Source organism: Callospermophilus lateralis, chromosome 12 (genome assembly GCF_048772815.1).
Source record: "Callospermophilus lateralis isolate mCalLat2 chromosome 12, mCalLat2.hap1, whole genome shotgun sequence".
Classification (NCBI taxonomy): domain Eukaryota; kingdom Metazoa; phylum Chordata; class Mammalia; order Rodentia; family Sciuridae; genus Callospermophilus; species Callospermophilus lateralis.
This window is the reverse complement of record NC_135316.1, coordinates 103,723,309-104,011,666: the sequence shown is the minus strand read 5'-3', so window position 1 is coordinate 104,011,666 and position 288,358 is coordinate 103,723,309.

Genomic DNA, 288,358 nt, shown 5'->3' with positions numbered 1-288,358 from the left:
TCCTATCTATTCAGATCTTCTTCAACTGACTTAGGCTAGGTTATGTTTCAGCCACTGTGGAAGGTGGATTTGAGTTCTACGTGTCTAGATTGAGAGCCATCCAGGGCTTTTAGCTACGGCCTCTTCATTTACTTATCCACTAGATATTCTTTCCCCATGAGCTTCCCTCTGCCTGTGTGGGATCTTTGCAGGTGCAGGTTGAGTAATTTCCTACGATTGAAGGTTTTGCCCATCAGTTTCTTATTTTTTCATTTCTAGGTACTTGAGCCATCAAGAATGGTTATAGAAATGAAATGTACATTTCTTTTGCTCTCACATGAAAATATAAGATCAAGGGGAGATTTTTGTTTTTCTTTTAGGAGAGATGGGAGAGAGGGCAGAGGATTGAGGATTGTCGAGCAGCTGCCCATACACAAAATTAAGTGAGGAATAACAAGGACCAATGTTTGGATAGAAGTAAACACGTGATGCTTTCTTCCAGGGGAAACTAGAAGGTGGGAGGAAAAGTAAAGAGAAGGCAAGCGCAATGACTTCAGAGAGAATGAAAACAGTAAAGGCACATATTTGTTGCCATATAACATGCATCATATGGAATATTGTCATAAATTTTCTTAACATTCGTTCATCACTGTAAGCAATCACATTTAGTCAGTGAACTCACTCATTCATTCATTCACTCACTTAGCATGAGTCACTGCACCAGACTCTTTGGTGCTGAGTGTCCATCAGTGAAAAGAGCCGTCAGGATGCCCATCTGTGTGAACTTGTAACCTAATGCTGGGAACAAACACCGAGTACGTGCAGGTTGTTACATGTATTATGAAAGAACAGAACAAGCCACAGCAAAGAAGAAGGGGTGAAAGAATGTAGTTTTCTGTGGTATGAGGCGAAGATGCTGTTTAAGCTGTGGCCTCACGGCAGGAAAAGGGACAAGATGAGAATAACTGAATAAAGAGGATGACTACACAAAAGGCGAGATGGCTGGATCTTAGGAAGAGACTGAGGAAAGGGGCGGAGACTGGATCATGCAAGACTTGGAATGTCACGTCAATCACAATCTGCCTACAGTGCTCACTGTGTTTGAGACACTACTTTAATCTCTTAAGAAGTCAATTTATTTAAATTTGTCAAGAACTAAGAGAAATATCTTTTTAACCATTAACATCCCCATATTAAAAATAAGCAACTTAAGGGACAAAGAGTTTACATCCTGAAGTTCACACATAGGGTAACAAGAAAGAACCAGGAATGTAACCCAGGCCATCTACCTTTGTTGGTGCAACAACTGACCACTGTGTTCTACCAATTCTCAGGTGGTGTTGGCTCGTGTTCTAAATGTAACAGAAGACTACCCAGCTCTTGGCACTGAAATAATACATGGATTAGCTTTTCAAACTATTTTTTTCCAATTGTTATATGACAAGTATGTTGAATCCAGGTAAGAATGACTTGGGAGACCTAAAACTCATTTGGGGAATATGTTGTAGGTACAATAATCCAGATCACTAGTGAATTAGATGATGGACTAGTTCATGATGATTCCTAAATGTGTTGCTAAAACAGTTGGACAGATGTGCCCTTACTGAGAAGGCAGCACTAGATTATGTGCAAACTCACCATCCAGTTTATAATCTCACTGACGTTTCTGTGTAATATTCAAAACAGCCATTGTGCCAGTATGCAGTTCAGAAAGCACATCAGGGATGAAGATGTGAGTTTATGTGTCACACTATAATGCTGATGGCATTAGAAGTCACAAGAATGAATTTGATAATTTGCAGGGAAGGTGTAGAATGAGAATTTCTTTTTAATTGAAAGTCAATCCCTTACTAACTTCAACCCTGTGAAGATGATAAAGGAAGTATTTCTGGCCAGGGAATGTTCTGGTTTTTCTTTTCTCTCTTTGCCATTCAGTCCCTAATTTTTAATCTAGTAATGTGTGCTCGAAGGCTATTTCTAATACTTACAAGTCAGTCCTGAAAAACACTGGTCATGGTCAATCGATGCTCAAGACTTCTAGAGTCCATTCCTCCGTGACCTTGGCTTTGCAGGAGGCACACCATATGATTGTTAAATCAAGGGGAGATTCTTTGCCAGCTCATGTGTTTGTGTCTACTTTCTTGTGGAAATGCCGGGGCTTTCTGTCTTTAATCTTAGTCTGAAAGCCTGATAGCTTTGAAATTGCTGCAGAAAAGTTCACTGAAAGAGATAAATCAGTGTATCATCTGCATAAAGCAGACAAGACATCATCAATGGCCAATAAAATAACCCCATGCAGCACACACTGGGAGACGCTCTTCTAGGAGCTCAGTAATAAAACCAGGGAACCTGAGAAATGCAAGGAAACAAAAGCCACATGACATAAGAATTTCACCATGCAACTGAAACACACACACACACACACACACACACACACACACAAATCTATTTAAAAGTCTCTTGAAAGTTTCAGGACTCTTTGAGTCTGACATTATAGTAGAAGAATAAAGAAAAATAAAATCCCAGACATATAGTGAAAAGGTCAACGTAATAAAAATAATGAGCTTCTCTTTCCAATAACAACTCTTATCAAAGTGACATTTAAATCATAGCTTGATCCACCTGATTTTGATATCTAGAAGAACCTAATTCAAAGAATACAATATAACTTTGCTAAATTGGAACTAGGGTATCATGATAGGTTTGTCTAAATGCAGGGTGGATTAGAAATGAGCAGGAATCGGATTAATTTTCCTAAGTCAAGGAGGCTCCTGAATTATTGAAAGCGTAACTCACCTCTGCAATCACTTTCTAGGGACGAGGGGGCAATGGGGATGCATTGAAGCTACAGGATCTCCTCTGAGTTACTGCCTAAGTCACCCTGGAAGTGGAGCTTGATGACGGTTTTCTGCTGCTGCTCTTGTGTGCTTCTGGTGATGAACGATACTGCAGAAACTTCAACAGATACTATAGAGCCTGACATAGGAAGGTCAGGTTCAGTGGATGACTCCATGTCAGGAGAAAGGATGATGCCAGTCCCATATGGCCACCTACAAATGTTCTCAATTTCCTCAACCACAAAATAACTTCCCATGTTTGAACTTCTGCTCAGGACACAATAACTGAGAGATGAATTAGCATTGAAATGATTATCTTATCTTCTTCGATTCCATTTTTCAAGAAACATTGCAAGCCTTTCTTAAAGGCAATGCTTTATTTAGGGAGTGTCACCATGCAACCATAGCTAAACAGGATCACTACAAAACAAGAGCATCACTGGGCAACAGGTGGTCACCCTAAAGCCAAGAAGATTTTAAAACCATGTTTTCACTCCGTAACACCTGTGAATGGACTTTAGCACTACCAACAAATGTTGCTATTTAGATAAAGTTAGTATTTTCACAGCTGAATAATGTCCTGGGAGAGAAAAATGGAATTTAAAGAAAATGGCATTGTTTCTTTTAGGCATAGGAATAAGTAGAGTACAATATTTGTTTTGCATCAAATTTCAGGAAAAAAACAACCAAGATTCTAGGAATCAGAAGCCAGAAGTCTTATAGCATTAGTGATGTGATACTGATTTGTTTCATCTCCCTTTCCACCCACACTCTTTTCATTTTATAGATGCACAGTATGACCCAGGTAGTATGATTTTCTGATGCTCCATTATGACAGAGTAACCATAGTTCATTCCTACAGTCTCCCATTAGGCCTCCCACTCACCAACATGAAACTCTGTCTTCATGGATCTCATTCCCTCAAAGCTTGCCCCTTTTCTAGTATCAATGCATAGGTGCAATTCTGTGTGTCGAACATGTATGTTGAAGTGGAAGGCTAAATTCAATTCTCAGCTCTACTGTGCAGAAGATACTATATCTGAGTAAGTAACAAGCCATACCTCATTTCCTATTAAGGTAAGTGAAAGTGATGATACAAACATTAAAGAGTTTCAATAAAAATGAAATGAGGAAGTGCACATGAGAAATAGCTTAATATATACGAATGTTATTATCAGTAGGGTGCTACGACACTCAGTCATGGATGCCATTGAGAAATAACCACAACTGGGAAATCTTTGGTATAGTAGCTAGTTAATGAATAGGATTCCTTTGAAGTTCCAGAACTTACATTCCTAGTTCTGGGAAATGTTTCAGGACTAGTGAAGATTCACAAAACCTTCAGTTTAGCTGTTGAAAAGAATATGGATCCCAGGCATCACTTTCCCTGCCAAGCATTTTCGGAACATCTTTCCTGCGTTTGATTATTTTCCAGACTTATGAATTGATACCCCGAAGGTAGAATCCATAAAACTCTCAAGAACCTCAATTTTGAAGTAAAATTCTTCAGGAAGTAGGTCCATCAAAAACTCATCTCATGCTTATTCCCAAGAGCAGTCATGACTAGGGTGTGAAATTACGAGGGCAGCAGTTATAGCAATTCCCCCGTGTGGATAGGGGATCTAGCTTCCCTCATGTGGTGGTGGGCAGGACACCTATGGGGATTTTAGTTGCTAGGGGTGATAAAGAAAAGCCTTATCAGGTGAATGCTGCAAGAAAGACTGGCATTAATCCTGGAAATGTAACTAGAAGGTTGATTTCCCCCCCACCCATAATCCAAATTTTGTAAGCTTCCCAATTTTTTTTTCAGTCGACACCATTTCTGCTTACTCAGCCAGATTCAGTTTGGGTTCCTGGCAATAAAGAACCTTGACTAATGCATCCATTTGTTGCCAGTTTGCAGTCATTGACCAGATATTCAGAGTAGGCGCACACAGTGCAAAGGATAAATCCTCAAACAGTACTTGAGTAAAGGTGAAACCAAGAGAGAAGCACTCAGTAACTCATTTCAATTGGACAAAATGTCTCAGGAAAAAGAGGCTAAATGTGTGGCTCCACTCTCCAAAGTCCAAATGGCTCGGCTATCCATAATTAAGTAGAAAGAGAGAGAGAGAGTGTCGAAGGGGCAAGAAAGTTCACAGATATAGCTCATAGATATAGCCAATGTGTAAATTAGGCCCCGGGTGGAACTATAAGTATGCTTATTATATGGAGCTGAATTGGCATCAAATCAATAAGCTGACCTAGTTTTGAGAGTGTTTTATGATTGAAGTCACAACTTTCCTTAACTAAAAAAAAGACTTTTTGAGACCTAAAACGATACTTATGGTCAATTAGGTGATGATTTGGAAGCAGACTGAGGAACATGCTCAGGTGGCCCAGGAGAGGCCACATCCTCCAGCATCAGATGTGCTGAGCAGGATGATGGGAAAGTAAACTTTGAAAAATCAATGGATGGGGAATCTTCTCCTGCAAGGAACAAGAAGAGCTTCATCAAAGAACATCCCCCAGCTCTGGGTAAGGGGAACCAAACATCATCAGCTCCATGAGAGTCCATATTACTGCAGGTTAACAACAGCTGTCTGCCTTATATTTTTTCCCTTTCACGTTAGGAGAACTCATGGTCCCTCTGTACCTTGGGCACTGTTGCGTATCTGGGATATGAAGGAGAGGAGAGGGCAGCAAGTTTCTTGTATCTTTCATTCACAGATCCCAAGTGACCCTGGATGCTCCTGTGAATGGGGCATCACCGTATAAAACATAACTGAGATGACCTGATACAGCTGTCTTGGAGCAGTCATGTGCAGCAGGCAACAGATATGCTGGAGAGGGGGGAACAGATGATAAAAAAGGACTGACATCTCACAAAAAAAAAAAAAAAAAAGAGAAATACGCTTTCTTAAGACAAAGATTTTGCATCAAAAAACATGCCAGAGCTGAGTAGCAACAAGATACAATCTTGCAAAAACAAAGTCAGATCTAAATGCGATCTTCACATGTGTTTGGATATGAAATAATATCATTGATCAAAATTTAGATTTTAATAGCAATTGCCATATATAAATAGTAAGAGTGGGATCTTGTACCACAAATGATTGATTCATGCTCTCTGTGTCCCAGTATATAAAACCCACATTCATATGATGTAAAGTAAGGGTACAGATTAATTAGTAGAAGGTCCCTCTGGATTAGGAACATGTTGGCAAATAATATTAAAATTTTATAAAATTATAATTTGATTTATGAAGTTAATTTTATCAACCTATCAACATAGAATTGGTAAATTGGAACCCTTCCCAGGCATGCTTCGTGCTAGGATCAGAGATGGTATTGACTGGCAGTATTTTACATCCCACCTAAACACATAGACCATCAGCCATCATGACAATTACACTCCTTTTATTAGCTATTTCTCAAGAAATTAAACATTCACAGTTTATTCTGACTTACATTATTATTTTCTTAGCAGTTCTCATCTTTTCAATGCTAATACATAGGAAAATTTATGTCTTTTTCTGAATTAATATGTATTTATGTTTCTCCAAGAAAGTTAATAAGGTCAATGATCTAACTTCATTTTTCCAAAGAGTTCATAACCTTAATTAAAATACCAAAGAAGTAAATGCACATAACAAAGAAGGAATTTTTTAAAAATCATGATTTTTTTAATGAAATAAAGAGATAAAAGTTACCACAGAATTAAGAAATAATAAAGGTTTTTCATTTTGATTGAGTAAATGTCTGAACAAAGTCAACAAGAAATAGAACCAAATGTTCATGTCTCTAAATGGAGAAAAACTCCAAGCAAAATCTCATTTATCATGTTGATGTACAATGAAAAAGTTCCAATTTTATAAATCACGGTGTTCTCCTTAAACACTGTGTTTCTGAGTTTAATATATCTATTTAATTTTGATTTTAAAAATATTAAACTACAGAAGGACATCTACACACAAACATTAGATTTATGTTTTTCTTCAGATACAGATTGGAACTACTAAGTCCAGGTTCCTGGGGAAGAGATCTATTTATAGATGTGCTGATTTGGGGGTAGACCAACTCTGTCAATTTAGAGAAAACCAGTCTCTTCCGCTAGTCATTTAGAAAATAGGTTCAATATAACTAACTGTCAGCAGAGAGAGAGAGGGCTTCATTAAAATACCTACCTACCTACCTACATACATACATAAATAACAGAGGGAGTTTAGGAACTCAAGTTGCTTTACAGAGCAAACAAGGAAAGAATATGCGGTTTCCTTGATAATGATGCTTTAACAGGCCACGAGTATGTATTTCAGGTCTGGTACTAAAAAGGGAATCGTAAAGCAGGTTTGTTATAGCCAACATGGGAAGGGTACAAATCAGTTCCTGACTGAGTCTGTGAGCTGAGGTACATTCTCAGACTGTCCAGGGAAGTCCTTTTAGAAAACGAAAGTCTTTACTCTCACAGAGTCACCTTGACAGATCTTTAAGTCACTGACTATTCAATCCACCATTTGAATATCTCACAAGTAAAATAGGTGGCTTTATTAAATGACAAGTTAGTGCAAATGATGGCAGGAAAATACGGGGATTGAAAAGAAGTAACTGGAAGGAAGATTGGCAAATGCCATGCCCCATTTAAAGAAATACAGTCTTGTTTTTTTAAAAAAAATTATTTATTTATTCTAATTTGTTACATATGACAGCAAAATGCATTTCAATTCATAGTACACATATAGAGCACAATTTTCCATGCCTCTGATTGTGCACAAGTACAATCACACCCTTCATATCTTCATACATGTACTGGGGGTAATGATGTCCATCACAGCAAGAAGAACTTAAAATAGAGTCAGCTTTAAACTCTAGACCAGTGGTTCTTACCCAGAGGTGATTTTGGTCACCGAGCAACCCACCACCAAGACATTTGGCAATTGTCTGACTGGAGACATCTTTGATTGTCACCTCTAGGCGGAAACCAGTGAAGCATCTCTCTATACAGAAGAACACCCCAAGCAAAGCAATGCCCAGCCCAGACCAGGAGAGAAGACTGAGCTAATGCTGTGGACAGATTCAGAATTCTAGCATTGCCCATGTTCCCTATGCTCCTCTGCCTAAGAAAAGAACAACAACAACAAAAAAGTATTTTTGAATGTTCAGAAATTCTAAAATCTACATTTTTGTATGTTCAGAAAATCTTCTTCAAATAAAAAAAAAAAAAAAGAGAGGAGAAAGTTAATTTTCTTCTCAGGGACATTTATATCATATTATGTTACCTCAAAATACCCATAATGAGCACAAGTACTTTGATTTTAGTCAGACTTCAGTTAAAAAATCCATTTCTGCTCATTATTAGTTTTTGACTTTGAGCACACGCACCAAATTCTAATCCTGTTTTTCTCAATTTGGAAAATGGACACGGGATTGCTTCCATTTCAGCTACAGTGTGAAATGACTTTATTCAGAAGGAGCACACAGAGCAAGTAATACCAAAGGGTATTATTACTGCCATTATCATTATTTCATAGGGTATAATATTACCTACTCAGACTCTATACAATTAAAACTGAAAAGCCTAAAGAACACTGATAATATTCTGGTGGAAGAGCTCATATGAAAGAACAGACAAAAAATGCATTATTTTTTTTTAAGTCTCAGCATTTGTAGCTACTTGGTTCCTTTCAGAAGTTGGTGTGGTTTCAGGAGCACAGAAGCTGAGCTACAGCCAACCTGTATCCCCAGGAAACACAACAAATGCTAATAAGATAGAACTCAGTGTGCTCTAAACCAGCGGGGATCTTTGATGCAATGGAGGGTGTCACCTGCCCCACCACAGTGAACCCCAGTGTGTCGTACCTTCTATGGTCCCTTCTCCTTGAATGAGGGTGGAACTGTGGCATCCTTCTAAGTAACAGAATGTGGCAAAGGAGGAATGCTCCCACAACTGTGTCCGGTTATGTAGGGCTCTCTTTGATCCGTCTGGAGACACTCTGACTAGGCTTGAAGAGCCAACAGCCATGTTTTAATATTCCTATGGGTTATCACAGGGCAGGGACCCATAGGCCACTTTCAGAGCCCACAGAAGACAGTAGCAAGCGTCTGAGACCTCAGTTACACAGCCAGAAAGAAATGCACCCTGTCAACACCTAAATGGCTTTGGAAGTGGATTCTCTCCAGTTAGGCCTCCGAATGAGAACATGGCCCAGAGAGCACTCTGGTTTTTCACCTCAAGGAAGCATTGCCCAGAATTCTGTAAGTTAGCATTACCCAGGGAAGCTGAAATGAGAGAAGTCTGTTGTTCTGAAGCTAGGAAGAGTGTGCTAACCTTGGACATACAATAGAAAATGAATACCAGAGGATTGGTCAACAATATCTATAATGTCCCTTACCTATAATGTCCCTAAAACAGAATGAAAGTCTCAGATATTTAAGGTTTCAAGTCAGTCTGGAAAAACAGGTTTCCATATGTCATATATCCAGATCAGTGTAGTGTGATAGTCTTATATAGTCTTATATAGTCTTATATAGTCTTATATAGTCTCATATAGTGTGATAGTCTTATATAGTCTTATTATAGTCTTATAATCTGTCTGATTTCACAAAAATGTATGCATACACACAGACATATACTGGCACACAGAACAAAATTATTCAAGCTATGAAATATATTTTCTGCTTATTTTACCAACAATTTACAATTGGGTTCATATTATCTGTAATTTTGTTCAAGAATTCTATATCCTATGGAGATAAATGAGAACCAATTAAACCAAACTACCAAGCAGCAATTCTTTTCATTGCCAATTCTACTAAATACGATCATGCAAATAATCCAGATAGAATATATGAATATTTCATTGATTAGTGATATGGTAAATATTTTAAACGTGTGGAAATCTGCATGAAAACTCAGGAATGCAGTTATTTATTAACCAAATATAATATTAAATTGAAGGGATTCAGTAAAACCCCTTCATTGAGTAGAGTTGATGGCATGGCCAAATTTGGAAGGGGGGCAAAGGGGTAATGACATCTTACATTTTTCATCAGGATCGTGGAAGGGCATTTCAATTAATTCATATCATTTATTTTGTATATGTGTAGAAGGAAGATACTTAATCTGATGATCATTTGAAAAAACTAAGAGGCAGCATTACATTCCTGCAGGTGTCAGATGTAGTCAATATGTGAAAGAAAAGGAGAGTGAACAGTGATACTTGTGTGACCAGGATAATGGACCCTGCAGAGGACACATTGTCCCTTGAGCCAGGTGCTTCTATTCCTCATACGCAAGGTGAAGCAGGATTTTCAGGTGTGCTTTGGCTATTTCTCTTGTTTGAAAACCACACATGGCTTTTAAAGACTCTGCAGGCTTATTGCAATTAGATGATAATAGAATCTGAAACTATATTTGCACTAATTGGCTTGGTTTTGTACAGATGCACCAGACTTATGCTGTAGTAAACATTTGGTTTCCATTGCACTTAAACAAATATGCACATAAATTATTAGGTAAAAAAAATAATCCCTAACAACTTATAACAGGGTGAAGTAATTGCAGCAACAGGCAATTGATTCAGAAGCAAGCCTGAGAAGAACACCAAGGGAATAGGTTATTCTGGTGAGCTCTGGTTCCTTTGTGTGCAGAATATAATAATACCACATATATTTATTGGGAAAATTAAATTAGATTGCATATTAAAAATAACGTCTTACAAAGCCAATGGGATTCCATTTCTTCAAATGTTGCTTTTGCTGATTTCAAGCCATCTAATCTCTAAAAAGCAGCCCTGTTTTTTGTTCCCTTCTTCTTTAACACAAATCATAACTAGCAGAGAGTCTCCTCGGAGATTCCATGGTGAAAGGCTCCCATAAAGGGTGGTGTGAAGGCACACTTCTTTTAACTTACGATGCCAAGAGCATAGATGCATGCAGAAGGTCATCTGTCCCCTGACTCGGTGCCATCAGTGACATAAACATCCCTTTGGGCAACTCCTCATTGCAGTGTTGTGTCAAAAGAAAGAAAATCTCAAGGTTATGCCATTTTAAAAGTCTCTTTGCAATAGAAGATACAGGATGGAACAGGAAACTGAAAAGTGAACCCCTCCCTGAATGACAGTCAGAAACCCCAAGTTGTCTCCTGTGACATTCTGACCAACTCACCACCCCCAGGTAAGTGCCACGTTAGGGAAGAGTTGTTCTCACCCTTCTTCACATAATATGAGCAAAAGTATGGGGTCCGATGACACAGGACAGTTTAATGATTGCCCCACAGTTGCTGAAATGTAAAAGTCTGACAACAATTTATTTTAGGGAGAGGCAGGTTTCCTAATAGCAAATTCCACTGGTGGCAGTATTAGTACTATCTTTAATTCTATCAACGTACCACTTGGCAAGACACAAATGAGGTAGATAAACAAATTCAGATTATCCTACAAGGCGAGTGCCTCCTGCAGCTCTCTGAGCCTTCTGAAGCTGCGATAGTGACATAGCATAATTCACGGACTCTCTAGAGTGTCATAGTTTAATGGCATTTCACAGCCATGGCGCATCACATTACATTATGCTCACAGTATCGCCACGTAAGCCACAGCACCATAAAGTGATAACATCGCATAATGAGACACACAAACCCAATGCAATGTGACATACAAGAAAATCAATGCAGCATATCACTAAAAGTACCCCAGTTTGGAAGGGGGGGTACCTATGGGCATTTCAAATGAATTTACAGATCATTCATTTCCTACATAATTTTACTGTATTTAATTTCTGTGCATCTGCAGGCTTCCACAGAGAAATCTCATGTTGAATTTGCAAGCTGTGCGGTCGCACAACCATATTTCTTTTCCAGAGGAAGCCGTGTAGTAAAATGTAGATCTGTAGCATAAAACATTTGAAGGAATTTAAAGAAGGGCAAGCATTTCTTTTTTAAAGGAAAGCTCTTTTTGCAAATACCATGGATAGGGTTCCACATTAAGAAATGGCACAATCGTAACCTCTCAACGTGGCGGTGGGGAGACCTCTTAAAATTAAAGAAATTATAAAGGGATTAAAAAGAATTTATTAGGAAATGTTCCATAGGACATGGGGTTCAGGGTAGAACTTGACACTGAAACAAAAAGGAGGTCCTCAATAGTATGGGTCTTTTACAGGAGGGAAACACTCTCAACTAAGAGCACTCTAAAGACAGGTGATAAGTTACCACGGGAACGCTTAAGGCCACACTTTAATGCGGAACACTGCTGAATGTCCTTACATTGGGGATGAGATGGAAAATAAAAGTGGTTGCTCAAACATGCAGATGAGCAAATCCCACATCAGTCTAGCAAGCGTAGGTCAAGGAGTTAGCACCAGTCAGAAACGGTGTAGGCATCTGATGGTGTGTCTAGGTGGAGCACTTGTCAACAGGGGTCAAAGCAGAACTTCAGTCTTGGCACTGGGTTTGACTGGAAGACACTCTTGAGGCAATTTTAGACTGTAGAGTGTATGATTTTCTAATATTTATGGCTTCTTCATTTTAGGTTGGTAGTCTGCATAATATCCTAAAACATGAGAATATATTTAGAAGCTAATCCTGACATGAATGCATGAAAATTACAATTATACTCTCAAATGTTTTTTTTTTCTTTTAAAAAAGACTGGTTTTCCATTGTTATTTTCTTACAATTGTTATTATAGTGGAGAAAGCCCGATAACAGGATCACAGGATCTATACCCTCTGAATGACTTTCTAGTGACCAGTGCAGAAGTGTTAACTGTAAGCACCGGCCATCCAGCTACTCTCTAGGATGTTTTCATCTTTCACGACTGAAACTTTACAGCCATTAATGTGTCCCCCATTTCTCCTCCCCGCAGCTGGTGGCAACCAGTTCTACTTTCTGCTTCAGTAGGTTCAACTGCTTTAGATGCCTCCTACAGAGGAATCACACAGCATTTATCTTTCCACGATGGGTTTATTTCACACAGCATAATGTCTGCAAGAGTCATCCACATTATGCCATCTAACAGGATGTCCTTGTTTTTATGTATGAACAATATTCTGTTTTATATATATTAATAGCATTCCAGAGGAATCATGGGCTGAAGACACTGATGGAAATCTTAGCTTCCTTTGGAGCATTTGGTAACAATTTCCTGTTTCATGTCTTTGTCATTAAAAGGGGTAGAAAATAATATTAAAGGTGATGTAAGCATTACCGTATATTTAAAAATTAATTGACACTTGGCTTCAATGTAGAATCCTCACCTACTCTTCCAATTTTCAGGCTCTCTTTATGCATATATTCAATTTTTACTTACTGAATAAATCCTACCCGTATATGTGTTATATTATTTGAGTACTTAAGGCAGGCTCCTAATCATGGTAATCACCACTAAAATTAAATTATCATTGAGGTACAAGCTTAATCATTCACGAAAGCATACAACTTAAAGAAATATACAAGTAAACTTTTGGCAAGTTTATTTATAACAAATATTATATAGGCCCAAACTTGACAAAAAGACCTATAGAATATGCATAATAATATGTTGGACATGGGGCACATGTCATCCAAGCGACATGGGAGACTGAGGCAGGAGGATATCAAGTTCCAGGCCACTCTCAAAAAACGTAGTGGTCCTAAGTGTGTCCTTCTCTTAAAATGAAAATAAACATGGACTGGTGATGTAGCTCAGTGTAAAGCACCCCTGGTTCAATCCAAGTACCAAAAGCCAAAAACAAACAAACAAACAAACAAAAGAGTTATGAAGAAGTCGTTTTGGTGTTTTTTTTTTTCCTTCTGAACACATACTTCAATTCATTCATTAGAATAAGATTTTATTAAAGCTTAATAATTATTGGGGAAAGTATCTGATTTTCATAGTATAACCAGTATTAATTCACTCTGTTTAAAAGCTGCATTTCTAATGACCTATCACTTCTTATTTTACCTTACTTGATCTTATTGAGGGTTTGTTCTTTTTAAAACAAATACTACTCCTAAACTGTTTCAAAAAAGAAAATTTCCAAGATTCACCATCAGTTGATGTCATGTACAAGTCCCAAGTTTTGAAATAAACACGAGTGTCCCTTGCATGTGTTAGTATATCAGAGTTGAATCAAGCCTTAAACCACAAGTATGGTATAAACCAAAGTCTGAAATTATCTGAATAGTTAAAATGGGCCTGGGGGTGGGAGGGGCGGGGCGGGGAGGGGAGCAGGAAGAGACTTTGCCTGAAATGATCACTCAATCAGAACCAGAAAAAACATTATTTTGGTCAAAAAATATTTTAATAACTTCATTTTATCTTTATAAATACACAAAGCTACTTCATGAGTGCAAAACTCTGCTTAAAAGTATATTTTTTCCGTGAAAAATGAAGTTATCTGCTCTCCACAAGGTTCTCAATCCCTGTTAGCTATCGTAAGTAACCTTTTAACAAGCTCTCTGTGGACATAACCACTCATCTATCACTCCATTCAGTGCACTTGACCTCATTTTGCTGAAAAGAAAATCATCTTACCCATTTAGGTAAATTTATTTTCATTTTAAACTCCAGACCCAAGAAGTCAAATGAAAAGTTCTGCAATATTCTGATATAAAGATGTAGATAGTTGGCTTTCAGGAGACATATGTATGTCATACACATTTAATGGTTAAAAGATGACATTTCTATTTTTATTCCCTTGGGGTGCGAACAGCTGAACACAACCTTTCATTTCCCGGTGGACTCTCCAGTGGGAGAGAGGAGACCCACTCTCAGAGGGTCTCCTTACCCTCCTTCCCACACACTAACAGATGAAGCATCCCTGTATATTTCCTAAACATATTAGCAAGGAAACGGAAGATCAGGTTGGAGATTTTCTGAACTAACATCTTTGCAGCAGATGTGGAGACCTCTCATTACTAAAAAGAAAACATTTATATAGACATTGAACTCACAAGCAAAGTCAAACACTGGATTTCGTACCACTCTGGTCTATGTAATAAGCCTTCCCCTCTTATGTTTGAAGCTATGTTTTTATATGATGACAGTGACATTTTATATATTTAGCCCACAGTTTTAACAGCTCCTAAATATTCATAATGCTAATTTTAAGTCACAGCATGATTTGTTAATTCTTATAACTCTGCCAAACCTTGATAAATTGGGCTAAATTTGAACCAGATTTTCTAAGCCTTGCAGAGACATATTAATTCAATATTATTACTGTCAAGCATAAAATATGCTCAGACGCTCCCGACTCACATCACACCACTGCACAGCTGAGCTGGCGCTTCATTCCCTGAAATGGACTGACTTATCTGCCACTGAAATCACCAATAATGTTGTCTATTGTTCTTGTCTTTAATGGGGTTCATTCTTTTGACCAAAATTGTACAGCAGGGGAAGGAAGGGGAAAAAAATTCTTTTGAGAAAAGGAATAGCTTAGGTAGTTAATAAATATGAACTACCACGTTTCACAAAATTTAAAGCTGTCAAGAATGAAAAAGGAGCTAATTGTTGTTGGTCTACCTAACGTTAAATATTGCAAATGGCTCTAAGTGAGCACTGTACAGAAATGCCTGGGCCTTCCTTAGGGATATTTCAAAGGAAATACACATGGTTTATTGGTTTTCTGCCATCTACAGTGCATTATAAATATGCCAATATCTGTTCATATTATCCAAGAAAATCTTATTTCCTGGACACAAAACTGTGTTATTGTGTTATGGTGACATTGTCCCTTGTTCCCAGTAAACCTGAACTTGATTTAGATTTTGACTTTGGAAAATAAGCAATCCCCCTCTTTATTTTATCTGACCCTCAGGGCGTGTTTTTATTATCCGTGGATTTGAAAATATAGCACCAAAATGGTCTCAAGTGTCAATCACGTACAAGACAAACGGCGCTGACAGTTCTCCCAGAAAGTGTTCTCTTATGTTTGTCACCGCTTATTGACCCTCCACATAAGTGACAGCCATGTCTATTTAAAGTTCTTTCAACAAACTGAGGTCTCCACCTCAGGCATCTGAATCTTACCCTCTTTCACAAGTTTCAAATTATCTTTTGTTTTGGAAATCACGTCCCCCTTCCACACTGCATTTCCCCTCTCTGCCATGTCCTGCTTTAAGACATGCTACCTTAGATAAAAGCTTCTTTTGTCCCCATTTCTCTCTCTGTCACCATTTCATTCCATGCTCCTTTTTATAGCAAAACTTCTTTGACAATGTCTATTGGTCTATTTCTGAATTCCTCAATAACAATTTTTTTTTCTTAAAAATGTTGTATTTATAAATTGTTTGTATTTTTTTAAATTCATTACTGTTTAGACAGGTTTTAAGTTTACAGCAAAACTGAGCAAAACATGAGTTCTCAGATGCGGCCTCCCCCCATTGACTCCCAGCCACCCCAACCATAGAAACCCCCTCTGGAGTGGTACACATGTTACATCCAATGAACCTGCATACACATGTCACCATACTCAATGTCCATATTTACATTAGGGATTATTCTTAGTGTTGTAACTTCTGTGCTTTTACTAGTGTGTAATGACATGTATCCACCCACCATCATGCTAACAGACAGAATAATTTTGTTACCTTAAAAGTTCTGTTTTACCAATTTGTCCCTCTTTTTCCTCCTGGACCCCTTTTTACCACCACTGTAGTTCTACATTCAACACACAATTTTTCACTAATTTAAAGGTTTCAAGGCCAACCACTCCCCAGTTATTCCTGCTAGGATCACCCACAGTTTTGTTAAGCAATATACAATGGTCAATTCCTAGTGCACCTCTTAGTTCAATATTTCAGCAGCTTTAACCAGGCATGGTTCCTACCTTTCTGAAAAACACATGTGATGTCTTATTCACCTGGTTTTATATGCTACCTCTCTGGACATTCATACTCATTCTCCTTCAGTGGCTTTCCCTCTGCTGATCAATGTTTAAATGTTAGGGCAACCCTGGGATAGGGCCTGGTCCTCTACTCCATCCCAACTTGTTGGAGTCTGATGTCTCTTATTCAGCTGGAAGACTTCATATGCATCTATTTGTTAAGATGGCCAGTAATCACATATGACTTCTATCCTGGGACAAGATAAAGCAGATACGTTTCTTCCTGACTGAAATCAGTAGATATCACATATAAACTAAAGACAAGCTGACGATGAAAGATGGAGAGGAAAAGGCAGGGCTCTGGAACCCAGGGATCCAAACAGCTACACCGTGTTGACTTCCTAGATTTACTTTTTGTCCACTATATTTCAAAATGAGCCCTAAACAAGGTAAAATCTGGAACCATCTAGGAGTACAGGTAAAAAAAAAATTATTAAATTAAATAAAAATCCAAGCCATATGACCTCTAAGGAAAGGGCATCCTATCATGACAGAAGCCTGTACAGAGACAATAAACCCTGAATCCACCCCAAAACCACAATCAACTGTGGCTCGCCATCGCCACTGTTTGTAAAGGCCAAATGGAAAGTCTGGGCTTCCCGCTTTTCCAATCCTCTTAAAGTGCCTCTTCTTCAATAAGGTGGGTGCAATGAGAAGAAATAATAAATCACCCTTCCAGGCCTAGCTAAGGTGGTCTCTCCAACATGCTCTAGGGACATGAATTATCACCCCAAACAGCAGTCATGAGACAATATCTCATTGCTGAGATGCAGTTGGAGGACGACTGCTAAAAGTCTATTTAAGGTTCAGAGTCTCATGACATAACATCAAAAATTTCTGAGATATATATAAAATCACTTAGCATGCAAAAACCAAGAAGTACCTCAAAATAAATTAGAAATGACAAACAACAGATTCCAACACTGTGATGATACAGATGTTAGAATTACCTGACAGGGATTTTTAAATCAGTCATCATAAACATAATCCCATGTGAAATTAGAAACATGGAATGAAATAGAAAGTTTCCCAAAGAAAAACATAAAGAATAACCAAATGGAAATGTTATAATGAAAAATATAAAAACTTAAAAAAATTCTATGGGGAGGTCCAAAAAGAAGATAGAAAGATGCCCCAGGAAATATAAATTAACTTGAAAATAGAAGACAAAAATTGGTCAATATTAATGACACCTAGAAACTGGACTCATGTAAAAGAATCAGAGCCTCAGGAATCTGTAGGACAAACCAAATACCTTTCTTATCATTTCTGTTTCAGGAGAAGAGGACAAATGAGCAAAGCTAAAACCATCTCATAAAAACTAATGTCTGAAAACCTCCCAAATTTGGCAAAACGCATGAATGTACAGATTTGCGATTCTGTTTCCCAAACAGGATAAACTCTAATAAATCCATACCAAGACACATCATATCCTAACTTCTGAAAATTGAAGACACAAAGAAAATCATCTTAAAAGCAGAAAGAATCATCATCTTACCTTGGAGGAAAAGATGGTTCAGAAGAGAGTCCATGTCTCAAAAACACCATGCAGGCCACAGGGAAGGGGCACACAACTTTTCCAGTGTCAAGGGAAAGAGCTATCACCCCACTCAAACAAACAAATGCAAATAACTTTTGAAATCATGTTTTTTAAAACTCTAGGAGCCCTTTTAGATTATTTTCTGAATTATAGGACCAACAAACAAAGCAATTCTTGTTTCAGTCTTTCATGTTGCCAAATATCTTCATAAGAGCTGAGATATTTATTCTATTAGGTAGATTCCAGAGCGTATGACATTGGTATTGCAATGGAAAGGGAAGTTCAGGGAAGACGACAATGGGAAAAGTCATCTGTATTCAAATCCTTGTTCAACCACTTACTATGTGACCTTGGATGAGGGCTTCATCTCCAAACCTTCGTTTCTTTACCGATTAAAAGAAAAGACCATATTTGTCCTAGATCACACAAATATATGATTATATAGAGATGTGGATCATTTATTAAAAAGGTCATTTATGTTGAGCATAACTTTGGGGAGACAGGAAGAACACAGGGGTCTGCCTCTGTCTCTAAGGTGGATAGCTGGTTAAAGAGACAGACCTGTGCACCTTCAGTAAAGGAAGAAGATGAGGCAGAACATGTTGATGATGCACCGATAATATTCTGTGGGAGCAGCAAGAGTCTTAATATTAAACATATAGATACAAGTCCTGGGTTGCCACTTACTAACCTTTATCATTGAATGAATTATGAATATCTCCAACATTCAGTTTCCTCGTTGACAAAATAGGGATAGAACTAATGTCTCTAATGGGAGGTTGTAAAGCTCTGATAAAGGTGACTTATGTGAAGTGTGATAAACTTAACAGCATTGTTTGAAGTGGTAGATGATTGTTATTATTATTAATTAAGCATAAGGTTATATATTGGGAAGGACTTTTCATGATATAGGCTTGGGGACAACAGGCTTTTCACAGGCAAGTATGTCATGGGTCACAAGAGTATCCTAAACTGTTAAACAGGACATCCTAAACCAAGGAGCTGGAAAGTTTCAGGAGAAATTTAACATCCTGAGAGAGTTGGAACACACATACAAATGGTGAGAAGAGTGGGTTGCGATTTTACTCTTGATCAGGTTATTGACAATAATGAGCTGGGGAGGGTGCTAGAAATCAGACAGACATGATAGTCACTACATTTCTTCAAGGTCCTTTTGATACCAAAGAAAATGGTGTATAGGAAAGTGGAGAGGTCGGTATCAGAAAAATCGATCATAATGCTGTGAAATCCTACAGGTAGTGGGGGATAAAAGCCTGAACTTACAGAGAGGAGATGGGTAAAAAGAATGACGGACGTGAGAAGCGGGAATAGGCAATCTTCAAATCATACAAGGGAGTTGATTCATGGAGAAGAGTCCCACGGAGCAGTAATGGAAAACACAACAGGAAAAGGGCTTCTGAACCTGACATTTTACTACTGAAAAACTGAACTTGGAGAGCTTCAGAATTGAGCCCAAACCCAGAGTCTGTGTCTCAGATATTCTTTGATTGCACCTTTGTGCCAGTGTCTGTGTCCTCCCAAGGGCAGCGCTCTATTGACCGGCTGGGAGGGCGAACGCCGGCGAACGCCCCAGTGCCTGGGTACGGCCAGGTAGGACGGATGTCTTTCCTAATGACTCGGTGGGGGGATATTCACTAATGCAAGTTCTTATTTCGGCATGTTGTACACCCAGCCCTCCCTGCGCAGCTGAGGGGTGTGTGTGACGTCAGGGTAAGGCAGGGATCCTATCCACATATGCTGCCCGCAGGTTCCCACTGCGCACGGCACAAGTTGAATGATGCCCTCCACACGGGCTTTCCAGTATCAGTGACCTTGAAAATACCCTTTCTTCCTCAGTGTTGTGTTTCTGGCCCTGGCCATCAATCAAAAGAACTAACATTATAATGTATATGTTAATTACAGAAGAAGGAAAAATAGTGTAAAGAAGATATTGGGTCCAGTTTTTATTCTTCTTCTTCTGGCTTCACTAATTCTACAAAATGATACTTTGTGGGAATACACATTTCTATGAGATAACATAGAGCATCTGAATCAAGGGACCCTTATACTCACCTATATTGTCTTACATTTATTGAATGTTGCTATGGGCCAGATATTGTTTTTAGTGCTTCACACATGTCATTATTATAAACCAGAGAAGGTGGGTAATATCATTAGCCCTTATTAGACAGATGAATAACATGAATCATGGAGAGTTTAATGGCCCTGCTCAAAGTCAGAAAAGAAAGGTGGTTGCTAGCCTTTGAATGTCCCCTCCAAGTTCATGTTGAAATTCTATTGCCATTGGAACAAGCACTGAGAGGCAGGGCCTCTCAGCTGATTTGGTCACGGGCATCTCAATCTTCATGAACACATTAATGTTGCTCTGGTGGAAATGGGTTAGTCATTGTGGGAGTGGGCTCCTGATGGTTTCAGCCGCCATTCTTTCTCTCTCTCCATGTCTCAGACACTTTCTTTCCTTCCACCTTCTACCATGAGATGATGCGATACAAGGCCAGTGTCATACTCTTGGACTTCACAGTCTCTACAACTGTGAGCCAAATAAACTTCTATTGCTTATAAATTACCCATGTTCAGGTAGTCCGTTAGAGAAACACAAAATGGACTAAAATGGTGGTGAATTTCATGAATCTGATACAAGAATTTCTGTTCCTAGGGAGTTTGATCGGGCAGTGTATATTCCAGCATGGGTGTGTCTGTTTAAGTATACATGGGTGCATGCACACACAGAGATGGTTAACACACATGTACCCTTGACGACATCTGCCGTTAACATACACATAACACCTAAATCCTGACGGTAACAGATGTGTGCCAAGGCCCTGTGGTGGAGAAATGCCTTGAAACAAAACAAATCTACAGTTATACATTTATTTTTCTTCCTCTCAGTCCATCCATTCATAAGTCTAAATTAAGCTTCACATTAAATTCCACAATTTAACTTTCATCAATAATTACTAACATCACATATCAAATCAAATTTCTAGAAACCCCTGAACAATTTCTAAAAATAAGGAGATTTAAAATTTCAGTTTTCTAAGCAACAACCTTAAAAAATACTTATAATTAGGGCAGTTTAAATTAACTCAGGCAAGCATGAAACTGTAATTTGCAGGTCACTCAAGACAAAAAAAAAAATTCTGAGTTACTCTGAACACCAGGCTAAGGTATGACTCCACATTAACAGAGTGATTTAATAAGCAATTTTAAAAAATCAGTCATGGTATTATATAACAGAGGTCAAAAACTGGCAGGCTACAGGCCAGATTTTTCCCTGAGATATGTTTTATTTGGCCCACATAGTTTGTGCTTGTCCAGGGTCGTAAATCTTTTGGAATAATTACCAACATTTAAAAATCTAGAAAAACCTGAGTGTCTGCTTCTTTTACAAAGACCCAAGCTCTGAAGAAGCAGGGCATTCATTCTCTTAGGACAACCTAATCTGCATCTGACTAACCCTGTGTGTTCTGTTCCCTGTGATTCTGTCATTTCTCTATTCTTCTAATTTTGTGGTAATTTCCCAGCACTCCATCATCTTCATTTATTTATATTATCCATGCAACCTGTCCTTATTTGAGTCCTGGTGTCCTGTTGGAAAAGTATGACTCCAGTTTGGAAGGTCTGCGTGTGCATTTAAATCTCATATGTCTCTCACAGCATCTGTGGTAGGTAGAGTTTGAAGGTGTTAGCCACACCCCTTCTCCTGGTTAATTAATCAATTGCTAATCTGGGTGCTGTTGTGAAAAGACTTTGCAGATGAAATTAATGTCCCCAATCAGTTGACCTTAATGTGCAGATGTATCTAAGTAGGTCTGATAAAATCACATGAGCTCTTTAACAAGGAGAATCATCTCCATCTGGTCACAAAGGAAAGTAGCCAAGACTCCATTCTAGCTTTTTGAGGACAGAGAAGAGAACTCTGCTGTGAACTGCCCCCAGGGGCCATTTAGCCTCAACTCTGGGAAGCCCATACAGGTAGAAAGTAGTGTCCAAAAAGTAGCTAGAAGGAAGACAGGAGCCTCATCCTCCTACAACCACAAGAAGATGAGTTCTGCCCAAACCAGCAATTTGGAAGGGATCCTGGGCCCAGATGAGAACAGATTTTAGCTCAGTGAGACCCTGGGCAAAGAACTCAGCTATGGAGTGTCCAGTGCCCTAAGCCTTTAGATTTATGGTAATTTTCCAGGCATTAATAGAAATCTAATAGAGTATCCAGCCATTCTTCCATAATCCTGAAGTAAATCCTCAATGTCTACATTAACATCTCAATTTCCAATTCCTTCTCAAGGTGTGCAGCTCCTACTTACCTGGTTACTTTACTGACCTCCTTTGAGTGTTTATCCTGCAGGACACAAAATCAAGTTGCCCTTTAGCCTAGCTCCTGCATCTCCAGTTTTCCCCTCACACAAGCACAGGATATGCAATATTTGTATTTGAACCTTCTGGAAGGACTTTTCAAAATCTTTACAAGACTCCTATTGATTCCAAAAGGTGAGACTGCTCTGCCTGGCATTCTGTCCTTTAGTAGACTGAATCCTGCCTTCTCAGTGATACAAAATCCTTATAAAAATTTTGCACAACTCAGCAGAGCTGAAGTTCAGCAATCCTCACTCTTTATGTGTGTCTTTTATTGAACAGCAAATTACAGGGCACAGTTCCTATAGGAAACTGACCACGGTCCTAGGGCATAGGACCTGTACATGTTCATGATCTCAGGTGTTTCTAGAATAGCTCAATTTCATGCTTCATCCTTTTGCCATGTTTCACACTACGTTAAAAAAACAACAGAAGTGTATGACTCTTTTAAACACAGGTTGATGACCAAGTGGAGCCATCTATGTCAGTGTCTTTATGTGAGCTTGTATTTATGATCTCAGCATGAAGTTGTGCTACATGGAATTTATTAAACAGTGAGCTCAGGAAATAAAGATGGTCTTAGTATGGAAATTATTCTTCATACCCAAAGTGAAGGCCAAAGAATGTCAAAGTAAGATGTGAAAGAGAAAGTCAACTCAGTTTAAATGAAAGTGAAAAGAAATATGAAAGAATAGGTTGACTAGTGACTCACTAGTTTAAGTTCACTGTATTTATGTTTAGCAATTTAGTTTGGCAAAAACAAACTAGCACAATATACAATTACATTAATTTTGTTAGTTGAATTTTAGTGGCTTTGTCATTGGGTTTATTTCTAATTCATAAATTTGCTTTGGATTTATAGTTATCTATTAACTGACAGTTTATACAGTTTTATGTTCCTATGTGTTTTAATAATAGAGTACAAATAATTTAAGCTGATGTAGAGAAGGGTGCCTATCTGTAAATACTCTTTTTCTTTATAAAGAATTCATATTTTAATTAAACATGGAAACAAATGCCTTTAGAGTTAGGAATAACAGATTTCAAATGTGCAAATGTAGTTGCAAGTGCTATGTTTGCCAGTTACAATATTTGAAAGGCTAAATTTATGACATAAGGCCTGATTTTTCTTGTTAGTATAAGATATGACTTTTCAATTATATGCTTTTGAGATAGCCTTCCATTCCTAAAGTTTTGCACTCATTTTTTTTTTTATTCTCAGTGGCAATAATTCTAAAACTTGCTCAATTACTAAAATTACATGTGGAAATTTTATTCTATAGCCTTTATATTTTAGGAAAATTAGGTTTAATAAATAATTGCAGGTTAATAATATGAGTTCCCACAGACCCATATTCAGTTTCCCATATCATTACCTTACATTAGCCTGATGCATTTGCTACATTTAATGAACCAGTGTTGATGCATGATTATTACTACAGTCTACTGTACCTTATTTGGATTTCCATAATTTTTACTTACTATCCTTTTTCTGTTGCAAGATTCCATCCAAGATACCATATTATACTTACCCATTGTATTATTTTACTGGATTAATAAAGTATAGTCACATCATATTGGTGTTATAAATAAATAGCAATCATTGTTTAGAATAAAAATAACCAGACTTTTAAAAATGTACACATTATGGACCAGAGTATCATTAATGTATAATGATAAGAAACAGAGCAGCGGTTGGTTGGCACTGGGTATGAGATTAGGCAGAGAACCTTTGTGTATTGGAAATGTCTTAACATTTGATTGTGAAAGGAATTATGTGGGAATACACTCATCAAAACTCATCAACAGGTGCCTTAAAATGTAATCATTTATTGGGTTCAATGACACACAATAACATTTATTTCTAAAATGTAAAATGCAAACTCATTTTCCAAAGTTTCTTAGTAGACAATGGGAAATACCTAAAACTGTGAGTATAAAGATTACACGATATAGAGAAAGATTAGCCAAATTCTAATGATTAAAATGGACTATCAGAAATGAGTTTAGCCATCAAAAGTCATCTCCCTCTTCGCCATCATAATAGAATAATGGTGAGGACCAAGTCATGTGCTATGTATCTAGACCACTCATTTCCAGTTCTTCCTTGGGATTTACCATTCAGCCACGTAACTAAGTCTTCAACAAACACATCTGCAGAGCTTCTACCTTACTTGCTTTAATGAAAGTCTCTTGCATGGCATAATAGCTACAGCATGGATGTGCCCTTACCCGAGCTTTGACTGTGGAGATTAAGATGCAGAGTGAAGGGTGGGTGAGCAGAGGTAGGAACCTAATCGAAGGAACCTGATCACTAAGTGAGGGTACAAAGCTGAGCCTCTCACATAGTCACTTGAAGGAGGTGCAAGGTTCTATTTTCTTTGCACCTCTTCAATTTCTAATAGTTTTAAATTTTATTTATTTATTCTAGTTTGTTATACATGACAGCAGAATGCAATTTATTTCATAGTACACATATAGATCACAATTTTTCATTTCTGTAGTTGCACACAAAGTAGAGTCATTTGTGTCTTCATAACGTACTTGGGGTAAAGATGTCCATCTCATTCTATTGTTTTTCCTACCCCTGTAACCCCTCCCTTCCTCTTCCTTCCCTTTGCCCTATCTAAATTTCCTCCCATGCTCCCCCCATCCCATTGTGGATCAGCATCCTCATATCAGAGAAAACATTCAACATTTGTTTTTTGGGGAGGATTGGCTTACTTCTCTTAGCATAATATTCTCCAACTCCATTGATTTACCTGCAAATGATTTTATTTGTCATGATTTTATTCTCTTTTAATGATGAGTGATATTCTCAGTTCCCAATTTTTATGAAAATGTTTGTTCTAAGTGAAACTGGAATGACCTAAGGAATGTTGTGTTGAGGGAATAAATGAGTAAAGGCATCTCTTCGGCTGGCAGTGAGTTCAGGTGGCCTTCTGTTTTAGGAAAAGGACAGGAATAAAGGTTGAGAAACCAGTTTAACAGGAGACATGACTGTTGAAGCATTTACACAACTGATTCCATTTAACAGCATTCTAGAAGAAATGAATGATATGGACATTGCAGAGACATTTTGAGGCATTTCTTCAGGAAAATTGGTCAGATATATATAAATTGTTTCAGTGAAAAAATTCTGAGAAAAGGAAATTATAGTAGTCACTTAGAAATAAAGTGCCAGGTCCTAGGACTAAGGGCATGGTTAAAAAGTGGAAGAAATGAAGAAGCAAGCATGCCTTGAAGAAAGAATTGATGCGATGAGATGGTAGATTCCAGAAAAAGATAAAATAATAATAATAATAATAATAATAATAATAATAATAATAATGAACAAAACTTCAAACAAAGCAGGTAAAGGTTTGCAGAAATGAAAAGTTCATCTCTCTGTTTCTTTTGTATAATCAACTACGAGGTGCTGTTTTCATAGGTGCTGCATCATGCTGAACTTTCAAATTAATTTCAGTAACACAGTCTTCCCAAATGAACTACCCGCATGGATTAGCATGCGATTATTTATCTGAATAATATTGGTTTCCTTTGGAAATTAAATTGGGGCTGTTGGTCGGCTCTGTGTTCTCCTTGTCTGGGAGGCACGGAAGTGTAGCTGACAGTGTGGAGTGCAGCAAATATACCTTCCTGAGGCCCCAGCTCTGCCATCTTAATTAACAAATGAAAGTTTACAAGGTGCATGGCCAGGAACATCTTGTCTGATGGCCTAAAAAGCTTGTAAATAGGAGAAGGTGTAGGTAACAAACAGAACAAAATTAAGAGATGGCAAATGTTCTGCACATCCAGCACCTGAGGTGAGTGGATTAGGGAAACAAACATGTGAAAAGCAGCTGCCTTCTTCCAATCCTAATGCCAGAGCTCGGGGTAGGGTCTGCATCCTTCAATGTGGGAGGGGCTTCTACAGTCTCCTGGTGCAATCTGCCCTGTAAATGTCCAGTCACAGTATGCTCCCTATTGGAGCTGGGTGATGCTTCCCTTGCCACCTCTCCAGAGTTCCCACTGCCCCCAGAGTGTGGTCCACCTCCTCTCCTGGTTCTCGAGGTTCCTCAAGCTTCCTCATGCCAACAGTGACCCTCCGTGCCTTTCTTTATCCTTCCTCAGTGCACTCGTCCTTTATCTTTGTCTTGAGAAAGTTACTTATCACCAAAGGTTCAGATTAAATAACACGTCTTCCTGAAACTTCTTGTAATTCTTTTTTTGTTGTTGTTGTTATATGGCTTCTCACTTTGTTCAGTTATTATCTTTAGTTCTGCGTGGCATTTTTCTGCAAAGAACTAGACTGTAGTGTTTAAATCTGCAACTTGTCAAAAGGTTTCCTTTTGTCCTTCCATATGCTTCCTCCCACCCTCTTAAATGAAGCACACAAGCCTTTGTACTGCAGGAAAGAAAAAAACGCACATACACACTTATACAAATCAGTCCTTATAATCATTTCACCTTCCTAAGTGGTAAGCTGAAGACTGAGATAAAAAGTAACTTACACATATTTACCAAATGACATTTCTTTTTTATGTTTTGCAGTAGAGGTGACAATTTTCTGACAACTTCAAACATCAGTTTGTAGGTGGTGAGCATGAAAAACGATTCTCTAGGTATTGTGTGGCGTACTCATAATATAGAGAATGCAAATTGTCATTCCATGAATAGAATTAAAAGTTAGACTAATATTAATATGTAGCAATTATAATAAGAAATATTATGTAGACTTTTGGAGGGGAAATAAAGTGACAGAGACCAAAATCTAAACTTCAGAAAAAAAAAAAAAGAATTTATAAGACAGGGTAGGTGGGCTGAAAAGCTCAAAAGTAAGAAAAGTCTTGCCTCAGCCATAACTTTGTTCAAATGACAACATCTGTTGTCATCACTTGCTTTTGTCTCCAGTTGGCTCAATTTTCAGACTCCACATGCCAAATACTAATTAGGATATTGACAGGGGGCAGAGAAGAAGGCAGATGAAATCTCTCTTCTCCTGGAGTTTACAAGTTTACACTCTCTCTCGGATTAGAGCAAGTCTGTGGTTGTGTAGCTGTGTGCATGTGTGTGTGTGTGTGTGTGTGTGTGTGTGTGTATTTCCGTGATAAGAAGAAAAATAACTCATGGTAAAGGGTAGAAGGTAATGAATGTAGAGAAAGGTTGTTGATAGCTTTGCCAGGGAAGGCTGTCAAGGAAAAGGATCTGATAAGAAGGTTTGGGATTGTACCTGGGAGGCAGCAGGGATGCAGCTCCTGCTCCAAAACGCCTTCCACAGAGGGTCACCAGGACACATTCTATGCCGGAGTGAGCCTGTGGACAGTGAGGGACCTGAAGAAGCTCGTGAGCAGACTGAAGAGAGCCACAGTGACAGAGTCGCCCTGGAAAGGTGGCCCTAGTGATGAGGTGATCTAGAGGCATTCAGGGCATAGGAAGAATGTTTGCTAAACTTGAGATAAGAAGGAAAACTTCTGCAGGGGTTTGGTTATGAACCAGGACGACTAGACGTTTCGGAAAAGAACCCCATTCTCAAGGTTCAGAATCAAATAATCACAACCTGAAGCCAGAAGTGGAGAATATACTGATCCCAGAGAGGCCAAAAGAAATTGCCAGAAGGGAGGCTTGCCATCCCCACTGCCTGAGACAGGCTTCTCCTTCTCTAGACAATCACCGTGCATGGAGCGGATGGAAGGCCTAGCCCAGATCCTGGGTCCCGGTGATGTCCAGTGGTGGAGACAAAATCCCCTGAAACTCCCAGACGCCACCTGCAATAGACAATTTGTAAGATTGATCGTAAGAGGACAGGGAGGGCAGAGGAATGTTTCAACTTAAAGTTAGATCAATTTAAATTGTCTAAATCAAAGAAGAGGGGGAAAAAGATGGAATAAAAAATAACTAGGGCCTCAGAGACACTATGAGTAACATCAGCAGATATAAATTCTAAGTAATCCCAGTTCTGAAGCACGAGAGAGAGAGAAATGAGGTCAGTGGAAGCGATCTCAGACACAGAATGGCTAAAACTTCCAACCTCAGATGCCAGATAAAAACAGACAGACTCCAGAAATTCACAGGAACCCAGACATGCATTTGGGGACAGGCTGGCTGGGCACAGCGGTGGGACTGACGGAGAGCAGGATTAAGGACAGGCTCTTGGACACAGGCAAAGGGAAGACTAGCCATGTCTGCCAGGGATGTCAGTGCCTGCGGAACTCTCCCTAGAAGTGACCTATTCAAGGAAAGGAGAGGCGGGTTTAATGGCCCAATATACAGTCTTCCTGGGTGGGTTTGAAATGTGCACTTAAAAGGAATGCATTTCTTCAGTGGTTGAGAGCAAGGTTCTGAAAACATCAATTAAGCCTGTGTTTTTCTTCTTTTTTTTAATTTTCTAGATGTTTTGTTAACTGCTTAAAGAGAGGCATTAAAATCTATGATGATTACAGACTTGCAAATTTTTGTTTTGTATGTTTTTGGGCTTGGAGACTAGGCAAATCCAATTTGTGAAGTTTTATTTGCTGTATGAATTGAGTGTTTTCTAGTTATTTAAGGCTCCCCTTTTAAATGCTAAGTGAAATAAACTGTAACCTTTTGTTTGTAAACAAAATTTTGTTTTTTGTAAACAAATTTTATAACAATTTTGGCCAGTACACTACCCTTTGAGAATGAAAGCAAAGCCAAGCATAGTGGCACAAGCCTGTAATCCCAGGCACTCAGGAGGCTGAGACAGAAGGATTGCAAGTTGGAGGCTAACCTCAGCAATTTAGCAAGACCCTGAGCAACCTAGAAAGACCCATCTCAAAGTAAATAATGAAAAGGGTCGGACATATAACTCAGTGGTAGAGCAGTTTTACCAAACTGGCTCAGTTTCCAGTTCTACCAAAAAAAAAAAAAGATGAAGAATTATAAATATACTGAAGATGGTTGTGAATTGTGAAGGCTGAAGGGAAATAGTACCAGAAGGGAATTTGTACTTTCAGGAAGAAATGAAAAGCATCAGAAATCATGACTAAATGGGCAAATCAAAAAGACATTTCCTCCTCATTAAAAATACTTATAACTTTTTAAAGAAAAAATTGTAACATTTTCAATCCCTTGTGGTATGCTACCTAAGCTGTGGCCTGCAGGGTGGTGCAGTGGTCAGTACACCCTCGAGGTTGGAACTGTCCCATCACATGAGGTGGCACAGAGAAAGAGGCTGTGGAAAGCAGCAAGGTTGCACGTTGCAATCTCCAGCAGACTTACTAAAAAATATGAAGCAGACAGGTAAAGTCAAAAGACAAGTTAAAACGCATTTCTAGAAGTTATTCAAATACATCTAAAGAAGGCAATAGAGAAGAAATAAGACAACAGAACAAGGAAAACAGAAAATAAATAACAAGTTAGTAGACCTAAATATGGACTCTTAATGGACTGAATATGTCCATGGGAAACACGAAGTATCAGAGAAAATTAACATGCATCATTCAGCTGACTACAGGGTGTCCGAAGATGAATTTAAGTATGGTTCCAACAATCAGTTTAAACTAAATAGCTGAAACAAAGATCTAGTAAAGAAGCAATGTAAGAAGCCTGGTGTAGCCGAAATATTAGATAAATTAAGCTCCAAGACAAAGAGAATTAGAGAGGTAAAGATAGCCAGGTCTTAATCACAAAAGAATGAAGTCATCATGAAAACAGAAACAACCATAAAGGCAAATTTGACAACCGACACAGCATCAAAATATATGAAACAAAAGGACAAAATTAACAGACAAGTTCACAATCATAGCTAGAGCATTAAAATCTCTCCTCTAAGCAGCTAATAAAAGATTTTTTAAAAAATCAATAAAACATTCATGGTTCAATTGATATTGATAGAACATTGCAATAGGCAGAAAAAGAGTATTTCTCAAGTTCAACAGTTACAGGAGGCAGCACTCTCCTAGGGTGAGTGTGGACCAGATGTGCATCTCAGAACTTTAAGGGTATTAACTCACTCATAGGAAGTGAATGGGAAAACATGCATGAAAAAATCCCTCATTTTAAAATATCCTAATATATTAGGAAGCTACTTCAGGAAATATGCATCAGGCACTGATCTTGTTAAAGACATACCTAATAGATTATAGCAAGCAGTGCATTAGGATTGTGACACTAAGGTTAAACAGTACTTTTCTCTTTTATATATTCAAAACTGCAGGTGCAACTGTGTTTACAGGAGTGATTGAAACACCAAGGGGCAACTGGTGGTCATTTCCTCAGTCATTAACCTTCATACTGTTGTTTGCTTGTAACTAAGGCTCTGACAGTGCCCACCCTTCTGTGACATCCATCTCTCCATTTTATCAGAATTTGGACTTTCTTTTAAAGAATGCCAGCAATGATGTATCCTTACTTCAAAGTTTCAGTTAACACTTCTGGAATAAATATTTAAAGTGTTAAACTTGCCATATTAGACTCTTTCTTTTTTTTTAAGAGAGAGAGAGAGAGAATTTTTTAATATATATATATATATATATTTAGTTTTCGGTGGACACAACATCTTTATTTTATTTTTATGTGGTGCTGAGGATCGAACCCAGCGCCCCGTACATGCCAGGCAAGCGCGTTACCGCTTGAGCCACATCCCCAGCCCTAGACTCTTTCTTTATGAGACTTTAAAACAGGAAATAACCTGTGAACCCAGAGAATCTTGAGTTTTGGGGTTTTTTTGTTCTTGTGGAATTTTTTTTGTGGGGTTTTTTTGAGATGTGTCGTGTAGTACCTTGTTAAGAAATTTTTAAAAAGAATTGCAATATTCTGTGTTACCATTGAATATAGTAGAATGCTGTCGTTAAATTAAATGCCTCAGTGTTTCCCAAAGGAAGGAAATCTCCAACAATCTGCTACTGCTTTTCCTTCTTGATGGACTCTTCTCAACAACCTCACAGGTTACAAGACCATACCTTTATTATGAATCTGTGTATCTTCATTATTCCCATACCATATCTTTTTTCATAAGGGTGAGCTCAAATCTTACCTACCATAGTTTAAGTATACATTATAAGATTTGACCCTTTATTTATTGTTGAAATTTAGGTACAATCAAGATGATCTTCAACAACTGATGATGCTTTCAACAACAAACAGCACAATAGTTTTTTAAAAAGTAATCATTTTCAATTTTCTGATTGAAAAAAGTTAAATTGTCAAATCCATTGTTTTTTATAGAGGAAAAAGCAAATGTCCATAAGTATCCTAAAGTGATTATAATGGAGGATTGAGAAGGAAGAATGATGTTGGTAGATATTTTCAGCCTCAGTTTGCAGAGCCCTTGGCAGAGTTAAAAAGCCAAGCACTTGAGTAAACTGTTCAACAAGAAATTACTTACTGATTGCTATCAGAGGCTAGAGTTGAACACATCGGCCACCAGGCTAGGTGTTGGATGATTTAGAACTGCCTACAGATCCATGGCAGTCCATATGTGGGTGCCCAGGCAGGAGCTGGCAGGAGGAGGAGAATGCCAGTCACGAGTATCACTGCTTCATTTATATTCCATTGGAATTCAGATGGCAGCTGAGAACCCCAAAAGTGAATTTATTGTTACAAGAAAGTCAATAATTTACAATAACTCGAGGCAGTGATTTAAAAGGCCATTATGTGCACACCATTTACTTCTTCACACACATGTATATTGCTATTCATTGCCACGGATACCTAGGAGCAGAGTGATTCCACCAGGCGACAGCAGTTGAAACACCAGGTCTTTACAAAGCAAAGAAAAAGCCTATGACTCATCTGGAAACTGAGTTATAAGAAACAAAGTTCTCTGAATCTCAAAAGAGGTTACTTACATCACTTGTTCCACATTTTTCACTTTTTTTCTTAAAGAATATTTAATTTTTAATGAAATCTGTCCTTCCTACCAATGACCTGCCCTCATAATACCACAAAAACAGACACAACAGAATATAAGCTTGACTTTCAGAAATCATACACTTCTTCATTGAGAGAGTAGTATTTATATATCTCAAATATATCTTAACTTGGATTTCCTTGCTTATATATAAATAGATGCCTAACTGCAATCAACAGGCATTTTATTGAACTTATCCTAAATAAAAGAGATTAAGATGGTTTATATATGCCTGTGCCTTATGGTATGCACCACAAAAGAAGTAACTAAAAAGATATGTTCTTCACCATTTTTTGTTCAAAACAGCTTTTTAGTTAATAAGACAAATGAAGAGGAAAAAAATTCTCTTGATACAGCTAATTGCATTATAAAATCAAAGTATTATTTTGTCTTTCTGTTTTGTTTGCTTTGTGGAATAGGAGAAAGATCAAAATGCATGTTGGCTGATATCTGGATTATCTTAATGTTTGGGTCAAATAGTACCTTCTGTCTCCATTTATTTTTTTATTGTCAATTAAAGCAGCATTGCAGAAATGTACTGTCCTCTCTAGGATTAAGACTCTAAAGCAAGTGTTAACAAGGGGGAAGTCTGTTTTTTCCAATTTCTTCAGACACTGCAAATCTCATAAAGAATCCACATTGTCCTCCAGATGTGTAAGGCATTGGATGTCAAACTGAGTATTGGAGCCTGAGAAAGAATCTACGGTTGGAAGTTTCCCCCTTTGCAGTTGAGCACCACACTGCCCGTTAAGTAAGGGGAAAAGTAAGCTAATCTCACAATAGAAAGAACTAACTGGACAGTTGGCAACAACAGTGACTTTTCCCTAAATTTACTAAACCAGGGGCATTGTCACCCAGAATAATTGATATGTGTGTGATACACAATAAAAGACACCTAAGGCTGGAATGAAATCTAATGCTACAAAATTCATCTCCAAATAGTTTAGAGATGGAGTAAGACAGTGTGTCAATTTTCTACCTAGCAAAGTGTCATTTTCTGCTTTACCCATGAAATTCCAGCAACTGTGTGAGAGATTCAGGATGGCATGCACGTTGCGTGGTGTGATTTAGAAACTAAGATTCTTACCCAAAAGAAGACCTACGTGGCCAGCTCTCAGAACTGAGTAACTGGTGCAGTCTGCTCAGACTCACCCCTGCTTCCCTCCTGCTGGCTGGCACTGCCTCCCTGCACTTCCACCTTCTCCAGTGAGTCAGCCACTCGGGATTTCTCACTTCCCACGGCACTGCCTACGTGTGATGGTCCTCTCTCTTCCATCTTGGCACGTGTTTTTAAACAGTGCTTCTGGTAACACACTTGTGTGACTTGGCTTCCAAACACCCTTCAGGGAACATTTGGAGAATTTGTTCTGCAGAATGGAGCTTCTTTTAGTCCTAACTTTTTTTTTTTTTTATCATAACCAAAATGAAAATTTTGTACTTTTTCTTGAAAACAGTAATGGTGGCCTCTGCTGAAAGACTTTTCTAGTCATTTCTGAAATTTTTAATTTACTACTCCAAATACTAGCCCAGAGAGTATTCTGTGCTTGTATAATCAATTGTGAAGGAGGAAGTGCAGAACTTTGGGGCTGTTTTTTTTTTTTTTTAAAGTTGACTTCCAAAAAATATAAATTGTTTTGAAATTACCTTATCTTCATGAGTCACTTTTCTTTTTATTTCAAGGAAAATCTATTACTGATATTGTAGTACCAAGGATCAAATTCCCATAACTGCTTTTCAATTTTTAAATAACGACAGTTTATTTATATTTAAATAATGTACTTATTTATAGCACTGTATTTTACACTCACGATGTAAAAGTTTAGTTAAAAATAAGATTTCCTTAAGTTGATTAAATATAGAAGAAGATTTTCTCTTAAGCAGAGATGTGGATACTTTTAAAATTCTATATATTGCTGCCGTAGTCCGGCTGCAGCAAAATAACCGGGGGGTGACTAGCAGCTTGTGTACATTGATACAGCTGGAGTGGGAGCCGTTTATTGTAGGACAGGAGGGGTATATATATATTCCACACAGCTTATCTTAATTAACATAAACTAGATACAGCAGTCAACCAATAAGGAATCTCCACACTTAATGGCTCGCTGGCGTTACTTCACAAACCACTCCTCCTGGCAAAATGCCAGGCGCCATTTTGACTTGTTTATAGACACTAACATATTGCCACTATCAAGTAACAGCCTAGCATTGAAAAGTTCTGTTCCTCGAGTATGAGCCATTGATATCTGATTGCAATTAAGTGGATGATAAGTGAGGATAGAACTGGCCTAAAATTATTAATAAAATCAATTTGGCCTGAAATCAGTTCAATACAAATGGCAAAAATTGCCTGGAAATTCATTTTCAGGATTATCATCAGTCATATTGTTGAAACTGTGTAGGTTCCTCTGGACAAAGTTGCCAGAACTTCTATAGTGTGAATGCCCAGTAGTGATGTGAGTGAAATAAATTGGATAATACCAGTAAGTCTTGGAAACAGAAGAAGTGGAAGAGGTGATGCTCAGCTGATAGCACCAGGAGCTTTTAGGACCACCACAGGAAATAAAGTACTGGGACAGATTCAATAAACCATACATACCTTCATCCATCATCCCTCAAGGGACAGAACACATGTAAACAAGAGGAAAGACTGGTAATCATAGACGAAAATTCTCCCACCACTCTGCCATTCTCATTTCAAATACTGTTGTTCACGTGCCTATCAGTCAACATATTGGTTGTATCAAAAATGCTAAGTGGAACACATCCATGAGGCTAGCACTAGAGGATTAATGAGCCCTATTGAAAAAAAACCTGAACATAATAATTCTAACTTATAAGTGATGGTTTGTATAGAAGAATGAAAATGAGAAAACTATAATATGCACAGTAAATGTACTCCTGATACGTGCGACATAAATGAGACTCAAAGACATGAATGAAACTGCTTGAAAGAAGATAAAAACTTGTATATCATGCAATCTCACTATATGGTTGGGGGTGGTGCACACCTGTAATTCCAGAGGCTAAAAGGGCTGAGGCAGGAGGATAGCAAGTTCCAAGCCAGTCTCAGCAACGGAATGGAGACCTTAAGCAACTTAGGGAGATCCTGTCGCTATGTGAAATTTTTTTTAAAAGGCTGGGGTTATTGCTCAGTGGTTAAACACTTCTGAGTTAAATCCTAGTACCAAAACAAACAAACCCATAAATAGTTAAAGTTCTAAAATGTGCTAAACTAATAATTGTGATAGAAACCAAATTAATATTTGTATTGTTTGTTTTTGTTTTTGTTGGTAGCCCTTGAGCCACATCGTCAGCCTTTTTTTTTTTTTTTTGTATTTTATTTATAGACAGGGTCTCACTGAGTTGCTTAGCGTCTCACTTTTGCTAAAGCTGGCTTTGAGCTTGCCATCCTCCTGCCTCAGCATCCAGAGCCACTGAGATTATAGGCGTGCACCGGTGAGCTCATCATTTATATTGTTTTATAACTTGACAGTCTGGTGGTTTACATGAGTTTTTTTTTTTTTTTGCCAAAATTCTTTGAAGCATACATGTAAGATTTGTGTATTTTATTCTATATAAATATTCCTCTATGAAAATATGCATATAACACAGCTAAAATATATTAAACCCTAAGGACAAAACTAGTTTCCCAAGATATGAGAAATAGCACTTCATTTAACAAATATTTGCTGGATGCCTTTTAAGTGACAGAAACCATTTGGGGCACTTATAATACATTGGCAAATCAATTAAAAATTGATCTCTGCATCTTTGTTCGATGATTGCATTACTTGATTTTTAGGCATAGCAACAAAATTCTGTATTCATTTAGTTTTCATTTCTGCATTTTGTTTTGTTTTGAACATGTACATTTAGCCAATAGAACACCCTTTATGTGACCAGCAATCAGGAAGCTCAGCACGTCTGCGCACCTTTTCTTAGGAGACTTCCACTCCTTGCTTCCCTCCTGTGTCCTTCACTTTCTCTTGTTTCTAAATCATCTGCAGCTCGTGAATTCATTTTCTGCTCCAGAGTTTTCCATGGCATCTCCAATGAGCCCTGAAGTCCCTGCTGCCCAAGGTCTCAGCAATGGAGAGCAGAGTGGATTTGATCTTTGCTCTATGTGCTCTATTCTTATCCATATGAATTAAAATGCTATTATTATTTTGGCTGTAATTGTCATGTTGTTGCTAAAAACGTACTTGAAAAAATTAAGTCATGTAAGTGTTTTTTTTTTTAATGTATACTGCTATGGAAGCAGATCTCAGGTAGTTGCACTGTGAGAACTTTGAACTTACGTTTTTTCATTTGGATCCATATTTATATATTTCATACTGCTTGATTTGTGGTATTGTGGCTCTTTATTATAGTCCATTTTAACCTTTGTATGTCCTTAAATCAAAGTACTAGTGGCAGTTTAGTACTGCCACTGAGTTAGGATGGTAATCATTTTTTTTATAGGAGAATATAAACATTAAATTCAAAAAAACTAGGAGTAGAATTAAATTAAATTATCTAGTTTTAATATGATCATCACTAAGAAGTTTATGATATATGAATATATAACATATTATTAGCAATTTATTCTTTCTTTGTTGACTGAATAATTTCCTAACAGATGAAAGTGCTTAATATTCTAGCAGAATTAATACAAAAATAACTTCATTTTAATAAATGTTACTTTTTAAGTGAAGTGGTGATATACATTGTGCATTTGTGGTTTGATACGTTGACTAAAACTGACTTTTCTCTCTTGTCAAAAAGTGATAGCTGTCATTCACGGTAGACTTTAATTATCACTACTTGTGGATATTCTTATTCTAGTGTATTAATAGTCATCATACTTTGTCTATTTATTTATACCTAAGACTATGTAGAGAACATTATGTAGCTTTATTTATTAAATAAAAAGAAATATGGGTCTGATAAAAGTCTAGCGAATGGATGAACTTTTCATTCAATTAGGACAGAAGAAATAACTGGCTTGGGAAAAGTTAAAATTGCTACATTAAGTAGAGGGAGCATTGTATGAAGAAATGTGCTTTTTGCATTAGCAGATTTAAATAAACAAAAAAAAATGTATACATAAAGCATTTCTGAGCAGAAAAGGATACTCCAGTGCTTCTGAGAGTGGACAACAGCATTACTTAGAACAAAAATATTTCTTTGGTTATTAAACACATAAGAAGACTTTAATATTACAGGGCCACTGTTAGAATTCATCAAACTTTTAGAAATAAATGTAAACCAAAATGCAGATAAATTCAGCCAACATGATAATCTATGAGGGAAGAAGTACAGCATATGAGTTCACACAAGGCCTAGCCTCATAAGAGAAGACCAGTATTTATTTTTAGTCACAGACTCAAGCTAATATGGCATTGATTTCTTTGTTGACTATGGAAGAGGTTAAGGTGCAATATGCAAATGAGCAGCCTGTCAATCACTCTGGAGACCAGGGGCAGCTGATGCTGTACCAAGAGGTCCAAAGACACCAGCTTGATGATGCTTGTGGGGTGCATGCTCTTCCTTCCTTTGCTTCTCCATTACCTTTCCACAAGGCCAGTAAAAAAAAAATAAAGGTGAAAACATGCCCTGTTCTTTTTTGATGCAAACTGGAGTATCTTATAATAACACTCTTTATAGTGAAAAAAAAAAACTAGAATTTCTGGAATATTCTGTGTTTACTAGAAAACTTGTTTCCTGTGAACACATTTGAAGATGGAAACAATTTGTTGTTCTCAATTAAAGCCAAGTAAGTTTTAATTTTTAGAAAGTGGATGCAATCAGCTGAAGTATCAGTAACCAGTTATATTTCTTTCATAAAATTTTAGGAGAAAATTTTTAAAGTATGAGATGCAATGAATTATCTAAGAGAAAATTTAAACAGTACCAAGATGGCTCAGAAGCAACAACTGTGGAAATCATCCAACTGCCAATGCTCTCTCCTCCACACTTTCTGCAGCAGTGGGTACCAAGCCAGTGTTCATATCTGCTCCCCTAACTGCTGAGAAATCTTCACAGGTCACCTCTTCTCCATATTTCCTTTTGCTTATTTTCGGGAAGATACTGGTAGAGACCATCAGGGAGTTCTAAATCCAATAAAAATGGCTTCCCTCCATTCTCAGGTGAAGAAAAGAAGGCAGGGAGCTTCTCCAGTGGCCAGTGGAGCTGTCCACTCACTCAGTGGTGATAAGCTTTTGCTGTGGTGCAGGAAACCATCAGCTCACCCCTGTGCTTCCAGAGGTGAGAGTCCAGGACAAGGATCCCAAATGCATGCTCCATAAAAATCTTTGCTTTCTTAAATGAAGACCTTATAGTTTGAAGACTCCTGAAGTAAGAATCTTGAGAATACAGGAACAGTTTCATCCATAGAAAATCCAAGAAACACTTTGACCATGACACCTGTGAATGAAATGAATGTTATGCATGGAATCTTAACCATGAATGGGAACACACTCCCTGGGCTTGGATGGAAAAAGAATGATTTGTGGGCATCCACTTTGCTGTCTGGATTCTATGTATGATTTTACTGATAAGGACATGGAAAGGGAGTAGGAAAATAAAACGTGACTCATTAAGTACACTTCTCAAATAGGGACCCCATAAGGTCACCTGTGATATCTCATGCAGTAAATTAAAAAAATGTGCTACAGACACGGACCATCTGCTTTCATCGCTGATCCTGAAATGAACTGCAATTAAATCAACGAACCACACTGAGAACCAAAGGTAAGAAGGGACACCAAACAACTGCCAAATAAAATGTTGTGGAATCACCAGGGCTGTTGTCATCCTTGTGTGAATTAAGGGCAGACTCTCCCTTGTGAAGGATGCAGCCCTGCTACGGTATGTGTATTTCAAATGCTAGAAATTCTCATTCAGCAGATGCTGGGTAGAGCTTAAGAATGAGAAATTTTAGTTTAGGGCACAGGTTATCCTGGAAAATAACTTAATAATCAATAAACTTCCCCATTAGCATTTATGTCTCCAATAAAAAACCCACAGAGCATGAGGAAAAGTAGATAATAATGTGAGAGGATTATAAACCTGTATCATTCAGAGGTCAGATGCTTGCTGAGATTGGGAAGGGGATCGTTGAAGAGTGTGGAAACATGGCAAGGATTCAGAGAGTCACACATGGGTCAAGTGCATTTCTTATGAAGAAAGTTCTGGGTAGAGAATGGAGGTAGAAATGTTACAGCATACTTCAAACACAGCGATCGGTTGTTCCTTGACTTGTGAGGTGGAATCCAAGAACCCAATTAAGCACATAATACTGTAAGTTGAGAATGCATTTACCACTTAACCTACAACACATCACAGCTTAGCCTAACCTACTGAACACTGAGGAGAGCCTAGATTTAGATAATGTCATCAATCACAAAGTCTATTTTATAATAAAGTATTGATCATCTTTGGAATCCATTGAATACCTGTGTCCAAATTGTCACTGCCCAGCATTGAGAGAGCACTGAGCACTTATGGCTAGCCTAGGAAAGCAGACATGCAAAATCTGAAGTGCTGGTTTCTGCTGATAGCATATTGCTTTTGCAACATCAAAAAGTAAAATAAAATAAAAAAATGTTGTCCGATCATTATATGCTGGGACCTTCTACAGTGCAGTGTGCTTAGCAGCTTCTGTAAAAGACCAGTGGGAGCCAACCAGAAGGTTTCAGGAACCACTGAAATTCAGCCTCAGCTCTTGATGCATCCCTTATTGTATTGGCAATAGATGGTTCCCTGGGGGCTTGAAAGAGAGAGGTGACACAAACATAATTGAGCCTTAAAATGATTCTGCTTGGGTCAGTGGAGGAGATAACATAAGAACATTTTGCAGTCTTCCAGAATAAAGGCAATGAGGTTCAAGCTTAGGAGAGCAGCAGGAGGACGGTGGGATGAAGAGATGCAGAGACGTGAGGCACAGGACCTCATGGACAGCTAAGCACAGGATGTGGTGCACAGCGAGTGCTTTGGGTGGTTTTGAGAATGCTAACCTGCACCATAAGAAGCATTAGAGGAGCAGAGCAAGTGGGTTAGGAGAAAGACAAGGAGAGGGACAGGGAAGGCATTGGAGAAGAAGATTGACAAAATCATGTTATGTGCATGTCTGAATGTGCCATAATCAATCTCACTCTTATGGATCATTGTAATGCATCAATACAAATTTTACAAAAGAATCATAATACTATCAAATAGCAGAAATAAGGAAATGAAGATTATAATAGTTGCCTGGGAGAAATGATTGTAAGATAACTCTCAGTTACAGCCTAAAGGATGCTAAAGGGGCTTTCTAAAGTAGCACAATGGCTAAGATCATAGGCTCTGGAGCTTGCCTGTGCACTTCAAACCAGGACCTGTGATTTTCAGCAATGTATCACTGGGCACCTTATTTAGTTTCTCTTCACCTCAACTGCCTCTTTAAGATAGAGGAAAACAATAGTAACTACATTCATGATTGTTTTGTTTTGCTTTTTTTTTTTTTTTTTGAGTCTTAAATAGATTAATGATGGTGAGTGTTTTGAATAATGCTCAGTTTGTAGAAAGGCCCCAATAAGTGCCAGTTATTGTAGTCATTTTATTAACTGGCACATAACCATTTTTTTCCCTTGAACATATTTTATCTTATATGTGACCTACTTTTTTATTTATACCCCCACCAGACATCCTCCACGAAAATGGAACGTGGTTGTTCATATTGCTAACACAGACCTGATTATAAATCAGCTTACTCTCTGTCCCTCCTAACCACAATATTTCCACTTTTTAATAACTGTGACTTTATCCTTGTATACAAATCTAATCTAGTAGAATGTGTTTTCCTCTAAACCATCCATACAACTACTAAATGCTTATTGTTCACAAATATTATCTCAAGGCTATTGTAAGGTGACTCATTATTTAACCTGAATACATAATGCCTTTTATATAAAGACAATCCTGCAAAGATCAAGTTTAGTAAAAATTGTGTTAAAATAGAAATATTCTTCTAGAAAATGATGATCCAAAGTGGCACAACTCACTCACACACACAAATTACAACAGAGAACAAGAACAGTGACCCGTGTTCCATACTCCACGAACCTGTGTGTTTGTCTTATGTGAAATTTGTGCTATGGCCAGATCCATTTGTGTGCATACCCAGATCCCTCTTTTTTAATCAATGAGATGTCATGTCTCAAGATCACAAATTAACCCAGCTCTTGTGCTGCCTTTTTTCAATAAAATCTGGGTCCTTCATCACTCAGGGTCCAATAAAGAAGGTCTATTGATGTCACTAAGAGATGTGCACATGAATCAAACCCACTAAATGACACATAATAACGAAGAGACTGAATTGCTCCAGGGATTAGTAATAGACCTTGACCTATAGGTCAACAACTTAAATCCAGACTTGGTTAATAGTAACTAAAAATTGTTACAGTCTGATGTGAAACTGACAGCCAGTGAAAGGTGACCTACAGTCTGTGGAATTCCAAGTTAACAGGTGCTTACAGCTGAGAATCAGAAAAAAAAAAAAAAAAAGACAGTGGAGTTAAAAGGTGGAAGATTAAATTGGTGTGGCAAACCAGTTGCCTTCTCCTCAGGGCAGGCATCTCCTCAGCACTTACTAGTACACATATGGGTAATATACCTTCCATGTGGTGCACAGGGGCCTCTTCCTTCTGTGACAATGTCAACAGCAAGCACCACATACCAACTTAGGAAATAAAGTTGTGAATTGGTGGAAGAGTATTTATTGGCGCATATGTGTGTGTGTGTGTGTGTGTGTATGTGTGTATAAATTTCATTTTAAATGTAACTCCTGAAAGAAGAATATGTTATTTTTACAGAGTCCCTATTGAAGCACAAAAATAAGCCATTTCTTGCTACATGAAAATGTGTACACAGGACAATTAAATGGCGAAAAGACCCCTCATTAATTAACATTAAATGAATGCTGGCTCTGTATTTGATGAGTAAATTCACTTGTCCTTTATTTTCCTATTGGTGTTATCATTAAGGCCTCCTTCAATGATGTGTCTCACCTTGTATCTCATAAGAAATGTCAGTAGTGCTATTTTTATAGTGTGGCAATTATTAGTATTAAATCGTAGTGAATTTGTGATCTCACATATGGAATGACTTTTAAAGTATACATTGAAAGTCCTACATAGCCAAGTGTTGTTACGATACCATCAGATCAAATTTCTAGTAATGGCAAAGAGAGACAGGCTTATATAACTTTTCTCTGAAAGAAAGGACATTTGTAGGGTGTTTGAAACATTCCTAGTCTGACCTTAACTTTTCATACATTTACAATAGAAAGAAAACTACAAAATGCTATTATGACAGGGTTTTCAGGAAATTCTAGGCAAGGTTATCTATGTGTTAGGAAATCACTCAACTGCAATAATATTTTCATACTGTTAGAATATAAAATGATAATATGTGTCATGAGAAATCTAGAAACACCCTTCTTTTTCCTCCTCCTCCTCCTCCTCCTCCTCCTCCTCCTCCTCCTCCTCCTCCTTCTTCTTCTTCTCTCTCTCTCTCTCTCACACACACTCTCTCTCTCTCTCTTTACTTTTATTGTTTGCATACCTAAAATGGCATTACAAGAAAGATTTGGAGCAACTCTACACCATTTTCTAATCATACCTGGAGCCCAAGCCCTAAATTATAAGCCAACTATTTATATGTGACCTTTACCTTTTTTCATAGCATATTTTTTTTTTTACCAAAGTGATAGACTTTCCACTTTAGAATAATCCATCAATACAACTACTATCTACCTAAAATATGTATCACCTATCTGAAATTACTTAAGTCATGCTAAGTGACCCCCAGTATCCTGAGCGAGTGGACCTAATTAAATATTTTCTGCATCATGGTGATGAAGCATAAAACAATTCTAAATATGAAGCTTTTGAAACTTTAAGTCCAGAGAGGCATATGTCTGTAATCCCAGCAGCTTGGGTGTCTGAGACAGGAAGCTCACAAGCTCCAGACAAGCCTCAGCAGCTTAGTGAGGCCCTAAGCAACTTAATGAGACTCTGTCTCAAAATAAAAAATAAAAAGAGCTGTAGCTGTAGCTCAGTGGGAAAGTGCTTGTGTGTTCAATCCCTAGTACCAAGAAGAAAAAGAAGGAAAAAAAGAAAAGGAAGAAAGAAGGAAAATTAAGTGATATTTCTGACACTACAATTTTGTTTATTTCTTAAATCACATTTAAAATGATGCACTTACTTTTCTTATAGTGTTCTAAGTCATCTTTTCATGGCTGACATAAAAAAAATCTGCTTTCTCTGACTCTTAATAAGGTGGTTTATTTATAGAATGACCAGAAAGAGTGCCCAGAGATGCTGCTGCCCCCCTCCCCCCTGTGCTCCCTGAGTGCTTTGCAAAAGAGCAGATGCCATTGACCTTTCAGATGTCTGCAGTGGCTGATCTCACAGAGGCCACTTAACTATCCTTGATTGAATTTGAGATTGTCTTTCTCAACCAAAGCAGTATGAATGGATGACTGTTAATACGTTCAATAACCTGACTTTTACATTTAGAAACTCTAAATCTTTATCTCTTGTATTAACATTCCTCCTCCTGTCACTAGGTAGTATTTTCCACCAGAGATGAGTGATTTAAAAACGCAAATAAATCCTTTATTTCTCTTTTAAAGCACACAAAACCCAATAGCAGCATCTGATGCTTAATTAATTTTACTTGATATTCTATTCATTCTCTTGTACTGGCTTATTTATTGAACTTATACCCTGCCTCATTTCAAAAAGGCTTTAAAGTGAATTATCAAAATATGTGTGATATAATAAGACAACCCAAATCCAAAACACAGATAAAACTGACAGACAAGTTAGAATATAAATGATAATATGTATCATGAGAAATCTAGAAACACCATTCTCCTCCTCCTCCTCCTCCTCCTCCTCCTTCTTTCTCTCTCTCTCTCTCTCTCTCTCTCTCTCTCTCTCTCTCTCTCTCTCTTACTTTTATTCTTTGTATACCTGAAATGACATTATGAGAAAGATTTGGAGAAACTCTACAAGGCAAGCAGAGAGGACAAATTTACATGTATGCCAATTTTAAAAGGCTCCATGTACAACATGTGCAAGCCCACATGTACACAACATGATCAAGTGCACACCTTCGGCTTGGGAAGAAAGGCCTTTCCAGCCCTCAGGTCCGGGACACACTAATCCTTTGAGCTCATTTTAATGGAACCCTAAGTGGTGACATTGGTGACATTCTCATCACTATCACAGTACTGAAGTCAATAACAGAAGAAAGTGATTTTTTACTGCATCATTGGCTGTGCAAGCAGTGGTAAGAATTAAGCCTCAGATACACACTGTTGATGACTAGCTAGAAGAAAGTGAAGATCCAGGCAGATAATGAGGCTCAGGGGGGTGCTGTGGTGTGGTGAGGATGCCCACCGCTGGATTCCACTTGCAGCAGTTCCGACAAGAGCCGTGGAAGAAGAGGGATGGATCCTCATGTTAAAATTCTCACAAATATCATCACTAGAAAATCTTATTAACAAAAGTGTTAAGGAAAATTATATTTGCACTTCATTTTAGGGACTATTCTAAAAAGTTTAGTTTGAATTGGGCCTCTCGATTTAGAATAACATTTAAAGCATATTATGTACCAAATATATATACATATGTATACATATATGTATATATGACATATAATATATATACGTGCATACATATGTTATATATACACATATAATCTAACTGCTTTTCAGTTGGAGATACTTTAAAAAGCATCTATGCATTCATTATTTCATTCAGCATTTGCTTCTCATCTGACACCTAGTGCTATTCTAAGAGCTTACCACAATGAATAAGGTAAATTTCCTGGTATCAGTTAGATTTAGCTTGCAATTTTGAAGAATAAATTGGCAGATGAATGCAAAGTGCTTTAACAGTGTGATTTCTGCTAAAAGAGATGGTAGTACAGAGGCTTATTATCTTCTGGGAGGAATGCTGTAGGCATGGGCTACAGTCTAGGGCTTGCAGAAAGGGTGTGCTCAAAAACAGCTCCTTAAAGAAATGGTCCTAATATGAACATGACTGAAGTGAGCAGACTGAAGTGTGGGACCAGGTCTTCTGAACAAAGGCAGACTGAGGAAGACCTTGGCCCCTTGGGGAAGTGGCAAGATCCAGGTATATAAGTCAAGGTATACAGAAAGATGCTGTCTAATATGTAGACAGGAGCTCAGACTGTGAAATCTTACTAGTCCTTCAATTAAATGTTCATTTTAAATAATAGGTTATGCAATGTCAGAGAGAGTTCTTTAATCTTCAAAATATGAAGATATTGTCATAATGCCAAACTAATTTGAAAATAAGGGTGGAAGATGGATAGGAGTGTTGAGATCTGATGTTACAGTTTGATCCAGACTCTATATTGTTTTCAAGTACATGGTATGATTAAGTTTTCTTTAAAAAGTTGTGATTGCCTATTTTATGTGAGACTCAGGTGAAAAAATATTAATGAGAAGGAAAAAGAGGATCAGGTAAAGGGGGGAGTGCAAGAAGGTTTTATGGAATTTTCAGTTAAATGGCAAATGCCATTATTAATTGATCAAAATATTACCCTAGTGACTATATTATTACAAGTGTCATGAACTAGAAAGCAAAGAAATAAAAAGCAAATGTATTAAAAATCTTCCAAGAGAACAGAACAATTAAGCACAAATCTGAAAGATGACTAAAAGTCAACATGGCTAAAATAGGCATGGTATGATATTGTGTTAGCTGTGTAACACACACACACACACACACACACACACACACACACAAAATGCTCTCTTAAGGAATCAGTAAACTTTTCCTTATTATAAATCTAATAGCGGCTCATTATTTTAACCTCTTCAGCAACACACAAAAACATAAAAAATCATTTACATAATAATTACAACACTCTACAGAAAACATACCTTAATGATATTTTAAAGGACATACTTTTCCTTAATATTTTTACTGAGTTGTCATTCACTGTGAAAGATCTGGGATTGATACCCTACACATGAGCTCACAGATCAACCTGTTATTATTTCATTGCTGCAGAAGAAAACAAGAGGATCCTGGGTCAGAGAAATAAAATACTTCATTACTCACAGTACAGCAAATAGCCTGGGCATGATATCGATCAGCCTCCATGCTCCAAAGCTCCATGGGGAAAATGTATTAATGGAGGCAATGAGTTCTGAAGAAGCACACTTAGCTGGAGACATTCAGCAAAGAATTTTCATTGCAAAAACAGCCCTAAGAAATGGCCTGGTTAAAAGTTGTCAAAATTCTGCATTTTTGGCATCCCCAATAAAAACTTTTTGGGAAGCTCAGGGTGCATGGTAGACAGCTTCTATCAGCATGAATCTGTGGGTATATGAAAATGGTAAGTGAGCAGGGATCATATATACATTTAATTATGTATCTTCTCAAATAAAATGATAACGATAGAAAAATTAGCAGTGTTTTATCCATCAATTTGTTAGTATCAGAGCATATTTGACCAGTAACAGGAAGACACTTACATTTTCATTCTGAAATTGGAACATGTATTTGAGGTGAGGACTACAACTATTTGGGCTAGTCCCTGTCGTTTAATGTAATATGAAGAGTGTTGAATGTTGTAATGATGACACCTATCTAAAACAATCGTGATTTGAATTGTGATCCTTCCTCCAAAATAAGTGAAACTCTTAAACACAGTTCCTGTGAATGACTTTATCTTGAAATATGTTTTGCATATTTAATTAGTTAATAAAAGTTCAGATTGTACTAGATTGCCTCTAAACCTAGCCATGACTAACTTTATAAGACCCTGGAGAAATACATAGACACAACACTCTGGGAGATCCACGGCATGGCAGGGCAGACTGTGGTTCTGTGACTACACACCAAGGAGCACCTGCAGTGTCTACTAACACCAGTTGTTGGGGGAAGCAAGGACAGCCCCTGCTGTGGCGTCTTCAGGGAGCCCTGGCCTGCCAACAGCTCGAGTATGGATTTGTAGGCTTCAAAGCTGTGAAAGAAAACATTTCTATTCTCTCAAGTCATCAGGTTTGGGGTAAGTCACTACACCAGGCCTCGGGAGCGAATAACACCTAAACACAAACATACTAATATAATCTCCTTTCCTTCCACTCCAGTTATTAAATACGTGTGTGTGGACTTGTGTTGATATACAAATCCACGGGTGTTCATATTTCATGCCAGTCTTCATGACACTTTCCATTATTTTGATATCAAAACAAGACAACAGCATTGCAAGTACAGAAAATTCTAGGCTGAGATCCTTGTGAACATAGATGCAAACAGGACCTCAGTGCAAAGCTCATACAGAGAAAGGATTCCTGGGGTAGAGTAGATTGGAGAACTGACTCCAGGGAGCCTGGGGGGGAATGAAGAGGGAAGGAGGGGAAAGCAGCAGAGTACAGAGACCCATGAACTGACTGTGGCCAGGGCCACCAGGAGTTGGCTCCACCAGCGACCCTCTGGGGGACTGTATGAACCACATGGCTACATCCTAACTACCCAGAAGCTAAAAAGTAGGGACAATGACTCCTGGGCCCTCATTTTTTTGTGTGGCGGCTCCTAGACGCATTAAGCCCTTGACACTTCAGATCTAACTAAATGTGACCCTGTGGGAGGGCACCCTTAATCAGAGAAGCAGGGGGCTTGGAAAGGAAGCCAGGACCTCATAATGGAACAGCCCACCCGAACCAAATATGACTTCTGACTAATTTGGGGGATGTGACACTAAGAGTAGCTTCAACAGCTTTCATGTAAAAAAGAAAAAAAAAAATCATTCTTAATTCTTGCTAGAAGCCAAGGCAAAGGTCTCTGGTAAGGTCAGTAGTACTCACTATTTGCCAAAAAAAAAAAAGAAAGTTTTCAAACTAGCCGCTCTAGCAGCAGAATTTAAATGTTTTATGAAACTATCATTTCTCAAGATCATTCCATACTGTGGGATATTTTTATAACATTACAACAAAATTAATTTTATTTATAAGAAACATAATTACATAATCAATTTAAAGCGTTTTGGATTATATATTATGATGCACTTCTACACTTAAGCCTAGGGCAAAACTTTAAGTTTATTACTAGTAATTGCATGAGAGAATTTACCCTTCTTAAAGACAGAAACAGAGTCAGAGACAGAAAGACAGAGAGAGAGAAATGGGAATAAATGTATTGTTATCATGTGCTCCAGTGCTCTATTTGTCCTTTTAATTCTCAAGCAAGGAAAGAAAATGAGTCGAATTTATTTGTTCTTTTTAGTTATACATGACAATAGGATGTGTTTTGACATATTATACATACATGAAGCACAACTTCCCATTCTCCTGCTTGTATCTGGCATGGAATCACATTGGTCATGTATTCATATAAGAACATACGAAAGTTATGCCAGACTCATCCTACTGTCTTTCCTATTCACATTCCCCCTCCCTTCCCTTCATTCCTCTTTATCTAATCAAAAATACTTCTATTATTTCCTAGCCACCTCCCCCACTTATTGTGTGTTAGCATCCACACATCAGAGAGGACATTTGTACCTTTGTTTATTAGGATTGGCTCATTTCACTTTGCATGATAGTCTCTGATTCCATGCATTTACAAGCAAATGCCATAATTTAATTTCTCTTTATGGTTGAGTAGTATTCTATAGTGTATATGTACCACATTTTCCTTATCCATTCATCTTTTGAAAAGCACCTAGGAAGGTTACATTGCTTAGCTACTGTGACTTGAGGTGCTATAAACCTTGATGTGTCTGAGCCACTGTAGTATGCTGATTTTAAGTCTTTGGGGTATATAACAAGAACCTGGGATACTGGGTCAAATAGTGGTTCCATTCCAAGTAGAAAATAACTTTAAAAGACTTGTTTAGTAGCTAAATACCCTATTAGAGAATGATGGTATGTACAGACACACTATCTCATTCACACATAATAGCACATAATTCTAACTCTATTTATTATTGTTTTCCTGTCGTTGCTAGGAATGGGAACCAGGGCCTCAAGAATGTCAGGAAAGCATGCTACTAATTAGCCACATCCCTCACCATAACTGTAACTTGTCAAGGGTACAGTATCAATGCAGAATCAATAAAACAAATTCAATTTCTTTTAAAAAAGCTCAAGTTCTGTTTCTGGTGAATTTTCCCAACCTTTTTAAAAAAATTTTTGTAAGGGGGCTATTTTAGAATTATTATATGTTACACAAACTTACACAAGCACCCCTTTTCCAGCTTGCTGGTATGTTAGTGTTTTACATGATCATAGACGATAGGGAACTTCCAACACTTGTTTAAGGTGGTGTCTGCTGGGATTGCCGCCCTAGCTAGTTGCTAAATATTTAGGAATTGATACTAGAAGTCTATGCAGACGACAGTTTCTTAGAATTTTATGCATCATTTCACTATCTGTCAATCAATTTTTTCTGTGAAAGCTATTACAGTGGTGTTACAATGGTGATTTTCTGCTTCCATCATTCTTTGTACATTTATGATAATTGGATTTCTTCTGCAGGGAAATGTTGCCATTTCTCTGCAGGTAGTCTATTAGTTAACTAGTTCTGTATGTATATTAGTATGGGATCAAGGAATTCTACTGTCTGTGTTTTAACCCAAATCTATCTCTATTTTAGTGCTCAAATTGTTGCAACTTAAGTTATTGGAGGGACCTTTAGCTTGGTTCCCATGTTCTTTCCATATGATCTCATTGATGCTCATTTTTTTGAGCCAGTGATATCTTTTGGTTCTTGGGATTTATATTGTCATTTTTAAGAAATTACTCTTCCAACTTTACAGAAAGATTATTTTGCTTTGTTCATGAAATTTTTAGCTGAAATTTGATAAATGCTTTTTACAACCTATTGTATGATCTTGTGATTTTTTTCTCAATGGTGAGTTTATATTGATTGCTTTCCACATGTTGCAAAATTTACATATCTAAGATAAGAATACTACTAAATTACATATCTAGGATACAGTCATAAATTATCCTTTAATATATTGCTAAATTATGTTTTCTAAGTATTTTTTGCATCTATGGTCACAAGGGTATTGGTCTAGAATTTACTATACTTGCAATGCTGTTGTCTAGTTTTGGTATCAAAGTAATGGCAAGCACTATGGAGAGTCTTTAGAAAACTTGGAATGGAACCACCATTTGACCCAGTTATTCCACTCCTTGGTATATACCCAAAGGACTTAAAAATCAGCATGCTATAGTGACACAGCCACATTAATATTTATAGCAGCTCAATTCATAATAGCTAAGCTATGGAAACTTCCTAGGTACTGTTCAGTGAATGAATGGATAAAGAAATGTGATACACACACACACACACACACACACACACACACACACACACACAATGGAATATTACTCGACCATACAGAAGAATGAAATTATGGAATTTGCAGGTAAATGGATGGAATCAGACACTATCATGCTAAGTGAAATAAGCCAATCCCAAAGAACAAAAGTTCAAATGTTCTCTCTGATCTGCGATCTGTGAATGCCGACTCACAATAGATGGGGCTGGGGGGGAAGTGAAGGTTCACTAGATTGCACAGGGTACAGTGGGGGAAGGAAAGGGGATGTAAATAGGAAAGACAGTAGAATGAATAGGACATAACTTTCCTGTGTTCATATTGAATATGCCACAAGTATAACTCCACATCATATACAACCACAAAAATGAGAAGTAATACTCCATGTATATAGGATATGTCAATATATTCTACTGTCATGTATAACTAAAAAGAACAAATATTTTTTTAAAAAATAAATTGAAAGTGTTTCCTGATATTGCTAGAGAAGGTTGTATAGTATTTGTATTATTTCTTTCTTAAGTATTTGATAAAATTCACTCATAAAATCACTTGAGAAAGGAGTTCCAAATTTTGAAATATGTTTTAAATACAAAATTAATCTGTTTTAATAGATATAGGACTGGTCTAGTTATCTATTGTTTTCTAGAATATGTCCATATCCTTTGAGAACCTATTCCGTTTTCAACAAACTACACTTTGGTAGTTAAGGACTTCTATTGCTTTTCTGTTTGACTCTCATTAATTTCTGCTCATGATTTTCCCCTTCTCCTTCATGCTTTGGACACAGTGGATGGTTCTTTTTGTATTCTCTTAGGATGGGTTCTGAAGTCATTGATGTGATGACTTTCTTATTTTCTAATAGGGGTGTATAGTTTTATAATTTTCCCTCTCAGCACTATCTTAGTGGCATATTATCAGTTTTGATGCAGTTTTGCTTTCATTTAGTTTAAGTTCTATTTGATTTCACTTGAGATTTCCTCTTTAGTCCTTGATTATTTATAAATTTGTTAATTTCTTAATATTGGGATCTTCAGTTATCCTTCTATTGCTGATTTCTAATTTACCTCACTTGTGATATGAGAAAAAAACCCATATGATTTACTTCCTATTAAATGTGTTGAGATTTGATTTATTACTCAGATCATGGTTAATCTTGGATAATGAGTCATGTCCCAAGCCCCTGGAAGCCTCTGTTGTACTGTCTGATGCTCAATTTGACTATTCTAGGCAACTTGTATAAGTAAAATTATATATCATTTTTCCTTTGTGTGACTGGTTTATTGTACTTAGCATACTACCCTCAAGTTTGTTCACTTGATTGCATGAGCCAAAGTGTCCTTTCTTTCACATGCTAAATAATATGCCGTGTAGGTATAGATCACATTTCCTCTATCTACTCATCTCTTGATTGACACCTGTGTGACTTACACTTTTTGGCTACCATGAGCAGATCCTCTATAAATGTAAATGTACAAATATGAACACTGTTTCCAATTATCTAGACTATATATCCAGAAGTGAATTCAATGGATCATAGAGCAATAATATGCTTAATTTTTTTTAGGAACGATCTTCCCCTTTTTTAGAGTGGTTAGGCCATGTTTCATTACCATCAAGAGTTTACTGTGGGAGCAAACTTCCGTAAGCCATCAGGATCCCTCTCAACAGCAAGACTTCTTTTTCTTCTCACCTGAATCAATCCTATTTCTTCTTGCCCGAAGAAGAAGGATAAGGAAAAGGAGAAGGAGAAGGAGAAGAAGAGGAGGAGGAGAAGGAGGAGGAGGAAGAGGAGGACCCTCGAGGAGGGGGAGGAGCAGGGGAAGGATGAAGGGGAGGAGGAGGAAGAAAGAAAGAAAGAAAGAAAGAAAGAAAGAAAGAAAGAAAGAAAGAAAGGAAGGAAGGAAGGAAGGAAGGAAGGAAGGAAGGAAGGAAGGAAGGAAGGAAGGAAGGAAGGAAGGAAGAGAGAAAAGAAAGAGAGGGAAGGAGGGAGGGAGGGAGGGAGGGAGGAAGGAAGGATGAAAATAAAAGTGGGCTGTGATCCGATCATTCTACATCCTCATGAACAACTGTTATTTTCTGGATATTTTTATATCTACTGTTTTTCATTTTTTATAGCAGTTATCCTAGGATATGAAGTAGTATCTCATTATATTTCTGAGTTTTTTATAAAATTCCATTTTATCTTATCAATGACTCATTGTTTCTACCATTTTATTTTTCTAATTATTTCACCAAGATTTATTCTCTCTATATATATACATATATGTATCTATATATATATAGAGAGAGAGAGAGATGCACATGCACACACACACACACACACACACACACACATACGTATATATATTTTATCCAATATCCTTGTATCATCTTATGTGTAGAATAAGCTGCTGAGAGTATACAATAACAACATATTTTCTATTGTTGTCACCCATTTAAATTATATATATATATTATAAACACAGAATTGAATATTTCAATATTTGGAGTAAAGCAATTAAAATGAGGAAAATGACTTAAGTTTCTTCCTTGTGTATTACATTTTCTTTCATCTTCTCTGTTTTTTCATTCTAATTTTCAGCCTGATAAATATTTTTCTGCATGGACAAGTGATTATTTATCAGAGAAAAATTTATTTTCCCTCTTTAATTCTATTTTTAAAAGATATTTTCACTGATTATAAAATTGTCACTGGACTTTTTTTCTTTCAGCTCTTTTCAATATCATTCCATTGTCTTCTAATTTTCATAGTGTTTTGTGATAAATCTATAGATTCTCCATTATGTTCTATGTAATGTTTCCTATTGTCTGTTTGCTTTCAAGATTTTCTTTTACGGGCTGGAGATGTGGCTCAAGCAGTAGCGCTCTCGCCTGGCATGCGTGCGGCCCGGGTTCGATCCTCAGCACCACATACAGACAAAGATGTTGTGTCCGCCAAATACTAAAAAATAAATATTAAAATTCTCTCTCTCTCCCTCTTTCTCACTCTCTCTCACTCTTTCTTTAAAAAAAAAAAAAGATTTTCTTTTACATGAGCAGTTTGAATATGTATGGTATAACAAGGCATGGGGGTGTGTGAGAAAGAGACTTATTTTGCTTGTCATTCACTGTGATTCTTGGATATTTGGTTTTGTTCCCATCATTAATCTGATAAAATCTTGGGCATTATATCTTACCCCTTCTCTTTTCCTTCTTATGTACCATTTATGTCTATTTTAGAACATTTGATATTGCCACACACCTCTTAAATATACTGCAAGCTTTTATGACTTTTTAATTTATTTGTTTCTTTATATGGGTAATTTATATTGACTTCACTTCAAATACACTGCTTATTTCCAAGTCATATGAATTTGAGTAATGAACACATTGAAGTTGTTCCTCATCAATTGCTGCATTTTTTCTAACATTTTTATTCAATTCTTTCTTATAACTTCTGTCTGCTGAAATCATCCATTTGATCTTAGACATTACCCATATTTTAGCTTAGGATCTTAAGCAAATCAATAAGATATTTTAATATCTCTGTCAAAAGTGGGTTCTATCTGTTTGTGGTTATCACTCTATCTCTTGGAAGCATGTTATTTTTGTTGTCTTTTCATATGCCTCATAATATATTTTATTGAAATTCAGACATATTGAATAGAACCACAGATGATATTTACTTCAATATTATGCTTACAGATGGGTATTCCTTTTCTACCACTAGGGTTTTAGTGCAAGAGTTTGTGTCAACCTAGTTAGGAGTTGAGCTGTTTGTAATTTATCATTGTTCTGTTATTCTGAATAATGCACAGGCTCCAAATTCCAGAAGGTGTTGCTCATGTCCAGGGTGGGAAATGGCAGAACAACATCATTTTGAGTCTAAGAATTTCCTCATACTGTTCCACAGAATGAGGCATCTGTTCTCCTATTCTTCTCACTGGCATATTCTGCTACTATATGTCTTTTGCAGCTTCTAATTGTGTGGCACGGCCTCTATTGTTTTGAATAAGGCTTTGCTTTTGGCATGTATTATGTTCCTGTCCTTGGGAATGAGGCTTTCTCCATTCTCTTCTTAGGGCTGTCATTATATGATCAGCCCTTAATTCTGTTCACCCCAGGAAGTATCTCTCTCTCTCTCTCTCTCTCTCTCTCTCTCTCTCTCTCTCTCTCTCTCTCTCCCCTCCCTCCTTTCGTCCCTCCCTCTCCCTCCCTCCCTCTCTCTTCCTCTCCTTCTCCCTCTCCCTCCCACCGCCCCCCTCTCACACACACACACATACACGCTCTCCCTACCCGTACATGCCCAAATTAAAATGTTGTCCCTAACTCATGTCCACAAAAGGGAAAGTAGGAAGGATCCAAGAGAGTACTCTTGATTTTCAGACATAACTATACTTCCCCTGCCTTAGTTCTACAGTATAAAAGACACTTCTTATATATATTTTTTATTTCTTCAGTGACAATCCAGTAAGGCTTGTAGAGGAAGCAACTGTGAAAGTGTGTGCACCGTCTTAGCTTCTTTGTCCCTGGGAATTTTGAGCTATTGCACCAGACACACTCAGCTTTTACCCATTTGTCAGTTCTTGTGCCTGAAGTCCTCACTGGCATCCTCTGACATCCACAAAGGTTGAATAAAGGTGCAAGAGCCCTCTCTAGCTACAAGCTCTGTGCCTCAGAACGTCTTCTGGTCATTTTCTCTGCAATCTCAACACTCTTGGTAGTTTTGACAGAATTGTGAATTTGAGTGCTAGTATGTTATTTCCATTGTAAGGACAGTTGCTATGTTCCTTCCAGCTTTCCGTATCCCAAGGTGGAAGCCAGAAGCATTGGACTCCATTTTAATTACCTTTTAATTTGTATGAGATTGCCAGCTGCAAAATCCCCCAATTTCTCCCTGTGCACATACTAACACACATTGTAAAAGTGACTTAATGTGAAACAAATGTATAACATATGGATCTAATAAATTAATAACTGTTGCATTGTATCAACTAATTATTTTGCAAATGAATCTTGAAAATCATATTTCAAACTTATTTGGCTATAAAAATTCTTCTAGGTTATAAAGTTCCACTTGTTTTTTTTTAAGAGAGAGAGAGAATTTTAATATTTATTTTTTAGTTCTAGGCAGGCACAACATCTTTGTTTGTATGTGGTGCTGAGGATTGAACCCTGGCTGCACTCATGCCAGGAGAGTGCACTACTGCTTGAGCCACATCCCCAGCCCCTCCACTTGTTTTTTATAAAGTATTTTAAATGCCTTCTTCTAGTTAAATTCATTGCATTCACTTTGTCCAGGAGCTACAATGATAGTAATCATCCATCTACAGACATTTATAGGCCAATTTGCCACACAAAGAGATTCCCAGGAATCTGTATGTAGAATGATAGAAATTAATGGTTAATTTCCAATTCATGTGAGTCTTATAAGAGCACTATCATCTTATATTAATAATGACAACATAAAATGTGCTTTTAATTTCCATACTAACACACATTACTCACATGTCTTGATCTTGACACTCACCAACACAGCACTATTCATAATCAGATACAAATGCAACTATATTTTTCTCTGATAAGAGTTCTGATAGCTTTCAAAATTGGGCTTTTCTAAACACATTCATAGGCAAGGTAGAATTTCTATAATATTAACACAGTGGGGCAGCAGTAAGATATCAGACAAGATTTGGTGTGAGAGGATCAATATATCTCATATAGATTTTTCTGATATGAGCAGAAAGTTGACATGAATTCCATAACAAAAGTTACCAAAGTTCCTCTTATAATCTTATAATTAACAACAGGAGCTTATTAAAATTACAATTTTTAAAAAAAGCAATTCAATAATATTATTATTCTCAAAATCAAGGATAAACATTGTTCTTTCTTTAGAATTTGAATATTCACACAATAATCGGTATTGTAAAGTTTAATAATATATTAATAACTTACTCTTATTTGCTTCTTCCATGAAAATCTTGTCAGTTTCCAGCTTTGAGTGTTGAAAATTTTATTTTGATTTTAAGAACATTTTATATTTGTTCTTTTCAAGAAATTCTTCAATAAATATGAGAGTCTAGACATCTCTTTGACATGCTGATTTCATTAACTTCGGAAGAACCCACAGTTGTATATGCATCATTTCGTAGCTCCATTTTTTAAAAATTTTTATTTTATGAAGAGTCTCCATGTAACACAAACGAAGCTGTAGGGCAGTATATTAAATGAAGAAATCCTGGCACAGAAAGACAGATCTTGCATGATGTCACTCATAGTGGACTCTTAAAAGTTATCTCATACAACTGGAGAGTAGAATAGCGGTTACCAGAGGTAGGAGCAACAGATGGACAGGGGTCAGAGAGATGTGTGTCAAAGGATCTAAATTTTCAGTTAGAAAGAAAGAATGAATGCAAGAGTTCTTTATACGACATAGTGCCTATCGTTAATACATTGTATTCTCTAAAAATACTAAGAGAATGGATATTTTTTCATCACAAGAACAATAACTTATTAACATGATAATATGTTAATTAACTACATTAAATCATTCCACAATTTAGACATCCCTCAAAACTCATGTTGTCTATTATGAAGACTATTTTATTTGGCAATTAAAAAGTATAAAAAAGAAACATTAGAATCCATCTTTTGTAAAACTCTATATAGACTCAAAAATTTCTTAAGGCAAATATTCTTTAAAATAGTTTTTGAGAATATAATCCTAGATTTTAAAAAATTATTTTATTGGCTTTACACTAGAATAAATGCAGTATTTATAAATATATTTCTCAATTATAATTGAGCATGAAGTAACAAGGTCTGATGAAAAAAATACAATTTTTTCTTTAAATTTTGTGTGATATTTTAAGTAAATTATTGTGATATTTAACTAAATTATTGAGTTTACATGTGAATGATGTGACTAAATCCCATTATTTCATGACTTATATTTCCAAATATGAAATATCCAATCATTATTTTGTATAAGCTGCTTCAAATATCTAAAAAATTAGTAATTTCAGGTTTATTAAAAAATGCTTTTATAATATCTGCATTTTTTAATAAACCTGAAATTACTAATTTTTTAACTAAATTTTAAATTTATTTCATCTAAATTTAGTTGTACACACATGGTAATTTATAAAACAATAGTTAAATTTCAAATAACAGTATTAACAGGTAATATTGTATATTATAAAAATATAGATTTTTGTTCCTCAGAAAAATAACAGACAAAAATCATGAAAAATATTATGGTTTCTCCCAAGTTAAGCAATAAAAGATATCCTAGGAAATTCAGTTTTACTCCAAATAAAGAACCAGAATAAATGAAGGTTCTATAAACTATTTGATCCACACAGCTCATTTTAGCTTTATTTGTGAAATTGACCAGGGAATAGATACCTATTGTCCAAACATCCTTTTCACTTGTATTTATTTTGTGATTTTATGTAGAAAATAGAGAAGAACCAGCTACTTTAGCAAAATGTACTCCAAAGGTTAGCCATAATATTGGGGTAGAAAGCCTGAATTTCTTTCAATTGCTCTCTTTGTAAATGCTCACTGACATTTGCAGAGTAGCTTTTATGCTTAACTTTTGTGGTCAGAAAATAAATTTTGAGAAAACTTTTATTTTAGAAAATAATTTCAGAAGCTCTTCAGGTAGACATCTATTCCCAAAGTGATTGGTATCATGCAGTTCCAACTTCTAGATAGCACATACTTTCATATTGTCGCCCTTATTCTAAGAGCCTTTGAGAAATGTCAGTAAATATTTTGATTTCTGCTTTTTTTATTATTTAACCAATGTAGATTTCAACTGTAATGAGCATTTGTCTTAAAGGGTGTTAATAAAGCCTCCAGCTCATATGATTTCTGCCCTCGATGTGCTGGGTAGATTAAAAAGTACAAGGAAACTGGGGCTGCTCTTCAGTAAGTTTAAAGGGGAAAATAAATAAGGCCAATCACTAGGGCAGCGACATCTGCCCGACAGAGTGCACCACAGGTGGTGAAAAAGGCAGAATCACAACCAGGGTTCACGAAAGGAGCCTGGTCCATTTGGGTGTGGATGGCTTCTGAAGTGTTCTCATGTCATGTGACTTTGACCAGTAGAACTGGAAGGACGTAGGTTACAGAGAGCACAAACAAGATAAAAGAGGCCAATGAAGTCGGCAGAACAAGAAAACATAAACAGTAAACACATGGGCTCAGAGATCAGTTGAGTTTGGTTGGAGAAAACAATAATTTGAATTGACTAATGGAGAATGAGGTCAATTGAGAGTAATACTGCTGTCACTACCCAAATCAGGCCATCACATCTTTAGTGGGTAGGATAACAGGACCCCGAGTTCTCACTTTCCAGGATTCTTTTCCAAACCCTCCTTCACAATTTCACCAAAAGAACAATTCAAAATTAGAAACAGAAACGTATCTTGGGCTAGTAATTAATCTATCTGCACAACTTAGAGTAAGTCTGCTGTAGAAGACATTTTGCAAGACCCTTTAAACCAGATAACCTAAAAACTGCCTGTCCTAACAGGAAGCTACGCTGACTCTTATGCTCTGAGTGAAGTATTTCTCCTCCTTCTCAAAGCTGCTTAAGAGTTCCCCTAACATGGCAATTGGTGCGCATCACAGTGATGTGCTGTTGAGTTATCTAACGCCCAGACTTTATGCTCCACCATGCCTGGGTCATCTCTTCATCATTCTTTTATCTTGCAGCCTGACCATGTATTGGGCACGTCTATGTGGCCAATATAATACAATTATTGAATTGATTTCAGTGTTTTCTTCCCTGCTAAGTCTGACCCTGCTCAACAGCAGGCTTGGCACATGACTGTCCTATTGCACAGAACTTAAAGTAACCAAGAGCAGGCACTGTGCTGGAGCCTTCTCAGGTGATAAAATTTTATTTACTTAAAGTAGTCAACTGGCTTGAAATATTTAATGACTATAATTAATTTTTGATAAATGTTTTTAAAATATTATATTCTAAGGGGCTGAGTGTCTGTAAACAGTTTTGTTGCCCCCCCCCCCGCCAAATAAAGGGTTCTATTTCTGAAAAATAACACTGTTTCAATGACCCTGATAGGGACATGATGTTTGGTGACACAGACAGAGATCCCTTGGTATTGTATTGTCCACCACTGAATCCTGAAACTGGATGCTCACCCACTCACCGAATATCTCAGAAAGATGACCAGCTTCTAAGGCTCCTCTCTCCATCACAGGAATCCCTTCATCTCCAGCATTACCCATAACACAGCTAGCCTGAAGATAGCCTATAATGAAGTTATAAAAAGGAATCTAGAGTGGTAGAAAGATTGGAACATTATTTCTCCTTCACCTGAAGCCTGAATATAAGGAACACTGATTGAAAGTGACCCTTGAAACACGTAGTTTCCACTATGTGCTCTATGGAAAGAGTTATGCTCAGATGCAAGTGTTCAAATTTGCCTCTTTCAAGGCTTAGTGCTGAACCTGAATTTATGGCTGAGTCGGTACATAGCTTAAGGACTTAAATTCTCTGCAATCATTTTGAAGGCAAGATTTTCCATAGGATTCTAAATTTTAAATACCTCAACAAAATGTAATACTTTCTTAGAATACTGGTTGTTATTAGATGGCTTAATTTATTCGTTAACACAGCTTAAGGAATTACACATAGTTCCATCATTTTCTGAAGCAGGAACGAGGAAAAGGGCATGTCCTGAATTTTCTTGAAGTAGGATGCCTAAATGTGTAGCCACTGATAACTTCAGCAACTTTATCCCTAAAGAGCCATAAGGATTTCAGGCCAAGAAGCAAAGTGAAGCTTGTTATTTAGGAACTCACAAAGTGAGGTAAATTCCTTTTTTTATTCAGGAAATTTAAAATAAAATTTAAAAAATGAGTATTTTTTTAGGGAAACTAGACCTAATATTGAGAAAAATAGACTTTTTTTTGAAGGGAAAAAGTAGCATTTCACTTAGTGGTGTTTTGAAGTTAGTGCTTCCTATAATGCAATCAATCACAAACTGACTTGTAAGAAACACTCTTAGCTCAAGGCTACATGAAGCAGGCAGTTATCCAGATGGGCCAATATGCTGTAGCTTCCTGATCCCTGAGCCAGAGGGAAACGAGAGTCACCTAGACTCCTGCAGTGTGTGTATGTGTGCAAGTTGTCATGTGTGCTTGTGTGTGTGGGGAGGTAAAGTTAGAAGATTGACATGAAGTCAACACTGAATATGGAATACAAGGTTGTTTCATTTCACTCACTTTGAAGAACTGTAGTAAGCCATTGTTGTAAATTGTGGCCGCCATTAGAAGATGGCGCCGGCTTCCACTGTGGCCTGTGATAAATCAAATTCCTTTGTGGAGAGTTGGCGCGCTATCTCTTGCCACCCTATAAAAAAGACCCACGCGGCAGCTTAAGATTGGTACGTGGGAGGCTTTATTAGGCTGTGCTTGGGCCCTCAGAGAAGAAGAAAGAAAGTGAGTCACTATAAGATACTTAAATCAAGGCCTGAATAAACTGCTGAAAGAAGATTCCTGAGTTGCGTCTTCCTTGCGGGCAAGGGGTCGCGACAAGTGGTGCCGAACCCCGGGAACCAGAACTTTCAGCAGTCAGGGGTGGTGCACCGGTTAGTCCTAGGTAAGTAGGACCTGCTATTAAAGCAGAGATTAGTCCCAGGTTAATTGGGACCTGCTATTAAAGCAGAGATTAGTCCCAGGTTAATTGGGACCTGCTATTAAAGCAGAGATTAGTCCCAGGTTAATTGGGACCCCGGTTAAAGCGGGGATTAGTCCTAGGTAATTTAGGACCCGCTGTCAAGGCGGCAGCTCCTCTGTAAAGCCAGAGAGAGCATTAAATCTTATTGCAGCTGCATTGTGTACTTTTGCTCTTACTTTCACTCTTGTTTGTTGTGTGTCTTTTGTTGTGTCATGGGTGCCGTATCTTCAAGTCCACTTCTCCTGGCCCTAGATAACCTGTTACGTTCCAAGGGCCTAAAAGTGAAACGTAGTACTTTACAGAGATTTTTACAGAAGACAGATGTTATCGCACCGTGGTTTGCATTTTCTGGCAGTCTTACTCTGCCTAGCTGGGATAAGTTAGGCACAGACCTTGACTTTGCTTCTGAGCAGGGCATATTAGAGGGTGGGGTGATACCCCTTTGGAAGATGATTCGTAGTTGCCTCACAGATAGCAGATGTCAGGAAGCACTTACTAAAGGACAAGAAGTTTTACAGCAGTTACATGAAGAAAGATCAGAAATGGCAGGCAGTGAGGTATTTCAGGAGGGTGGGAGTGTGCGGAGCGAGAAACAGGGGAGGAAACAATTATCTCCGGCAGGCAGTGACGTATTTCAGGAGGATGGCAATGTGCAGAGCGAGAAACGGGGGAGGAAACGCTTGTATCCAGATCTCAGTACATTGCGCACACTCCCATGTAAAAGTGGGTCAGAAGAGGAGGAGGAAGAACAGGAGGAGCTCGGGAGACTGTCTCGGCAGCTAGGGAATTTAACTATGGGAGAAGGAAACAAAAATAAACAGGAGCTCAAGAAAAATGATCCTCCAGACCCGCCGCCGTACGGTGAGGGTGTTTCGAGGAGAGCTTTCCATGCCCAAACATGGAGGGCTGTTAATGCTGAGATGGGTCTTGCTTATCCAGTTTTCCAGGATGACAATAGGGGAAGATTCCATGAGCCCTTAGATTTCAAAATTGTGAAGACCCTGGCAGAGTCTGTGCGTACTTATAGGGTGGATGCCGCCTTCACATTAACTCAGGTGGAGAGTCTGTCTAGATACTGTATGACTCCCTCTGATTGGGCTAGCCTTGTTCGGGCTTGTGTTTCTCCAGGCAAATATTTGGACTGGAGAGCCTTTATGCTAGAGGGTGCTGTAGAGCAGGCTGCCCAAAACTATGCGGCGGGACACCCCCATTGGGACGAGGAAATGCTTTTGGGACAAGGCAGATATGCTAATCAACAAACAGGATACCCCCCTGAGGTATATGAACAGATCAATAACATTTGTATCCGTGCATGGAAATCACTCCCAAATAGAGGAGAAGTGTCTGGCAATTTAACAAAAATCATGCAAGGCTCCACAGAACCTTTCTCGGACTTTGTTGCTAGGATGGTGGATGCCGCAGGAAAAATCTTTGGTGACCCTGATAGAGCAATGCCCTTGATTAAACAACTTGTTTTTGAGCAATGCACCAAAGAATGTAAAGCAGCAATCGCTCCTTATAAAAACAAGGGCATAGAATCTTGGATGAAAGTGTGTAGAGAGCTTGGAGGACCTTTAACTAATGCAGGTCTTGCAGCTGCTGTCCTTCGGATTGCAAAAGGGGGCGGTCCTGGTGCCGGAACATGCTTCCATTGTGGTCAATCCGGCCATTTCAAACGTGACTGTCCCAAAAAAGGCAATTTTACTGGACCTCCTCGCGGTGGCCCTTCTAATAGCCCTCGTCAACCGGGGCTGTGTCCAAAATGCAAAAAGGGGAAGCATTGGGCAAGGGAGTGTAGATCAGTGAGGGACATCCATGGACAGCCTATTTCAGCTGGGCCAAAAAACGGCCAAAGGGGCCCCCGACCCCAGGGCCCACGAATATATGGGGCAATGGAGAATGTCACACCCGAACCCGAGACATGGCCTTCTCTGCGCCATCCCACGAGATGCGGAGAGCCACTACAGGTGCCGCAGGATTGGACCTCTGTTCCACCTCCAGACTCGTATTAACACCTAAGATGGGAGTCCAATTGGTGGAAACTGAGTTCAAAGGGCCTTTACCCCCTGGCACTGTAGGTTTGTTAATTGGACGTGCATCCTCTATCCTACAAGGTCTTCATGTTTTCCCCGGAGTTGTAAACCCTGATACTGTAGGGGCAGTAAAGGTTATGGTAGAAGCTCCAAGGGGCATTGTGTCTATCTCCCCAGGGGATCGGATTGCTCAATTGCTAATTTTGCCTAGTTTGCATAATCACTTCCCTGCTGACTCAAGGTCACGGACAGGAAATCAGATTGGTACCACCGGAGGAAATTGTGCCTATTTGTCACTGGATATGAGCAATCGCCCCACTTTGGAATTAAGTATAGAGGGTAAATCTATTGTGGGACTGCTGGACACAGGAGCAGATCGTAGTATCATAGCCCTTAAGGACTGGTCTAGGGGATGGCCAGTGCAGGCTTCTGATCAATCCTTAAGAGGACTTGGATATGCCCAAGCCCCTCAAATCAGCTGTAGACATCTATCTTGGAAGGACTCGGAAGGACATGATGGTACCTTTCAGCCTTATGTACTTGATTTACCTATTTCTTTATGGGGCCGTGATCTGATGAAAGACATGGGGTTCACTCTTAGTAATGACTATTCCCCAGTGTCTCAACATATCATGCAAGATATGGGGTATAAGCCAGGTCTAGGACTAGGAAGGCACCTACAGGGACGTAAGCATCCTGTGCAAGGTCATCAAAAGCTTAACAGGTTTGGTCTGGGTTTTTCCTAGGGGCCACTGGGGCTCAAATACCCATAACATGGCTCACCGAGGAGCCTGTTTGGGTGCCTCAGTGGCCTCTTCCCTCGGTTAAACTGGCAGCAGCCCATGATCTAGTCAAAGAACAACTTGATTTGGGTCACATCCAACCTTCTACTTCTCCATGGAATACTCCCATATTTGTCATTAAGAAAAAATCAGGGAAGTGGCGCCTACTGCATGATCTACGAGCAGTTAATGCTCAGATGCAGCTTATGGGGCCCATTCAAAGAGGGCTGCCTCTGCTCTCCTCTGTTCCTCAAGGCTGGCATATAATTGTTATTGACATTAAAGACTGTTTCTTTTCCATTCCTTTGCATCCTAAAGATTCCCAACGTTTTGCTTTCACCCTTCCCTCGTGTAATCATGAGGAACCAGATCAAAGGTTTGAGTGGGTGGTGTTGCCACAGGGGATGGCTAACAGTCCCACGATGTGCCAGATGTATGTGGGAAAGGCACTCGCACCTCTCAGACATAAGTATTCCTCCACCAAGATCATTCACTATATGGATGATGTGTTATTGGCCGCAAAATTAGAACAGACAGTTTATGAGGCTTATAAAGAACTCGTGATGCTGTTGGCTCAACATGGACTGCACATCGCACCTGAAAAGGTTCAAACGGGGGATTCTATCAGGTTTTTGGGAGCAACAATTGGGTATGACAAATTAAAACCACAAAAAATTACCATCAGGACTCAAGATCTCCGAACTTTAAATGATTTTCAAAAATTGCTGGGAGATATTAATTGGATAAGAGGATATTTACATATTCCTAATATTGTGCTCCAGCCTTTGTATGCTACTCTTAAGGGTGATCCAGATCTTGCTTCCCCTCGTAGCCTCACTACTGAGGCTAGAGCGGCCCTTATAAAAGTAGAACAAGCTATACAGCATGCCACTCTATGCAGGCTCCAGAGTGATAAACCTTTCCAGTTATGTGTGCTTGCCACTATGCGGCAGCCTACTGGAGTACTGTGGCAAGATGGGCCTTTACTATGGATCCACCCACATGTATCCCCAGGAAAATCCTTAGAATATTATCCTGATGCTGTTGCAGCATTGGCACTTAAAGGGATTCAACAAAGCATTCAATTTTTCGGCCAATCACCTTCTTCTCTTATCATACCCTACACTAAAGCTCAACTTAATGTTTTATGTGCTACTCTAGACAACTGGGCTATTCTGTGTTGCTCGTTTCAAGGGAGTATTGATAATCACTACCCTTCTCATCCATTACTCCATTTTGTTAAAGAACATCCCATCATTTTCCCTAAGGTAACTTCATCCAGTCCAATTCCAGGGGCTGTTAACATTTTTACTGATGGTTCCAAGTCTGGAATGGGAGCTTACGTAATTAATGACTCTCCCCCTATCCAGCATCAATTTGCTCCTGGAAATCCACAATGGGTAGAACTACAAATTGTTATTGAAGTTTTTAAACAGTGTTCTTTTCCTTTTAATCTTATTTCGGACTCCAGTTATGTGGTACAAGCACTAAAAGTCCTGGAGGCCGTGGGAACTATTAGTGATGCCCACAATGTGTCTGTTTACTTTACTCAGCTTCAACAGCTTATCTCTAACCGCACTGCTTCTTTTTATCCAATGCACATCAGGGCTCACACCTCTCTTCCTGGTCCGTTATCCCAAGGTAATGCCTGTGCGGACTTAGCCACTAGAAGTCAATTGATATGCTTGGCTTCCTCCTTAGAGAGGGCTAAGTTGTTTCACCAAAACTTCCATGTTAATGCATTAACGCTGCGCAGGCGTTTTTCCATTTCAAGAGCGGATGCTCGGCAGATAGTATTGCAATGTCCCCATTGTGTCACATTTCTTCATCCCCCTAATTATGGAGTAAACCCACGGGGATTAAAGCCATTGGTTGTTTGGCAAATGGATGTGACACATATACCTGACTTTGGTAACCTTAAGTATGTGCATGTTTCCGTTGATACGTGCTCTGGAATTATCCATGCTTCTGCTTTATCGGGAGAAAAGGCACGTAATGTCATTACTCACTGTTTAGAGGCATGGGCAGCATGGGGTGCACCTGCATCCCTTAAGACTGATAATGGACCTGCTTATACTGGCAGACAATTTACAGCTTTTTGTTCTACTATGGGAGTACAACTTACTCATGGTTTGCCTTATAATCCTCAAGGACAAGGCATTGTTGAGCGTGCTCATCGCACCTTAAAGGAAACTTTACAAAAACAAAAAGGGGGAATAGGAGCTGAACACACTCCTAAAGAACGCCTGTCCTTAGCTCTCTTTACCATTAATTTTTTGAATTTGGATATTCATGGTCGCTCTGCGGCCGATAGACATGTGTCCCCTCAGCCCTCTGTGATTGGCTATGTTAAGTGGAAGGATGTTCTTACGGGCCAATGGAATGGCCCTGACCCCGTGCTGACATGGGCACGAGGATCTGTATGTGTTTTTCCCCAGGATCGTACGGAACCGTTGTGGGTCCCTGAACGCTTGACAAGAAGAGTCTCGACATCAACTGACCAGCAACAAGAGATACCACAACAATCCTGTGATGAAGATCTTCATTCTGCTAAGTGCTCTGGCTCTGGTGCTGGTGCCGATGGCACAGGCGACACCAATGCAGTGGTGGGCAGTGGCACGGGCATGGCCAATGCCGATGCCGGTTCATGGTAATTCTAATGTCCTCCCCACTCTTTTTTCTACCTCATGTGAGATGTCTGCTCCCTGTGCCTCTCCTAGAGGGGACATGGAGAGAATTTTTAATCAATCTCAAGTTAATCTTACAGGAGTTTTTTGTTTCAGCCTTAAAAACGCTAATTGCATTAGCCTTAAGACCAAAAATTTGACTAACTGGGAGGAACCATTGCGGTCCAATCAGGTCTCAGGAAGCATTATCAGTGCTGTATTGAGCAAAGTAGCTTCGGGGAAGCAATCAGGCTCAGGGACCCCCGCAAACAGCAGCTCTGCTCTTAACATAACTACCTTGGCTATTATCTCCGAGGTACTAATCCCAGTGCCTCCTTCTTCTAGTAGTATTTATAAGGCCACTCATTTTAAGGCCTCTCCTTACTGTTCCCCTAATCTTGGTTTCCCCCCAACATTTACGCCTTGTCAGGATCATTCTTGGGAGAAACATCAAGTTGCTAAAGGTTTCTCCCTTTCCCCCTCTCTTAAGAGGTATGTTTATAACTTTAACAATAGTGCCAGCTCCTCTACAGGAGTAGGTTGGTCCTGGTTTCAGTGGCTGATTTCCAATGAAAAGGGGGCTTCAGCCGATATTTCTGCATTGGCTCAGTTGCTAGGAGCCAAAAGTTGGCTGGCTAATATTTCTGGTACTGTTAGGGAAAGTGAACAAGGTAATAGACTTACATCTGTTTCATTCAACTCTCTGTTGTATAATGCCGCATTGCCTCCTGCAATGGTCTGTGTCCAATCCCCTTTCTTATTCCTTTTGGCTGAGGCCACCTCATCGGAGATGCTGGATTGTTCTCATACTACCTGTCTCTTATCTGAGTGTTGGAATGGTTCCTGGACTATAGCAGTGGTTATGAAAATTCCAACTTTTGTCCCAATCCCGGTCACTGCGGATCCTGATAAATTCCCTATTGTTGAGCTACTTAGAGTCCGCAGAGATTTTGGGATCACAGCAGCTATAGTGACAGCCGTAGCGATATCTGCTGCTGCAGCGGTTACGGCCGGAATGGCTATGGCCAATTAAGTACAAACTGCTGCCACCATTAATCAAGTTGTCCAACAAACTTCCACTATACTTGAATCCCAAAATACAATTAATCAACATATTTTGTCAGGGATTTTAGCTGCCAACCAAAGAATAGATTTACTCCAAGCTCAGGTAGAAGAATTGGCTGACTTAGTACTTTTGGGTTGTGTTGACCAACGTGCACATTTATGCATAACCTCTGTCAGATTTAATGATTCCAGGAATGCTTCCCGCATCATTGGCGAATATTTGGCTGGAAATTGGTCCATGGAAGCGGAAGACATGATCCAGTCTCAACTAACCCAGATAGCTGTCTTGAATAACACCCGTGTTGATCCCGTGACTTTGGGTCAATTCACCGATTGGATATCTTCTGCTTTTTCCTTTTTTAAAGAGTGGGTGGGGGTAGGCATTTTTGGTGCAATGTGTTGCTTTGGTATGTTTCTCTGTTTGTGGTTTCTCTGTCGCCTCAAGGCCCGCAATGCTCACGATAAGGCTATGATCATCCAAGCTCTTGCAGCTTTAGAAAGTGGCAATTCACCTCAAGTCTGGCTTGCGCAGCTTAAACAGTAAATCTTTGACATGGCCGTTGCACCCCAAGTTGTTATAACATTGCACTGGGATCGGCATGTCTTTCCTCGTTATTCTCTTAGTGTTGGAAAGCCCTTGCACTCTGCCGGTCTTGCTGCCATTGCACGCAGGTGGGTTTCCACACTAATACTTCTCTATCGCCTTAAAGTCCGTGCCTTTCCTTCAGGGTGCTGTCAACTCGTTTGTCGTTGTGTACAGCCACAGAACAGCCTCAGCTGTCCCCCTTCGTCCACCTTCATCACGATGCAGGATGCGAGGCAAAGCACTGCACTTGAGTGATCCTTCAACGGACCTCAAGGAAAGCATGTCCTATTGCATGCGGGTTTGACGTCCACACCCCCGCCCTACGAAAAAAGGCGTCGGCTGATATGGGGTCAGGTCTGGGGAAGGGCCCTCCTTAGGACTGAACCATACATTGCAGCCACTTCTGCACAGTAGGATAGGACCTCTACTTTCGCCTGCATTGTTTTATAAATTAGAAGGGGGAACTGTAGTAAGCCATTGTTGTAAATTGTGGCCGCCATTAGAAGATGGCGCCGGCTTCCACTGTGGCCTGTGATAAATCAAATTCCTTTGTGGAGAGTTGGCGCGCTATCTCTTGCCACCCTATAAAAAAGACCCACGCGGCAGCTTAAGATTGGTACGTGGGAGGCTTTATTAGGCTGTGCTTGGGCCCTCAGAGAAGAAGAAAGAAAGTGAGTCACTATAAGATACTTAAATCAAGGCCTGAATAAACTGCTGAAAGAAGATTCCTGAGTTGCGTCTTCCTTGCGGGCAAGGGGTCGCGACAAAGAACGAGTCCTTGTCCTCCCTAATGTACTGAGAGAGTGCTTTCAGATAGCTGTAGTGGTTTTGGGTTAATGCTCTAACAAATTACCTAAAATTTAGTGTCTAATATCACACAGATGTACTACCATGAAGTTCTGAAGGCTACTGTGTGGCCTCAGTGTCCTGGGCTGAAGTCAAAGATCCAACTGGCCTGGTTTCTTCTAGAGGGTCCAGTGGAGTGGAGACTGCTTGCCTGCTTGTCCCTTCCTCACAAGGCTCCAGCTCCATGTCTTCATGCCCACACCTCCCACTGCTAACTCCAGGATCCTTTCTTCCTCTCCTGGTCACAACAGGCTCACCTGGATCATTTAGGATCATTTCCCCATTGGAAGATCCCTAACTTACAGATGTTCCTTACCATGCAAGGCTCCATATCCATAGGTCCTGGGTAGTTCCTGGACCTGTTAAAGACTTTTCAAATTCATGATGTATGTAGTCTCTCTCTTAATGGATGCAAATAGTTTACAAAATGGTAATGTGGGTGATCCACATTGTATTCCTGAGTACACAGGAGTTCCACATACAGTTTTCTATTTAAGTATCCCAAATCGGTCCCACAGGTTCTCGTTGTGCATGGCCCTTTACCCTCAGCTGCCTATAACTTCTGCGTCTGTTGCAGAGGCAGAATCAGGTGTGATCCTCCTGATACTTCCATGAAAACACAGCCTCCTCAAATAGTCCCCCCGGAGCAACGTGTTTGAAAAATCAGTGAAGAATGAATTTCATTGTTTCTTTCCAAATCAAATGCAGGAAATCAAGCATATGAAAATCACATTCCTCTCTCATCTTCTGAATATAGATTAAGAAATGTTTATAGAAATAATTACATGGAGAAAGAACAAAAAGATTTAAATTAATTAAATACAATCAGGTAGACTCTCTGCTATCATAGGTAGGCAGGAAATACATAATTTGAATAGATTAATGTGAGATATTTGGAAAATTGTAAAGAGTTTTTTTTCCAGGATCGATTGGCATTTACCTATAAAATAGAAAAAAATATTCAAATTTGAATTGCCGATCCCATCCATCTTTTATATAGCTACATAGGTAAAGGGTTTCTTTCATGGAGTAGGAATCATTAGACATCTAGTTAATAAAGATAAGAGTTTAAGAACTATGAATTTTAAACTGGTACTTTACTTCATAACTGAGATTATTTCGTATGTATGAAATCTAATCTGAATATATCTAATGTATTAACTTTTGAGAAGTAAACTACTTCAGAAGTCCTATATGATATAAAAAGTGGATACTTTTAAAAAATACAGAAATGAAAAGCTGTGGCTCAATATATAATCAACAGCTTGAACAGGTGATCACAAACATCTTCTCATTAAATATTCAGATGAATTATTTAGTTGAGCAAATCTGTCACATTTTGTGCATCTACAACTGATATGTATGAAGCTTTTGATAGAAGTGTATTTTTATTCCAGAAAGAAAAAACTGTTCAGAACATTTAGTACAAAAAAAAAAGAGACTCTGTATGGAAACAGTCTACTTCTCTGAGCATTAGAAATGTCAGTTTTTCTAAAACAGACATGGGTTAGATTTCCCTCATTTTTACAATGTTGCCCAAGAAGTGGAAACCAAAGAGGTTCTCAAAATATATTCACCACTTACACAGCAGTTCTATAGCATCCTGAAATGTAAAATAAAACTGTGAAAATTACTATTACCAGGCAACAAGAAAATCACATTATAAAAATTTTGAGAATGAATTATACAAAGAGTGTTGTGGAATGAAACCAAAAGACAATGGCATTTCCCACTCATGATTCCATAGGATAATATGACTTGAGCGATTAAAACCTGACATTGATCAAACACTTTATTTCAGACATATGTCAGGGAATGAAAACAGTCTAAATATTTCAAGATAAAAACTTACTGTTGAAAATTCAAGTGAACTTAAAAATAAACCCATATAGGAAAATGCCTAAAAACCTGTTAAAATAGATAGTCCAACTTTGATGTAAAAAGAATTACATTAAAGCACTGGAAAGAAAAGGATAAATTGGCCATAAAAAATTCATACCATTTCTCTTGGCTAATGGCCTTAGGGGAAAATGTAATCTATATTGCAAAAATTAGAGCAAATTTTTCAATAAAACTGGGAAAACATTCATATGCGTTACAGGAAGAGATGAAAGAAGCCTTCCATATTTTAAGTACTAGTTTATATTCTAAAATGTGCCCACATCTCAGGCTATTTCCGCAGGGCATAGGACTCTCTGGATAAAAGAGAGGGTCCATGTTGAGTAGGGGGCAATATTTAATCTAAGGGGAGCTAATAGATGGTACACCATAGATGTATGTGACATCACATGGCTCAAAATTACCTTTGTGCAAAGTCTTTTATTCTTGGGAGTATTTGGATGCCTTTGGGATTTTCCTCTCCCTTCTTCTCCAAACAATAAAATCTGGACTATTCTGTGGCTGAATTTATCTACCACAGAGCCCACTTGCAGGCATTTCAGGTAACTAAGAGGTAGGGCAACAATTTCATTAACTTTTGAAATCATTTTTGAGGTTGTACTGTATGTGAGTTATTGAATGAAGCATTATTGGTAAAGAAAACATGCACAAGACACTTTTTTTTATCTTCAAAAGCTTCATAGTCCAGAGATGAAAATAGGCAAATACATAAATTTTATGCATGTGTGTCTATGTCAATTTTTTCATATTAAATTATATCAGCACCATGTAAAGAAGCTATTGCTAAAATGGCTGATTCTACTGGACTCATGTGGATGCAGAGGAATGGAATGAGTTAGATATTAATATTTTTTACCAAAAACATCACGGTGAAAAGAGAAGGTGGAAATGAGATCAAAAATTTTAAGTAATTACTCAAAGTTTTAGTTTAATAAATTAAAATCAGTGCTAGAATTCACATCTCTGTCTTTTCATTCTGAAACACTTCTGTAGCACACATTTAGAGACATGAATATATACAAACTACTTAAGAAGCTTCTATGGAGAATGAAGGTCTCTCTTAGAATTTTGAAGAGCAGTAGAAAATACTTCTTAAAGGAATACTAGTTTAACTTTTGATCCCTTCCAGGAGTATTTCTGCTGAACACTATACATTGCTGATTGATATTTCTAAGAGTGCTTGAAGTATTCCTATGCTAATAAGCTCAAAACCCTAAACATGCACCCATTCAATACATGGGCTATGCTGTTTGCTAAAAGTTCCATCTTTGTGCTAAAGCCTGTTTCAACATAATTTTCCATCCCTTGATTCTGAATCTTCCTTTTGAGCATTAGGGAATGTCCCCATTAAAGCCATGTGTTATCTGATCATATCTAACAGTGACTCGTCAACTTCCCCACACCATCTCTCTTCTCCCTAGAATTTCCTGTCTAGTCCTCTGCACATTACAGTCACCCTTTTTAGGATATGTCCCCATGAGCCTGAGTCCCATTGGAAATTGCAATGTCTAATAATGGATGCAAAGTTCCAACATAGCTGGCTAAATGGGAGAATGATGTGGTTCTTTTGCTCACAGACCCCTTTTATTATAGGCTAAGATAACTTTGATTTCTCTGGCAACAAGCTTCCGTGGTTCAACTTCTTATGAATTCAAACAGGGAGATTCTTCACAAATCACATTTCCAAGAACTCAGATGATAGTCCCTGAGAAGCAGCCTGCCCCCATGGCACAGAGATGAGTGTCCTGTGATGAGGTAGTATTAGAGCTCCGCTAGAAACTTCAAGTCACCTCCTCCCGATCACAACAGCTCTGTCATTGTGAATTTAGGTTCTCCTGATCCATGGCAAATTCAGTCCTGATACAACCACTCTACAAACTGCCAGCCAGGCAAATCCCATCATTTGCAGTCCTTGTTTTCAATAGCTTAGTTACCAGATCCTTCCCATGTCTCAGTCCACAGTCAGCTGTAATGTCACTCATCCATTTCTAGTCAGTTACCAGCTTCCAGAGTTTTATCTACTAACTCTCAAAGCCGTTCCTTCCTCACTGTCATAACTTCTCCTGCTGGAATGTGGCTCTTCACCTTTTTCAACAGGTACAACCTCTGCAGCCTTCCAATGGCCTCCTTCTGAGCATTCCCTACTCCTAGGGTCCTCTCCTTCCTAAAAAGAAGTTGGTTGCCTCCTGTCACCTGTACCAAAGGAAGAGACAGCATGCAAACACTGCTGTTGTCCTCCTCAGTGTCATCTCAGGCCAGTACCCATGACCCACGGATATTCAGGCAATATGTTTAGCAAATGCTTTCACAATGCCCAAGGCAGTGCTGACCCAATCCGTACTCATTTGATTTGTAATTGTATTCATTTTCTATTGCTGACATACAAATTACCAAGCCTTGGTGTTTTGCCAACACAAGTTTATTCTTTTACAGTTTTGTGAGTCAGAGTCTGTTTATTGCACTCTTTCAGGAGCTGTAGGAGAGAATCGAATTCCTGGCCTTCTCCAGCTTCCAGAGGCCACCTCCACCGGTTCTTGGTCCTTTCCTCCCTCCTGAAAGCCAGCAGCAAGTAGCCTCTGTCCTCTGTGACCTTGGCTTTCATCCTCAGATTTGTTCTCCATGTTGATCCCCAACCCCTCTCATAAGAACCCTTCCGATTGCAACAGAGGAATCTCTCCCTTTTGAGATCCTGAATTCATTGCAGGTGTCTGGCTCCTTTCCACGCATGGTGGCCCGCCCAGAGCTTCCATCCACAGTGACATGGCTATTGGCTACCCCAGCAAAAGTCACCTGTTGAAAACTTTTTAAAAAAATATTTTCAGTTGTCAAAGGACTTTATTTATTTATATGTGGTGCTGAGAAGCGAACCCAGTGCCTCACACATGCTAGGCAAGTGCTCTACTGCTGAGCCACAGCCCCAGTCTATCTGCTGAAATTTTAGTACCCGTGGTGAGGGCGTTTGGAAGTAGGGCCTTCGGGAGGCCAGTGAGGAGCCCTGTTGGGTAGCATTAGTACCCATAGGAGAGAGGTCCAAGAGAGACCACCCACCCCTCCCACATCGTGAAGTCACAGCAAGAAGGGGCCCTCTGGGAGCTATCCACTGAATCTGGTGGCACTTTGGTAATGCCCCTCCCAGCCTCCAACAGGGTGAGAGTAAATGCCTGTTGTTCAGAGGCCGCCCAGTTTACAGTGTTTTATTAAAGCAGACAGAGAAGCCTAAACAATTAAAAATAATAGCCAAAACAAGTACTTCAGAGCCTTACGACAACCCCTAATGTAGCTGGGCTTCTATTTACTTAATTTTCCCTGGGGAATAATTTTATCCGTCTCTACAACGTTCAGGCACACACTTTTTTTCACTTGTTAGGATATCATGAAAGTTCTTGTGCATCTCTTATCAAAGATGGTGCATAAGAGCTTTATTCTCAGCAAAACATCAGGGGAGGGAAGAGGGAGGAAGAGGGGTGTCTGGAATGAGATGGATCAAACTGTGTCATGTGTCTGTAAGCCTGTGGCTTCATGAATCCCATCACTGGGTGTAATTATATTGCACTAATAATTTTTTTAAAAAAGAAGAACTGTATTCTGAAACTATCCTATGAAGATTTTAGTTTGTCCTGGTTTATCAAAATGGTTTATGCTACATGAATAAAATATTTAGTAAGTTCTGACCTATAAAGTATTTATTTACTAGAAATGGTAAATGTAGTAGTCACCTTTTCTTTTACTTTCTAAGTATTATTTTCTCCCTTTGTGGAAGTGAAGACAGTTCTCCACATTAGCCTTTTGACCTTTCTCTAATACCTCATTATTCCTGATACACTTAAAAGAGGTTCTGTGATCAAATATGAAAATTCATAATTCAGTTAAAGTATTTTGAGTCTTCTATATTTACTAGATTTATAATTTACATGTTTTAGAAAAATAGTAATAATAAAATGTATTTAGATACATCATATATGCCTATACAATATACAAAATATTTACAGTTAGCATATAAATTATGTATTAGAAATAAATTACATTTATAAATATACATTAATTTTACATATATAAATATATATTATACAATTCAATATAAATTATACAAATTTTTATATATATACATATATTTGCAGATATGCATATTTAATACACAAGTTGCCTATAATTGTATAAAACATTTTTATAGAAACTTATTAAATGAAAACATATAAGTATATTTATATAAGTATGTAATATATTTCATATCATATAAATATTTATATTTTGACATACATTCCATATACTAAATATTTTAGATCCTGTAACACAAACTTAGTTAAGACAATATTATAGAATTACTTTTATCTTTATATACATCTTTGTAAATAACATTATGCAAACTAAGATAAAACATAATTTTGAAATGCATATCTGCTTACTTATATGTAAAGTTATTTTTAAAAAGCTACCAAGAAATTAGATGCACAAAACATAACTGCAAAAAGATAGTGTTAACACAAAGACTTGAATAGGAGACTTGAAGACAGTATCCTCTTCCTTGGAGAGCTAGGTAAGAAGTACAAGTCCTTTAACTACATTTCAGAATTGGGAGTTTAGATATGTTTAAATTGATAGCTCAACACAAATCCATTTCTATGTAGAACATCAAGTCCTACATCAAATACTAAGCACTTTTATTCCATGGAATCTATTCCTGTCTCTTGAGATAAAATCTACAAAGTAGATGAATATAATTGAATAAAAATGTGCTAAATGTGGAGTGTGTACTTATTATTTGATCACAAGTCTTATTTTAAACCTGCTATCAACACAAGAGTTACCTCTGTATCATTTTTCTATCTTTATTAACAAATATTTATTTACTATTTCAAAACCACATACACATGTTTATCTCATCTTTATGTAAGTCAAATTTACTGGGTCAATGAGGAAGGGGATCACATATCTGAATTAAGTGATTCGCCAACCACAGAATTTCTCATGGTTACAAACCCCCACCATTATACCATATCATACTATATATTTTTATCTACTAGATAATGTCACTCTCATTTCTTCTTAAAGTTGTTGTAAGTAGTATTTTGCATTTAGCTTTAAGATGATAATTTTAAACCATGTAGTCAATATGACTTTGTTAAAAATTCATACTAAATTTCAGAAATCTATAAAATTTATCACTGGGAAAAAGAAACATTGCCACAATCAGGCAAACATCTAAGAAAACTCAGCTCTGTATTTGTGTTGACCAGCTGGCGTTTTCACTTATTTGTTTGTTTGTGTATTTTAGATAACTCAAGGTAACCAGAGCCCCAGCTCACAGGTCCAGGGATTCAGGTTGGGGAGGAGATGTGAGGAAATCACCAGAACCTCAGCTCCACCTCCAGCCCCACAGCCAGACAGTAGCCTCTCTGTTCCCTGGGGCAGGGACTGGGAAGTGAGGACTGTCACCACAGGACCTAATGCTAGCAGGTATGACTGGCAGAGGAGGCCTGGGGTGACCACAGGGTTCAGGATGGTTATAAAGAACACAGAGCAAACACCCATCCAGACAGCCATCCATGGTGACACCAGGTCATCAGCAGCCCAGGTAAAGCCATGGGCTCTGAATTTTCCTTCTCAACCCCCTTCTCTTCAGCTCATGCTAGGTACCAGTGTCTAGCTAACATGCTGAGTTTTCAAAATAAATGTTAAAATTAAACAATTGTCCTTTCTCACCAATCTGAGCTTTAATGTTTAAACAGAGAGTTATTCATTCAACATACAAATTCAATACCTCTTACATATTAGACACTGGGTAAAACTAACACTACATTGAATAAAAGTGACTTGGTTCCTGACATCATAATTATCACATAAAGAATTATTCAGTTTCAAACTGTTATAAATACTATAAAAGGAAACTTTAAACATTACAAGAGAATATGAAGAATGACCCAACATGGCATTTGCAGGTAAATGGATGGCATTGGAGAAGATAATGCTAAGTGAAGTTAGCCAATCCAAAAAGAAAACCAAATGCCAAATATTTTGTCTGATATAAGGAGGCTGACTCATAGTCAGGGAGGGAGGGAGAACATGGGAGGAATAGATTAATTCTAGATGGGGAGAAGGGTGGGAGGGGAGGGAAGGGGGCAGGGGATTAGCAAGGATGGTGGAATGTGATGGCCATCATTATCCAAAGAACATGTATGAAGACATGAATTGGTGTCAACATATTTTAGATACAGAGGTATGAAAAATCATTCCATATGTGTAATAATAATTGTGATGTATTCCACTGTCATGTATTTAAAAATAAAACCAATTAAAAAAAGAATGACCCAAAATAATTTAATACTGACTTGGGGAGGAAGTTGAAAAGTCTCTTTAAGGAAAAAATATTTTACTGAGACTTAAAGAATAAAAATATTAGCTATCTTATATTTCAGTACCAAAATTGTTCTAAGCATGAACAAAGGCAAGAATACCTACCACTGGGCACAGACCAAGAGGGATGATTTTCAAGCAATCAGAGAAAATCTTACTACATAAAATATGAATACAATAGAAACTTAAAATATCTTCTTTAGGCTCAGAAATATTTTATGAGAAAACACTAAAATTCAGCCCATTTTGAGCATGAGGAAAGTGAAGCTCTTTGGGTTAAACAACTTTAATGGTTACCAGTTTCATGATAAGAGGGGATTAGAACTAGTCTGGATCCTTTTGTGAGTAAAGCTAGCGTCCATATCCCACTGACACAGCACTGATGCTCATGATTCAGCAAAATGATGTAAGATACATACAACAAGAATTCAAACTTAAAAGATCAAGTATTTAGAGGAGAAGTAATGGAACAGAAAGAAATTTCCCTTACAAAAAAGACTTAAATCTTCATAATGACAAGAGTCAAGGGGCACCTGGCAAAATGAATGACAGAAGAAAATCTGTGGGTCCTCCCCACTATGCTTATTATCACTTTAAGAATGTAGAAAAGCTGTCTTCTCTACTGAAGAAAAATGGCAAATGGCCACTGTGCTGGAATGAGCAGATGGAGACAGTCTCCCATCCAAGCTACAGGGTGCTAGGAGACAGTGGACTGTGTCTTACCAGTGAAAACCCCCTTCCTGGCTCAATGTCACTGCCAATATCTTCCTGGGGCTCACAAAAAAATTATGAGATAAACACTAGGCACTTTTATGAGATAAACTAGGCACTTGGAAATAAGTAACCTACAAAAATTGTGGAGCTGCCTCTCTTTCCTCTCTTCCCCTTCACATCCCATGTGCGCTTTTAGATAATACTGAGCCCCTCCCAAGAATAATGGGAATGAGCCACTGGGTGAATAGCTCCTTTACTCCATGTGTTCACCCACAATCTCACAACGCTAACACCTGGGGCTTCACATGCCTGGTGCTGGACCTAGTGAATTTGAATAGGCTTCTTGTTCCACTGGACACACTCTGAGGAGGAAGGCCAGAACTCTGACTGAAGCAGTGGTAAATAGATCCGGGCATTTCCATGCACACATCTTCCCCTGAGGTTTAAATGTGGCACAGTGCATGGTACTAAATTCACCTCTCAGAACCTGCTACTCTCTAATCCTAATGGAATCCTCTGTGATTCTCCCTTTCTGTGTCAGGGAGAGAGCAGGAATGGAAAAGTGCTCCTGCCTCATCAACTCTTTCTTGCTGTTTCTATTGTATGTTCTGAGCCTTCCTTTCTGAGCATCGCCCAGACCTTATTCTTGTTGACAGGCAAAGGGAAGGATCAGACTAGGCTTTTCTCTCTCTGTCTCATCTACCTGAGGTTTGAACTTGAAAGCCGGTGATTTCAGATCTATTACATCTGTCGAGAAATTTAAAACTCTATTCCTTAAATAAATCCTCCGCATTGACTTCCACAACCTGAACTGAAGCTGCTAGTTCCCTGATAAATATATATTACTAAATAAATGAGTTAGAGATAAAAGATAATAATAGATGATAACAAAATACCTGAAACTGAAAATGATTAAACTTATTTGAATATATTTTAATACACTTATTATACAACATGCATTAGGAAATATGTTTCATATAGTTAAAAACAAAAACTATAAATAGATTATATAGGGAAGAAATGTCAGTGACTAATAAAGACTGAAATATTTGTAGCATGACAATAATATTAAAGATTGAAAATCACAAAACACCAAAGAACCAGTTTCAAACTAGTACACTAGTTAAGCACAATGATTTAAAAAGTATATACACACAAACAAAAGGACACCCTAAATATTTGTCATTAAACAGCTGGAATGCCCAGGGCGGCATCTTCCTTTTTTTGTGTCACTGGAGGCTATTCACAGTAACCAGGACCTGACCCTGGTGGACAGCCTAAGGGAACACTGTGGATTTATTTTTGCAGTTTTTTTTTTACTCTATACTTTAATGCTTTGTCATCACAGGGCCTTATGTTGAATCACGTTGCTATGGCAGTAGTTAGTCAAGCTAAATCTTGACTTAAGCACACTCGTCTGTCTGCTTGCTTGAACATGGAATAACCATTTATTTAAGCTTGGATGACCAATGGATACATACAGGTGTCAGGTGAGTGGCAGCATTCCAATTCTGCAGACACAAAAATAGGGACTACACAAAGAATTCAGGAGTCATCAAAAATTTCTAGGCATCATACAACTCTCGGTGCCTGTCTGTGTCTTTTCTTCTTGATTGTATCCTTGAGGGAAGCTCATTGAGGACCATGTAGGCCAGAAGAGGAAAGGAGGTATGAGAGGCTGACAGTCCTGCCGGGGGCCAATTAATGCATGGTCTAGGAAAGATCATGCTCTGAACTGCTAATAGTAAAGTCATTCTTATTAATTGTGAGTTGTAATTGTTCATTTTGTTTGAGACAAACACATAAAGAATGAAAGCCAGCACACATGGTCTAGAATATCCTACTCTCCAACAAAAATATGATACAAGTCAAATATGCAAGCCTAATTTCTCTAATAAGTACATTTATGAGAAAGAAAACATTGGCAATTTAGACTTAGTAGTATACTTCATTTAGCCCCATGTACCTGAACAATAGAATTTCAACATGTGATCAATAAAAAATGTTAGATTTGATGCATAATTTTTAATTAGTCTTTGAAATCACACTTATTTTGCATTAAAACATATCTCAATTCACATTAAATTGGCAACAGAAAAATCTAGAAGAGTTTGTACAACAGAGTTGAAAAAGTAGATTCACATGCCATAGTTTTTCAAACATAAGATTTTTTGTTAACTAAATTGAATATAAAAGAAACTTAATAAAAGAACTCAACAATAAATCTCCCCTTGTCTTCCATCTGGAGACATCCTGGTTTCCCAGTTTTAAGAAATCAACTAAGTAACAACAATTATTATTTAGTCATTAGATATGGCAATGCAGATGTCCTGGCAAGGAGAGTTTATATCACATTGTTGTAAAAAAAAAATAAAGCAGATTATGAAGCAACATACATTTTAAATATAGTTATAAATGTATCTATATAGAAATAAATGGATAGATATCAAGATACAAAAAGACATAGAGAGACTTTGACGTATATGTCTCTGAAATATTCCACTTGGGATGTTCTGGTTTTTGTTTAATAACTGGTTCTAACAATATATTCTGATTTGCTATGTTTTATGATTTCCAGTTCCCACATTACAAACATTTCCATCACATAGAGTGACATGGAAGCTGACAATGTGATATCACTGAACACAGGGAGTTGGGGAAAGATGCGCCATTACGTGGTATTTCCAAGATACACAAGCAATAGATGTAAACAGCCTTAGGAAACAAAAGAATTAAGAAATGATGGATTTTGATTGTATACTGTCTTTTTTTCAATAATTTAATAACAACTTAATTTTTAAAATTATTGTATTCAACATCTCACTTACAAAATTCCTGAAGATCTAACAACGGGTCCTATAAGCTGGAATGAGTTGCCTCCCACATATCCCTAGTTACAGATAAGAAGGTTTACAATACAGTGTGTGGCAGGCTCTACCAGCTGCCTAGTGAAATCTGGGCTTTCTACCACTTGCTTCATTGTGGTGGTCAGAAGAAGAATGGATGCTCAGCAGGAGGCTAAAGTCCATTACCATTTGGTCTGTCAAATTTAACTAAGTCTAAAAAAGAATGTTCAAGAAAAGTACCATTGGCAACTTCCAAAGCTTGCTGCTTTGTGTTGTACAGGTGACATATAATGTAAAAATAAAACATAATGATAATAATGCTTCAGTATAGTACTACCTCTGCTGCCAGTTGCTTACAGCAGGTGGTAGAGCCAGAAGACACAAATAGCCTAGATCCCTGAGTCACCAAGTGCAAAAGTTTACCTGCTGGCATGGAACATGGACTTCATGAGCCAAAATGGATTTCTTTGAGTTAATTCTAAAGTTATTTGCAACAATGGACATTTTCACAAGCAATACACATATGAATTTGATTTTTATATATTCTTATTTTGCAATAAAGAATATGGAGTTGACAACAAAAATAAATATTTAAGGTAAATTTCATCATGCAAACATTAAAATAAAAATCTTATATATCATGCAAATGTAAGGAAATGTGATGTTCCAATGATTTTGTGAGCTATTTTTTAAAATAACGTTAAGACATTAAATAAACTCTAACTTGGGGCTCATTCTCTTTGATTTTATCCATAAATTACTGTATACTCTAAATTTCTTCTGGCAGACGATATAAATTGTCTATCCTAGATAAATATAATCACCTTTAAAAATTGCATTTTATCAAAATAATGTATCCGATAACTTATATCTACAAAAATATAATCTTAACTGTAAAGCTGTTTTTGGACTTTTTGTTTCCCCTAAGGGCAGGTGTCAATGCACCTGAAAGCCTGTGCTAATGGCCCTGGAGGCTGATGAACTGTGAAGGTTCACCTCTGCAGCTGTGAGGACCAAACTCAGCCCCAACACGTGAAAGGTTTTGAGGTCGCCCCTCAAATATTATTTTTTTCTATGTTCAAGGTTTAAAATCACATAATGGATGATCTAGATTCTAAAGAGCTTTTGAAGCACTTCTAATTTCTAGTTGTGATTACAGGATATGGATTCTAATCTGCTTCACCTAAACTTCTCTTGTGACGCTGTATGACAGCAGCTAGTAAGAAATTGGGTGGAAACTAGAAAAGTGGGGTCTAAAAAAGAATGTTCAAAAAAAAAGTACCATTGGCAACTTCCAAAGCATGAAGCTTTGTGTTCTACAGGGTAAGATATATAATGTAAAAATAAGCACATAATGCTAATAATGCTATTAATAATAATACTTTTAATAATAATACATTATGTTTATTGAATTCTTTATGTTGAAAAACTTAAAACATCTCTACAGAGGTTGATAAAAATAAAGACATTAGCAAATTTAGCTAATAAGATAAAAACTGATATTTATGAATACATTATTTTACTTAACAGATAATACCATTCTTGGGATAAAAATTTTAGGAATATAATTGAAATCCATACATACTAAACTTGAGGTGTTCTTGTAGAAACAGAAGAACTTAGGAATAAAAATAAAATACGAAATAACCTCTAACTATCAAGTAACATCACATTAAACAACACGATAAGGGAAATTTGATTGACAAAAAGGAAATTTCCTTAACTTAGGCGTGTCATTTCATCACATAAAAAAATAAAGCATTTTTGTGGCTAGAAGACAGAAGACAGGGCTCTGGCCATGCAGAGTTAATTAGATGTGGCCTTTGACATTGAGCTTGTGGTCAAATGTACTTTTAAGTTCAACATAAAATTTGAGCATCTTAAGTCAGTTTTCAGAATATACCACTTGAATTCAGTACTATAAAACCTCATTTTATAACAGGAAAGAATTTGGGGTTAGGAGTGTTCTTTTATTTTATTTTTTTCTCAAAATGCAAATGCCATATGTGAGTTTTCTGATGTGCTTTTAACACACAAGATAAATCTGGACTTCATTTTCAGAAGTACTACTGATGTCACTTCAACCAGTGGAATCAAGGGAGATGATGTAATTAATACACTCTATCTTAAGATTAATATGCAAATATATACCTGGGTCATAAGAAATCTATGGGTTTCTTCCAGAATAAAGGCAGTTATATACTGACAGCTTAGATTAAACAAACATTATTCTGCTTGCTTTCTGTTATGCTCACGATGAAACAAAATTGCAAAATACAAAGGGCATTGATGGTTTTGCTTATAAATTGTACAGAATGGAAAAAATAAAATTGAAGTGTGGAGGGCTGTGTTTTTTAATTGGGGGCATTTAGTGTAGCATATATTGGAGATCAATTAAAAATATCATTGGGGAATCAAAGAAAAAAAATAGAAGCATCGTAGAATCAAGGTACAATGCTATAAAGGCCACATGAATGGACCCTGACTGCATAATATTTGCTGCAATCACAGCTGCTAATCTGTTCTAAAGGCCTGGTCCTGGCAGCGCAGTTGGAAAGCCTCCAGACCACAGCAGGTCACGGCCATGAGTTTCAGAAGATCTTCTGGAAATGCTCATCTTAGCTTTTTCTTGTAAACCACCTGCAAGAGAGGGCCTAGGAACTCATCAAATCATAAATACCCAATATTGATTTTAGAGTGTTCCCACTTTCAAATATCTCAAAGGCATTAGATCATCATAGAAGTAAACTGAGAAACAAAATAGGATGGAAACAAACCACTTGTATATAGCCACACATAATTATGAATGTGGAACACCTCAAGTTTAGTGTATGTGTCAAGGGTAAAGTATGGTAGAAATCACTTTGTTCTCATCATGATACATTTTCCTAGTTAATTTTTGGGTTAAACTGAGCCATTCATCCTTTTGATGTTATGTGTGTAATAATAGTAAATGTCTGCTTCATAAAATCAAGGTGAAAATTCCAGCCTAATTCACTGATTAATTGAGACTAGCAGCCCCAGCCCGCCTTATCCTGAGACAGCAAGTGTAAATTGATTTTAGGGTTGTGAAAGAGTTTCATAAGCACTAAGCCATCATGAGAAGATGATATGAGTATTATTCAAGCTTGTCTTGTATGACCACTATAGACCTCCTTTGAACAAGAATCCTAGTATTTTTCAGTGACTGATTCCAATATGAGTATCAATCAAGTACATGTTGAAAGCTTATTAAATGTAAGACTTAATATGGAAATTTTGGAGGTATGAAGATGAGTAATGAATATTTCCTGCATTTAAGGACTCTTTAATTTATTAGAAGACACTTTGGATGCAATGAACAATTTGAGAATTAATCTTACATTTTAAGATTTTATTCCACAGTAATTAACATTCCTGACTGAGATATAGAGCCACCAAGATCTATTTACCCAAAACAGAAGTCACCAGAGCTGTCAACTGGTAGAGGCACTCAAATCCTAGCTGTGGTGGGGACTGAAACCAGTCCAGCCTAAAATCAACTCCTGAGGCCCCGACTTGAGGGCGACTGCACTCTCATGGGCTTCACCCAAAGAATGGCACAAGGTTCTCATAGTGACGATCCAATAATAAGCCCTTCCTGACGCTGGCCAGGGACAGGATGAGTAAACACAATAAAACTGAACCAGAGACGTCCAACTAGCCAAGGCCTACTCCCCAGGGCAAAGGACTTCACCAGACCTCAATTCTGAAATCTTATCCCAGCAGGAGGAAGGGAATTTTCCCCCACTCCAGCCCTATATAACCTTGTTATATCAAGTAAGAGAGAAAATTAAAAAATAATAGAAGTCCTAGTCAAGAGAGGCTAGAGTTTCACAGAGACAACCTGGGAATACTACTGCTAGGAAAAGGATGGGGTGGGGGAGCTAGGATCTGTGAAGGCAGAGCTCTGAAATACACGTCCATCCAAGAGCTGTGGACCGTGCCTCTGCTGCATATCCTACACCCACACCCAACAAAGTTCCGGGTTAATAACAGTGCACAGTGGCTGAAAGAGCAGCCAAATACACACTGTCTAAGGAGTTGTTGATAGGAAATCTTCAAAACCTAGAACAGACAAAGAGCAACACTCTGAAGGCGCTGCAACCTGCTGGTATCTCTAGTTACACAAACATCGAATGCAGCCCACTTTTTATCCACACTAATACACATTTTATGCAAAATGCCTGTTTACTTCAATGTCTATTCTCTAAAGCAACATGTTTGACTTTGAACAATGACAATGGGAACAAAAAGTCCAAATCACGTCGAAAGACAAAAACCAAACAGCCTGGAAAACACAAAACAGCCATCAAAACGAGACTCGGGTATGACTCAGATGTTGGAATTATGAAGTGAGGAATTGAAAATAAGAATGAGCAAAAAATGAAGTGCTGTAAGGAAAAGGTGGACCACAAGCAAGAATACAGGGGTTATGTAAGCAGAGAAATGTAAATACTGAAAGCTAAAGGGACATCTAAACATCAAAATACAGAAATAGAAATGAAGAACACCTTTGATGTGGTCTTTATGTGACTGATCAGAGAATCTTCAAACTTGAAAAGATGTCAATAAAAACAAACACATGACTGGAATATCAAAGGAGAATAAAGAGGAAAATGTAAACTACTTCAAGTAATAATGTCTGGTAACATTCCATAATTAATAATGCACACTGGAACTCAGATTCAGAAAATAACTAATATCCAGCAGCTTAAATATCAGAAAACCACACCTAGGCATATCATATCCAGACTGTTGCAAAAACTGAGAAAAAAATCAAACCTTAAAGAAAAAACAGAAAATGGCGAAACAAGCACACTACCTTGCTTTACCTACAGAGAAACAAGTATAATCCTTTGGTTTCTCATAAAAACATAAAAATAAACAGTAAGAAGTGAAGGGAGTGAAATTTTTAAGAGAATAGTACAATCTAGAATCTGTTATCCAGTGAAAGTATCCTTGAAAAAGTGAAGAACAAGTAAAAAGATTTTCTAAAACCACAAAAAAATGAACATTCTTGCTGGTAGGTATGTTCCTTGAGTAGAAAGAACAACAAGAAAATATTTTATATGTCAAAAGCTTAGATCTTCCAAAAAAAGTGTAAGAGAAGGAATAAATTAAGTTGAAAGAAAATCTTTTATTTTTCTTATTTAAAATATAACTTTATGTAAAAATAACTTTATGTAAAGCAATAGTAGTGAAAATTGATGTTTATGGATGTATGAAGTGGAGCAATATGAAATTATTTCATAGTAAACTACAGTTATTTAAAAGTGTAGGTTGCATACTCAAGGATGTGATTGAATAACTGAATATGTCTTAAAAGAAGTATGAATGAGCCAAGCATGGTGGCACATGTCTGTAATCATAGTGGCTGAAGAGGCTGAGGCAGGAGGATTGCAAGTTCAAAACCAGGCTCAGCAAATTAGGGAGGCACTAAGCAACTCAGTGAGACCCTGTCTCTAAATAAAATGTAAAAAAGGATAGGGATGTTGTTTAATGATAAAGTACCTCTGGGTTCAATCCCTGGTACAAAAAAAGTATGAATGACAAAAATGCTCAAACAGAAAATTGTATAAAATCATATAAAATGGTCATCAAATAGCAAATACAATGAATTAAAAAATAGTTTAAAAGATCACAGGTATTAATTCATCTATATCAGTAATCACTATAAATGTGAATGGTCTAAATTCACCATCAAAAAGAGAGAGATTATGCAAATGAATAAAACCAAGTCCAATGTCAAAGACAGTTTCACAGTCAACTTCAGGAACTTGAAGAACATACACTTCCATTTTTTCTGATGCTCTTCTCCAAAATCATTCACACATTTCAAGCCACTTCTTCTAACACAATCACCAACTGTGTATGCTCTGATTTAGTTTGGCTTGGGCTATATATACACTACTTCAGTAAGTTTTGTGCTATGTGCAAATAGGATACACTTAACTTCTCTGTACAAGTAAAGCAAATTGTTGCAATTTGATGGCCCCAATTATTGCTTTTATTCAAATTTTATCACAAGTGGTCACTGTATATTATAAATCAAACAAAATATACTATGCTCTAGTCCATTTATTTTCTTCCTGGCCACAAGAATATCAGGGAACACGGAGTCAAATATCTTATCAAAACCTAAGCTAATTTTCCAACTGCCACTGCCCATGTCCTGATACTCCACTCTAATAATCCTGAAATGTTGTTAAAGGGTGCAAGTTAGTTTTAGTTAAACAAATCTGGTTCAAAAAGTTTGACTTTTGTTTTGAAACCCTTCAAAATGATACTTCAACTCTTTCTAGTTTTTTATTACATTATTATCAAACATACCTGAGTATAGTGATTGCGATTTTGTTTTCTTTTTGTGAATACTATGATGCATTTTTCTAAGACATCTCAAGAAATATTAAATAAAGCTTAATAATTATACTTATGTGTTTTCTACAAAGGCTTGGTTAGTATTCATGACCAATGATACAAACTAATTTAGATAAGAAAGGTTTTTAAATCTAATTACCTCTTTCTCTATAAATTCAATCTTCTTTATATATTTATTTGACCAATACTTATTGAATGCAGGTAAAGGGTCAGACACTAAGTTAAAAGAAGAAAATGAGAGTTGTGAGCTTATCTTATTTTCTCTGCTACCTGAATTTTCCCAATTAACAACAAATTAGATGGATAGATAGATGGATAACTTTTGTTATATATGTATATATTAAAGACATGGCAAACAACCAGTAAAAAAATACTTAATTTATTTGAAAATGGTCCGTTTTTCTACAGAAATATACAAATATGATGGATACAATTTTTAAGAAATTTTAAGCCTAATGAGTAACTAAGGAGTTTTGCAATATTGGCAAGATTAACAAATTGTTAAGTATCTGTAACATATTGCCATGAATCTTGAAAGACACAGATATAATTTTTTAAAAAGTGGCAAATGTTGGTAATAACCAGTAAAACATGACACAAAAGAATCAATAAAAAAGATCAACTAAATAAGAATTTACTTGAATATGGAAAAGAGAGAAAGATAAAGTCATTCCATGACACCTCTGAAGAGACAGCTCTGTCCCCTCCGGGTTGAACATTCCAGAAAGCAACACAAGGTTTACTCTAGCCATACATACCTACCCTTAAGAAGCAGAAATAAAACTTATAGTTTTTCAGGAGCTAATTTAGAAGTCCATCATGGGTCAGATATGTCCCCACCTTTCCCTTGTATATACCACTAACCTGAGGGTTTCAAAGGCCCATCTTTGTGTCTTTGCTTATTAATAATCGTACCTTTGGAAATTGAATAATAAGCCATGTGATTTCAACATGTTTCTTTTCAGTGTTTGAGGTTTCTTTTTCAATATCTGAGATAATGTAGAAGGGTACTTGGAAGATACCATTGCAACAAAGTGATTGCTACACAGTAGCTATAAAAACTGTATCATTGTGTGTTTTCTGTCATTAGTAATTTATTCAAATAACTAAAGCCTACAAAACAGAATGAGAATTGCAAAGAAAAAAAATAGAAAAGAGGATAACTACTTTATGTTTAGGTCCAGTTTTTAATCTATTCCACAATGTTGCACTTTTCCACCTACAAAGTGAAAGTCAATGAGACTTTATAAGGAGGTATGATCACTATATTTTTATAAATAACTGAATCTTATCTATATTCTTTATACAATTAAGAGCAATGGTTGAATTGTAAACTATTCAGCATATGAAATAAGCATTCCAATTATGAAGTACAACTCTACAAGTGCATCTGTTTTCCATATTCCTGATTCACATATTTATATACTTCACAAAAAACTCATAATGAATTTTCTCAGTAGTAGATATTGACATAGATAAAATGAGCTATTTCTTAATTATAATAACCATACCATTCATTACAAATACCATGAAGCAATTAGAACTTTGAAGATCTAATAAAAACATATTTACTATGCTTCATCATTCCAATATAGTTTGAAAGAGTGAACACAAGCTCAGGAATCTAACATTTATTATAGTCAGCAATCATTTATGCAAAAACAATATTGAATCAATTTTTTTATGAAATAGGTCATTCCTTTAGCATTTCTTATTTAAGGCTGGGGTGAGAGCTCAGTGGTAGGACACTTGCCTAGCATGCAGGAGGCCCTGGATTCAAATCCCATCACCACATAAAAAATACATATTCTCTTACTTAAGAAAATCATTCAGATATGGAAAAATATTATAATGTATTTATGACAGAAGACAAGAATAATGATGCCATTTTTCAAAGCATGAGTTGCTAAATTGTTCGTACTAATGATAAAAATTTACCTAATTCATAAAACAAACTCCACTTGTAAAAAAGTAGTTAATAGAGGAGTATTGAACAATGAAACTCCTAATATTAAACATTACAGAGTTTGTTTGTTAGAAAGAAAAATAAAAAGAAAATGTAATTTGCTTCCTCTGAAGATATGAAAGTATTTGTTCCATATTTCTTTATATTTGGAAAATAATATTTATTTAACATAATTTAGTAATTTAAATAAAAGATGGGAAAATTTGCATTCTCAATTTTTATTTATTTCATAGTACTGAGGGTTGAACTCAGAGATGCTTAACCACTGAGCCACATTCCCAACCCTTTTTATTTTATTTCACTTTTTAAAATTTTAAACAGGGTTTCTCCAAGTTGCTTAGGTCCTCATTAAATTGCTGAGGCTGGCTTTGAATTTGCAATCCTCCTACCTCAGCCTCCAAGCCACTGGGATTATAGTTATGCACCACAATTCCAGGCTTAAATTGTTTAAATTGAAAATTTAAAACATATCTGAAAAGAAACAATAAAAATTGTGACTTAAGGCAGAAATATAGTTGTCCAGAAAGACTGAGGCTACATGGTCAAGAGCGGTTATAAATGGTAATGGACTTAATTTTCAGACTCAGAGTCTTGGTTGGCTTTATGCAGGGGTGTTAGGTTTTTAAACATCTGAAAAATTGAGTAATAGTTTTTAAATGACTTACTTTGTGTTTTATTCAACTTTTTTTGCTCTTGTAACCAAAAGACCTAAAAAGAACAATTAGAAGAGGAAGAGTTTATTTTGGGACTCGAGGTTTCAGCGGTCTCAGTCCACAGATGGCCAACTCCATTCCTCAGGGCCTCGGGTGAGGCAGAACATCATGGAAGAAGAGTGTGGCAGAGGAGAAGAGCTGGGAGCATGACACCCGGAGGCAGAGAGAGTGACTTCTCTCCCCACAGACAAAATGTAAACCACAAAGACCCCCCTCCTCCAGCCACACCCCACGGTTAGGGTCTGTAAACAAGTTGGGATGGCGCTTGGCATTTTGCCAGAGGGAGTGGTTTGTGAGGTGGCGCCAGCGAGCCATTAAGTGTGGAGATTCCTTATTGGTTGACTGCTGTATCTAGTTTATGTTAATTAAGATAAGCTGTGTGGAATGTATAAATACCCCTCCTGTCCTACAATAAACGGCTCCCACTCCTGCTGCATCCATCTACACAAGTTGCTCGTCACCCCCCCCACCCACCCCCCCCCCCCGTTATTTTGCTGCAGCTAGACTGCAACACCCCACTTGCCCACAGTTACCACCCAGTTCATCCCTTTCAACAAATAAGGCACTGATTGGGTTAGGGCTCTCAGTACCTGATCGGTTCACCTCTGTACCTTCTTGCATTGCCTCACACATAAGCCTTTCCGGAACACCTCTTATTTAAATCATTACACTCTGTGTATTAGACTGTGTGCCTTCCCACGGAGACCTCCTCAATACGTTTTTCACAGTACACATTTTAAAAGCACATGCTAGAAAAATTTATTCTTTATGATGATGTTTTAAAAATGTTAGATCTGAAATGAATTCCTAGACAAGGTGTGGGATTTTAGTGTCTGCTTCGATCCCTAGAAAAGCAAAGATCAGTCAAGTTAGCAATGACTTCCTTCTTGCATGATGCAATTCAAAAATTCCGTTACATTCAATGTGTTGATTTCCCCTTTGCCACGCAAAAGGCTTCTTTACAGATACATGTTACCAGCAGGAGAACGAGGTTAATTAAGCCTTTGGGCTAAAGGTGTTTGGACTCAAGGCTACTTTTGTGTCCAGGGTCAACACAGGGCATCTCAGGCCAGTGACAGCACAGAGAGTTTCAGAGTTGCAAACCTCGTGCACATGTTTTATTCTTCTATTTCTTTCACAAAGGAGGACTCTCAGCGATGCACTGCAACCAACAGCAGGATGATTCATGTCCCATCTCCAAAAAATAAAAGGCCGCTCTACTTCTTCTTCACAGGCATAATTATATTCCTGCTCTGTCATGGTTACTTTTGATAGAATATAGGAAAGGTAGATGGATTGCGGAAATCAGGGTCCTCACAAAGAGAACAATTTGAAGAACTACAGAATGAAGCAAACTGGACACAAGGTTTCATGATACTTAAAAAACTTCTTAAGCAAAACTATAGTAGTCAAAAGTTTTGCTATGTTGCAAAACATTTGCAAAATCTGATATGAGCCACATTATATTCTAACTATTGTAAGAAATTCTCCCAATCTGAATATCATCCACACACAAACGTTCTCTAAACACTGTTTCTGAGGAAGTTGTGATGCATGGATCTTTTGTAGGATACAGTATCTGTTTAGCAAACAGCTGATCGTGTTTCCTTAAGTTATGTTGTGTAAAGATGGTGGATATAATGAAGGTTTAACTCTCACAAGAAATATACTGGCCATTCTAAGGATGTTACCAGGGCCTCCTGCTTGGCACATTCACCCCTAATTATACAGAATTCAACTTCATCAGAGAAATTTGGTTCTAATGGAAACCCCCTGCCTGGACTGGAAAGCACATTTGTCAGCGACATCCACTATAATAGATAAATAATCCCACTTGTTCATTCCAGATCCGGACTTCCAGAGTGCCTCCTGATAATCACAAAATATTCTCAGGACTCTTCAGAGAGCATACTGGAGAGTCAGGAGATAGTTCCATCAGCAATTTGAACAGAAGCACTTTTTCTCACATCTATTGGGCAAAAGTTAACCTACTCTATTTTCATTCACATGTAATCCATCAGAAAACCAAGCTCAAATTTCTGATTTCCTTGTCCCCTTCACATTTATACTACTGTCAATTTCCCATTTGGAATAATACAACAGAAATCACAAAAACCCTTGGTGAATGGCACTTTCTCTCAACTATGAAAATTCACTCTTGATTCGGGCTTTATTTAAAAATAAGAGCTGACCAATTGTGTGTGAGTGCATGTGTGTGAGAGCATATGTACATCTGTACATGAGAATGTAAAATACGAATAGACTAAAATCCTTCTCTTTCCTCATGTTAGCTTCACACCCTTCCCACACATGTACAAGCAGGGTAAATAACTGTGATGGGAGAAACAGCAAGAGTTGGATTTGATATTTCTTTCACATTTGATATAAAATAAGGCCCAGTAAAAGTATCTGGGAAAATGTGTATGGGGAGAAAAAAGCATAAATTTTATTCTCTTTCAAGGACTTTGTAACAGATAAGTCACAAAAGAAGAATCTGGCTCTAGAGTGATAAATATGGAAATGCAAGCTACATGCAGTTCTTGGTGTCTGTCAGGTGAAGGCTATGGGAAACCAACGTTGGCATGAATATTCTCCTAAAAGGCAGAAGTCCTGGTGAGGTATTTTGTAAAGTATGAATGGGCTTCATTTTTCAGAAAGACACAGGATCAAAGATTGAAGAAGACAGAAGATGATGACAAATTCGATATGAGGAAATTAAAATTAGAGTTCTAGAGCAGACAGGGAATATGTATGGTTAAGAAAGAGAGGAGAAAATTCTCTTTATTTTGTCATATATGAATCATTAACTGTGCCATGCACCATTATTTACAGATAGCAGCTAAATTAGTAAGCAGTAAAGAACACCTCTACAAAGAAAGCTCCAAATTTGCATGTTGATTTGCCTTGTAGTGCCAAATACTGAATTTCTATGTCAACAAATTTGATCCAACTTACAAAAGCCAACTATAAATACTGAGTGAAGAATTTTTTGTTAAAATGCTGTATCCTGGTCACCCACAGTCCTTCAAAATTAGGTTCCCTGTAAACAGGAAAAGTTACTTTTGTGATCCACATAAGTCTGATTTTCTGTCCACTCTCAATGTCATTCTTAGACTTAACTTACTAAACCCACATAAGACAATGTAAATTGTAGATAAGAAAGCATTAAGCTGACTTTCAATAGTTTTTTGTTCATTACTTTTCTCTAGACAAATTAAAGTACAAAACATGTAAGTGAATCCCATACTTTTCCTTTCTTAAATCTCAAAAACACCCCTTTTTTGTGGTTACATAGTAGCTTCTTACATTATTTATAGAAACACTGCTTTTCTATTCATTTTGGCAATATACAATAAGAATTTCTCTATTGTACCAGAATTTCAGTGAGTATAGACACCATCATTTTGTGTTGTAAAATTAGATTTATGAAGATTAGTTTTAGCTACATTCTGTCTTTTGAAGATACCTTCAACCATTGAAAATGTGAACTGATGAGGCAGGTAAAATGAAGTATTTACAAAAAACTTATGAACACATTCTTCAATTTAACTACATAACTATATGACCTAAGCAAAAATTAAAAGTGCTATTATATATATATATATATATATATATATATATATATATATATATATCTCCAATATCTAGAAAATGAAATGTAAGAGAATTTCTTCCCTAGCTACAGATTCTTTCTAAAAGAATCCACACATCTGAATTTGAGATATCAAAACTATGTTTTATTTAAATCTTTATTTTAACAAATAAATAATGAGTACTTACACATAAGCTGTCATTCTAAATTACTTTTTATTTTTATATTTAAAACTCTCTTTGTCTAAAGTGATTTCAATGAACTCAAATCATATTTTCCTATTTTGTCCACTATACTATTAAGTAATGAATTTGAGGAACATTGTCAATAAGAATATGGGCTATTTTATCATAAATTGTCTGGAAAGTTTTTAAATGCTAATGCCTTGTATGTTTTCATTTAAAGGATATTTCAATTATAGAGTGTCACACAGCAGAGCAAAACCTTACCAACTATAGGCCAGCCCAGTGGTAAACTGGTGGATATAATATGCTTAAGAACAAGAAAATGTTTTACCTAAAATTTACAATATGGCTTAAAAAATCAAAGCAAACATTTTGTGAGAAAGGCGGTCTGTTTACTGAAAATTCATCATGAATTTGTCCATGACTTTGCTTTCCTTCTACCCCTGTTGCTTGGATGGCAAATGCATTGGTGCCCTGAGTTAGTAAGCAGTTTATTTGTTAATGGAAGTCTTCAAAGTTATTTTCTTCCCAAGCTTTTTACAAACATAGGAATAATCCGTATACGTAGGTCAAAGTAATAAAAATGGATTTTTATTTATCTGCCATGCTCCTGACATGTCACAAATGAATCTCGGTTGGTGACATTATCTCATATTCCCTTGGTAGAGATTAACATGACACTGAATCAAGCATCACTGAGGTTAAGGTCTAACATATCTTTGGTTTTCACCAATAGAGTGCTTGCTATTAATTTGTAGAAAAGCCTGGTAGGATTTCTTCTTCAATTGAGTTGCTTTTTAATCTAATTTTCTATGATCCTCTCTTGTGCTTATTAGTGATTTCTTTCCTTTGGAGACACCCTGGAATCAGTTCATATTAGAGAAAATACTTCAAGTTTACAGATTCTAGGTACCAGAAGGTATCTGTCACCATTTCATTTTGAATTAAATAAGTGAATCTACGTCAATTTTAGAGCCTAAAAGTAGTATGATCAGATATCCATATTCTATTGACCTCCTTATGAACATAAAATGATTTCACTTGGCTGTGAGATTTTCAATGTTTCACAATACCTAAATTTGAAATATTTAAAATTTATCTAATAAAAAATTTAATGATGTGCACGAAACCCTTTTGTATTCCTCTACCTTGATTGATGGTTGAACTCTGCCAGTTGTGCATGGGATAGTAGAGAGTGAAGTATACAGTTTCCAATGTGGAATTTGTGCTCATCTAGACAGGGCTGTGCTTTGAGTTTGTTGTTGCTATGGTAACTCTCAGTGCAAGGAGGCTTCAAATTCCTCCTGTGAGTCTTGGTTTTATATGGCGCGTACAATTTTGTGATAGTAGTTTTTCTAACGCCTACTCCCCTTTTGGCTTTTGGCTCTCCCTTCTTGAATTTCCCCTTAGTGCTGCTCCCTAGAGAGCCTACTTTGAAACTGTCTTTATTTTTGACTTGACACTTGCTGGCATGCTGATGATGGGAAGTGGTATTTTCCCTGAGCTCCAGTCGGACTGGGTCTGTGAACCTGGGTCTCAGGGAATGGCATTCTCAAATGACCCTGTCCCTTCTGAAGGTGGGACACGGCACCTAGCAGGCATTGCTAAACCTGCTGCTGTTTCTTTCTTTATTTTTGTCATACTTCCCTTCCTGAGGTGCTGTAGGTTTCTACCACACCCTAAGGCTATAGTTGTTTTCTTCCCCTTCAAATTTAAGGGATTGTTCTATTGCAGCATGCATTCGTATTCTGTGGATGCATAGCAATTATTGGAAATGTAGGGCCTTAAAATAAAACATTTTCTCACAGTTTTTGTAAGTCAGAAGTCTGGTATGGTGCCTGCTTGTTCTCTGCTTAGGGTATCACAAGATTGAAATCAAATTTGCCCAGCTGAGTTCTCATCTAGAGTCTTGGTAGAAAACCCACATCCACAGCCATTCTTGTTATTAGCAAAATTCAATCTCAGGACTGAGTTGTCCCTTAGCTTGCTGTCTGGCTCTTCAAGGGCACGGGCATTCCCTTGTGTCTCTCTTCATCTCCAAAGCTAAAATGTCAAATCATGCTTTGAATTTCTCAGAACAGAGAAACTCTCTGCTCTTGAAGGGTGACGTGACCAGGTCAGACCTGTTTGAATGATTGCTTTGTTTCAAGGTCAAGTGCACACTGCAGGATCTAACCTAATCACAGGAGTAAAATCCATCTGACCTGCAGTCCCAGGGATTATGCAGGATGGGCACATCACATGGAGGAAACATGGGGGTATCTTATGATTCTGTGGGGCTCAGAGAGAGCTGTATGGACTTGGGCAGTTTCTGGCACAGGATGCTGGCTCCTGGCCTCATCCAGCCCCCTGTAATTCAGCCCGGACTTCTCTGTGAGCTGCTGGTGGGTTGCCTGAAGGAAATGCCCAGAAATGGGTATGAAGCCCCCTATGTCTGTGGTCTCCAGGGCCTCATCTCTCACAGCAAATCACACTTAACCCGTAGCAATTTGTGATGAATTTCAGCTGACTCTCCTCACCAGCTTGCCTAGGGTCAGTGGTGTGGCTCCCAGGCACAGGCATGCTGCAGTCCTGCACCCTGCAGATGCCCCTCTCTCTCCAGGTTCAGGGATAGTTGTTTGCTTGGCACCTTAGTTTTCTAAAGAGCTCAAGGAAAATTGTTAGTTTGCATTTTGTTTTGCACTGTTTCATTGTAAGGGGTGGGCCTGGTTCTCATTCCACCTCTCCACATCTCTGCACTGAATTCAGCATTTCATGCTGAGTTGAGAATTTTATACACAAAAGTTTTCGATGCTTATGTAGCCAACTGCTTTGTCTACTTTTTTTAATAGAGTCTGTTTCTTTATTTGCTACTTTTCTAAGGGATTCCCACTCTCTGAGACTGAATGCATTCACATGATCAACTTCTATGTTTAGCTTTTACATTTCAATTTTTAAATAATTATGCACAAGTAAACATAAACTCCAAAGAATTTCTTAAACCCTTTGACTCTGTTTTGGATCTTTTGTCCAGTTGAATTTCCAAGGCTGTTCAAGCATAGATGGACTGGCCCGACCCCTCTGTCCACCCATCTCCTCATTGTCATGACCCAAGTCTCCTTGGTATTTCCTTCCTATGTAGCTTTCTCTCAGTTCCTGTACTAAAGTTCATAAGTATCTTTCCCTGTGAATTACTCTCCACCGCCTCGTGGCCATTCAGGCCCATGCATCCCCCCGACATGCAGCCCCAGCTCCCCCAGGGTCTTCCCCAGGCAGCATTTTTCATCTCTGATGTGTTTACTTTGCCTCCTCTTAGCCCCCCTCTGGTTATTGCTTTGTTATCTAATGGATAATGAGACCAAAGAGCATCAGTGAGATTTAGGAACTTACCTTCTAGTGTTAGCACATTATGCTGGGAATGTGCTTTGAAATCTCTCAAGTTTGGTTGCCTCATCTATAAGAAAAATGGGTTATAAAAAATTGTCTCTAAGTCTCTGGCCAGTGTTTAAAATCCACGATGGGGAACAGCTCTAGGCCTCTCCAGAGCAGGTCCCTGGGGTTCTGTGTCTCCTCCCACTGTGCCTGGTCTAGGGAATCAGTGGATTCCTAAAGACCTAGGTGTGGGATAAACTGATTGCATCAAGAATCTTGGTGGTAGCCAGGCCTGGTGGCACACACGTGCAATCCTGGGAAGCTGAGGCAGGGGGTTTGAGTTCAAGGCAAGCCTGGGCAACATAGCAAGACTCCATCTTGAAATAATTTAAAAATAGAAAAATCCAAAAAATTTCCTAAGGCTCATTCAGCCTAACAGATCCTCTACCACACACATTTGTGTACTGAATTTCCTAATGTCATAAAATAGTGACCTCTGGGACATTCGGGGAAGATCACGAGTCCAAGTCCGCCACACAACTAGAAAGCACAGCATTAGAATGTGTGTCCAGATTCCTGTTTCTGTCACCAGTATAGTGTCTGCTTCAAGATGCTGGTGCAGAATTCACTTTATGCCATTTCCAAACAAAATGTCTGTGGAATCTTCAAGATGAAAATCTGTGCATCGAATTTGAAGGAAAAACAGAACTCTCAGCCCGTTGTTTGACTTCAGCTAGGCTAACTGGAAAGGAAACAAATAAGAAAAGAGAACAAAAGTTGAAAAAAAAATGAATTTTATTTCAAATCTTGATCTTATTGCAAGTTCTTTAACATAAAAAAGGGTGAGGTGTAACATTTCTACATGTGATTCCAGCAAATATGATGTTAGCCCCATATTGACACATCAAAAGAAAGTTCCCCAAATCTATAACTTCCATGTGTTCCAATCGGTCCTTCTCTGTTTTACTTACTGATTTATTTACATTTCCCATCTTTAATCCACAAGAGCCCCAGAGGCTCTGGGCAACTGCTTGGTGGGGAAGAGGGCCTTGGTGATATGCTGAGCTGCTCGGTTCCAGGGGCTCTTCCATTCTGTCTGCTTCGGGCTTGCAGGACAGTGGAAGATGGATGAGCCAGTCAGGCCAGGGTGAGCTGCACATCCATCCATGCTGTCACTGCAGGGACAGTCCACTTTGCATGATGGGCAGAGGGACACGTGTGTGTGTGTGTGTGTGTGTGTGTGTGTGTGTGTGCGCGCGCACTCGCACACTGTCCTGCGTTTTCCCTGGTGCCCATCCCTGGCCCCTCCTGAACCATGAGGGCCTGGTTACTAGACATGCATTTCGGAGGCAATGGCCCCCACAGGAGTTAGTGCGCTTTCATTCCTGGCATTTTCTTAGGCTTCAGATACATTTAATTCTACCAAATATTTGAGTAGATTCATGATTCATCTACCTAGACCGGGTTGCTTTGGTCCATGAATCTAGAGCTTCAGCCTGTAAATCACATAAGAACCTGAAAGGCAAACGAACTTATTTTGTTTTACTGTTTATTACATCCTCTATTGCTCGGCTCTATTTTAATTATAGTTACATGAATTCTAATGTGAAGTTAAATGTCATGGCATTGGTTGAATTATATACTACACATCATTTTATAGTACAAATACTGGCTGACTGTCATTTTTTCCTTTTGTTCAAAATCTGTTTGTCTAAGATTGTTTCCGCATTTATTTTAGAATTAAATATCAAGAACTATTGCCTGAAGCAGAGAACAATTTGCAAATTTTACAATCATGATGATGTAGTTCTACATAAAAGGCCAGCTATAAATACTTAATGTATCAATCATAATAATAAGGCAAGAATTGAGCATGTGTCTCTGTGATAAAACTTGGAAAAAATATCAGAAAACATTTGAAATAAATAGTGGCAAATCAAAGCTGTTTATTTAAACCAGCAATGAGCTTTAGAAGTAGGCCTATATACTAAGAGTGTGTGAATGATTTTCTAACTTTTCCCCCTTTTCAGGCATTAGCGCTCCTATCTTACTGAAGACGTATGCGGGTCCCTACATAAACCCATCATAATGCCTGGAAGATTGCAATGATTTGATTGAACAGTTCTGGGTTAACAGCTGCTGGGTTGGGGGGGGCTAGTCAACTCCTAATAAAATAGCTGAGGCTTGGCTTTTACAAAAATAGGGAAGGGATAGTTATCTCTGTCATATGTAAGTCTTGGAGGTCAGCAAATTCTTTATGGAAAGAGTGGTTTATAATTTTAGCCCTATCTAATGTGTTAACAGAAGTTATGCTAGCAGAGAAGGGGAAGATGGCAAATTGAAAAGTGTCCAAGAAAAAGCAGGATTACAAGAGCATTAGATTTGATACTCAACATGGCTAGAGCATTTTGTGCAAGTATGGTGATGGTTACAATTTATGAGAAGGGAGAGGATCCCAGTGATTAGGAGAACCTTGTAAGACACACGAAAAGGCTTGGACTTAATTCTGAGGACATGAGATTCCGTGGAAAGAGTTTGAGCAGGAGAGCACATGTCTGAATCTGTTCTTTAGCACATTCCCTAATGAGACACTGGGAAGAGTAGAAGGGAGAAAGGACACTAAACTCAAAGAGAGTTGCTTTGAATTTGACCAAGATCAGGGTGGCCTGTGGTCCAGCAATGGCATTAAATGTAGAAATGTGTACATGAACTATCATTTACAGAGAGGAAAATTCAACTGTATTGGCAATTGATTGAATGGGAAAAGAAGAATGGGGTAAAAGACTTAAGCTGAGGTCTAGGATCCTGGCAAGGTGAATTGAAGAAGACAAGGAGCCCAGGAGATGAAGCAGCCTTGGAAGCACATATTACAAATTCATTTTGTAGGTGCTGATTTTGAAATTTGTCTCCAAATGTCAAGGGAGGTTTATCTATTAGAAAAGGATGTAAAATCGTCTAAATTTCAAAAGAAAGTGTCAAGTTTGTTAAGAAAGTTTTAACAAGACAATATAACTTTGTATTCTTCTACATTGTAGATTATTAAGTTAATCTCTATTATCGTTGTAACAATTTACCACAAGTTTGGCAGCTGAAAGCAAAATCATCATCTTGTAGTTTTGTGGGCTACAAGTCCATCGGGTCTCATGGGGCTAGAATCCTGATCCTTTGGGCTTTGCTCCATTGTGAAAACTCTCAAGAGGAATCATCTCCTTGCCTTCTCCGGCCTCTAGAGCCTGCTCACATCCCTGGCTCTTTCAATTTCATGGACCGACGTGATAAGTTTGGACCACCTGGATTATACAAGATAGCCTCCCCATTTCGAGGTCAGCTGATGAGCTACAGGTAATTGTATCTGTAGCCTCAATTTCCATTCATCACCTGTCACTCTATACTCCCAGGTTATAGAGATTAGGCAATGAACATCATGGAACTGTTATCGTACTTATTATGTAGATGTATTGAACCAACTGGAGTCCAGTTATCTAAAACGAAAAGCATGGTGGCTATTTCAGCAGGCACAGAACTCAAGTTAGCACAGGTATTGGGGGACTTGGAGAACAGAAAGGAAACATTGGAGGTATAAACAACAGGAAGCAGCTAACAACCTTGGTGCTTGGGTAATAGAATAAAATTATTACCAAGCACTATCAGAAATTAGGACCTTGGAAGAAAGATCCCAAAGTGGTAAGGCATCAGATAGATGCCTGAGGAAGGGGCACTAACTCAGGTGGTGTTGGTACCCCTAACATGTGCAGAGAAGCTTGTTCTAGAAGTGCAAGAAAAAAATACAAAGCAATGACAATAACAGCAACCAAACCTGGAGCTGCAACAAAATGACCACAGTAAAATTCAGCTGCCAGGATGGCTCAGAGCAAAACTACCAGAGTGAGGATGGGAGCTTCTTCCCTCCTCCTCCTGTCTCCAACTCCACTATTGCTCTCTCTTACCAAAGCACTCAGAAATGGCAATTTTCACAATACCAGCAGCAGCCTCATGTATGAATAGGCATAGATGTTTTAAAAAAACACAGGTATGACAGTGGAAAAGAATAGAACAAGTATAAAAGACTAGGTGTCCATCCTGAGAGCCAATAGGTGTTTGTTGGCACAGCATTCTGCCATTAGAACCTGTGGAATCAAGACAGAGGACAAGATATTTTTAACAAAGAAGTGAGAGTGAAATACCTGCTATTTCCACTCCAAGAGGTGAGCACAATCAAGGGAGAGGGAGGGCTGACTCTCCTCCTAGCAGAACCCCAAGGGGAGGAACAGAAGGAAGTGGGCTGGCTTGGAGAGTGGACATCGGCCCATGTCCCTGGTCACACCACACCAGGAGCAGATAAGCCTGCCGAGTCTTATGCATCACCATTCCCACAACAAAGAATGGAACTCTGGGTTTCTGGAAGTTTCTATATGTCACGTGAGGAAGGGGCCCAGGAAGTACTAGGAAGACCTTGGGATCATTGGGGTACTGAGATTTGGCAAAGAACCCCATGCCTGAGTGGAATCTAGTGTGGATGAAATCTAAGCATGGCACCACTGTCCTGCCTCAAATGCCACCAAGGCTGAGTCAGACCTCCGTAATTAAGGATTCACGAGGCAAATCACAAAGGGTACTGCTCCACAGGAGAGAACAGCAAATATCTGAAGGACACTGGGTGAGTCCAAGGCCTCCCATGTTCTTCAGCAGGTCATATCCTACCTGTAAGAAGCCAAGGAGAATTTGAGAATGGGAATTTAAAGCAAAATTACTAAGAAACCTGTGAGTCAGCAAGTCTAGATTTTTCTCTCCCCTGGCCCGCTCCCATGAAAATGCACTTTTTGAATGATTGAAGGGACCCTGAAAGCACTGAAAAAGTGACAGATCACAAAGAAGTCATGTTTACACTCTGCCACTCAAGGCAGAAGGTGTGGTTTTCTGAGCCTCACTCACATGTATTAGGGCTAAGAACTACATGAGTCACATAAATATTAATTAATATGATCTTATTACATGAGGCTGGAAGGCTTGACTGAACAGGGAACCAGAAACTTTAAGGACAAGGAAACCCTAGTTGTATATTCCCAAGCTACTGTACCTGGGTCTAAATTTCATATATAATTACCAGGACCTATTGTCCCAGTTTTATAGTTTCATATATGATTATGCAAAGCTATTAATATAGTTGTATATGTTTCAAATATAATTATTTGAAGGCATTTGAAGAAGCTGAGATTGTAAAAAGAGGGTTTGCAATACTACAAGAGAAAAGGATCTAGGACAAAGTCCTGGAAAGACTGGTTCATCAGACTTAAAACAAAAAAGAACAACAAAGGAGACCGCACGTTTGGAGCAGTGTGTGCATGACTTCAAAGAGGCCAGGGAAAGAAGACTGCTCAGGAAAGAAGAGGTGGTCCAGAGCAGCAGATGCTGCTGATAATAAGAGAGAAAAGGACTGGAAAGTGTCATGTTGATTTTGTGATAGAAGAGCCATTGCTCCTACAGGTGTCTGCATCCACAGACTGGAGAGAAGAAGCCAAACTGAAGCAGGTCTGAGTAACCCCAAACAACAGTATGCCAGGGAATGAAGTACTTACGCTGGAGACCCCTCCACTGAGTGACATGCTCATTTTATAATGAAATGACAGTGAAACACAACTCCCAGAACTGAGTGGCAGCTGTCACAGCAGGGAAGTCTTCATGGCAGGAAGTGAAAATCTCCAAATAATCGACATCCAACCAGTCTTTACACACATACATGCACTCACACATGCACACACGCTCATACCCACACATGTGTGCACACACACATACACTCACACTCATACGTACAGGCACACACCACAGTCTAAATTTAGAAAATGCTCAGGAGTCATGGTGATAAAATCAATAACAATAACTATAGTATCTAAAACATTCTCTCTGCTAGGCCCTGTGTTGGATATATCAATTAATATGTAAGATCTTGTTTCATCTTTACATGCTACCCAGTAGATTTTCAGGAGATTCAGTTTAAGATTCAGCAAAATGAGTTTTAGAGAGATAGAGTAACCAAGTAGCCATATTACTTTGGCAATTCTGTTGCACAGAGCATTAAAAAGGTATAGGTAACAGCTTGTAAAATCCTGGTGTCTAGCTCAAAATAGGCACATAGAAAAAGAAATTATGTTGCTACTCTGATTTCTGTCAATGTCCTTGTGCTTAAGATTTATCTTCTTTGAAAACAGCTTTTCTTGAATCTCTTAAACCCTGAATGGTTGGTGCAGTGCACAGGCCTCAGGATACCTTTAACCCACCCTTCCTATTATGTGTTGATGCTGCACGTACTTGATTCAATTTTGCTTTCTCATAAAGGATTATCAACAACCCTGATTTACTCAGCTAATCACTCATATCAATCTTTGCCTTCATTTGGCTTTTAATTCCTCCCTGGGGTCACTTGAATGGCTTTTCTACTGTCTGGAGTAAGTTTCTTAGGATTCTCATTGTCAGTGATGATCTTTTCAGGTGGTTTTGTTTTGTGAGAGACAGTTGGCAAAGTGGTAATGAGAAGAGTCACTGGAGGTGGAATAGCTTCCAGCCACACACTGGCTTACACTGTGGGGCATTGGACAAATTAGTAAGCCCTGCATGCTCTCGTGTTCTCAAAAACAACAGTGGATAATCAGAGCAGCTCCCTCACGGGTCACTGGGAAGGTAACTGAGATGATGTGTTTATATACACATATTCAATCATTATGATTTTATATGAGTTACTTATAAGATATGTATATCTAACATGTGTATATGTATGTAAATATATTCAAGTGCTATTTATAATAATGACTTTGGTTATCTGAAAAGGTCTATTTAATTCTCCTTCTTGGAAAATATTATTTTAACTATAAAATTCTAGGTTGATTGTTATTTTCTTTTATCATGTTAACAAAATCACTCTACTCTTGTCGGTTTTCAGCCAGTTGAACCACAGTTTTGTTTTTCTTGTATTTAATTCCTTTAACTATGATGTTCTTTTGTTTCATTAAAAATTTATCTAGACTAGTACTAATTTTTCTTTATACTTCTTGGGATTCCCTGTATTTTGTAAATCTGCAGATTGTTATTATTAATCAGCAAGGAAAATTCTCAGTCGTTTCTTTTCAAATGTTAATTTTTCTAATTTGTTTCTCATTCTCTATTTTCAGGACAGGAATTAAGAGCTTGGTAAATAGTTTCCCTCTACTACTCTTCTTTAAATCTGTCTTTCATAATCTCTTTTAGTTTTTCCTCCCTGTGATGCCTTTGAACAATGTCTCCGGACCAGTCTTCTAGTCTGCTAATTCTCTCTGTAGTTGCATCTATTCTGATTTTAAAACAAATGATTTAAATTTCTTATAATTTAAATTATTTTAATTATTGCATGATCTTTTGGTTATTTTTCAATTGGATGAGTATTTTTTTAAAACAACTTCTCCATGAAAAGTTTTACAATTTACTCTTTCTTATTATTTCATAGCTTAAAACCTTTTATTTTGTGGTCTTTATACCACATTTTCTATATCTGCAGTGTTCTCAGAAATTATCCCAGATGTCTCACACTGCTATGAGTGTTATTTATTTGGCATCTTAGTTTTAAATACATTTATATGACCATTAATAATCCTTGGTTAATTATTTGTATTAGCATCTGAAACCAAGTGGGAGCAAGTGCATAAGAAAATATCTCAATTTTCCTGGTGCCTTCTAGTCCACAATCACTTGAAGTAAATTTAATGGTTTAAGTTATTCCAGTTACTGCAATTTGGGGCTCTAAATTGAAAGGCTACTTGTAGTTTTACTCTGAGATTATTTTTGCATCTATTTACTACTTTAGTCAGTCTCAAGACAGCTCTCACGGAGGTTAGTTCTCTGAGTCTTCTGTTTTTCTGAGTGATGTCTTTGTGTTCCTAAAGTGACATCAGGAGGTTCTCGGAAGACTCCACAATGGGCGGACAGCAAGAGTCCACCTCTGTCTCACTTCATACATGGAACTTTTGAAATGAAAGGTCCATGTCACCAAGGCTTGCCAAATTCATCAGGACAAAAGCAGCTGTCATTTTTGTTTATCACTCTAGAAACTTAAGGTTAAATTTTGCCACATAATTTGTGTTGATTTTATTTTATACCCTTTCCAATGCCTTTAAGATGTGTCTTATATTTTTCCTAACATTTGTACTTAGGATTTCTGAAGGAGTTTATACTAAATAAACTAGACTAAGGCCCTCATGGAAACAAACTAGCTTCTCTGGGATTTTCCCCCTGTTTTTCTTTTATTTGTACTATAAATATTTCTCTATTTTATCAGCTATGTGCTTCAGTTTAATTTCTTTTATTAAACTGTGAGCTTCAGGTGCACAGAGACCCTGTCTATTTTATCTTTTCTCTTTGCTTCAGGCCAACCATTTCTGGAATAAAAGACAAACTCAAAATTTTGTTTGATGGGAACGTGTGCATCCAAACATGCACTAGAACTTCAGAAGCTTCTCATACCAATGTTAACATCATGATTCAAAGCAACTCTTTGGATCTTCGCTTCTTAAGTTACTCTCAAAACCTGAGGGCCATTCTTTTCACTAACTTCAGAAATGCTGCATAATTATTCACAAAAAAAAAAAACCAATTTCTCATATTTTGGAAAAAATGGGATCTATTTTGGTGATAAAAGGGATGATCAAATTGCTAAATAAATAAGATTTCATTTTATTATAAAACCATGTATTCAGGGATTAAAATGATGGAATCTTAGGGACATAATTCCTAAATCGACTTGGATTAAAATTCACAAATTCCACACTGATGCACATTTAGAGAAATAAATTAGAGTTGACTTGTATAAATGTGTCTCTACCAGTTTCATTTTTGCAGATTGATGCATTTGTGTAAATGTTTCTATATTTTCATTTCATGATTCTTGGTTTCTAAATAAATGAATGTTTGGAAACATCTGCTTCAAAGTCTTGGAAACTTGGGATAGCTGCACACGCTGGTGGTTCAGTCCTGAATGCCCTCATCCAGTGCATTAGTGTCTTAGCACATCTGTCTTCCACTTTATGTGCATGGCAGACATGAGTCTGTGATTTTGAGATTTTTTTTTCTTATATGTAATTTTATGTGATCAGATAAAACATTAATAATGTCAGTAACTGGTCTCACCCTGAAAGGTTATATTTTGTATTTCTATATTCAGATATAGATATATAATATAGAATATAATGTATATTCTATATTATATTATCAAATATAATGTTAATATTTATCAAGGTTATTCAAGCATTCCATATTTAAATACATTGCATGAAGTTTTTCACTTGAGGACATTTGGTGCATGGTCATGATATGTCCATGAGTACCCGTAAACATGCAAGTTGTCTGTGGCACTGCCTGCCAATTACACCTGTGGTTAAATTCATTCATGTGGAGATGAGTACATTTTTGAGAGTTCTGTGTTGTGATCATCATAGATCTAGCCATGCTTTACAGAAACAGTATTAGCTGGCTAGAAAGATAAGTTGACGCAGGAGGAAACAACAAGAGCTTCAGTACGCAGTTCAGCTATCTAAAGAGAGAGAGCAATGCATTTTTAATTAAGTGGATACACTAAATGAAGATTTTTATTGATACATACTTTTTGTTTTTTAAAATGTTTATTGAGGAATAACTGAAAAACAACAACAATCAAAAGAGTAAAAGAATAAAATAGCCAATTCCTGCATGTTTAGAAGGGCAGTCAATGCTTTATGTGCTGCATATGGCAGGCAATGTCTAAAAATGGTTTCAATTCCTATGATGTCATGCAAAAATTCAAATCTTCTGTTAATTTGATAAATCTCATTCCCTCTAGTCTGCTGTGATTCAGAGAGTCTGTCCTTAATTTTCATTAAACTGAGATTTTTCTGGTCACATGACTCTCCTCTCTCTCCCCATTTCCTAACCTAACTCTAATTTTTTTAAGCATGCACTTGTGTTTATTTGTCTCTGCAAACAATATGAATGATAGAGGCAGCAGACGAGCCAGGAAGCACTCAGTGAATTGCCGCCGCCTCCCATTACATCTGGCTGGCTCTGATCATTAATTGCCTGTCACAGCCACTGAGCCATGGAGCCAGCAGGGCTGCCACCTCCTGTTTGGTCAAGTTGTCATTTCCTATTAATCTAAGCCCTGTTGTTTTTTCCATCGCCTTTACTTTCTCACTCTAGACAGAATGAAAATCTATTATCTACATGTAATATGAGTGTATCAAAATTTTAATTTTGAAGATAAAAATGGAATGATCTAATTTTTTTTATAAAATGTGAAGCTCTAACTTGGGCTGCGTGATATATATTTGATATCATGCCTAGTTTCAGGGCTTGAGTCTATTTCCTATCCCACTACCACTCAGCTATTTTTATGGCACCAACTATGATCTGGTGAAATTGTATAAATTTCAGGCAAGAACAAAACATAGAAATCGTATAAAAACGCAAAGAAAGTCTTGAGGTCAGTTTGATAATGGTCAGAAAGCCTCAAGTATTTAAGTGTTCTTTTCTACAAAATATGAAGAAAAGCATATAATGTAGAGAGCGCCCATTATTTGTACATTAGAGCTCATGAGCTCAGGAGGCAGGTATGACATCACAATCATTAATGTCCTATGTTGATATTATCTCAATCTTTCATCACCTTTACAACACTCCAACCCAGTTCACCAGCATCAACAGGAGAATGTTGCTGGCAGGAGACTGGTCTGTGAAGAAGCAACAATCAAACACAAAAGAGTTAAGTAGGTGTGTAGACACATACATGGCATGCAAATGTACATAGATAAATAGATATATAGAGAGAGATAAACTGACCTTTATACATAGAGCTGTGTGTATGTATAGTGTATATATACATATATATTAAATATACACACACACACACATATATATGTGTGTATGTATACAAAGTTTGCTTTTTTTCTGCAATTTATTAGTCTTATATGCCTTTACTTTGCAATTATCTATGGATGTCTGAGGACTGTGCTTGAATCTCCAGAAAAGAAATTCCAGTGGATTATTCCTAGCATTGATAATAAGCATTAAAAGAGACATAAAAATGTACTTCAAATGTATGCATTTATAGCAGCAAAGGTAAGCCAAGCAGAAACACAAATTGAAGAGTTTGTATTTATTAAGATCCTGTTCTGCATGAAACCTATTGCAGAGACCAGGTGCAGCAATAGATGTAAAACCCAGAAAGTATAACACTACTAAATGGAGAAAAGAGCAAATATTGTACCTTTCTGAGTAAATTTATATTTAATGCCTACTACTTTTAGAACTTATTATATGCAAAATTGCAAATTAGGAGTTTGGATTATATAAGTTAAAAAAAAATAAGAGATAATCCTGTCAAGAAACTTATAATACAGAAAATTCTTCATCAGCCTAAGTCATTCTCTTGAACATTGAGGTCATATGATATTACACAACATTATATTCTATGAATGTCGAATCTTTGGATGGTGATAAAGGTAACAGAATGTCATACTCATTTAGGAGAAATGTTTAATGTAGATATCCCATTTAATAATGAATTCCAATTGCATAATACAATTTTACAGGGCCTTTGAAGAATCTGGCCTGCAAAATCCCCTTGGTTACAATAAAGGTATAAAAAGGCAATGACTAAAACCAGAAAATACATTTTTGAGAATTGTCAGTATGTTAAGAAGAACCACTTAACTCTGAAGAAGGCCTAGATAGGTGCTTCCCTTCTGACTTAAGACAGAGAATATGTGAGCAGATCATTAAGAAAGCTTAGTTCTTTATTGCATCAAATGTAAATTCCACCTACTGTGCAAGTTAGCTAATGCTGTGTAACAAGCATGCTCACATTCTGTGGCTTAACATCACAAATATTTTTCATCTAAAAGTTTCTGTGGGTCTGAAACCAAGACCAAGGTATTTAGATACCTGTTATGAGCTGATTTACAAACCTCTAAAATTTATATGCTGAATTCTAAGTCCCAGTACCTTATATTTGTCTGTATTTTGTATATAACATTATACTAATCAATGTGACTATTCTCCCTACAAGAGGAAGAAGAGATACTAGAGGCTCATGTGCACAGAAAGATGACCTCAAATAGGTGGTCATCTGCAAGCCATGGAGAGAGGGTACAGAAGAAACCACCCCTGCAAAGTTCTTGACCTTGAACTTCCAGCCTCCAGAATTGTGAAAAAATTAATTTTTGCTCTTTAAGGCACCCAGTCTGTGGCATTTTTCTATGTCAGCCCTGGCCAGAAGAGACAGAAATTACAGAACCTATCGCAAGACCATCACTGGCCATCTGTTAATGTGGTCTCGTCTGGATCTATTCTTCCTGGGCCCACCACCTTATGAAGGGTAAGAGTAACAACAGTCAAGTTCAAATACCTCTGATGATGTCACCTGACCCAAAGGAACCTCATTCACCAAAGAGTAGTGCAGGAACCATGTCCACCTTTGCCCCATTTGAAATCTCAGATTTCTTCCCATCTTTCTTATCCCTGTTCAGAAAGCCACGTTGTCTCATCAGTCAGTCTGTTATCTCAAGATACGTCCATGTCTTCCTCTTACAGTCATCCCCAAATCCAACCACTGACATTCCCAAGCCCACAACACTGCACATTACACAGCTTTGTTGAGGTTGTTGGCTGGGGAGATGAGAGGAACCTCACAGAGATGCTACAATCCTTGGGTTAAGATCTTGGAATGTCAAAACCTCCCTCTTTCTTTCCCAAGTTCAGAACCAATTTAAAAACAGAGAAACATGGGAGATCCAGGAAGAGACAGGTTTTCATTATTACTGACATAGTATAACAAGGGGAAAACACATGGAAAAGCACAATTTCTGTGCCAAGTTGATCTGAAATAACATTAGGACTGAGACACAGAGGGCTTCTTCTCCGGCACCTATCAATCAGATAAATTAACATGAGCTACTCTTCCCCTTCTATAAAAATGTGAGGAGTGTGCACATAGGCAATTTTCTTAAGATATGCTTTTTCTGTATACTGAAATAGACTGTACAGGCTCCACCAAGCCAGCCAGGTGCTATGCTCATCTGGGAAGGACACTAAGAACCTTGGAAGCAAACATATACCAAGAGACCTGCAAAGGACTATCACAGCTTCAATTCACATTCCCTGACCCCATTGCAAACCAGTTGAAGTATAATCTGAGCCAAAGGCCAATTCTAAGAGAAGTATTTGAACTCTTCTGGATCATCGCAAATTCATCAAAACCACCAAGGAGCCCCCTTCCCCCAAATCAAAGATTTAAGTAGCAAACAATCTTAACATTCAGGGCTGTTGTATTATCAGGAAGAAACAGGCAACTGGAATTTATTTTGCTGTTGACAGATTTCTTTCAATCTGGAGCCCAGATTTTTAAAAATTATTTACTAATTATTTATCCTTGAACTTTGTACTCATTTATTTTCACCAAGCAGACCATCTCTCAGCTTCCCCATCCAGAAAGCTCCCTGCAATAGACATGATGTTCTGAACTGAAGTGGGCCAGATGGGAGCCAATTGTTCTGGCTTCATGGTCCCAGGGCAAACCTCTGCTGCAGCTGCCCCAGCAGGCTCTGCCACTAGGAGAGCCTTGTGTAGACCCATGGAGTGAGTATGGCTGGGGGGAAAGTGATAGCCTGGGCCTGACCCCTTAAAGAGCTGAGCCATAACCTTGCAGGTGCCTGGCCGTGCATATGCGTATTTGAAGGAACAAGTATGATAAAGCTGGAGAAATGAGTATCTACAGCATCTTTCTTTTAAATGGGACAATAAATAGTTTTTCATAGGAAAAAAATATACTTCAGCTCTTCTTTGAATTTAACATTGTAGGCAGTTTTTCTCTTTGAACCACCAGTGGCCTACTATCATGGAATTGATCAGAGCAGGACACTAATTTACTTTACCCAGAGATCAAAGATTTACTCTAATTTCTGTCCCAAAGTAAGACCAATCTACCTGCCCAATATATTTTACCACATTAAACAAAAGGATAATGTAAAGGTCAACTGATGTCACAGATATATACCAAGTTAAAAATAAAGCTTTGTCTACTCTTAGCAAATTCTAAAGGAGAAATTAGAGCTCTGAGACTAGTTCCTATTGCCCTGGTCCATCAAATTCCACGTTTAAGATCTCAGCTTAAAAGTTCAAAGAAATTTAAAGTCAAATACCAGACCCATATTCCCTGTCTTTCTCCGTATCCACATGCTCCCTGTGGAGACCACTGTACTCTCTCTCAGAGGATGGCCTTCAGATCTTTGTCCCATCATACATGGTCATTGCCACACAGCCCTGTGATCCGAGTTTTCTCCAGACACATGGGCACCCTTCCCGCTGTGTATTAAGAACCAAAGCTGCTCCCTGTTTTGCTGAAAGCCTTAGCACTAGGAGTGCGGTGGGGTCCAGTACCCAGCCTGACCTCTGCATATGAGTTCACGAGGCCTCGGGGTCTCCTTCCCACTGCTCCTGAGTTTATCCTTTAGAGCAGGTCAGCTGGGCATGCCTGGCACCTTTGCTCCTGCCCTTGTTCTTCTCTCACAGGGCTGGTCGCTGTGTGGAGTTTGGATGGCTGACATTGTTACCACCATTTCTTTGTCACCTAGTCACCACATTTCATCAGTGATTCCCACCCACCTTGCCCCTCTTCCCCTCTGCATGGGAAAACCGCCTGCTGAAGCTGTTCTGCCATCAGAATGGCTCACACCAGGCCTGGGACTCAAATTCCCACTTTCTATGAAGTTGGCTTTTTAATGAAATAACCGAGTAAAATTTTATTTATTCAAATCACCCATGAATTTTCTCACGATAAGTAATACTGATAAATCTGAATGCTACAAAGTATTATAAGAATAATACATGAGCCCCCTTACTTGTTTCCCCCTAAATGTAGCAATGTTTAGCACTTTGCTACTTTGATTTTTACTTTCTATATGCACATTTTCTTTGATTTTGATAATACATTTTAGAATTATCTGCAAGCACAATGACACATCATGCCTAAATACATCAGTTATGTGTCCCTTAGGAATAACAAATGCTAAATATATCTACTTTACAATGGTCACATTTAGAACATCTAATGTTAATTTTATACTATTAGCTGACACTTAGAGCCTATTTGTTGTTCTTCAAGTGTCCCAATGCTGACCTTTAATGGATTTAGTTTGGTTTATTTGTTTCATCAATTCTGGATTCAAATAATGATCCTGCTTGTGTTTAATTTTCATGCCTTTCTCTCTTTTTTTCTCTCTTAATATAGTAGGATATTCATCCTTTTTTCTTTGTGTGTGCATGTGTGTATGTATGTATTTTTTTGTTTTTATTAAATTTCTTTTTTTTGTTGTTTATTAGTTTCCAAAGGGGTAGCTATGGATTAACCACTTTGGACAAAAGAAATACGTCGTAGGTGTCAGCCTCCTTTTTAAATGTGTTTTATCTCCATTGCGTCTTCCTTGGGCGATTTAACCTTACAAATCTCTCAGGTATGTTTTTGGTGTGAAGGGGCAACATTTGTACTGAATGTTGTGAATTTGTACTGAATCATGTGAACTGAATCATCTTGACCTCATCACAATCCTATTATACTGCATTTACTCTTCCTGGCACTCCCCTCTCAGGCTCTTGGGTTGGCTCACGTGGTTGCCCACGTCTTCAGCAGCACCTCTAATGGCTGCCTGTGCTTTGAGCAAGATGCATCTCATTAGATGCTCGGTGCTCCTGGGGACTCTTTCCTGACTCCTCTCTGAGTTGTGCTCCACTGCTTTCTTGCTGAGATGGTGACAGTGGGAATCTCCCGTGTTCTGCTACCTGCTCAAGGCTGTCCGGCTGCAGGGTCTATTCCCAGGTCTAGTCCTGTTCTCCTTTCACATATATCCAGACTATCTTCTAAAAAATCCCAGGACTGTGGTAACATATGTCTAATTGTTCCTTCATGTCTCATTACAAGTTTTTCCAACTGAGCAGGGCTTTGTTTCATTGTTTGTTTGCTTGTTTAATTAAAGCTATTTCCAAAGGAAAAATAGGAAGAGTTGGGAATAAATGTATCCTCAATTCAATGTCTTTCTGCCATCTCTCTGTCTCTCTATCAATAAACTATGAGGTAACTGTGGCTTAAGATTTCTAGACAGCAGATCCTAAGACAGGGATTTGAGATTGCAAGCCTGAGATTTATGGAGGGAGTCAAGGTGGGCCTGTTCACAGAGTTCTCCAGGATGAGTTGCGCTGCAGCATTGTCCCCATCTGCAATAAAAGGAGCGCTATGCTAAACCCCATATCAGTCCATGCCCCCTTGCCTGAAAGTCACCCCAGAGGCAGCTGGATGCCGTCACCCCCTGGGTGACACCTCTGGAGAAAAGGGGTAGTTAGCAGCGCTCTCTCTGGTGACAACTGGGAGGATGAAGTGCTAGTTTAGCCAGTTGGTCAGGACAGGGCACCAAAAGCAGCCACTACCTGTTGATCACACCTAATCCAAGAGAAGGGATCAACTTAGGGTGTGGTAGAAATAATCTCCTATTCCTCCCATCTATTTAGCCTATTGGCCAGTTCAAAGTGACTGAAAGTATAATGTTCTATGTCAATGCACATGCAAAATGTTATGTGATCTTCCTAAATAACTCTTTGACCATTTGAAGTAGTTAATATTATCTAATGACTTGTTTAATTTTCTTTTTCCTTTCCAGCTTCTATTCTCTCTGCCTGCCTGACGTCTGGCTTGGGGAGAAAACAAATCTGTACTTTACAGAGGAACAATGGCTTATCAAAACTCCTTCCTCAGATCCTTCCTTGGGACCCAATATGCCAGGTGCAGCCTTTGACCTCAGCAGGCCCTCAGTCTCTCCTTCAGGAGCTCACTGAGAGTTTTCAGGACTCTCCTGGAGATGCTCAGGTTGTGCTTTCTGCAAAGTCTGTTTATCAACCTTCAGTTCCTTCCTGAGGGATTTCTGACCTCCAGCTATCAGCTCCATTTAGTTAACTGGATTGAAGTTCTATTGCACATACAATATAAATTTTCCATCACACCTCTGGGTATAAAGGTTCACATCATCTAATGTTCCTCAGATGGAGTACACTGCACAGCAGAAACTGGAACACTGGTATGCAGAACATGCAAGGGTGGTCCCTTGGTCACCTTGCCATTCCTATTTTTACTTATTTATTGTCAGTTCTAATGCACAAACTATAGAGTTATTCAAATTCTTCCAGGATAAATGTTTTTCAAGGCAACAAAAAGATGTGTGTGGTTGTATGGTAAGAACTTTAGTGAACATCATTAAAATTCAGTTTTAAAATATTTGTCTTTAACACTGTCCCAGAGAGCAGTGACAAATGTCAATGAAGAGGCTTCCCACAAATAAAAGTGCTCCAGGTGGACTTGCTCTGTCTGCACTGCCCCGTGCTCTCTGGAACACCCATCTGATGAGGGCATTTCAGAGCCTAAGGAGCTGAGTACTGCGCATTTCAACAGGACAGACAGGAAATGACCAGTCCCCTGGGGACCTCAGATGTCATTGGGGACTACAAAGACCAGCCCAGATCTTTCTTGATCTAACTGAAGAAGTGGCCCAGCTCTTAAAGCACCTTCCCTTTCCCATCACAGTTGTGATTCATGGACTATTGTGTTTCTACTCTTTTCAGGACTCAGTTATGACCTTTCACGTGCTCAATGAAATTGATCCTAAAAATTTGCCTATAGATGAGGCCATTGACAAGCATCTCCTTCCTGAGCTTCATCCTTTATAGATGGCATGAAATAAAGAGTATATTACACACATCTTAACAGCAATCTAAATGTTGTTCTTTGCATAATAATCTGCCAGTGCATCTCCGATACCTCCACTTCAACACTATCCTTAACTTTCCCCAGAAATTACTGAGTAACTCAATACACTTTTATGTCACTGTCTTTACTTTGGGTTTATCTATTGCAGTAAACTTTTTATTTCACCCAAACTCACATCTCATCTATCTTGGCTGTGACACAGGGAATTTAGATGCTGGGAGACAAGTCTCTTCTAGATCTGGCAGATGCAATATTTTAGCCAAAAAAAAAAAAAAAAAAAGAAAAAGAAAGAAAGAAAACCCAGCTTATTTTACTTATGCACAATACAAAGTTTAGAGTCCTAAGTGGAAGAACCTAACCAAAACACTCAAGGAATTCTTTTGTTGAAAGGGTGACCTGTTTAAAAGGCATGCCGCAGTGTTTGGGATCATTTTTACCTTGCTAAGAGATTCCTGGCAACAAAATCAAACAAACCTAATTAACATAAAAAATGAAAGAAAGAAAAATTCATCAAGTACAGTTATCCAACATGCTGCTCACTAGGTGGTACAGGAGCAGCTGGGCTTCCCAGCCTTCCATCCTCCCCATTCTCCCAACTCATACCAGATGCCTCCCTGTAGAGGACGTTGCCTGCTGATCCCAGGGATAGAAAAATGGTGGCAAAGGTGGAGAACTGAGGAGTGAGAAGAGGCAAAGCCTTGAGGGTTCTCACGAGCAATGGCTCTTCATGGACTTTAAAGACATTGTAGGACTAGTATCGGTTGGGAAAGTTAAGAAAGGCAGATATGAAGCAGATTAGGAGATATTCCATGTGACATGCTGTGGAGGGTAGATTCATTGTGTGGTAAGCCACTAGAGTATCTTCAGCCTTGGAAGAGCATCAGAGCTATATTTAGCTTTCAGATACATGGCGCTCATGAATTAGAAAAGCTGAACTGAGACAGAAGTCATTTGAAGTAACACAGAAGGAAGATGATGGGGATCTTACTAAAAAAAATCAGCTAGAGAAATGTAGATGAAGGCTCCCTCATCATTAAGAAAAAGTTTTAAAGAGACAAACAGATTGGGTGGTCTGTTTGATATATAGAAAATAGGAAAAAAAAAACGTGTTGAGCCTATTTCATTCTTCTCGAAGAGGTGGACGTTTGTTTGTGTCTTATAAAAATTCTAGTTGCTTTGAAAATTACTTTTGCAGTCTAAGGATTGAGACTGTGCCAGCTTGGGGCACTTCTTTCTGATCCAGAGGCACTTCCACCCTACATCTTATAAAATGATACAATCCTCCTGGAGCTGTACATAATAATGACTGAAGTGAAACATGATAAGTAAAGGCACAGGTAACAGTGAAGGGCATTTCCAGGTATAGGGAAAGTAGACAATTTCCTTGACTCTAACCCTCATAATTTCTACCACTAATTTCCATAATTCCAGTCCATGAACGCAGCCTCCTGAAACCTGGCATCAACCCTATTCTTAAGCACTATAGCTTGATGGTTTAGGGTCAGATTAGACTTTTCCCTTCGTCCCTAAATGAGCACACATGCTCCGCTAGTCACCAGGCACAGCCTTGTTATCTTTCTTAAGTGGAATAAGTCAGATTCATAGTGACTGAACCCCTGAACTAATTGCCATGATTCCTTTGGTGCAATCTGCAAGAACCCAAGTTTATTAGTTGTAAGGTACTTTGTCTTTGCATTCCCATTCAGAATGAGAGTCCTTCCCTTGTTTCAGATTTTCAGAGAACTGTGCTGCGAGCATTTGTGTCTAGCCCATGCTGAAGTCAGCAGCTTGTCTCCCTGCAGATTCTTAATTACGGATCTGATATGTACCTCACTTTTGTCCTGTCCAGACCTTGATTCCACATCCCAGTGTTATCAGAGCTGCAGCCTCCTGGTCATCGTGGGCCTCCTTAGATGCCCTGCCTTCCTACTGTGACCTCCACACTGTGACAGAAGCAGCATTTCCAATTGGAAACACCCCTGAGGCTTTTCTCCTGACCCTGTGTGGCCCCTCGTCCTCGTTGTCCTTGGCCTGGTTCATCACACAGCAGCAGACCAGCCTCGCTGCTGGATTCAGCTGGTGAGAATGAGTCTCTGTCTTCCCACTCTGTTCACATCAGCATATTTTCCATTCTGTCCTGTTTATATAGTTTGCAACAAAATTACATAGGCACTCCAATATGAGAAGGAGAATGTTTAGGGTCAAAAATGCAATATGTGTGTCACACAGAAATGAATATATTTTCCTTAGGTCTCAATTTCTCTATTCGCCCTTGTCTGATTTTACCGGAAAGGAGGCCAGAGCAGAATCTATTCTGCACTTTGTTGTTTTCTATTATCTCTACTGGTTACAAAGATAGGTAGCACAAGAATACTCTGTCAAGTATTAAAAACTCTGCTAAAAATAGAATAAAGGGCTTTAAAGAAGAGTAGTATACCTACAAGGACAAAAAAAAAAAAAGGAGAAAAAAATCACTGCAAAGTTTGGGGCACTGGAAACAAATAACTTAGTAAGTGACAGGAAGTTAAGCCCAAGGCATGCCTCCGTGTTGCCAGAAACTTCCCAGGGAAATGCAGAAGCCAGCCTTTTCACACCGTGGGATCTGAGGATGCGATAAGAAAGAAAATACTTGATTGAAAGTTAATACACTTTATGGTTCATTCCTAGGGAAGTTGTTTATCTTGTGAGGGGCACCGTAGTCTCGTGTTTCTCTATAATAGAAAGTTCACCTATAGTCCAAGGAATGGTAAACTGCTGATAACAGGTTTAAACTCTACTCTGGAGGAAAAGATAGACCTAATAAGCATGATGCTCAGATATTAACAAGTACAGGTATTAAACATTGGCTTATTCTGATCACTGATGTTAAAAAAAAGGCATCCCTACAATAAAATATGTAGCACCTAAACTTGAATACAAATAATTACTAATAGACAATTAAGGAAAGCCACTAACCAGAAAGACGGAGACATGTGTAAACAAGAATACACAATAAAGGAACTGAGAGAAAACAGAAAATGTAGAAAGGCAAAGATAGCCTCAAAACTCTAATTACTATCTTCAAAAGGACCAAATGCATATTAACATTCATAAAATAAGAACAGGGTATTACACAAGTTTGCATTCAGGGGAAGAGAAATCTTAAACATTAAACACCTGATGATAAAGTTTAAAAATCAATAGCATATTTAAATGATAATAATGAGATAATTCTAAAAGAGTAGGACAAAATGAGAGGAAGAACTTAAGAAAATGTCAAGGACATTCCAGATATTAATCTAACATCTAATTAATAATACTTCTATACAAAAGAAAGTGAGGAAATAAAGAGGAATAGAAAATAAAGAACAGAGGGGAAGACTTTAAACAAAAAAAATTGTTAAATATTGCACTAACAATAGAACTTCAAAGATGAAAACCTCCAAGGTGCTAACAAAATGGGAAAGAAATGAAAGTGTTTCATCCTCATGAGAACTCAGAATCTTGGGATGAGGAATATTTTCAAATTAAAAAAAAAAACAGAGAAAAAAATACATATAAAGAATGAAAATTCAGAAAGCAGAAGGAGAGCCACCCCTGGACATGAGAGAGTGTGGGTGAAAGATGTGACAAAGGAAAGGACAAGGGACACCGCTGATTGGCTAACTCCATCCCCTGTTTTCAGGGAAAACTGGTTCCCACAGGGTTCCTGTGCTTAGATTGGCCGGTTTCATGTGTGGCACTCTCATGAGTGACTCCTCTGGACCAGGCCCAAACCAAATGGGTCACTCCTGAGGATGCCACATGCTCTGCCCAAACAATGGTCTCCTGTGCCTTTTGTTTAACATAATCAATGAAAGCATCAACTCAATGAAAGTGTTTGATAATAAAGATCTGCTCAGACGTATAAAGTTTCAAAAAGTTACCCTCCAAGCAGCCGTTCTCAAGAAACTGCTTAAGATTTAGATTAGGAGCCAGTGAGAACGGGAAAGAGTGAAACACAGAACTCAGGCACTTAAGATCTAGCCTGGGAGAGAGTTAAAGGACATTGTCAGGAGGATACGAAGGCACACCCAGAAATATCAGCCATGGGGCAGCCTGGAGAGCGAGCACACAGGGTGGGACCCAGAGGGACAAGTCCATGGGAAAAGAAAGAAAGTCAATGACATGTAAGAATCACAAGTTGATATATATTTGGGGGAAAGGACCTGGGAGTGGGCACTGGGTGTATACTACACAATTAAGCAAAAAATATATACATACCCATGGTGTTTGATCCAAGGGTAAGAGATAACGGGTGAAATTTACTAGATAATAAACAAAACAGAACAAAATCCAAAGGTGCTTTTGATTGCAAGTGTGGTTTTCTGCAAGGAGAAATATTTTAAATGGTATAAAATTGCCAAGTCTAAGTGAGAATTCAGGTTTGTTTTCTAAAGTTGTTATCCAGGCTGGGGATGTGGCTCAAGCGGTAGCACGCTCGCCTGGCATGCGTGCAGCCCGGGTTCGATCCTCAGCACCACATACAAACAAAAGATGTTGTGTCTGCCGAAAACTAAAAAATAAATATTAAAATTCTCTCTCTCTCTCTCTCTCTCTAAAAAGAATTTAAAAAAAAATTTAAAAAATAAAGTTTTTATCCTACTATATATAAAACACCCATATAACTGTTTCAGTGCATCAACCCTTTTTGTGTATTACTTTATTGAAAAATTAAAGAAATGCATAAATAATTACTTCCACAGTATTAATTTACTAGTGCTGCCATGACAGAATACCAGAGATGACATGGCTTACACAGCACAGGGAGGCTAGAAGTCCAAGATCAAGGTACCATGGAGCTTGCACATGCCCCCACCCCTTCCTACCATGTCTTTCCTCAGTTTTTCTAGTACATGAAGCACTTCTGGTGTCTCCCTTGTCTTGAAAGGACACCAGTCCTACTAGATTCGGGCCCCACCCCATGACCTCACTTACCCTCACCTATTTCCTTAACAGCCCAGCTCGAAAAACACATTCACAATGGGGGTTAGTGCTGTGAGACACAGAACTGAAACCCGTGGTGGTGGTGAAGGAGGCAGGGAAATAATTCAGTTCACCTCTACCTTCCTACCTTCCTACCTTCCTACCTTCCTACCTTCCTACCTTCCAACCTTCCTACCTTCCTACCTTCCTACCTACCTTCCTTCCTTCCTTCCTTCCTTCCTTCCTTTTTCTTTCTTTCTCTCTCCCTCTTTCTCTCTTTCTCTCTCTCTCTCTCTCTCTCTCTCTCTCTCTCTCTCTCTCTCTCACACACACACACACACACACACAAATACACACTTCTCTAATTGTTTAAAAATCTGTCCAATTCAAACATTTTGCTTAATCTAACATTCATTCTGATTGACCAGAGCTTGAACTGTACGTGGTCATAAAATATGTTATTTTCTATTTTATAATCAATATGAATTCCTTTGGGAAGAGTGTTTCTTTGAGATATTTCTAACTTTAATGATGAATTGAGCTGGGTGTGGTGGCGCACGCCTGTAGTCCCAGTAGCTTAGGAGGCTGAGGCAGGAGGATTGCAAGTTCAAAGCTAGCCTTAACAAAAGCAAGGCACTAAGCAACTCAGTGAGGCCTTGTCTCTAAATGAAATACAAAATAGGACTGGGGATGAGACTCAGTGGCTGAGTGTCCCTGAGAGTTTAATCCTTGGTGATAATAATAATAATAATAATAATAATAACAATAATAATTGAGTCTATGACTAATAGCTTTCCCAAACATTTTAGATGGAAAAGTATTTCTATTTTATGAGCATAATAAACAGCTTTTCAATTGCTAAAGGATTGTAACATGAAATTTAAAAAAATCACTCTTGCCAAGGAGATACAGGAATGAACCTATATCTCACTCTATATATCACCCTATATATGCTCTTAATTTTCAAATTGAAATTTTTAAGCCTAATTTCTATTTGTGCACCTGCAACTGAAAACCAAATCAGCTCCTACTTCCTTCCTAGTGTTGTGGATACATGTCCCTGATTAGTGGCTGCAGGTGCTCTGCAAATAACATGAAAATGTTTGCAAATCTGCCTCTTGGATTAGAGGTCAGCTCCAGGAAAGCAAGCATGGTTGTTGTTATCACTCACTCTGGGATTGAGATTTGGTTCCCATGATTGAAGTTACTCTGAGATTTATTTCTTCTTTGCAATTTGGTAAAATCAATAGAGACTACCAGGTTTAGTTTCTACACAAGTGAGGTAATTAGTGTAGAGGGTTTGGGTCAGTGTACATAACCTAGCAAGTGTTCAATAAGTATTATGTATATACACATACATATAATAGATTGCTGCCTCAGCCACTTGATTTGTTCCTTATTTCTTGGGACTGGATTACAACGAAATTTTTCTAATGGTCTATGAACCTCTCCAAATTGATTTTCTAACCAGTTAGCAGGGTTCATATCACCACTCCTTCCTTAGGCTATCATTGTGTTCCAAAGATTGATGTGATACTTCTCAAAAGAAACCAGACCATTCAACTCAACAAATTCTATTAGAAAAAATACATTTGGTTCCTCCAGAAGATATTGTCCAGGTTGATAATAAACTTCAAATTTTAAAAAATCTAATTTGCTTCTATTTTTTTTAAAAAATATCATTTTGTAGTGAGCAAATCTGGTTAAATTACTGTCAAATAAAGATAAACTGTAGTGACTTATAAGCTATGTTTGTAACATATTAAGTAACCAATAAGTATTTGTTATATGAAGGCATGATTCTGCCTTTGAGCAGGAATTCTATGCTATGAACTCTTACATATGGGTTATTTTAAATAGTGCAAAGTTTTTCATGTACCATAATACCATTATGCACTTTTATTTTTAAATTTAAAAACACAAATAGTGATGAGCATGAAGTTCTGTTAATAATATTATAGAGAGTATAAGAACACCAAATTCACTTTAGAGAAGATAGAAATTTGGTATACAACTAAATAAATCTTTCATTTAAATTAGTCTTTCATTTCCATTTGTTGGTAAAGTCATATTTCATCAGGTGAGTGTCTCATTGTGGGATATGTTGTCCTTTTCACTACCTTGTTCTAAAATAGACACACAGAAAGAGATATGTTTGCAAAGAAGAAGGAGACTGCAAGAAGACACAGAGGTATAAGAGAGTTTCTTAAGGAAGAAGAACTGTTCTGGAGGATCCTGCAGGCTCTGAAGAAAACAGATGCATGGTCGCACTGGGGTTCTTTCCCGTCAGTATTAAATGTGCCTTTAAACTCCCAGGTTTACTTGAGCCTTATTATTGTATTCTGTTGTTGCCTGATCTGCTTTATCTGGTTCTGGAGCTTGCTTAGTGAGCGATGTGCCTGTCCAGCATTCATGAAGTTTCTGAGCCTTATAAAGGTTGTTTCAACTGGGGATGTTCCTGCCTTTGTCTCCTTCAATGATAACTGCCCAAGACAAACATTTGGAAAACCTCCTGTTGAATGAGTTTCACCTGTGGCATCACCCAGACCTGAAATAAAAATCCTTCTCCTTTAAGTGGGGATCTCGGCAAAGACAGGGTGCTAATCCACAGTGACCCTTCCTGGGCATGCTTTAATCGCTGATGACAGCTAGTGAAATGGAACTGGACGCAGAGCAAATTGCTTCATTAGTAACATAGACTGGAATACCTGTGGAACTGTAATCTGCACTTCCTGATACATGGGCCGTGTAATTCGATCATTTAACTCCTACAATTTAAACTCATATTGTCAACTTAAGAGGGGTTTGTTTAAAATTTTAATACATTCTTTGATAAAATGCAAAAGTATTACATTTTCCTGACGGTTGGCTCTACGTTCAGTGATAGCACATAGCAATGGTATAAACAAGATGGCTAGTAAAATGATGAAATGCTGAAAAATTCCTGACTTCAGGGTTTGATGTTGCAGCACAAGTCTACCCAGAGGCAGTATGTAGCACGTTTGCACTTTTCATTTACTGATCCTATCAGGAGAGAGTGGAGTTAATCACTTTAAATCATGAGAGTTGGTCTTAGTGTTATTTGACAACTGCAGATGAATTGGTTTTAGGTATACATGCTCTTAACACCTATGAACTGATGCCTGCGCTGCATAGCCCTCCTGCAGTCACGGGGTGAGGATAACTTGTCCTGGGAAGCAGGTTGAAAAAAACAAATCAGAGTCCATTTGAAAGGACAAATATTTTTTTTTCTCCCATTGATTTATTCCCATGGAAATATGCGAAGTGAGCTTTTTTTAAAATTCTATTTTCTTATCCACATATAGAATAAAATATGCATGCTAAAATTATGTCACTACATATTTTCATCAGTTTGGTTGTCAAGCCCCCTTTTCAACGAACAAATAATACAGCACACAATGAAACAACGGCAGAACTAGCTCTAATTTGTCATACATTGTTTCTCATTTATCCTAATCACAAGAGTGAGGGTATGTTCCCATTTTAGAAATAAAGAACATTTGGGTTTTGAAGTTTAGGTAATTCCGAAATAAGACACATCCAATAAGCAATGACATCAGCTTTCAAACTCAGATTCCCCCCTTGTGAATTTCTAAAAACTTATCTTTTAACAAACATAGTTGGCAGAGTCTTGTTATAAATTAATACTTTACATACACAATTCAATTGCAACATCCCAGAAAAGCAAGTGCTCAGATTTCTTCTCTGTGGCCGAGGAATGGTACTTGAGTGACTCACCCATGGTCAGAGAACTAAGGGAGCAGAGGAGACTGTTCCACTGTCCTCCGCCTAGGCCCAGCTGCCCATGTGAGCCGGTGCATACACAGGTCTACTTCAACTGGACTAATTAGCTTAGATTAGAAGGAGAGGGCGGCTGGGGAGAATGAAGGAGAATGAGAGGATGGCACTCTGAGGAAGCTGGAAGGTAGAAGGGAGGAAAGATATTCAAAGTGGGGAAAAGAAACGTGAAAAACCAGGAGGCTGAGTCCCCTTCCCACGTAAACTCTTGTGTCCATTTAGGCGACTAAATCAGTGCTGAAGAACTTTTGCTTTCTCATCTTCAAAAAGGAGTCAATAACAGAATCCAAAAGGGTAGGAATGGACATTAGAAAATAGCCCATATAAATAGATTGCCTAAGAACATTGATTGATAATAAATATGTATATACATAAACATGAAAATATAAAGATAAATAAGCACATAGTCTGTATTTTTACTTCAGTCTTAATGTGTTCACAATATTTAATTTTGTTTAATTTTGTCTCATTTCAACTATCCAAACATCTAGGCTTTTACTTTTGACCCCTGGGACTGATTTCTAGTTAATTCAGCCATAGATTTGATTGAAGAGAATCCATTGATCTTAATAAAATTTTGTTGATTTTTAATAAGAGTTAATAGGCATTCAGGATAAAAACAATTGCTAACATTAGAGTATACTGAAATTTGTTGTCAAATCTATTATAATTGTTCATTCATCTGGTTCAAAAATCACTAAAGATGTTAAAAATCTCCTACATTGATGCCAGATTTTCTCATTTCTCCTTGTAATTCTGCATTTGCTATTTTTCTTATAAATTATAAATCTGTATTATTAGTATAAATCAAATTCAGAACTGTTAGCTCTTCCTGGAGGATTTCAACCTTAAAGACTAAGTATCATTTTTATATTTTATAATAATTTGTGCCTAAAAATCCACTTTATATGATGGTGATACAGCTATAACAGATTCATGAAGTTAACATGTTCTTTCCCATTTCCTTTGCTAAGTTTTTTTTTTTTGTGTGTGTGTCTCTTATAAGTATTTATAAGCACACTTTCCTTAATTTGAATCTATTCTGAAAAATTTTGACATTAACAGGAGAATTTTGTCCATTAACATTTATTGTGATTATGGTTCTATTTACATACATGTTTACCATTTTACCACATGGGATTTCCCCTCTGGGAATCTTTATTTCTTAATTTACCTTGCATTGGTTAAAGTGTCCTCTGCCAAATTCAAATTTTCTTTCATTTTGATATATGCTACATATTGTTCAAGTATTTTTCTATATTTTATCAAAGGTATCTAACATTACAAAATAAAAAGCAAAGTAGTATCCTCAGCTTCTCCTAACCACGCAGGCCATTAAAATAATTGAACTCTTATTCTGTTTTGTTTTTATGGCATAAACTATATTTTATTATTTTATATAGTCAATATTTTGTTAAATTTTTCCACGTGTTTGTTGTTTATTTCTCTCACCATTTCTTTCTGCAACTCAGCTTTTTCATAGGGATTGTCTTCCTTCCTCCTATAGTGTAATATTTATAAATTACTGTGGTTGATCTGTTGAAGTTAAATGGTCTCATTTATGCTGGCTTTGATTTCTTTTTTTCAGCCAAAGATAATTTATTAAGCATGTAATTCTCAATTGACAATAATTTTATGGATTTACCTTGGAAAACATTGCTCTATTATATGATTCTGACATCCATGGGTTTTGTTGAGAAGTCAGTTATTTGTATTACTGTTTGTTAGAGTCTGTAAACAAGTCAGGATGGTGCCTGGCATTTTGCCAGAGGGAGTGGTTTGTGAATTAACGCAGAGAGCCATCAAGTGTGGAGATTCCTTGTTGGCTGACTGCTTTATCTAGTTTATGTTAATTAAGATAAGCTGTGTGGAATGTATATATACTCCTCCTGTCCTACAATAAACGGCTCCCATTCCTGCTGTATCAATGTGCACAAATTGCTCGTCAACCCCGGTTATTTTGCTGCAGCCGGACTGCGGCAACTGTTACTCTTTTGCAGGTGGTCTGTCTTTTCCTTTTAAACTACTATGAAGATTTCCTCTCAATCCCAATCATTCTCTCTCTCTCCTTCAATATTCTTTGAGGTGTCTAGGTTTTCCCTTAGTATCACTACAAATTTCCTTTTTATTTATCTTAAGATTCATTGAAATTTATGAATCTGAAGATTGTTTTTTATATTAATCTGGGGAAATTATAATAAATATTCTCATCAACAACTTCTATAATCTTACAAGCCCCCATTACTTTCACTTCCTGTGCAACTTTCCTTTATAAGTTCACTTCTGGATTTCCATACTATTGCCTGAACAATTAATTTCGAACTTCTCTACTCACTGATTCCTTCTTCAACTATGTCTTGACCGATCATTAGTCTTTAGAATCTGAATATTATATACTGTGCTTAATTTCTAGAACTTCTATGCAGTTCTTAGTATCAAATATAACTGGTTATGTTTGACTTTTCTTTTCCCTCAGGTATTGAAATAGTTTTAATTTACATAAACATTATCAAATCATTTCCTATTATTATTTGTAGCTAATAATTCCAAGGACATTCTTTGGATAGCTAAAATGCTGAATTTAATTTAGCTTCTTGTTTCTTCTGAGAAATCTAAGGGTGGCATTTTTTTTATGTGTTTTTCAATTTGTGGTCGGTGAGAATTCTTTAATGCCTGGCTTAAACATGCATACCTAGCAAGAAAATATGTTACTTTCTCCCAAACTGCCAATGGCATCACCCAAATGGAACCACTTTAAAATAATCAATTTAAAATAAACAATCACCTGATAGTTTTTGGATTTCATAGTTGTCAATCTACATAAGAACAGTTCTCTAATTCACAGCCAGGAATTCACAATTCTGGTTAATTTTTATTGATTGGCTGATTGATTGATTTTTGTGCTATGATCCCAAACAAAGGCCAGTAAGTATCCTTACTGTGTGTGGTCAGGAGATGGTTACCTTATCTAAACTTTGACTAAGTATACAACAATTTATCCCTTTAAGCTTTATCCAGGAATGTCATTTAGCATTGACAACCTATGTTGGTCCTCTGTGGCCTCAATGAGGCTCATTAATATGGTAACTGTGGTCACCTTCAGTATATTAGTATTTGCTCCATAAACCAATCACTTAAGCTCTTGTTTATGTGTGACTAATGCTATCTCATCTTATTTTGAGAAATTTGAGAATTTCCTTGCTTTCTTGCATTATGATACTGTATCTGGTGTTACCTTGGTGTTTTATCTCTTTGGAGTTTTGGGGATACTAAATTCACCATATTTTTAGGAAGAATTCTGGATTTATTTCATATTCTGGTAATCTATAACATTGGAAAGAGAGCAAAAAGAAAGAACAAATGAACACCAGGCTGTGCTAATTGATCAAGTCTCTGAACCTAGTTCCTCCCATGCCATTGTTGAGTCTGGATCTCTGTTGCCAGGTCTGCCCTGGAGGGTTGGTTACTCAGCTAAGCTCCTACTTGAAGCTGAATCTATGCTCCTGTCTGCTCACCCATGCCAGGGAGGTTTGAGAGTGCCGATTCAATTTAGTTAGCTTGTCTTTTCAGAAAAGGCTGTTTAGCCTAACACAGAAGGAATTCTCAGTGGCCTACAGATCTTCTGAACCGATACTCTCCATTCTAGCAAGAAACATTAACATTAAGTTCCAATTTGGCCTGATCATTACCTTGTTTGGCTCAGAGCTTCCTCAAGGGAAATCCAATGCAGACGGTGCTTTTTCTACCTTGTTTTTCACAACGGAGGCGGAGGCTCGGAGTCATGTTGAAGTCCAAATTTCCTTTCTGTTTATTTTAAGCTTCAGATGAGCTTAAACAACCACCAAACAGGTTTGTACACAAAGAGAAAGACAATCACATATTATTTTGCTAAGATGTCATCAATTTTGGAATGCAAATATGAAGGAAACCACCCCAAGTGGAATGCAGGCTCACAGCCATCTTGTGCTCCTGCCTCTATGGAAGGCTTATGCTGAGGGGGTGCAGCCTCTGAGCGTGGAGGCCACTCTGTGCTGCGCCTGCACAGCTGCTCACAGCATCTGTAGTTTTGTCATTTGTTTTCCCCCAGTTCATCACTTTATAAGACACGTGGCAGGCACATAAGTGGCAGAAAGAATTAATGTCCCTCCAGTGGGTAACAGGAAGTGCCCATGCCCCTTCTAGCACACACCTTTAAAGAAATAATTTCCCCTGCCTTTGCAGCTCCATTTCTGTGGCATGAATGAGATACAGTGGCTGAAGCCAGTAGTCATGCTAGACCATGACCTTGGGAGAAAAGACTACAGGGTACACCACAGAGGGAGCCGAAATTTCCACCCCCATGATGAACATACTAGACTTGACCTGAAGTCTATTTGACTTAAGCGTATTTAATATTAGAGCAAAATTTGTGGGTCTTGTGTAAGCCACTGTAACTTGCGTGTGCTGATGCTGTGATTAGTACTCACAGGCAAACCTAATCTCAACCAACATATGTTTGGGTACCAGGGGGCCACAGGAGTAGGACATAATTCAGCATTTACTTAGTGAAATTGGCATAGTAGTGTTTTTCATGATCCTGAGCTATTGTAGCTAGAAAGCTTATTATGCTTGCACTAACATTTGATAAAAATACCCTCTGCTGGTTTTTTGTTTTGTTTCTTTTTGTACTGGGGATTAAACCCAGAGGCAGTTAACTACTGAGCCACATCGCCGCCCTTTATTGTATCTTATTTACAGACAGGGTCTCACTGAGTTGGTTAGAGCTTTGCTAGTTTGCTGAAACTGGCTTTGCACCCACAGTCCTCCTGCCTCAGCCTCCTGATCTACTGGGATCACAGGTGTGTGCACTACCATGCCTGACTTTCTGCTGGTTTTTAAGAGCAGATCTTATGTCAATGGATACAGAGAGATTAGAAAAAAAAAATACAAAAAAAAAAAGGTCAGATTTTTTTTTTATTTTTGCTGACCGCATCTTGACATGTTCTGCTAAACTCTAAGGAAAGATGAGCATTGCCTAAGCTAGTCGGGCTCCATACAGCCATGGGAGGGTATGCCCAGAGACCTCTCAATGTCAGCAGAGTGAACCTACTAAGCCAGGTCCTTGCAGATCTGAACAAATGAAATGCTCCTCTCTAAAACTAGAGTAGTTATTCTTGGCTATTAAATAGCAACCTCAGGAGGAGATCACTTCTATGCATTATAGTGGGGGCATTCCAAGAACAAACCCAGATTAATGGTGTTTCTCATGAAAATTTGTGTTCTGAGAAGTCCTTAAATAAGCCTCATCCTGAGAGAACCAGGATGAGGACTAGGAGAAGGTTTCCATGGGTGGATATGTGGAGATGCCTGGATGTGGATCTATTGAGGGACACAGCTATGGAGATGTACATTTGTATGTCTATTATGAGAAATGCAACAGCTCAGCTGGCTGAGCTGGTTCAAAGTCCACAGGGCAGCACTAAGGAAAGAAAATGATGAGCAAGCAGAAACATGATGACCTTGAGTTATAGGTCAAAGTCCACCAGGCAGGTAGAAGAGGTTAATGAGCAGATCAGCAGCAATCAGAGAAGTCAGCAGATCCTGACATCAAGAAGTGTGCCAGGGTCCCAGAAGGCAGGTGCTCTGCTCTGTTTTCTCCATCCTGCTGGGAGTGGGAGTCATGGGGAGGATGGAGACTGGACAAAATACAAAAACCATTAGGTGGAATACGTGGCTTAAAAGCTAAAAGATGTGCTCTTAATTACCTTCTCAGGGAATCGACCAAGTGCAAATAGCCTAAAACAGAGAACTAAATTGGTGAAAAAATATATATATTTTCAAAGAATCTGCAAGCCCGACATGCAAATATCTGTATTTGTTCAACTCTAAAACAATCCTTGGGTCTCAAAACCCAAACCCTAAGGAGCTGTTTAGCTCCAGAAAGATCAAGTTCCCATATTCCAATTAGATGTAGCTGTGCAGTACAGTTTAGGGGAAAATCACTCAGATGGCCAAACCAGGTGTTTACAGAAGACAAATACAACAAAGCCCCACCCCACCCCCCAGATTCCAGCAATATAGTAGCCAAAGATCACGGGTAGTTTATCCCACTGCCAAATATGAAATGTGCACTACTCCATTCCTACATGATGTATGTGATAATTGGTAAGGAGCAGTGCTGCCTTTCCAACTGAGAGTTTTTAATTGGGACTCTCCCATTCCTACTCCAGAAATGTTTATGGAAGTGATGGGAGTTTTCTTTGCATGTGTATGCTGTTGAGTGGGGTGAGGACCACACACTGCCATAACCAAGAACTGTGCATTGCCTAGACCTGGAAGCAATGCTTCGATAGGGAAGGTAAGTAGACAAACGGAGTGTGGATCAACCAAGGCAGCTTCTTTGCTTTCACGGGCAAATGTTCAGTTGGCTACATGACCTCTTAAAAAATAAATGTTACACATCTTTGCTTTATGTGTTTGCCCACAGGAAAAAAAAAATCCTTATAAGATAGCTGGCAGGGGCTGGAGTTGTAGCTCGGTGGTAGAGCACTTGCCTAGCTGGTGTACACCTTCTACCTGTGTCTTTGTTATCCACTCCTCCATTTCATTGTCAGAAATGCAATTTACAGTGATTACTTTTGACCATGAATGATTTGGAGGAACACAGTCTAGTGACAGCAGAAGGGGTACCTGGTAATAGCCTGGATCCCTAAGAGTTTATTGAACAAATTTTCCTTAACAACAATGTGGGGTCTCAGGCAGACATCAATACTTGCCAGAAACAATAGAATCCTAATCCTCCCCAGTGAACTATTTCATAACCCGTATTGAAAGAGGCAACTCTTCTCTATAGTTTCTCATCATCCCCCAAGCTGCTGCATTCTAGAAACTTTGTCCACAGTTTGCACAACTGTGCTACTAGTCATCTTTCCTTTGCCCAAACTGTGCATGGATACTTCACAGGGATTTCTGGAAAAAGCTTTTCTACCATTTATCAACAGAGTTATGTTGAAGTAAACACTGATGTAATTCTTTCGTATGAACTACATTTTCACATCCAATTTTTGTAGAATCTCTCTTGTTAGTATGAGTTTAGGTATGGCTCATGAGTTATACTAATTAAACAATTTGTTCAGCAAAATGTGGCCCAAGTGTCTTGTACATGTCTCCTAGTTATGCAAGTATAAAAACCAAGCACACCTCTGTGGTCTCTGCTATGTGGAGAGCCGGATGGCTCACTAGCCTTGTGTTCTGTCTTTTAAGCATCCAGACACATAGTCTAGCTGTCTTAATTCAGTTTTCTATTTGGACTATCATTGAATAGTGCATTGAGAGGTCACAAACTGCAATATAGCAACTTCGCCTTCAAATGTGATCTCTAAAAAAATAGAACAATATCAGGAAACAATACTGAGAATTGTGCGTCATGTATATCAGACTTCAAAATGTTTTTGCCAGCATTTCCCAAATTTTGTTCTAATAAACGTTCAGCCAGATAAAAGACTATATATGAAAAAAAAGGATTTATGTAATAAGTCTAAACAGGCAAGAGTTCTTAAAAAATATAACCAATGAGAGCATTTGTTATGTTTTCAATATTCTAAGATGCAAACACATCTCTGAGCTCTACTGCAGATGCTATCAGGTGTATGTCACAACAAGTTTCTCAAACCCTCCATTGTCCATGTTCTGTGACACACTATTTTAAATATCCTATGCTGCATTAACAGTAAAATCAGGGCTGAGGTTGTGGCTTTGTGGCAGAGTGCTTGTCTAGCATGTGTGAGGCACTGGGTTTGATTCTCAGCACCACATAGAAATAAATGAATAAAATAAAGGTCCATCAACAACTAAAAATTAAAACAAACAAACAATAACAACAACAACAGTAAAATCAAGCCCCTGGCACTGTTAAGCACATTAGGGTGCCTGGATCTCATAACTCACAGTGCAGTTTTTATCATGGAGTTACCTGCAACTCATTAGTTTCCTCTGTGTGTTCCAATCACAAGGCCATATTAAATAGTGAACCCACTATAATTAAACTTATTGAGAAATGCTTACCACCATAAAAAGTCTGGGAGCTAGTATTTAACTCCAAATCTGTCCATCCAGAAAATGCTGAGGCTCGGAAGAGTTTCCAGAGCCTTCTGGGGCTGCTGTCTGCGTGGCGAGCTCGGCCCCAGGATGTACAATAAATCATGGATCATTTGACAAAGATGCCAAATGAGGCATATGATCCCAATAAACCTGAAGTCTGAGTGTAAAGACTTATGTACCAGAGACAGGTGTCAGAGAAAGATATTCCCTGATAGAACATATCTCGTGTGTGGTACCATGTGTAAAAAATCGACAAAAACATTTAAAGATTGATAAAATGGAAGCTATCTGGGAAGTTTTTGTAGCTGTTTAATCTCATCTAAAATGTGTTTCCTGCAATTATTTATCATTTTAATAAAAGTCAAATTTATTATGAAGAACATGTGACATAAATATCCCTTAAATGAAAAATGATAATAACTACACAAAACTGAAACACGCATCACCTTACCTACCACCACTGTCTAAATGCTTACCACTCACGACTGAAACCCGTGGCACCTTCTTGTTCCTGAGGAGCTACAGTGAGCAAAATCTACTTTGTGTATATGAGGGAGGGTGAGACTATTTGAGCTCAAAAATCTAACTTGAGATTTTTCAGTATTTATTTATTTGTGATCTATTACCTAGAGGATTTTGTTAATTTACAAGTTAGCAAACCACCATTTTTTCAAACAGTTCATTTCTCCTTAGCATAAAAAGATCTAATTTGTGCAGTTATTAATTTTCTCATTTCTATCCTGTCTTCAGCAAATAAGAAAGCACATAGAAAATGATGTATCCATGCGTAAGGATAATTAATGACCTGTCCATACTGAAGACTATGCCTGATCTGCATCACTAACAAAAGGCAGTCTCTCCACTGACACCCCATTTCTGGTCAGGGCAGACTGGACTGTGAGGCTCCTCAGCTGAAAAGCAGGAGAGAAAACATGTGCTCAAGCAGAGAATTTATATATGGGACATATTAAAAATATACCCAATTTTAATGAGAAATGCTTAAAAACATAAAAAGCCCTAGAAGGGATTCAGCGTGTTTTCCTCTCGGGTGTCCTGATCCTGGGACTATTAATTTACATTCCAGTTTTAACCTTTCTCTCAATCCCAAGTCACACGTCTGGAAAGAAAGAAAAAAAGACAAGAGATAAACTCTGGAACTGACTGTCTCCACATAAAACAGAGGGCACCCTACTCCCAGGCCCACCCAGCACTGTTGCTGTAACACTTAAAATTACTTACATACTGAAGACTCAACAGTGTGTCACCAAGCTTTCAATAGACAAGTCTCCAATGTATCTGTCATCAGTGACCCACATCAGTCATGTGTCCCATCTCTAGGTCATCATTTCTCAACCTTTTGTCACTCCACCAAGAATAGGCTGGCTGGAGGTTGGGTGCTCAGACATGGCCAATTCCCCACCCAACCTGCTGAACTGCCACATCAGCCCCTCTAAGTACACACACACACACACAGGACTGGTCTGTGCGCCTCTTATCATTGTTTAATTTCCTCAATGATACGGTGATTAAGTTTGGAAGTGATTGAGATCTACCTGGTGTGCTCACTCAAAGTCCTGATGACCAGCCCTGCCAGCGTGGTGGATCCCCAGTTGACTGGGTGCTGGACAGAGCTGCAGACCAGCTTCCTCTCCAGAGCCTCAGTCGGTGGCTCTAAATCTTTGTCACATAATCTAATAGCTTTCATTAGGCCTGAAACTTTATTAGATTTGGTGAGTCTCTGGCCAGTTTATTCCTCAGGAGAATATTCAGAATGGGCGATGCAGCTCACATCAGTCTGTTTCCCTGAGGAGTAAATATTAAAAACTGGATTTTAATGGATGTATTTCATAAAATGTATATAGGAACAAATATACATAACAAGAGTCTTATTTTATTTCTTTTTCTTTCATTCCAAATTGATTTATCTTTTAAAATTGGGCATAGTTTGGGGATAAAGTGTGGTACATGCATATAACGTGTAATCATCAAATCATAGTAATTAGCATTCTAATTTCCTCAAACATTTATCATTTTTCTGTGTCAGGAACATCTGAACTCCCCTACTTCTCTACAAAACACACTAAATTGCTGTAAACTGTTTCATGCCTACTGTGTGTGAAGCTATTCCTTCTCTGTAACCGCTCTTCAGAGCCCATATTCAACCTTCCTCTATCCCCTCTCCTGCCTGTTCTTTCTGTCTTCTGATGACCAATTTTCTCCTCTCCTTTTCTATGGAATCAACTCTTTTGGCTTCCACATGTGAGAACATGTGGTATTTGCATTTTCATACATGGCTTATTTTATTTCATATAAATGTCCTACCGTTTCATCCATGTTGCTACAAGTAAGATCATCACTATTAATAACTAATATCCCCCTGTGTGCACATAGAACACATTTTTTTAACCCATTCTTCCACTGACGAATACTTCCTTGGAGCCATATCTTGAAAATTGTGAATAATACTATAAGAAACATGGAAGTACAGATGTCTCTTTGACATGATTTTATTTCCTTTGGAAAACCATTAGTGGAATACATGGATTATGTGGTAGTTCTTTTTTTTGAATTATTTTTTGAAGAAACTCCATACCATTTTGCATAGTGGCTGAAATAATTAATAATTCCAGCAATAATTTAAGAATTCCCACTTTTAAGCATCCTCACCAGAATTTACTTTCTTTTGTTTTTTTAGATAATAGTTGTTTGAAATGGGGAGAAAGGATGTTGTGGTTTTTATTTGCACTTCCCTGATTGGTGATATTGGGCATTTCTTCATAAATTTGGCTATTTGTATGTTTTATTTTAAACACTGTTTATTCAGATCATTTACCCATTTTTAAGTTGGATTATTTACTTAGTTGAGTGTTGAATTTTTGTTGTTGTTTCTTGTATATTTTGGATATCAGTCCCTTTTTAGATGAATGACTTGCAAATATTTTCCGTGATTCTCTAAGTTGTCTCTTCACTGTTGACTATTTCCTCTAACACTGGAGTGTTTCCTTAATTATGAAATAGCTCGATTATCCTTCTTCTCCTAGATTTATAGACTTTCTAGAATGTTCTCTGCACAAGAAAGCCTGCTACTTACAGGCCCAGGAGCTCTGGCGCTCTCTCACCCCCTTGCCCTCCTGCTCCCTCTCTTCCTTCCTCCTTCTCCCCCATTTCTTCTCTTCTCGGTCTCTCTTCCCCTCTCTCTTTCTATATTCAGACAAAACATCAGGAACTTAGATTGGGCACAGTAGATCATGCCTCTAATCTCAGGGGTTCAGGAGACTGTGGCAGGAGAATTGAAGTTCAAAAGCCAAACTCGGCAACTTAGCAAGACCCCGTTTTAAATAAAATATAAAAAAGGGCTGGGTGTGTGGCTCAGTAGCTAAGTGTCCCTGGGTTCAATTCTCACTAACAAAAAAAACCCAAACAAACAAACAAAAAAATGAATGAACAAACAAACCATCAGGAACTTACAAAATGCTCTACTTAGGTCTTGCAAATACTTAGATTTTTGTATATATTTTTGTTTTTATAATTTTACACATGACCTTGGTGCCTTTTAGTTTCCAGTCATTCAGAAGATGGAGCTTGAAATCACTTGCCCAGTTAGTTATCTGGCATTCCATTGTCACGGCATGGCTGTGCAAGATTTCGTGGGCACCTAATAATGATAATATAAACAGGATAAATAAACCAGTGCATATTTCTGATATTAAAAATATGCTGATTTTTATGCCTTATTTAAGCTCTCTACATTATATAAATAGGAAAATCAAACTGCTGGTCATTTTTAATGTAGATATTGCAATATTTTGTCAACTTTGTATTCTTTGCTGAAGAATTGAAGCCACAGCATTCTGTCATTTCTATCAGTATTTTGTTTACCTGATATTTTCCAATTCCTCTGCCTTTCCCATTTCTTGCCAACCCCAAAGAAATAAATGAGCAAGGAGTTTCTCAGACCTCTGGCAAGTCTGTATAATTCACCATGGGGGTGGCAGAATAGCCACCATAATTCCTGTTACCTGTGGGTTACACTTTGTCACACCTAAAATTACATATGCTGATAGAGGCCACAATAATGGGAAAGGGGAAATGTCTAAAGAACATAAACCTTTGCACAACCTGAAAGAATTTCTAATAGCTCAGATCTCATTAAAAGATAAAGTTTGTATGTGAAGCCAGACAAAGGGACGAGGCCAGAGGGCCGCCTGACTGACACAGCACCTGCTCCGTGTGTCCACCAGAGACCTCCACACTGGTCAGCAGCTGGGACTTCACCTCATTTTTATTTAATTTTTGTAACAACAAAATATGCTGCTATCCTTTTCCTTCCCTGAGCACCTGGAGCTACATTTCTTCTACACATGTAACAGTATCTCACTGTTTAAAGAACTATAAAAATCCAGCTGTATGTTCAAAAAGACCCAAACTCACCACTCAGTGACCACTTCCCAGTGGCTCTTTTGAATCAATTAAAATCTTTACAGCTAAATACCATCAAATTCAAGATCTGGTAAAACAGCAAATTCAAAAAGTGAGAACAAACTCAGCCTTTCTTTCAAACACACACAACCTCCTCATATGATTGAGCTATATTCCTATGACTTATTTATTTGTTGTGTCTCTTTGGTAAGAAATAGAAGACTGCCAAATGAGGTATGATATACCTGCTTGGTTTCCTAACACATGACTTCACCAGCTACCCACACTGTCAAAACGCGCGGTTCAGATCTCCAACCTTGGCAGCTGTGCCTGTATCTGCTGGCTCTCAGTTGATGGTGGCCCCAGTCCTGGGTCTTCTAATAGCATTGGGAAAGTCACTTAACTTCCTCAGGATTTAATGGAATCAAAGTGTTTCATAAGATTAGATTTAAACATGTATGGAACAGCTTCTCTGTAAGAAGTTCTATAAAATATAAGCATAATACAAGGACAAGTGCGATTAAGTCTCTGCCCATGAGAAACTTTTTTTAATTGATTTTACTTTTTTAAATACATGACAGCGGAATTCATTACAATTCTTATTACACATATACAGCACAATTTGTATATAAAGTATGTTCACGCCATTTCATGTCTTTATACAGGTACTGTCTTTTGCATTACAACTCTTATTACACATATATACCACAATTTTTCATATCTCTGTATATAAAGTATGTTGACACCAATTCGTGTCTTCATACATGTACTTTGGATAATGATGTCCATCACATTCCACCATCATTGCCAATCCTCTGCCCCCTCTCTTGCCCTCCCACCCCTCTTCCCTATCTAGAATTCATCTATTCCTTCCATATTCATCTATTTCTCCCACTTAATGTGATCATCAGAGAAGAAACCTGGCCAGGTTTCCCACCTCCAGTCCTGTGACCCTCTCACTTTATGTGAGCCTCTACTCACTTATGCCATCCACAGGTGCATAACCATAAGGGACCTCACCATCCCCGTAACTTCGACATTTCTGTCACGAATTCCAAACCAAATAGCCAGAATTTCCAATTGTATGACTTGACTCCATCTAGTACAGTAATCACTGGGCATTCAATGCCATGTTGATTTACTGCCCTTTTTAAACTTCACCTACATCTCAGAAGTTTGGTATTATGAGTGATAATACCAAATAAAACCTAATAAATTTAAGAAAAAATGAAAGATTCTGTAGGAAAATAGAAATTCCAGGACAAATCATAGAGTGAGAATTGGAATTTGGAGTTAGAGAAAAGTTGATGACAGAGAACAACAAATGTTTGGACCATGTAAACAAAGTAATGGTAACATAATCACCAAATTATTTAAAATAAGTTGAGAATTGACAAATGAGATTATAACTACTCAGTGTCAGAACCCCTGGGCTAACCTCACAGACATGATTATCCATCAGATAAGCAGCTGGACTAAATGATCATCTGGGGCCCATTCAGGCCTGGATACCCAGGAGTCTAAAAGTTTCCTAATATCTCCTGGAATATTGTGTTATTTTGCAGAAGTCATTACTCATTTCACTTATTTCTTTATAAACCAAATGGTGCTTACTGATGTAGACTATCAAATCTTTCTATCAACACATGATGATTATTAAAGTTGATTATTTTAGAAAGTGGCCTTTAAGAATCTCAAATTCTTAGCTAAAAACTGTTAGTTGGAAACTTCATTCACACTTTATATGGATGAGGATGCTATATATACAAAAATGGGTACATATACTTTAGAAAGAAAATGGATATTTTTCAACTGTGAGCTCAAAACTCCAAACTCATCATCACTCTCAACTCATCCTCAATTGCCCCCACCCCTCTTTTTCCCATCTCAGTAAATGGCAACATTATCTACTTCCCACCCCAGGCCAAGGACCCTGGAGCCACCCTTATGTGGTCTCTTACTCTCTGTAGCAGCTCTCAGAGCATCTCTCCAATCTCCAAGCCCTGCTCAAAATCTCTAAAGCCTATACTCTTCTCCATTTCCCCTGCTAGTCCTCCAACCACCTTTATCCACTCCCATTTCTTCTCCAGATTATTATGACTCCCTCCCTGGTTCATGTCCACCAATATTGACCTCTAAAATTGATGGTTCTAAAAATACATTGTTATCAGAATGAACAACAAACTCTTAAACGTATGCAAAGCATTTCTTGACCTTTCTCCCTGGTTAACTCTGTAATCATTTACCTTCATCATGCACTCACTTAGTCATCAGCAATCACTGTCACACCTGTGATACTGCATTGTCCCACCTTTATGTGGTTGTCCAGAGTAATATCTCATTTGGGAATTTTGTCCTTACCCCCCCACACACTGGACCAAATCTGATTGGTGATCATCTGGAAATCAACTTAGGTGCGACGTCTGTAAACTAGCCTTCATTATCCCCATGGGAAAGGTTAACATGACCCTGAGCCTATGTGTACCCTGGTGGAAGCAATAATATTGCACCGCACTGACTATTTACCTGTCCATCTTCTCAAAAGAATATCTCACTTCTGAAATGCCAGATCTGATAGAATGCCTGCTCACAATGGGCAATATAACCTGTTCCTTTAAGAAAATAAATGAGTACATAAGCCACTGGAATATTTACAAAAAGAATGAGAAAATTTCAGTAGAAAGTGAAAGTATGAAAAAATAGCTTATTTGATGTGATATTCTGTGGTGGTGAGAAAAATAACTATAAACAGTCTATGTGTTCAAAACAGTATATTCATGAAATTCTTCACGATGGTTTTACTACATTCTGTCATATTTGAAAGGCTTTCTGAGTAGGAAAAATAAACAAACAATTCAAGATTAGTCCTAAAACAGGTATTAAATAAACAAACAAAAATCTGGTATGTACACACACACACACACACACTTCCACAGAGTTTGACAGAAATTGGGATTTAAAAAAAAAAAAATCATGAAAGGCATTCTTTGAGATGGTCTAGAGAGAATCAACCAGAAATCTAAAGTCAAATGCAGCTTGTGTTATGGCACCACCCTTCACCTAGATCTCCTTAGCTCCCTGTGAAAGAGACCAAGAAAAGAGGGAGGGAGTGGGGAAGGAGGGAGAATGCACAGCAGGGAGGCAGAGACAGAGGAGCAAGGAAGGACAGAGAACCCAGGGGAAGGGTGGGATAAAGGAAGAGGGTGGAAGATTTGTGTTCCTCACAAGAGAACCCTCTTCAGGAGAAATGTTATATACGTTGTCTCCTTCGTAAATTGAATTTTTAACTTTCTTGAAATAATGCAGAAATGGAGAGCAAAGAAGAGCTTATTCCAGCAACTTCGGATAAAGTCCTAATTCAAGAGTACTTGCCTCTTTTCACCCTGAGAAAAGGTCCCATGAGTGGTAATGAAAATACGTGAAAGTCGGCTCCAGTGCCCTGCCAAGCCCTGCTCTCACCAGCAAGTCTGTGTCGTTTGACCTTCAAATGGACTTCTCCATGTTGTCTTTTTTATCTCATAGGACTTTACTGCAGTGCACTTTATTAACATGAAGAAACATAACACCACTTTCTAGCTCATCCTCACATCTCCTGGATTCACTCACCCCTGCCACTCACAGGTAGAACCTTCTAAATTAATTTCAAGTTGTCAATACTGCCCCCTGGGAGTGACACAGATTGCAGAAATATGCCATGGGCAATCTGTCTCAAGTTCCTGCCTCAGAGTCACCAGGGTTCACTTTTGAAAAATGCAGATACCTAACCTCACTGCATATCCACCAAATTAGAATCTCTGCATTCTTAACAAGCTCCTAAAGTGCTTCTACCAGGCTTTAAAGTCAGCTCTGAGAGAAAAGTTGTACAAATTAAGCCCCATTGCAGTGATGTGGAATGCTAATGAGAAAAGTAGAGGTCTCCTGGATGGTGTAATACTATTAATATGACTGGCTCATTCTACAGCTCTGAGTGTGTGTCTGGGGGTTGAAAACCTGAATAAAATTGGAAATCTCTTAGAAAAGTTCTGAGAGGAAAAGCAAGGACACAGAGGAGCTAGACAACAGGGCTACTCCCCAGGCTCTGCATCTCTCTGAGCCCCAGGGAGCTTCCAGTAGAAGAGAACTGGGCACTTCCTGATGAGGTATTCCAGCGGAAGTCATTGCTGTTTGTTTTTCTCACACATGGGTCCCACCATTTTTATATCATTATTAGTTTAGCTTCTGTTTGCTTATTGCCGCAGTCTGGCTGGGCACAAATCATGAGCCACTCACAGCTTTGTAGATTCAAACAGCAATTCTTTATTCCCGATCTCACACCGGCACTCTACACGCACGTTCTGGGGGAATCCACGTTCTCTGCCCAAATCCACACCTCCACTGGGCTTCTGTCTCCCAAATATATTCTGAATCCCGTGAGAACTCAAGGGGAACTCAGGCAGCAGGATACGCCCTATTCTAAACGGGGAATGCCCTAAACTCGGATTATCCTAAACCGGGAACACCCTAAACACGGATCCGCCCTGGTCCTTGAGCAACGTCACCTTACATGCAATGTTGCTGCAAAATGTCCTATTTCCACGAGTCCTTTCACTAAAGAAAGATGGGGGTACACTGGCAAGGAAATTGTCATACCTACTTGGCTGATGGCTCCCAGCAGCTTATTATTATCATTACTTTTTTTGGAATTACATTGGAATTTGTATGACTGATGCCATAGACCAACTAATGACTCCCAAAGATGTCCATGTGCCAATCCCTGGAACTTATATATGTTACCTTATGTGGCAAAAGGACTTGGCCTTTGTGATTAAGTTCAAGGTCTTGAGACTGGGAAATTATCCTGAATTACCCTTGTGGGTCCTTCATAATCACCAGGGTCCATCACAGAGGGAAGCCAGGAGAAGCTAAGAAGGAGAAAGGCTGACTCACGGGGAAGCAATGACAGAGACCCGAGATGCTGGTGCTTTCAAGCAGAGAAGCAGCCAGCATCTCAGGAATGTGACAACCTTCTGGAAAAGGCAGGGAATGGCTTCTCCTCTGAGCCTCCAGACCTTGGCCTTAGCTCACTGAGACTGAATTTTAACTTCTGACTTTCAGAACTCTAAAATAATACATTTTGGCTAATATATGACACTAAGATTGTGGTGATTTACTTCAGCCATAAAAAAGCTGTAAAACTGGTGCAGGCAAAAATTACACTTATTAGCATTATGTATTTATGTCACACTAATTAAAATAGAATATCATGTCTCCTATGAGTTTAATCAATAAAACATGTAGCACAAATATTTGAAAATAATCTACATCTACCAAGGATTATTATTCTGTTTTTGCAGTGGATTGCTTTAATAGGCTGGTGAATTCTATGAATCTCATCTGAGGGTATTTTTTTTAATACATAAACCACATACATGGAAATAAAAAACAACTGCATTGCAGTATTGTTCTTAATCCTAAATTAGCTATCTTCAAAATGAGGTAGAAATCATTTAGCAAAGCATAGCCTATTGCTTGGATCAAAAATTTCATTTTATTAATGGTGAATATGAAGTATCTATGATGAGGTATTTTGCTTATCTGCACCACTGAATCTGTCTGAGGACTTTTCACTGAAATAATGACAGTGTCTGAAACATCTTGCTAGCATGCAGCTAAGTCCCACTGATCTGTATAAAGGCCTGTCTTTATCCAATTGAATCTTAGACTCTTACCCTGCTAACAAAACTTATCTTTTGGTGCCTGGAGGCACCTGATTAGAGTTTCTGAGATTACATTGGTCGAAGCCATACAAAACCACTAATCCTAGAGATTGTAAAGAAAACAGTAGCATATTGCATCTAGTTATAAACAGCTGTAGAGAATACAGGAATGACGGCTTATGGCTTTTGGGATGTGCTAGTGTAACACATAAATACAACAATTCATCCTCCAACATGGAGGCATTAAGAAAAGTTTGCATGCTTCTCTCTAGGTGCACTACTCATTGCTTTCAGAATTCTTCTTGAGAACTTATTTTTGATAGCTATATCCTATGCAATTACACATTATAAATGAACATGTCAAGTTACTCAATTAGATATGCATACATATGAATAAGTAAAAAAAAAAAGTAGAAAAATTGTTGATTGACCACATAGAAAAAATAAAATTAGATCCTTAGAAAAATATCTCAATGGATTATAGCAGCAAATATAAAACTTCAACTAAAAATCATAGTAACCTATACACTTTATTTATCTGACAGAAAATTCCAGATGGTATTTTAAGCAAAGACTTCAACATAAAAAGAAAGTTGGTAGAACTAATTTTAAAAAAGTAGAAATGTTTGTTTAAAATTTAAAACTTAAATTGGTTGCACCATTTCAACAAATATTACACAGGATATTTGTGTTTCAAAACTAAAAATATTTAACAAACAAGTAGAGGATGGTACAAGCAATAGGGGAACAAGTGAAGAGACAGAGAGTTCACAAAGAAATATACAGGAATACACTTTTGTTAAATTCCACCCCAGTAATACATAAGAAATCCAAATTAAGACAGAAATTATAAGAAAAAACATTTTAAGAAAACTTCAGTTTTCACAACTGACATAGAAGGGACATAGATTTATTTGTGGAGCCAATTTGACTACATATACAAATTGTATTAAAATAGTATATAATAATTTTATAATCATTCCCAAAGAAATAAACAGAGATAGCCAAAAAGATTATATACAAAGGCATTCATCTTAAAAAGATAGAATAATGGGAAGAACTTTTAAAAAAGTGAAACATCGTCATTGTATTTTACACGTAAAGAGCAATCTGTAAAAGAAAAAATGTAAAAGTATAAATATATAGAAAAAAGGCTGAGATGATGTGCACCAAAATATCTAGTGAGACTTCTGCTTCCAGGCAAGATGGAGTAACAGAACAGATTTATCCTCCTACTCAAAAAATCTAAATGTGAAAACAAGATATTTGAAACAACAGCTCTTAGGACTTAGATAACTACCCAAAGGAGAGTGGTTTCTGAGCAAAGGGAAATGAACAATGTGAGTCTCAACGATTGCTCCACTGATTTGGAGGAAGTTTCAGGCTATAGTGCAGGGAGGGGGAACCCTGTCAAGTCTAAGTCTAAGGTACACCTCGGATTCCAGCAAAGGCAAGGTGAACAGAGATCTCACAGGAAGAGAGCGTCAAGGAGAGGAATATGAGGATCTACAGAGTCGTCTCCCTCAAGAATCCAGTTGGCTGATGCTTACCCACGCATTCACGTGAGAAAACTACCTGAGATCAGGAAAAGAAACTCCTCTAAGATCAGAGCGGGCAGATCTCGGAGCACCAAAAAGACCAGGAATAGTACCTGTACCCAATAGCCAGAGTAATAAACATTATCCAGAAAGAGCTGATGAGTGAACTTGAAGTGTTAAGGTCTGTAAACAAGTCAGATTGGCACCTGTTATTTTGCCAGAGAAATGTTAAAGTCTGTAAACAAGTATAAATGGCGCCTGGCCAAATGCCAGAGGGAGTGGTTTGTGAAGTAACAAAAGCGAGCCATTAAGTGTGGAGATTCCTTATTGGTTGACTGCTGTATCTATTTTATGCTAATTAGATAAGCTGTGTAAAATGTATAAATATCACTCAGATCCTACAATAAAGGGCTCCTATTCCTGCTGCATCAACGTACACAAGTCATTCGTCACCCCCCCCCCCCCCCCCCCCCCCCCGTTATTTTGCCCAGCCAGCCGGGCTGCGGCATTGAAGGGTCTTGTTTTAGCCAGAGAAACATTTAGCCCTGTAAAAAAATGAATATCTGGCCCCATCTAACAAAGTGTTAAAAGAAAATGTGAAAAAAAACTAAACCATGACCAACCAACTTAACCATGCCTCGCACAAAGCTCGAGAATACCTAGAATACAAAAATGCATGCAGCATCACAGCATATTCATGTTGTTCAACATCTAATAAAAAATCGCAAGACACATAGAAAAGTGAGAAATATTACCCATAATGTGTATAAAAATTACTCAGTATTTTAATTGATTAATTTTTAGGTTTCAAGGTCCAGAAAAAAGAACATGAAAATAGATTTGCCCTTCTATCCCATATGTTAAAGGAGATAGAGGAAAGAATAGTTAGAGATGGGGATTTTAAAAGTCACCAAACTTCTGTGCTAAAAACTACAATGTCTGAGATGAAAATCATACTGGATAGGACAGAAGGCAGATTACATATGGTGGAGAAAAGACCAGTGAAATCAATGACTAGCTTTGCTTAGATTTCCACTACTGTAGTGACAAATTATCACAATTTTAGCACACACACACACACACACACACACACAGAAAAACACACATTACTTATTTTGCAGTTCAGTAGGTTAGAAGCCCATCATAGGTTCTCAAGCTAAATGGAGATCCCAAACAGACCATATTCCCTTTGGTGTGATTTGAAGAGACAGGTTTTCTTATCTTTTCCAGCTTCTAGAAACTGCCTTCATTTTTTGATTCATGGCCCTCTTCTTCCATCTTAAAAGCCAGAAAGGGTAGAGAAAGCTCATTTCATGCTGTATGTCTGATCTATTTTTTCTGCACAGTTTCATGTGATTAGAAGGATCCTACTCAGATAAGCTTCCTGTTTTAAGGGTCATCTGAAAAGAAATATGAATTCTATTATCCACCCTAATTCCCTCCCCCTTCTATGTAATAGAGCACATTTAAACATAGACACTTTTGTTGTTTAGGATGAAGAAAATTTTGAAAGGCCATTATTCTGCCTTCCACAGTGACACAGCAATACAACCTATGCAAAAGGGAACAGAGAGAAGAGAAGGTGGAAAGAAATGAAGGACTCTCAGTGAGCTAGGAGATAACTGCTGGACTCAAGGGATGTATAATTGGAATTGCCCAGGATGAGGTGGGCAAGGTAAGAAACTAGTATGGAAAAAAATCCCAAATTTGAGGACACGCATAATCGCACAGATCAGCACATCTCAACAAACTCTGAGCATAAGAGAGAGACCTGAAGAAAACTACCAGACTCATCATCCCTAAATTACTCCTATCCAATGGTAAAGAGAAAGTCTTAAAAGCAGCCCCAAACAGAAGTCTAGGTTACATACAGAGGGACAAAGATAGAGGAGAAGGAGATTTCTAATTGGAAACATTCAAGTTCAACCCAGTGTTGCGACATCTTTGAAAGTAAGAAAAAATATTTTTCTACAGAAAGTAAAGAAAAAACATTTTTTTAAACCAAACAAAGATATTTTAATGAAGAGGGATAAATACTTGTCCAGACATTCAACAGCTGAAAGAATTTTTCCCCTGCAGACCTACAGATAATCAATAGCAAAGGAAGTTCTTCAAGAAAACAGATACAATGTGACCATGTTGGTCTACAGCACTGGAGTAAGGTGGAGGCAAGTAGAGGATTTTTCTTCCTTAAATATCTTTAAAATACACATAATAAGAATGTCCTGTGGGAATTTTTTGTAATACAACTAGATGTGAATTATGACCAAAAAACCCCACAAAGGCTGGAGGGGAGAAATTCAGGTATGTGAAGTGGTGCAAAATCACTTAGGCTAGACCATAGTCCATGGATTCAAAAGTCACCAGAGTAACAAAACTAAAAGGAAATTAAAAATTTGTTTGAACTAAATAAAAATTAAGACAACACATGTTAAAATGTGTGCAATGTAGCTTAATTTGTCTTTACAGAGAAATTTATGGCACTAAATGACAATATTAGGAAAAAATAAGTGTCTCAAAAAATGACATTTTTCTCCTTAAGGGAGAGAGAGAAAGAGAGGGGCAGGGAGAGAATTTAATTAAACTCAAAGTAAGCATAAGGAAAAAATTAAAACAGATTGTAGCAAAAAAATCAATAAGATTAAAATAGGTAGATGTATACTATATATAATATTTATTTTAAACATAATTTAATAAAATAGAAATAAATAAGATAGATGTTATGAGAATCTAAGAGATACATTTAATTTTTAAATCTCCACGCCCGAATATTTAAGGATTATCTTAATAAAGGACACATAATACTCAATATTGAGATGTAATTAAGGTTAAAATCTTCATGAAATGAAAACCAATTTGGGGAGAGTGAGAGAATCTTCTTTCTGAAGCCTGCGCTACAGAAGTGGGCACGACATAAATCTTTCAGGCATCCGTTCTTGATTGCACAAACATCTCCTAGGCATACAGTCACAGTGAACTCATCTGTGTTCTGGGAACCGAAGGGACAGTGGTGACCCAAGCAGCCAGTCCACAAAGCATACTTGTAGGGCAAAATATGAGGACAGAGGACCCCGCTACATCCCAGCGGCTCACCTTCTGCACACCTCCACCTGAGAGGCTCACTTGGCTTCCCTGGATGGCGTTTTCCACCGGGTGAGAGGTTGCTTTCCAGCCACACAGTTCTTTTCCATTGCAGCCCTCTTCTCCCACTCAGGGTACAGACATTCTGAGGGATGTGTGCGAGTGTGCACCTGGGTGCATGTGAGGGTCTGAACTGGAGCATGAGCAGGAGGGGTCCCTGCCAGGAGCACTGCTGCTTCCTCTGTGCAGTCCTGCTCACAAGACCGCACTCAGCTGCTCACAGTAACTATCTCGGTACCTTCTCTGTCTTCCCCTCCAGTTGGCTTCCTTTTGGATCCCAGGGAAAAAAATGTTCAGTAAGTTTGACTACTTCCACATCTCCAATTCGGTCTGAGTTTAATCTTCTATTGCAGAGCTCCTAGGAGCTGGACGGACATTTTCTGTCCAAGAACCTAACTCAGTGGCTAAGTGCTCGTGGCAATTAAGAGATTGAAATGGAGGTTGTACGGATATTTAGAGAATGGTGTGATTTAAATCTACCAGTTTTCAAAATTCATATCAATGCCATTACCCCAAATCACCATTAAATATAGCATCTGCTTTCAAATTGTCTCTACTAAATAGTGCATTTTTTAGGGGACATGGTTCACTGATTTTGTGCCTTTTGTATCTGGGAAAACACCCAGCAAGTAAGAAGAGATCAATTCATATTTATGCATCAAATAACAGTGGCCATTAATTTCATCTAAAGACTTTGAACTTCATTCATCCGCACACCTCAAAATGAAATCTCTCACTGTCCAACTTCAGAAATGGTTGAAAAACATACCAGAACCCACATAAGTATCCCAGAGGAGATTGTGGCTCGCTCTTCCCTGGCCAACCTAGGTAAGCCCGGTAGCTTTAATTCTCCTCTCTGAGCAGTACGCCTATTTGTAATTTATCTAATGTGAATTCCATTCACACCTCAGTGTTCTTCTGACAGTTTTACCTGTGAAATTAGACCATCTGGGAAATGGCTTGTGGGGGTTTCCACTTGTGTCAAATTTGAATCCTTTTTTAAAACCATATTATTTTTTCCTGTGTATAAAGCTAAGAATAACGAATATTAGACACTATCTTGGTGATGACTAACAACTCCATTCTTCCAGCAAGAAATGTTCGGTATCTCGAACTGTCTTCTCTGTTTAAGGGACCATGTTCACAAACACTGCCCATGTTATGTATTCACCTCACACCTGGTTCTTGGAACAAAAACTTGAGGGAGACATTAACAGTTTCCTGGGCTAGTTTTTTGTTTGCTTGTTTGTTTTTGTTTTTGTTTTGTTTTGTTTTCACTGTTTCATAGATACTTGTAAACATCTGAATATCATTTTCCCTGGAAATTGCCCAATTAGAGTAACCCCACAGCTAAGGTCACTGGGCTACCTACCAGACCTATGTCCTTCAGAAGTTCTCCAGCAAGATAATCTCAAGATTTCCAGATGATGGGATTATGGCTGGTTCTTTAAACTTGCCTTTAAGAAGAATCATCATTTATCACTGGCACCTGAAGTCCTCCTGATGATATACTTAATTGCACGTTAAGAAGGAGCCAGTGCTTGGAAACCCAGGTAGGGTATCATCTACATCGCCCAGGGCAAACTAGAATGGTCCCCAGAGCACCAGGTAGAATATAGAGCTAAACTAACGAGTAGAGCGACACTCACTTTGTTGCAGTCCGTAAATTCTTGGTAGGAGCCCTATCTGAATCACCTTTTACCTCCTCACTTGTCTACGTGGGGAAGGCTGGACAGGAGGTAGTCACCAGCCTGTGTCTGTCAGGAGGAAGCCAAAGGCCAAGAGTTCCAGGTGATCACTGTGCTCCCGACAGAGCCCCCGTCCACACCAGCCCCTTCTCTGCCAATCCATGGAAGACTTTCCTAGTTCAAAGGACAGATCAAAATCATGATATTATGATTTTTATCTTGCCAATTTACATAACGATGCTCATTCCTTAACTGTGTCTTCATAGAATTGTGGCACTAATGATGGTCTTCAGGCTTTGATTTGTGAAAATGATTTTCATAAATAGAAATGCCATTTCCATGACTAAAATTGTTCTCTAGTATTGAAAAAGCAAGAGACTGTACAGTTACCTTCAGATACATCACAAACATAAAACATGATATTAATGTTACATTAAACAAATAAAATGAATTAAAATTTGCCTGAAAAGATCAACTAGAAATTTGATTTGTATGTAAATACAAATTTATTCAGGGACCAGGAATCAGGGTGGTTCCTGTTTAAGACATCATTTATTAAAGTTAAGTGTCTTTGATCAGATTGTAGAAGAAATTGTAAGCTTTGCTGAGATACTTAACTCATCCAAAATTCAATGCAAGCAGAAAATAATAAATATAATTTTGAGCATTAATACATTCTATAAAATTGGTAATGTTTTAAAATGTGTAGATTAGAAAATGTGAAATAAATATCTAAGACTTCTTGTTTTCAAAAACAATTTTACCTTTTAGTAGCAAAGAAAAACATATTCCAATTGCTAAGAAAACAAACTATGGCAATGCAATGCTCCAAATGAGCTTTGAAATAAAAACTTGTCCATTACATTGATGAAGAGATCTAAATATTTACCTGGACATAAATAACTATCCTACAATATACCTTTATAAATGATGATAATGTAATAGCAATGGTTCTAAAATATTCTATAAACATAAAATATGTTTATTAGAGGGGAGACCATGAATATGAGACATAATGAATTAGTGAGGGCTATATCTTTTTTTAGAGGATTAAGTGATTTTTGTCCATTTTATTTTGCATATAAACTATGAAGTTATTGTAACTGTAAAGCACAAATTGTACAGAGCCTAAGTATATTAATAAGAAATTAAACTAGTTGAGAACTAAGGTGGAATTTGAATTCTCTGTTTCATAAATTGTAAAGACTATGCAGGATTGTAGCATAGACACATATCCACACTGACAAACATTCATTTACTGATGTCTTAAATCCCAGTAGAAATTCTAAAGGAAATAGCAGTGGTCAGAGCTAAACTGACCCAGAGGAGCAAGAACAGGAATTTATAAAGACATGACTGTTCCCAAGACCTCCAACTTTGAAAAGAGGAATTAATGGCTATAAAGGATGTATGACAGTGGGATTTCTCAAGCACTTGGCACATTACTTGTCCCAAACCACAAAATGATGTGTAAGCACTTCAAGAGAATCTCAGGAGGAAAAGAAAATGGTTCCTACTTGCTCAAAAAGGATCTTACAATTTGTCACCTTGGAAGGGTTCCATTTCATTTTTTTTTCCCTGAATTTGTTTCTTAAGTGTGAACTGCGGAACTCTCCTTCGCACGCCTCAAAGCCTGCTCTCCTCTCATATCCACAGACTAACTGGCAGGGGGAACAGCCAGCCTGCGTGCTAGGCGGTTTTTAAACGCTCTCTGGTAGTTTTATTTATTCCGTTTTGGCTTAAAGACATAATTCTTCATACTTTAGCACAAGGAGATGAGATCCTTGCTGCTGCCCATGGTCAGCTTTTTGTTGCCACTCTGCCAAAAGCAGCCCCCTAATCAGCTGGACCAACTTCTTAACCGGCAGTCATGCCCAGCGGTGACAGTTGTGTGGACTCACACAATGAAAGCATTTCCTGGAAGGTTACTTTGGAGGGCACATCAAACCAGGCTGTGCCATCTACTTTAAACTGACTTTGAAAATCCATTTCTTATCTTCTATCTTGCCCTTCTTAAATATAAATAAATTATCTGATATCTGATTATAAGTATTTTGCAGAGGGAATCCAACCTCTCATCTTCTTTTGGTATCTAGAACACCAGCAGCTAGTTGCTCAGTAACTTTTGTGAGTAACCAATCTGATTAAAGTACACGCACTCACTAAGCTCCTATGAAGTTTTCTCACTCAAAAGTCAGCTTGCATAATGTTCTCCTTCCATTTCTGCAATTCTTGCTTCCCTTCTATTTAATAGCCATGCCAAAAGGGCATAGTTATTCCCGACTTCTACTCTTCATTGACTTACCCCAGAACCCCCCCATGACCTGCATGCATACATGCACATACCTGTGTGTCAGCAGTTCTCTCTCTCTCTCTCTCTCTCTCTCTCTCTCTCTCTCAAGCATTCAAAGTGTTCACTTTGGGTTTGTCATTTTGTTTAGGCTTTAAATGTTCTACCTTATGAATAATAACTGCTAATAGAGTCAGTGGGAAGATAGTTTTGAATTAATAGTTTAAGCTAAATTATATATGTCACTACCATACCTTAATTTAAAAAGCATTTTAGAAATGAGTGACTTGGTGGCTGAGGGAAAATTTTACCTATTTGGTGCTTTATAACAACGTCATCAGTCTGAACTCAAAGGAAGGCTAACCATGCACACTCTGCACATATTTTTTGTTCAACTGCTTTGATATTGTGCTGGGACTCTGGAGTCTTAATATCACCCTCACAGCTCATCTGGAACAATGCATTGTTACATGTCATAAAGATGTAACTTACAAAGGATGCACTTTTATGTGCAGGATTTTTTTATTATTTTAGTGCAGGTAATTTTCTAAGCATTTTTTCAAATAATATGTTGCATTACCCATTTCAAAAACGTGGCTGAAACGTGTAATTTTGGATCCTATACAGCATATAAAACAGGTGTGTTGCTGTCCCCTCCAGTGGGGGGCATTGGGGTCAGCAGCTGTGAAAGTACTTCAGCATCTAATGACCCAACCAATGGACCATAAGGATTCCAAGAGCACAGACCCTTGCAAATTCCTACAACAATCAGCACTATAAGATTTGATTCTGTCTTCTGCAGATGTAACAAATTGGGAGACCACATGCTATCAGATTGTCATAGTCAAAAGACACACCCATTTATATAGGCACCTCTCAAATTTGCCACTCAATCCACACATTTCTCTCTCTGACACATCACACAATGGACTGATCATATTTCCTCTGTTTCCAATTAGCACCAGTTGATGTGAAATTAACAAGAAATTAGAAGAGAGTAAATGGAACTACTTGGTTTTCGGTAATGATAACCTACACTCATTGTAAGAAATGAGACAATTTCAAAAATGCAGCGCAATAATGAAAACGGAACTGGCATCATGATAACCCAAACCCTCCCATGTTCCCCTTCTGACTAAAGAAGGCACCTTATAAGCAAATGCTTACCTTTCTAAGTTTTCTTTATATTTTTGTATAAATGTAGCTTATTCTAATCCATTAGTTGCAAAATGAAGACTTCTGGAGATACTTCTAGAAGAAAAAAACACCAAAAAAAGTGAAAGACATAGAAAAATGTGAGTATAGAGACCACGCTTATCTTGCTCGTGCTTGAAGCTGCAGTAGCCATTTTGTGCCCATGAGGAAATCATTGTCACTGATGCCAAGACTGTCTCACCACTCCTTCAATGCCAACAGACCTTCTTTGTGTGACAGCTCCTTACGATGTGACAAAAATAAATCCCTGCCACTGAAGCCACGGTGATGTAGGTTATAGGGATGTGTGTGTGTGTGTGTGTGTGTGTGTGTGTGTGTTCTTATACGGATGATTTCAACTTATTAGCTGAAAGACTTTAGTATCAAACAAATAAAGTACGTAGTTATGCAGGTAAGATTTTAGTTCACTATAATATTAAAAATTAGTTTACAAATGACATGAAAAGCCACCGTGTAGATTTCAATTCAATTCATGGAGATAAATGATGTCTTCTCACATTTGAAAACAGGTCAAGTATCTGAGCTGTTTCGGTTGCATAATAACATTAAAAACAGAAATGTATAAAAATGAAATTTTCAGACAAGTAAGTGATTTCTTATATTTTAAAAGAGAAAACCACTAGTATTTATGGCAGCTTCCAGATATATAAAGAGTTTCTGCTTAAAGATATCAAATTGTCCAATGATAAACCATGTTCCATAGCAAATGGTAACTCTCCAGTGAGAAGAGAAAGATGGTAGGACATATCCTTTGGTCTTTTCAAAAATACACTTACTAATCAATGTTCTAAAAACATGAAAAGGGGCAAAAATCATTAAAAACTAGAAGCTTCTAGCTTATATACTTGTATCTGTTCACAATTAGTTTCTATAATTTCTAGTAACTAATTTTAGCAATCAGTCACTATATCATCTAAAAGTGACTTAAAATGATGTTGATCACCTAAAGCTTTTCATTCTTTGTAATCTTTTCCCTCCAAGAGCCTGACTGGCTTCAATTAAAGGAAAAACATTGACTATTTCTAAATGCTGGTTTCTGGGCAGTAAAGAAAATGGGAGGAAAAAACTTATTATAGAATAGTGATTTTCAATAAAATTAGTTCAACATTCAGGAAATTCTGAAGTTTACTTCAATAAGAATGCCAATTTCCAGGCATAGCAGAGGAAGGAATCATTTGCAACTTTCACCAAGAAGTGGTTTCTTCTGGAAGGTTATATTTCTCTTTGGTGCTATAAGGAAGATAGCCCACCATTCAGAGGCTCCCACACTGGCTAAACAAACTTCAAGAAGCAAGATGCAAGAAAAGGAGGCTGTCATTGTCATGCACTTTGTCTGAGCAATTCAACAACTTTAAACTGTTTTTTTTCAAAGTAAAGAATGCAGAGAATAGAACCTTGTGTTTTTGCTTGGAGTCTCTTCTCGGCTAACCTCTCTCTGAAAAGACATGCCAGACATTATTTTCAGACAATTGTTCTGTTCAGAGAAACAGTAAGAACAAATAAGCTAGGTACTTGAAGTGCAAAGAACATTTTAATGGCATTAGAAACAATTTTGCTTTGCTAGCTGCAGGGGTAGCAAAAATAGCCAAAGAAAAAAAAAACAGTCCAAAAATGTGGTGAAAAGATATTTAGATTTATCGCTGAACCTCATCTGCTGTTACTCAGACCTTTTCTTTCGCCAACTGATAATAAATGTCATGTACCCTTCATAGACAGGTCCCCAAAGAAAAAGTGTCTCTGCATTGAGGTATAAGGTTCTTCATCTTTTCAAAAATGACAGGCATTCCAAATAAAAGATTAAAGGCTTAAGATGGTAATCCTTCAGAGTTGGAAAAAAAAAGTTCTGAAACTCAGATATTCTCTCACAATTATAGATTATGTTTGCAACCAACATACATAATACCTTAGCTTCTCAAGTAGTTAGTGAAATTATAAGTAATGTGTATCAGGTATTCTTAACTCATCTCAGCAAGCACATGTAGAAAATCTGTATTGCATTAGTATGGTTTCATAACAAGAATAAACTTTCTTATTTAGAGTAGTGTTAGGTTCACAGCAAAACTGAGTAGAAGGCACCCCTGCCACACACAGCCCCAGCCTCCCTATGATCAACATTCCCCACCACAGTGGCACATCTATCACAACTGATGGACCCACATTGGCTCGTTGGCACCCGAGTCTGGAGCTCACATTCTCTCTCTTGGTGCTGTACATTAGTAGCTCCATGACTTTGAACAAATGCAACATGGGGGCCATTCATCACTGTGCAATCACCTAGATTATCTTCACTGTTTCTACCCATGAAATCCACTGCTCTTTTTACTGTCTCCATAGTTTTGCCTTTTCTAAAAAATCATATATTATGTTTACATTGGTGCATTATAATTATATGCAACCGTGGGGCTCTTTGTGACACATCTTTACATGCACATAATTTGATGACTTTAATTCCTCCATACTCCCCCTTTCATCTTCTCCCTCCCCCTTGACCTTTCTTCCTTATGTCCACTGTTCTTCTATTTTCGTGAGAGACTTTTTTCTATTCCGTTCTTCTTTGTAGTTTCTGCATAAGAGAGAAAACATTTGACCCTCGCTTTTCTGAGTCTGGTTCATTTCCCTTAAAATGATTTTCTTCGGTTCCATCTATTTATCATCAAATGACATAATTTCATTCTCAAATATCTTATTTCCTAAGATGGGAATCACACAAAGCATAGCCTTTTTCAGATTGGCTTCTTTTACTTAGTAATATGCATTTTAAGTTCCTGCCATGTTTTTTATAGCATGAAAATTCCATGTCTGTTTACCAATGGATAACATTGCTTTGTCTGGACACACCAAATGTATCTATCCGCTCACCTATGGAAGGCTATCCTGGTGTTTCCAAATCTGGGCAATTATGGGTGAAGCTGCTATAAATCTTCCTGTGCAGTTTTCATGTGGACAAAGTTTTAAAGTCCTCTGGGTAAATGTCAAGCAGATTGACTGTTGGATCTTATTGTGAGAGTACCTTTCGTTTTGTAAGAAACCAGTGAACTGGTGGCTTCAGTTTCCACCCTGAAAAGCCACTGATGGGAAAGCTGATACCTTGCATCTCCATCAGCATTTGGTGTTGTCTATTAGACATTATTAGAATGGCGTTCTAATAGATTCCTGGTGGCATCTCTTTGTCATTTCAATTTGCATTAGTATTTCATTTACTACTTAAGGAGGTTTTCATGTAAGATAACTAAATTTTATAATTAAAATGACAACTACATAATCACACAATAATTATAAAACGTCTGAAGAAGAAGATGAGAAATGCCCTGCTGGGGGCATATTTTAGCTCTCATAGGAGCTGGTGTAGTGCAATGATAAAGGATATGTTTCTGTGTTCAGAGAGTCTATGTTCCAATATTTGTATCCTATCTTATTCTGACCTTTGGAAATTGACCTTATCATTATGCACCTTGGCTTTTTAATTTTAAAATTATTTCTTGCACTTTTTCATACTTATTTCCTAAGGGATGCCTTATACTTAATTTCCCTGCCAAAGATACCCCCTTTCCCCTCTTCTCCTTCCCACTCCCTCCTGCCCTTCCTCCACTCCTCCTTCTCCCTTTCCTCCACCTGTTGTAGAGAAAATAAAAGCTGAAGCAGAAAGTCTACATTCATTTCCACTTGAAAACATTTCAGAAAAGCCTGTTCAGTGGTGCTTTGCACCTATATTTCAATGAATGCCTATATGTGTCCTCTTGTTTCCTATTGATATATGCACACGTGCAGTACACAGATGAAAGACACTGGTCCTTAGTGTCCATCTCATGAAATAGTGGAGTTCCACACTCCCAGCTCAGGTGGCATCCCTGCCTTGACACCGTTCTGTCCTCTGTCCTACCCACGGTGGATCGCTGGCCTAACTGTGCTGCCATTTCTCCGACGGATGTCTTTCACATGTTTTTGCATAATTTTGTAATTTGTTTCAGTATTACGTGTTCTACTTACATTGACATGTTGTCACATAGCAGGCCTGTGCACACCGCCCCGAGACATGTTGTGCTACTTGGCTTCATTCAGACGCAAGGGCCACTCCAGGTAGTTGGCTCTCATTGTCATATAGAACTTGGTTGTGCTAACATTTTACACTTAATTCTCATTTGATCTCCATTTGCAGTTTCCTGTTTTCTTCTCTTTTTTGCAAATGTGCTGCTAGGCATATTCTATAATGTGTCTCCTTGGGTACATATGTGCAGATTTCTGTCAGTTATAATATGTGTGGAACAAGTGGCATTTTGTAAGGTAGACATTTTTACAATTCCTTTTCTACCTCAGAACACCAAGATTGGAATCATATTGATTACTTAATGAATTCAAGAAAATTGTCATTACAATAATAAGGTTAGCTCTTTCATGGCTTGATTTTATGACTTCAAATTTATATTTGAAGATTAAGTTTCTAACACATGAAATTTGAGTTGGGACCTTTGGAGTTTAGAGACTGTGACCCCATAACAGGATTCATACCTTTATAAGAAGAGGAAGAGTCTTGAGTGTACGCACTGCTCCTCTTCCTCTCCCCATGGAATGCCTCTGCCATATCATGAGGCAGTAAGAAGTCTCCTTGAGCCCAGTGCAGTGGCCCATGCCTGTAACTTCAGCAACTTGGGAAGCTGAGGCAGGAGGATCACAAGTTTGAGGCCAGCCTCAGCAACTTAGCAATGAACAAAGACATTTAGTGAGAACATTAAAATTAATTAAAATAAAAATAAAAAACAAAAAGGGCTAGGATGTGGCTCAGTGGTTAAGAGTCCCTGTGTTCAATTCCCTGTAGAAAAAAAAAAAACAAAACTGTGGAAGAAGTCCCCTCGACCTTGGACTTAGCCTCCAGAAGTGTAAGAAGTAAATTCACTTTCTGTGTAAATTCCCCAGGCTGTGCTATTGTGCTATAGCAATGCAAAGCAAACTAAGACAAGTCATTTCCTAACATAGTCCAATAAAATCTGTAAGTTTCTTCCCAAAGACTTCATAGCTTTGTTACATCAAATGAGTCCTCAGCACCATTGGTTGTTTTTTAAAGTATATTTTTATATAATATCTCATTTGTATATTTTACTTTATGATATGCAGATTCATTGATGCTATTATATTAATTATATGGATGCTCCTTGATGTAAGATAGGGTTATATTCTGGTAAATATATCATCCAATATTAAAAATATAGTATGACAATATAATACAACTAACCTACCAAATATCACGCTCAGCCTCACCTTCCTTCAGTATGTTCAGATCTCTTACACTTGACTACAGTCAGAAAAAATCCTTAGCACAAAGCCTATTTGATAATAAAGTGTTGAGCAGCTCGTGCAATTCATCAAATACTGTACCCAAAGTGGAAATTAGAATGATCATATGGGTATGCTTTTGCACCATTGTAAACTCAGGAAATCACAAATGGACAATCCTAAGTCATGGGACATCTGTAAATATGCCAAACTTGATTGACTTATTAACCATATTAATTTCATCACTCATTTTGAATAATTCATTGGATTTTCTAAGTCAAAATCCACAGCATCTGTGAAGATGCTCTTTTTTCTACATTCTTGATGTGTTGCACATTTTACTTAATTTACTTCTTCTTTTTCTCTGGACCACATTGAAGAGAAATGGTGATTTCTGGCACCTTAGTCTTTATCTCAGTTTTAAGGAGGATTCTTCCAGTGCTTCAATTTTAAGGATCATGTTAGCCATATTTTCTGGTCACCACATTAGGAAATGTTTCCTCAATTCCCAGTCATTTTTTATTTATTTTGATTTTTTTAAACTCATAAATGTGTGACTGATTTGCTGGAATCTATTGACATGAACAAATGTTTTCATCCTTTGGTTTGTAACAGTGGTATAATTAACCAGTGACTTTCCAATCCCAATCCATCCGTGAGCCTGTGGAAGTTCTGGAGGGTTTTTTTCCTGTTTTGATCTTTATTCTTACACTGTATGCTGGTTTATTAGAGTCTTGCCTTATGGTCAGAGGATGCACAAGGAGGAATGTATTGTGTAGAAGGCTCTGGATGTCCTGGCTTCTTTGTTACAACTGGACCTTGCAGATAACCCAAGTGATGTGGATGGGCTGGGCGGCACTGCAGAGGGCCAGGTGTCTCATTAGCCAACGTGAGGCATTGTTACATAATGTCTCCACAAGTGGTAAACTGGAATGGCATTATTTTAAAAAAGTACATTTACAATCCGTATATTACACCTGTATTACTTGACCTGCCACCAAAGGAGATCATGATTTCCAAACAGTAGGCTGGAAGTCCCTGCATGCTGCAGTAAACTCACAGGAGTACCAGGGGTATTCAAATTTTCAAAGAAAAAACACTGATACTCAATAATATCTATCTACCAGTGTACTGTTGATCTATATTCCTGATTTGTCATTTTAAACCCTTTTATAAACGAAAACCTTAAGTATTTGTTTAGCTGAAAAAGATTTTCTTCATTTATTTATTTATGAAGTTTTTGGTTTAGGTTTTTCTTCTTCACATCTTAAAATTTCTCAAATTTAGGCATTATCTGTTTTAAAGCTATCCATATATTCTTATTTTTTATTTTAGCATTTCCATCTTTGGCTTATTGCTTTTTCTGAAGTATACCCCTGAGTTATTCTCTATATAATTTGAATTTTATTGGGGTTCTTTCTGACTTGGACTCTTTTAGTGGATCTATTTCAGCAAGTATCTTTTTTGTTGGGAGTTGGAGAATCATCTCTGCCCTTCAATTCCCTCTACACAGTGGAAGAATTCCTTGTTAAGGTGGGAAATAATCCTTTGGAAGTAATAGCCTAAAATTATATGATCCAATCCACCCACCCAATACACACTGCTAAAACTTTCTTTATAAACCATAATATTAATGCTGTGTCTCCCAGGTCCGTAAGTGGGTAGTGACTCTGAATTCATTCAGGTTGACCATAATCCTCGTCCCTAAAGGTGATTCTGTTAACACCACCCAATTAAACTCCCTTTTCTCTCTCAAATCCATATATCACGAATTTAGAAAAATAAACAGTAGTCTGTCAACAAAAGTCTCTACAAAATGTACACAAGAAAGGCAAATAAAAATACACACTTCTCAACATAGAGTCTATTTTGAATTAAAACATTAATTTACAAACTTGGTCTTCAACCTGTAAATGCTATGTTGAAAATAAATTATATAAATTGTCATGCTTCAAATCCATCTTAGATATAAAGCTACCAGAAAAATCTGAAATATAAGAGCAAATTCAAATTTTGTTCTTAATTATAAAAAAAAAATTGCTGTTTAGAAAAGCAAAAATTCATGTGAGCATTCTAGGATCTGCCTAATTTATCAATAATTTCACCCTTGTAACTAGTAAGCTTTAGGATTTTCCCTAATGAAAGGCTCCATATTTGTATCCCTTCCAAAAGGAATTGAGAAACTTGGATGTTGTAAATTCAATGAGGAGCAAATAAACTAGCTCTGGTCTTGGCTAGTTTTGCTGAAATACGTGAGGGAAAAAAAAGAATTTTGTTAAACTTTTCAGCTCCATATCAAGCTGAATGCCGTCCTGAATGCTTCCACTGTGCAATGCACTGGAGATCAGCTTCAGGACTCAAGAAGCGTAAATTCTCCATCTGGATCATATTGTAGGTGTGAAAGTCTGTAGTTGAAAGACATGTACTTGGCAAAAACCTAAAATTACAGGAAGCTTTTTGAGTAAGTGAAAGGTGAGAAATTACTACAGTCAGAAGATCTGAATATCTGATTTCTTCATTTTGAATTTTACAGTTTTCCTTACAGCCCTTGGAAACTTGAACAGGTCTAAAATCACTATCATTTTATATTTATTATTCAAAAAAAATTTTCTTTAGAAACATTTTGCTCACTGATGTAGAAGACTATTTCTTTATAAAACTGCTATAAAACATACAGAAAAACCCACTATATTTTACAAGTTGGACTGTACTGAGAGTCAAGACCAACAAGGAAAGAGAGGGGAACATAAGGAAAATGCGCTTCGACAGGAGTGTGTACCCCCAAACTACATTTCCTTACGTTTCAACACTTGAGAGCAGACTGGAAAGTCCATGCCAATCCTGATGCCAGGATCGGGAGGTCCCCAGGTCCCTGACCCATTAGAGGTAGGGACCAGGTCCCCAAACAGCTGAGTCAGCCCTCCAGGATTCCTGAGTTCACAGGTGACCTCGCCCACCTCCACGAAATGTTCCCAGCCTGGATTCCAGACCATGTCACTCCTTCACCTAGAATCTCTACCTCCATATTATACATCTCCAAACAGGTGTTTCAGAGAAAGCAACAACACAAGTGAGCCAGTTACGCATGCTAGCTCTGTGCCAGGTCCACCCATCTGCATACCAACTTCTGTCCCGGCAACATGCACTTGGACATATCCTGTTGTTCCCTCTCACTGACCGAACACCCGAGGTGACTTCTCCCCCACAACACTCTGAAGAACCATTCTATTTCCCATATTTCTATCACCTGTGTCCCATCCTGTTTAAACCAGTCTAATTCCTTGACTTAACACCTTATTATTTTTTACTCTGATCTCCATAAACATCTTGAAACTTGGTCTTCCTGATTGCAGGTCCCATTTTTACCTTCGCATAATAGCCCACTTAAAGTAAATCTGATTATAACACTGATTTTTAAAATCCCTGCAATGACCCCATCTTTAAAGACAAACTTGATGGCAAATAACTGCATATTTATAAACATGTAAATTATATACAAACATGGATTGATCATATGTAAGAATAGTAACATTGTCTGATGACTATACAAAAACAAAAAGTAGTGTAAACCAAAATTGTTTCCTGATAGTTTATAATTTGGAAAAAATAATTGAGATTAAAACAAAAATAATTTAATTGCTTTAAAACATGAAAAGTTGTTAATAACTTTGGATTACATTAAATTGTGTACGTCTAAGATCTAAGATCCACAAAAATTAGAGATCATAAGTAAAACTTTCAAACTAATAGAAGAAAGATAAAGATTCTTAAATTTAATTGAACAAACACAATTTTCTGAAGTAGCAAGACAACGAAAGGTTTAATGGAAAAAAACTACATACCAGGCAAACTGCTTATTTAAATAAGATGTTAGAATTTAGAAATAATGTGGGTATATATAATGATAAAAATCCATCAATCTGAAACAGAAGAAATATTTGTTTATACACTTTTGACATTGCTCACTCAATATATATGTAGTAAGAACTGAAAGTGTTATAAAAATGGTTCAAAACCAGCATTACAGTGGGATACCATGATCTACATCTCTAAGAAAAAAGAAGTAGATCACAAGAAAATGTATGCATTAGACCAGTATTGTTATATTAGGGGCCAATCAAAAGGCAAATCACATAGCAATTTGAACTGGGTCGTTTAAATATATATTATTAATTATTCACTACAGCTGGAGGATTACAAGGGATAAACTTAATTCTAAAGAACATAAGAAGAGCAGGTATAAGATCACCTTCTGCTTCTAAGAATAAAACAGAATACCTAGATATTCAACCCCACAGCTGCAAATGCCCCCGTGTGCTGTTCTCTCATCCGAAAGAACTTGGGGGACTCCCCAGGGGAAGGTTTGTACATCTTGTTACTCATGCACTCCTGGCTGGAAACTGGTGGAGGCCACACCACTGCTAACAGCAAGGGCTGCCTGTGAGATCAGTGTAGGCCCTCTGTGCAGGTGGAGTCCTTCAGATGTTTCCTGAGTGCATTCTTCTACTTTACAGCCCGGGGCATTCAGCTTTGATTCTTACCCAAAGACTGGCGATCAGGGACGTGGTCAATTTCCCCATTTATTTCTTTTGATATCACTTTCTTTTTAGAGTCCTTCTTATCTCATTATCAGCTTTTCTAGACACCGATTAGTGTCTTTGCCAATACTAAAGGAGGAAAAGGCCTAGGGGTCCGCTCACCTACTCTGCTTCCTCTAGGCCTGAGAACTAGACCTCCTTGGACAGGGCACAAGTTCACAAAAGAGCAAAGAAGGTCACTGGGTGCCATGCTGGCAGAGCACACTGGGAAGTTTTCATCTGAGTGGTCAGGCATGAGCAACTTCTGAGAGATGACATCCCACACATTTGTGTAACCACCCACGGAAGGAGGTGGTGTGTTGGAAGCTGCCCGGGAGCAGCTGGTGTGGTCCCTGCCTGGCCTCCACCTACTTCAAGAGCCTGCAAGAGCTCATGCAGCCAGCAAGAGGAATCCTGCCTCTACCAACAGGTCTGTACCATTTGGTAAGAGAAAGATGTCTGGGACCACATGCAGGGTAGAGGGTACCTATGGACTGAAGGGGCAATACCTTTATAACAGCGTGACAGTTCACGTGGTCTAATTGATACAGAAAGAAAACTGCAATTAAATTTGACTTTCACGTGGAACATATCTGAAAACATTTATAACAATTTATTGAATTTGGAAACTAAGAATAAATTAAATTCTGTACCTTTATGAATCAATAATTATAATGGACATTTAAAAGTATTTAGAATAGGCAAAATGGAAATACTACACGGAAGACCTCAGAATGTATTTAAAACACTTCTTAGAGATCAACAGCTCAGTTTGAAAACGAAGAAGGCCTTTAAATTAATGAGCTATGCAGTTATATTACAAAGTCAGGAAAAGATCTTAGAAATATGTTTGAACAAATTGTGGAGCAAATAATAGCATAAAGGCTGAAGTGAATGTAAATTGAAAATAACATATTGGAGGAAAATAGAAATCAATCTAAGTCTCAACAAGGCCCAGTAGTGTTTTGTTTTGTTTTTAAAGCAAGCACCTGGAAAGCTCACAAAGAGGAGAGAGAGGGGGAAGTGGAAGAGTATGAACCAAAAGAGAGGAGGGGAAAAGAGGAGGAAGAGGAGAGAGAAGGAAAAATGGATAAAGGGAAAAGGAATATGATACAATAATATGGTGAAATTTTTTTCTTCCTAATATCAAGATGACACCAATTTTTTTTTTAAAGAGAGAGAGAGAGAGAGAGAGAGAGAGAGAGAGAGAATGAATCTCTCTCTCTCTCTCTCTTTTTTTTTTTTTGTAGATGGACACAACACAATGTCTTTATTTTTATGTGGTGCTGAGAATCAAACCAGATCCCACCCATGCTAGGCGAGCGCTCTACGGCTGAGCCACAATCCCAGCCCCAACACCAAATTTTAATGAGAATGCCTAGCAATTGGAATTCTCACATGCAGTGAGATGGTACAAGAACTTTAGAAAATTATTTTATAGAGTTTTAAGCATCCCCTTGGCGTGCAACCCAGAAATAGTAGTTCTGGTGGCTTTGCCAGAAGAAATGAGAGTGTATCCACAGGAGGACAGTGCATAGTAGCTCTAGGGTTTCTGTTCATAGTATCTGAATTCTGGATGCAGCTTTTGTGTCCCTGAAGGTGTCTGTGGACAGACAACCTGACTTGTGTCCCATCCCTGGAATCCCGCTCAGCAATGAAAAAGAGACAAACTGCTAATCCTTTTACCAACAATGTTTACATTGAGGCTGAGAGGAAGTAGCACATGATGTGTTGTTCCAGCCACACCATTCCAGGAAAGGCTAACCTGGTCCTCAGCAAGGCAAAGCAGAGTAGGAGCTGCCAATGCTGGGGGTAAAGAAATTGTAATGTTTTATGCGTGTTGATTTTATATCCTGCCACTTTGCTGAATTCATTTATTAGCTCTAATAGTTTCTTTGTAGACCCTTTTGGGTCTGCTAGGTATAGAATCATGTCATCTGCAAATAGTGATAATTTAAGTTCTTCTTTTCCTATTTTTATGCCTTTAATTTCTTTCGTCTGTCTAATTGCTCTGGCCAGTGTGTCGAGAACTATGTTGAACAGAAGTGGTGAGAGAGGGCATCCCTGTCTTGTTCCAGATTTTAGAGGGAATGCCTTCAATTTTTCTCCATTCAGAATGATGCTAGCCTGAGGCTTAGCATAGATTGCTTTTACAATGTTGAGGTAAATTCCTGTTATCCCTAGTTTTTCTAGAGTTTTGAACATAAAGGGATGCTGTACTTTGTCGAATGCTTTTTCTGCATCTATCGAGATGATCATATGGTTCTTATTTTTAAGTCTATTGATGTGGTGAATAACATTTATTGATTTCCGTATATTGAACCAGCCTTGCATCCCAGGGATGAATCCTACCTGATCATGGTGCACAATTTTTTTGATATGTTTTTGAATCCGATTCGCCAGAATTTTATTGAGGATTTTTGCATCTAGGTTCATTAGAGATATTGGTCTGTAGTTTTCTTTCTTTGAAGTGTCTTTGTCTGGTTTAGGAATCAGGGTGATGTTGGCCTCGTAGAATGAATTTGGAAGTTCTCCCTCTTTTTCTATTTCCTGAAATAGCTTGAAAAGTATTGGTATTAGTTCCTCTTTAAAGGTTTTGTAAAACTCTGCTGTATACCCATCCGGTCCTGGGCTTCTCTTAGTTGGTAGTCTTTTGATGGTTTCTTCTATTTCCTCAATTGATAATGGTCTGTTTAGGTTGTCTATATCCTCCTCACTCAATCTGGGCAGATCATATGACTTAAGAAATTTATCAATGCCTTCACTATCTTCTATTTTATTGGAGTATAAGGATTCAAAATAGTTTCTGATTATCTTCTGTATTTCTGAAGTGTCTGTTGTGATATTGCCTTTTTCATCCCATATGCTAGTAATTTGAGTTCTCTCTCTTCTCTTTGTTAGCATGGCTAAGGGTCTGTTGATTTTATTTATTTTTTCAAAGAACCAACTTTTAGTTTTGTCAATTTTTTCAATTGTTTCTTTTGTTTCGATTTCATTAATTTCAGCAGGATATAAAATCAACATGTATAAATCAAAAGCATTCCTGTATATCAGCGACAAATCCTCTGAAATGGAAATGAGGACAACCACTCCATTCACAATATCCTCAAAAAAAAATAAAATACTTGGGAATCAACCTAACAAAAGAGGTGAAAGACTTATACAATGAAAACTACAGAACCCTAAAGAGAGAAATAGAAGAAGATCTTAGAAGATGGAAAAATATACCCTGTTCATGGATAGGCAGACTAACATCATCAAAATGGCGATATTACCAAAAGTTCTCTATAGGTTTAATGCAATGCCAATCAAAATCCCAATGGCATTTCTTGTAGAAATAGAGAAAGCAATCATGAAATTCATATGGAAAAATAAAAGACCCAGAATAGCAAAAACAATGCTAAGCAGGAAGTGTGAATCAGGCTGTATAGCGATACCAGACTTCAAACTATACTACAGAGCAATAGTAACAAAAACAGCATGGTACTGGTACCAAAACAGGTGGGTGGACCAATGGTACAGAATAGAGGACACAGAAACCAATCCACAAAACTACAACTATCTTATATTTGATAAAGGGACTAAAAGCATGCAATGGAGGAAGGATAGCATCTTCAACAAATGGTGCTGGGAAAACTGGAAATCCATATGCAACAAAATGAAACTGAATCCCTTTCTCTCGCCATGCACAAAAGTTAACTCAAAATGGATCAAGGAGCTTGATATCAAATCAGAGACACGGCGTCTGATAGAAGAAAAAGTTGGCTACGATCTACATACTGTGGGGTCAGGCTCCAAATTCCTCAATAGGACACCCATAGCACAAGAGTTAATAACTAGAATCAACAAATGGGACTTACTCAAACTAAAAAGTTTTTTCTCAGCAAAAGAAACAATAAGAGAGGTAAATAGGGAGCCTACATCCTGGGAACAAATCTTTACTCCTCACACTTCAGATAGAGCCCTAATATCTAGAGTATACAAAGAACTCAAAAAATTAGACAATAAGATAACAAATAACCCAATCAACAAATGGGCCAAGGACCTGAACAGACACTTCTCAGAGGAGGACATACAATCAATCAACAAGTACATGAAAAAATGCTCACCATCTCTAGCAGTCAGAGAAATGCAAATCAAAACCACCCTAAGATACCATCTCACTCCAGTAAGATTGGCAGCCATTATGAAGTCAAACAACAACAAGTGCTGGCGAGGATGTGGGGAAAAGGGTACACTTGTTTACTGTTGGTGGGACTGCAAATTGGTGCAGCCAATCTGGAAAGCAGTATGGAGATTTCTTGGAAAGCTGGGAATGGAACCACCATTTGGCCCAGCTATTCCCCTTCTCGGTCTATTCCCTAAAGACCTAAAAAGAGCATGCTACAGGGACACTGCTACATTGATGTTCATAGCAGAATAATTCACCATAGCAAGACTGTGGAACCAACCTAGATGCCCTTCAATAGACAAATGGATTTTTTAAAAATGTGGCATTTATACACAATGGAGTATTACTCTGCATTAAAAAATGACAAAATCATAGAATTTGGAGGGAAATGGATGGCATTAGAGCAGATTATGCTAAGTGAAGCCAGCCAATCCCTAAAAAACAAATGCCAAATGTCTTCTTTGATATAACTAAGAACAGAGTAGGGAGGAAGAGCATGAGAAGAAGATTAACATTAAACAGGGATGAGAGGTGGGAGGGAAAGGGAGAGAGAAGGGAAATTGCATGGAAATGGAAGGAGACCCTCAGGGTTATACAAAATTACATACAAGAGGAAGCGAGGGGAAAGGGAAAAATAATACAAGGGGGAGAAATGAATTACAGTAGAGGGGGGAGAGAGAGAAGAGGGGAGGGGAGGGGAGGGGAGGGGGGATAGTAAAGGATAGGAAAGGCAGCAGAATACAACAGACACTAGTATGGCAATATATAAATCAATGGAAGTGTAACTGATGTGATTCTGCAATCTGTATACGGGGTAAGAATGGGAGTTCATAACCCACTTGAATCAAAGTGTGAAATATGATATATCAAGAACTATGTAATGTTTTGAACAACCAACAATAAAAAAATAAATAAATAAAAAGAAATTGTAATGTGAAATGAGGAGATAATTGGGGGTGATAGGATAACTTTAACCTGATTTCAGTGAAGGTGTTTATGTATGTTTGTCAATATTCCTCAAAATGTTCCTCTATAATGACTACATTTTGTTGTGGGTAAATTATACTTAGATAAAGTTATTTTTTAAGAAGAAGAAATAAATACACAAATTACAAAGAAACAAAGTTCTTGTATGTTTCTTAGCATTTCCTCTAACAGCACAATCAAGAATTATCTGAAATTACTGAATTAAAATAAAAAGGAATTGTATGAAAAGCTTACTACAAAGAACTGATAGTTAAGAAAACAAGTCTTAAAAGTGTTTTAAAACTGCTGAAAAACAAAACAAACAAAAGTAGTAAGTTAATTTTTTAAATACAAACCTTGATAACTAAAAATCATGAGTTGCTAATGAGGTAAATGTTATATGGAAGTTATGTCTAAAGTTTGAATGTGAAAAGTTGAAAATGTGAAAACACATTTGTTTTTACAAATGGCAATAATACTTTCTTAGTGTGATAGGTCAAGTAATGATAATCATCAATGTGAAAAAAATTACAAATTAATTACATAAAAACAAATCACATGAATATCAAAACTAATCCCCCAAATCATGACAAACACAAAATAGAAGCTAATTTCTGGACTTTCATACTTTTAAAATGGAACATTTTGAGATTCTAGTACTACTTATCACATTGGAGTATAGTACTTTGAATCAAAAATGACTTTGTGACTATGTAGTAGTAGTCATATGAAAAAAGAAACCAAGAGAGGAAGACGGAATGCCAGTTTATAAATATATAGGGAAATCAAAATTAGAATATCAGTATATTCAAACTTTAGTGGAATAATTGATTCAGACAGCATCATCCATTGATGCTCAAGTCCTTCTGTGAAAAGCTTACATAAGTTGCATAATATAGACTATTCACATGGTCTCAAAAAGTCACCCATGGAGAACTCACTGATTGAAAAGGGTAAAGGGCAAAGTGCCACATGGTGAGTAACAGATCCATGGTCACCACTTGATCAAGTGATCAAATTTCCTATCACTAAGACATACCATCACTAAGATGTTGTAATAATTTTATTACATTTTTATACTTCCATTAATGTTTCTATCACAAGGACATAATTAGATAAATTAAAAACAAAGGGACTTACATGCTATAGGGACATACTACTTCAGAGTAAGGAAACAGAAGGTTAAGACAGCTGTTCTTAAAGTAAAATGAGTAAAGCAACATAACAATCCAATATAAGGCTTAAACCTTGGTTGGATCTGGATTCTGAAGATATTCTCAAAGATGATTTTAGGAAAATCTGTGGAATCTGAAATTGGAATATATACTATATGATATTTCGAAATGAACATCAATAGTCTTCGGCATAAACACTATGACATTCTGGCCATATAGGAGAATATTATTATTCTTATAATTTGCAACCAGTTAAGTGTGTGTGTGTGTGTGTGTGCATGCCAAAGAGACACAGAAAAAAAGCTACAAAACTTTAACAGACTGTCTCCAGCTTAAGAATTATTTGTTCATTTTACTATTGTTCATTCTTGAAATGAAAACTTTTTCAGAATTAATGTATGTATAAAATAAATAAGATAGGTAGTTACAATAAAGAAGATAAAGTGTTAACAGAAGATTAGCACTATATTTAACAGTATAAGTCAAGCACACAATCTTTGAAGTAACCTAAAAATAAGATCAGTGTACTTCATTATTGACACATTAATTTATGGTCTCACTGGTTGCAAGATCTGGATCCATTCAAAGTCAAAAAATCTTTGGAGAATGAAGACTACAGTAAAATATCATTTTTTTTACAAATAATTAGCTCTTTTACATAAAAGTTTAAAATATAAAATATATGCATTTGAGGGTATTTAAGTTGTTTTGTTGTATATTAAGCCATAAGTAGCTGAAGAAAATATATAAAATAAAATATGAAACTGTTATCAGTGTTGGATGAGATTGGCTTAATGAAATAAATATAAGTAACAAAATTTGGGGGGTTTTGTAAATATTACAGGCAGTGTAATATCAATGAGAAAGTCTGCAGTTTCAGCCAAGGTTTTTAAAATCATCTGGATGCTTTACTTAAGCAATATTTTTAATCACTATGTTCAAGTCTCTCTTGAGAAGGTGGTAATGTTAAAAAGTCAATCATGTCTCTTGCAATATTTTCATGATAAACTTGATATTTGCATGTATACATCAAAAGTCAATTATAGGGCTGGAAATGTGGCTCAAGCGGTAGCGCGCTCGCCTGGCATGCATGCGGCCCGGGTTCGATCCTCAGCCTCACATACAAACAAAGATGTTGTGTCCGCCAAATGCTAAAAAATAAATATTAAAAAAATTTTTTTTAAAGTCAATTATAGAGAATTAAATAAAATCCTCGACTACCTGGGAAGTGAAGCAATACAGTTGGGAAGAGCACTTTTACTCTGATATAAATCCTGGAGTGCCACAAGTTGGAGAGACATGTCATTTCAGAACTTGTGAAATGATCATAAATCCCTGGAAAGAAAGTTCAGTGTCAACAAACTGCCTTTAATACAGGTTTTAATGCTTTCTTTGGCTTTATAAGAAGATATTTGCAGTCCTTAGAGCCGAAAGAAAATTTAACTGCTGTTAAGAGTATTTGAACATAAAAAATGAACAGAAAACATTAAAAAGGAAGTAATGATAATGCCAGAAAACAAAGAATTTAACTCATAATTTAATTGAGTTGTGGGTATCTATTTCTCTTTTTCATTTAACAGCATAATATTGGAATTTAATTTAATAAATTTGAATATACAGAAATTCAGCCAAATATAATGGACTTCATTTCAAACAAATGAAAATAATGCACATCTGATTTCACTTTAAACCTAACCTAAAGCAACCAGATTTCTACATAAAAGACATGAAATCAGTATGCAAAATGGTCTTTGAAATAAATTTAATATATCAGGTTCTGGGAAGCTTAGGTATTAAACATGAAAAAAGTGGGAAAATCTCATTAAATATTTCTCACCATGGATCAGAATTTGTTTCTTTTTGATTCTACCTTCAGGTCCTGAAAGAGAGAGCAAGCTAATATATGAATGACAGGATAATAATAACATTTTCATATCTCTCATCTCCGAGGAACTCCAATCCTTTATAGGAGTGATCTCATTAATCCTCACAGCATCCCTGCAAGGTAGGTAGGTTAAAAAAAAATGAACTATAATAACCACCTTACAAATGAAAATAGTGGGGAATTCTACAGTTTCATAGAAATGAAAATGAAAAGTGGTACCTTTTGACTCAGAGTATGGTTGTTTAGCTGCTGGACTGAGTTTATTAACTTTGAGCTTAGCATTGTTTTGAAATCAACTCATTAAGTAATTTTTCACTAAAAAAAAAGTCTCCACCTACTTTATAGTCTTTAATTGCTATTATATATAACTAGAAATTTGAAATTGTGATTGTAAGACTTTTAAATAAGAGTGAATAATAAGAAAATCTAAAAAATGCAAGACATGCAAAATAGATTTACTTTAAAACAATGTAAAGCCAGGTGTGGTGGCACACAACTGTATTCCAGGCAGCTCAGGAGGCTGAGGCAGGAGAATCTTGAGTTCCAAGCCATCCTCAGCAACTTATCGAGACCCTAAGCAATTCAGTGAGATCCTGTTTCTAAATAAAATATTAAAAAGGGCTGGGTATGTGGTTCTGTGGTTAAGTGCCCTTGGGTTCAATCCGCTACCAAAAATATATAAATATATAAAAAGTCAAAATAAAAAAAAAACTTAATGTAAGATAAAGAATCCAATAAACATACTATTTACACCAGGAGGGACCCAGGTGTAACACTACATACATGATTTTCATTCCAAACCAAAGAAAGTATTCATATGGCATGTACAAATAATAAAATATAACAGAATTTCTCTAGGTGCACTTTTTATTGATAACTAGTAAAATAATAATTCACAGTGAAAATATTCAAAGACAACTAAGAATTACATGTAGAAATTTGTAATCGTAAAAAAGATAAAACTTCACTCTTTTTAATCAAATAATCCCAGAATAAACCATTGTGAAATGTTGTCATTTTAAATTCTAAGTTGACATTTACAAACATATTTTAGTACATACTTTACAAAACATATATTTTGCAATTATTTCAAATATGCAATTTTAATCTAACATTGCAAATGTTTTTTATTTTTAAAAAATTATTGAAATATTAGTTCTAATATTTGTATGTAGTAGATCATAAATGCATAATGTAGTGTATATAAATGTTCTTAGGGAAGGTAATAGGTGGATCTACTTTTTAAAATTATGAGAAGGGCAAAGGTGAGCCTCTTCAAGCATTAATTCTTTGGCTATATTTTGCCTTATTTATGGAAATTGCTTCCTACAAGTGAATTGCCAAGATAATTTCACCTTATTTCTGTAGATTGCTTCCTACTGAGAATTGTCAGGATGAAAGCCATGAACCAACCCCACATTTGGGAATTTGAAATTTCAGACTGTCCGGGAAAAGTTGTGTGGTTTACATGCCCAGGGCTCCTTTGATCTCGCCCTCCGCCTCTTCATTGGAAGATCATTTTGAAATGGGACAACAGGATCTCCCCTGACTTTGAAAATCCATTTCTTTGCTGTCTGTGAGGTTGAACTTTCCCACACCACTCACTCATTTTCATTCAGAATTTGTGACTCCTCTTTTCCTCATTATGTTTCTTTTCCTCTTTAACCTACGGTGGGATAGTTTCTTATATATAGTTGGGAAAGAGTGAGTAGATTTACCAAAACAATATGAGCTCTTTAAAAATGTCAGGTCATAAAACAGGAAACAAAGTAGGAAGCCATAAAACCTTCCCACCCAGCTATGAGTGAGGCCCAGACATCTAGGACCCTGTAAATGAAAGCAAATGTGACCAGAGACCCATGTTGACAAGGGATGAGGAAGATCAGAGCAAGGGAAAGAAGTGATTTTAGAATAACACCATTGCATTCAACACACTTGAAATACATTAAATTCAGTTTTAATCCAATGTAGGAAAAGAACTAATATTGAAGGGATTCGGTAATTGCACAATACATATTTCTGAAAGACAAAAGATACCATTTCCTTAAAAATCTCTTCCAGATCAGGAAAAGAGGTTCTGGTATCTATGGTGAGTCTAAAGTCATGATGGTTTTATTTAACCCACATGATTATATGTTAACCATTGTAAGATTGATCCTGTGCTATACAACTAAGATTTTTAGGGGTCATATACTTCCTTCCCCTTCCCCTAGACCCACTAGCCTATTGCTCTTGCTTGGATCATGTTTTCTTTGTCGTCTTTTATTGTATTTACATCCTGTCCAGATTTATAATTTTGTTTTCTAACGTAGATGAGTTTAATTCTCAGCCTCAGTCACTTTCCCACATATCATCCCATGACTTGTTTATTTTGACTCCTCTATGGGTTCGCCGTATTTCACTGTGGGCTGCTTATTTAATTGGCATATATATAATTCTGTTTGAAAATGCCTCTATGCTCAGACTCAAGCAACAGCCCTTTTTTTTTCATTAGAGATTTCATAGTCCCTTGTTCTCCCCTGAGTAGTCTGGGCTTTTCTCTGCTCTCTTGTTTCTGGCATCATCCGGGCCAGCTCGACATCTTCTTTTCTAAGTGCTGACTTGACCCAGTTGTCCGGTAGAGTTCTTGCTTGCTCGCTGCCTGTGTTGCCTTGCGCTCCACAGAGCTGGGTCCTCTCTCTGGATCTGCATTTTCGTGTCTGCTCTGCCTTTTCAATGAACACATGCAATTTCCATTTTATCTTTTCCTCTTTTCGCCATTTCTTCTGAACTGCTGGTTGTTCTAGGTCATCCATTCCCATTTCAACTATTTCTGTTCTGTTTCTGGTAATATAAATTCATATCTCTCTAATGGGCGCATCTACAATTTAGATTTGGCACTTTTAAAATTATAATCATTCTCTCTTTTTGCATTATGCTTTTTTCACCTTAATGCTTTTGCATTTTGAGCTTCACTTAATTGAGTTCTACATAATGCACAGCACAAGCATGCCATCTTCTGTTTCTCCAACTGTATTTTAATTTGTAACAAGTTTTACTGTCTCCACCTCCTCCTTCCCTCCTTCCTTTGTTCCTTCCTCCCTTCCTCCGTCCCTTCTTCTCATTGTGCTTGCAGTTAGCAGGACTGCCTCTGTCTAGACATTCGATTTGATCTCTGGATCTTTTCCCCCATCTGAACTAAAACTTGAGGTCAGATGTTGCTTGATCATTGGTACCAGAGGGGGCAATATGAGAGTCTGGGTGGGCACAATGTCCTGTCCTTCTCTCTGGGGCCTGAGGCCAGCTCTCTCCTTTGAGGTTACCTGAAACCTTCTACAGGAGGGGCCTCCTAGGCACAGACGACTGCATATCCCATTTGTCTGGAAAAAGCATTTCTCCAATTTAGCTAGTATGAAAGGCCCTCTTCTGGCACGTGACCACGTCCCAGGGTGGCATGTGGAAATACTTACACTTGAGGGCTTTTCCTTACTCTACCTGGGTCTTACTCCTCAGACCACTTCTTCCTAACTGGAGAAATCAGGGTGGATTCCAGGATTATGTTAACCCTTTGTTCCGACTGAGTTCACAGGTGGAGAGTGATGGGTCAGGAGAGGTTCAGTTGGGAGTAAGAGGCTCACTGAAATCTCCTAGAATCTTCCTTTCTTTGTGTGTTCTCAATTTTTACTTTATACAATAAGATTACTCCCCTTTTTTCTTATAATGTTATTCTTATTTTGAGTATTTAATCATTCATTTATCATTATTTTTATTTCATTAATTTTATCACTGTGGGGCTTTACTAGGTTTCATATATTTTATTTTAAATTTAATAAAAATGCATTTTTGTTTCAATAAAGTTAATTAATGTATACTAAATTTGTAAATGAATTCATTTTATATTTAATCAGGAGCAAGCATATAAGAAATGCATTTATATTAACTATACTTTTATTGCTTATGAATGTGTGTAGTTTGTGTATGCATAAAGTTCAATCAAATCAAGTAAAAATAGATAAACAGTAAATACATGATAGGGTTCACTACCTAAAAATACAGTGCTCTTCACAGGAAATATGAAGAGCTCCCAGGACCAGAGCCTGTCTCTCTGTAATACACACATTTATACCCATACTTGCACACAAAGTTTTGCAAAGAAAAGTGGATATATTCATAGGAATTTCTCTGCTTATTAAAGAATGATTACACACATAAAAGACACTAATTAAAAATACATAAATAAGCATCAGAAAGATCAGTAGAGGGATGGGAAGGGAGAAGGGAGAAGGGAAGGGGAGGGAGAAGTATTAGGGACTGAATTAGAGCAAATTATGCTCAATGCCTTGATAATTAAGTCCAAATGAATCCTATTGTTATCTATAACTAAAAAGAATCAACAAAGAAAAAAGATTATTGCTTAACAAAAATAATAAATTACTACTTGAAACAAAATAGAATGATTACATGTGTTTTGAGACTAATTTATAAAAATTATCAAACAATACAAATAATTAAGATTTTTAAATCATCTAGTGTTCTACTGCCTATGGTGAATCACCATCAACAACTGATGAATGGTGCTTCAAACTATTCTTCATGATACTAAAAAGGACAGACAGATACATAATAACAAAAGCTTCACAGAAACACAGCTTTACTGGAAATATTTTAAATACCATTTTATTAATTCAAAAATATTGAATTATACTTTAATTGTATTTAATAGAATATGAGTTAAAATGAAAAATGATCAAATAAATATTCTTCACAAGAAGTTACAATAAGTCCCCAATGGAATCCAATAGAAAAAAGAATGAAATAGAAGTTCAAAAGTTTAGGGAGTTCCTATTTTAAATACTACATGAATCCATATCATAAATGATCTCTTAAATCCCTGTTTTCCAATAATTCATACTTGGCACTCTTGCCCTGCCTTTTCCCCATCTCTTGTTCCTCATAGTGGATATCAGAAGGCAAAGTTCAGTAATAAACCTACAGTTTGTTGATTATACTTTACAGAGTGGAGAAAGTTCAGTTCTATGTGCTGATGGAGTCACAGAGCTTTATTAGTTTTTGACCTGATTCCTTTCCATTCTTAGGTGTTATTTTATTCTGATATATCTCTAGGATGGCTGAAATTTGGCAATAGGTAGATTGTTAAAACCTCTTAGGTCAAATTATACATTGCTAAGAATGTTTGAGTGTATGAGAGTATAAAACTTAAAGGTCATAGTTTCCTTTAGGATATTTTTATCAAACCTCCTCTATAATAAGCCACTGAGTGTTGCTGTGGAGAATTCTAAGACTGGCTTCAAATGTGACTCAATGGGTAACTATTTTTACTTCCTAAATATCTACAAGTTCTTTGCTTCAGCCACAGCATTCAGTTTCTTTTTCAGGATACCTCATAGACTTAGTAATTTCCTTTTTGTCCTGGGATCTGAAGAGTTCTTTTAAACTGCATTTTTGAGTCTTGGTATATTTCAGGTATGTTTTCAATTTTATCTTTGAATTTTTTTTTCATTTCCTCTGTAACATTTTTTCAGGAAATACACTATTGATGTGTTGGTCCTCTTGAGTTTTCTTTCTTTGTATATCATCTCATATCAGGTTTATATGTATTCTTTTTTCTCCAGCCTGTGCACCATGTATTGAACAGTTCTGATAATTTTGTTCTGCTTTTTTTGAGGCTTCAAATTTGTTTTTCTTATCTATAATATATATTTTTCCATATTTTCCTAAGATATGCCAGTTTACCTGTTGTCTCATATATATGTGTGTAGATGTTTATATATATATAAACAATATACATCCCACATATGCATATACTCATCATTTTATTTTATATGTAAAAGTTATTTATAAATTAATAATTAATTTATATATGATAAACCATTATATTTATTAAAATTTAATTTTTAATCTAATATAAGGAGTAATCGTTGCAAGTTTCTCTTATACAATAGAGAGCAATTTTTGGAAATCTTACATTTCTTTGAAAAATTGTTTCCTGAGGTAGATAATTTACAAATGATCTGCTGATGTTTTTCTTCCCCCTTTACATTTTTTATGATTAACATACAGTGCCATCAGTCCCCTCAAACTTTCTTGCTGTTTTCAGTATAGGGGATGGGGGACTATGAACTAAATATACTCCCATTACTATTTTTTAATTTTTTTTTAGTTGCACAGAAACACAATACCTTTATTATATTCATTTTTATGTGGTGCTTAGGATCAAATCCAGTGCCCCACACGTGGTCTCTACCCCTGAGCCACAGCCCCCACCCACTCCCATTACTATTTTGAAACAGTGTTTTCCTTTCTTTCCTTGACTGTTAACCTGGCTTTTGTTTTTCTCATTGTAGCTACTTCACGTTTTATTCACCCAGAATAATTTATGAAAAATTAAATTTTATTCTCTGAGAGAACCTTAAATACTTCGATTTTCAAAAAAAAAAAGATGAAAAATTAAGAATATTGAAGAAATGCATTTCTCTTTTGGGTCTTCTGACAATAATTCACAATCTTTATTTTACATAACATCTGCTTAAATTTAGTGCCAATTTTTTTGTTGTTGGTTAAAACAAATCTGTTTGATAGTTCATTGTAAGTTTTCAGAACACCCAAAAGAATTGATAACTTACATACAAAGACAGCCTAAAGATGATGTGGGATGTATCGCTGTTTAAATTTAGCAATGGAAATAAAATCAGTTAGGGTGGATAAACTGATTCTTCTGGAAGGACTCAAGTAATGGAAAGGAAGCACTTTTTTGATTGGGGATTTTAGATTTATCATCAAAGAATGTATGACCAGAATTTCAGAAAGAACAAGCTCTACATTTTTATATCTACAAAGGCAGAGCATTGTTAAAATAAAAGACATTAAGCATAAAGACAATAAAACTATCATATATTTATAATTGAAATAAATTGTTAAGAAGAAATAGCTTTGATAAAGTCTGCTCAATGGTTTGCATTTTGTAATCACAATATATTTATCTTCAATATTTTTCTGAATCTGCTCTGGTTAATTTTTCAATTTACTTTATATATTATAGAAAATCTGAACTTGATTTTTTTGAGCTTATTTCCACTAGTATGTTCTTAAAACCCTAAAATGTCCTTCAAATTTTAAATTTTTAACTAAATGATAGCAAACTGTGTTTAAATTTAAGTGTTTATTTTTATTGGGTTTCTACACAGTCAAAAGGAGGACAACTATTGTTAACAGTTAAGTCAGCATCAATTGGTGTATTAAAGAGCTAAATTTCAGAAGAAAATGATGATGTGTTCCTCTGTGGGAATTTGGGGACTGTAGAATAGAGTGAAAGAATATGGCTGTGTATTAATTACGGCTTTGACATTGCTCCAGATGTGCATAATACACGATGTGTGCGCCAGATGCCCTGTGTGCTCCCGCCTGCACCTGTCCACTGCTGCTCTAGGAAATCAGAACCCCACTGCTGCAGGTGGGCCGTGGCCAGCTTCCAAGAGCTATCTCATGGTATTTTTGCTGCCCTCTGGGGAGATGTATAGGATTGCTCTACAGAAACATTTATGATTTCATTAAGGAATGAATCACCCAGAGTCAATGGGGGCCTGCTAATTGGCATTTAGAGATATAAATTTATTTTAACTGCAAATGAAGATATTTCTATCTCCTTCTTCCATAACCAGTTACAGAAGTTGTATGCTCTCATGAAACTTTCTCATTAGACTTGATACTTTTAAAGCTTACTAATGGTTTTTCAATTTAAGAAACAAATTATTTCTAATAAGGAATATTTAAAACCATTTTAAGATAAATTTCAGAAATGCCTATATCTCTTTAAATCTCCAATTCTACATAGCTGCTTCTGGAAGTTCATCCAGTGTTTCAGTAAGTTTTCATTGTTTTGCTGTCTTCCAAAAATTCTGGAATTTTAAAATTTTGCAGTTTACTATCGAATATGTTTATTACAATCAACAAAATTGTTTTTCATCTAAAAGCATATCCCTAGTTCTTATCAATGGGAAAAATAACTGTAGCTGTAATTTATTTTTTCTATCTGTGAAAATTACTTCTCATTTACTTTTCGAATATTCACCACCATTTTAAAAATAATTATTTATGCATAAATGTCTGAAATTATCATCATAAATATGATTTTATTTTGGGCAGAACAAATGCTTTTCTGTCAACTTCTATTAATAAATTAATTTTTAACCCTCTGCTTAAAAAATGGAGAAATATACTGCTTCAACATATTTTTCCTTGTCACATTAAAAAATTTTATAGCTTAAAACATCTAATCATTTGGGGGGAGCTAACAAGATTCTATACTACTGGTTATTTTTTTTCAATCCAACAAAAAATAAGTTAAATAAACCAGTCTATGAATCCTGAAATGAGATATCTCTATTGAAACAAACCTCTGTTGGTAAAAAAACACAATTCTTTCTGGAATATTTGGCACTAGAAAAATAGATATTTCCAATGTTGAGTTTCTGTTGTTGTTTTTGGTTAACCAAATGTGCTCTGATTCGAATCCCGAAAATCTAGAAATATTTTTATGCTACATGATAGAAGTGTTATTATGATCTTTTTAAATCCATCGAATAGAGTTAAAATGTCTCATCTTCCATGCTTGTAATTATCTCATGCCTTGACAAATGCAAAGTAAACTTCTTATCCTATGAACTCACCACTCTTTTCGGTTTTACCTGGTGAAGAACAATCATATCCTCCTCTACAACTGCAACCTCTATTCACATATAGCCATAAATTGATACAATTAATAAAGTCAGCAAAAGAAAAGGCCTACGCAGAACTAAATGTAATAATAATTTTTAAAGAATAAAATCATTTTTATATCAAATATAATTTGGGAAGCAACCATCAAGTTTATACCACTACTAAAATAAAATACCAATTAAAGTTAAGGAATGAGCCTCAGTGGACTCTTTAGTTTATAAAATTTTTCCTTAAAAAAAAAACTTGTGTAACAATTTCCATGTTTTTATTTATTTATCTAAAGTGAAAAAAAGCTATATATATTTAGCGTGTATTATATGATGCTTGGAAATACATGTACATTTTGGAATGGCTGTGTGACCCTCACAGACTAACATTTTTTTTTGTAATTATGATATTTAAAACTTATTCCCTTAGCAATTTTCAATACTAGTATACATTGATATTAATTATAGAATTACCTCCCCTATATAAACGAAATTTTGAGCCTCAGCCGACATCTCCCCATTTCTTCCCTACCTGTTTCTGTGAGGTCAACATTTTAAAGCTCCACAAATAGAGGGGATTCTATAGTATTTGTCCTTTGTGCTGGGCTTATTTCATTTAACATAATGTCTTCCTCTTTCATCCATATTGTCACAACTGTCAGGCTTTCCTTCTTTATCAACATGGAATCCTACCCCATTTGAGTATGTCAGTTTCTGTATCCATTCCTCTGTTTGAAGCACTTTGGCTGATTCTACATCTTTATTGTGAATAGTGCTACACTGAACCTGGGAATGCAGAGATCTCTTTGACGCTCTGATTTCATGTCTCTTGGTTATACACCCCGCAGTGAGCTTGCCTGATCATATGGTAGCTCTGTTTTTAATTTTCTAAAGAACCTCCATACTGTTGCATTTCCATCAATAGTGTACAAGAGAAAATTTTTCTCCACATGCTGTCCGACATTTTTTATCTTTTGTCTTTTTGCCAACAGTCTTTCTAACAAGCGTGAGGTGATGCTCCTTTGAGGTTTCAATGGCATTTTTCTTGATAATATTTTATGTTGAGCATTTTAAAATATATTTTCTGATACTTGAATTTTTTTTGAAAAATATTTATGCAGGTTTTTAAAGTATACTTGCTAAACACTTGAATTTCTTCTTTTGAAAAATATCTATGCAGGTCCTCACCCATTTCAAATCAGGTTTATGTGTTTTGTTTTACCACTGAGTTTTCTGAGTTCCTTGTATATTTCAGATACTAACCCTTTAACAGATATAAGCTTGTAAATGTTTTCTCCTATACCCTGGGTTGTATCTTCACTCCTTGGTCATTTGCTTGGTGATGCAGACAATTTTTAGTTTGGTATATCCTTTTTTCCTTGTTGGTGGGTGTTTATTGCTATAAAGATTCCTTTTAGAACTCCTTCTGCTGTGTCCCATGAGTTTTCATATGTTGTTTGACATTTTTGTTTGTCTCAGGATATTCATTTTCCCTTTAGTTTCTTCTCTGACCCATTTTGGGGGTAAAATTTGCCTTTAAAATGTTCTCAGTCCTTAGAATTACAATTCAATATTCTTAGTAACTTTCTGAAAGTTTCTTCTAAGACGTCTTATTTTATTAGGAGCAGTGAAATATTTTATCTTTTCTTTCGTCGTTCTTCTGAATGAAACTTTAAATGGTAGAACATAGAAAGTCCAATGTTTAGAATTTGTCATTTTTTATTTATTCTTGTGAATTGAATATACTGGTTTTCCCAAAAGTAGTAGATAAGTCAAGCATAGTATAGCAAAGAATTAGAAAATTTGAAAAGTATTTAATTTGAATTAAATTATTACCAAAACTATATTCAACAGTTGCTTTAAAATTCTTGTTTGTTCCAAAGTTATTACTATAAACACTAATTATACCTCTATAGAGGTAGGTGTTATAACAGTAGGTTAAATCTATACTGTTCTGTTTCATATATTATTTCAAATGATTTTAAACACATTTCATAATAATATATTTGTTTTTGTTTTTTATTTCACAAATATTGCAGTTTAGAAAGTATACATAGTTGTGTGTGAATAAATTATGTCATGATTTTGAGAAGACTGCGAAACATGCCTCTGGTGAAGAATTTATAAACCAAAGTAGCCTTGATTCAACATAGTCCATTTTTTATGAACTATGAAATAGTTAACTCAAGGAGATCAATAAATTATTGCATCCTTTCTCCCATCATATAAGTATTCATGCTGCTGTTCCTTAGTTATGTTTTTCCATGTGTATAGAAAATCTGGCCTTATGTACCAAAGTTCAACTCATTCATTTCATAACCACAGATTTTCATTAAGAGCATTTTTATATACCTAATGATTCTCCTTCAGACATTTGTGCCCTAGACGAGATGATGTTGCTAATGAAATAAAACCTCATTTGAACCCCATTCATATTAACCAAAAGAAGTGAACTGAACAAAAATAGTGTGATTTTTCTATAAATTCAAAAATAACATATGTAAATTTTATTATTATTTCTTGTTTTATGCTTCTGAGTTCCTTTTCTAAAGTTTCTTTGTATCATTAAGCCTAAAATCATCTTTTGCTGTTTGGATTTTATAATCATTACATTCCCACAGCATTCTGAGTTTTGCAAATGTTTCATTTCCAAATGAAGAAATTTGCTTTATAGTTCAAGATGTTGTCATATCTTGCTGCACTCTTGTAAACATTAGACAATTCAAGTAAGGACATTTTTAATTATCAAAGTTTCTGATCTTATCAGGACAAAAGAAATCTACACAATTAGCCTTTGCTAGAAGAGGAAGCCCATGTGCATATAACTGTTCCTTTGTAAGCTTAGATGATTTATAAACCCTGTACTTTGTTGATTTATGTATATACATGATGTTTCTTGACCATCTGTTTTGTGCCTCATACTGTGCTATATTCTGATGTAAATAAAGATAACAGTGAGTGCCTGGCCTTGAAGGCTTCACACAATCTGTTAAGGAATTCAGAAATGAACACATAAGTGAAGTCTAGTGGACAAAGTGACATTACGGTTATATCACATGCTGTGGGCACAGAACAATGTCCAGCTCTTCACTATGGAGCTGTGGAAGGCTTCACAACAAACATATCCTTTGCTTGGGCTTTTCAAAAATGAGTTGGATGTTGATCAAAGAAGATAGTAAAGGAAGTACAAGTGGAGAATTCAAGTGCAAATGCACATATAGATGAAGACGGTGGCCCAGGTAGTCATGGTAAAAGATATGGACTACAGAATGAGGGTTGTTAAAATATCATGATAGGAGAAGCCACATAGCTTCACATAAGATGCAGGGCTAAGGCATTTTGTAGAAAATACAGTAAAACTTGAAGGATTTTATGTCAAGAAGAGACATCATCAGATTTCTGTTTACAAACTGTCCGGGTATAATGGTAAGATGGTTGAGAAGGAGAAAAAGAAACTAAATGTGATTACACAGATAACAAGAATCGAGATGAAACAGAGGATGAAAGATATGGTAATAAGAAAAGGAGACTCCTTATGGGGTTGGGTGAAGTCTTTGAAATACTAGCCACTCATAAAAAGATTTACTTTTCCTGTGTTGTCACACTAAGAAAGGTATATTTAATTATAGATCCAGCTAACACAAAGACACATGCTTTGGCAAATATTTTATGGGCACTTAAAATACCACTTTTCTTCTCATAAACATTTAAAATATTATAAGAGGATTAATAAAGAATAAGGGAAAAGGTATAGACCCACAGGATCTCTTCTAGTTTTCTCATTTTCTGCTGCAAAGCAGAAATATCAGATGTATCAGTCCCTGGTTGACTACTCTAAGAAGGCGGAAACATCATGGCGGAAGGTCCAACAGAGAAAAGCCTACATTTTATGCTTGTCAGTATTTGATATTTGAAGATATTCATACTAGACATCTTTCACCTTGACATAGCTTGGGTATGAAGAGTCCCCCCAATGACTTGGTGTTAAAGTTGGGCACGGTGGTGCATGCCTACAATCCCAGAGGCTTAGGAGGCTAAGGAAGGATCATGAGTTCAAAGCCAGCCTCAGTAAAAGCAAGGCACTAAGCAACTCAGTGAGACCCTGTCTCTAAATAATGGGGATGTGGCTCAGTGGTCAAGTGCCCCGGAGTTCAATCCCCAGTACCCCACCCCCCCCACCAAAAAAAAAAGACTTGGTGTTGAAGGCTTGGATCCCAGTACAGTGAGGTAGGGCTCTTATGAAGTACTTGGATCTGACCTAATCCATGGACTAACATTATTGGGAAGCAGTAGAAACTGAAGGAGTTGGGTCCCAGTTGGAGGAAGTAGGTCACGGGGCATGAATTCTGAATCTATGAGGAGGTCCTAAAGCAAAAAAGGAAAAGAGAAAGACACACAAACCCAATGAAAAATGACAAAGTACTTTACTAGACATTTTTTAGAAGAAAATATCCAAATGGCTAATAAGCACATTAAAGGATGTTCAATATCACTAATTACTAATGAACTTCAAAGAAAAACTATAATGGTACACCACCTCACGACATTAGGGTACATGCATTTCCCTAACCCTTTTGGTATAAAGGATTGAAGCCAGAAGCACTTCACCACTGAGCTACTTCCCCATCCTTTCTATTTTTCATTTGGAGACAGGGTCTTACTAAGTTGTGGAGGGTCTCACTAAATTTTTGAGGTTGGCTTTAACCTCTGATCTTCCTGCCTCCGCCTCCCAAGTCACTGGGAATACAGGCATGTTCCACCATGCCTGGCTAGGATAGGCACTATTTAAAAAATAATAATAATAACTTGTGTTGGCAAGTATGTGACATTATGGGGACCTTGTACACTGCTGGTGGGAATAAAGTGGTGCAGCTACTGTGGAAAGCAGCATAGTTGCTCCTCAAAAATCTACATTAGACCTGTCATGTAATCCATCAATACCACCCAAAAGGGTGGAATTTAGGGCCTGATTCCTAACTAGCATGTATTCATAGCAGTGTTATTCACAATATCTAACATGGGGAAGCAACCCAAATGTCCTTCCACAAATGAATAGATAAACAAAATGTGGTGTCTATACACAATATTATATGATTCAGTCTCAAGGAGAAAAACATTTCAACATGAGGGAACATTGAGGAGACTGTGGTAAGTAAAATAAACTAGTCACAAAAGACTAAATGCAGTATGACTCCACTAACGTGAGGTCTCTAGAATATTCAAAATAGAGACATAAAGTAGGGTGGTGGTCCCAGGGGGAAGCACAAGGAGAGTTCCTTCATGGCTCCACAAATTTAGTTTTACCAGACAGAAAGAGTCCTGCAGGTGACCAGTGGTGATAAAGGTATTTAATACCAATGGACTGGTGAAGATGGCAAATTTCATGTAATGTGTACTTTATCACAACAAACAATTAGGGAGGTTATCAGTTGAAGGAACTGAGAAGAAACTGGTCACAGAATTAGAAGTGGAAAAAATAATAAAGAGGCCTTAAAAACAAAGAGAGGTGAATATCTGGTGATCTGAGTCATTCTGGAATTCTAAACATTCAGCATTGCTTTCTTGAAGCAAAAGTTGATGCCTCCGTGGTTACAAGGGAGAGAAACTTCTATATCTCTGATATAATAATTAACACACATAGTTGTTTAGTGAAATTTACATGAAAAATTCTTGAGTGGTAGAAATTGATGGCTATATGAATGTATAATACTCTTAATTAATGAAATAACGTTTTAACCAACCGATACCCAACAGCTTATTTAGGATGAAAAAGTATGTGACTAAAAATGAGTTTGTTAACTTCACCAGTAATCAAATCTGAAATTGTTACAGTATAATAACATTTTATAAATCAAAAATTAAGTGGAATAAGCAGGATAACTGGAACTCAGATGGGAATCTCTGAGGCTCCTGATTAACTGTCAGGAAATGACTGATTTTCTAGTAATCAAAATGAAAAAGGCAATCAGGTGAGTATAATATACACCACCCCAGGTTTTGCAATGTGTGTTATCCATAATTTAAGCTTTTCTTGTGGATTAATTAGCAACATGAACACTCAGCATATATTAATGGTCTACAAGTGAGAGATGAGAAACCTTCTACAGGTTCAAAGGATCTCGAAACAGCTCAGGAGATGAGTGTGTAACAGAGTGATCTTTAAAAATGGCACACCTGATGTAAGAGGCTGTTAAAACCAGAGATTATAGCAGAAGATATTAAAATCTGTCTGTTCGTGCTTGAAGACATCACCATTGGGGCAGTTAGGAAAAGAACTCTTGAAGTTCTTCCAACATCTCCTCCAGGTGGAACAAAAGCTGTATAAATAAAAATTTAGAATGGATAAAATATTCATTGAACACAAACCTTCTCAACACTACTTAAAACTCAAACCCATTTGGATGAAAGACCAACGACAATGAGTAGACAAGTGTTTTAGTTAGTTCTTTTTGTTTGTGTGATCAAAACATCTGACAAAGAAAGAGGAGGAAATGTTTATTTGAGACTCACTCTTTCAGAAGTCTCAGTCCATAGATAGACAATTCTATTATTCTGTGCCCAAGAGATGAGGCAGCACCTCATGACAGAATCCCACAGTGCGGGAAAGCAGATTAGGAGATGGCACCAGAAAGCAGAGAGTCTCTGCTCACCAAGAAAAAAAATTATATATATATATATATATCCCAAAGACATGCCCTCCAATGACCACCTCCTCCAGGCACACCCTACCTGCCAATAGTTACCATCCAGTTAGTACTTATTAGGGGATCGATGTACTGATCAGGTTAAGACTCCCATAAGCCAATCATTTCACCTATAGCCTGTCTTTCATAATATATGCTGAGTGTTCATGTCTCACATATGAGCTTTTGGGGAGCACATAATAGCTAATCCATAACATCAGGGGAGGTGCACTTGAATGAGGATGGCTCTGGATGGTATGTATGGAAGGCTGTGGCCACTGAACACCAGCTCCTGTCTGTGAATCTGGTTCTCATATGAAAGAGTGGATACATAATTTCTCAACTGTACCAGAAAAGGAAATTAATGACATTATTTTTTCATCTAGATCCTCATCACATTTATCAGAAAGAGCAATTCAGAAGCCATGTATCTGGGCATTTCTGAAGAGGCAGAGATGCTGGCTATGGGCACAGAGAGTGATCATGCTGTGGCAAACTGGCCCTCATAGCCTCCGCAATTATCTGTTTATAAAGTCTGAAAACCTAAAATGCATAATATTGGATGTCATCAAGTCCCATTTACAGTGTTCAGTTGTGAACATGAACTCTTTCAATGACAAGAGTATCCTGTTCACATTAACAAGCCTAGTGCGGCTAATTTTAAATATCTTTTGCATACATACCTTGAATTTGGCCATGTAATTTGGTTTCCCTTCAGGGATTGCTTTTTTTCTTTGATTTTTTTCTTAATTTAATAGACAAAGCAGAATGTTTTAATATTCTAAAACTATATTATTATTATTAAATTCATTAGAACCCTGTCTTCACTCAAAAAAATCCATGCTATTAGCAAATTTTGAATGTAAAACCTCTACTTTACTAATTATAATGCAAAATGTAGAAGAAACACAGCTGAAACTGGTTTGGTTCAATGTCCTTAGAGTTGGAACAAAATTCATTATACTTGCTGCATGAACAAAATGATTCCACAAATTACTGTCAAACTGTGCTTATGTCATTTAGTATATAATTTTTTGAGCTTTATTATCATTATATTTCCTTATCCCCCTCACCAAGGGTAATAATTAGAAACATCTTGCTCTAGACAGGCTCCTATACCCATTGAGTTTTTTCTATCTCCCTTGCTAGATTGCCAGGATGCCACTGTGGATTCAATTCAGTCATGGGGAACATTAATATTAAGGTCTCCTCATGTTGGCACAGGAATAAGCAGAATGTGCCCTCTGACCCCCAGCTGGAGGATGCATTGGCACCAACACAAGTGGCTCTCGGAGCAGTGTGTTTAGGGTGACAGAAGCTGTTGCAGCAGGAGTGTCAGCATGAAGAGAATTATGAGCTACCCTTTGCACCCTAAAGTTGGCCAAAGGGCCCTTTTCTGCCTGAATCAGAGCCTCTGCAGGAGGAGGCTGGTCCCACGAGAGGTCTTCAAAATCAGAAGGCAACCAAACCATTTTTAATGTGCGAAACACTGTCTAGGTAGATGCCTTTAGGAACAGGTTTTTCATGATGTAAAATTAAAAATATTTGTCTCTAATATATGTGCCTGAATGCATCCACCCACACACACACACACACACACACACACACCAAACAAATCCTGACCTATTGCAGTTTTATTATCCCATAGTTTGAGATTTATTTACAGCAAATAGTTTATCCATCTGGCCATAGGAAGAATGTCCATAAACATGTGCATTTGACCATAACATTGTTCATCTACATTTGTGTTAAAACTGTCCCCCCAGATCATTTTCCTTAATATTTTAAGCCATATGTTTTAAAAAGAGATTTCATAATGATCTTCTATGTGCCCAAAAGATCCATTATTAAAGTTACTAAGTGATTATTGATTTTTGAAGCACTTTTAAAATTTTAAATAAAGACCATCATTTAACTTCAATATAGAATTTAGGTTTAGCTTTCATTATAAAGCATCCATGATCAACCCTTTGAAAATAGTATATAATGCTGGGTCAGCCTTCATCACTTCTGTGATTTGATTCAGTGAACTGTGACCATAAACTTCAAAGGCACAGAGAAAACTTGGAAGCAGTTCAACAGATAGCAATGGAATCAAAGTTTCAGAGCTGGAAGGGACACATGGATCAATGCAATCCCCTAACTGCAGAGAGGAGAAATAGATGGAGCAAAGATTAGAAAGGCAGCCAAATAAAATAGGCATAAAAGAACTATTTATCATGTTAAAAGAGAAGCAAAAGAGTAGCTTCCAATTATAACTATGTAGATAAAAGTGGAGTGTAAGGATACAGTTTCCACTCCCCAACAAGGCACACACAAACAGGCATAATCACTCACAGTCTCTCCTGATGATGGTAACACTTTTCCTATCCAACTATGACAAGCAATGGAAGCAAGCTATGGTGTAAGTTGACCAGATGCAAAACACATGGGTAAACACCCAACAGCGAAGAATGTGAGGTACTTTTCAGAGTATCTGAAGAACTTGAGCATTAAAATCTCTATTTTTTTAGTGAACATGATACTAATTCATATTTATATAGTAGATTTTAGATCAGAACATCTTTTTATGTATTTAATTAGGTGAACAAAATAACCCAATGAGATGGGCATTAATATCCACATTTATCCTACGTGGAAACCTAAAAAAAATAAGTTTTCAGAAAAGTCCCACATTAAGTAATGGTTGCAACACAAATCAACTTAAGTGTTTTGATTTAAAATATTCGTAATTTCTTTGTGTCTAGCCAAATGAGTACTTCTATGGAAGTAGGGAATGAAGATTGAAAATTCTACTTTGGGAATGCCTTTATTCTGCTTAAAAATATAGCAAACCTGTGAACTCTTACAAACTGAAGCTACACATCCACAATAGTCAAACCATCTACAAATGAGGGGCAATACCTAGTACAAAGGGCTAGTAGAAAACTCAAATGAGATTACTAGCATGATTGCTTCCTGGCAGTCCTGCCACAAATGCCATTCTGTTATTTTGTTTGGTTATGCACAAGTCTATAGTCCCACACAGACAGAGATAATTTGAATTAGAGTTAGTGAAACAGAGTTAGGATTGGTATTATAGTGGAATATTTGCAAAGCTTTGACTTCTCCTGAGAATAATTAGAATATGCAATTATTACAGGTGTTTTGCAAGTGTCAGACAAGATAAAACACACATGTCTAAAACAAAGACCTACACATCAAAAGTATTTCTTTGCATTTTGCTGAATCTGCTACTTTCCAGATATTGTCTAGTGCCCAAAACTACCATGTCATAGCTTTCCCCAGAACTCATTCTCAAATAGACAAAATATTATTTCTAAATAATTATTATAGGATGATTCCTAATGTGTGGAATGAGGGTTTCTATTAAACATAACATATATGAGTGAGTAGGATCCTCCCACATCTAAATACTAGAGTCCCACAGCCTCTACACTGTTATTATTCTCTAGGCATAATGTGCAAAAATTTGATTGTGATTTGAATAGATCTTGAAAATATCCTGAATTTACATAATGACACATGAATTTTTAACTGTTTTATGGCCATGCTACCAATAACAGCGAGTATTAATATTTTTGGAGTATTTACTGTGAATTAAGTAGTCTTTATGCATTTGCATCAAATTCTCATTAGATCATTTGCTAGTATTCTAACTAACAAGTAGACTCACCAATTAAGTGAACAAGCTTAAATGTAATTTATGCTTGTTCTTTCAAGAAATCTGGGTGGTTTCCATGGAAAAATGGCAACTCTCATCTGAGGCTTCATTTAGGAACAGCTCCCTGCATATTATGGTTCTACCATCCCCTTCTACCTTATTCTCACTGAAGTCTGGGGAGAAGAAGGGAAAATCTCATTCTGAGGCTTTTATAACCTCCCTGGAGAGGGCATACCGCACCTCCATTCCCATTCTACTGGGAAGAACTGACTCACATGACCATGCCTACTGCAAGGGATGCTGGGAAATGCCTCTGCATGTGTCCAAAGAAGAGTACCCTGTGCCAGGAGTGTTAAATAATTGGTGGTAATGACCAGGTTTTGAACTTGGGTTTCTGTGATTCTAAAATTCTGTGTTTCTATGACAAGCTACTTCTTAGATGTCAAAAAAATCTGTTTCTACTACTCACTGCTCAAAAGTCATTGTATATTTTTCTCCTTTTCTATGCTAAGTTACTAACGAAGCCATAATAAATAACTCCCTTAAATTCAGTATTTTCAGATATCCAAGTTTGTTTCTCGTCTATTTCAGTTTTGGTCTTCAGTTGTGCCTTAGTGAGATAGAGACATACCCATGTGTCCTTCAAATGTTCACATGCCGGCTACCTAGCACCATCTCTCACTCAGGAAATTTAGTCCTATGCTAAGAGCAGAAATGCTAATATTCTACATAAAAAAAATAAATAGAGCCTAGCAGTTAACTGAATATATCACACTGTGGAATGTTTGGGAATGTACTTCTTAGGTTTGCTTCGAGAGATTGTGTGGGGAGCAGAGCACAGATGACTGGAAGCCTAGCTGGCACCTCTTTGGTCCCCAAGAGTATACACTGAGGCCACACTTCCCAGTCAGTGGGTGAGCACAAAAAGGGCACTACTAGAGTGGCCCAGGCCTGCAAGTTTGTCCAGCTGCCCTAATGATAAACTCTGGCTTAGGGACTGTCATCATGAAAATACCGTTCACAAGAAATAAAATTCAAACGATCCTTCAGTGCATTAAAACATGCATATATGTACATAAACATATATTATATATACACACACACACACACACACATCTTTCATATAATAAGTAGAATGTTAACTACAAAGTACAATGTTATTCAGGTATTTAAGGAGAGAAATCTGCATTTTGATAACTGACCTTGTCAGGAAGCTATAGGAAGATGGCTACGCCCACATGTTGAGGGGTAAATTAGTATGTTACTTTAGTAGGACAGTTTGTTAGTGTCATCACTGTGAAGTTGGGACAAGCAATAATATTCTAAGAATTTACTCACACAAAAGTGAAATAACATAAGGGTCTTCACTGAAGTATCTTTGTTTATCCACAGCAAGCAAATCTAATGGTTAACAAATGCAAACAAGTCCTCACAACGCCATGTGATGCATATGAAGGAAGAGGAGTACAAGAGCTGCGTTCAAGTGCAGAAACCGTTCTTTCCCAAATACTTGAAATAAAGAGTGAGACACAGAGCCGCATGTGTGGTACATTGTACATGTCTCATGCATGTATACACAAGAAAATAAGAGTGTGTGTGTGTGTGTGTGTGTGTGTACATGCCAAATAAAACTCTGGAAGGAAGCATGAGAAACCCACGTGGGGTTGGAGGGGAGAGCCGTGCAGATGGAGGATGAGAATGAGAGATTTCTCATTCAATGCACTTTTATAACTTTTGATTTTGCATTCAAATTCTTTGATCATGTATTCAACTTATGTAATCATAAGAAGAGTACCAGAGCAAGAAGGTTAAAATATATATTTCATTTATTCCAAACATGTTTATTCAACAACTACAGGGTGGCAAAAGCTACACCCGGCAACGGAGAATAAAAGATGACAATTCCAGTATTGAAGGGCATAGAGCCTAGTGAAAGAAGCTGACAAGCAATCATGACCTAGATTTAGAACTAGAGTGATTGCGTACAGGAAGTCGCACCAGCAGAAACAGAAATGTCAAAGGGAAGGCCACTTGAAAAATAATACACTTGATAGGAGAGACTCTGCATTTGATGAAATGAAGGATTTATGCAAATCAAAAACCGCCAGAGAACGGATGTAAGATTGGTGTTGAGAAAGGGTTCCCAACCTGGATTCTGAGTCTTCTTTTGAGACTGAAAATCTAGGAGACGAAAAAAGGAAGAAGAAAACCCAGAAGGAATCCTGAGCAATGTCCACATTTATTAGATTTAGAACATTTTTCTTTTTGTGACAAGAATCCATTGGAAATTCGGCTCTGTAAAAAAGTCTCCACAAAGGGAAGATGGAAGTATTTTTTGCAATTATAGCTAAGCAGAAGGCTTAAAACACATGAGGTGTCTTTGGCAAACTATCTTCCTAAAATAATCATAATTTAAAGTAAAGCCCCATGGTAAGATAACTACACGCCATGACTTAATGTCCCTAAAGTTGTAGATCTGACATCTGGTGGAGATGCTAGTACTGTTATGAGATTTAGGATACAGGAAATTGGGAGATTCTTTGGCTACAGGTATTACTCAGGTTTAAAAGATGCTTTGATTCACATCTATTCTTTTATTTTTGATCATTCAGAGGCATCATTTCATGTTGAATATTAATTCCTTCCAGAGCCAGCCAGTAGAGTGTGATGCTAATGAGGCCAAAGTTGCTGGTTTCATCCCTGCGCTGCCCACAGGCTCCACACAGGGAAAGACTTTTTTGTCTGCACCTCTAATCAAGTCCCACAGTTTGGCATGGGACACAAAGGGACACAGGTCAGAAGAGATGAATTCTTGATAAAGAATCATCATCCACAAAATGTTGCAGAAATTTCAAACTTAATCTTACCTCTGACAACATGACAGACTGTGGGCTCAGTCATCTACATTTGTCCTTGAAGGTTTTTCTTTTTTTTAATCATGTAAGACAGGAGGGTTCAAATAAGTATATCACAAGTGATGCATAGGACTGGGATAAAGGGAAAAGCCAAGGGGATGCATCTTCATTGCAGTTGAGTTCCTCAGATTTCTCTAGATGTTCCTGTTGTCAGCCAGATAATATCGTATCATTCCTCTTTTAAATCTGAACCTAGCTTTGCCAGGCAGGAGAAGAAACCCACAAACAAAAAGGCATTTTCGGACTCTGTCCCAAGTTCTGCCAAGCGTGGAGTTTCCAAGTGCAACAATGGCAGCTGTTCCCCTAGTAACAACAGCTGGGAGAAACGCAACAAGAGTCATTATCTCTCAGATCATGATCTGTTGGAACAATGCCCAAAAACTCAGCGCGGATGCTGAGTGACGGCATTTAGCCTCTGATAACCCCTTTAGGTTTGTGCTTCATTTCACCAAAAGAAATTAACAGTATTTTGTACTCAGAAACAAACAAACCACTTCAGAAGTATTCCAATAACAGAGGTGTTCCTCTGCTTTCTTCTAGACACTTCACGATGCCTACATTAGACAAGCATATATATTAGTAGTCACTCAACCCTCCAAAAGTCACCACCTAAAGGACACAGGCATTTAGACACTTTGAGAAATAATAGAATTCATATGCTTTTCAAATTCTCCATGAAATATAATCCAGTTTTTTAGTATTTGTTTTTTAGTTATAGTTGGACACAATACCTTTATTTCACTTATTTATTTTTATGTGGTGCTGAGGATCGAACCCAGGGCCTTGTGTGTGCAAGGTGAGCGCTCTACCCCTGAGCCATACATAACCCAAGCCCTATAATCCAGTTTTGATCATTAGGTGTGTTTACAGTTAGAAACTGGCACCACAGAATCCAAGTGGACAGGAGAGAGAAACATCCAGTCAACCTGATGCTACTAACAGGTAAGTAGATAATAATAAAGAAAAAATAATTATAGAATCAACAAAGTTATGAGCAAAAGAGAAGGTCCTAGATGTTGAAAAAAAAAAAAAGAAATCCTGAGGAGTCCTGGCATGTGATAGATTACTCCTTACACATGTTGCACACGCCTTGACACATTGACTAAAGATACAGTGTATGTGCAATTGTGCAAGGAAAAAAAATATCTTCAGAGAATGACTTAAGGGAAACTTAGAAAAGAGAATAATGAATTAGGTCAAAGAAACACTTTTTTTCCTTGCATCATAGAGAGCACCATAGAGAAAAGAGCAATCAACCCACATCAGGTCGTTGTGGAGGTTTTTATAATACCTGGAGAACAGATATCAAAGGCCAGATCCTACACGAATTTGTTATTAAGAGAAATAAGATCTACCTGGGAAATAAAGTCAGGAAAAAAAATAAAGGTAGTTTCTAGAACCATTATTCAAACCTTTTCTGCTTCTGGAATTCCATGTTTAATAGAAAATTTGAATTCAAACTCCCCAGGTGATGGATGAGGTTACAATAACATTGAAGACATCATGGCGCACTTAAGCTTGAGACTGGAATCAGGCAGAATCTAGATGCAGCCACGAAATCATGATTGCCAATGTTTTGTTAGTGACTCCTAAATGTCCAGGAGCCTTTTGCAGGCTGCACATAGACTATTTTTTCACCAATTCTCGAAACCTTGCTATGATTCCATATTTTTCAGGTTCTATAGATGAGGAAATTCAGGCAAAGAGAAGTTAAGTAACTCACCAAGCTCCTAGAGCTAGTGACAGAGATAAGATGTAAAACGCCCCTGTCTGTCCAAGGTATGTGGGTAAGTTAGGCAGTTTTTCATCACTGTGACCAAAATACCTGACAAAAGCAACTTAAAGGAAGAAAGATGTGTCTTTTTCCTGGAATTCAGCCCATGATGGGTGGCTTCAAGGCAGAACCACCATGGAGGAAGGAAAGCGGCTCAGCTCCTGCCAGCCAGAAAGCAAGAGGTGGATAAGAAAAAGATAGACCCTTCCAAGACATGCCTTTGTCACGTACTTCCTCCAACGATGTCCCTCCCCCCAGTGGCACATTCACTTATCAAATGGATTGATCCGCTGAAGGTCAGAGCCCTCATGATAGAATCTTTGCCTAAAAACCCACCTCTGAACCTTGCCACATTAGGGACCATGCCTTCAATACATGAGGTTTTTTTAAAGGACATTCCAGATACAAACCAAAAGGACACTTCAGTCACTGGGTGACTGTACAGAGTCACTGTACTCCATGGTGTCTCACCTTGCCCTTCCATATGAGTGAAATGATACCCTACATACAAGGGCCTCGTGAGTTAGCCTCAAAATCATTGCTTGCTCTCAAACAGTGGCTTCTTACTGGTTGGTGTCATTATGAACGTCATTAAAGTTCTTCTATGCAGGACATGAGAAACAAGAAAGACCCAACATACTTTTAAACATCTAAAATGAAGAAGCCATCTTGATTGCAGTTGATTGATAGGTATGAGAATCTTATAAAGTAACTTTACATCAACATTGTGTCAAAAAGCAGCTACTTACTCTCATTTCAAGAAGCCATATATGTTGGTCTCATGCTATCAATTTCCCCTTCCTCCACACTAATAAAATAATTTAAGAAAGTTCTACATAATGGATGTGCTAAAGAGAAGAAGCACCAAGTACAGCTGTGGGAAAAAGATTGGATATCTGCAAATAAATATTAATTTACTTTATTTCTGTCTGTAGCGATAGACCACCTCAACATTTCCTTAATTAGCTAAACGAGAGTCATGTTTCTTCCTGGCTCTAAACTCCTGACCTCCCTTTCATAGAAAAACTTAACTTTACATTAGAAAACCAGCAATCATAAATTCTTTCTCTGCCTCTGTGAGACCTAAAGCTTCTCCTAGGCCCTTGCCATTGTTACAACCCAGGAGTATTTTTCTCAAGGATCTGGGAGCCATGCTTTTGAAATACAATCATCAAAAAAGGCAGAGCCCCTGTCTCCTAGTCTCTGTGGGAGAATAGGAGCCTAACATCCACGACCAGCAACAGGTGTGGAGGGATACATGAGGTGGACCAACCTCCCCCCTTGGGGCCCCCAGCACCTTTACACCAGCTCAACCCAGCACCTAAAATCTTTTGTCTCCAGGGAGTTGAGCCCCATCTCTCTCTTCTATTGCAATAGTCTTGAACAAAGTCGTCCTTGCCTTTTAAACCCTGACTGGTGCAATTTCTCTTTGACAGTGGGGGACTTAGGGATGGCTGAGGAGAACAGACACTGCCTGGCAAGAGGGAAGGAAAGCGCATAGTGGTTTTTCTGATGAAGAAGAAAGCCTCTGTGTGAGCTCTTCTTGTAAAGGCATCAGCACCTCCATCTTGGTTGGGTCAAGAAATGAGGCAAAGGCAGAAATCCTGAAAAGGACTGAAAAAGGATTGGGGGAGAAAGTGGCAAGGCACAAGAAATAAATGACAGCTTTAAAAGAAGAACAATTATAAAATTTATACTCCAAAGGCATAATAATAGACTTTTATGCAGATTAAGATGCATTTAAATGCAAATTCAAGGCATATTTTTATGCAAATTGATATTTGGCCCTCCTGCCTATTTCCTGTATTTGACTGTGACCTTGGAAAGACCTTAGTGAAGATTCCTTCCTACTGCTTTAGAACTGTTAGGTAAAGGACAGGTCTATTGTAGGCTTCTCTAAGTGACTGGGTGAGGTTTGGGAGGGAGAAAAGTAACTTCATAATAACCTGAAATACTTAGAGTACTTAGGCCAGTGTTATGGGTCTAGGCTGAAGTACTAAGTCTCCCAGGGCATCCCAGCCTGGTAGGCTGCAGTGGATTTTAGTGTGCTCCATAAACACCACAAACCAGAGTCTACCCAGGAGCAGGGATGAGCCTGGGGGAGCAAGGATGACCTTCCCCTGGGCTGGAGCACCTCCAAGAACATGAAGTGCCTATGCTGTGTTCCTTTGGACATGAGAGCTCTAGGTTAGAATTAAGGTAAGTTTATGTTAAAAATTCTAGTTGTGAGAACTTGAGCAAACAAAAGATTGAGCTTCTCTGAGCCTCAGGTCCCCCACAACAACAGAAATAGAAATCTCTAATAGATTTAGAGACGTTATGATGCTTAGTACCCCATCTCGAATAGAGAAGGCACTAAATATTGGTGGCTGCTATTGTCATTATTATAATTACAATTACTTTGATTTTCCTACTTTTTAAATTCCTATTACCAATCATGGAAACCATCTCCACTTGACTTCAGGTTCTTCTGTGTGTGTGTGTATGTGTGTGTGTGTGTGTGTGTGTGTGTGTGTGTGTGTGTGTATGTGTACACATGTACTCTTTGGGTAGCTAATGTATAATTTTACTTCTCTAAAAAATTAATTTCAAGCAACTTAAGGTCCAGAGAAATTAATTTCTACCACATATTTGCTGTAATGATGTGTACACATTATTTGCTCAGTAAGCTTTTTACTGACTTCCAAATTTCATACAGTCTTAATTTGCTGGGGCTTCTGTAACAAAGTACCATAGAGTTGGCTCAAAAAACAGAGAAATAAGGGGTTGGAATTTAGCTCAGTTGGTAGAGTGCTTGCCTCACATGCCCAAGGCTCAGGGTTCAATATATATCAGCACCATTAAAAAAAGAGAGAGAAAGAGAAAGAGAAAGAGAAAGAGAAAGAGAAAGAGGAAGAGAAAGAGAAAGAAAGAAATATCTCTCAGTTCTGGAGGCCACAAGTCCAAGACCAGGGAGCCGGCATGGTTCTCCCTTTGCCTTGTCCCTGGTCACCTCCTCCATGTTTTCATATCATCTTCTTTCCTCTGTGTCTGTGTTCAAAGTCCTTCTTGGACACATGTCCTCTTGGATTAGCACAGATACTAACAATTTCATTTTAACTTAATTAGTTCTGTCAAAACCCTGTCTCCATACACTCCATATTCTGAAGTACTGAGGGCTAAGATTTCAATGTACAAATTTTTAGCAGACACCATTCAGTCCATAACACATGTCTTACTTTCATAAAAATCTGTTTTATATAATTTTCTCACTAGTGTTTTTCTTTCCTTTTTCTTTCTACCTTTACTTTGTATTTTTACAATATTTAAAATTATTCATCATTATTTCATCATTAGAACTTACTCTGAAACAGAAAGGTCATAGTCCAGGTACTATGTGACTTGGAATCACCCAGTATTTTTTGAAGTAGAACAGACTACTGGGATCTTACGAATTGAAAAAATAGAACACATTGTATACATGACTAAAGAGAATGTGATATTAATTTCTCAAGAGTAAGACCCAATATGTTATTTTTTTACAAGCTCCACAGTGTTCATAAAGTCAAGTCAATCCCACTGGAAGAGTATGTGTCTCAGTGAATGACTCAGAAGGATTCAGGAAGCCAGAGCCAACATTTGTAATCCTGCTTCTTCTGGAGACCACAGAGTAATTGTACTGCCTTATCAGAGATTCTGGGGAGCTGCCAGGCGGGGGCATCTTCAGTGTGAGAAAAAATGGCCAGGGGACTGATACTGATCTACAGGGTAGCCTGACATTATGCATCCTAAGATTGCCCACCATCTCCCACCAACCTTCACTCCAGAGATAGAAAGAGCTGAGAAGTAACCAGCTCATGTCTTGTGCAGACTCTAGGCAGAAGAAAGACAAGAATACTACACAGTTTAAATGATTGAAAGCAAGAAGTTTAATAATGGAAATTGGCAGGTCATTGTATTTCTTCTGTAGGAAGGCCAATTTTGTTCACTTTGACCAAATAGCAGGATTACTTTACAAATTGGCAGGTGACCCAATTTGTGCCAAAATCCCTCCATCTTCAAATAATGAAGAAAATCAGCTCTTCTGGTAAAAATAACCTTACTAACATGCTAACAACGATGCTGTATCTACAAAGAAAACTCTTGTGTATGTGGAGTTATCCATTTCAAACAGAAATCTGTTGTTTTTTGGCCGGGTGCAGTGGTGCATGCCTGTAATCCCAGTGGCTCGGGAAGTTGAGACAGGAGGATTGAGAGTTCAAAGCCAGTCTAAGCAAAAGCGAGACCCTAGGCAACTCTGTGAGACCCTATCTCTAAATAAAATACAAAATAGGGATGGGGACGTGGTTCAGTGGTCGAGTGTGCCCTGAGTTCAATCCCCGGTACCAAAGGAATAAAAAAAAAAAAAAAAGAAATATGTTATTTCTTTTTAAACATTCCCTAAATTCCACAATTTATCCCATGTTTTATTTTCAATTCCCATCTCTTCATTTTTCTACCCTCTTTTCCACTATAAAACTGCATAATTTTTAAAAATGGATTAAAGATAGATAGATACTGTTAGTCAATTTGCTGTTGCTATATAAAAAAAATACTTAAAATAATCAACTTTTAAGAAGGAGGTATTTCTGTTGGCTCATGGTTTAGAAGTTTCTTTCCATGTCCACTTGGCCCTGGAGTTTTTAGACCAGTGTTGATGAAGCACATCGTGGTGGACGGAATGCAAAAGACAGAGAGGAGGGGCAGGGTCCCAACATGCCCTGCAAAGACACAACCCAGTGGCTCAACTTTCTTCCAGAGGCTCCACCTAACAACACTAGGCCACAGCCACAGGCCTCTGGGGACACTTGAGATTCAAGCCAAAGAGGCAGATATATATGTACATAGATAAATAAATTTGTGTTACTATAGATATGTGCATAATATAATGGAAATCCTCATCTTTAGTCAGAAAAAGATTATTATACCCCCTACACTTTTTTGTTATCTCTTTTTGTTTGTTTGTTTGGGGGGATTGGTTGTTTTTATTTCTGTTTATAACACAGACAGAAGAGAAAGAAGAAGGACCAGTGCACATATCTAAGTGTTTTGTCAGAACTGAGCATGGAGGTGGCATTACAGTCCCTGGTGAAAATTTGTTTTCCTCACAAACCACCTCACAGTGCGACACAATTTATCATGATTGTCATCGGAAGCTCCAGAGACAGCAGAAATAGAATCCTAGAGGCTCTGCACTTCTGAACCTGTGTCCTCAAGTGCATCGTAAGACCTCAGGAAAATCATCGTCCTCCTCAGAGACTAGCAGCTGGGTACTTATTCTCACAAGTCGGCCATTGGCCCCAATTGTCAGCCTGAACTCTTGAGTTGGTTGTTTTTAATGCACCTCAGTCATACATACATTTTTTTAAATCACTCAAGTTTATAAACATGATTCCCCCAACTGAACAGCTACAATCTTGTATGCATTCTAATTCTTTAGATAGACAGGCATTTTACATGTATTCCTTAGCCCTTTCTTTCTCTTTTTAAACTGCATTTTAATGCCCCATGTGCGTTTAAACGTCTGTCAGAATGTTGACTAGGACCACGATTTTATTTCTAATTCAGGGAAGGGGAGGGATATAATGTCTTAAAAAGAGGAAAAGTGAGTGAGTTTTCTGCAATAAGCACTACAGAAGCCAGTTAGGATGCCTTCTGGAAGTTTCTAACAGACAGGGGGTAGCTTAGAGTGACAGCAGGCAGCTTAGGGAGGCAGTATTGGCAACTTGGGAATCCTTTATCGTGTGACATGCTCGCCAGTAGGCAACAATTTTGCATTTCTTTAAACCTGGATAACTTGCTTTTATTTTGGCTAATTTTGAACATTAACACAAGTGCACATACAGAACTGTCAGTTAAATTAACTTTGGGCTGAATTCATGCCTCCTTTCCCAGCTCATTCTATTTAAGTACTTTCAGAAATCCCTTCTCTCCTTGGAAAAACATTGAAACAAAAAGTTAGAAAGGAAGTTTCCCAAACTTCCAACCCCGCTCCCTACCCTCTCCCACCATCACACCTGAGCAGTTCAAGTTCAGTACTCTGGTCTCCCTGTTTCATCAATTACGTTTGTACCTCAGGTCGATCTCCCCAGCTCGGATCCGTCTATAGATCGGATTCTTTCAGTCATGTTTCTACTGAATGGTCCATCTGGCTAAACACGGGTACATATTCCCACTGCCATTACAAAAAAAAAAAAAAAAAAAAAATCATCATGATCTACCTAGTTGAGTCCTGATGCTTTTCTTCCTACTCTTTATAAACAGCAGAACCTAGCCAACCACCAAGTTTTTCAAATTCTCTCTCCAAGGCATATCCTGCATCTATCCATTCTTCCTCATATGTCACCACCCCTCAATCAAAGCCTCAATCATCCCTCACCCAGTTCCTGCAACAGCAGTGAACGTGGGCTCCCTCGACCACTCTGACATGTTAATTCAATGATGAATCCAGTCTTTCTGAAATACAGATCTCTGCATTGTCCTTCCTGTGATGATGCCTTATAGTCTAAAGAAGAAGGTCCAAATGATTTGGGTAGTGCACATCCTCCAGGATTCCTTCCTAGTAAAGCTTCTGCTTCACGGGTGACCTCCTCCCACAACCCTGAGCCCCAGGATGCAGCTACACTCACAGTTCCCCACAGCACCATGTGTTCTCTCCCCTCCTTTCCCTCCCTGGCCTTTCCAGGCCTTGCCCTGTGTTCTGCTCCTTGGTGGCTCACTGTAAGAGGCCAGCTCCAATAGGAAACCTCAGTCACCTGCCCCCATCTCCCACGAGGCTGCCACCCCTACCTTCCTCTCAGATAGCACTTATGGAAATGGGGACTTACTTTTATAACCATCTCCCTTCACCTAAAAAGCTCTTTAAGAGCAGCAATTCTGTCTTTTTAATCAGTTTTTATCACTGAATCTGGGTACATCGTGAAACACCAGAATCACAGGAGATGTTGTTCATAAATAGTGATCAAAGTATGAATGGGCAGATGGCCCAGGAAGGAGCCTGAGAAGTGGCCGCCCCAGGTGTGTTGCTTTGGCTTCAGGGAGGACTTGAGGAAAGGCTCCCCTGAGGGGCAGCGTTAGCTTTCATCTCGGGAGCGGATTTGGTGAGCACACCCCACTTCCTAGCTGAATGATGCTGCATCAGTAGCAAGTATCATTCCACCACTGCCGCAGTCCGGCTGCAGCAAACTATAACGGGGATGACGAACAGCTTGTGTAGATTGATACAGCAGGAATGGGAGCTGTTTATTGTAGGACCGAAGGGATATTTATACATTTCACATGGCTTATCTAATTAACATAAAATAGATACAGCAGTCAACCAATCAGGAATCTCCACATTTAATGGCTCGATGGCGTTACTTCACAAACCACTCCCTCTGGCATTTTGCCTGGCGCCATCCAGACTTGTTTACAGACTCTAACACACCACGTTTTTATTTTTTGGTATTTTGGTGGTGGGTGGATTCAATAATAGTCTTATCTTAAATAGAAATCCAGTACATGCTTTTCTAACCAAAAATTAAGAATACATAGAAATGAAAAAAATAAACGCATTCCCAAAGTTATATACAAGTCTCCATTGAAAATGAAAAGTGGCATTTAGACCTTCTACCTCTAAAAAGAGGATTTTTTTAAAGTATGTTCTACAATAAAGCATATATTATGTTTTATTGGAATACCACCGTGCAGTGTCAGAACGTACCCTGTTTACATGATAATCACTTGCTTGGTAAATTAAAAGACTGATTTTTAAACTTTTTAGCAGCAACTGCATTTGGTTCTTATCCTTTTTCCTTTACCTCTGTGGAGAAAAAACTGCATGCCCCTTTAGTGCTTTCTAATTTTCTTCCTGTGCTTTTGAAAGACATCTGCCTCCTTTTGTGTAGATGTTCCTTGTGAAATGATAACATAGTGAAGGCTGAAATATGCTGGGAGATTTCTCTGACTATGAGCACCTCCTCATTTATCCCAGCAGCCAAAGCACAGCTTTCAAATGTCAAGTATCTCTGTAAAAACCTACTTCCAATTTACTGGGGAAAAGGGAGGAGAAATCAGAAAATGCTGAATGTATAGGTATTTTGTACCCATATAATAGGTAAAGAGAAGAAATAAATTGAATTTATTAGAATAAAAGTTCCTGTAAGAAGGGACTAAATCATGGTAGTCCTTGGGCTAGTTCCATCTTATTCCTAAGTTCTTGAGAAGGAAAGCCAAATTAATGACTAGATATTTTTAAGGAATTATAAACTATACTTTTTGCATCTAAGAAATTTTTTGCTTTCTATTCTGTAAAAAACAATTTGCATATTCCAAGTTTTACTTAGATTCTTACTTAATCAACATTTAAAAAATACAAAGACATGAGTATTGATTCTTACTTAATCAACATTTAAAAAATACAAAGACATGAGTATAAGGTAAGGAGGTAAACTGAATCTCTACTAATCATCATTTAGTTATAATTGATGATTTCATAATTAGTCTTCTTATAATTTAATAGGTAGAAATTATTTACATATACAAATAACTACTGTGGGGCAAAGTTCTAACTTATTTTCCCAGTCAAGACCAAAATAATCTTTTTGCCACCAAAACTGACTTATTAACCTATTGTGTGAAAAATCCATCATGTTTACTAGATTGAAAATATTGTATTAAGCAATTGAAAAAAATGTTACTTCATAGAGTTTCCTGAAGCAGTGTTTTATAGACATTTGGACCAGATAATCCTTTGCTGCAGGGGAATCTACCCTGTACGCTGCACAGCATCCCTGGCCCCTCCACCCGCTAGATGCCAGCGGCATCTCCCCAGTTACAATAGGTAACAATGTTCCCAGACATTGTGGATGTTCCCAGTTAGACCACTGCTCTAGTCTGCTAGTGTCCTCAGTACTAAATAGCCATTATCAATTATTTAAAGCACTCAATGATATCACAGCACATGGTTAAAAGAGAAAAGGGGCCATGGAATGAATGTATATAAGTCATGTTCCATGGTCCGAGAGAAAGATGAACCCAAACTGTGGAGAGGAGCAGACCTGGCTTGCCCTAACAACTCCCCTGAACATTTTTACTCTCATAGGCCAGAGCCTTCATTTATCTCATCTTTCTAGTTTTCTTCCATAAAACATAAATAAAAATAAGGATGATAATATAATCAATAATAATGTGCCAATGAAGGAAGTTGACATAGGAAAGAATTCAGCAGACATCTTAGAAGAACTTGGAATAAGCCAAACACAGAAAGACATGATCCATAGATCTCACCCATGTAGAATCTCAAGGAGCTGGTCTCACAGAATGAGGGAACAGAATGGTAGTCACCAGTGCCTGGGACAATGGACCCAGAGCTGTGGGTCAGAGGATGCAAGACTCCAGTTAGACAGGAGAAATGTGTTCAGGACCTGCTGTATCTCAGAGGCTGGAATTAATTACAGTGTATTTTATAATTGAAAATTTACTGGGACAGTAGATTTTAAGTCTTCTCACCACCCCACACATAGACAAAATACGTGAGGTGATGCTTATGTTGGTTAATTTTACTTACTCATTCCACAATGTATATGTATATGAAAATATTATTCTATTTCTTAACTATGTGCAATTCATGTTGATGAATTAAAAATATATAGTTTGCTAGATAGATATATTGTTTTAACAACAAAAGCAGAAAGGGCCAGTGACGAAAGTAACATGTAGTAAACATGAAGCAATTTGTGATTTTTATTATTCATCAAACAAAACATGATTCCAAAAAATTTCAAAAATATACTTTATTTTCCCAAGTTGTTCACAGGGGAAATCTGTCTTGTTTGTCATAGATAAAATTATTTTAGATAAACACGGTTATCCCATGCCTCAGCTCTCACTAACCACTCACAATTTCAGAAACAGCTTTAGATATCAAGAGGTAGTATAAGCTAAAGGCTAAAAACACAAGGATCAGAATCAGACTGACCAAGGCAAATTATCTTTTCTCCTATGACCCCTGCTCTAGTCTGCTAGTGTCCTCAGTATTAAATAAGCCATTAGTGATTATTTAAAGCACTCAATGATATTACAGCACATGGTTAAAAAAGAAAAAGGGCCATGGAATGAAGAAATCACATTCCATGGTCCAAGAGAAGCATGAACCCAAGCTGTGGAGAGGAGCAGGCCTGACTTGCCCCCAACAACTCCGCTGAACATCTGCACGCTCTTAGGCCAGAGCCTTCATTTATTTGTTCTACACTTCAGTTACAAACAAAATTAAACCCATGGTGAAGTCTCACCTGTATTTGTACATTAACTTTTACTGCTATGGGTTTGGAGGCAATTCCAAGACCAAAGAGATAGTGAAGCTCAAGAAAAGTTGAATTAATGGACTTGGTTGAAACTCAAGAAACAATAGAAAAATAAATTGCATTTGTGGTAACTAAGGAGTGTTGAGAACCACAGCCGAAGGGGCCCCAGCAAACTTTCAGACTGCCAGCTGATGATTGGCTCACAGCGGCCCCAGCAACATCTAGCTGATTGGCTCCTCTGCAGTGATGCTCATTGGGCTGTTTCCCTGCCCTTTCAGGCCACAGAGCTGCTCATTGGGGGACTTTTTTGGCTCCACCCACACGACCCAGCCAATCGGCCTCTAGAGCAGGAGGATTGTGGGAGGTGGAGAGGCTGGTGGTTGTGAGAGAGGCTTGTGGGAAGCCAGTGGTGGCAGTTGGGCTCTGAGGGTTTTCCTGAGGAGCTGTTTTGTTTGGTGTGTGTGGTTCTAAAAATAAAGTTCATTTCTTTTGACAAGTGGCTCCTGAATTGTGCCCAGCCAGACTGCGGCAAAGGAGAAGGGAGGAAAACATCTCTTCAGCTCCTCTACAGGACTGTCAGGCTAATCCTCACCAGGACTGTCAGCTTCACTCTGCAGAACGGTGGGGAGGGGAGTCCTAATTTATTTCATGCGCACAGCTATTGAACAATGGCCTGAAGGTCAGCACAGAGTCACCGTGACTACAGCACTGTGCCCTTTCACCACCCCGGGTTGCTTAGCTGCACACCAGTACTGAATGGTAGAGAGCTGCTCTCTGTGTCTAGTTCCCACAGACACCACACAAGCAAGATTCTGTGCCTTAGCAAAACAGATCAAGGCAAGAAACAGCAATAGACCAGGATTCTGCTCACAAATGCCATCATCTCAAGGAAATAAGCCATTTGCTATGATTGTTCCTTCCATTGCTCTGGGTACTACTCAGTTCAAGATTGAGTATACCATTCTATAAGAAAGACTAAGAAGAAATGTTATTATCAAGAATTAGCAAAAGAAAAAAAATATACATTTAGGAAAAAAATCCAAGAAAAGCCTGGTTCCACTAAGAGTCAAGATGTCTAGTTGGAAAAATGATGTATTTCTTGGGGTGGGGTGGAGGGACTGACTATTTAATGCTAATAAAGCTTTGTTATATTAGGAATGTTTTCTATATATAGAAAAATATATGATATCAATATCTTATATAAACAAAAAATGGTAAGTGAATGCATATTGTACTCAATTATTTTTAATGTTTTCCAAGTTCACCGTCTAGAAAACTTGTGCTAATGAAATCAGAAAGTCACTTGACAATGCCACTTTCTAGTCCTGTCCTCTGAGCCTCACATCTCACAGGTGCTCAGCTTACTGCTAACATGAGGCATAGCACACGCACACAGGTACACACACACACAATGACATTTACCTTGTTACACTAAAAGAATTCAAAAAAGCATATAGTAGCTACTGAGACAAATTTCTCAGGAAAAAAAAAATGGAGTGCATTTTCATGTTATCTCATTTATATATTTGTGCTTTATGATATTTATTCTTAGGATCAACTAATTCAAGAAAAGAAAAATATAGAGAACCAATTGAGGCTTTGTAATTTGACGTGCCATTGTAAGCATGCCATCGTAAGTGGCTTGTAAGAATGAACTACTTTTAGATTGATATCCTTTAATGTTCATATTTGTTTGACAAATTTATCACCAAAATCCCTTAGTGAAATATCCCTAACATGCTCAAGTAAATAAAAATGACTCAAATTGTAAGTAATAAAATCTTATGATCAATATTTTAAGAAGATGTCATGGACAGACCAGAAATGTGCCACATCATCACCTCTGAAGTCCTGAACAGATCAATAAAATAAATCATATCTAAGTGCATTTTGTGAAGGTGTGGTTTTTAAAAAGTGCACCCAGTGGATTTAATTTTCACCTGCTCATATGTAATATGTTCACTCAATGAGAGAAAAGTGGTTTTTTGTTGTTTTTTTTTGTTTGTTTTTGTTTTGTTTTGTTTTGTTTTGTTTTTGGGGGGGGTTGTTTTTTTGTTTTTTGTTTTTTTAGGTTATAGATGAATATCAATAGCAAGAGTGCCCGTATTGCTCATGGCATTCTTTTATCCTAATTATCTGGTCTTGTTTCTTTGTGTTAACAATCATGTTTTGAATACATATTTTATAAAATACATTTACAGGTTTACTTTTGTGAATGAATGGAGGAATTTGTAAGGATTTTGCTTTATTAGAATTTTTAAAAACATGGCTCCTTGTTTGAGTGAAGTTCCCTGTTTTTGAACCTAGTGTCTGGGACTATTTGGACAATGGGATACAGAAGTTATACTGCATTGCATATAAGGTCTCCTCGCACAGACCTTAAATTGATAGCAGCTTGAACATAACAACCCAAATGTTGTGAAGAAGCCCTGAGAAGAATCCCACAGGGACAAGGACACCAAAAACAGCACCAACTTGCAGCCATCTGAAGACACCATCTTGAATTCAGGTCCTTCATCATTGAGTCACGTGCCTTAGCTGATACCATGTTGAAAGACTGTGAACTGACCCCACCATGCCCTGACAAAGATGAGAATCATGAGGAGAATAAGTTAATGTGGTTGTTTTAACCAGGGATTTGGGGATGATTTTTATATACCCTCAGACAACCAAAAGACATACAGATCAGCAGATACACTAAACAGTTACTTTCCAGAGAAAGGGAATAATCACAGAATGTCATGGACAATAACAAGAAATTTACTGTCTTCATCACCATCCATGTAATTATCTGTGGTGTCCAGAGGTGGAACTAGAAACCCAGGATTCTGAACCTGAAACACAGTACAAGATTTTACATTTTGTATATGTGCAATCAAGATATACAAGAACTGGGAGATGGAGATTGCTCCAAAAGGAATAGTGTTTTGTTTTCTGCTTAAATAGTAAATGGAGACAATCTGTGATGTAGACTAGGTAATCTAGCCAAGTGAGGCAGACAGAGAAACACCTTGAAAACAGTCACAAGTTACCCACCTACCTGGGTCTCTGCAGCAGAGCTAATGCTCCTTGTCCCTCCTCTAACAAACTGGCTAAGGGTTTGAGCAGAAATCAGAGGAATGCATGGCCTCCCCAAAGTAATAGTTCTCAACACCAACACATGGAGAGTAAGGAAAAGAAACATTCTCTTGTTCCACCACAGAACAATTAAACTAACATCTCTGAGCGTGCAGCTAAACATCAGCACTGAAACAAGGCTAAACCCACTGAAGGGCCTAAGTCATTCTCCTAGAGCCAAAACTAGCAATCACTAGTCTACTCTCTGCTACTAAGTTCTTTCTTATACATCTCCAAAAAAGCAGAAGCCTGAGAACTGGAAAAACCAATAATTTCCTTTTTTCCTTCTCATTTTTCCTAAATATAAGCAATTCTCTTTCTTAAAGAATGCAGTTGAGTAAAAGAAAAAGAACAATAAAAATACTAAAATGAAGAAAAAAGGGAATGTTAGAAAAAAGCAGTGGACTAATAGGTATGTGAAAAAGAAGTGGTGTCACCTCAGTGTCAAAGAATTGAAAATAAAGCACCCAGAGGTAACAAAAAAGCTGTTCCTCCCCATCACACTGGGAACATTCCTAAGCAGATAATATCAAGTCTTGATGAAGAGAGAGGAACATAAACACCACTGGTTCTTAGCAACACAAACTGGTAAAAATGCGTGAGCAGGTGATTTAATAGCAACCCTCAAACGTGGAATTCAGTTCTGCTACATCAGAAGTTCCCATCCTCATACGACATTCCTGTAAGTAGGGCACAGTGGTGCACACCTGTAATTCCAGTGACTTGAGAGGCTGAGGCAGGAGGATCACATGTTCAAGGTCAGCCTCAGCAACTTAGTGAGACCCTGTATGAAAATTTTAAAAAATTTTTAAAAAGGTCTGGGGATGTGGCTCAGTGGCAAAGTGTCCCAAAAAAAAAAAAAAACAACCCTCTCTGCAGAAACACTTGCACAAGTAAATAAAACTTTCACTTTTGCATTGTCTATAAATTTTAAAAAACTAGAAACAACTCCAATAGCTATTGATATTGAAATAATTAATAAACTGTAGTGCAGTACTAATAATGGAATATTACATGATCATTATTAAGAATGAGGTAGCTTCATAGGCAATAGCAAAGACTGAGGTTTCAAGTGACAAATCTAAATTAAAACATGGCATCAATTGCACTTACCTAAATATAAAATTCATATGTGTATTTATTTGTGTGCATATGTGTGTGTATACACACAAGTGCATGTATATGTAAATGTCTGGATATAATCTGGGGGAGAGGATAAGGGAGAATTATTGATGTACTTGCCAGAATAATTTTTTGAAGAATTTTTTTTTCATGAATGGTGAAAGCTTTCAAATTGACAGTTCACAAAGTGTCTGCTTATGCCCGTCCTCACTGAAGTTAAGAAATCCTGCCTTTGACCTGCCTGGCCTTCCAGAGGTTGCCTTCCTCCTCCTCCCTCACTTGGGGTGTGGTCAATGAACAATGCATGTATGTGGTCCCTGCACCCCAGCTGCCTTGTCTACAGCTAGAATGAAGCAAATCTGATAAAATGTGAACCGTTTCTCTACTTCTTTTCTAAGAATAGCCAAGTTTTGTTTCATCAGTTCCCTAATTTTCATTCCTTGTTTCTGTACGTGATTTTCTTATCACTGCTTACACTGAGAACATTGTCAAATAAGTCTCTGGAAATGTGTATAATTCCAGGCTTCTTACACCACTGTTTCTATCTACCAATCTTGCTTATTGTCACAGTGAGACTTCCATTGTTCTAATTGCTAGTCAGTAAAAGAAACAGAGAAACATGACATTATCCAGGATTACTTCGCCATGTGCATAAGTCTTTTACATTTGTACTCAGTGTTCTGAAAATGGTGTATACATAGGCAACTCCACACTGAAATTCTTTGAAAAGATTATATTTGTAAAAGATCATCATTTGGGAAACATCTATTGAGCACCTTTCACATATAAATATGAGTTTATTGTACCATAAAGGTAATGAGCCAAAATATATACCCTGAATTTGAGCAAGTTCAAATTCACAAAAATCATAGATTATTGATATATAAATGACAACTACACGTGGCAGTTATTGGGGTTTTTGCTTTTTGTTGGATTTTTTTGTTTAGTTTTGGTTTGGTTTGGTTTGGTTTGGTTTTTTAAAAATACTTGCTAAACTCTTATGATTGGTTGAGTACAATTCCAGGCCTTTGGGATAAATAATGGAACAAAAAGGAAAAAAATGAATAACTTGAATAACTAAATTATTATGTTGAGATTATAAATGAAAAGATAATCAGTGCTACAAAATAGAAGGGAAGAGTTGGGCATTAAGAGTCCGGGCAGGATGGGGGTTGGGCCAGGCAAGGGCTGTGGTTTAATTAGAGTGAAGAGGGCAACATTCAGAGGGAAGCTGGCCCTGGAAAATACCAGAAGGAGTTGAGGGAACATAGCCCTGTGTCTTGAAAGGATGCTCCAGGCTTTGGGAAGTGATGAGGGGATATGCAAGGCCAATTGTGTCCCTGGAATATTTGATGAACTGCATGATGCCAGAGTTGGGGGACTCCTTGGAGTAGATGGTGTGAGGGAAAATGATGGAGGAAGGGAACGGAGGTGAGGCCAGGTCATGCGGATCCTTGCAAGCCACTGCAAAAACTTACCCACGGATTCTAAAGGGGACACTTGGTGTGAGCAGGTGCTGTGGTTTGGATAGGGTTTGAACATGTCCCCCAAACATACATGTGCTGTAAGCTGGCTCCCCAGTCTAGCCATGCTGAGGGGGTGCGAACTCTAAGAAGTGGCACCTAATGACAGACAGTTAAGTCTCAGGGGCTCCACACAGATGAACTGATCAATGCACATCTCACTGAGTGAGTTTTGCCTCCCAAGAGTGAGTTGATTCTCTGAGGATCAGGTTGGTGTAAGCAAGGCCACCTAGTGTCATTGCCCTCCTGTACACAATTGGCTCCTTTTTTGCTTCTCCACTGTCTGTGATGCCATGACCTCATGCCATGCCATTTGGAACCTGTAGTCACCCCAGAGTCCTGAAGCAAACAAACCTCTCCACTTTATGTTTTTGATAGCAACACAGAATAGATGAGATAGAAAACAAGGGACGTTATCAGAAGAAACAATTAAAGAAATCATCCTGGATCCTGTATTAACAACAGACCACCAGAGGGCAAAATGAACCCCAGTTATGAGATAAGTAGAACATTCCAGAACAAAAGTGATTCCACTTAGACTATGGTGGAACCAGTGGTAGTGGCGACAGGGGTCCAGATTCTGGACATATTTTGAAGAGAGACTTGACAAGACTCCCTGAGGATTCAAAAAAAAAGAGTATGAGAGAGAGGAATCAAGGATTTTGACCAGAAAAATTGTATATATGGAGTTGTTATCAACAAGGATAAGGAAAGCTATGAATGGAACCGGTACATGGGGCAAATCAAGAGTTCAGTTTTGGAATTTCTGTTTGTACTGCCTATTGGATATTCAAGGGGAAGCTGTAGGAGATATGAGATGCAAAACTGGAGCTGAGAACTGATTGGGTTACTGATCTACACTTGGGAATTGTGTCAGTAATTTTTTTCATTGCTGTGACCAAAATATCTAACAAGAACAACTTGGATGAGGAAAGGTTTATTTTGGCTCACAGTCTCAGAGACTTCAGTCCATGCTCAGTAGACTCCAGAACAGCATAGCAGACAGACAAGGCCAAAGACAGTTTCTCTGCTCAGAGGGAGAGAGAGGAAAAAGAAAGACTCAGTGACAAGTCAGAGTCCCCAAGGGCATGCCCCCAGTGACCAACATCCTCCAACCATGTTTCTGCCAGACTGTGTTTTCTACCTCCTCCTATTAGTTCATTCAAATAATTGCTCCACCAAATAGGTTAATCCACTGATGAAGCCACTTGCCAACAGCCTCACCTCTGGACATTGCTGCATTAAAGACCAAGACTTTAACAAATGAGCTTTGGGGGCACATTCCAGATCCAAACCACAACAGGAATAACCAGCAATATAGATGACAGGACAAGCCACGAGACTGGGTAAGACACAAGGAAGTAAGTGCAGCTTTAGCTATGGAAGAAAAGATGACCAAGCTAAGTCCTGGGCACTCTGGCCATGAAAAGTGGGAAGAAGAGAAGGAAAGAATAAAAGTGACAGAGAAAGAGCAACAGGTAAAGACGGAGGGGAATCCAAGGAGAAAGGAATGCAGAAACTAAAGGAAGAAAGTATTCTGAGAAGGAAACGGTGGTAAGTTACTTCCTAGTCTGCCAGTCCACTGAGCCGCATAAGGTGGGAAGAGCCACTGCTCTATGTGGCCACGTGGAGGCCCATGGGCACCTTTGACAAGAGCACGTTGCGGGTGTAGTGAAAGCCCAGGCCAGCTAGAGGGCAAGTATAAAAAGAGCTATTTCAACAATTGCAAAACTCAGGGACAGAGGTAAAAGGAGTTAACTGAGAAGGAACTAGGGTCAAGGGACTGACATTTTCAAAAGTTCTTTCTTTGCTCTTGGGAATGGTCCAGTAAAGATTACAAGCCTGGTGCAAAGGAAGGAGGTGGGTGCTGGAGCAGGGCTCTCCATTCTCACGCACAGGTGGAGGGTGTCTTCTGGGTGGGTGGGGAAGCTCATGTAGTACCAGGAGAGAAAGAGTGCAAGTAGGTGGGCACATGTGGAAGTTCAGTTTCTAGGAATGTGAATCCTGATGACTTCATTTTTCATAATATGGTGGAAATCCATTGGGAGTGATATTGAGGGAGAAGGTCCTAGATTTTCAAAAGAGAAAAAAAAAAGCAAAAGGAAGAATCTCAGTAGAAAGATGGGTCCATGAATCAAGAAAGTAGAAGAAGATTGTGAGGAAGCACCGAGGGCTCACATAGGGTTTCTGGTTATGGATTTAAAGTGAGACTCGTGGAGAGGAGGAGTTACTTGGCCATATTAAGCTGCATAAAAGAAATCACAGGTCAAGAACAAAGTGCGTTAACTGAGACTGTGCTTATGTCAAAGTAGGCAGAACTGGGGAAAGGAAGCTGAGAAGAGAAGCAACTGCAGAAAAGACAAGGACAAACCACCTCGTACAGACCTATAAAACGGGTAAGAACATGGAGGAGAGATTCTTCTAAACCAAACCGAAACTCAAGTGATAATTATCTACATTCAAGATGGTTCTTTTTATTGCAATATATTCAATGACCCAAGGTCCTCTGTCTTGAAACCTTACAAAACCTCCTTTGCCACTGTCTTCAAAGTCTATGGCACTTCTTCCCAGTACAAGCCAAGGTGGCAAACTCTTTTGAATACTGCTTCCGTATTTGGAAACAGTGAAAGTCTTTTGGAGCCAAATCTAGTGAATTAAGTGAGTGATCAGGCTGTGTAATTCTATTTGGGGTTCCAAATGAAGTGTGATCGCAAAGAAACGAGACTTATTTCCTTGAATGACTCATAAACTGGCTCTGAAGAAAATTCCTAAGGAAGAGTTATACATTTGGAATGAGAGTCAACTTATTCAGGAAAGTGCCTCTGGAAAGAGTGAGTTTCCAATTGTACTTACCAGGAGATGGAAAGGAAATGGGTTGGCACCATGAGGAAATACCTGAATAGGTAATACTTGCACGTTTTAATCATTGTAACTCTAACATTTTGATATTAGTTTATTCTTAAAATAAATTAGTTAGCATTGCATCCTGCATCACTGCTCCTAATTTGTACATAAGGAAACCAGTCTTCATAATTCGAGAACCTTGTCCAAAATAACAGAATGAGGGGGGAAAGCACCAACTTTAAATCCCTTAATTCTCTTACTCTTAATTTATAGTACTCCCTCTTAAACTGGTATGGTCCCCAAAATGTGGCACAGGACAGACGGGTCACAAAAATTCCTGTTTCTTGAATCTAAACAGGGCATTATTTTGTCTCCAGGGGTCATTTTGAGACACAATTCCAGGGCTTGGGGAAAGGATGGCAAATGGCATCCAGACCCCTGGAAAGGAATAACCCACCCCCAAATGTCCAGAGTGGTCAAGCTGAGAAGCCCTGCTATTCATCAGGTCAGGGGTAGGTGAGAATGTGAAGATATCCTGAAAGTAACTTTTGCATCTAGTCCTCAGATGTAACAGACCGGAAACGAGGAAATATTAATGAAAACTGGCCGCGAGGGTTCTAGATTATGAACAGCTACTGGAGCATGAACATATGTATAAATCTATCATTGAACATGGAAACTGCCATCTATTGATAGCCCATTTTGTGCAGTTATTTTCCAAAGAACCAATTTTAACTTCAGAAATTAGGCTTTCATCATATATGTCTGTCTTGACTCTAAGAAAGTTCAACCAAGGTTTGGAAAATATTGATGAAAGCCCAAGTTGGTGGGCCATCTACAGCAGACCACCATGAGAAAGGACAAAGGCAGGCGGGCTAATCAGGAGAAAATGTGGGTCTTCACTAGAAGTCCAAAGGTGTTCACCAAGAGGAAAATCATACTTGAAATCCTTAGGAGGCCCAAGGAGACGTGACTCTGTCAAGCGTCATTTTGAGAAATCAAATAAAATATGATAGAATAAATTCTGAAGTTGGCAAATGTAAGGTTATGCACATTACTGATAGCTTCCTAAGTGGAAATTGGGTTTATTTTTCATCAAATTGTCTTTTTATGGATGTTAATAAATGTTTTAGACAGGATTTATAAATATAATGAGATTGTAAATGGCTTCCTTAAGAATAATAATGGATATGTCATTTAATATTTTGAGATTTTACTTTGTTCTAGTTAGAAGGTTTCATCCATTTCTGGCTATATGAAAATTAATTTTCAACTTATCAATCCTTATTACCATTGGCATCTTTGGTCCTACATTTTATAAATGGAATATCTTTATATATGAAAATAACAGCAAGAGAATTTATTTCCCAAAGCCACATTTCAGAACTCACCAGATTGTGTGGCTGTTGAAAATCGATTTTCCCTCACCTCCTGGTATGTACATGCAGTTTTTGTTTTCCAAGGGGAAACACCTGCAATCAATTGATGAACTGCTGTTTGTGGATCCAACTGTCACTGGGGCCTTGCAGTGGCAAAAGCCTCATTATCATGCTGGGAATGTGCCCTCAGAAACATCTCACTGAAATGCAAACTGAGCACATAGATTATTATCTTTGCGGATTCCTGTTTTAAAAAAAAATTTTTTAAAAGCCCAACTTTTAGAACTAGATGTTCTGACCCTTATCAAATAAAGACTAGGGCATAGTAGTAAGTTAATGGCTGAGACACACTGTTATTCTCCTTCTTTGCCAGCTAAAGGTAATTTTCCAATCTCTTTTCCCCAAAATAAGAGAAGAAAATTAACTGAACCTTATAAAAGGTATTGAGGATGAGATTCTGCTCAATTTAGGTATTGCTTTCAGTAATTTTCTGCATCATCACTAAGGCAATGTCTTTTAGAGAAATAAGAGAGAGAGAGAGAGAAGTTTTCATCTTAGAGCATCATGGGAAGTTGTGTGATTGTATTCAGCTGCGGTTTCCATAAAGCTGCGTGGTATGGCTTCGCTGTCCAGTATTTTCCCTCCTACAGCGTCCACATACCATGTTGTACATAAAGTAATCTTGGTACTCCAAAACCAATCCTGGTTTTCCACTCTTTTCAGAGGAGCACTTGGGGTCCAAGCTTGTCCAGACTACCACAGCTGACCTGGCTCAGGCCTCACAGGTAGCTTGCACCTGGGTCCACCTGTATTACATAGGGGCTGAAATAAGCTCTATAATAGGTCATTTTATGAAGTGGCAAAGGCAAAGAGTTGATGAGATACAAATATTCTCCTAATCCGCTCAGTTTGGAAAATTTACTAACTTCACATAAATCTACCCCATACATATTAGGAGCCCAATAACCTCCAAATGAACTGGAGCGCTTCTATGATCTTCCGAGAATTTCCCTCCCAGGAGTATCTCCGCTGAGCACAGCTGCCGCTCTGCTGAGGGCACCCTGGTGAACACAGCGGCACCCCTCACCCTCAGGGATGTTGCACACAGTGCTGTATCTGAATGATCTCCCTGAGAAATGTGGTGGTCTGTGCAGATCTTTCTTTTCTAATTTCCATTCTCTCATGGGGTACTACGTATGTTCTTTTAAAGATAAGTTCTCTCTAAAAGATAATGTAAACATTGCTTTAATAAGGCAATGTGACACATTCACTCCCTGTCTCCTGCATGCACTTGCTATTCTCTCTCTCTCTCTCTCTCTCTCTCTCTCTCTCTCTCTCTCTCTCTCTCTCAAATTGTACAAGTAAAATAAGAACAAACAAAATAAGAATGCAAACAATTTCCACCCTTTCCATTCTCTAAACTCCTGGCAGTACTTTCAGAAAAGGTCTTTCCTGTTATTTAGGAAAAACTAAATCACAATTGATGAAAATTGAATCTAGTATGAAATATGGAGAAAGAGCAAAAAGAAAGGCAGTACATCTGGGATATGAGGGATGATAAAGAAATGCCTAAGACACTGAAGACCCAAGGGAGTGCATTGTGGAGCGTAACTGTGGCCACATTCACTGTGACCAGAGAGAGGAAGGCTGGGTGGAAGGAACACAGGAAGCCCCAGGCAGCTGAGGGCCACACGTTCTGGAAATACCCCTGTCCTCCATAAGCTGGGAAAGTGGAAAGAGCTTGATGTCTCAAGGTGCCCTCACTCCTTGCTTCTCTCCTGAATAAGCCAATTGCTCAGACCTTGGAGTGCAGAGATTTAATATGTAAAACCCAGAAAATGTCATTAGGTTTAAACTCCTCCTGGTCTCTGTCATTATTGATGAAAATATTTTTTGAGGTGTCAGATTCATAGCTATTGCACGATTCATGGTATAACACAATACTCTTGACATTCTAAAATGTGATTTGTGAATTACTGAAACTTGATTGTCTAGGACCCCAAGGCTCTAAAAGGAGATGATTAGCATGGAATCCTTTGTTTCCTAGGTGGCTGCTCTTGGGCACAGTTGGACGAGAGCTTCCGTGAGAGAGAAGCAACTGGGAAAGAATTAGAACCGAGATGTGCAGCTATAAAGAATGCAGGCACACATGGAAGAAAGCGAACAACTCCTGGAAGAACTAAGAAAGAACAACTGAGAAGCCTGGAAGAGCAATCACTGTGCTTCCTTTCTGCACACTCAGAGCAGCTATGGAAAGGTGACAAGACCTGAGCCTTGCCTCTTCTCTCAGGAATCATTTTCAGAAACTCCGTTAGCTTTAGAGCCAGAACTAAGTGGACCCAGAGCAACCTGGCAAGTTTTAGAATCTTTAAGTTACAATGTAAGTTACAATGGAGATACTAATATCTCAGGATATCTATTAGAAAAAATTTTTAAAAATACTTGCAACAACATGGAAAAGCCTGGAAGACATTTCACTAAGTGAAATCATCCAGACACAGACAGACACTGTATGATGTCGCTTACTTGAGAAATCTGACGTAGTCAAGCTCACGGAAGCAGAAGGTAGAATGCAGGACACGAGGCCCCCAGGAGAGGAGAAGATGGGGAGCTGATGGGTATGGGTACCAAGTTTCAGCTGTACAAGATAAAAGTCCTGGAGCACTCCTTCAGTATTGTGCTTCTAGCTGACAATACTGTCATTTACACTTAAAATTGCTGAGAAAGTAGGTGATGTATTAAATGTTCTCATCAAAAAAACATATTTATACATATGTATTACATGCCCATGTATGTATATGCATATACCAATATATGTATGCATATATGTGTCTATGTCTGTGTTTGCATAAGCACATATGTATATTGATATGCCTGAGTATATGTATATTAATATATGTCTACATATGTATATGAATGTGTAAACCTGCAAGGTTATTGTGTATATGCACACACACATATAAATATGTAAATATATACATACATATACACATGTATATATACACATGCGTGTATATACCATAGATATAGCCAGCCAATACTTACTATATGCCACTTGTCTCTCCTCTGTTACTGCATTTGCAATGTCTCCAAGGTTCCCAAGCCCTTAAGAAATATTACTTCCCACTACTAATAAATGTAGGACCTGAAACTACAAACCAGTTCCTCTCCCTTTGGTCCTGTTTCATGCCAGCATGCATCCCTTGGGCTCTGATTATCTGCCCTCTCTAGATGGGGGCTATTTGTGAATGAGGCTGGCAGTTATGCAGTTTCCTCCACACCTCTCTCAGTGACCTTGGCTTAGCAGATGCTAGGTAAGGCTGGCTTGCTAAAGCGAATAGTAAACTGGATGAGTGAATGCATAAGTCAATGAATCAAGAGGAATAAATTACTTAGTGTGATTCATTATCATGGTGATGATGTATTCCAAGGACTTCACGTGCAAAATGCCAAAGGGCCTGAGGGTCTTAGTCTCTGAGCAGTCTCTGTTCAATGTTAGGTCAGAGCCAAGAAGGAGAAAGAACTCTCACAAGCCCAAACTTCCAATGCCTGCAGTGCTTACACCGTGCAAGGATTAAGTGCCAGAGACAGGAACAAAGGAGTGCACATGTACCTTCTCAATAGAATTGCCAGGGTCTGTGAATGCTGCATGAGATTTTGGTTTTGCATAAGAGACCTTTAAAATGTTTAGCCATAACATGACTTGGAAGGTGACTTACTTTAGGTTCTGTGTTCTAGTGGAATTCATTTTGTCTGTAATATACCTGCATGGATGGTACTTAATTTACCTCTCCCCACCCTGGCTTATAGCTTTATTTTTTGTCAATATAAAATCACAAATGGTCATGTGCACAGCCCAAGTTGCAGCCACAAGACAGGAGGAGACCATCTCAGTGTCCCTCACAGGCTCACAAGCTGCTCAGCTGGACAGGAAGGGCTCAAAAGGTTGACGTTGTGCTTATCCTGTGTCGTGTTCCTACAGGACAGCTCTGGAAAATACTAACTGATCTTGAGATAGCTGCAGTACAGACACAAAACAGCTTGTAGTTGCTCTGTCACCAGGGATTCCTGGGGAAAGGAAGAGGTAGGGTGATTAACGACACCGGCAAGAAGGTTCTCTCTCCAATGAGATGCTTATGTAAGGCAATCTGGCTCTGGCAACTCAACTTTTCTGCTTGTGTTTTATTAGAGGTCAGAAGGAAAGTGCATCTGTAGGTGAGGTTTTCCCCCTGTGCTTTGAATTGTTTTATGGCTCTGTTCTCTAGCCAAGTGCCCAAGGCACTGAGGAGAGGAAAGAGCACCAGGAGGGGAGTCAGAAGGTCTGCATTCAGACCTCCGATTTGTGGACCTGGGCAAATCGGTTGACACAGTGAGCCTGTCTCTTGGTCTGAAAAATGACGTAATGATCCAAGTCTTGCCTTTTCCCCATGCTCCACCAGTCTTGTCTAAACTCTCCATTTTGCTCTTTTAGCATTAAAAGAACAAAAAAAAAAAAAAAAAGAAAAGAAAAAAGAAAGAAAGAAAATGTAAAATATGATTAGTAAAAAATGAGCATATACTCAAACAAATCTGTGTACATAATTTCATATCTGTGTGTGTGTGTGTGTGTGTGTGTGTGTACGTGACTGTTTCAATGTCAAGTTTGTTCAACACCAATGAAGGTGGAACCTCTTGGAAGCTGACATGTGAACCAAAGTGGCTGTGCTGTTTCCTCCTCTCTCCCGTCTCACTGGCTACCTGGGCACGCTGGAGACAGTACTCTGGATGTAATAGATTATTTCTCTTTCTCTAAATGGAATTTTTTTTTTAGAGTCTTGATACTCACAGTTCAGTTATGAACCAGCAGCCCAGCATCATCAGCACTGATCAGAAGAGCAGAGCCTCACATCCTAACCCAGACCTGCTGAGCCAAATCTGCATTTTAATACAATCTCTAGAGAATTGTGGGGCATTGATAGTCCCTTTCTTCAAGTAAGCTTCCTTCATTCAGTATAGAGAACTGTGGCTCCCCTTCAAGACTCCAGGAGCACAGGGTGTTACCAGTCCTTGGACCCCTTCCTGACCGCTCAGTGACAACACAGAGGTCGTGGAAGCCACAGCTCTGATCCCAGGTGCCTTAGTGTGCTGCCCGTGCACTGAAGCCTCCTGGATGCCTACCTAATACCTGAAATGTTGTCTCGATCAGACTTGCCTGTCTCCCTGGTGCTCAGGAATATTCATTGAAATAAAAATTCAAGGGAGCCTGTTGTCGGAATCAAATGAGACAATGCATATGGAAAGACAGGTATTTATTTATTCATTTATTCCAGAAGCATCCCTTGGGCAGCCACCGAAGGCTGGAAAAATTCCCAGCCAAGCATTTGAGGAAGTCTGAGGCACAGTCCCACCTTGGGGACCTCAAGGTCTGAAGCAAAGAGTCCGGGTTTCCCTTCTCTTTCCTTCACCAACCCCGCGCTGCTCCAGCCCCAGGCATTTCAGAGAGGAATCCACAGTCCCTGGGGTTCAGCTCTTCAATCTTGGGGTGGCAGTTGGGCCACCACATCCTATTGCCTTGTCCAGAGAAACAAGTCCCCGGGGTCCCCTGAACCCTAGCCATGGATCACTGTGCCTCAAACCTCTGCTGTCTCCTGTCCTGGGGTTCAGCTCTTTGTTCTTTACTGAGCTGTTTCCAGCTGCAAAACAAATGGAAACTTATTTACATTTTCAGTGGAGAATACAATAAATAAACCCCAAAGTATGGCTAAATAAGAATTTAAAGCAGTGTAGTGGAGAAGTGAGCTATGTAAAATGCTATCGTTCTTGTCCCTTGATAGATCCTCCTTACAATCAGCTTCATAGCGTGACTCAAAGAAATTGCCTCCAATGACCAAAAATAAAAAATGATAAAACCTTGGTTATTTACTCCTGCTATGGGATGCAATTCTGGAGCACCTGGGACCAGGGCCTAAGGAAGAAGTAGAAGCCCACGAATTATGCTCTAAGAATCAGACCTCACCATGTTTGCTAGACCATCTGTCACGTTAGTAGGATTAATCTCTAAATAAATGCATCTAGTTAACTCCCACAGTTCAGAGCAGTTGGTGCACCTTGCCAGCTGCCCAACCCCGCCGAAAAGGAAAACTTTGCCCTTGATTACAAATACAGGGAGCAGCAAAAGGGAGAAAGAACTGTCCACATGAGCTCTTGGCAATCAACCCCACATTCTTGGAACATTGCCTGTGTGGCCTCTGTCCCTGCTTCATCTGCCATAGCCAGGTTGCACACCTTAGATACCTTCTCTTTTAAGACTTAGCCTGTGAGCTGTAACTTCGGCTACAACTTCTAAAGAACTTTGTTTTAGTCAACTTTTTTGATCTCTGACCAAAATACCCATCAAGAACAACTCAGAGGAGGAAAAGTTTACCTGGGGCTCAGGGTTTCAAAGGTCTCATTCTCTAGAGGCCAACTGCATGGTTCTGGGCCCAAGGTGGGGCAGCACATCACGGGGAAAGGAGCCATCCCATCATAGGTGGACTTTCTTGGACAACTAAAATCGCTTAAGCAAATTAAAAATGAGGAAATGTTGAAACCCAGCTCTGTGTGAATGGCATTCCCTGGAATTTTTCAGTGTACAACGTACACAACATCACCTAGCAATCCTATTTTAACTTTTTGAATTGTCCTTACAAGCTTTGAATTTCAATGTTATTGGTTTACATCTTTTCTTCTTCATCTATATGTGTCAACTGTTTTTACAGATGAAGCATTCATCTCAGAAGAAGGACGGTTTTCTAATAGAAATGTTTAGCCATAACATGAATGGTGTCACTATAATTACCATTTAAAGAGGGGAGTGGAAAATGAGGTAGAATAGTGGACTCATTAATTTCCCTGCCTCTAACCACCAATATTCAGATCCAGCGCAGAGAGTGAGGCCAAAAGTCGTATCAATCCACGCTGAGAGTGTTTAGCATGGTGAAATGGAATGTCACAAAGCAAAGGCAGAACAGGCTGTTCTGCCACCACGTTGACCTTGAAGCAACAAAACAGAAATGTTAATTACCATTTGGATTATCATTCTGTAATGATGTCTTTATTATGGTAATCATTAAATTTTAAATACAGTTAAACACATTAGATCAGATTCTTAGCAGATTCCACTGGCTTGAGTTTGTAAAGATGTCTACCCCAGATGTGTCTTTAAGAGTAAAATGTACACAGTGATTTATTTGGGATTTGCTTATGAATAAATATCATACATAAAGTAGCCTATCCCAAAACATTGTTTTATTTATTTTATTAAAAATGGTTTAAATCCAAAAAAATGGTTTAAATCCTGTACCACATTATATTTTTAAATAAAATAATATACTTTAAAATATATTTTACAATATTTATAAGAAAATAAAATATATTGATATGAAATATAGAAGGCGAAACAAGCCATTTTAAATAGGGAACATGTGTGCAAACTATTTTCTCTACCAAGTGGCACAGTATGTGGAAATGGAAACCATGATAAATAATTGAACCAAACATTTGAAAAATTTTTATCAAAGACTAAAGATTAGGCTAAAATAAAGCTCATGCAATATTTTAAGCAGCGTTTGGTGGCAGAATTGGGATGCAATCAAATATATGTCCCTGGAATAATAATGTAATCCATGCATAGTGTCAATATATTAGTGTTTAATTTCTAAAATTTTATATAAATAAAAATCATAAAGCATGTATTTTTCTGGTTTCTTTTGTTCAACATCATAATTTTGAGATTCTTCTGTGCAATTGAGTCTATTAAAACTTTTTCCAGTATTGTGGTTGAGTAGCATCCCATTGAGTAGATAAGCCCCAATCCCATCATCCATACATCTGTTGACACATAGTTGGCTTGCTCTAAGTTCAAGGCTATTATAAACAAACAAACAGTGCTATTACCAGTCCTGCCCAAGTCCTTACAGCATGTACTCTTATTTCTCCTGAGCAGCCATCAGGAGCAGAATGGCTACTGCATATGAAAAATGTATATTTCATTTTTAAGAGTAAAATTAGTTTCCAAAATGTTTTCGCCATATAACATTCAGGGTACCAGTATTTGAGAGCTTTTATATCAAGTGTGCAACACTTGATATGTTTAATCATTTTTATTATTATTCTATTTTTAGCCATTCCAAAGGGTTGTGATTCTAGTTGACATTTCTTTGATGCTGTGAAGTGTCTTTAATGACCATTTCATAAGCTTATTTGTCTCCTGTGCATAATTGTTAGTGAATTGCTGGTTCAAAATATTTGCCTATTTAAAAAAAAAAAAAAATCTCGCTGTTTGTCTTTTTCATTCAACTGTAGGAGTTGTTTGTACAAGTTTTTCATTGAATTCAGGTTATATAAGCATTTTCTCCCTCTCTGTATCTAAACTTTCATCTTTTTCAAAGTTTATCTACTTAATGTATCTTTTTTAACTTTACTTATTTTAATCAATATATTAATTGTATGTATTTATCATCTACAGCATGCTGCTTTAAGAATATTTATTGTTATAACTAAATCTTGCTAATAAACATATGAGTTATCTCACACAGTTATTGTTTTGTGGTGAGAACCCTTTATGGTCACCTCTTTTCAAGAACAGGGTACGATGTTAACTTCAGTTACCAAGCTGTACAACAGATCTCTTGAAGGCATGCCTCTTATGTAACTGAAATTTTGTGTCCTTCACCAACATTTTCAATCCCCCATCTGCATGCCAACACCGGATGGCCTCCATTCTACTCTTCTGTGAGACACACTCTTACATTCCACATGTGACTGAGACTTTGCAAAGTTTGCCTTTCTGTGCCTGGCTTATTTTGTTTAACATGATGCCTTCCAGGTTTGTCCATGTTGTTGTAGAGGGCAGAATTTTGGTGTGTGCATGTGTGTGTTTGTGGCTACATAGTATCCCATTGTGTTTTGAGGAGCAGCACATTTTAATCATGAAGAATTTTAATTACTGAATTTTCCCTTTTATATTTTGTTTCCATTTAATAAAATTTTCCCAAACTGGAAGTCTCCAAGCTTTGTCTCCTCCATTTCATATTAGTTTTATAATTTAGCTATTAGATTTATGCATGATCCATTTCAACTGAATTTCTGAACATGTGTTGTGAGGTCAGGCTCATGGATTATTATTTTTTTTTTTTTTTTTGCATATGGCTAGAAAATCATTCCAGCAGAATTTGTTGGAAAAATAATGCTTTTCAAATTGAATTGCCTTGACACCTTTTTACAAAAATCAGTTGGCCATGTGTTCGTGGTTCTACCTGGACTTTTCTGTTTCACTGACTTACTTGTCAAAAATCTACAACATAATATCTCAGTCACTGCAGCCATGCAGAAAGTCTTGATATCAGATAGCTATGAACTCTAAATTTTTCATTCAAATATGTTTTGGCTATTCTAAACCTTGTGCCTTTCTGTGTGAACTTTTGAGTCAGCTTGTTAATTTCTATTAAAAGTCTACCACAATTTTTATTGAGATTGCATTGAATCCATAGATCATTCTGAGGAGAAGAGACTTCTTAATGATGTTGTGTCTTATGATCCATGAACATGATGTATTGTTTCATCTATTCAGGTCTTCTTCAATTTTTCTCGGCAATGTTTTGCAGTTCTAAAATTCTTCGAGTGTTGCATGTCTTTTTTTCCAAATTTATCCCTAAGTGATTCATGTTCTTGATGTATAGTAAATGATTTAATTTTAAACTTCAACTTAAAATATTTCTATTTAAAATATACTAACTTCAATTTAACCTTGTGTTATGGGCCAAATTTTGTTTGCACAAAATTCACAGATTGTAATCCCAACCCCGAGTACCCCAAAATGTACATGAATTAGGAAATAAGGTTTTTAAATGGTGATTAAATTGAAATGAGACATTGAGGGTAGAGTCTTGATCCAATATTAATGGTATCTTTATTAAAAAAAAAAAAGACATCCAGGATATGAAAACAAAGAAAGGCCCAAGTGAGAGTCCAGAAAGAAGGTAGTCAGCTGTGAGCCTGGACAGAAGGGTCAAAAAGTGCCAAGGCCTTGACTTTGGACCTGCAGCCTCCAGAGCTGTGAGAAAATGTGTGTGTTGTTTAGCCACCAGCCCCCCCCCCAAGGATATTGCTTTTTTAGGACTGTTAAACTCATTTTTAATATTTTAATCATGAATGAGAAATATTTGGATGAGACGTTGAGACATCTGAGTCACTTTTGCTCTACAAAATGAACTAACTTTAACACATATCTTTGTTACTTTCTAAGTTTATATAAAATACCATGAAGAACTCTTTTTTTGCATTTTCTTTTTTATTATTATTAGTTGTTCAAAACATTACAAAGCTCTTGACATATCATTTTTCATACATTTGATTCAAGTGGGTTATGAACTCCCATTTTTCCCCGTATACAGATTGCAGAATCACATCCGTTACACATCCACGTTTTTACATACTGCCATACTAGTGTCTGTTGTATTCTGCTGTCTTTCCTACCCTCTACTATCCCCCCTCCCCTCCCATCTTCTCTCTCTGCCCCATCTACTGTAATTCATTTCTCTCCCTTGTTTTTTTTTCCCTTTCCCCTCACTTCCTCTTATATGTAATTTTGTATAACGATGAGGGTCTCCTTCTATTTCCATGCAATTTCCCTTCTCTCTCCCTTTCCCTCCCACCTCTCATCCCTGTTTAATGTTAATCTTCTTCTCATGCTCTTCCTCCCTGCTCTGTTCTTAGTTGCTCTCCTTCTATCAAAGAAGACATTAGGCATTTGTTTTTTAGGGATTGGCTGGCTTCACTTAGCATAATCTGCTCTAATGCAAATGCCATGATTTTGTCATTTTTTAGTGCTGAGTAATACTCCATTGTGCATAAATGCCATATTTTTTTTTAATCCATCCATGAAGAACTCTTAATGTGACGTTGACCTAGAGTTTCCTGGTGACCGCTTGCAAGTGGACTCTATTGGGATGGAAAACAGTGGCAAACTTACCTGGGCCTTCATGTCGTTTTCAGACACCAAATGACAGTTCTCCAACAATTCATGTCACTGTCCCCTCTCACTGTCGTCCCCACAGATCACTGCCCCTGGGTCTTTCTGAAGAATGCTGGTTTCTAGTATGATTTCCCCTGGCCCCTGCCTGTCTGTGTGTGTGGTTCATCAGCCTCGCAGGCTAGGCTTTCCGGTACAGCAGCCTGAGTGGACGTCTCCACGTGCTTCTTTCCATAGCTGGAAATCCTGAATGCAAGAAACCGGAAAACTAGTGAGTCTTTCTACGGTATTTACCTTTCAATCAGTCCTTGCAATATTTATTTTAATGCCTGCCCCTCACACTGAACTGAGCCTCCCAAAAGCAAAGACCGTTTCACAAAACCTCATATTTATATTGAGTGGCCAAGTAATGCTCAACATATGTACATATAATATATAAAAATGATAAAATATACATAAATTTGTAATCATAATTTCCACATATCTTTGACGTTGCATTAAAAGCTATATCCCTAAAAAGATGCAGTATCCTTTTTGTTTTATTAAGACCTTAAAAATAGATTCATTTGTGGTCATGTTATGTTTTTACTTTTAGTACCATCTTTGGCCTTGATGGACAGGACTTTCTCCAAGCAAAGTCCACATGTAGTTTCAGGTCACAGAAGCCACCACTTTGTCCTGGGTATTGTCACAAAAAAAAGGTTTGTACCAACTCTCTCCTCCCATGCTTTAAACAGAGCAGCTTCCATCTCATCCAGAACATTTCCCTGCTTTTTAAGCTCACAAAAATTTTTACTTCCAAGTGTCCACCTTCTCTCCTCCTTCTAGTTGATGGTGTAGCTAAGACATATTTTAAATTGTGGACATAAAAATGCATTTATAGCTCAGTGTGCTAGTTCCAGAATTCCAGCCAAACCTTTCGTTTCTTGGATAGTGGATTATGACTGGGCCAGAAACAGACACACACCTGTGAGGAGACAGTGAGCCCTCTGGCCACCCAACAAGACACCTGGCAGTTATGTAAACATGATGGGTCCCTGTCGTAGGAGGGGAGGTGCAGCATAGATGGAAGGTCACCTTGCTGATCACCCGAGTCTGGTATAACCAGGCTACGTCATCGAATCGCTGCATCTGTGTATGAGAAATTCAGAAAGGACTGAGACTTTGAGTGCTCCTTCTCTTTCCGTGGAATTGACTCACACATGATTCTTAAATGGTTTTCATATCCAGTCTGAAACTGAGAGCCTGTTTGGGGTCAAGTTCAGTTTGGTATTTCATGGTACTGAAAAAGAAAATGAACTTTAAAAATAAAGAGTAGGATTGCAATTTCTGTTAATGGCATGAGAAGTGCCAGCATGTGAGGGTTTTACATAAAATCTAAAAGATACACTTAACTGATGTGTTTTCCAGTTAAACATTAGCTTTAACATGGATTCCGAGACTCTAACGTTTCACAAGCTGAAGTGTGTAATTGAGACGCAGAGTATTTAAAACAGGTGGAGACCATGCACGGCTCCCTTGGAAGCTTAATGCTGCAGCAACTAATTAAATAGAATTTATTGGGCAAATAAGGAAAAGTCACTCCAAATTAAGTCTCGCAATTATGACCGTTTAAGGCATTTGTGGCACGCTTCTTGTTTTCAAAATCGCTACCCAGTTACACTTTCACAGCTATCTTTTCCTCTACTAGTAGCAGTCTCATTTCATCAAAATATATCCAAGATCAGATGGGAAATCTGATGTTCACCACATGATAGGACATTGTCAAAGCTTTGTGAGCATCCATTTACACAACAGATACTTTAAAACTGGGTTATGATCCTAACAAACATTTCATGCATAGAGTTGAACACACTTCCTTAAAAGATCTGTATCCATGACACGGAACACAGATGCCTGGTATTTGCTTTCTTCAACAGAGAATCCATGGTCGTGAGAAGATGTGGCAGAAACCTGAATGTTTGGAGTCAGCAAGTTTTAGTGAGGGTGAGTTACATGACAGAAAATGCACGGAGCACTGGCCCAGGCTCTGGTCACTCTCAAGGTTTGCACAATTCTGCAGTTTAGAATACTTCGGTGTTCATGACCATTGTTGTCTGTAACTGATGGTGTCAGAACACAGTACTTCCTATGGGGGACTCACAGTTTGAAGGATCACAAAGTTCAAATAAACATGGATTCAAGAGGAATGTGTTCGGTCACTCTCCCTCTGCATTTGTTGAGTCTTTGTAAAACTGTGTCAGAAGATGGATCAAAGAGTGTAGAAATCCTGTCAGTGTGAAAAATCAGAGTGTGTGTTCCAGAGGTGAGGCGGGTTAACCGAGTTTCTGAGATTTCATTTAGTAGAGAAAAAAGAAAGCGCAGGAAGCAGCCAAGAACCTTCCTTCAAACTCCTGCCAATGTCTCCACCCATCGCAGAGTTCTATGTCCCAGAGAATGGGGCTTCAGAGATGCAGGCTCGGTGACAGTGCACCTGGGATCACCTGTAAGGTACCCATTTGTAAGGATATCACTGCTAAAAACTTTGGGTATCATTCAATCCTAAAAAAATAAAAAATAAAAAAAAAAATAAAACCCAAACAGTAACAATGAGAAAAGCATAAATCAGTGACCCCCTATCCCAGCAGGTCCCTCCAATGTGTGCTGGGCTCCATGGTCACAGCTGCCCCTTCTGCAGCTGCCCACTGTGGGGGGCACAGGGAGAAGGACGGTGTGGCCCTGTACTGAGCCTTGCTCCCAGACCAGGGCTCAGCTGTTGGGCCAGATACCAGGCCCTTCTGGAGACAAAGGACCTCGCCGGTCTTGTTCCTTACCGTCACCCCAGATCGCTCCCTATAACCATGTTTGCCTCCACTCGAGGATCCTTCCCTCCTCCCCAAACCCTGACTCAGGCTCTGACTTCCTACTTGGTGGTCTGTCATTCTCAGCACCTTCACCCCTTTCCATGGCGTTCCCCCATTCTCCTTGTCTTCTCTGAAGAACACATGTGTTCCCTTCTGCACTCTGGGGTGAGGATTTTACTCTTTCCCTGAGGTCAGGAGGTAGGAGCAGAGTTCTTGCCTTCATCTCCTGTGCTTCTTTTTCCAAATTTCTTTTTTCAGTTGTCGATAGACCTTCGTTTATTTATACGTGGTGCTGAGCATCATGCCCAGTGCCTCACACACGCGGGGCCAGTGTGCTACCGCTGAGCCGCAGTCCCACCTCCTGCGCTTCTCATCCCTTTCCTCCGGCGCCGTTTCTGGGAGCCACCAGCCACCGGCCCAGCCACCTGCTCCCCGCAGTCTTTCTCTAGCTGTGATCCGTGGTCTGCGTCCTTGGGAAATCACCCAATCAGCCTCAGATCTAAAGACAGCTCCCTGGACTACCGTGACCTTCTCTTCACTCTGCGACAAGTGTTTTCGACCTCACTTTGAAGGTCACTTGCGTCCTTTCTGCCGTCCCTCTCTTCCACGGATCCACAGCCCTCGGTCCGTGATGGCCGTGCCGCCAGCCCCTGGTTCCAGTCTGTGCGCATCCCCGACCTCCCTGCTGCCCGCGTTTCTGTAGCTTCCCTTACTGCGCTCCCAGTTTTCTTGATGGGAAACCGTACAACTGAGCAGACGGTGGTCACCACGGGCTGAGCTTTCTCACCCCCAGCTGGGCTTTCAGTACTCGCCATGGAGCAGATCTCCCTCAGGACCCATCACGAGCCCTCTTCCCTCCCAGGCTTCCCTTCCCTCGCCGCCCTCCTTGGGAGAGGTGCTGGGTTCACGGAGAATGGCCAGCCGTCAGCTGGGGGACGCCTTGGCCCATCCATCACGGATCTGCAAACCACCAGGGTCTACGCTTGGCCTTTTCCTCCAGTGGAGAAAGGACTCCTTCCCTGAGAGTCGTTCTTTCCTGAGGGCTGTTTTCAGGAGTCATGTGGTATTCACCATGTAGGTTTCCCACGCATCCCCCGCTTTATTCTGTGCATGGGATTAAATTCTCCCCATGAACAACAAAAAAAAAGGAGCCCTTTTTTCCCATAAAAACAAAAGTAAACCTACCACAAAATAAGTCTCCTTGGACATCTAAACCCACTTTAGCTACTGTCTTCTTCTTCTTCCTTTCTTAGTCAAGCTTACGAAAAAAAACGTTTCATATATGCCCCTCAAGCTTCTTTATTACATTTATATGTCAATTGACTCAAATCAGACATCCACCGCCATCACTCAGCAGACACAAATTCACCAGAGACCTCTCTGTAGCTGTGTCTAGTGAACAGCGATTGCACCTCCTTTTATTTGACTTCTTGTCAGCTTTATAGAAAGCTCCCTATTTCCTATTTGTGGAAACACTGTCTTGTCTCCTACGTTATATGATTTTGGTACTCCTTCCATCTAATCAGATAACTTTTGATTTTTTTGGTTTTACCAGCTCTCCTTCTGCTTCTGGATCTCAGTAAGCTGCATGGTTATCCCTGGACTCAAATCTCCCCCCTCTGTACAGGACCTTTTGTGAAGTCTTTCCATGCCATTCCGTGCACCAGGCACACCTCACTTCTGAGCTCCACGTTGGCTTCCTCATGACGTGTCCATCGGGTGTCTGATTGCAACAGACTTTCATGCTCACCATTGAAATTGTATTAGTCTTCTCAATACCGACTCTCCTCCAGGAAGTCTCATCTACTCAGTTGCACATGCCAGGAACTTTGAGAAAATGTTTCTTTCCCCTTTTCTTGCTGTTCATCATCAACTCTTACTGAATCTGCAAGCTGTATCTTTCCCTAACCTGCAGGTTGTCTCCCTACCTATTTTAAATTCTGGTCCAGAATACATCCTTCATTCACCAAAATTAAAGAGTTTAGAGAGAGACAATTCTAAAAGTGCCATTCTGTGTCTGAAACTTTTTTGTATTCCATTGCACATCAGATAAAAATTCAAAATCCTGACCTGGATCCCCCGCTGGCTTATCAACAAAATTAACCACCTTGCCTTTCTTTCTATTCCTCTAGTCACCCAGTTTTATTTGTTTTAAGAACTTCTCACAAAATTCCTCAACCTGAGAATTTTCTTCCTTGCAATCCCACCTGTATTAGTCCATTTTTCATTGCTATAACAAAATATCCAAGGTTGGGTACCACATAAGAAAAAGGTTTATTGAACTCATTTCTGGAGGCTGAAACTACACAGAGCTGGCTCTGACAAGGGCCTCCTTCACTGTGCTACACTTCAGCAGATGGCATCACAGCAGGGCAGGTGTGAGAAGAAAGATCAGTGAGGCCAGAAAGAGTCAGGAGAGACCAGTCTTCCTTTTTTATAATAGCCCTCTTACAAAACCCAGGACCCTAACTAACTACCTGACTCCCCTAGCACCACCGAGGACCTGGTCATTAAAGGTCCTACCACCTTCCACCACCACCCCATTGGAGACCAAGCTTCCAGCAAATGAATCTTTGGAGAAAAACCACACTTAACCCCAGCACCACCTCTCCTAGACACGTGACGAATATTACATTCTTTAGTCTTGGTGGAAGTGTCACTTGTTCCTCTGTATGTAACTCTACTTAGGGGCAGCATAACTCTCACCCTTTAAGAACAGCCCCCATGGTCCTGGCCCCAAGTGCTCACACTGCCAAAGGCTCCACCCTGGCCCAACTCCTCTCATCCCACCCAGTGGGTGAAGAATCCAGACCAGGCCTTGCCCAAATGATGACTGACCCAGAGCCTGTGGTCAGGACCTTCCCCAGGCCCTCCCTTCCAGAGGTAGAGCCATGCATACCCAGGGGAAGTTTGGAAACTGCTGTGTGCAAAACCTAGAGCCGGGAAAGAGAAGGAGGCTGAACTGGGGAGTGTGTTGTCTGCTCACAGGGCACAGCGGGAGGAAGCTGGGGTCCAGAGACAAGAGATGTCCCTGTCTTCTTGTCACCAACACACACATGGGAAAATAAGGATGACGCTAGACTGAGTGGCAGGCCACTTGTTTTCAGCTATAGTGTGAAATTGAAGTGATGTCCTAGAAAAATATCTCCTATTGACTGATGCACAACTTCTCATAGAAGAAGAAGTTATAAATCCTCAAACGGTGGTCAACAGTCCAGACTTTAAATACATGGACCCATGTAGAACCGAAGTAAACAGAGAGGAGACAGAGTGGGTAATCTGGGGGACAACAGGAATACAAGGACCGGTAGTGGCAGCTGCTTAAATGTGGTAAACACAGGATGTGTACCCAAGTTCTGTGAATGCAAACGCTACTTTTCTGAATCGTAAAGTACAATTCCTATCTTACCGAATGCTTTCTCATTATATACCATATTCCTTGAATTAATCTAGTGGCCAGACTCTATATTAACTCCCAATTCTACAGATGGCTCGGAGGCCTATAAACAATTATGGAAGTTGAGTCCTCTAGCACCAAAGACATGGATTAATGTTTCAGCAAACTAATTAAGGTAGAAGAGTTTTCAGCCAAAATGTTACCCTAGAGGTTTTTAAAGAAAAAGTTAGAGGAACTCATCACAAGATTTGCTTATAAACTTATAATAAAAAGTAATTTCAGAGTAGAAAATAGAGATCAAATGAAAAACAGTTAACGTCCCTGAAGTAAACTTACCACTGCTGGTAACCACGGTCATTACTCCCAAGGCAGGCTGGGTGTGAGAAAACTCCTAGGCTCTCATCTATCCATTCTTCATCCTAGGAAGGGGTGTGAATCACCAACGGCAGACCAGTTGACTGAAAGAACATGACACTAACATCCAAAGTTACAACTGGAAAAATGAAATTCAAAGTAAGCATTTTTTAAAAAATCGTGACAAAATATGAAGCCTGGAATGATCCAGCATTCTCATGATGGGAAAGATCCATCCATTCTGTTTTATACTGCAAATGAATAAATAAATTAAAAAAAGCATGTTCCAAACAGATTTCTAGAAGATTCAAAGGTTTGGAAAAGCAAAACCCCAAATAACGGAGGAAATTGCAATGTCCAGGGCTAATGAGGAAGATGCTGATAACAACTAAAACCACTGCTCTTTGAGAAAGGTTAACGGGTTATTCTATTAAAGCTATTGCAAAATATCACTAAGAACATCACAATGGCTTATGATAATTACATCCATGCCCTTGCTGTTGTGTTCAGATTAACATTCCTTTAAGAAAATAGCTGCATTTCTATACTACATGTGCAATTTTTAAAATACTGTCCTTTTGTAACAATTTGACAGGTTTTATGAATATTAATTTTCAGTGATGTCAAATTAAACTTAGGGACAATCCCTTCTGTTGAGCCCCTCTCATTTCCTCTGTAGAAGTCTCCTGTTGATTCTCCTATACACAGACCAGCTGCTACTTCTTCCTGAGAAGGTCTGTCTCCCATGCCACCAAGATTGCTGTAACCAGTGACAAAGTTCTTGATTCTCTGATACTTTTGAAACGTTCACAGACCACAACTAATGGCTTCAATCAGATTTATGTTTTAAATGTGTTTAGAGCAGTCATAGTGCAGCATAGATGGGCATCACGAATGAGTTTGCAAGGAGTACGCATATAAAGCTTCATGTTGCTGAACAAACTCAACCAACCTAACTAAATGGTGTCCCATAAGAACCTTGTAAACTCAGTCCCTCCGTGGGTGGTGGCCTCCTGTTCCTTCTTATTAGACTCCAGTGCAGAGTGATTCTTGACACCATCTACGCCATGTCCATCAACTGAACTGCAGCAGATGTGGACCTAATCGCTTCCATGTGAAGGGAAATATCGTTTATAAGTGGACTGGGGACTTCTACATCTTATGCAACAGCAGCTGAACACTTTAATTTTCCCCACACAAAATGCATGCAACACGGGTGTGAAATTACAGAAGGTTGTATTAAATTCCCAGTCCTGGCACCTCATTAAACACTTTGCAATGCATTCTCCATTTGTAAAAAAAAAAAAAAAAAATACAGACTATACAGACTATATGCATAAGACTGAATGTGTGTGTAGATGATCCTAAAGTTTCCTGAAGGGTATTCACGTGTGATTCTAGTCGTTTCAGTCAGAGCTGAATTAGACCAGAGAAAAATGAATTGTGAGGTTAGGATGAAAGGTTTTAGAGTATAATAAATATCCCTAATAGTAAATGTCTTATCAAGAATGATGCTAGTTGTTTGCAGCCATGAATTAAAAGTGACTTTGTGTTCAGAAAAAAAAAGGGTCATAATGTCTCTTTAAAAATGCATGTTCTCCACTAGCAGGGGCCAGCTCAAACATTTTTCTCCAACTAGACCAGAGCCAAAAATATGGTCAAATTAATGCAGGTTTCACCTTAATGGAGCTTAGGCTGTGGAAATAGCACCGTGGTGTCCGAGCGTGCGTGCTGGGTTTTGAAGACTGCTCTGGGCTGGATCAGAGAGCGTGGATGGAAAGAACACGGTGACACCTCCCACGTCGTCTCAGCAAGCACTGGTCTTAAAGTACAGGAGTCTGAAACTGTCGCTGGCCTTGTTATTCCCTCTTTGCCTTTTACCTTGTGACCAACTTGCTACCCGATGGTCCCTACGTACAAATGAGCCATTTGCTCAGCTGAAGAATGGGGATTTGATGTAATTTGGGAAGAAAAACTGCTAAAACCTTTTTCTAGACAACATCTTCCTAAGGGATTTTTGACAGTAATTTCATTGATATGCAATTTCTCCTTGAGGCGTTGATTTTCAAACCGGGTCCTCATGGAAGATGAACTCCACTGAGTACAGATCCCGTACCTGTGGCACAGCCGGTTTATTATCATCTGCTCTCAAATTGAATTCCTAGCACAGGATGAGGGAAGGCTGAACTCGGCTCCTTAAAGCTCCCGTATGTTTTCTGAATGATCTAAATTGGCTGATAGATGAAGAAAAAAAAATGTAATTTTTATGTTTTTGTTCATGTTTTAAATTTGCAAATGTAATACATGCTCAACTTTGAATATTCAGAAATCACACAAAAAGGCTCCCACAAACAGAGAATCAAGACCATTAGCACTTTAGAGCATCTATTTTCAATATGGTAATGTTCTATACATATGACTTTATTTCTTGGCACTTTTCAGACAACTATATATCTTCATTTTTTTTTTTCTATCAGGGATATTCAGACGCAATATGATTTTGACAACTCTTTAACAGTACATCTAAGGTCACCACAATTTATTAACCGATTTTCCTTTTGTACCTTTGAAATGTTATTCCTATAATTTTGTTAAAGATGATGAAATAATGTCTTCTAAAAGAAGAATCAATCTGGATATTTCTTTAAGACAAATTCTTTAAAGTGAAATTGCAGCACACAGGAAACGGACATGGCTTGGTCACTTGATGTATGGATGACACTGTCTTTCAGAAAAAGTTTCTAACTTAAAGCCACAACGCCATTTGGTTAGCACGTGCCACCACCCTCACCAACTAGGGCATCTTCATTATTTGAACATATTGCTGAAGCAGGATGGGCCACCATATCCCAGGAGGTCCCAGCCACCTCTGAGAGCTCTGGTGTTCTCTGATTGTCATGTGCACAGGTGTCTGAGTCAAACAGATTAACTGCTGTATGAAACACTGAGTCCTGGGGACCCTTCACCATGGTCTGCCTCTTACTAAGAGGACAGTTCAGTGTGGGTGAACTGCAGCCACGGGTTCCCTCTGGGCCTCCAGACTCTACCCATCTCTTCTTGGAAGGCCACCATCCAGGAGGGCTTTCTGAAGCCGTGGCTGTGTCTCCTGCATCCAGCCAGTACTCATGGTAAGACAGAGAATCCCACACAGGGGAACGTCCCTGGAAAGGCTTTACAGGGCTGGCCACTCCGGCTTCAGAAGCCTTTCTCTTCCGCCCACTCTCTTTCCTGTCTCTCTTTCGTGAGGTCTGGGAAATGCCTTCATCTCCTCCTTCTCACCACTCCCTCCTACTCCCAGATATTGATGAAAAACATCAGAAATGATCAGGAGTTCTGTGAAAGAATGACCCTGGGTTTCAGGAGTGCAGTATATTATCTTTCTATCCCCAGCATCTATGTTTGACTCTATCATCATCAGTTCACGGATTGACGCACGAAGAGACCATCATGGAATCTCAGTTCTGGTCACTTTTATACAGATACAATTTTTTTTTTTTTTTTTTTGCACTTTCGTCAAATTAGGTACTAGGTTGACAGACTCTTAGCTAGGAATAGATTCCCCCTGGCAATCCTTTGCCATCAAATTGTAGATGCTGTAACTCTTCTTAGAGCCTTTAGAAGAATCTGATGTCACTCTGACTCATCCCTTCCTTGGAGCTAGTTCTTTATGTCAAGGGCAGGGCTTCTCAACCTTGGCATTATCAACCTCTCAGGTGGAAGGATTCTCTGTTGGTGAGGCTGTCCTACAAACCACAGGGTGTTCGGCAGCATCTCTGCCTTTCACCCACAAGGTGTTGCTCACACCGTGCTGGGCTTATAATCACCAAAAACCCCTCCAGACATATAAAATGACCACTGGGGTCAAAATTGCCCCCAGCTGAGAACCACTGGCCAGTATGCTTGTAAACTTAATTTTTATGTGAGAGTTAAAGAAATTTTACCAGTCTGTGCCTATAAAGTTGCTTACGTACTCTTTAATTTAGGTAAGCTCTTTTAAAATGGTCTCTGCCCCTACCAACTGTAGCTTATGGTAGACTGAGTCTCCAGGTGAAGCCTTCAAAGGAACATGTTCTCTTCTGCTCCCTCTACACCACCCCCAACACAAAGAGGGGGAAGGCTCAGCCTTCAGTTTCAACCTACTTTGTAGGACCGGTAAAATAGGAAATTCACGTGAGGTGGAATCTAACACAGCTGAAATCATCGAAAGAGACCCTAAAGTAGTTGCCATGGGAAGAAGCATGGGAGGGTTGGGCAGATGTGGATCAAACAGGAGGAATCATTTCAAGAGATCTATTTTACATCACGGTGATCACAGTAACAATTCAGAATACACTTGAAAGAGCAGATTTTAAGTGCGCTTACCACATACACGCAAGACAAGTATGTGCAGTAATGCATGCATTTAATACCTGCTTTTAGCCACTCCACAATGAACACACATATCACAACATCATGTTCTGCACTATAAGTGGCTTTTACTTGTCAATTAAGCAAAGTTTTAAAAAGAAAAGAAAATTTATATAAGTCAAAGCTGACCCTGTCCCCCATTATCATGCGGAGGCAGCCCTTTCCTCTAAACTGAGAATTCACCACAACCAGTAGCCCTTGCGAGAGCATTCACTTGTCCTAGAAAAGAGAATTGCTTCAGAATTATCAGGAGAGCATCAGGAGATTATATTTGGGTTGCTGTGTTTCCAAACTCACCATAACTATTTATTTTAGAAGACTTGCTCTTGAATTAAACAATTTGGGAAACACTTGGTCAGGGCTTAGGATGGGAACTACTTCATATATGAAACTTGCTCTAAGTTAAATCACTATAAAACAACACTAAGTGTAATAAAATGAAATAGGATCAGTTTGCAATTAATGCAAATTATATTAAAATCATTTTTCTGAGGAATCGCCAAAAGCGATTTTCACACAGTACAAAAATAATTAAAGTTTCTAGGGGCTGGGGATGTGGCTCAAGCGGTAGCGCGCTTGTCTGGCATGCGTGCGGCCCGGGTTCGATCCTCAGCACCACATACAAAGATGTTGTGTCTGCCGAAAACTAAAAAATAAATATTAAAATTCTCTCTCTCTCTCTCAAAAAAAAAAAAAAAAAAAAAAGAAAGTTTCTAATACAGACTGTCTCCAAGTTACAGTGGTTTGACTTAAGCTATCTTGATCTTCTGATGTGCAAAAGCAATGCAGTCAGCATAGACTGTGCCTGGAGCTTTGAATTTTGATTTCTTTCCTGAACTAGGGATAAGACAGTAGTGACATAGGACAGCTGCAGTGAGTCACAACTTCCAGTAGGTTACGCAATCACAAGGGGAAACAACTGGCCTCTTTGGGGTTGCTAGACATGATGCTCAGTAGGTTAGGTGTAATGAATCCTTCTTCAATTTAATAGTATTTTCCAGTTGAGATGGTTTATGGAGATATGACCCCATTGGGAGTCAAGGTATTTCTGTATTAAAAATAAAATTTCTCTCTACTGTTTACAAATTCCTCCAAAGTTTTAAATGCTGATATTAACACAAAAGGAGTCCACGCTTTTTTTTCATGAAATATCATATTGTAGTAGGGATACAATAAATGTGACATTGCAAAATAAGATATTAAATAGAACCCAAAGGAGCCATCAGTGTAAAAAGACCTATTCCTAAGTGTGATTTTTCTAGGGTGATAAGTTAAATATATTCAAATAGGTGCTAAATGAAAGCAGAATGGCTTTGTAATATGAAATTCAAGTCTAGGTACAAAGGACAGGATTTCTCATTTATCAGTGACAGAGGCAAATAGAAAGTTGGACCTCAGTCCTGTCAGATACGCCCTTATCGGCATCAGCAAGGAGCTGCTACAAATACACTAAGCAGAAACAATAACCACAAAACCTTGGTGCATTTGTTTCACTGATAATCTAACCAACCTCAAAATCTCTTTTTTAACAAGGCAAGTAAAAGAGCCAAAGAGATTTCATAAGCCACACACATCGGGTTTTGCACGTTGGGTTACACACATTGGCGTGCCCTTTTGCTTTCACAATAACTGTTAGGAGTTTTCAACTAAGCAAGAACAATCCGCATCAGAACTCAGGGTAGATTTTTTAAGCAATTCTCACATTGTCATCTTCCAGTGAACAAGAGTAAAGTCACAGAACTTGTAAATGAAGGCATGTGCAGCTGACGCAGGCACACCTAAATGAAGGAAAGGCCATTTCCTGGTGTTGGATGTGGACTCTGTCTGCAGGGCTGAGCAGTCAGAAACTGCATTCAGAGAAAGCCAAACTCAGAATGAAACAGGTGGCTTTCCTCCCACGTCGCTCCATCTCCATCAACTCCGTCTTGTGAACAGTGAGCCTCCCACTTAGCCCCTTCAGAAGTCATGGGACTCAAAGGGGCGAAAAAGAATCAGGTGACAAATCAAGTTCTCTCTGGGGGTTCTGCAGATTCTCCAAGAGCAGGACTGGAGGGGCCCTGGAAACTGCATTTCTATATTCTAGAATAGGCAGCGTCTGGATTTCTTTGAAGCACTGTTGAAACTGTAGAGTCTCAAAAGCCCCAGTTGTTACCTTAACTAGACTATGGGGATTAGGTTATGAATTCTGAAAAATGATAATATTGCACAGCAGGCTATCTTTAGAATTAGGGAGGATGTCTCTGTACATTAACATTGTCTTTAACTATTATAAGAAGTGAAACTAGGGCACACAGTGACCCTCCGTGACCATCAGCAGCAGAAGACTGAGCACCAAGTCAGGCTAAGCTTTCCAACTGTGACCCTGTGCTTGTCCACAGCCCCCTTATAGACTGCCATTGAAGTTATTAGGAAATGCTGAGGAGCCATAGTCTAATCAGGGTGCAGAGACTGGCATTATTCCTGTGACATCTGAGTACAGCATAATACACTGCAAAGAGAGCAAATGACCAAAAGGGTTTGTCACGTGGTGTTATCCCAGAGGAGTGTGAGCATGGCTTGATGGAAAGACCCAGTCCTAGGGGCACTTCATTGGTGGGCATCAATCAGCACCAATTTTTTGGTTGTTTTTGTTGTTGTTGCAGTTCCTCATTTAGTTCTGCATGAATCTGTCCTAGTCTCTTTTAGAGTTTTCTTTTATGTGGGGCTAAGCTCTGTGTAGCGTTCCAAATTTTCTTGGTAGACAAAAATATCATATCATTAGAAAAATGCAGATTTGGGTCAGAAAAAGGTAAAAATAAAAAGGCGAGGCATAGACTGTTTCCAACACACTCCAGCCCCACAGAGTGCCCAGCTTGCTCCATCCTCATTAATCAATGAGACAAACTTGCCAACTGGGCTGACCCTCCTCCATCCGGCTCAGTGAGATGTTTCCTGGGAATGGCAAAGAGGAAAACAGGCATTTCCCTAAAAAGAAGACCCCTGTCTCCAGAGACTCATCCCAGAAGAGGACATCTGGGAATTCCCTGAGATTTTTTATCTCCCTAGGCTTAACTTGGCACAAATGAATTAGAACCATCAATTAAAATGGGGTGGGAGAGGAGGGAAGAGCAGGAAAAATCAATTAAACATTCATAGATAGAAAATTGCAGAAATTATGAAGATGAGCAACCCTAAAGAAGTATTTTATGCAACCCACATGCATTTTTCAAATTATGTAAATGAACTTCATAAAATCAGAATTCATTTAAAAGGTACATAATCCACCACCCATCTCTCCAGGCACAGAGCTCTCCAGGCAAATACTTACTCATTTCTCTGTTAATCAGTGAAGGTAACTTTTTAACCCCCTAGGGTTTGGAAAATGGAGAACCTTAAACCAGAGAAAAAAGATATCTTCCACTGAGCTATGACAGGAAACCAAAATGGATTGCCTTTTCATTAGAAAGTTCATAGGGAAATAAATAAGCAAAATACTTTCCTCCAATCAGAGCAGATCTCTCCATGAAGACTTACGTCCAAATTGCTGCACCCCCTGGAATCAAAGCTGCACATAGGACATCATCTGATGTATTCAAAAATATCTAGTTTGCCTCTCCCTATATTAGAAGGGAAAGGAAAAAGCAAGAACAAAAATGTAAGAAGAAAGAAAAGGGAAAAATAGAACTAATAATATGTATGACCCTCTAATTTGCATTAAATCATAGCAGAAATTTTATACTGGTGTTTTCATAATAGATAATTAAGAATTAGATTTCAATTACTTTCATGTATTATAAATACTGTGACTTTCTTGGTTATGAGCATCCTCATTTCATACAGAAGTAAATATCATCCTGCTTTGGTTAATTATCTCCAATGAGGAGAGTTCAAATCAAATGCCTAGTGCTACATGATATATTCATGGTATGGACAATATAGACTTTCAGTTTCGTAGGTTCAGGTATGATTTACAATCCTGATCAAAACTTTCATTACAGTGGCCGATAAAATATTAGTATGTAGTCACTGGAATGCAGCTTTCGTGATTTTCTTCCTATGACCATAGATCAGTTATGTGAGCACAGCATCATACCAGAGAAAATAAAATGCTGTTAAGTAAAAATGGCAGGGCTAATGCCCTTTGGGAGCTCATATTTAAAATGGAAATATAAGCTTCCCCCTGAGAAAAGACAAGAGGAAATGGGCTTGAATTTATACGAAGAGGGACAAAGCATTTTTCCTCCTGCTCTGCCTCCACGGGGCCTACCCTCGAGGTTGCTAACAGCCAGGTGAGCCAGAGAAGAGAGGAAAAACAAATTTTTTTCTAGCTGACTGTGATCTTATTCTAATGTGAAAATAGAGGATTGCACATCTGCCTATCTTTCCTCTTTTATTTAGACTTTTTTTTTTTAAGATGGGTCTGCATCAAAAAAGTTTGAAACAAGAGATCCGTTATGTACCACTTTAAAACAGAGTTCAGAAACTAATTGTTAATAACAGTTGGAAGACTCTGCTGGAGGTCGTCACCATAGATCCCTAGACGTTGTGAAAATGAAGGCAGCATTTGTTTGGAAAAACACTCTAGCAGTTTTGCAATCACCACATTATTGGCTTTGGGATCCTAGTTTCATCCTTCATCTCTCCAAATGAAATCATCAAACCAAACCCAAACCAAATTGCCTCCAACATAATTTGCTTGAAATACTCTCAGTGTGTTATGAAGCCAGACAAAATAATTAGTATAGAAAAATAATTGGGTTTTAAACCAACGTGGTGATGTAGAAATATCATAGGCCACATGGAAGCTCAGCTTGGCCAATTTTAACAACTGCTAGAAGACTTCTCTTTCAGAGTTTCTGAATTATTTGTAAAAGTTTCTCCTTATCTATAAAATGGGGTATTATATCTGAGGATAAGGAGTAATGCAAATACTACTTAAGAATAGTAATATAGCAAAGGAAAATAGTGGGGAAAGAAAAGAAAATGGCTCAAACAGAGCAAAGTTTTGGGAGAACTTTAAGCAGAAGAAAAAAGGAAATAGCCAACATGAACAATCAGAAGGCAGGGAGAAGAATGAGAGAAGTGAAAGTAGGAAAGTTAAAGACAAACCCTAATTAGTGGAAGCAGAGAAGTCACGGGAATTAAAACCAAGAAAATCTCTTTATCTTACAAGTCAATGCCCAAACATCATAAAGCAAAGATTCCTTTAGATATTTAGTTTATATTTCGTGTGAACTTCTTATCTCCCCAACCAGCAAATGTAGTGGTTGAAAAGGACACAAATGCACATGGAAGGATCAGCCTTCAGCGGGGGGGTTTCTAAAGAAAAGCAAGGGAGACCATGAAGAGGGAGATGCTGAGCTTTGGGAGACCTGGGATATAGAACTCCAGTCCGGAGGGGCGGCTGTGAAAACCAAAACACCCCCAGGAGGGTGGGAGGAAGAGGATGAAGTGAGGAATGAGGCGCACACACAGTTCAGGGAAATGGCATGAACTTGGACCCGGGGGAGAGCTGGACCAGCGTCAGAGGCAGGGGTGGAATACACTTCACCTGCCTCCGTTTCTCACTCCACCTTGATGGGAGATCGTGACACTGAGGAACTTTTGGATGTCAGTCATTTCCCCAGTGCCCTAAGTGCTGTGCACCCTCAGTAGGTGATGGTCCCTCTTGTCATAATTATTTTTAGCATCATCACCATCCTTGATTCTCAAACAATGAGGGAGGAAATAGAAAATGACATGTTAGTGCAAAGGGGGCCACAGAGGAAAGCTCTACACCTTCAATGAGTACAGAATCCTGGCTGCCGTGAGAAGGGCTGAACCTGAAGAGCTGTGCAAAGGTCTGAAGCCGGATGAACCTGGGAGAAGGGGAGGGAAGAAGGGCTCGCTACTGGCTGAGCTTTCTCCCAGTGCCACCTACATCAGTCCCTGGCTTCCCATGTGCCCTAGGACCTGGACAGGACTAAGAAGACGCCAGTGTAGCCAGCGTCCCACCCCATCCCCAAAGTCAGAGAAGTCGATCTGATCCCTAAGACTCTGTGAAGGCTGGCTCAGCATTACACAGGAAGAAAGAGGATCACCGGGTTTGAGGACCGTGGGGACAGAAAGATGACAGCTGTCCCTACCTTAGGTGGAAGAGGTAGTTTTAATCTGCCTGCCTCTCCTCGCGGGCTTTTCAAAATGTGTGCACAATTGCTCACATTTTTTTTTTTTAAATCTCTTAGCCACAGAACGTTAGAACAGACAGAGCTATTATAGCTAATTTAGCTTTTTTTAATGCATTAGAAACTTGAATTGTAATAGTTAAATAATAATAATAAAATATTTCAAAGTGAAAATGAAGGTAATTTAAAAATCTCTAATTTTTTGGTAAAGGACGGGAAAATGGACAAATTGGATTTAAAAAAAGAATTAGATAATAACCTCATATATTTGATTTTTGAAAGACCTCTCACATGTTTGCTTTAGTCAATGTACAGTCTTATAAAATGCATTGTTCAGAGTATGACTTCATTATCTTCTATTGTTTTTTATATTTGCATTAAAATGTTATTCATAAGTAAGCTGAGTAATGATAATCAAATCAAGTTGAAAGGGGAAAAAATGAATTTCTATTTTTCACCACAAAACCCAAGGTATGAAACTCATGGGGAATACTTGAAAAAATAGGAAGCTATTGTGCTGTTTATTTGTTGATTTTGTTATCAAGAATGGAATTGGATTATTTAAAACACATAGCTTGTCCCCCCCCCCCCCCGAGGGTTGAGCTGATCTATCATCACATCCTTTTCTGCCACAACTTTTTGCTGCAAATAAAGGAACAAACATGCTCACTGACTTGTGCCACATTTGCATGATATTTTACATTCATCCACATCTTGTTAACTAGGGAACAAGCTTTGCTTGAACTCTGCTGCCTATGCACCCACATTCCAATTACAATGTTTCACTTACGATTTCCGGTATGCTACTGCTATATGGAGAGAAGGAACATTTTACATATTTCAAAGAGTTTATAAGCAACATTTGATGCACAGTTAAACCTAGAAACTTTGTAATAAAACATGAAAGGTTTTGTAGAGAAAGGAAACCATTTTTTACTTAATAGGAAATTGACTTAAATAAGAAGTGTCTTTCTAATGTCAAAGATTAATCCAGCCTGGAAAGCAGAGTCTTGCTAAAGCCAAGAACCTGGGCCAAAGAGAGGATATTTTTCCTTGTCTGTAAGTTATTTCTGCCATGAAAACTTTTAGCCTGGAAATTGGAATCAGGAAATCCTTTAGGTACAGGTGGGAAAAGTCTAGTGCATGGAGAGCATATTGTTGTGGTTGTTCTTTTTTATTGTTGTTTCCCTTGGTAGTATCACCTGAGAAAAGATCCGGGGCAAGAAGAGTAGGAGCAGTCTTTCCCTGGCTGGAAATCGTGGACAGAAATTGCTCCCCTTGAGCCCTGGAGCTACTTCTGCTTCTGTGACACTCTCAGAATCCAGGCCAGAGATGGACGCCAGTAAGTGCCTAACACAGGCTTCATCGCAAAGGGTAAGACACTGTAACAAGGGGGTCTGTGAACTTTTAACATAAAGAACCAAATATTGAGTTTTTTAGGCTTTGCAGACCAGATGGTCCCTATTGCAGTTACTCAACTCTGCCCTTACAGTGTGAAAGCAGCTTTAGACAATATGTAAATAAATGAATGTGGCTGCTTTCCAATAAAACTTTATTTACATAAACAAACTGATGGCCAGACTTGGCTCACCGGCTATGGTCTGATGGTCTCTGTTTTAACATATACAAATGGTGGTCAGTTAGGCACACTTGTCTTAAAGCAGTGAGTTCCCGTTGTTTATAGAGCTCCAAGGTCAGGGCAAGGCTGAAACAAAAGGGCAAATGCAGCAGATCTCTGTGGAACCTGCAGAGCAGATTCCATCAAAGGTTCCCCTGGTATTTTATCCAACAGCCCCCTGCTCATGACCACCAGAGTCTCCTGCCAAGGGCTGATGGGGATATTCAGCAGAATTCCCTGGGCAACGAGTCTTTCTAAAAACCTTCCTCAGTGACCACCATGTCTGACCTTCCAGTTGACTCAGTTCTTTTTAGATTATAAGAAACCGGAGAAGGATAATATAAATCCCAGCCACAATCTCCATGGCTAATATATCATATTCTCAACAATTCTCAGAAAAGGAGTAGGGATGAGGGCGATGAAAAAGGAATTATTGTTTATAACCAGTGTTTTGTCATGAGGTCTGAGCCATGTGAGTACTTCCACTTAATTCTCAGGACAGCTGTGAGATAACCATTTCTCTATTTCAGGTGAGAAGAAAAAGACTGAAAAATGTTTGGTAACCAGCCTCGTAGGTAGAAGGCAGAGTTGGGATTCAGACTCAGGTTTATCTTGTTCCCCCAGCCATACTTTCCCAATGCTCTCCAGACTGTCCAGTCAGGAAAGATGGTCCTTCCTCAAACTTCTCATGGCTCAGAGAATTACCAGGTAGCACGATCGAGTGACTAAGCTAGGTCCGAACAATGCATTAGATCTGGTCACAGGGAACCTGTTTCCAAGGAGGTGATGTTTGGGCTGAGTCTGGAGTGATGAGAAGTCACCTGTGCAAAACTCTGAGATACAAGGTAGAAGACAGCGAGTGTGAGGTCCTAGGACAGCTTTGCACACATGAGGAACACACAGAAGGTCTCAGGGTAGGGCAGGAAGAAGACTAGTGTGGTCAGACCACAAAGAGCAAAAGACAGGCTGATAAAAAATGTCATATATTGTACGTTTTACCTGCTAGAATAAGAAGTTGAGATTTAAATCTAAGAGCACTAGGAACTTATTAGAGAGTTTGGGTTGGGGAAAAATATGATATGAATTAACTTTTTAAAATATCACTCAGTTGGCTCATGTAAAGACTAGATTCGAAACACTAAGCACAAAAGAACAAGGGAAGCATTTTTCATGGGTGAATTTTATGGGTCATCTTGAATGGACGACATGATGCCCTGCTATTTGGTTCCACATTATTTCTGGGTGGATCTAGTAGTATGTTTCTGGATAAGATGAATATCTGAATCAGTGGAGTAAGTAAAGCAGGCTTCCCACCCCAGTGTGGGTGGGGCACATTAATCTGCTGAAGACCTAAATAGAATACAAAAGGCAAACAGAGGGGACATTCATTCTATCTGCCTGTCTTCCTGATGAGACGCTGCTTTTCTTCAGCCTTTGGACTTGAACTTGATTGGGAAGTCATACCATTACTTAGCTTGGTTCTCAGACTTTTTTACATACTGTATCTATACCCTCTGTTCTCCCAAGTCTCCACTTGCAGATCTTGAGACTTCTTAGTCGCCATAATTATGTAAGTCAATTCCTAACAATAAATTAACAAATATGTCCACATTCATTTATTATTACATGATAAATATATATAAATTTATACATATGTACATATATAATTGTTTCTTTTTCTCTATAGAACTCTGATTAATACAGCATCTGATGGTTAATAAAGTCTTGGAGTAGATAAATATTTAGATTGAAGACATATTGTTAAGCAATTTAGATTAGATTGATTGCTTTAATTTTAGGGGTGAGGGTAGTAGAAAAATCAAAGATCATTTCCCATTGTCTGGCTCAGATGGCACTACTTGAGAATAAACAATTTGGAGAATGGAGAAATTGAAGGTTGAGATGTCTAGAGGGGACTAAGTATAAGTTGATAGTTGGATATAAATTTTAGACCTCAGGAGGATTATGGTGATCCTGATTATCATGATTGGAAATTGGTAATATATTGATCACAATGGGACAGAATATAAATAAAGAGGGCTTAGGGCTAAACCCTGGACATTCAAGACACAGAAAGCATTTTAAGAGAAGGAAGCATACTTATGTTGGGTAGACCTACATAGTAAATATGATAATTTTTCTGGGTTAATCCACGTTTTCCAACCTGTTTGGAGCATAAAATATGACGTTTGCAGAACAGAGTTAAACATTAATGGAAAAGCATGAATAGCCAATAAGCATACTGGATTGCAAAGAAGAAGGAACAATTTTCAATTAAAATGTTCACTAGGGCATCAAAGGTGGAGGTAGATATGAGGACAGCGGTACTCAAAGCAAAGCCCTTCATGAGACAGCGTCCGTATCCCAGCAAGACACAGCAGCATGCTGTCCTGGGTCTGCCCTCCCTCTGGCCCTCACCACTCCTCACCTGGGTCTATTCTTCCTCTGCCCTGCTGAGGTGTCACTGTCCCCTGGGGGCCATCGCTGGCTTCTTCTCACTCCTGACGCTCTCACTGTAAGAATCTCATGTGAACCAAAGCCATGAGAACCACAGGCTTGTGGATGGTGACCAAACTCCATCCATCACTTTGGTTCTCCCCACAAGCTCTAGGCTCGAATTTCTGATGGTGGACTCCGTCACAGCTGTTATATTTCACATGGAAGATATCCAAAGCCAATCTCATTGCTTTCTAGCCACAACCTACTCTGTCTCTAATGTTGTCTCCATTTGCCAATGGCATCCCCTACTGCCCAGGCAGCCACGCTCCCAATATGAGAACCGTCTTGGACTTTTCAATTTCCTTTACCTCCCACATCCAATTTGAGACTGAATCCTGCCAATTAAACCCCGATCACTCTCAAATTTGTCTTTTCCTCCCTATTCCCATGGCTGCTATGATTTTTCATCTTCTTTTGCTGAGACTGTTTTTAGTTTTCTAACTCTTCACAGAGTGAGATTACCAAAAGATAATTCATCCACATTTCTCCCTTATTTTCAGCCTCTCAGTCCCACTTCGTTGTGTCTGGCAGTATTTTATGAAGTTATTACTGTGACCCTGGTCGCAGAGGCCCTGGTCTTTGTGCAGTTACAAATTGTGCATCTTCAATAATGACCTAAAGTATAAATATATGCATAGTCTGCATGATAAAAATGACATACTGCTGTCACAAGATTTCAGTAACTGCATTGCTTGGGGAAGTGTGGTTAACAGTCTTATTAACAACCAGTGACACAAAGTTCATTGTTATGAGAAAGATAAAAAGGAACATAGAGGAACTTAATGTCTCAAATTCAAATGTCATCCCAACATAGTACACAAATAAACAAAGTTCTCACTACAGTTTAAACAGAGAAGTCAGCGGTACTGTGGTGACGTTAGCGTTAGCACAGGTGTCCAAGCCAAAAAACACACACCAAGTGGTCAAGACTGCTAACTTCAAAACAATGTTTTAGCTTAAAAAAAAAAAAAAAAAAAAAGTAGCAGGCTTCCAATTTTGAATTGTAATCGTTTTATAATTCTATTTGTTTTTAACATATACATTTGTTTCAGTTATGCAAGAGTTTATACTTCATTCCATAGGTGTACATATGTAAGAGTAGAAGAAAAATAGTTGAAGTGAACAATGGAAGTCATAAAAGCCATTTTCCTTTAAATGGCATCCATATGCTATCCAAGCCTGAGAAATGCTGGCACCACAGCCCAAGTCCAAATGCCTCGGTATGCTAACAAGTTCCTCCCTGATCCAGCCACCCCAGCTCCCACCACTAACACGCACCTGTAGTTCAGCCATTGCAAACAGACTTTTCTAAATTATCCTTGGCTTTCTAAGCCTCGAGCTTTGCATGTTAGATCCCATCTGTCCCCACAAACGTCATCCTTGCACTCACTAGTTTACTTCAATGGTATGCATATAGACTCTATTCTGACTTGTTCTCATTTTTTCCATCTTTAACCCTGATCAAGTGGGTAAGACTTTTAAAAGTCTTTCTCAGCACATCATATTTTTAATGGCCCACAAATGAGGAAACTGAGGCACAATGAGATTATATGACTCTCCTGGAGTCACATATCCAGTAAGATGCAGAGATAGGATATGAGCTTCCGCATTTAATACTAAGCACCAGGCAGCAGGTATCTTAACTTTAAGCAACACTGGATCAGGGCTTGTATGTATCCATCTCTGTGCTTCGAGTCCCTGCTTCACTTCTCAACATAGCCTCTCAACAGGTATTGTTGTACAGATAGATGAAGTGGAGATGGGTGTAGTCAGAGTGGATGATGGATGGGTGGATGAATGCATTTATTATGGAAGGATAATGTCACTTGGGAATATAAAATATTTTCAGATCAAAGACAACTGAGAAATCCATGCCCCGCCTAACATTCTCACAAAATCTTTAGAATTCAAATCATATTGTACGGTTATTCTTGTCCCCACAATGGCTCTGTGTGTAAGGTATGATCTACAATCCACCTTGAAAGCATTTTCATATGTATCGATACTACTGGAAATCTGTGATGTTCCAACCTGCATGGTTCTCCACTGATTAAGACACAGAAATGAAAGCATTTGGTGATACACTTAAATTCTGAAGGCTATGTCTTTAAAATTTATATTGTCTTCTGGTCAAAATAATGTCAGTTCTTTTATTGTATTTTCTATTAATTTTCCTCTGATGAATTTGTAAGTGGGAAGAATTAGTTGCGGATTTGATATCCTGCATCCCAATAGAAATTGTGATAGGTAGTGTGCTAAAACTCGTAGTCTGCCAGGTGTGATGGCACATGGCTGTAACCCTAGCCACTGATGGAGACCCTGTCTCAAATTAAAAACTAAAAAGGGCCGGGTATTTGGCACAGTGGCAGAGTACCCCTGGGTTCAATCCCTAGTACCCCACACAGTCCAAAAGCAATGTCATTGTAGCTCACCTTGAATAGGGAGTCCTGGGGTTACCTGGATTGCCCTCTTAAAGCTCATGAACACACAGAGATGAAGAACTGATTATGAATAAAGGCCACATTAATATTGTTTTATTGTTGTTGCTGCTGTTTAAATTGTGCTTTAAAACTTCTGAAGAGTTTTGCAAATATTTATATAGGTTGGACTCTAATGATTTGTGTTTGTTGTTTGAGAACTATTTGCCTGTAGGCCATCGGTTAACACATAAAAATCAATATTTCTAGTCATAAAATGAACACCCTATATATGGGGGGGTGTGTATTTATATATAATACAAATGTATAAAATAGCCTCACAGGAGAACTATCTATATTATATTGTTTACCACTTTCCCATTAGTTAATGTGTACTCCTTTGATGTGTTATTCAGAAAACCTGTAATATAGAAAGCAAATGGAGGTAGAAAAGAACAAAGACTATTACATTAGAATACAATAAAATTTCAGTAAGCACAAAGAATGATGTGGTGAGAAATGTGAATTATACTATTGGCTTTGTTAGCAATACAGATTAAGAAAAAATATATATATGTAAATAAACTGTTTTCTTCCTTTTCATCTTTACCCACTAGGGGGCCTTGCTCCTTGAAGGAATAAACTCAGAGACTCAGGGTTCCAGAAGCAATCCTAGTCAATGCCTTTGAGTTTTCTGGTAAATTGTAAAATTGACATAGTAGAATTTAACTGTGTATTTATTCTGAAGAGTATCTGAAATTAATTTGCCACCTTCAACTGTTTAGGGCAAGAGGTTTATCTAAACATTGGTTCAAGCAAATTGAAGAAGTGGGTAATATAGTACCATAAGGAAGGAAACCGTACAGTTCATCTTCCTTTGCCAAGGAAAAATGAATTAAAAATAGCACTGCTATGGAAATTTATGAAGTGTCACAATTAGTAACTCTGGATTCGAACTGAGATCTGCCAGACCACCACATTCAGGCAACTTCTACCCATAGCACAATGTGAATGACACTCCCATAAAGCAACAGTCCACATCTAACCCCTGGGTTGAGGATGCTCTTATTATGAGGTTTCATGTTTTGTTTAGTTTTTCCATCATTGTAACTAAAATACCCAACAAGAACAACTTAGAAGAAGGAAAGCTTATTAGGGGCTCATGGTTTCAGAGGACTTGGTCCATATGTGGCCAACTCCATTGCTCTGAGCGGAAGGTGAGGCAGCACATTTCAGCGGAAGGGCCCAGCAGAGGAAAGCTGCTGGGAAGGGGTCATCAGGCATTTTTCACCCCCGGTGAACCACCTACCTATAGCTACCCCCATTGAAACTGAGATGGACTGACGAGGTTACAACTCTCACAATTCAGTCATTTCACCTCTGAACACTCCTTCATTAATACAGGAGCTTTTGCCAGGACATCTCACATTCAAACCATAACACATTTCAGGATACCAGAATTCTGCTTAGCTTTGTCCAGATTCTAATAACAACAAAAAAATATCCCTCACAAGCTCATTTTCCTGGGCATCATAGAACCACCCACTTAAAAAGAATATTTTAGGACAAAATTTAAATATTGAAAAATGAAACTGAATATTTTTTATCTCAAGTATGTGTCTGAAGACACAGCTTCATAACAAATGATCTATAAATATTTACTGATTGTGGCTATATAGTGGGGGTATGGAGAGAAAATCCTTCTCTTTCTAAGGCCTTTGAAGCTACTTTAGCCAAGCTCCGACATGAGCTGTTTACTTATTCCTTTAGGTGATCTTCTTTGCCATATTCTAGCCACTCTGATCTTGCTTTCCTAGGCTTTTTCCCTAGTGGAAGCTCTGATACTATCCATTTCCCCCTAACAATGAGCTGTACATTAGAAACTTGTTTTCCCTTTCCATAAAATTGCAGGGGAGAAAAAAACAAATATCCATCCTTCCCAGATTTGCTCATTTAGCTTCTTTGCTATTTTTAGACACAATCAATGTCCCTACCCTGGATTGAGTTGATATTCAACATAGCTTTTAAATACAATTGTCCTGTTTGAGGGCCAGAGGTAGAGAGCAGCTTATCATCTCCCTCTCTGCATAGACCATTCTTTCATCTCTCCTGGAGTCCTCACTCTTCAAAAGTAGTCTATTCTTCAAATCAAGAAGAGACCAGAGAAAACTGTGTCCCCAGTAGCCAATGTGGATTACCTGTGCAGAGGATATTTCTTTAGGATGAATAGTCTGCTGTATATACTTAAGGTCACTTAAATTTGATTTAGTTAACAGGGCGTTATGCAGTTTTTGGAATAATAAATCTAGTAAGAGTTGGCTTCCCTGTCTAAGGACCTTTTTGAAGATGGATTTTCTATCTTGTTCACTTTGTATTTCTACTCACAGAAAAGTTCCTGAAATATAGGAGGTCCATAATAAATAAGAATTAGTGGAATTTTGATTCATATGTGAGTATTAGTTCTTTTCACACTAGGTAGTATTTTAACAGTAAAGGAAGAAAAGATGTTTACAGTTCCTAAGGAAATTCTAGAAAAACCAGCACTGATTCTTTGACAAGCAAATGTGGTCTTTTGCTCATGCCTTTCCATCTTCTTCCTAACTCTCGTTTTTTAAAAAGTCACTTGAAGTAAAATCTTATTCCATCTTCACAGTTTGGTTCAATGTGTAAGTGATATAAAGTGTCCAAATGAAGAGCCTAATCCAAGAGGCAAGCCAGCCTCTGTGACTCCACCTTCCATCTGCTCCTGCTCCACCCTCCCCAGGCTACTCTCCTTCCCTGGCCTTACTGGAAGTGCCTAGTAGGGATCACTTTTATGAGACAGAAATGTTTCCACAAAGCCAGACAAATATTGACATACTGGAAAGGGGCTGCCTTCTTACCTCTTGCCCATTAATGCATAAGAAGATGTTCATCAAGCCAATTCTAAGAAGCTAAACTACAGGAAGAGTCGAGTTTCAACAAGGTTCTTGTGAAAGAGTAGAGGAGTGTTTGGATAACTGTTGTGCATCGGGGAAGCCTAATTGCTTCTGCCTGAGCTGAGGTGAACAGCTCAGGAGATAAAGGAATGAACCAGGTGGAAAGGGTGAAGCAAACAGCAAAGACACTTGATGGAAGACAAGGAGGAATCCAACCTCCTGGGGTAAGTGCCGCCATCTTGCCTGAGAGTCACATTCAAAAAGCAAAAATTAAGTTACTACAACTTTTTAAATTACATCTTTAGAAAGAGATCAGGGTTGGTTGTGATAAAGGCTCAATAAGGAAGTCTCAGACTCCAAAAACCATGTGATATTAAGCCCTGGGAGCACTGTGTTAAATGCTTAAACCGCCCCCCCCCCAAAAAAATGATTATTGTGAAGATTTTTTTTTTTTTGATATAACAAACAGAAAACCTACTTCTTCCCTAGAACAGAACCTTGTTCCTCAGCCCAGAGCAAATGTTTCAGCTGAATTACTTTCTGGACTTTACAAGGTGTTGACATGACTTCAGCTTTCACATCGTAAATGTGCCACCCTAATAATCCCTGTTTAATTACTGCTTATTATAAATGAATTTTCTCGGCATTCCAGTGTGGCACTCTTCATTTTCCTTTCAGTGAAGTTTCCTTTCACGGAACCTTTGCCCCCAGCTACCAACGATATGGTCCTAGGCATGTGCTGATCCAGAGGGTGTGCAGAACAGCACCTGAAACCCTGGGGGCAGCAGCTTTGTTGGCTCGGGTATATCAAAACAAAATAGACCTTCAAAAGTAATAGAAGAAACCACGACACCCTCACAGCAAATGTCTTCTCAAGGCTGGATTACGTATGCACCAGTTAGGATCATCCTCATACTGACCAAATGTCCTCTGCTTGGAAGACTGACAGCTGATTAGAATGAACAGGAATGACAGTTTTCTCATCCAGTTGCTCACACCTCACACATACTAGACTGACAACACAGAAACACAAGGAAGGATATGAGATGGTCTGTTTCTACCTTCTGAGTGGAAAATATTCTAGAGGTCAGACCAAACTCGAACTAATTTTGACAAAATCATTCTATCAAATAATACTGACCTCCCTAGAATGTCAATGGTTAAATGTTAGGGTAACAAGTGCAGAAAATAGAAAAATCAAATGAATTAACAGTGCTTTCTCTGCAGATGTACTAAATGCTGTGAAATAGATACTTAGGATAAGCCAAGCTCCTGGTAAGACAATGGGACTGTGCATTATCAGCCACCAATATAAGAAGCTGAGATTTTAAAACTCCACATAATTAATTTCAATCAGAGCGGGATTCAAGGTCAGTTGTGCAGTACCAGCCATTATTTTCCCTTTGCTACCTTTGGCAGGCATTTCACATGGCTCATCCATAAATAATTAAAACCACAGTATCTGCTGCATCAGCTTAACTACTACAGGGAAACTCAGAGGTCCAAGATTTTATTTCATTTGGAACTTCTAATAGAAAGAGAAACAACCTCTGTGTGCTAAGAAATGAGTCTTACTTCCTGCATAAACAATACAAACATTTATTTTTGAATGTTCAATATGTTCATTTCCATCTGGACCTTTCAAACCCACTTGAGTAAATTGAGAAAAATTATGAAAGCAAAAGCCTCGTGGACATGCCGCCCGTGTGAAATAACTGAAATCTGAGGTGACCTCCAGCTGACAATAGTGAGTCACAGGATAAGGCAATGTTTTGTGGGACACACGATGAAATAATAATTTGAAATTTAGCAACATAAATCTTGCTTACAAAACATGAGAAGGTGTCCAAAGGAGCCTTGGGACTCCCTTCCTGAAGACTGGTTTGGGAGCATGACAATCCGTAAGGTGCTCAGCAAACGGGAGGTGGAATGAATGGGGTTGAAGTTGGTAGATGCACAGGTCAGAAAGTTCGGTTGGCAATAGTTTAATTTCTCGAGGGGAAATGATTTGATTTTTCTTCACTCTTATAAATGTATCATTTAATGTACAACAGATGCACCTCTGAAATATATATCATCAAAGTGAAGAGATTCAGTTACCACCAAAAGCAATATATCTCAATGCAATAAATGTTCTTGTATGACTATGCAGAACTCTAGAGATATGCCATTGTGTAAGTCAGATACTGGGAATTTTAAAGTAACTGCCTAATACAAACCTAATCAAAAGTAAAATATATAACTTTCCTAATCCAAAATTGAGGCATCCATTATAGTAAAGTGGAAAGAATTCTGGGTTGGAGTCACAATTGGAGTTAAAACCGTGTACTTGTTTTAACCCACAGAGTGATTGAGATCACATGGGACTGTATATGCTAAAATCATTCAAAGATCATCCTACAAATTTGGGGAAATGAAAGTGCTGAGGAAAGAGAAGCAAAAGCATACATGACCTCGTGTGTTATTAAGGAATAACCATGGTTTGGGAAGAGCCACCATCTTGACCTCAGACAGTGTGATTCTCTGTCCCTTCATGGGCGTGGTGCTAGACACGTTGCCAATGCCAAGGTTCCAGGTAAACCTACTCAGATGGCTTATGTAGATTTCCTTTTATGTATTCTCTGTGCAAACCTGAAAGCCAAGCCAGTAATTTGGTGACCAATACAGCAAAATTAAAAATTACCGCCTTAGTCATCATCATTATCAACAGGGCCATCATTATCATTATCATCAACTATCAGCTTTAACACTAGAATGATGCCTCCATATTAAATCAAGGGCATCACTAAGAGTAACAAAAGGATATGGAACCATCATTAAGCCAGATATTATTAGAATCAATGTCTTATTCCTTCCCTTGTCACAGAAGAAGCCATGAACAGTGATGAGGAAATCAGCCCCAATATACCAAGACAGTGTCACATGTGGACAGGGAAGAGGAAGGAGATTGGAGCCTCCATAAAACAATAAGTGATTCCTTCTTGTCCCCATGAACATATGGCCCCTTCCTATAGCAGTGAGTTTCAACAAGGTTCTTGTGAAAGAGTAGAGGAGTGTTTGGATAAAGGTTGTGCATCGGGGGAAGCCTAATTGCTTCTGCCTGAGCTGAGGTGAACAGCAGGTTGTTAGCTCCAGCAACCCTAGCTGACTTCAGTTGGCCAAGGCCCATGGTCCTCCACTGCTGCATCCTCCTGTCTCATCTCTCTATCTGGCCTTGCTGGGCTCTCCCGCAGAATGAAGGCAATTCTCAGAAGGAGCTAACACTTGAACTTAGGTATCAAATAAATCTTGTAATTTCAAGGCTTTTTTGTTCAGAAGGTTGGTGTGGTGGTTGCCTGTTCATTTTCCTCTTGTTCAAGTTCTTAGTGAACAACAATTCTTTTTTTTAGGTTTACTGACACATTGATATACCAAAAACACGCACATAGTTAATAAAAATGATTTGAAGAGCTTGATCATGAACATATATGCACAGGAAACCATCACTACAATCAGGTAGAAGACAAATCCAAATGCTCCCTGTTGACACTTCTATTCAACATAGTGCTGGGATTTCTAGCAAGAGCAATTAGGAAGCAGAAAGAAATAAAGATCCTCCAAATTGAAAAAAAAAAATCAGAATTTAAATTGACAGTGTTTGAAGAAAAATCTTATATATAGAAAACCCAGAGATTCATCCAAAAACCATTAGAATAAACAAATTCAGTAAAGTTGCAGAATACAAAATCAGCATACAAAATCTAGTACTATTTCTATACAGTATTCATGAGGTCTCCAAAAAGAAGTTAAAAAAAAAAAAAAACCATTCACCACAGCTATAAAAAAATTAAAAACTAGGAAAATAAACTTAATCAAGGATGTGAAAGATCTGCACACTGAAAACTATAAAACATTGACAAAAGAAGTTAGAAAAGACACAAATAAATGGAAAGATATCCCAGATTTATAAATTGGAAAAAATGGAAATGTTCATATTACTTGAGGCGATCAACAGATTCAATCCAACTCCTATCAAATCTCCAAGGACATTCTTTACAGAAATTTTTTAAAAATTAGAAAATATTAAGATTAATATCAAACCATGAAAAATCCTGCATATCCCAAACAATCTTGAGCAAAAAGGAAAATCTAGAGGCCTCACATTGCTTAGTTCAAAATATACTACAAAACTGTAGTAAGCAAAACAGCGTGATATTGCCATAGGAACAGGCACAGCCATGGGGAACAGGATAGAGAACCCAGAAATCGATCCATAGCATAGGAGAAAATAGCTTGCAAACCATATATCTAATAAGGGTTTAATATCAAAATGTAAAAGTAACTACTTCAGTTTTCAAGAGAAGAAAACAAATAGCCCAATGAAAAAATGGGCAAAGCACTGACATGGACATTTCCTTAAGAAAATGTACAAATTGCCTACATATACGAAAACATGCTCAATGTCGCTTATCATTTGGAAATGCAAATTTAAATCAAAATGTACTACCTTGTATCTTTTAGAATGGCTACTATGAAAAGGACAAATGATAACAAGTGCTAAAGGGAATGCACAGGAAAGGATCCCTGGCTCTGTTGGTGGGAGTGTAAACCAGTTCAGTACATATGGAAAACAGCATGGAGTCTCCCAAAAACTTAAAACTACTCTGTGATCCAGAAATCCCACCACTGTACGTATGGCCAAAAGAATTAAAATTAGGATCTTGAAGACATATCTGCACTTCCATGCTCAATTCAGCATTATTCACTTTATTTATAATAGCCAAGACACTAATTAATCTAAATGCCCATCAACAGACCAATCTAAATACCCATCAACAGACGAGTGGATAAAGAAAATACAGCACATTTGTAATTGAATACTATTCAACTTTAGAAAGGAAGAAACCCTGTTATTTGTAACACCACGGATAAGGATGGGAAAATCATGTTAAGGGAAATAAGCCAGGCACAAAAAAAAAAAATAATTACTGCATGGAATCCAAGAATGTTGAACTCAAAGGAAAAAAAATGACCTCTTATGATATAAGAGAAAGATAAAACAAATTCTTATACTGTGAACCTGAGTTTTATTTTTCTAAAACAGTAGCAGAAAATGATATTAAAATGCTCCTAAGAGAAGAAATATAGAGAACGCTAAAATACATTAATGTAAATATACACAAGGTTACTTGAAGTTTTATGACAATATCTGCTATGCTCTACTCTGATCATTTAGAATTGTTTAGACATAAAAGAATTTAGAGAGGTATGTGGTTATAGAGGACTATTCCATTCACAGGACAATCAAATATGACATTTCAGTCCTTATCTTTAAAAAATAAAAAGAACTGGTGTTAACAAAGACATATGTAAAAGTCTCCTCTAGCTAGAAAAAGAACACAGCAAACCATAGGGCTGAAATTATAATAAAAACTGTGGCTTTTGATGTAGTTTAGTATTTCTCAGAAACAAAATTATTTTTTTCTTTAAATTAAAAGCTTGAGAGAATATAACATGGCTCATTTTAAATTCAGCTGCACAATTCAAGTTTGCTTTAGCTCATTCTTTAAATCGGGCTCAGAGAAAATCAGCAAGAGAGTTGGAAAGGGAAAGATGGAAGGCAGAGGCAGCCTGCCCTCCCGAGGCTCCACGCCCGCCGGGCGCCTCCTATTCCTGCAAGGGGAACGGGGATCCTGAGTGGAGCAAGCCTGTCACAGCCCCAAGAGCACTCCCGCGTGCTATTTTCATCAAGAGGGCCCCCAGAAGTGGAAGATTAATAATGAAAAAAATATATATGCAGTTTTATATATTTCAGTTTTAAAATCTAGCGAAACATTATTTTGTCACAAAGAGATTGTTCTTGCACTTGGTTGTTTCAAGCCACTCTTCATCTTTAAAATCCTGGCTTTCCCTTCTGTCATTTAGCCTGTCCTTTTCTGCGTACTATAAGGCACTAGCAACCAGCCATGCAAGACACCAGTGAGGAGAATTTCATTCTGCTTTGGCTTCTTTCAGGTGTATTCGAGCATGTGGATTTAGATGTAATAGCAACTAGACTGGCATTTGCAAAGCCTGGACTCAAGGTTCTCAGCAGCTGGGAAAGGAAGCCTGAATATTTGTATGCAGTGCCATCTGGCAGGAGCTGCCTCCTCCTGCTTGGTCTCATTCTGACACTTTCTAGGCCCTGCACTCATGCATTTCTTAGTGCTTCTGTGCCTCAGAGGTGTGGGCTCCAAAGTGGGCATCACATTTGGCCTGGATCTTTAGGGTTTTGTTAAGATAGCCAGGCCTCCCCAGGATGATGTGGGAGGTAGGTCTGAATAAATCCTTGGTTGGTCCATGAGACTCCAGGTTGTCCCATATCCTACTCTTATCCAGATTCAGGACAGATTTCCAGTTGATCCAAGATGCTCAGTCAAGCCACCTCAGGATCCATATTGGCTGAAGAAGACAAAGATTACAGCCAATTGTTGTGGGAAAAAAAAAGAGTGAGCGAATGCTTATAGAAGACTAAAAAGCCCATTTCTGGCACCAGCATGCCCATAGTCACATGTGGCCAAAATTAGAATCAATGTCCAAAGCCATGACTCCTGGTCGGGATAACAGAAAACATGACTGATTGCCCTGGGAACCCCGTCTTTGTGCTCACAGTGGCCAGCACATCCTGAAATGCAGGAGGACCCCCCCACCCTGACCCAGAAAGAACTGCTACTGAGGGAAGATCTCAGAGCCCAAGGGCTCCCTGAGGGCATATAAAACCTTCCAGGGAGAATCGCTGCTGTGGTGAGTTGAAACAATTGTGGGAAAGCTGTATCTGGGGGATCCTAAAATGAGTAGGTGGGTTATAGTAGGATTCCTTCTTTACAACTGACCTTATTGATTTATTGGATTGTTTTGGACACCAGATACTAACCTATATCAATCATGGGTAATTTTGTTCTGATGTCTATCTACATAATACCTGAAGAAGCTCTTTGATTTAAGAAGTTATCAAGTCTTCCAGGAGAATGATCACTTAAGCGTAGGAAATGGAAGCTCTAGGCAATTTGCTAAATCAGTCAACTTTAACAACGCAAATATGCATCGCAAACTACAGCTAAACCTACATATTGGTTCAGACGTTCATTTCAAATTTCTTCCCACTAGGAACCCATAAAGTCTACCACCGGATGTCAGACCTGAGAACAGGGTTCTCACCTTCAGAACCACATATATAATGGGGATCAGCATCTGTGCACCCACCTCAAGGACTGCCTCTGTCCTGGAATCGCAAACTCCCACTTCTGGACTTTTAATCCAAATTAGAGAATTATCAGAGACTCTACGCATAGTGTGGCAATGTTCGGAACTATGTGAAACCTGTAGTTTTACTTCTAGAATCTCCCACAGCATCACTGACCCCCTCTCCTGGGAATCCTCTCTAGGCCTGTGGGGCACAGAAGCGCTTTATCCCTGGAGCATCATGACAGCGGGATAGTATTTGTTGCCACTGTTTGTTGAAGGACAAGAAAACACGAAAGTTCATGCCCGAGTCATACTCTAGTCCCCATTCCCACATGCCCCCCCCCCCCATTTTATCTGACCCCAGCTACAGTTGGAACAAATTTCCCTTACTATCCAAAGCTGCTCCGAACATACCTGCCTCCCTTGCTTTATTAAATTGCTTAGGGATAGAAATGGACCACAACAGTAAATTCTTACTGTTAGTAACAAATCAGGGTATTACTGAAAACATGTGGAACCACATCAGAAGTTATGGTAGCAGCTGCAGAGGCATAAACTCTGTAAAGAAGCCAGTCCTGGGAAAGTTTCGGGAGGCAAAGAGAAGAGCAAGTTCAAAGGTCCTGAAATGAGACGAGGCTTTGGAGAAAAGAGGCCAGTGTGGTATCAGTGCATGAGGCAAGGGGTGGAAGGAAGCAAGGGAAAGAGGCTGTGAGCGGGCTAGGCTACCCTGACACGTCATTACCAACTGGCTGGCTTCAAACAACACAAATTGATTGTCCTGCAGCTTCGGAAGACAGAAATGTGAAGTTCAGGTGTTGGCAGAGTTGAGTCCCCCTGAAGATGCTGAGAGTCGATGGGTTCTATCCCTCTCTCCTACGTGCTGAGGTTGCCAATCATCGTGGATTCCTGCTGTCTTCCCCGTGGGTCCCTGCTGTCTCTGTGTCTCTTCCCTTTTCCACACGACATCAGTTATAATGGATTCGGGACATGCTAGTCCACTATGATCTTAACATATTTTTGTAAAGACTCTGTTTTCAAACAGGATAGCATTGTGAGGTTCCAGGTGCACATGGATTTGGGGGAGACATGCAAGTCAGTACAGAGGGCCATTGTCAGCTCTTGTGGGGAGTTGTACACTATAACATGCACCTTGGATTATTTTTTCTAAATGCAACATGAACTCTTTAAAAGGATTTTAGAAAATGAGAAGTTCTAGCCACATACTTTTTAAAGATAATTCTGACTACTATGTGAAGTATGAGTAATCAGGAGAAAAAAAAAAATCTGGAGTACAAAAGCCAGTTTGTGAACTAATGCAGAATTTCAGATGAGAGACGTTGGTGGCTTAAGATAGTGTACTGGCATTCCCAGGCAAGGGATGTGGCTATTTGGGGGAACTCTCTGAAAGTGAAAATAGCATATGTTGCTGATGGATTTGAAGTATTAGCAAGGGAAAGGGAGGAAACCTAGATTTCTGCTTTGAGTAACTGGCTGGAAGGTGGTACCACTCTCTACAAGAGGGAAAATTGCCAGCTGGTGTGGGATGGATAGGAATCAGAAGGCTAATTTTGGACAAATTACATTTGAGCTGCATGTTAGAATCCCAAGTGAAGATAACATAAGATAGTTGTAGCCCCCAAAGAGGTCAGGACTTGAAAGATAAATTAGACAGTTATCAGCATGTTGATGCTAATTAAAGCCGTACGGGATGAGGTCATCTAGAGTTTGAGTGTACAGACAGAGTAGGAATGCGTCCTAGGATTCACTATTGTTTAGACTTTAGGGAGAGACAGAGCCAGCAAGAGAGACTGAATTAGAGTGTCCATGGAGATAGGAGAAAATTCAGGAAAGCATTACACCACAAATCCTTCTGTACACGCTAACGCAGAAGTCACATGCGCTTAGTACATCATTTTGTCAAAGTAGTCACTGTCTTTCATACACTCTCCCACACAGAGTGGCCATCCCAATCAGATGCATAGAAATCATAAAACATTGACATTAGATTTGGCCACTGTCCACCTGTGGCCAGTGAAATGTGTGCAGATTTGGTGTGAGCACACAAGCCAGCCGATGTGGGGTGCTTTTCCAAAGCAGAAGCTTTGACAGCCTTCAGAGGGCTCTGCCATGGCTCTATTCCTTCAACACCAAGACCTGGGAATTCCAAAGTGAAGAAGACATGAAGAGCAGATCTGTATCCAGCACTCAAGATGGGTGAGAATAAGCCATTGTTGCTTAAGCGACTGTGATGTTGGGAGTGTCCCCTGACACACCACAGCCAACAGAAAGTTGCGGATACTGTCGTGTTCTGTGCACACAGTCGTAAGGGGATACGGGTCTGGCGCTCGTGGTGTTCAGCAGGAGCCTTCACATCCCATTTCCCTGACATCAGACACTGAGTCAGTCTGCCTCATGCTAACTATATGAACTTCAGCTAGTTAATTGGCCACTGTGAGCCTCTATCTTCCCATCTAGTCAAAAGCACACCTACTTTCCCAGGTCATAATGAGGATAAAATGTGACACTAATTTGCAGATCACTCCCTATAGTTCCAGGTCCCTCTCACAAGAACCCTTTCAATATTTGTTATTTTCCTCCCTTTCATTATCTCTGAGTTCCAGTTTGGAGTATAAGATGCTGTTCAGTTGCTCACATCATTGCTGTGATATTAGAAGGGATGGTAACAATCTACAGGATCCAGGGCTGAAGGGATGTCCCATGCTGGCTCCAGGGGACAGTGGGTACTGGAGAAGTCACACCACTCATGGAATCAGGCTTCACTCATGCTGCAGGTTTAATTCATAAAATATTTCAGTCCCTTATTAATGAGGGAGGCCAACTAAGGGATTCTCTATGGGCAACATTGTTCCTATGGCAGAGAAAATGAGAAGCCCCTTGGTCTCTGGATTACTTTTACACAAAAGGACGATGTTTGGTGGTTAAAGTGATAGAAACTAAGATGAAGGCTGAAGAATAGGGAATTTATCTTGATGTAAGATAGAATTAATATCTCACCTAAACAATATTCTCCTGTAAAGTGGGCAGACTACCCTCATTTTACAGATGAGAAAACTGAGGTTGAAAGAGCAGATGACAAAGTTGGAAAGGGTACCCAATTTTATGGTGTAGCTCACTTCTAACTCTGCAGTCAGAAAAGATTGAAGAATAAGCCATTGCTTAAGACAATCCTTCGTCCTAACTGGCTCAGGCACTGAGGAAGGAGGTCTGGAGTTTGCTTAGGTTTCCGTGAGAAGCAATTCCTAGAGATGGGTCAACTAAAGAAAAGAAAAACAACCATCCTGGGGTCATTCTTTCTAGTAGTGGAATAGAATTTTTTTTTGTCTGGAGGAGGTAACAAATGATGTGTCCCAAAGGTCAGGACAGTAGTTAGCTGGGAAAGTAGATGGAGAAGAGCCCAGGGACTGGACTCCAATCATGGTGCCCAGTGCCTCGTGGTCCAGGCAGTCTCCTTAACCTCTCCAGCCTGAGTTCCTTGGTGAAAGTGGAAACGCCAAAGCCCACACACCCCTCCCCTTCTGAAATGAGCTCCCCAACCATCCTGCCCTTGGACCTCTTCCCCCCAGATAATCTGCCTGTGTATTCTCTTAAGAATGGCATTCACCACAGGACAGGGTGGGCATGGAGGTCAAGGTGCAGACAGAAGGAAGCTTCCTGGCTACCATCACTTCCCTGCACAAAGATGGAAATCTCCTGCAACCTCCCCATCTCCCAAACCTATTTATTCACTGTTACCATCATGCACCATTTCACAAGATATCTGGATTTTCATGGCTTTAATAATTTGAATTAATAATTAAGCAATATTCATCCCAGGTTTTCATAATAGTTATTACAGCTTTAGATATCCAAACTTCTTAAAACATAGGGATTTATTAAAACCCCTGTAAAAATATTGCCACTGCAATTTCCATTTATGTAAGAACCACTAGCCATGAATAGTCCCAACTCTTCACAAAACTTGAATGCCCAGAGATGAGCAAAGAAATTTTCTTCAAATTTGATCCTCTCTCTTTTCTTTAGGAAAAAAAAAAATCAGCTTCTGAGATTGCACAATGGACCTCTCCAATGCATGTATTCTTTTTGTCAGTGCTCGATATCTTTGAGATTACAGTACATTAAAATGCACCCAGAGAGCCTAGAGGAAAAAAATAAATATGGCATTTGTCTTGAACTCATAAAAGGGGTCATACAAAAAGGAATTTAATAAAAATCATTACCACCTAAAAGCAATGCCAAAATTTAATTATACATTTTCAACCCCCAAAGAAAATGCTCTAACATCTAAACCCAGTGAAAGGCTGCCCAACTTTATTACTGCCATGCCTACAGTATTTTTTGAAACAGTCTCATTTAATTCTTGAATGCATGACCACCTAGCACTGCAGGTACAGAAAATTTTCTCTTGCACTAAAATAGCTTCTATTCTCAAAGGCCCGTGGCAATCCATCAGCATTATCCTCTGGGGTAATTAGGCCCTTTCCCCCTTGCCAGGCAGACGTCTCTGCGGATGCTCCTGGGCTTGAGGAGCAGCCTGGCTGAAATACACCAAGTGCAGGGCTGGGTGCTCACCCATCGGTTGTCCTCGGTCCCTTTCTGCCATGGCAATTTTTCAGAAGGGAAATTAGTCCTCCTGCCAACTCTTATATTTTGTATAAGCCCAGATGTCACACTTTGCTAATGTCATACTAGACTGTAATATTTTTATAACATAGTGTAGAAAACCAAAGCTGAGCCAAATAGACACATTGCTGCCAGATGGGTGACCTTTATTTACTGATAAAAGTTTTTTTAGATTATAAAACTTGAACTTATTAGAAATGAGCTGAGTTTTCAAGTTTACAATTGAACACAATCCTCTCTCCCAATGAGGGTATAAGAGAAGCTTGCAAAAAATAGGAAGTGTGCACAAATCCAGGCATCTTCCTGGAGAGAGAGAGGGGACTGTGGTTTGCTCCCCAGCCCCAAAATTTGCTGCATGCAGAATCCGCTAGGTGAAATGAATCTGATCTCTCACGAAAGGAATATGGGCCAACCTCTGTGCGCCTGTGAGCTTAAACACACAGCCACCTGTCTGCAAAGCCCAGGAGGCTGCTTACTGTCAAAACATGGCTTGTCTTCCTCCCATGTTTCCAATCTGGACGGGAGGGTGAGGTAGACCATGTGGTTTCCCAGCCATGCCTTCAGCCTACTCCCCAACCTCCTTCCTGTGCAGTAATGGAATTCCTAGGTGATCTACTCATGTTATTCTTACTTCAAAGAGAGTTTGATTATCCCTCCTTCAAATTTCCTTTTTTCTGTCTTGATTCATGAACCATTTTCTTGTTTGGGATTGGCTCTAAATGTGGCGAGGATGTTAACGGGTTCTTTCCCACTCTAATTTTTCCTCCCCAAATTGTTCTTCCTACATATTAATTGATATTGAATTCCGAATGCTGTATTTATTCATCATGACCTTGAATGCAGAAATTGGCTTCTTTCCTGTGCTTTGCCGTCTCAGTATTTATTACTTTTCTTTAAAAAAAATATGACTTTGTCAATATGTTTTTCCCTACTTTTCACCCCAGAACATGATTCCCAAATCCATTACTTTTATATTTGTCCATGTTTTATGGCCTCACTCGTCCGAACTACATCACCTTTTCATTTTACTGTTTTTCAGTTTAACCATAATCACATTTTCACATATACTAGAGATTCTTGCCAACTTTTTATCAAGACAAATGATGACATATTCAAAACCCAAATATTCTGTTTCATCAAATGATTCTCTAATTGTATCTACTGAAACATCTATTAACTTTCTGTTTGCTTTCCTTGTTTTCCTTCTAATATTTAGGGTTTAATAAATTCCATCTTAATTGTTGATAATACTCCTTTTACCACAAAATTATCACACCAACTAGGTAGCTCACCTCTATCATTCAGAATCTAATTAAGGATCCTGTGTCACATTTTTTCTCAGTAATATTTTTATTGAAGGATATTAGTGTCAGGGCTTAAACATTAGATGTCCCCAAAAGCTCTTGTGTGAGGCAATGCAAGGTGGTTTAGAGGAAAACACTGGGTTATGAGAGCCTTAACCCAATCAGTGAAATAATCCCTGATGGGATTACGTGGGTGGGAATTGGAGGTGGGTAGGCTCTGGCTGGAGCAGTAGGCTCTGGCTGGAGCAGGTGGTCCCTGGGGTGTGCCTTAGGGGTATATATTTTGTATCTGGGGTGTGGGCTTTCTCTCTGCCTCCTGGCCAAGTCCTGAAGCACTTTCCTCCACTACACGCTTCCTCCATGATGTTCAGCCTCACCTCAAGCCCCAAGGAATGGAGTCAGTTGTCTATGGACTGAGACCTCTGAAATCGTGGACCCCATATAAACTTTTCCTCCTCTAAAATTGTTCTTGTCAGGTTGTTTACTCACAGCATGAAAAAGCTGACTAAAACAATCAGAATATGAGTTTGGTTTGTTAAGTCATTCTTTTTATGTATTGATTTTTGATTTTGTAGTGCTGGGAATTAAACCCAGGACTTGGCACATGCTAGTCAAGTGCTCTGCCACTGAGCTACATCCCCAGCACTAAGCCAATCTTTTTTAATTTTTTTTTAATTTTGTTATATTTAGTTTTATATATATATATATATATATATATATATATATATATATATATACATACACACATACATACACACACATATATCAGTAGAATGGATTTATACACTTTGATATATCATACATAGATGGGACATAATGTCTCATGTTGCAGAATCATGTTGGTCGTGCAGTCATATATATACATACAGTAATAATGTCTGTTTCACTCTACTATCTTTCCTATCCCCACATCCTCTCCCCTTCCCTCTCATCACTTCCCTCTACCTAATCTAAGGTAATGTTATTCTTCCCTAGTGACTCCCACTTAATGTGAATTAGTATCTGCAAATCAGAGAAAACATTTGGCCTTTGGTTTTTGTGGGATTGGCTTATTTCACTTACCATGATATTCTCCAGCTCCAACCATTTGCTGGCAAATTCCATAATTTTACTTTTCTTTAAATCTGAGTAATATTCCATTGAGTATATATACCACATTTTCTTTATCCATTCATCTATTGAGGGACAAGTATTTTTGGTTCCATAGTCTAGCTATTGTGTCACTATAGTATGATGATTTTAAGTCCTTTGGGTATAAACCAAGGAGTGGGATAGCTGGGTCAAATGGTGGTTCCATTCTCAATTTTCTGAGGAATCTCCATACTGCTTTCCATAGTGGTTGCACCAATTTTCAATTCCATCAGCAATGTATGAATGTACCTTTTTCACCATATCCTCACCAACACTTCACAAAAATACATGTGTCACTGGGAGGTTTAATATGTTTGGGATTGCAATAAAATAATTTAAATTCAACTCCAAATTCTGAATGTGAGACATCTCTTTAATATTTTATACTTATACAAAAGGAAGATATCAGTAACGTCTAACAAATATTCAGATGCTTGGGAACACCAAAGAACATACACATAACGTGCTTGTATGTGAAATGTCATAAAATATACTACTGGCATCAATATTATCAACCTTCATTTGCCAGTTTGTTGCCAAATTTCCCTTTGGGGGATTCAGTGACTCAGCCAGACCCTCTCTACCAACCTGCCTGCTCATGCTTTGGTCTGAAAATCTTTGTCAAAAGATAGAGCAACTTTACAGGCTGTGGGTAGGGTGAGGGCCTTCAGTTTCTCAATTCGTTTGCTTTCCCATTACTTATAGCATTAAGGTCAGGGTCAGTGAAATATCCTAAAGCCATGCTTTTAATAAAGGGAAAGCAATGATTGTTGTTGAATTTATGAGTGAAAACAAAGAAAACCTGAATTTTAGACTCCAAAGGGGAATGCAAAATACTAGGCAACAGCTATAGTAGAAAAATTATTTCCTCTATTATGGTATGCAGCATGTCGCTCACAAATCCCTCCCTTCTCTCATTTCATTATGTTCGTCACAGTGATACTAAAGATAGAATTACAAATCTCCTATCAACCAATTAGCAGGAGGAATGTTTTCTGAGTAACTACTGATTTTCCGATGGTACCACCGTCCGCAGGAATGACCAAAACTCCCTAGAGTGATGGATTCGCAGCATCTTCCCAAATACATCTCACTGGGCTTCTTTGACAATCGCTTTCTCAGGTGTATCTGGAACCATTTGTTTAAAGCACACATACTTACAATTAAAAACAAAAACACACACTGAGCTGTAATTTATTTAGCAAATCCCTTTCTCCAGAAGTTTACGTGTTTTCTCCTGTCAAGTGTCGGGAATTAAGTCCATAAAATCAATCGACATTATATCCCCTCACAAATTGCCATTACAATAAACCTTCCAAGTAACTTCTCTTAAGCAAAATTGTTGGTAAGATAAATGCATCACACCAGACAGCAGCAGTGTCAACCCAGGCGGCCACAGCTGCCCTGGTCATCGCTCAAGTTTATCTTCAGCCTCCTTTTCCATTACCCCTGAGCTCTGAAAGCAGGCTTTTCTGTCTGTTTTTAAATCTGTTATTCAGGTAATTTCTCTTTCCCTCCTGAGTCTCTAAAGGCTCCTTCCCAGCTCCAAGGACTGATTTCTTTTCTAAATCGTCTTGCTTTGTTTTTATCGCTTGCCACCTCTCCGCTCCTCTATCTTCCAAATGATTCTCCCACCACGTTGTCTCCCCATTCAATCATCAGCCCCACCCTGGGGTTGTTTATCCTGTAAATTTCCTTTTTTTCAAAGCCAACTGCCACCTTTAGGAAACCCTTCAATTTCCACACCATAATATTTTTTTTTTCATGGAGGGAAATGATTTTCCCCAGTTTGGTTTGCTGTATCTTTTCTTCTCTGAGTGAGTTCTCATGGCATATGGAATGGACATTATCACTGTCTTTCTCCAAGAAGATGCCAAATACTTCGTCTCATACATAATTTTCATTTGGCCATCCCCCTGGGAACAGCTTTTCCTGTCATGCAGCAAAATTCTCATCAGAACATTAATCTTGCAACGTCCAGAAATGGAGATAACCCTCCAACGCGTCTTGTCCTGTGTATGCGTGCAGCTTGGGCCGCACACATTTTGTGCTCTATCTTCTTATTTTCTTGATAGTCTTTGAGGCAGAATCTTAAATACCCATCAGCCTGGAGGTAGAAGGGCAGATTCAGGTGTCAGTCCCTCATGTGCCTGGAGATGCCATTGTGGTGGAATGAGGAAAGTGGGCAATACCTACCTGAAGGCAGCTGGCTTTCCTTGGCAGTCCAAGGAAATAAAAGGAGCTTGGTTTGTTGCCCTTTGCCAGCCTTGGACAGCTTGGTAGGGGCTGTTGACATTCTGGTTTGGAGCCTCAGGACCATTCCATGGGAAAACCTCTTCCATCCTCAGGACTGACCCATGCCATGCACATTGAATACATCCTTAATTGTTCATTCATTCCTACTTACCCACACCAGTCTGTGAATCCCACACAGGTTACAAGGATTCTTTGCAACTTGTTTTTGTAAAAACTGAGTTCTTTGCAACCTCACTTCTGTGGTTTTCTTCCTCTCTAAAAAATGAACAGGAATCTCCCTCTGATTTTTGATCATTGTCAACCCAGGGTTTCCTTAGCTGTTTGTTTCAAGTATTGTATGTCTTGATGATTTTCTGATTTTTTTCCCTCTGTTTTGCCTCATATTTTTAGTTTTTAGTTGTCCCAAATTATGAAGATTCTTCTTCATTCTTCTTCCCCTGGTCTTTGTGTAATTCACTTATCTGTAGGCAAGAAGTATCTTCTGCATGTTCCAAGGACTTGTTATTGTATCTGAAGAGATTAGATCCTGAAATACATAATTTAAAACAACAGGTTTTGTTGTAAATACCAATTGATCAAGATTAAGAGCTGTGAAGAATCAAAGGATGGGGGGCAGGGTTTCACTGACCTGGGCAGGTCAGTGTCACAAGGTCAGGACATTGTTGTGGAGTATAAGCAAGGGGACAGGTGTGTCCAAAAGGCATGTTGCAAAACAGAGAAGAGACGGTTCAGGCCATGACCCCAAAAGGACTTGATCATTGGAAGCAGGGAGTGATTCCTAAAAAAATATAGTTGAAAAGGAAAAGTAAGTCCCAATTATAATGAGCCAATCTGTACCTGCAACTTCATTTTAGCAGCATGAGAGAGATGTTAAGAATTTTTTGGAAAAAAAAATGGCAGAATGGCAGAATTGAAGCATCATTGGAGATGTATCAATGATCTCTGTCAGTGTATCTAAAGGAAGAGCTGGGTGCTGCTGCTGAACTCAGCTATAGGTTTGTCAGGGATTGATTTGGGTAGGACACGTGAGGAGCCTGGTGTAATTTCCATTGACCGCTCACACCGGCTTGCAGGATAATTAATTAGCAGTGAGAAAGAATGGCAAAGGTACAGATATGCTCTCTTTTCTGCTTTTGACTTATTTCCTTAGGACAGCTACAGCTACTATTTATTAAATGGTTACCAGAAACCAGAAACTATGCAAAGGACTTTAAATGTGTTACTTATTTATTCCTCTTTACAACCACTAAGATTTCCTTATAAGGAAATTGAAGGCTGGAACTGTGGTTTAAGTGGTAGAGTGTTTGCCTAGCATATGCGAAGCCTTGGGTTGATCCCCAGCAACACTAAAAGAAAAAGATGAGAAAAGCAATACCAGAGAGGTCAGTTAACTTGTCTGAGATAATAGCTATGAAACTTCAGGCCTTTTGGCTTCCCAGTCTGTGTTCTTTACCATTATATGGCACAACCACCCAGAGACTTTTCTTTTTCTTCATAGATTGTGTGTGTGTGTGTGTGTGTGTGTGTGTGTGTGTGTGTGTGTGTTTAGCTGTACATGGACACAATATCTTCATTTTTATTTTATTTATTTAATTTTATGTGGTGCTGAGGAATGAACCCAGTGCCTTACACATGCAAGACAAGCCCTCTATCACTGAGCTACAGCCCCAGCCCAACCAGAGACTTTTTTAATGGTTAATTTTATGTGTCAACTTGAATGGGCTAAGGGATGCCCAGACAATGGCAAACATCACTTCTGGGTATGTCTGATGTTTCTGGAAGTTAATATCATTTGAACTAATAGACTAAGTAAGGAAAATCATCTCCTTTCCCAGGGTGGGTGGGCATCCTCCAACTCATCAGGGGCCCATGAGAACAGAAAGGGGGTGGAGGGCACCTTCACTTACCTGCCCTCCAACACAGGCAGCCCTGGTTCTCAGGCTCCCAGACTTGAGCTGACTACACCAGCAGTCTTCTTGGTTTTCCAGCACACAGATGGCAGATCATGAATTTCTTGGCCCCCAAAATTGTGTAAGTCAATTGCTTAATATGCATCTACGTACACATGTGTTTGTGTGTGCATAATTCCATTTTTCTGAAAGAGAAACTGACTGATACACCTGCTTATAATACTAACCCTGGCTACAAATGCCCTAGATTAATACCCAGGTGGCCTTGCCGCCATCTTAATATGCTAAATGAGTCAGCTCACTTTGTGGAGCCTGCATTCCTAACTATAGAACAGGAAGACAACAGATGCTACCTTCTAAAGTCATTTTAAAGGTAAAATAATTTGTCTTAAACATTTTGAAATCTCTGGAAGATAGAAAATGTTCATCAAGTGCCTTTTATTTGTATGAAGAGTTCTGTAAAAATCCATTTGGTGCTACTGTCCTCTTCCGTGTGAACTATTGAAAGCCTCCTAAGTCCAACTGTGATTGCACCTTAAGTCTTCCTCCCCTCATGAGCAAGAGGTTCCCAACTTGCACATATCTATGCCCCTCATCTCCTGCCGGAGCACCACCCTCTGCACTTAGGGCCAGTGCCCACCGTGTCTTCAGGCATGCCCAGGGCAGGTTTCAGGATAGATCTTTGACTCCAGTTTCCCTCGGTTGTAATTTTCTCCCACATTATTGTCCCTTTGATTGGACTCAGTTGATGTAATTTCCATTGTCTTTTAATTATTGGCACAGGGTGTCTCTAGAAACCACCCATTTGTAAATAACACAGGGGCTTTATCTTATGGCGGCTTCATGGCCTTTTGGCGATGATCACAGAAGTTTTCATTTTCTTTTCCAGAAATTTCCTTCACAAATAAATCATCGTTTGTCCTCTCCCAACACATACGGCATGCACTTTCATGCTTGTCATTGCTGACTGCTGAGACATCCCTGCGTCACCCCTTATGGGTCTCTGATCAGTGTCTCCCTGACAAAGACAATGCCATGGATCCTTGTGCGCCACTTTTCTAAATCTCCCTAAATATAAGAATTTTCATAAAAATAAAAAGTCCTTTAGGAATCTGAATCTATTATTTTTGAAGAAAATAAAATATGTTCTATTTTCCTCATATAATAACTTTGTAGTTTCCTTTTCTCAAAATTCAAAACCCCTACTTCATTATTTTTTCCAGCCCTTTATGTTTTCTAATGGTGTGTACTCTCTTTCCTCTCAGACCCCAGAGAGATTTCTTGTTCCTCCCAAACCATATAAAGACACAGCAATTAGGAACTACCTATAAATCAGAAAGTGGTCTCTAGCCACACAACAAATCTGCTAGGACATTGACCATGGACATCCCACCCTCTAAAATTCTAAGAAATCATTGTGGGGTTTTTTGTTTGTTTGTTTGTTTATAAGAACTTTGTTTATGGCATCTTATTATAACAGCTGAAATTCACTGAAAAAAATTTGTCAAATATGACACATAATTTTTGAAGCTTAAGCCAGTGATTGCCAACTCTATGTTACCTCCACCATGAGGGGAAAAGAGAAAATCAGAACTCTCTGAGTGTCGTTTTCCACCATCATTTACATAGACATCTGCCATCATAAAAGTTTTTCACCGAGTGAAGAATTTTCTCTCAGGGTAACAGCTATTAATTTATATTTCAAGAAACATAAGGAACACTCAAGGTAAATTCAATATTGTCATGTCTGTTCTCAACCACATTCAGCTTGGAGCCTGTTTTTACTGTGAACTTGCTGGATGGTCAGAGGAAGCAATTTAACCCTGATAGGTCTCAATTTCCTAATTCATAAAATAAATGGGCTATATTTTCCCTAAGGTCTCGTCCAGGTCTAACAGTTTTTAATCTCTGCTATAAGACAGAAATAGTCACTGCCAACTTCCTCAGTATTCTAGATATGTCCCCTGAGATTTCTCACGCTGGGAGAAATTTATCTGCAAAATCCTAGGCATAAAAGTGTGTAAGTGAAATATGAAAGGCTTATTAAACAAGCCATACCATTTAAACTGGGGCATGACATGTGTGTCTTCCACTAATAAAGTGATACTGCTTCCTAATCTTAGTGAGAAGATGAGCCAAGGTGGCAATGCAGGTGTCAGGCACAGGCTGTGCCATATCAATACACTTACATGTCACTTTTCAGTTAAAATTACATATTTTTGACAGTCTACATCCTTCCTGCCACAATCAGACAGACTAATCCAACAGGCTTCCTTTTCTAAATGTAGTTGTTAGAGCATTGTTAGTTCAAATCAGGATAACTTGATGGTTGAATGTCTCTTTTTCTTAGAATGGAGCAACTCTTTTCTATAGAAGTGAATTTCTGGAGACAGAAATTCAGAAAAATTGGAATTTTAATATCTCCGGGCACTGTGTATGACTTGGTCAGTTGAGTGACTATCAATGCAAAGAAAGAAAACTGGTTCCTAGATTTTGTTTCTCTAAAAATCTTTGTAAAGGAAAATCTGTTAAACAAATGAAATTTTAAATACCCCTTCTCACTTATCACAGGCACGTTATTCACACAGGGATGCTAAATGCAAATTCTGATTCCGCCATGCAGGAGCAGGGGCTGAGATGGGGTGGCAAACCATCTGGATTTACCCAGGACCAAGGTCTTGCAGTTCTAAAACTGGTAAAGTCCTCAGCAAGCCACTATGCACTGGTTCTGCTACCTGCAATTCTGTACTTCCTGTGACCACCCATGTGCTTCTGCTGATCCTTGGATCCAAGTTTGAGAAGCAAGGGAAAAACCCAGTGTGGGAACATGTGGTTGTCTGGGTGCTGGTTTCAGTATTTTCTCTTCTCCTTAGTATTTGTGTGCTCTTATGCAAATTTTCTTACCTTACTGAGTCACAAATTCTCAATTGAAAATTAGAATAGTAATAAATGCCTACTTCACAGGTCTATGAGCTTTAGAAAAAGATGAATAGCATAAAGTTCCTGGTCAATTAGGATTTCTCAATGATTGTTAGCTTTGGTATAATCATTATCTTAATTTTTTCCAACTCTAAAATATCAGTTCAATGCATATCATTATAGCACACAACTCTAAATGAAACCTGATTAGAAATTATCTTGATATTTGGCTGAATTGAAAACAAGATTTTATTTGACTTGTTTTGAGTCTTTGAGTAAATATGTCTTCGGAGAGCCAAGTGCATACAGCAAGATAACTAATATATGTACAATTTCATGCTTAAAAACAAATGTTCACATGGTGATAGCGCGGCATCTGCCTCAAGTTAAATGTATCGTAATGATCGACTCAACATTCAACACTGAGTCCATTCAAGGAAGGGAAATTCCAATTTAACTGCATCAGTTCATAAGTATAATGATCACAGTAGAATAAAATCAAAATCCTATTTAGTCAATGACTAAATCAAACCATCCAGTGAACCTCCTTGAAATTCATTTCTAAAAAGCAGATTTCAGGAGTTGATTCATCCTTTTGGATGTTAAAAGCATGTATCTCCAAAGACCGTAACGGTAATAAAATAATGCATGTTGTCTGAGCCTGACGTGAGAATAACTTCAGGTAGGAGACAAGGGGATAAATAAAGGGGGCAGAAGTGGAGGGTCCTGAGAAGTAAAAGTGATGGGATGTGGAAGGTGACCTGCTATGCAAAGGCCAAGAGAGCATAGATTTGAAGACAACCCATGGTTATGTCTTATATTCTTATATGCATTGGAAATTACAGAAAACACTCCAAGCCACAAGATGATGGAGATTTGAATCAACTATTACTTAATTATACTAACAGTATTAGTCATATTTTAATTTCTTATAATTCACAATCTGACCCTTAGAAAATATTTTCCATATTAAATAAAATGAGAAGCTGATGATCATTAAGGTAGGTTTACTTTTCTTCCTTTGACTTTTTCTAGGCATCTTGTTTCCTACCATAAAGAATTTAAACTTTACGGATAGAAACCAGATTAGCAACACATGGGACAAGTCAATGATATTGACCCAACTATGGGATATGGCCTGGGCCACTGTCTTGTTGCTCATCCCTGGGTCTATAGGAGCCATGGCTTTGATTCATGATTCTGAGATGGATCACCATCTAATCAATCAGTAAGCCTGTCTGTCGTCATAGAATAATTTAATTTATATTAGCATCATTTAGCAATCTGGGAACATATGCCTCTTTGCTAATGCTTAAAATATTGTTTTTGTAATAAAAAATTAAAACATGTATTTCAACTTTCCCATAACAGATAAGAAAAAATAGTAAGCCAAGACATTGAGGAAGGACTGGTACTAGAACTTAATTCTAACTCCTGATCTTAGATTGTGTCTGCTGCACCAATATTGATAGAGAATAAAGAAGAAAAATGGCATCAATGCCTGGGCATTGATCACCTGCTCTGTCATTTGTCAAAGCTTTTAAAAGGAGCAAATGGTGTATCCTTGCAATGCCCTTCTGTAAATACTTGTTTCTCCTTCCTCCTCTATTGATTCAGTTCACATTTTTCTGAATTCTGTCTTCTATGAACTTTAGCATTTACATATTCCATAATGCCAACTAATGTAGAGTCAACATTAGTTAGAAACACAACTTGGGGTACAAATGAGGAATCAGTGCACCCATATTGCCTCCCATGAAGCACATTCATGAGGCAAGGGTCATCTGCAAACATCTTACATCACTTTCACCTACCTTGAAGGTGGCCACTAACTGATTACTGATTTGAATATTTCATTTTCTAAAGTTCTTGTGTGTTCAGGTTTTTGCAATCTAGGGTGAATTTATTCTCTCAGCAACATACTTCTTTGAGTAAATAAAGTAGATTGCTGTAGATGTGCCATCCTTCAGTGTCCTAAAATTTTGAACAAGCTCTGAGCCACCTCCAGTAAGAAACCTCCTGTTTTATGGCGCTGCTTTAAAGAATCCCTGAGGTTTCCAAAACAATTTCATCTGAACTTTATGTGAAAGCCCACCATCCTCCCTCCGACCCACCACACTTGGCAACTGATTTTCAGCCATTTCCCAGGTGCCTAAGTAAGAGAAGCTGCACATGTGCACACAAGAAATTGTTTCTTTTATCAAAAGCCCACTTGGGAGGAGGAATTCTGCGGCTATCATCTGCAGATGTTTTATTTGAACAGATATTATAAATGGATTTTAATTGTACTTTCAGATGTAAAACACCCAGTATGAAATAACCCTAATAGACCCATAGAAACTCAATAAAATAAATCAATAGCATATGTCTTGGAAGAGCCCAGCCCTTTCTAATCTGTTGATCAATATTGATGTTTGACCCACAAAATTTGTCATCTATCAATTTTTTTTTTCTGAGAATTTGCTGATGCAAGTGCTGCTATATACAAGAAAATGTATTAAGGAAAACTTTATCCTCCTTGGCTCTAGCTAAAGTTTTCTGACATGTCACCATGTTATCGACGTCTCTCTTGCTAATGCAGGAAATAGTAATCGTTCTTTGTGTCAGATGTGCGTTCTCCTCTGTATCTCAAATATCCATATTGTTTAGACTCCTACCAGGTCAGTATATCAGCTGGCTGCATGCAATGACATGTACCAGAGACACACACAGCAAGCCACAGGACTGACGCTGACTTCTCTATGAAACCCACCACGAGGAGCCAAAGCCAGGGTTCCTTAGGTCAAGGTCACAGCTGGTCTGGACCCGAGTGACAGGGAGAGGTAGGATCAGGTTCCCTCCAGGCCTTTGTCCCCACAGAATCCACCTGAGTCTGACATGCTTGTCCGGCTTCAGATGAAATAGAAACCATAACCACTAATATGGTCAGAGTTACACATGACATAAGGGAAAACTGAAATTTTATTTTTGAGAACCAGCAATTATTCCAAAAAGACCAACCAAGCTTAGAGGCAAGACGATGAGGTAAACTAAAACCTCTAAGATTTGGAGGAAATTGTTCTGTAGAAAAAAGAATTGGATAAAATTATTTCGATATGGCCCTGCAGGGCAAAAACTCAAATAGGACAAATTCAAGAAAAGGGGAATAATGTATTTTTTAAAGATGGAAAGCAGAGAAAAACAATAATTGTAGTTTTAGGTGCAAGTGGGTGAACTTCTCAGCCAGAGAAGAATGGAGAAAAACTTCACATTGTGGTTGGCTCTGAGAGAAGGCAGAAAGATGTGATCAGTGACGGAAGCTTAGGTCATTCATTCAGTATCATTCTGTATTGCTTTAGTGCTTACATTATTAGAAAGCTAAAAGTCATATAATCTATCATTGAACTTTATGAATGACAAGTGTTTTAGTCAGCTTTTTCATTGCTGTGACTAAAAGGACCCAGCCAGAACAATTGTAGAGGAGGAAAAGTTTATTTGGGGGCTCACGGTTTTAGAGATCTCAATCCATAGACAGCAGACTCCATTCCTTGGGGCTCAAGGTGAGGCAGGACATCATGGCAGAAGAGTGTGGCACAGGGAAGCAGCTCCCATGATGATCAGGAAGCAGAGAGAGACTCCACTTGCCAAATGCAAATATATACCCCAAAGCCACGCCTCCAATGCCCACCTCCTCCAGCCACACCCCACCTGCCTTCAATAACTACTCAATGAATCCCATCAGTTGATTAATTTACTGATTGGGTTAAGACTTTTGCAACCCAATCATTTCTCCTCTGACCATTCTTGCATGTGAGCTTATAGGGGACATCTCACATCCAAGTCATGAGAACATGTGTGTTCATACATTACTTTGATATTATATTAAAATGTGATTTGTTCACACTCAGAGCAGCAGGCCAGCTTGAGCACTAAGCATGTAATAAAGGCCCTGAACTAGGTCCCTGCCTGGCTCCCTGAATGAAACCAAAGCAGGAGCTTTTGTGGCAGATTCCTGAGGGTTGACTCCATGCCTCCAACAAGAAAAGTTTTTGCAAATCTTTCTTTTTCGTAAACAAATGCATCTTGATGAATTCCAAAATGTCTCTCTCTGGCCCCTTTTCTCATGCTTAGTATTGGTCAGTTAAAGGCAAAAATACCACCATACTTAACTGGACATTTGTCAATACAATGCTGCAAAGGAAAAAAAAAAACAAAAACGTAGCTTTACTGTAGCAACTGGTAACGTAAAACAAAGAACACCGGCTCCCTTAATATCAGCTGTTTTGTGTTATTTCCTGTTTCTAAGAAGCTCAAAAGCAACAAGCTCTCCTCTCTCAATACTTACGGCAATTACAATTTTGTGTTTATCTGTCTGAATATTTGGTCAATGTCTGCTTCTCCCACGAGATTATAAATTTTATGAGGGCAGGTTCTGTTAGTTCATCATACACCTCCCCACAAGTATAGATCCTGGGGCAATTTAGGTGCTCATAAATAAGTGATGGAGTGAATACATAAATGAACAGATTTTAGGATAGGTACTCTAAATCCTACGTGTCTACTGCTATGGCTTCATAAGGATAAGATAAGAAATGCTTTCTTTACTAAGAAACCATTAATGTGCAGAGTTCAGGCATTAAAATTAACAAAATCCAGGGGCTGCTTGAAAATAATAATCTGATCCTTTCTCTCAATCATTCCATACAATTGCCTTTATTTTGTGGGACTCCATAAAGTTGAAAATTTAAAACGGAACCTTACAAATCACAAAGAGCCATATAGCATATGATTCTGTTTGAATGGAATATCCAGAGTTTTAGGGAACAGCAAAGAGACAGAGGGCAGAGGGAGTGGTGTTGATAGGCAGAGCTGGGAAAGGAGAAATATGGATTATGCCAATGGGCACAGGGATCCTTCTGAAGGTGAGGAGCACACACTAAAATTGACCAGGCTGATGGTTGTATAGCTCCACAAAAAATGCTAAAAACCATTGAACACTCACTTTAAATGGATTATTTGTAGGGTTTCACATACCAATAACACTCTTTTAAAAAGAACTAAATCTAAGAATTTAAAACCAAATTGACGGCCACATAAACAGCCCACTCATAACATGTAGAAATCTGATATTTGATCATTTTATAAGTTGCTTATAAAAGCATACTAACAAGAATTGAGGGCTGGGGTTGTGGCTTCAGTGGTAGAACACTTGCCTAGCGAGTGCAAGGCCCTGGGTTCAATCCTCGGCACCACATAAAAATAAATAAATAAAAACAAAGGTAAAAAGAATTGAATAAGTTATCAATTATCCATTTCTACTAGAAAGAGTAAAAGGAAAAGTGAACTTTAGGTTGAAGATTGAATGGAAGAATTTTTTAAACTCAATTTGTGATTCAAGAAAGTCTATGGTACACTTTCTCCTGAAAGACTTTAAACACTGAACAGATATCTCTAGGGGGTTATGAACAGGGCCCTACATAAATGCCAGTGTGATGGTTAGTCTTATGTGTCAACTTGGCTAGTTGTATGATCAAAACCCAGTCTATGTCCCTTTACGGCGTTTTTTTTGGATACGATTAATATTTTAATCCGTAGCCTCTGACTATAGCGGCTGACCCCCATACTGGAGCTGTGCTGCACCAAAACCACTGAAGGCCTGCAGAGCAGGACTGAGGTTCCTGGTGCAGGGAGAGCTCTCCAGACTGCACTGCAGAAGCCCTGTCCAACATCGCAAGCTGCTGCTCTGTGTGCTTTGTGAAATTCTGTCAGACGACTGTAGTATTAACTTTTCCCTGAATCTCCAGCTCCTGAGTTATGACTTGCCAGCCCTGACAATCATGTCAGATACTCTGGAAAGATCTCTCCTACTCATGTTGATACTGACTAACACAAGCAGTATCAGTGTTGCTTCTTCCTCTTTCCTGATAAAACTGCATTATAATCAAACCAAAAATATGGGAATTTCTCCCAAGTATATATTTAGGTCTTAAATTTTCAATGCCCAAGTTTGACTGATACTGGGCATGGCAGGGCTAAGTTTTTCACAGAACACTCACTGGTAGAGGCAACTTGTATGCAAGGAGCAGACAGGAGAAAAGAATCCAGGATGTGAAACTTCTAGAGTAGCGATACGTACCATGTGACTTGGCTGCACAGAGCTGGGTGAAAGACATCGGGTGACACCCTAGATTACAGACCCCATGTTCATGCGAAAGAGAATAGCCAACACAATGACTTCACAGGGTTGTCTTCACATGATTCACTTTATCACCTTCATCTGTGAATCTGGCCTCCAGTGGAATGAGAATAGGCCTCTGCTGCTACTTGCTCCAGGGTTTCCCTGCACTGCTGTGAGGTGAGCTCTGCAGGAATTCAGAATCCATAGCAATTTCGGAAGAAAGGAATTTATTTTTATTAGGCAACTCTGTGCAAGTTTTAAACAACAACAACAACAAAAGACATAGCAGAAGAACCAAGACTTCACTTAGTGTTAAGCAAAGCTAGGAGAGAATTGGAATGGACAAATGATTAAGGAGACTTAAGAGACATCTCGGCTGGGAGTTTCCATTCTTTTGTTTCTATGATTTTGTTTTCTGAAAAAGGAAAAGGGATAGTATTAGGAACTGGGAAATTATAAAGAGAATCACTGATCTATGTCCCTGAAGCCAGAGACATTGATTTTCTTTTTCGGTTAATTACAATGTAATTTTTCCATACCCAAGGAAGGGATGGTGTCTTCTTTGTAATTAGGAGTCACATTCAAGGACACAGATCATGTGATGAGCTCATGCTTTGAGGATGTTCCACGGTTTCAGACAGGAGGATAATCACTGGAACATCAGAGTGAGAGCTGGGTGTCACCCCCACAACTGAGGAGAAATGAGCTCCCGGCAGACAAATTTCTAAATATCTGACTATTGTCACTATTTTACTTGTTTCAGCTGAACTCCAATGGTTTTCTGATTGTGACTTGCCTGAGTTTGAAGTAGAAACAGAGTTATTCTCAAGCATGATCCATTCCATGACAAAGGTAACTGTCCTCCCACAGCTCCACTTGTTCGTGGGACTTTCAGAAACGGTTCCACTGTGACTTTGTGACAATATACTTGCGGTATGTAGGCAATATTTGACACGGGAAAGAGCACTTATGAATCACTGTGGGTTGAACGGTCAGTGGGGGTAGTTGTAATCCATATACCATGCTTTTGGGGGAATGGTGTCAATTTTTGTTCCTCAGCTTTGTATGTCTTAAAAAATACAGATAATATATTTCTTGAGTTCAAATTCAGGACATTTGTCACAGAAAGGAAAAAACAATGTTGTAAGGGAAGAAGGAGAGAGAGAAAAGAGAGAGGAAGGGAGGGGAGTTTGTCCCACTTCTAGGAGAAGTCACGTCAGGAGTCAACAGCTTGTGGTTGAGGGCCACACACCCAAGAGGCTCTCTAAGAGATGAGAGGATGCCGTGGTGTAGCCGAGGCTCAAACAAAACCCATCAAATACCTTTACATAGTGAAGAGCTCCAGGTAACTGTTACTTTATAGCAAACCACGGAAAGCAAAGACTGAAACATGAAACATCCTTTGCTTTGCTCACAAATGCAGGTAAGGTGGATTCACAGAGAAAGCTCCCCTTAGAAGCACCTCCGGTGGTGGGAGACAGAGGGGGCTGGGCCGGGCTCACCTCCAAGTCTTCTTCAGTCACAAGCATCTTCAGCCAGCAGGACTAAGGAGGCTGAGAGGGGAACACTGGGTCCTCACACAGCTCCCAGCAGGGCGTGCATCTGTGTGTATATGTGTGCATCTGTGTGTACTGTGTGCATGTGCTTGTGTGTGCAAAGGTGGTGTACTGTGCATAGGGGAGAGAGAGAAAGAAAGGGGGTGAGAAGGACTTTTCCATGGGTCTCTGTAGAAATGTTTAAAACCTGTGACCTGAAGGGACGAGAATTCAAGAAGTCAACAGCATCTAGTATGAGCCTGAGGAAAAAAGACAGTGGGAAAAAGCTTAGCTTTAGACTTATGGGCAAGAGAGTCTTTAGAAACTAGAAAGTGAATTAAGGGAGAATACCAAAATTCAATAATAAGTTATGTTATCCAGCCTTGGGGGGGGAGCAAATTTATTATTTTTCTCTTTTGTGTTCCCAGATGATAATTTTTCCAGTGCCCGAATCTTCATTAAGATGCTGCCCCACTAATGCAGCTCTGCATGGACAGCAGTTCTTAGCCAGGTGGTAGTTTCTAGGGACAGGAGGCACAACCATTCTGCAAACGGGGGCCACAGGAGCCTAAAGCAGATATCGGCCACCAGGGAACACTGGAGAGAAATACACTGGGGAGCTAGTGGAGGAAGGCCTCTCCCCTCCCCAGAGTACTAAGGAGGGGCCCCAGGCCACAGGACTTAGCCTGGATTACGGCCCTGGGTGTGGCTCCTCACACCACTACATTTGAGGAGCAAAGGAAAAGAGGACCACAGGAGACCACAGGATGGGGAAGTCCTTTACGACAAATGACTTTTTCTATAACAGAAGTTTCCTGGAAACGTCATGTGGGCTGAGACCTCAGAGCTACTGCATTCTCACTCTTCACTGGGCTGCCCCAGGTCGTCACTCAGCAGCTCTGAGGGTGACCCAGCATTTGATTCTTTCATGAGAACATTAAATTGTGACTAAATAGCACAGAAGAAGTACAAACGGGATTATAATTATATGTATTTTAATTGTTTTGTATATGAAGCCAGTAAATGAAGATCTGTATGGAGAAAGGCCACACCAACGGGATTCACTCTGTCTCTCCGTCTCTGTCTCTTCTCATTGTTTGCAAGGAAACTAATTTCTTCATGACTGTGGAACTGTCCTGAAGCAGGCTGTGATGTCACGATTTATCATTTTCTGATGAGACTATTTCAATGTCACCTTCAACTAAGCTTCTTGTGTTTACATAGAAAATGAGTATTAAATAAGTCTGAACTAGACTGCCAAAGTGCTAGGTCAGCATTTCAATACCGCTGTGGCCCACTGGCATGGACAGGGGAAAGGTTGACTTTAGAGAGGTGGAACTGCCCATTCAAGATGGCCAGAGGAAAAAAAAATGGCGTTTTTCTCCCCCAACTAAAAACTCCATTCAGTGACAGAAAAACTATACTACAAATAAGTATAAAAATAACTCAGTGTGTGTTTTAAAACCAAATAAAACTCTGCCAAAATCTGTAAGTGTAAATACCTTTTAAAAGACATAAAATAAGTGCGGACACCATCCGTGGAACCCAAGTAAACTGAGGAACTGAAGAGCTTAGAATCTCAACTGAGGCAATGCAGATAAAAATGATGATAATAAAAGGCACTTTCTGAAACATCTTGGAACAATCTCCAAAACCAGGACACTGGAGGGATCAGAGGGGTGGGGGACGTTCACAGGGAGTAGAAAGGGGACCCACGGGCAGGGACCAGCACTCTTTTCCACATGACTCTAGGTTTTTGCAAACTGGGATTTTCTTTTCTAAATGGGATGTTGGATCCAATGAGTGAAGGACGTGATTGTGTTGTAAAGCACCTTCTCCAGAGAGAAGCCGGAAGGAATGCTCCCTGGTCACACACTTGGCAACACAAGACTCGAGCTTCTGTGACCTGCAGGTGTCCTCTCTGCAGGGCAGGTAACTCTCCTGCAGTCAGAGGACACACACTTCCAGTGATCGATGTCGTTTAAACAGAATCTCATTCAAAGTACAATCACGAACAAGAAAACAAGATGTGAGAAAGTCAACCATAGCAGGTCTAAGATCATAAACAACAGGAAAACTTTGGTATGACCATAATTAATATCCTCAGAGACATTTTGAAGGACATGAAAAGCATTGAAAGCTGGTCACTGTGGGAAGAAAGACTCAGCCTCTTAGTAATAAATAAAATATAAAATAGAAACGTCACTAAAAACTTGATGGAGTGCAGAAGAGCAGGTCAGAAGGGGGCGAAGATCAGACACTGAAGGAGAAGCGGGATCACAGGACACAGGGAACACAGAGATGGAAGAGGGAGAGGGTCTCACCGTCTGCCATGTGCCTTAGGTGAGCTCAGAGAAATCAAACAAACTGGGAAAAGGGGTGTCCCAGGAGACGAAGATGAGGAAAGTGTCTGAGAACCAATGAAAGTAAGACTTGCAACGTCCAAGTACCTGCCCAGGGAAGGAGGATGGATTTTAAAACATGTCACATTTAAACATTTGCTGCTAGATTACCAAAGTGAAAAGGAGAAAGAAAAGTCATTTAAAGTATTCCCAAACAGCTAGAGCAATTAGGAAAAAGAAATGAGAGGCCTCTGCGCTGGAAAAAAAAAATGCATACATCAAATTATCCACATTTGCAGATGACTTGACCTTGTACTTTAAAAATCCTAAGGAGTCCCCCGCCCCAAAAAAAAATTCAACAACATTACAGGCTACAGGATCAAAATAGAAAAATCAACAGTCTTTATACACAAGAGCAAGGGATGACCTACAATGAAATTAAGAATACTATTCCCTTTACAACAAACATTAAAAATATTTATTAGTAAATGTGACAAAATAGGTGCAGGTTTTATATACGTTAAAGTAAATAAATGAATATGCATTCCATGTTTGTTGATTAAAAGGCTTATTATTCAGCATCCTATAGTGATGCAGCCACATCAATGTTTATAGCAGCTGAATTCACGTTAGCTAGACTATAGAACCAACCTAGGTGTCCCTCAATAGATGAATGGATAAAGAAAATGTGGTATATATAATCAATGGAATATTATTCAGCTTTTAAAAAGAGTATCATTATGGCATTTGTCAGTAAATGGTTGGAATTGGAGAATATCATTCTAAGCAAAATAAGCCAATCCTACAAAAATAAAGGCTGAATGTTTTCTCTAATATGCAGATGCTAATTCACAATAAGGGGGGCTAAGACACTAGGGAAGAAGAGCGTTACCTAAGATTAGGTAGAGGGAAGTGATGAGAGAGTAGGGGAGGGATATAGGGATAGGAAAGATAGTAGAATGAAACAGACATGATTACTGTATGTATATATGTGACTGCATGACCAATATGATTCTGCAACATGTACATTCAAAAAAATTAGAAATTATATCCCATCTATGTATGATATGTCAAAGTGCATAACTGCATTCCACTGTCATTTATTGAAATTTACAAATACTGTCATGTATTAAAACAAATAAAAAAAATAGTGAAAAAAAAAAGGTGGGTCAATGCTCATTACTGAATTATGTAACCCTCCATTAACAGCAATGTAATTTTCATCTAAAATAATTAACAAGAAAGATTTCATATAAACCCTTTTTTCCTCATAAATTATTATGGAAAAATGAATAAATGATATTTTTTTAAAAAAAGCTTATTATTGTTAAGGTAGCAATACTCCCCAAACTGAACTGCAGATTCAATACAATCCTGATCTAAATCATAGCTGTTTTTTTTTTTTACATAAATTGAGAAGCTGATTCAAAAATTTATATAAAAATTCCAGAGAATCAGAATTGTCAAAACAATTTTGGAAAAAAAGTATAAAGTTTTAGGACACACTCCTTGATTTCAAAACTGAGGACAAAATTATAGCAATAAAGATTGTACTGTATTCGAATACAGATGAATGGAATTGAATTTAGAGTTCATAAATATTGACATTTATAGTAAATTGATTTTTTATAAATAAACAAAAAATGGGTAGTAACAAGTTTAGGCAAGAATGAGGAAAATTGAAATATGCATAGATTGTTGGTGAGAACGTGAAATTATATGGGAATTCTAAAAAATGGGTTTGGTAGTTCTTTAAAAGCTGTTAAATGTAAAATTAGTATATTCAGTGAATCTACTCCTTGATATAAGAGAAATGAAAACATATCTCTACACAAAATCTTTTCATATCGCACATAACAGATTACGGCATTATTCTTACTGGCTGAAGACCAGAAACAAATGTCCATCAATAGATGACAAAGTGAACAAAGGTAGTATATTCACAAAATGGAATATCACCCAGAAAATCAGTGACCCAGCCACATCAATATTTATAGCAGCTCAATTCACAATAGCTAAGCTATGAAACCAACCTAGGTGCCCTTCAACAGATGAATGGATCAAAAAAAATGTGATATATATACATAATAGAATATTATTCAGCTATAAAAAGAATGACTTTATGACATTTGCCAGTCAATGGATGCTTCTGGAGACTACCATGCTAAGTGAAATAAGCCAATCCCAAAAAAACAAAGATTGAACGTTCTCTGATACTTGGATGCTAACACACAACAAGGAGAGGGATAGAAGCTCAGTGGATTAGACAAAGGGGAATGAAGAGGAAGCGGGGATGGGAGTAGGAAAGACAGTGGAACTAATCTGACACAACTTTCTTGTTTACATATATGAATACATCACAGCGAATCTCCACATCATGTACAACCATAAAACTGGGATCCTACTTAGTATAAGATATACTCCATGTATGTATAAATATGTTAAAATATACTCTGATGCCATGTGTGTCTAAAAAGAACAAATAAAATTAAAAGAAAATAGAAAAAAAAATATACAGTAGTGGATTCAGGGCCTGGAGTGAGAGGAGCAAAGAGTGACTTCTAATGGGTACAAGGTTTTATTTCATCATTATTCTTTTTTTAAAAAAGAGAGAGAGAGAGAGAGAGAGAGAGAGAGAGAGAGAATTTTAATATTTATTTTTTAGTTTTCGGCGGACACAACGTCTTTGTTTGTATGTGGTACTGAGGATCGAACCCAGCCGCAGGCATGCCAGGCGAGCATGCTACCACTTGAGCCACATCCCCAGCCCTCATCATTATTCTTTTACAATTTGTTTTAATTAGGTACATAAGAAAGCAGAGTGCATTTTGATTCATTGTACACAACTGCAGCACAACTTTTCATTTTTCTGGTTGTACTCGATGAATCGTCACACCCTATATGCAGTCTTACATGTACCTAGGGTAATGTTGTCCATCTCATTGCACCATCTTTCCTGCCCCACCCCCTGCACACTCCCCACACTCCTTCCCCTTTGCCAATTAAAGTTCCTCCATTTTGCCCATGCCTCCCTGCTCCCCATTTCGATCAGCATCCACTTATCAGAGAGGACATTTGGGCTTTGGTTTTTGGGGATTGGCTGACTTCACTGAGCATGATATTATCCAACTCCATCCATTTACCCACAAATGCCATGACTTTATTCATAGCACATGCACAGAGTCAGATTGCCATTAAACTTGTTCATCAACAATGTGAGCTCCTTGAAGAAAACCTAACAATATTTTCAAACTTCTGAGGGAAGCATCAATTGAACAAAATTTCTTTATACATCTAACCTAAGGTTCAACCATGATAGAATCAAAATGTTTTTGTGGAGGTTTTAAGCCACAGTGTTTTGGAGAAGTCAATCCAGAAAGACAAAGGATAAATCCAAGAAGAATAAGGCAGGGAAAAGAAAATCTGTAAGCAGGATAAGGAAGGGTATGTGTGTGTTTATAGGTAAACACATCACAAGCCTCAGAAGACATGAGAACAAAAAGACCTGAGAAGGAAAAGACGGAATGGGGAGAGGGAAAGGTTCTATATTGAAACTGGATTTTGTATCATTTCAACAAAACATGAAAAGTTGCAGAAAAATGTAAATATCGTAGGGGGAAATTACACTGATTGAGCCTAAAAACTGATTTATTCAGATATTCAATGATAAACACCAGCTACTTCTCCAAGTTAGGATGCAAAAGTTCATCGCAAACTATTCCTGCCTTTGAAAACTAGGAGAGCTGCTTAGAATTTTGTAATAGTCCACTTGATAATATCACAGTTGTAAGGATCCCAGGATTCGAGGGCCCAAGATCCAAGAGGGATAGGAAGCTTTTGCTGTCAGGCTAAGAAGGCAAGAAATTACCATTTTCCCAAAGCTTAGGAAATAAAAATTGGAATTTAAAAATCAACCAAAGTGGAGGGGACATAGTATATACTTCAGGGTTCTGACTAAAACCCCTGTAGTATCAAACCTTAGTAATTAAGGCTAACAAAAAATAAAGCATATCTATCTTACAAAGATTGAAAGTCTTTCGCTCTTTGTGAGATTGAGTCAGCTCAATCTATCATGTAATTAAAGCAATTTCCTCCCTCTCCCCCTGCCTGCTAGAAGCTGAAGGAAATCATTTCTGGAGAAAGATAACATCTTCCAGAACTTTGACAATTTTTAAATAGACAACTCCCAGCAATGATAAAACATTATTAATCAAAACAGAACCTAGAGAAAACATAATCATTACAAACATACCCACCAGTTTTCCAAACATTAGAATTATTAGACATGAACTTGAACTGTGATTAAATTAATACAGTCAATAAGATCAAAGGGGAAATGAAGAAGTTCGCCAGGAACTTCTTCATTATTATTTAAAAGAAACAAATTTAAAATTCTAGTATTTAAAACACAAAGCTGAAAACAAGAACTCAACATATAGAGTTTGTTAGTTCCGTTGAGAAGGTGGTTTAAATTCCATTTTACAGATCAAGAAATAAAAGTATATGCAATTTAGAAAAGAAGCTGAGATGCAGCATGCTATAAAACTCTAAATAAGGATACTTGAGTTTAAATACTTGAGTCTTAGAAGGAGAACAGAGACAGCTATGAGCAGAATCCATATCTGAAGAGATCAAAATAAGAAATTGCCAAAACGAATGAAAAAAAACATCAGCTGTGGATTCAAGAAACACAGCTGATTTCCAGAAGAGTAAATACATTTTTAAAAAATCATCTTGGGAGGGCAGCAGAATACAACAGACACTAGGATTGCTGTATGTAAATACATGGCTGTATAACCAATGTGATCCTGCAATCTGTAGAAGTGGAAAAATGAGAATTCATACCCTATTTTAATCAAATGTATTGAATCAAATGTATTTGAATCATTGACTGTCCTGAGCAACTAATAAAAAAATCATTTTGGTAATTCATAACAAATATTTAAAAATTCAAGACAAAGAAACAATAGGAGAACTAAGAGAAAACGAAAAAGGAAAACAAGCATTATCTTCAAAGAAGGGAAACAAGTGCAAAAATCTTCAGATTTAAAAAAAAAAAAAAAATGAGGGAGGTATATTAGTTAGGGTTCTCCAGAGAAGTAAAACCTATAGGATATAGAGAGACAGACGGACACTGAGAAGGTGGCTCAAGCAAATTTGGAGGTCAAGATGTCCTATGATCTGTCATTGGAAGCTGCAA